Here is a 256205-nt window from a genome sequence, read left to right on the forward strand (position 1 = left end):
TCCAAATTCTTTTTGAGCTCTTCCATGGCCTGAGACCAGTTCATATTTTTCTTGGAGGCTGATGTAGGCTCTTTGACTTTGTTGACTTATTCTGGCTGTATGTTTTGATGTTCTTTGTCATCAAAAAAGGATTCTATAGTCTGAGCCTGTTTTCACTGCCTGGCCATGTTCCCAGCCAACTACTTGACCCTTGAGCTTTTTATCAGGGTATGACTGCTTGTAGAGAGTATCTTGTCCCAAGCTTTAGGGGCTGCACTGCTGTTTTCAGAGCTACTTCTACTCCACTGTCACTGCAAGCTCTGCCACAGCAGCATTCCTCCTCCCTCAAGAACTGCCAACCAGGACCGCCACCCAGATCCAAGCAGGTCAAAGCAAGAGAATCCTGCCTCTGCACCAGCAAATCACTCCCTGCACTCCCACTCTCATCTGCTGCTAGATTCCTCCCACAGGGTGGGCCTGGGGCCAGAAGCAACTAAAGCTAGAGCTCTGGAAGCAGTCACAGGAGCTTCCTGCTGCTGCTGCTGCCACTACACCACCTCCGCTGCTTCCAGGGCTGGGGCCGGACCAAGCCTCACCCCAAGCCAGCTGTTTTCCCACAGACCTGCTCTGTGGTCTTTGGCATTTGTGGGTTGAAAAGTCTGGTAACTGCTACAGCTCAGTGATTCATGGCCCTCAGACCTGCTCCGCCTGACTCCCAGTGTTGTTGGTCCTTGTGAGGCCCATCCTAGGCTGCGCTCCAATCCCAGCTCTGTGTGATAGACCCTTCCCAGCCACTATCCAGGCCATCTTGGCCTGGAGACCTGCTTCCCTGTTATTTCATGAGTTCCGCAGCTCTAGAATTTGTTCAGAGCCATTTTTTTACAGGTATTTGGAGGGATTTGGGGGAGAGCTTAAGTGAGTCCCTGCTCTCCAGCCCCGTCTTGGCTCCACCCACCCAGAATTTTTATTGAGTGGCAGATAAGGATTAAGTGAACTCAAAGGAGAAGAGATTACTGAGTGATGGTGATAAGAAACCTAGAAGCGGCAATGGAGATCACTGAGTATTTCAGCTCCCACACCCTGACCACTGAGTGAAAGGGCAACCAGTGCTGGAAAGGGAGGCCCAGGAGGCTATGTCCCCAAGAGGGTGCCAAGTCTCAGTGAGAATCAGAAGATGAAAGGAAAGAGGAAAAGATTTAAAATGAAAGAGTTTGTTACCTATAGAGTAGGCATTCCAGAGAGCACAGTAGAAAGGATGGGTACCTTTAAATTGTAAGATGGGAGTCATGGTATTGGGTTGAGACAGATGGGAATGAGAGCAAGCAGTGAGGGATGGAGAAGACTTATATAACAAAAACTGGGGGTTGGAGATCACTGGGATGAGGAGGGTATGAGCATGTGGAGAGTTTGTTAATCACTGAGGAATGAATTCAGGGTTATTAACTTTTTCATGTCTGGCCTCAAGGTGGTATTTTTTTAGGGTGTTAGGCAGCTGGAAAACAAAGGATTTAAGAATATGTGGAGCCTGCAGATAGATATATGTAGATTTGTCATGTGAAAGATTGACTAAGCTGCTTCTATTTGGCTTTAGCTCACAGAAGCAGGGCAAATAGTTATAAGGAGACAGATTTTAGCTCAGTAGAAGGAAAAACTTTATAACTGGAGGACAATATTATATACTCCATCTATCTCATAGTTTCTATGATGAACATCACTTTTTTGGTAATTTTATTTGGGCATTTAAATGTTTAAAAAATACATTTTTATTGCTATCTTTAATTTTATGTTGCCTAAATTTCCTCCATTGTTCTTCCTCCTCCCCCTCCCATATAGCCATCCCTTATATCTCTTACCTCTATAGTGGGAAGAGCTATCTTCTCATATTTCTTCTTTGAAGCCAAGCTTAGGACCGTGTTTGTTTAATTAAATGTGATTTATTACTAATATTATATTAGTGAGATAATGACATATTTCACATCCAAAAAGCTGTTCTACTTGTATCTTCTTTCATCAACTGACCCAAATCCCTTATGGTCTTTTCAAACTGATGAAGGGTTTCCTCATACCTAAGTACAGGGAGTTCACCTTGCTATACAAAATTGCTCAATAAAAACCACAGGGCTTACGGGAAAAATGGAGAGAAAACTTTGTCAGTAATAAAAAAAAGATAGGAACCTAATAAAAATAGTAGCACAATTTCATATATGTTATATTGCTGAGAAATGCATAACTACCACAGTCAATAGTGGTGGTGTCCTCAGCCTCTGGCTGCTGCTTGTTTTACACCCTGTTCCCACAGCAGGTGGGGATGGGGTGGGGGTGGAGTGGAGTGTGTGAGTGTGGACTAGCCCTTCTTCACCCATAGCTCCTTCTGGACCAGATGACATCCAGTAAATATGGCATTTTACCTTGACAAAGATCTAGAGTTCAAAGTTTGGTCCAAACTCCATCCCAGAGGAAGCTGCTTGATATGAGTGGGATCCAGATCACCACCCTGGCTGGGTTTTTCCTGGGCAGGTGCTGGTTATGACTGTTCTGGGGTAAGTGGGGGGAGCAGCACATTGAGGGTTCTGTCTTCCCTTGCCTCTCTAGGCCCTCACCTCTCACTCCCCTTCCCACCAGTAGTTCTCACCACATCCTAGATCAAGGAAGATGACTGAAGCAGTACCTTCCCCCAGTTGGAGTCAGATATCTCCTCCAGCATCATCCTGCCACTGTGGTTTTCCTCAGTGACAAAATCATGCATAAACAAATGCAAATGGTGGAGCTGAAATAAATTTGTGTTTCTAAAACAAGCATTATAGCAGAACTACCTGTAGCTTGGCTTGGTGGATAGAAATTCAGAGTCTGGAAAACCAGATTTCAAACTTTCCTGTGAATGATGCTGTGACCACAGGCAAATAAATCACTGAATCTCTCTGAGTCTCAGTTTCCTCATCCTACACCTAGCACTGCACTTAGCACATGGTAGGCACTTAAAGTTTATTCACTGATCTACTGAATGGAACTAAAACTACAATACCTATCTCAGAGTTGTAAGGAGATAATGTTTAGTACTATATAAGTGCTAGTCATTATTATTAAAGCTGGTAGAGAGCCAGGGATGAAAAGTTTCAATCATATGTTCTCTGTTAGTATACACCTGATGTATGCTATACTATACTCAAAACCATCAGTGATTTAGGGGGTCTCTACCCCAAGCATGTGAAAACTTCCACTGGTGGAATGAGAGGACGAGAACAATTTGTTCCAACAGCTATAAAGGCAGCTGAAGCAGGTGTTGTGAAGCACTCAGAGTTTTGTTAGGCATCGAAGATGCCAAGGTCGGCCACTGCATCCTGAGCCATCACTAGTCATCTTGACTCTGTCCTGCCACTGGACTGTGATGACTCTGGAAGAGAGAGTGAGGCTGACAAATTTGTGCAACTCTGCCTCACTTAAATCCAATTTACCCATGAATCAAATGACATCACCCATACCATTTTACCATCTTTACCTACCCAAAGTCCTATGGCAACAGACAAATGACAAAGCAGCAGGTGCGGATACGCTGGGAGCTACAGCAACAACCCTGCATACAGAGGGCCCAGGCCATAAAGTCATCTTCTCACTGGAAGCAGCAGTGAGAGTTGGCAGCCCCCTTGGTGTCTGAGCAGCCTTTTAGGGATCACATTGCTCACCTCTTAGTGTGAGGAAAGGGCTAGAAAAAGTGCCCTAAAAATTGCCTGAGCTAGCCTGAATGCCGTGGCAGGTGGGGAGCCCACCCTGTGGTTGAAACAGAAAAAAATGTACAAAAACTTATTTTTTCTTTATATTTTTTTTATTTTTAAAATTAATTTATTTTTAGTTTTCAACATTCACTTTCATAAAATTTTGACTTCTAAGTTTTTCCCCCTTTCTTCACTCTTGCCTCCCCAAGACAGCATGTTACCTGATATAGGCTATGTACTGGTTGATTGTTGTCTTTCATTCTCAAAGAGGACCAAAGTGACATCACTATGCTAGAATCTAGTTTCAATGTGTCCAACTGTGGCTGATCAGTCATGTTGTAAAGAAGAATCAGAACCAAAGGAAAAAAACTACAAGAAAGGAAAAACAAATTAAAAAAAGAGAGAAAATTGTCTGCTTCGATTTGCATTCAGACTCCATAGTTCCTTCTCTGGATGTGGATAGCATTTTCCATTTTTAGTCCTGGAATTGTCTTAGATCGTTGTATTGCAGAGAAGAGCTAAGTCTATCAAAGTTGGTCATCGCACAATGTTGCTGTTACTGTGTACAATGTTCTCCTGGTTCTGCTCACTTCACTGCATCAGTTCATATAAGTTTTTCCAAGTTTTTCTGAAGTCTGCCTGCTCATCATTTCTTATGGAACAACAGTATTCCATTACATTCATATACCACAACTTGTTCAGCCATTCCCCAATTGATGGGCATCCCCTCAATTCCCAATTCTTCCTACCACAAAAAGAGTTGCTATAAATACTTTTGTACAAATAGGTCTGTTTTCATTTTTATGATTTCTTTGGGATACAGACCTAGAAGTGGTATTGTTGGATGAAAGGGTATGCACAGTTTTATAGCCCTTTGGGCATAGTTCCAAATTGCTCTCCAGAATGGTTGGATCAGTTCACAACTCCACCAACAATGCATTAGTGTTCCAATTTTCCCACATTTCTCCAACATTTATTATTTTCCTTTTTTGTCATACTAGTCAATCTGATAGGTGTGATGTTCTCATACTAGTCAATCTGATAGGTGTGATGTTCTAACTCAGAGTTGTTTTTATTTGCGTTCCTCTAATCAATAGTAATTTAGAGCATTACAAAAACTTCTGCAAAGATAATTCCACTCACCATCAGTACATGGAATGTGTGCACACTTACAGACAACACACAATCCAGCAGACCTGAAAGATGAACAGCTAGTTTTGAATACTGTGGATAAGTTCACTTCCCTTGGCAGTATACTTTCCAGGGATGTACACACTGATAATGAGGATGATACATGATTTGCCAGAACTAACTCAGTGTTTGGGAGGCTCCAAAGGAAAGTGTGGGAGAGAAGAGGTATTAGGGTGACTACTAAACTGAAGGTCTAGAGTCACTGTGCTGATCTCATTGTTGTATGCCTGTGAAACATGGACAGTATACTAAAGCCATGCCAGGAAACTGAATCGCTTCCATTTGAGTTGTCTTAGGAAGCTTCTGAAGATCACCTGGCAGGATAAGGTACCAGACACTGAGGTCCTTTCTCAAACTCAACTGCCACTCATTCAAACTCTATTGCAGAGAGTATAACTAGGATGGGCTGGCCATGGTGTTCTAATGCTAAACATATGCTTGCCAAAAAAACTATTTTATGGAGAACTCAAACACATGGTGGTAGGAAAAAGCAATACAAGGACACTCTCAAGGTCTCTCTTAAGAACTCTAGAATTGATTGTGTGACATGGGAGACACTGACTGGCACAAGACCACCCAGCATGGCATGCCCTGAAAAGAGAAGATTCGATGCTCTATGAGCAAAGCAGAATTGAAGTAGCTCAACAGAAACGTGAGATGCACAAATTAAGAGAATGCACCCCAAATACTGACATGGACTATTTATGCGTGACCCGTGGTAGGGCATTTCGAGATGCTATTGATCTGATCAGCCACAGTCAGACACATGACTTTAACACAGTGATGTCATTTTGGTCTTCTTCAAGAACGAAGGACAACAACCAACACTATACACTTGAAGTTATTAATATTTCAAAAAGAAAGGGGCAGAATTTCATGCTTTGGGAAAATTTGGACTCAGAGCTGTGAAGTGATTTGCCCAAGATCATACCATTAGTAAGTAGAAGAGATAGAACTGGAACCTAAATCCTCTTAAAAAATTATTAATGCATTTTGCATTTATGTCACCTACATTTTTCAATATAGTCTTCCCTTTCACCCTCCCCGCCTCAGAGAACCATGCTTATAACAAAGAATAGAAATGAGAAAAAAAGTTCAGCAAAACTAATGAACACATCAAAAAATGTCCAATTATACATGCAGTGTTTCACACCCATAGTCCTGCAACCTCTGCCAACGAAGTGGAGGATGGTACCTTCATCTATCTCTTTGAAGCTAAGCTTGTCCATAATTTCACAGACTTCAGTTTCAAAGGCTTTGCGCTTTCCATTTACATTGATAGTCATTGCATATATTATTTCCTGCTTCTGCTTACTTCATTTTGCATCAGTTTATATTTCCATGCTTCTCTGTTGTTCATCCTGTTGTTTCTTACATCACGGTAATATACCTTTACATTCACGTACCCCAAATTGTTTAGCCATTCCCCAAATGATGAGCACCTACTTTTGTTTCCCATCATTTGGTACTACAAAAGGTGCTGCAATAATATTTTAGTATGAATAGGGCCTTTCTTTTTGTCAATAATTTCCTTAGTGTACATACCTAAAAGTAAAATCTGAGTCAATGAGTATGCAAATTTTAGTCCCTTTCTTTACATAATTCCAAATTGTTTTGCTGAATGGATGGACCAAAATTCACAATTCTCCCAAAAGTGAATCAGTGTGCCCACTTCCCCACAAAGAGATGGACAGAGAAATTCCATTTAAAATAATGGTAGACAATATAAAATATTTGGGCATCTACCTGCCAAGACAAATTCAGGAACTATATGAACACAAATACAAAACACTATACAAATAAAGACAGATCTAAACAACTGAAGAAATACTAATTTCTCATGGGCAAGCCAAGTCAATATAATAAAAATGACAATACTACCTAAATTAATTTACTTATAAAATTCATCTGGAAAAACAAAAGATCAAAAACATCATGGGAATTAATGAAAAAAAATGTGAAGGAAGGTGGCCTAGCTATACCAGATTTCAAACTGTCTTATAAAGAAGTAATCATCAAAACTATCTGGTACTTTCTAAGAAATACAGGGCTAGATCAGTGGAATAGGTTAGGTGCACAAAACACATTAGTAAATGACCATAGTGATCTAGTGTTTGGTAAACCCCAAAATAGCAGCTTTTGGGGAAAGAAGTCAATCTTTGACAAAAACTGCTGGGAAAACTGGAAAACAGTATGGCAGAAAATAGGTAGAGACCAACATCTTACACTATATACCAATATAAGGTTAAAATAGGTACATGATTTAGACATAAAGTGTGATACCCTAAGCAAATTAGGACAGCAAAGAAAAGCATACAGCTTAGATCTAAGGAAAAGGGAAGAATTTATGACCAAACAAGAGATAGAGAAAATTATGAAATGCAAAATGGATAATTTTCATTACAGTAAATTAAAATTTTTGCACAAACAAAACCAAAGGCAACCAAGATTAGAAGGAAAGCACAAAGTTGAGCAACAATTTTTAGAGTCAGTGTTTCGGATAAAGGCCCCATTTCTCAAATAGAGAATATATTTAAATTTGAATATAGAGAACTGAGTCAAATTTATTTTTTATTTTTATAATTTATTTTTAGTTTTTGACATTCACTTCCGTAAGATTTTGAGTTTTAGAGGAACGGCGCCAAGATGGCGGCTGGAAAGCAGGGACTTGCCAAAAGCTCTCCCCCAGGTCCCTCCAAACACCTATTAAAATGGCTCTGAACAAATTCTAGAATTGCAGAACCCACGAAATAGCAGAGGGAAGCAGGGCTCCAGCCCAGGACAGCCTGGATGGTCCCTGGGTAAGGTCTATTGCACGGACCTGGGAGTGGAGCCGAGCAGAGCCCAGTGTGGGCTGCGCCCAGACAAACCAGACTGGGAGCCGGGCAGAACAGGCCCTAGTGAGCTGTGGCAGTTACCAGACTTCTCAACCCACAAACACCAAAGACAACAGAGAAGGTTAGTGGGAAAAGCTGCTGGGGACAGAGTGAAAGGAGTTCATGGTTCGGCCAGCGCCCCAGGGGCTGAGGAGGTGGTGCAGATCTAAGGCTGCTTCCAGAGCTACAGCTGCAGTTGCTTCCAGTCCAAGGCCCACCTGGTGGGAGGAATTAAGTGGCAGATCAGAACAGGAGTGAAGAGCCTGCTTAGATCTGGGTCGCGGTCCGGTGTGGTGGTTCTTGGGGAAGGAGGAGCACTGCTGTATCAGAGCTTGCTGTGTAGAAATAGCTCTGAAAACGACAGCGCAACCCCTCAAGCTTGGGACAAAGTACTCTCTACAAGAAGTCATACCCCGACGAAAAGCTCAACGGTCAAGTAGTTGGCTTGGATCATGAACAGGCAGCAAAAATGGACTCAGCTTCAGACTCAGACTTTGGAATCTTTCTTTGGTGACAAAGAAGACCAAAACATACAGTCAGAAGAAGTCAACAAAGTCAAAGAGCCTACATCAAAAGCCTCCAAGAAAAACATGAACTGGTCTCAGGCTATGGAAGAGCTTAAAAAGGATTTGGAAAAGCAAGTTAGAGAAGTAGAGGAAAAATTGGGAAGAGAAATGAGAGTGATGAGAGAAAACCATGAAAAACAAGCCAATGACTTGCTAAAGGAGACCCAAAAAAATACTGAAGAAAATAACACCTTAAAAAATAGACTAACTCAAATGGCAAAAGAGCTCCAAAAAGCCAATGAGGAGAAGAATGCCTTGAAAGGCAGAATTAGCCAAATGGAAAAGGAGGTCCAAAAGTCCACTGAAGAAAATACCACCTTAAAAATTAGATTGGAGCAAGTGGAAACTAGTGACTTGATGAGAAATCAAGGTATTATAAAACAGAACCAAAGGAATGAAAAAATGGAAGACAATGTGAAATATCTCCTTGGAAAAAAGATCCAGGAGAGATAATTTTAAAATTATTGGACTACCTGAAAACTATGATCAAAAAAAGAGCCTAGATATCATCTTTCAAGAAATTATCAAGAACTGCCCTGATATTCTAGAGCCAGAGGGTAAACAGGAATTGAAAGAATCCACCAATCGCCTCTTGAAAAAGATCCCAAAAAGAAAACTCCTAGGAATATTGTTGCCACATTCCAGAACTCCCAGATTAAGTAAAAATACTGCAAGCATCCAGAAGAAACAATTTGAGTATTGTGGAAACACAACCAGGATAACACAAGATCTAGCAGCTTCTACATGAAGGGACTGAAAGGCTTGGAATACGATATTCTGGAGGTTAGTGGAGCTAGGATTAAAACCAAGAATCACCCACCTAGCAAAACTGAGTATCATGTTCCAAGGAAAATATGGATTTTCAATAAAATAGAGGACTTTCAAGCTTTCTCAGTGAAAAGACCAGAGCTGAATAGAAAATTTGACTTTCAAACACAAGAATCAAGAGAAGCATGAAAAAGTAAACAAGAAAGAGAAATCATAAGAGACTTACTAAAGTTGAATTCATGAGACCTCAGTATTAGGGTAGCTGAAGGGAATATACATATATACATATATACATATATACATATATACATATATATATATGTAGACAGAGGGCACAGGGTGAGTTGAATATGAAGGGATGATATCTAAAAACATAAAATCAAATTAAGGGATGAGAGAAGAAAAAGGGAGAGATAGAATGGGTTAAATTATCTCACATAAAAGTGGCAAGAAAAAGCAGTTCTGTTGGAAGGGAAAAGGGGGCAGGTGAGGGGGAATGAGTGAATCTTGCTCTCATCGGATTTGACCTGAGGAGGGAGTAACATACACACTCAATTGGTTATCTTACCCCACAGGAAGAAGGAGGAAGGAGATAAAAAAGGGGGGATGACAGAAGGGAGGGCAGATAGGGGGAGGAGGTAATCAAAAGCAAACACTTTCGAAAAAGGGACAGGGTCAAGGGAGAAAATTGAATAGGATAGGAAGGAGCAAAATACAGTTAGTCTTTCACAACATGAGTATTGTGGAAGGGTTCTGCATAATGATACATATGTAGCCTATGTTGAATTGCTTGCCTTCATAGGGAGGGTGGGTGGGGAGGGAAGAGGGGAGAAAATTTGGAATTGAAAGTTTTAAAAGCAGATGTTCAAAAAAATAGTTTTTGCATGCAACTAGGAAATAAGATATACAGGCAATGGGGCATAGAAATCTATCTTGCCCCAAAAGAAAGCAAGGGAAAAGGGGATGGCGGGGAGTGGGGTGACAGAAGGGAGGGCTGACTGGGGAATGGGGCAATCAGAATATATGCCATCTTGGAGTGGGGGGGAGGGTAGAAATGGGGAGAAAATTTGTAATTCCAACTCTTGTGGAAATCAATGCTGAAGACTAAAAATATTAAATAAATAAATAAAAATGTAAAAAATAAAAAAAATGAACACATTGATAAAAGAGAACAAGAAAAAAAAAACACAGATTGTCAGGATAAAAAGAGAATTCATAACAACTACAGATGATATAGAGGAGACTATTAAATTATTTTCCCAATTATTTGCCAAACAAAACTGATAACATACATGGACTGTATGAATACTAATAAAAATAGTAAATAGTTATATTACCTAAGAAAGAGATAATTTATATTATTCGTCTTCAGAAGGAGAACTTGAAATAGCTACACATGTATTCCTGATGAAAAAATTGTACCAGATGGATTTATGAATTAATTCCATTAAATAGTCGAAGAAAAGTTAATTCATATACTACATAAAACTTTTGTAAGAAAAAGAAGTGAGGCAATCGTCCCAAATTTCCTTCATGGTACAAACATGGTCTTGATAGCTAAATCAGGGGATGACAAAGCAGAGAAAAAAAATTATAGACCAACATTCCAAATTAATATTCATACAAAGTTATCAAATGAAATTAAACCAAAAAAGCTACAACAGCATATTAAAAAGATGATTTATTATGAGCACCTTGTCCACAGTATGTGAAATTCAAGGTTGATCCAACATAAAGAAATCTATAAATTTAGTAGATTGTGTTACTAACAAAAATAATAAAACATACATCTATTGATGGTTGAAAAGCTTTTGACAAAATGAACAAACTATATATTTAAAAAAACACTAAATATAGGAATAAACTTTTTTTAACAAAAAAAGATTTTGAATTTTAAATTTTCTCCCCTTTCTTCTCCTCCCCCCTCCCCAAGATGGCTCTACTTATGTATTCATATTAAACAATTTTCACATTGGTCACGATGTAAAAAAGAATTAGAACCGATGAGAGGAACCACGAGAAAGAAGAAACAAAACAAAACAACAAAAGAAAAAGGGAACAAATCTTATGCTTCCATTTGTATTCCGATTCCAAAGTTCTTTCTCTGGATGTGGATAGCATTTTCCATCATGAGTCTTTTGGAGTTATCTTAGATAATTGCATTGCTGAGAAGAGCTAAGTCTAACAAAGTTAGTTATCGAACAGTGTGGCTGTTACTGTATATAATATTCTCCTGGTTCCGCTCATTTTACTCAGCATCAGTTCATATAAGTCCAGATTTTTCTGAAAAACTGCTTCAACAATCCAGCTAGCAGCTGTTGTGAGGGTGTGAAACCACCAACAACCAGCTCACAGAACACTGCAAGCCCAGGTCCTTTTCATCTGCTTTATTAAGGAAAGCAACGTTAAAGGGTTAACAATCTTACTTTAATCCAGCATACAAATATCATTTACTTAGTTCAGGGGAAAAAACCAGCACCCTGAATTACAGGCCAAATATAATTCATAGTTATCAACATCTGAGTGTTCAGCCAGGGAGCTCATTACAAGGGCTGGCCCAGAGTCACACGCCTGTGTTTGCCTCAGAGCTCTGAGAGAGAATGCCAACCTCTGCACTTATATATCCTGCTCAGGCCTCACCAGGCTGGGCGTGGAAAAGTTCCCCACCCCCAATATCACATCAGATACAAATCAATCAATGACTCCCAATTGTCTCAGTGCTGAGAAATACAAAAACATCCCACTTTATCTGCCCCATTCAAACAAAGGCCAGAATCATTAAAGGTCAACAGCAAAAACTCCCACCTTAATTACTATTACAAGAACTGAGTCCAATTTATAAGAATACATTATAAGAATACAGAAGTCATTTGCCAACTGATAAATGGTCAAAGGATATGAACAGGCAGTTCTCAGATGAAGAAATCAAAGCTATCTATAGTTATATGAAAAAACACTCTAAATCACTACTGATTAGAGACATGCATATTAAAACAACTGAGGTACCACCTCATACCTGTCAGATTGGCTAATATGACAGAAAAGGAAAATGATAAATGTTGGGGGGGACATGGGAAAACTGGGACACTAATGCACTGTTGGTGGAATTGTGAAGTGATCCAACCATTCTGGAGCTATGCCCAAGGACAATCAAACTGTGCAAACCCTTTGATTCAGCAATACCATAACTAGATCTGTAGCTCAAAGAAATTTTTTTTAAAAATGGAAATGGACCTATTTGTACAAAAATATTTATAGTATCTCTTTTTGTGGTGGCAAAGAATTGGAAATTGAGAGGATGCCCATCAACTGGAGAGTGGCTAAACAAGTTGTGGTATATGATGGTAATGGAATACTATTGTACTATAAGAAATGACAAGCAGGCTGATTTCAGAAAAACCTGGGGAGACTTACACAAAGTGATACAAAGTGAAGTCAGCAGAACCAGAATATTGTACGCAGTAACAGCAATACTGTGTGATGATAAACTGTGAATACTTAGCTCTTCTCAGCAATACAATGATCCAAGACATTGTTATCCACATTCAGAGAAAGAACTGATGGAGAGTGAATGCAAATCAAAGCACCATTATTCACCTTTTTGTTTTCTTTTGGTGTTTCTTCTTTCACAACATGACTAACATGGAAATATGTTTTACATGATTGCATATACATATGTATATCAAATTGCTTACTGTCTTAGGGAGAAAAGTGAAGGAAGGAGGGAGAAAATTTGGAATTCAAAATTAAAAAAAACTGAATATAAAAATTGTCTTTACATTAGTTGGGAAAAAAATATTATTTAAAAAAAGAAACTTATGGTTGAATGAGAGAGGCAACATAAAAGCAACTATGTACAAACAAGATATATACAGGATAAATTGGAAATAATAGAAGAAAGGCACTAGTGTTAAGGGGGATCAGGAAATGCTTTTCATACATAATGAGATTTTAGCTGAGACTTGAAGAAAGCCAGAGAAGCCAGAAAGAAACCAGAAATGAGGAGAGAGAGTTTATTACAGGCATGTGGAGAAGTTAGTGAAAATGCCTGGATTGGGGACTTGGAATATCTTGTCTGAAGAACAGCAAGGTCAGTGTTACTGAACAGAAGAGTACATAGGGCAAGATATTAGAAAACTAGAAAGATAGGAGAAGGCCAGGTTGCAAAATGTCTTTGAATGCCAAACAGAGGATTTTATATTTGATCCTGGAGATTATAGGAAGCCTTTAAGGTTTATTGAGTAAGGGGTTGTGATGAATGAAAAATCCCAACAGACAGAGGTTCTGGGTAATTAGTAATCAATTTATTATGTTAGCCAGCAATCAATAAATTGATGGTTAGTGGTTTCTCTCGGCAAACAAGACAAAAGACATGGCAAGCCTGAAAGCTTTGAACAATCCTTGACAGGGAATTCCCTTGACAACTGATTATCAACCCTGATTGGTGGACATTTAATAAGGAGGCAAGCTAGAAGTCTTCACCTCCTCCTGCTAAGAATGTAGATTGATCATGAGACTCAGAAACCTCCAGCAGTCTACACAATGGAATCCATCTCCATTCAGACAACTCTAGTTGGTTTTCTCCTTAATGAGCTGAGTCATCCTCCCTAGTAAGAACTCACCTAGACTGAATACTGTTTATACTCTAAACAGATGTAAGCTCTCCCAGTTGGGTGAAGTCTTTACAGAGAGTTAAAAAGAGAGTGAGAGGAAAGGAAGTGCATTGATTATAGGTGGCCTTCTCAAGCAATTTAGCCACAAAAGGGAGAAAAGATATGGTATGAGAGCTAGTAGGGATGGACAGATTAAGTGAGGGTTTTTTGAGCATGGGGGGAGACATGGGCATGTTTGTAGGCAGTATAGAATCAGCCATTAGACAAGGAGAGACTAAGGACAAGCAAGAGAGTAGGGATGATGGAGGGGGCAATCTGCTGGAGAAGACAGGATGGAATGGGATCATTTGTGCAAGCAGAGAAGTTCACTGTGGTAAGGAGGACTGCCTCATCATGTGAGACAGAAGTGAAGGAGGAGAAGGTGGCAGGAGGCATATAGAAGATGTTAGATGAGGAGGAAGAGAGAGAAAGGGACTCTCCTGAATCTCTCATTTTTTTTTTCAGTGAAAAAAAGGTATTCAGCTACTAGTATAGGGTGGGGTACAGACATCAGTGTTTTAAGAAGGTATGAAAAAGTTTGGAAGAGATGCTATAGTGAGCTAATTAGGAGGCGTTGGTTGGTTCTTGTCCTTTATACTCAAAGAAGACCAAAATAACACTATGTTGAGGTCGATGTACAGTGTGTCCGACTGTGGCTGATCAGACCAATAAAAGCTTCAAAGGCTCTACTACAGGTTGGGCACATGTACCTATAAACATTTGGGCTGGAGAGATCCCTACATTTGCGCATCTCATGTTTCTTTTGAGCTACTGCAATTCTGCTTTGTTCATAGAATACAACCCCTTCTTTGATGCAGGCATACTATGCTGGAGTTCCTGTGACAGTGTCTCCCATGTCTCACAATCCATTTCCAAAGTTCTTCGGAGAGACTTTCAGAGTGCCCTTGTATCATTTCTTCTGACCTCTGTGTGAGCACTTGCCTTGCGTGAGTTCTCTGTAAAACAATCTTTTAGGCAAACGTGTTTGGCATTAAAATAACATGGCTAGCCCATCAGAGTTGCACTTTCTGCAGTAGAGTTTGAATGCTTGGCAATTCAGCTGGAGAAAAGATCTCAGTATCTGGTACTTTACCTTGCCAGATGATCTTCACAATCTTCCTAAGACAATTCAAATGGAAGCAATTCAGTTTCCTGGCATGGCACTGGTAATCTGTCCAAGTTTCAAAGGCATACAACAATGAGGTCAGGACAACAGCTCTGTAGACCTTCAGTTTGGTAGGCAGCCTAATACCTTTTCTTTTCCATTTTCCTTCATAGACTCCCAAACAATGAGCTAGCTCTGGCTACGTGTGTGTCAACTTCATCATCTATGTGTACATCTCTGGAAAGTATACAGCTGGGGTAAGGGAACTTATCCACAGAATTCAAAATTGCTCCATTTGCTGTAACTGATGGTTCCACATATGGATGGCGTAGTGATGACTGGTGGAGAACCTCTGTTTTCTTGATGTTAACTGTTAGGCCAAAATTAGCACAGAGAATTAAAACATACTTTGTTGCATCTCAGCCTCAGAGGCTGCATTGTGTTTCCATTAATTTTATATTGCATTGAATACGCAATCATCTGTGAACAAAAAGTTGCCCACCAACACTCCCTTCATGTTAGTCTTGGCTTCCAGCTTTTTCAAGTTAAATAGTTTACCACCAGGGCAATAGCTGAACTTGCTGTTTTCATCTTCACTGAAGGAGTCAACAACATCATTGAAAACATCATGCTAAAAAGCATAGGAGCAAGCACACAGCGCTGCTTCACTCCACTGGTGCCTGGGAAAGCACAAGAGCCTCATCCATTATCCAGAACCCATGCAAGCATGCTGTCATGGAACTGATGTACAATAATGATGAACTTTTCCAGGCAACCAAATTTTGCCATGATCTTCCACAAACCCCCATGACTGATAGTATCAAAGGCCTTTGTCAGATTGACAAAGAGCATGTGGAGATCTCTATTCTGCTCCTAGCATTTTTCCGGGAGTTGTGAGGCATCAAACATCATGTTAATCATTCCTTAGTCCTTTCTGAAACCACACTTGCTCTTGGGTAAATGATCATCTTCCAAGTGAAGGATCAGTCTATTGAGGAGGACTCTGCAAGAATCTTGCCGGTGATGACTAGGAAAGAAACACTTCCCCCACTACGATTGTCACAGGACAATCTAGTTCCTTTTCCTATATTGAGATGGATAATGGAGGCACCCTCAAACTCCTGAGGGATAACTTCTTGCCATATAACCCAGAAAATTTCACTCAGCTTTTGTATGAGCAGTAGAGCCCCTGTATTGTAAATCTAGCTGGAATGGAATCAACATCAGGCACTTTGCCATACAAAAAGAGCTTAATGACATTGAAAACCTCTTCTTCAATTGGAAGTTCAGATAGAGAGAGACTGACTTCAACCTGGGGTATATGGTCAATGGCTTCAGGACTGATTAATGACAGACAGTCTTTTGAGAACACTATGGAAATGTTCAGCCCATCTCTCCAGGATCATGTCCTTATCACTAGTCAGTGTGGCTCCATCACCACTGAGTAGCTGAGAGGCACTATAGATCTTTGGCCCATAAATAGCCTTCAGGGAATTATAGAAGCACTTTGGGTTGTTACTCTCAGCATAAAGCTGAATTTTATCTGCCTTCTTACTGAGCCAAGAATTTAGCATCTCTCTAAGCTTTGCTTGTACTTCACTTTTGAAGGAGCTGAACCCTGAATTCTTAGAGACAGATGAACTACCCTTCTGGGAAACCCTGTGGAGTTCTTATTTTTTCCATTTAGTGGCTTCTGAATTTCCTCATCATTTTCATCAAACCGACACTGATGTTTGTGAGTGTTCTAGCTTAGATGAATAAATGTGGTGCTCTATACCAAATCTCTGAATGCTGCCCACTCCTTTTCTGCTCCACTGCTGCTAACTATGTGTTGGCTCAGCTTTCTCTCTGAATAAGCAACAAACTGTTTAATTTGTTGACATTAAATCTTCAGTAGTCATCTTGCCTTGGGGCACCTGCTTTTTTTGAATTTGAATGTTTAGGTTGCAGAGATTAAGTCCATGATCTATGATTGTTCCTGCACTTTGCACCACACATCACCTTTAAAATGTCAGTGTTTGCTGGGAGGGTGCAGCCACAAAGTTTTACTTCATAAACAGAAGATAGTGTGGGTGATGAGGTCATGAGATACACACATCTTCAACAGTAAGTGATCACTGCTGTTGCTATTTCTGACTTCATTCCTCCCAAGGACTACTCTACTACTGATGATGAGGGTCTCCAGGTCTTCATAAATTTTTTTTTAACTCACCAGGGTTCATCATGCTGGGAGCATACATGTTTACCATGGTGGCTTGGCACTGAAAGTGGCAATCACAATTTTATGAACCTGTGTTAACTTCTTTTGGGAGGTATACAAACTTATTGACTAGGTCAATTAGATTGTGAACTTATGTCAGTTTCATGGCACTCCTCATCATAACCATTCCACAAAAATGTGTATCCAGGTCCAACTTCAGTAAGCTGGCCTTTATTTGCCAGTTATGTTTCACTCAGGGCTGCTATTTGGATGCAACATCTACTGAGACCTCTCACAAGAACTGTTCATCTTTCACATCTACTGTATTTCATGTTGTCCATAAGTGTGTGCACTCCTATATACCAATGGAGAGTGGAATCATCTTTGCGAAAGTTTTTGTACATTTTTTTGTTTCAAGCATGGGATAGGATCTCCGCCTGTGGCAATAAAAAGGCCATCATTAGGTTGTGTGAAGCAGACAATTTTTAGGGCACCTTTTCTAGTCCCTTCCTCATGGTAGGAGGTGAGCAGTGTGGTCCTTTAAAAAGGGGGCTCAGACACCTAGGGGGCTGCCAAATCCCACTGCTGCTTCAGTCTAGTGAGATGACCCTATGCCCTTGACTGCCTGTGTGCAGAGTTGTGACTACAACTCCCAGTGTATCACTGCCACTTCATCATTTGTCCATCACCACAGGGCTTTGATTAAGGAATAAAATAATAAAATAATGAAGTAGCAAATAGTAAAATGTAAAATGGTATGGGTGATGTCTTCTGACTTGGGCATAAATTGGTTTTAAGCGAGGTAGAGTTTTGCAAAATTGTCAGCCTCACTCTCTCTTCCAGAGTCATGAATCCAGTGGCAAGACAAAAGTCAAGATGACTTGCGATACAGTAGGTAACCCTGGCAAGTTCAACATCTAACCAAGCTCTAAGCATACCACCGTGACTACATCCACATCCACCTATTCTGGAAGCCAGTCTTCACATGCTTGGGGAAGATACCCGTACAGCTCAATGATGGGTTTGAGGTCCTTCGGTTACCCTCAGCCTCGTTTAGCTGTCTGTCTAAATGGCTGTACCACATGTGGCCACTGCAGATGCTACAGCATCTTGGAGCTACAGGTGAGAGCTGGGTGGCAGGTGGACACCAAAGGTGGAAATCAGCCCTGAATAAAGGACTCAAGCAGCTCTCACACCAGAAGTACTACTATTACTTGAACACCTGTATACCCCATTAGAGAAGTGTAAAAGAACATTGAATGGTCTAGCCTATGCTACAAGGATCAAATGAGGTTAAGACATATGAAAGTACTTTCTAAACTACACTGCACTATTTAAAGAAAAGCTATAATACATACAACGTCAGAATTTGCCAATATGCTTATGTTATTGTATCTTTATGAACTCCTATATAAAGCCACTGTTCACATCCTATATGAGCCTTTTCCTGAAACTTTTGTTGTTGTTTAGTCATGTCCAACTCTTTGTAACCTCATTTGGGTTTTCTTGGCAAAGATACTGGACTGGTTTGCCATTTCCTTCTCCAGCTCCTTTTACAGGTCAGGAAACTGAGGCAAACAGGGTTAAGTGACTGTCTGAGGCCACATTTGAACTCAGGAAGATGAGTGTTCCTGACTCTAGGCCCAGCACTCTATTCACTGTGTCACCTAAGCTGCCATCTGCTGAAACTATCTTGTATTTATTTTGAGAGGTAGCCATGATATAATAGATAGAGAAGTGGTTTTGGAGCTACAAAGAATGGGCTTCAGGGCCTAACTTGGACTCAGACTGGTGACCCTGGGCAAGTCAAGTAATCTTTCAGTGTTCCAGGCCCGAGATGTCAAATTCACCAACTGTTACAGCAGCTGCAAAATTCCCCAATGCAGATTAAACCAGATTAAAATGTAATTGGAAAATATTTAATAAAATAAATAAAAAAACAATAAAACACAGATAATATTACATTTAAAAACTAAGTAGACATGTACCAGTAGGGATCCTAATGTACAATTCAGTGGTCCCCTTTTCTGTTTGAGTTTGACACCACTAGTCTACTACAGCATGAAGGGATGAAGGACTTGCTCAGGGTCTCAAGTCAATATGTGTCAGAGGCAGGACTTGAACCTAGTTCATCCTGGCTATGAAACCAGCTCTCTAGCCACCATGCCATGACACTTCTCCTACTGTACTTACAGTACAATAGTACTAGATAATGAAATGACTTGATAAGAATGCTACTACTAAAACCACCCTATATTTTTGCAACTCTTCTGAAACTTATAGGAATTTTTAAAATGTTTCAAGTTCATTTTCCTTGCATCTTTAGAAAAACTTCTGTTTTGTTTATTTTAACAGTATAGTTCTTGTATCTATAAAATGAAGCTTCAAATCTACCAACTTTCCAGCCAGGAAAGTCAGAAAAAAGACAGATAAAAAGACAACGGAAAAAAAGATATCATACAGATGTTATATAGGATAGTAAAATTCTAACTAATGCTTTTCCCCTTGTGGTGTGTCCTTCAAGTCTATATAACCAGAAAACTTTAAGAAACCAAAACTGAAAGAAAACAGAAACTCAAGAAACCAAAACTAATTACAAAAATGATTGATACACGCTGGCATAGCATGTCATTTGCAGTATAAACTGAATCGAAGGGAAGTGAAACATTCCCAGTTTATGTATTTACATGATGCTATACTAAGCATATATGAGTTTCAAGAAGGCAGGGCCATTAAGATAAAAATAAACAGTAACTACAATATAGTAATGATTTAAATTTTTTTTATTTTTTTGGAGGGGGGAAGGCAGGGCAATTGGGGTTAAGTGACTTGCCCAAGGTCACACAGCTAGTAAGTGTGTCAAGTGTCTGAGGCTGGGTTTGAACTCAGGTCCTCCTGACTCTAGGGCCACTGTGCCACCTAGTTGCCCCTCAATATAGTAATGAAGTTAGTTTTTCACAATTTCAGAGAGGAAAAATAGAAGATTTGGAATTTGGGATACTGAAAACTCAAGTTTGCCAATCAGTATTAACAGATACTACTTGGCTTTTCACCACTTTGAATCCATCCTTTAAAGATCCCCTGCATCCCAAGGACTGTGAGATTTCCTGTGAAAACTGACATGATCTTCAAAGCAAGTATTCTTATAGCATCTAGTTAAATAATCCACAAATATTTAACAAGTGCCAAATTGTGCTAAATACTGTAGGGGACATATATACAGACAAGTAATTTTGCTTTAACCAATGTCATTTTGCAATAATGTCATTAATACATTATAACAAAAACTCATATTAACATGAAACCCTGCTGCTCATCTTGAAGCACAAATCAAGGCAATCATCTGAACTAACTCCACCCTGTAACATTGTTTCACCTAATAACACGGTTAGGCAGAGTATGCTCATATATACATGCCACATGAGTGAGACTGGCAATAATTGCTATAGGAAAGCTTCATGGAAAAGGTGGGATTTTTAAATCTGGGTTTTTTAAAATGGGAAAGTTTTTATCAGTTGCTCGTGGGTAGGCCAAGATAACATAATAAAAATGACAATTCTACCTAAATTAATTTACTTATTCAGTGCCATACCCAAAATTATTTCATAGAGCTAAAAAAAACAGTATCAAAATTCATCTGGAAGAACAAAAGGTCCAGAATATCAAGGGAATTAATGAAAAGAAATGTTAGGAAGGTGGCCTAGCCAAACCAGATCTTAAATTGTATTATAAAGCAGCTATCATCAAAACCACTTAGTACTGGCTAACAAATAGAGGGGTAGATCAGTGGAATAGGTTAGGTACACAAGACACAGTAGTTAATGATTATAGCAATCTACTGTTTGATAAACCGAAAGACCCCAGCTTCTGGGATAAGAAGTCACTGTTTGACAAAAACTGCTGGGAAAACTGGAAAACAGTATGGCAGAAACTGGGCATAGACCAATGTCTAACACCATATACCAGAATAAAGTCTAAATGGGTACACAATCTAGGCATAAAGGCTGATACTATAAACAAGTTAGGGGAGCAAGGAATAGTTTCTCTGTGAGATTTATGGAGAATGGAGGAATTCATGACCAAACAAGACATAAAGAACATAATGAAATGCAAAATGGATAATTTCGATTATCTAAACTGAAAAGTTTTTGCCCAAACAAAACCAATGCAACCAAGATTAGGAGGGAAGCAGGAAACTGGAAAAGAATTTTTACAACTAGTGTCTCTGATAAAGACTTTGAAAGTGAATTGAGATGATGGTGCTGGTAGTGTGTGTCAGTATTGTTGTTGCCCTATTAACTTTGTTTTTCCAGAGGCAGAAGCTGCTGGCAGGAGGCCCTGGAGCCTGCTGTTGGGAGGAGCAGGAAGAACTTGGAGTGGAGCAGTCCTCATGAGCTGAGACATGGAGCAGGAGTGGAGAGCTGCCTATGTGTGAATCCAGGTGAGAGTCGGGAGTGGTCGGCTCACAGAGGAAGAGCCATGGGACTTGGAAGTCAACCTTGAGTTAAGATGAAAGAGGACTTTACTTGGACACTTGGTATTGATTAAGGAGATTGTTCTTACTGTGACTTAGGGGCAGAGTGTTGTGCTAGGGAAGATCCTGGCCTGGGACCCTCTGATTTTGGGGATGTAATGATATATGCTGTTATGCTGTGTATTGCGATGTTCTTACTGTGACCTAGGGGTGGACAGTGAGATATTTTCTGCTATCCCTTAAGGATGTGTTATGCTAGAGAAGACCCTAGCCTGGGACCCCCTGATTGTGCAAACAAGTATTTTGGGGAATGCTACTGAATGCAAAGATATATGCTATGTGCCATATGATATACTGAGCATTATTTTATATATATATGCACATATATATACATATATGTGCATATATATATACACACAAGTATATAATGAATGATATGTTTTGCTTAAGGATGTTACTATGAATGTTATGCTTTACTTTATTGAACAATGTTTAGTTCTGAATAGAAAGTTCTTTATACTATGTGATTAGACCCTTAAAATTATTCACAGCAGCAGTCCTCAGGTGTGCTACTGTGATTGGTGCTACAAGAGCCCATACGGGATTGCATGCCGTCTTGGGCAGGGAAGGGGAGAAAATTTAAAACTTATGGAAGTGAATGTTGAAAACTGAAAATAAATAAATATTTTTAAAAAGGAAAAGTTTTGACAGGTAGATATGGGTTGGGGGCACTGTAGGCAGAGGAAACAATACAAAAGGCATGACAACAAGAAAAATACAACACATTTTCATAGGATGGTGAACAGACAAGTTTATCTATGGCCCAAATGTTCCTTTAGGGAAGAAATGGAGAAAAAAATGAAGAAAAGCAAGTTTGGTCAGATTGTAGGAGGACCTGAATTTTGGGATGGAGGAGAGCAATACAACAATTATGAAAGTAACATGATAAAACATGGTTTTAGGAAGATTAGTCTGACAGTAGTGTGCAGGACAAAACTGGAAGGCAGAGAGACAGGTGACATGTAGATCAGTTAGGAAACTACTGCTATAATCCAGCTACTGTGGGGTAATGGTTTGACCTAGGGTTGTATTAGTAGGAATGGGTGATAGATACAAATGGGTTAGATACAAAAGAAGTTGTAAAGGAAGAAGGTGACCAGGACATGATAACTCAATGGTTGTGGAGAAAAGGAAAAAGAGACGAGTAGCTTAATATAGTAGGTAATGTCTTGGACCTATAGACAAGAAGGGCCTGGGTTCAAGTGCTGCCTCCAATATTCACAAGTTGTGTGACCATGGACAGGCAAGTCATTTAACTTCTTAAAATCTCAATTTCCTTATTGGTAAAATACTTCTTCTGATTCTTATTAGCTGTATTAACCATGAACAAAACACTTAACCTTTCTAACTCGTTTCCTCATTTTTTTTGTCCCAGGTGGCTAAACAGTGCTTTGCATGCAAGAGATATTTAAGAAAAGTTACTGTACTGACATTGTAGACACCTCTCTTTGATGTTTCCCCCAGTGTCTAGCCTTAGGAAATCCACATCCAGTAGATTATAAGCTACTTAACAGACAGGGCTATTTCATTTTTGTTTTTATATTTACAGCGCCTAGCACAGTGTCTGATAATATAACATAACAGGTAATAATAACAGTAATTAGGATTTATGTAGCATTTTAAGGTTGGTAAAATACTTTATAAATATCTCATCTTCACAACTCTGGGAGGTAGGTGCTATTATTAACCCCATTTTACAAATGAGGGAACTGAGGCAAACAGTTTAAGTGACTCATCAAGGGTCACATAGATAGTAAGTGTCTGAGGCTGTATTTGAACTCAGGTCTTCCTGCCTCCAGGCCCAGCTATCTACCAACTACACCACCTAGCTGACTCTTAACTATATTATAAAAAAAAAAAAGCTTGTAATTGTTATCTTCTGACTCCTTTTTTCAGGCAAGAACATAGATTCATAACTTTTCCTTATTACATTCTGGGTAACCTATCCTGATTCCAGTCTTCTGTCTATGTATACTACTTTAGAGGGTTCTTCTGGGTCTTTTCTCTGCATATGTTCTATTAGACTCTAAAGTCTACTGCACTTTCCAGTGACAATATTACCAGTTTCTCTTTGGCGATCCTCACACAGATGCTCTCCATTTTACTTCTCTCCCTGTGGTTTCCATATATCTTCACATGGGTATCCTTTGTTATGGTACTCTACCTCTCCTCCTCCTTCCCAAACTCTGCAACGTATCTTGTTTCTTCCGAATAAATCATACCTTTCTAGAGTCAAATTCCAGTAAGAGGTCTCATCCCACCAGGACTCAATGATATTAGGTTATCAGACAATCAAATAAGGTACCTTTAAGTTTTCTTTGATTCTGAAGCTGCCATAAAAAGTTTGGATGAAGAATGAGCCTGACTAGAGGGAGTCAAGGAAATAACTGGAGAACTAAGAATGGACAACAGATTCAGAGAGTTAGGACATGAATAAAAAGGGTATGATAGGAAACTGCTAGTAAGGATAGGTGCTCAATTCTTTTGAGTCTTAGAAGTTATATATTTTCAAAGCTACAAATTACAAGATTTGTAGCATGCTTAGGTCACAAACCATTCTAATAAACAGGAAGAGAGGGTAGTAGTTAGATTTTTTGAATCAGTGAGCTGAAGGACTGGTTCTTGCAACAAAAGGGAGGTGACATGGTATAGTGACGAAAGCCCTGGATCTGGGTTCAAATTCTAGGTGTGCTATTTACAAGTTTTATATGTGACTTGGAGTAAGCTACTTCAGCTTTTGAGGCCTCAGTTTCCTTATATTGAAAATCAGGGTGTTGAAATCTATTTTGATTTGGACAATCCACGATTCTATAGATTGCTTTGTATAATGTTTGCAATTACCAATGTAAAGTTTCCACGGTTAATTCTTTTAGTAAATGTGTATTAAATGCATTACTCACTTTTCCCTTCAAACGTTCCCCTCTTCTAAACTTTCCTATTACTGTTGAAGGCACTACCATCCTCCTAGGCCCCTAGGCTCATGACCTAGGTGTCATCCCTGACTCCTCACTCTCTCTCACCATCCACCTCCCATATCCAATCTGTTCCCAAGGCCAGTCAATTTTACCTTTGTAACATCTCTGGCCTATGCCTCCTTCTCTCCTGTGACACTGCTACTACTGTGTGCCAGCCCTTTTCACCTCATGCTTAGACTACAGCAACAGCCTCCTAGTTGATCTGCCTATCACAAGTCTCTCCCCACTCCAGTTTATCCTCCATTCACCTGTCAAAGTGATTTTCCTAAAGCAGGGCTGTCCAAAATGCCACCTGAGGGCTACATGAGGTCCTAAGTGCCATTTATGCACCCACCTACAAGCATAGAAATTTACATAAATGCTTTAGTAAAGGAAGCCTAACTACCACAGAGAGCTCTCACTAAAATGGCAAATCAAAATATATTGTCCATTTTTTCAATAAAAACTTAAGGTAGGACAGCCCTGTCCTAAAGCAAAGGTCTTACCAAGTCACCCCCTTCCCCCATTCAAAAAACTCCAGTGGCTTCCTAATACCTCCACACTCAAATATAAAATCTTTTGTTTGGCAATCAAAGCCCTTCATAACTCCTCACTCCTCACCTTTCCAGGCTTCTTATATCTTAAGTACTCTATCATACTTCATCAAGTACTCCAAAATCCAGTGACATTCTGGACATTTTCTCTGGCTGTCCCCTATGCCTGCAATGTTCCCTCTCTTCATCTCTGCCTCCTAGCTTCTTTCAAATTCTAGATAAAATTCTATATTCCACAGGAAGCCTTTTCCAGTCTGCCTTAATTCTAGGACCTTCCCTCTGTTAATTATTTCCAGTTTATCCTGTACATAATTATTTGCATGCTGTCTCCCCTATTAGATTGTGCGCTACTAGAGGGTAGGGCCTGCCTTTTATCTTTATTTGTATCCCCAGGCCTTAGCAAAGTGCCTGGCACATAGCAAACGTGTAATGAAAGTTTATTGATTGACTGACTATATCCATGGTTATCTAGAACATAGCATAGTATAAACCTACCATGAAATTAAATAGCTATAAAAGTATGATGAATATAAACTGCTGTGGTTTATTAAATCTTGTAAATTTCCCAATTATTAAACAATTTCCTGTCCTTTCCATTTGTATTTTTAATAACTCTAACAAACTTTAAAGATTATTGTGCTTAGGTGAGAATTCCTGTGTCCATACTTCCCTAAACATTACATAAGAACTTCACTGTAAATTCTACAAGGCTGAGATCATGTTTTATCTAAACTTTTGCAGCTTTCCAGCATGTTAATAAACATTTGTTATATGAATTACCTGCCCAAGAACATTTACTCCAGCCAAGACTTCATATATGCCTTCTCCATCCAACTAGTGCTTTTCAGAGATCGAATCCTGCTTAAGAAAGAAATATACGGAAAAAAACAAAAGAAAGAAAGAAATACAAACATTTCTGGATAGTCTCAGCAACCGAGGTTATTCTGACAACATGACGTCTCTATGCTGTTCGTTTTTTTCTTGCATCTGCCACACTTACAAAAAAGCAAAAAAAGTTAATGCACTCTAAGGACCGCACTTATAGAGCAAACCATGTCTAGAATATTATGTCCAGTATTATGTGTTATAGTACCAAATTTAGGGGTAATAACAAGCTAGAACAAGATAGTAAAGAAACTTGAAACCATGTTAAGTAATGATCAGCAGATGAATTGGGGCTGGTTAGTCTAGAAAAGAAAATATTTAAAAGGGAGATTTTATACATATATACACACACACAAACATATGTCCCTTTAAAATGTATATATATATATACATACATACATATATATGTATGTACATGAATGAAAAATAATCATTTTATCATGTGGAAGACATGGTTTAATTGTCTTTGTATGGCAGATCCAGGATCAATGGGTAGCAAATTTTGGCTTACTAAAATTAAAAATCAAATCTTAAAAATTAGAGCAGCTCAAAAGTCAAATGTACTGCCTAGAGAGGTACTGAATTCCCTGGAATTTAAATAACAACTTGCTGGTGATACAGTAAACTAGATTAATATTTTGTATTCAGGTAGACCAGATGACCTTTGAGGTCCCACCCAACCATGTCATTCTATAATTTTGTTTAATGAACTAGATGTATGCCAAGATGTTATGGTATAACTTTGGCAGAGGAGACCAATAACTTTTACATTTATCTTAGAGTAACTATTAATCTTAGTTTGTAAAAGGATCTCTATGAAGTCCTACAAAGCTCTGGAAGGTCCTTTTTTTTGACACAGACCTTTGATTCCATTGACAAAGGGAACTCAGTGAGGAAAATACCTGGGGGCATTGAGAAAGAATTAAGTGGGTCACATATACAGTATGTGTCAGAGGCAGAACTTGAACCCAAGGCTGGCTCTCTATTACTCCCATGTTCCCTTTCCTAGCAGGTCCCACCCAAGCTGAAAAAGCTTTGGGTAGGGGCCTCCAATGAACTGTATGTCTGTAGTCCAACAATGAACCTACCTAAGTGCAGAAAGTCTTATTATAATAAAGTTGGCTATTATGTGATTCCTTTTTCGTCATAGCAACCAACCCATGAAGACATCTACTATGGTACAGAAAGAGTGTGATATGTATCTACGGAAGAAGTGCCCACAATTGATGAAATAATGGATCCTTTAAGTATTCAAGATAGTGTGATAAGTGCATGAGTGGGAATCTGAGTTTTAAAAAACATTCTTGATGAACACAAGATGAAACAAGAAGCTTAGGGGAAAAAGAATTTCATTACTGTTTATTTTGGCCTCAACAAAAAAGTATTAAGTTGTATTCAGTTCTTCTTAGTTCCACACATCTAAAAGAATAGAAACATTAAAAATGACTGCATTATTTGGGACTTTCTCCATCATGAATGTTTACATTAAGAGATTAATATGATAATTCATTGTCAATGTGGCTCTCATGAAAGTATTAGGACGTGTTCCATTAAAAAAAAACTACACTAAATTTGTACTTTTGCAAATCTTCCTGTCATCTTCAAAGGAATAGTGCAGAAATTACCAAACATATACATGTAGTAAGCATTTAATAATGCTCGTTGACTTGATTCCACTTTAATCATGGTAAGGACATTGTCACTCATTCTGTGGTAAAGCACATAGTAAAACTGCGATGTTTTGAATTTGAGGCTACTGTGAAGAAATATACTTTAGAACATTCCTTCTATCAGAATAAAAGTACACATAACATGTACAAGAAAATCTTATAAATTTGGGGGATAATTTTAATCCTGGTTTATATGGGGAAACGGGGTAAAGGAAAATGAAATTATTATGGATGGAAGAAATAAATGGTGACATAATGAGAGATGATGAAATTTTGGGAAATGCTAACATTCAGCCTCCACTCATATGCAAGATTCCAAAGAAATTCATCTTTGACTTCTAGAGACAAAAACACCCAAACATTTAAAACCATGATAAACTATATGTATTCACGTAGTGATCAACACAAGAGGTATCATACAATACTGTTGGTTTTCCCTCTGTTGATCTTTGTGCAAATGCCCTTTACCATATTTCTCTCCACAAGGTTTCTAGATTTTTTCACAAGTACATTTTCTTAACATACAATAGTACTCTGCATCGCCTTCCAATATGGCTAAAATAACTCAATTTCCCTAAAAAGGTGACCTTATTAGTATTTTGCTATCCTGAGCTGGGTACGTTATACACACATGTAAATATACACATGTATGTGTACATATACATAATATACCTATGTGTATGTGAAACACACACATAGGTGCATATTTTCTTAATACACAATGGCACTTTGCCTTTCTTCTTTACAATATGGCAGAAACTACTCCAATTTCCTTATGAGTATTCTGAAGACTTTATTAGTCCCATCCTCATGTGGGTATTCTTTTAAAACTTCAGATCATAACAAAAGTATGTTTGTATATATACATATATATGTATGTGTATGTATATGTATATGCATTATATATCTATATCTATCTACTTAATACACAATGCTACTCTGCCTCTCCTCTTTCCAATATGGCAGAAATGACTCCAGTGTCCCTTAGAAGGGCGCCTTATGAGTATTCTGAGGATCTCTTTTACTGCCAGCCTGATCTGTGTATTTGTCTGAAATTCAAGAGAATGACCAAAATGTGGTATATATGAATATACATATATGTGTATGTTATCTTAATACACAATGCTACTTTGTCTCTCCTCTTTCTAACATGACAGAAGTAACTACAATTTCCCTTAAAAGGGGGCCTTATGGGTATTCTGAAGACCTCTTCACATATATACCATAAGACCATATAAGACCACACATATATACGTGTAGGTATTTTAGGTTTAAGTGCCTCTTTTACAATTTGCTATTTGGGCAAGTGCTTGTTTATACATTCTAAATAATAACTGGTCTCAGCCACTGCTTGATGTCTTGTATATTTTGTACGAGTGGGTGGCTTTTCTTTGTCATCTATTCACAAAAAGACTTCTGCATGCTCCCTCTACACCCCCAGTTCTCCCCCTTCCCCTCCTCGCCTCTCCCTCTGTATCTGTGTCTCTCCGCTCCCTAGGAAGGAGGTGAAGCCTCAGAGAAGGCATCCAGAACAAATGAAGCCGTGCCCCTTCCACGCGGCCGGTCGCCAGGTGGCGGAGCGCGCAGAGGGTCGGCGCTTCCCGCTTCTCCGCCTCCGACCCCCCACCCCCGCAGCCAGAGCTCGGCCGGAAAAGAAAAGCCCGCCTCCCTCTTCCCTCCTTCTCAGGCCAGAGACCAGGCCCGAGCGCCCAGGGCTCGCGCTTAGCTCCGGCTCCCTCCAATCAGAGGAAACGGAGTCGACATGTCCTGTGGGTCGCTCCTGCATCGTTTCAGGGGGAGGAAGGGGCTATCAGGTCGAGGAAGAGAAGGGACCGGGGTAGCCGGGCGGGTGCCACTCGTCTTCCATAGATAGGAAGGCGCTGGGCGGGCTCCCCTGCAGAACCTCCAGCGGCTCCCGCCCGCGCAGGGGCTCACGCGGGAAGCTCCAAGGCGGGATCACCGCAGCGGTGGCGGGCCCAGAGAAGGGGGCGGGCACTACACGTGGTCCGGTCCCTGGCCTAGCTCGCCCCCCTCGGCAAACACGGAAAGGCCAACCCCCATCTCTAGCCCTCCCGTACGTCCTGCCGACGAAAGCCGGGGTTCTTTTGGGAACCCCGATGATCTTGGAACGTGCACGGAATGGGAAGGAGCAACGGGGAGAGAGCGCACGCGCTCCCAGCGCCAGACCTCCGGGGTGCACTGGGGGATTGGAGGAGAGGTGAAGGCACAGAACGGAGGCGGAAAATGGGAAGATACATACCCAAGTCCGTGGGCCGGGGCAAAAAGCAGTCCGTGACCAGGCACTGCCCTCCTGCCGGCCTCCCTCATTCTCCCGCACGAGGTCCAAGAGCTGAGGCTGTGGATGCGCAGGGCACCGGGGCCAGCTAAGGACAGGCCACCATGCCGGCCTGGGCCAGGGAACCCAACACTGTTTACATTCTGCAGCAGCTCCACGTTGGAGTGCCGTTTTCGCCTCCCATTGGCCAGAGCTCCAGCCCTAGCCCCACCCCCTTCCATGAAGGGGCGGAGCCAGCGCCTGTGCCTGGAGGCCGGGGAAGGAGCGGTAGCCGGCCGCTGCCACCTCCAGCCCTTCCTCTGCTGCCGCCGCCCGCATGGCCCCGGCATCTCACCTCTCGGGTTTGACGGGTGTCACCTTTCCGACCAGCCTATCCGCTTCTTCCCCCACCTCCACGGAGCTTCCTTACAGTTGCCACACCCTCGGGTCAGGCCGCGTCCCAGAGGGCGGAGGGGCGGGAGGAGAGTCCTGGCGGGAGATGCCGGGGCCGGAGAGAAGGGACGAGAAAGGAGTCTCTTCTTCAGCTGCCTTGCTCCCCCCAGAGCCTAGCGTCTGGGCCCGAGGGCCCGCGACCGCCGGCGCCATTCGTCAAGAGGAAAAAGAGCCAGAGAGGCGGGAGCCAGGTGGGGCTCGCGCCGGTTGGGTAGGGGCTCGCGCCGGAGGGCGCTCGCGCGCCGGGCGGGGCTGGCGAGCGGCGCGGGCCGAGGCGGGGGAGGGGAGCAGGCGCTGTCCAGGGGTGTCAGTCTCAGGCGCATGCGTACGGGGCGGTGCTGGCCCCGAGGTATATATAGGGTTGGCGCCGGCGCCAGCTGAGAGCGGATCTGCAGCCGGGCTGATGGTGGAGCAGGTAATGGGGGCTGGGGACCCGGGGACCCCCGCTGGGCGGAGCTCATCCATCCTACATGGTCGGGTTCTTTCCCGCGGGCGGGAGCCTGGACTGGAGGAAGGGTATTCAGGCAGGCTCAGCCCGGACTGGACGGCTGCGTGTCATGACCCTGGGAGTCCCCTCCGCGACCCTGTTGCCGGAGGGCGGGCGGGCAGAGCGGCGTGAGGCATCCAGAGGAGCTGGAGCCAAGGGGGTGTCAGCCCAGAGAGGATAGGGCTCCCTGCCTGCTTTGGGGTCAAGATGGGGTAAGGGGCAGGCAGGGCAGGGTTTGCCCCCTTTGGTCTAGGTTAACTTCTCTTTTGAAAATACCTCATTCTTACTCTCCGTTTCTCTAGCGGGGGCTTGGGAGGGGGAGGTCTGGCTGCCCCCACCCCCTGCCTAAGGGCGGGGAAGGAGGGAAGAGAGGAGGCTGAAGGACATGACCCGAGTCTCAGTTCCCTCCCTCTCTGGCTTCCCCGCCACTGCCGCTCTCCAAATTGGCGCGGAACCGGCTTCCCCAGAGTTTTGGCTCTCCACCCCCACCCCCCATCCTCCACACCCAGCCCTAATGCAGACGGGCCAGGGTCCCAGACGCCCACCACCTGGGGGTCAGGGACTCGGGGAGCTCAGGCTGCTGCCTCTAGGGAGTGGTAGAAAACTAAAGCGTAAAGTCTCCCCTCCTCTCCCCACGCATGGGAGTGGGGGTCGTGCCCAGGGGAGACCTGTTCGGGGAATTTGCTTTGGGCCTCCCTCTGTGGGATGATCATTTGGATTTTGTAAGTCTGCATAGTATGCATCTCAGAGTTCTGGTACTTCATCTGGTGGTGGATGAACAAGCATGCTGCCCACCCCCACCCCCCCAATAAATTAATTTGGAAATTCTAAAATAAACAATGATGGGATAACCAAAATGACTGGCCATCTCCCCAGTTTACTAATTGACTGTTTTATGGAACACACATCTAACCATGTGCTTGACTATTTTTCCCCTTCCTTTTCCAGAAGCTTTGAAGAACCCAAAGAAAAAAATGTCAAGAAGAAGGTAATATTTTGTGTGGTCTGTATCAGAGTGCTTGTTCAACAGCAGATCTTTTTTTTTTATTCTTTCCCTTCTTTTTGTTCCCCATTTGTAGTAGCCGTCTGCAAGCTAAACAACAGCCCCAGACCAGTCAAACAGATTCCCCCCAGGACACTCAATTCCTTCAAGCCAAAAAAAGAAAAATAGCTCAGGTAAGTCGGGAATCTTAGAATCAAAGTTACAAGACCACTTGCTATTATCATTCTGGGACCTCAATTTACTACTGGTTGTTTTTTCTATTCTAGGATGTAAAGAAAAGAAAAGAGGAGACTGTGGCCAAGAGACAGCAATATGAAATTAGGGTAATGCAAGACTGGGTGAAGCATGATGGATTGGTGAAAGCCATTTAAGGCTAGGGGTGGAAGATTTTGAGGGGTATTGCTTCACAATAGGAAAGGTCCATGTGACATTTTTTACCTTGAAGTGCCGCCTAGAGGTTCAGCCTGGAGTCTGGGTGATTTAGGGTATGTGAGCCTGACTATTACAACTGCAGAGTACAGAGTAAGTCAGTCTTCTAGCAGCTGGTTCCTCTTTGTAAATCCCTCCCCCTTGGAGTGGTCTGGCTAGTCCAGGGCCCGCCTAATCCTTTCGGATATACTGCTCTTTGTTCACTTCATGACTGTACCAGTATTCTGCTAACTACAACCTGGGTAGCCTGGCATTTGGGTCCAACATCCAGAACCCCTAGTCTCTTACTAGAACCTTATTACCCATTCTTCTGTACTTTGCTGTGGAGGGGATCCTGGAGCCAAGGCTCTATAGTTTTACCACTACTCCCCCTTGAACACATTCTTTTAGAAAATAGCACTTATTCCTTTTCAGTTATTTTCAGTGTTTAAAGTTTCCCAATAAAATAGTATAAACTGACTCATGAGGTAGGTTTAAGTAAAACCTGAGAATCTTACTTTCAAAAGGCATCCTTATTGGTATGGGGGGGGGCAGGATGTAAATTTTTTTTAAGTCTAGAAATTTGGTGTTCTAAAACAATACATTTTCCATGCTCCCTCCTCCTCTACCTGTTTCATTAATTAGCTCTGTGGTGATTCCATTTTCAACCCTCTTATTTTCTGCTTCAGTTTTTTGCTAGTTGCAAGAATTTGGTCCTTTGACCATATTTTGTTGTCTTGTCACTTAGAAGTAAATAATAAGTAAAGTAATTTTTAAATTAATTTTTAAAGTAACTTACATATCTTCTTAAATGTTTGATTGCTAAAAATTAGACTGTTTGCTATGTATTTACAGTTGTTTTAAGAAAAAGGTGTTTTATTTTATAATCATAAGTTTCATTTCTAAAAATTAGAATCAATAGATCTTTTGTAGTACTGAATAAAATATATCATCAAGCAAACTAAAATTTTTTTTTCTTTAAATGATAGAATTGTTGGCCGTCTGTCTTATCTGGGGGTATCACTCCTTGCATTATTATTGAAACACCACACAAAGAAACTGTCACCAGTGACTTCTCCACATTTACTAATTACAGGTTTAAAAACCTTTTCATAAATCCTTCACCTCTGCCTGACTTAAGGTAAGTTATTTTCAGTAATTTTCTAAAATATATGGAAAACCTAAAATATTGATAATTTAATTTAATTTTGCTGCTGAGTTATTACCATTTTACTGCCGTCCTGAAAGGCCAACCAAAAAATTAAAGGCAAATATTCTTCAATTAAAACAATTACATATACATATTTATAAAACAAATTTATGTTTTTAAAGATTATTATGTTAGTGTCTCCAAGTGGCATAAAAAAAAATAAGACAATGACTTAAAGACTCAGGAACATCTAAATTTCATTTCTGGCTAAGAAAGTAGTTATGTGACCTTGGGCAAGTCACAACCTCTCTCAGGCCTAATTTCCATATCTGTAAAAAAGAGATCATAATACTTATAGAACTTATTTCATAGGATTGTTGTGGGAACCAAATATATGAATGGAAAAAGATTTGCAAACTTTTAAAAGTCTATTATTATTATAATGAATGAATACTGCAAAACCACTTTTAAGACGTTCAAACAACTATCAGTAATCAAAAATCTCTTTCACTGTAAAAACCTCCTAACTGATCTCCCTACCTAGTCTCCCCTTTCCTGCTCTTCATGCTTTGTCTAAATAATAAAATACAAAGACTACCTGGCCTTTTTCCATCTCTAAGTCTGATCTTATTATCATGTCAGTTCACTTTTCAAAAACTTTTAGTGGACTCTTTAGTCAACAGTCATTTATTATCTATGTGCCAAGCGTTGTCCTAAGTTCAGTGGATACAAAGCGAGGGAAAACCACAGTCCCCATCCTCAATACATCTATATTCTAATGGGGGAAACAAACGATTATATATCTGCAAGATACATACAATGTACATTTAGTGTCAATGGAAAATAATCTCAGAGGGAAAGTATTAGCAGCTGGGGACCAGGAAAGGCTTCCTACAGAAGGTGGGATCTGACCTCAGTCTTGCAGGATGCCAGCCAGAGCTGTGGGAAGAATGAAGAGGGAAGCATTCTAGGCACCCAGGTCAGCCAGGGAAACTGCTCAGAGTTGAGAGATGAGTACCATGCGTGAAGAACAGCAAGGCGGCCAAGGTCATTGGATCATAGAGTATGTGGATGCAAATTAAATACAAAAAGAGCAGAAGGAAGGGATCAGGTTGTCAAGGGCTTAGCAAGTCCTACAGAATTTTGTATTTGAGTCTGGAGGTAATAGGGAGCCACTGGAGTTTAAACAGATGGGAGCAGGTAACATGGTGACACAGGAGATTTAGGAAGATCCTTTTGGCAGCTGAGTGAAGGGTGGAATGGAGTGGAAGGAGATTTGAGGCAGGGAACCCAACCATACTACTACTGCAATAGTGCAGGTGGGAGGTAATGAGGCAGGGTAGCAGCAGTGAAGGTAGAAGTAATATTTGGCCACAAATTGGATAGGTGAGGTGAGTGTGAATGACAAGTTGCGAATGACACTAGATATAAGCCTTTATGTAGCTTTTTGGATAAAAGAAAAAAAAAAACTCCTTAGTCTGCATGCTGTCACGCTAGCTCCAGCCTACCTTTCCATCTTTATTTAGATTACTTTCATGTAACTTTCTAAATTGGGCAACTAGCTGATTTGTACAAGATGACCTCCATGAATTTTTTTAATGCTCTCTAATGACTGAAATACATTCTTTCTCTTTCAAACTCCTTTTTCAAAGGCTAAGCTTATGTCTCACCTTTTTAGTGAAGTCTACAACAATGTACCTCCACCCCCATTCCCAGTGTTCTAGCTCTAATTAAGTTTTCTCTGCCAATTTTCCTAAAACCCTTTGTCTGGATCCCTCTTCCTCCTCAGTTTACTAGAACTAATGTACATACATATTTTGTCTCTCCCTAGTAGTCTGCAAATCTTTTAAAGATGCAGTCTATTTATTCATGTAGTCCCAATTCCTAAACTTAGACTTTGTGTAAGCCATCATACTCAATGTTTGAATTTAACTATAAAAGCCATATAGCTTAATTTAATAGAAATTCAATAGAAATGAAGTACATTTTTGCCCAACAAAATTGTATATCATATTCTTTTTCTCTTTCATAGTTGGGGATGTTCTAAGGATGTCTGGTTTAATATGTTAAAGAAGGAAACCAAATATGTTCATGACAAACATTTTGAAATGTTACACTCTGACTTAGAACCACAGATGAGGTCAATACTTCTAGACTGGCTTTTAGAGGTAAGAATTCCCAACTATTTTTGCTTTGTTTCAAAAACTAAAAATAAAATTTCCCATACTCATTCATGTAAATGTCTTAAAGCAGACATTAGGCTATTGGGTTTTTTTTCCAGTTTATCTGCTTCATTCTTTGAGATGTTTACAGATGATGGCATGAAAAAAAACTTGAAACTAGCCCTATGTCAACTACCACGTATGCATAGAGACAGACAATTTAAAAGAACGGGACTAAAGAGTTCAAAAGGAGTCTAGGTTGAAATACTATCTGTGATTCACTTACTCACTTAACTTGGGCTATAGTTATTGCATCTGTGAAATGGGGATAATACTCTACCTACTGTATAAGGGTTCTGTGAGGAAAATGCCTTGTATACCTCAAAGTAGGGCAGCAGGGTGGCCCAGTAGACTGGACTTGGAATCAGAAAGACTTATCTTCTTGGGTTCAAATTTGACCTCAAGACACTTATGAGCTGTGTAATCCCAGGCATGTCATTTAACTCTGCTTGCCTCAGTTCCTCATCTGTAAAATGGGCTGGAGAAGGAAATGGCAAACCACTCCAGTATTCTTGCCAAGAAAATCCCAACTGGGGTCACCGAGAGTTGCACATGACTGTAATGACTCAACAACATACCAACATACCTTAAATTGGAGAAGAAATATGAGCTTTCACTCTGCAGTATTAAGGAGCTTAGTTACAGCTATATCATAAATGGCATTAACCAGCTTGATCACTAAATAGGGTCAACTTTCTTAAGTAAAAATGAAGGAACCAAGGAAGGAGACTGAAGAATTCCCAGATGTAATTTCTGCATGCCTAAACTATGCCAAAGAATCCTAACATATATGTGCATTGGGGGGAAATAAAAAGTGTGAACAATTCCTAAACCACCAGGTTCAGGGTTGTGAGGTTCCTTGAAGGAGTAGGAAGTCCCTGAACAAAAAAGGCAAAACAGCTAAAGTTCTGAATGTTCTAGTAGAGTAGGGCTATGATTTTTTAAAAATTTTTCTGGATTTCATGTAACACTACACTCTAGAAATATACCCTTAACCTTGCCCACTTGCCACCTCTAAAACAAACAAACCAACCCAGACCCTTAAGTCTACCCCTATTAGAGTAAGGACTTTAAACTGGAAAGCCACCTGTACAGTTAGGCAACAGCCAAGTACCACCAGCAGACCCTAAAGTACCAGGAAGAGTGAGAGTCTTTGAACCACACCTCCTACTGCTCAGCAGAGGTGGTGGATTACAGGTGGAAAATGAGGCATACATTTTCAGACATGACCAGCATGCTGATGAGTTTTGGGTATTCCCTAAGAAGAGGTCCACTGGCGATGAAAAAGAGAAGGCATTAACAAAACTTTCTTTAAAAGGATGTAAGAGTTAAAGGAAAGGTACATATAATTGCCTCAGGTGTCCCTTAGAAGCACCAGTATCTCAGAAATACGATCTCACTGATCAGAGAACCACTGATGGTACAGATGCTTCACCTAGCTACTTGTGTCTCATCTCTGCCATCTGAAATCTCCTACAAGGACAGACAACACTCAGGATGTTTACAATCCTTTCTCTAATCAGCAGTAGTTAATGTTGTGTAATAAACTCTGTTGGCAGTCTAAGCATGTGAACTCCTCAGAAGAATGTTTTTAAATGAATAAAATACATATTAAAAAGGAAACTAGTTAAACTGAAATAAGTTTTTTTTCCTATCCAAATTTACAGATCTCTCCAAATCTAGCCACAGACCCAGGTTAAGAACCCATGCTCTAGCATTTGTGAAACTATACGAATATCAGTGGTCCAAAAGGGCTAACTATATTATCCCCTTTGATATGACCGGTCTCCTTCCTTTTCCAGTCATACAGTTGTGATAACTTTGGAGAGGAACTGACCAAAGTATTCCTAACTTTTTAGCAACTGTATGGAAGTAAAACTTGACATAAAATAGTTTTGGAAATTGGCACCTCTGCTTAGTTTGGGGAGAAGAAATCCACCCATTCTAGCAGTAACTAGCAACTTTTAAAATTTACCTTAGGCAAATTTTTAAAAATCCAGCTTTAAAAATAAAAATGCTTTAACATCTAGTATGTCTAGAATTTACTTTTCATTTTGTAGAAAGCTAAAGAATAATTTAAATGTTTTAATTCCTCTTTAGGTATGTGAAGTATACACACTTCACAGGGAAACGTTTTATCTTGCTCAAGATTTTTTTGATAGATTCATGTTGACACAAAAGGATATAAACAAAAATATGCTTCAACTTATTGGTATTACCTCATTATTCATTGCTTCAAAACTTGAGGTAAGTGATGATTTCTGAAATACATTTTTAATAGAAGATATAGCTAATGCTTTTCACTTAAACTTTTAATAAGTGTACTTAATTAGAATATTAAATGTTTTTATACTGTATAGCATCTTTGTTTTGGAAGTTCCATAGTGATTTTGCATCAATACATTTGTTTCCATAATGCCATCAAAGAAATAGAAGTTCAGATACTACATGCTGTCCCTGTTTCAGAAATGGCACTGCATATATCACTGAAGGTAGAAGATGTCTTGATGGTCGAAGTCCATCATTACTAAATTGTGCCCAACGTATAAGATTTTATGTTTTTCAAACTATTCATCCGTTACTGTAGAATTTTTGACCGTACCACCCTGCCTATCCTTTCTCCGAAACTTGTTTTTCCAAAAACTATGGTATATGTCCAACTGTAACTGGCTTTCCCTTCTAATTCCAAGAGTAGTGACTTCCTCTCAAGATTACCTCTCTACATTTCCCTCATTTTTGTCTTGGTAGCCAATTCCTTCTTATTGTCAGGATGAGATCCAGAATGACACTTCCTTTGTTGTTCAAAAGGTGTAGGGAAGGATTATCTCAAAGGCTAATCAAGAATTCTGAGCAGTTCTGCTTTTACTAGGAACTCCAGCAGATGTTTAGATCTCTAGCTCACCATATTACCCTTGTTTTACATCTGCGTGTAATTATAAGGTCATAAGTTAGTACTGCCCCCCTGCCTGGATACTGTTTCATGGTTAATAGTATTACCATCCCCTGGTTAGGATAACATGTTGTTACGTGGTTTATGTCTTACCTGCAATACAATCCTATCATAGGAAATTGTGCCATGCTTATCTTCCTAAATTACACTTCTGCTCATGTCACCCCATTACTTTTGGGATCAGGACCAAATGCTTCTATCTGAATTTAAGTTCCTAAGTGATTTTAGCCCCAACCTCTTACCCTGGTACTTTCCCTTTACAGCTTATAAGTATGTATCTTACAGTAGTAAAGTATGCTAGACCCCAGATGCATTCACAACATGTCATTTGCTCATGCTATTCATTCCTTGTCACCAAAGCATAGGTTTATTAAAACCCTTTATTTTAACCAAAGTCTCTTACCAGCCTACTTGTTCCTCCCCCAAATTCCAAATTTTTAATTCCAAGATCATTCCTCAGTCAGACATAGTTACTCACATCTAAACTCTCATACCATTCATTTGTATCTCTGACTACACTTTCACATTCTATCTTGCATTCTATTTATTCATCTTGATGTCTCTCCATCCACTTCACCAGACACTCTGTAGGCCTTTAATAAATGTGAATATTTGTAATAACTTTCTGTGAAGTTGTAGGATAATATAGGATACTATATCTCAAGGATAATATATCTCAGTGCAGCGCTGACTTGAGTAATACTTTTATGTTCTCTCACTGTGAGATCTTATTTAAAATACAAAATTTCATCTTTAAAGGAAATCTATGCTCCTAAACTACAAGAATTTGCTTATGTCACTGATGGTGCTTGCAGTGAAGATGATATCCTAGGGATGGAACTCATTATATTAAAGGTAATTAAGACACATTTTCATTATGTCTAAGGGGACAATGCTAAGTGCACTGTCAATCAGTCCATCATATGATTATAATAGGCTGGTTTATTTAATCTAGCTCTAGTTGGTAATGGCTTTCTTTCATTTTGGAAATCACATAGAACTTACCTGTGTTTAGACTGTAAACCCCAAGAAACCAAGAACTACATTTATCTCAGCTCTGTTATCTCCCCTAATGCCCTGCATAGTACAAAATAAGCAGTGTATGCCAGATATATGAATGAGTAGTCAGTGACCACATAATGGCTGATTCAAAACTGTCATTAAGAACATTTTAAATGTGAGCAAGCCAGATTAGAGACAGTCAAGAAAAACTGGAGAAATGAGAATGAGTAAAATGATCAAAGAGCTTCAGTGTAAATGACAGTGGCTAGTAGCTAACAGGATTAGGGAATGATTGTTTTTGGCTGTTTAAATTCTGACTTTCCAGAACCAGAGATTATGATAAATATTTTAGAGCATCCACAGATCAACACATTTCAGGAAATAGGAAGTCAGGCTAATGTCAAGAAGTGAGCTGAACTAGATGCGATTCTTAAAATACGTTAGAGGCAGTACAGTATTGTAGAAAGAACCAAGAGTAAGGAAACATGGGTAAGATGAGGTAGTTTCCTCATCTTAAAATGAGAGATGGACTAGATGATATATAAAGGCCTTCTAAAAGACCCAATAATATGAATTTATCCTTGTTTTAATATAGAACTTAAAACTTTCGTTAACAGGCTTTAAAGTGGGAGCTCTGTCCAGTAACAGTTATTGCCTGGCTGAATGTCTTTCTCCAAGTCGATGCTCTAAAAGATGTTCCTAAAGTACTCCTACCTCAGTATTCCCAGGAAAAGTTTGTTCAAATAGCCCAGGTATGACAGTTTTTAATGGATTTATATTAGCATTACTTTTTTCATGTTGAACACAACCTGGTATAAATGGCTATAAAGCATATTGAATAGAATCTAACAAAAAAATCCCTTTCCTGTTTCCCCTACTTGTGTTTCCAAGAAACTCCAGAAATTATTGTGCTCAAACCAAACAAAACTGCTCATAAACTTCCATGAACATACGTCCTGTCCCCGCCCCCGCCCCCCCCCAAAGAACCAGATTAGAGTGCTTTATTATAAATATCTTTTTGGAGTGAAAGAGGGGAAAAAAATTAAAGTGAGCTAAAAGAGACTGAGTACTAATTTTTATTATTTTCTGTAGAAATTTAACCTTAACTTATAAATAATTTTATATGGCACTTCAACATCCCATAAAAGACCTGTAACTTTTGGTTGTGTGTGATGGCTTATACCCTACTCTTCTATATCTATACTATTTCACTAGTTATGATGGGTGAAAAGTTACCTAGAGACTAATGTTCTGGTGATGAACTTCTCCAAACACAGCTAACCTGGTCCAGAAATATTCTGCCACCACATTTGTCCTTCTGTAGTCTTTCCAGATTGATAGGCCTTCCAAGAGTTTGCAACTGTGCTGGCCAGATTTGAGAACCCAGGCTAAAGTCTGATATTAGAATCATGAAATTGAATTCTTAAGTGTTAAAATAAAATCTACTTTAAAAATATGAAATAAAATCTTGTGTATACCAATGACAAATACCAAATTCTAGTGCTTTGACAGGAGTGGAAGAGCAGGAAGTAGGACATTTCTGTTACCACTTTTGCCCCTAACATACTGTTTCAACCTTCATAAAGGCACATAATCCTCAGTTCCCAAGCTGATTATAATTAACTGTTTCTCCTTGGACAGCTCCTGGATCTGTGTATTCTCTCCATTGATTCATTAGAATTCCAGTACAGGATATTGGCTGCAGCTGCTTTATGCCATTTTACCTCCACTGAAGTTGTGAAGAAAGCTTCAGGTAAGATATTCTCCCACTTGACTTGTTGTACATATAATACACTAACTCATGTTACTAAATCTTAAAAATTTAACCTAAAGTCTAATTGTTGAGAAACTACTTTCACTTTTGATTTGAGTGAAATTTTCTAATCTGACCATGAAATCATAAATTTGGAGCTTCAATGTCCTTAGAAAGACTTGTAGTTACTCTTTCATTTTATAGATGAGGAAACTGAGGCCTAGGAAACATAAAGTGACTTGTTTATGGTCACACAAAATAGTAAGGCCTAAATAGGGATTTAGGACTAACTCTAAATTCTGTGTGCTCTCCCACTGGATGCTATTTCTTTTATTTTCATATAAAAATCCACATATGAAAGAAAGTTTAAGCTCAAATGGAAATTTAAATAAGCAGTCACTGTTTTATCCTAACAGTTTTGTCTGCTGCAATACTCTGTAGTTTTGTTATGAGATGGATAAGAATTTATATTCTGAGAAACAGCACAGATATGAAAGTTTATTTGTATATTATGCTGAAAACTTGTCCTGCACTTTTAAAACTAGCCAGTTGTCTTAAGATGGTTTTAATCCTAATTAGACTAAGTCATTGACATGTCTTAGTCATGATTCCAAGGCATAAAAAGCAGAAATATAAAATTTGTACTTTACAATCAGTTGCCATTACTAAAATCTAAAAAGTGATCAAGTAAACTGCCTCTAATGTCGCTAACCATCCAATTCATATTTAGATACTGGCCTAATACCACAGGCAAGATGAATAAACAGCATCTTTTTCTTTCCAAATCTTAATACAGTGAGATACAGAGAGGTACAGAAATTAAACTTGGGGATCAAATAATGAGAGAGAGAAGGGGAGGAAAGTTTGTACATCTTAAGTTCCAGAAGATGGGGCAAAGAATCACATACACATACACATATACGTGTGTATATTTTATAGGAAAAAATGTTGATCTGAACTGTGAACTATACATTTTCCTTTTGATCCAAAGGTTTGGACTGGGACAACATTTCAGAATGTGTAGAATGGATGGTACCTTTTGCCAGAGTAGTGAAGGGTGGTCCTCCGGTGAAACTGAAGGTTTTTAAGAAGATTTCTGTAGAAGACAGACACAATATCCAGACACACACAAATTACTTGGCTATGCTGGTATGACTTTGTTTTCTTTGGGGTTTGAAAAGATAATCTGAAATTTAAATCGTTTTGGATAATTAGCTAAAGAACATCATTCACTTAATTTTTATCTTAGCATATCACAGAAAACACAAATTGATACTGCTAGACCAAACTTAAATTTAACATGGCTAGGAAAATAGGAAATTGAGCTAATTCTCATCCAGAACATCGAATCAGTGTACCACATTACTAATATTGTCATTATTTCAAGATGAATATAATGATATACTCAAGTTAACCTGCTTCCTATCCAGAAGGTACCTCAGGATTTTAGTTACCTGTCATTATGCAATTAATTAGAAAACCTGGAAAGGACAATTATGATTATAAGGAATACTTAATACATTCGTGCAAATTTTAACAGGGAGCTGAACATAAAAGCCACAGAATTGTTGGGCTTTGGAAACGTGACCAAACAGAATTATAGTTGGCCAGTGCTTGAAAGAGAAAATTTGAGAGGATAAATTTGACAATTCTGTTGCTAAAGTGGTTTGTATTGACAGTTCATATTTCTGTCTCTACACAGGAAGAAGTCAATTATGTGTCAGCTTTCACAAAAGTGGGACAATTGTCACCAGTGTGCAATGGAGGCATCATGACACCACCGAAGAGCACAGAAAAATCCCCAGGAAAACACTAAAGACAAAGTTAACTGACAACATGCTGAGTGGATTTGTTCTAACTTGGCAGTAGAATATCATATTCCTTTTGGAGTACTAAAAAAGCTAAAACACAACTTTAGTAATAGCCTTAACCAATTCAGAATTACACTGCCATGAACGAGTTAAAAGTCTGCCTATTTATAACTGGGATAACCATTGTTCAAATTTTAGCTATCAAAAAAAAAAAATAGCGGACCTAGTTTAGTAACATTAGTATTTCATTCCCAGGGTGAGTACAGATCCAGGAACTATGTAGTCAGATATAATTTTTACCATAGCTACATTTTTGGGGCTCGTGCAACAAAGTTCATTCTGATAAATTAGGAATGTTACTATTTGAGATATTTTGGACTAGATGAGTGCTACTTTAAATTGTACTCTGGAAGTTCAAGAACTCATTTGATTGGTGCTATTCAGTTAATTCTTGAAAAAAAATTCTTGACTCTGTTTACAAAGGTTTAAGTTATACAGTAAGATGATGAATTTTCATTACAGCTGCCATAGCATTCTGCTCCAAAATACATGAATTTTTGTGAATTTCAGGAAGATCAATATAATCTTTGGGTAAAACCAAAGAAGATAAAACAAGAAAAAGGTTGGCTTTTCTGAACTCCGGATTTAGCAAATAGCTGTGCACATCTTAATCAGAGCTTTGTTTAATATACAGGTTGCTTTATACAAAACCTTTGTATATTATCACAATGATTTTAGTAGGGAAAATTTTTATATGAAAAATAGCTTTATGAAATATCAAAGAAAATATGCCTGTTAAGGTACGTTTTTAAAAAGTTGTAGAGACTAAAGTCATTTATGTTCAGAAAACTTAGGGTTCCCCTCAAAGAATACATTATGAACAAAAGGACAATGTGGGAAGAGACATGATTTAAAGTAGAAATGGCTAAAGCAAAAGAAAGATATATATACAGTGGCTTCTAGAAAACTATTACTGAAAAATAATCTAAGAACTCAAAGCAGGGCACTCAAGAACTTGGTATGTAAAGAAAAGCTTCTATGTAAATATCTTAACTCAGCAGCTAAGTGACTGGACTTCATCAGAAAAAAAAAATGTTACACTAGATTATTTCTGCTACCTGACCTGTGAAATCTTTTCTTCTTTTGAAGAAACTGCACTAGGATAGTTCTTTTTCCCCCTAAAATGTTTCAGTGCATTGTGTGAGGAAAACACCACCACTTATTTGTACATATATTGTATAAATGTAATATTTTAATATTGTTTATTTTAAACTTTGTTTAAAAAATAAAGTTAATCGTACTTTTTGAATGAGAACATCTTTAAAAGTATAGTTTTGCCATTGCTTGGAGAAATTTCTTCTTTCTTCTCTGAGCTGCAAGCTGTAATACTTCTTCAGGATTACTCATATTCAGTTCTGTCTGTCCAATGGCTTTTATCTTTCAAAAGAGGATAGGTTTGAAAATTACTATATATTTTAAAATAGTGCTACACTGACAATTCACATAGCAAACTTCTGACTGTAAAAAGAAAACCAGTCAACTTTATCTAATAGATCTGTATATAAAATACTATAGTGAGATATTAAAACAATTATCCAATTTAATCTGTATGATAACATAATGGACTTTAGTTCCCACCTCAGATCATTTATCTCCTTTTTGTCCCCAAAATAAACTTGGCAACATAATGGAGTGGAAGGGAAGATTTTTTTCCATTTGTTTTTACTGAGCACTTAATCCCTGTTCTTGAGAATGTAATATACTTATTTTTACTATTATGTAACTGAGTCTCTAACCAAAAACTGCATGTAATCTTTTATTAACTTTTAAAATCCTAAAAAGTAGTAGGCCTATAGTATTCTTGGGTCAAATCTAATTAGCATAGGGTTTTAGTGGTCCTTATTCACACTTCAGGGTGAGAAAGTTTCCCCAAAATAAAATAGGAAATTAACCTGTCCTTAAGTCTACACATTTATTTAGCCCATATTATGTGCATGGTGCTAAGTGCTTGGGATACAAAGAAACTAAAGAATCTAATTCAACAAATATGTAAACAAGCTATATACAGGATAAGTAAGGATAATTAATAAAGGGAGGCACTAGAATAAGAGACTGAAAAAGGCTTCCTGTAAAAGATGAGATTTTAGCTGGGACTAAAAGCCAGGAGGCAAAGAAGAGAAGGGAGAGGTTTTCGGGTATAGAAGAGACAAAGAAAATGCCTGGAGCAGGGATGGAGTGTCTGGTTTACTGAGTAAGAGAAAGAGACACAGTGGGACCTGAGGGAAAATCATTTTGTTAACTGCATAGGGGATGGCCTGGAATGGGCAGAGACCCACCAGGAGGCTACTGCAACAGTCCATGCATGAAGTAACGAAGGCCTGCACTAGAGTGGTGACAATGTCAGGGGAGAGAAGGGAGCATAAGTGTGGATATGGGGGGGGGGGTGAGAGAATGAGGAAGTCAAGATGACTCAGGTTTTGAGCCTGAAGGACTGGGTGTAGCCTTCTACAGAAAAAGGGAAGGTAGGAGGGGAGGGTTTAGGGAAAAATAATGAGTTCGGTTTTGGACCTAATGAGTTTAAAATGCCTATGGGACACCCAGTTAGACTTCTAAAAAGGCAGTGGGAGATACAAGATGGGGGAGTGGGGGGGGGGGTGTCAGCAGACAGCAAAGGTAGATTTGACAATCAGCAGTATAGAGATGGTAATTAAATATGGTTAGAGGGCATTAAGTGGATAAGGATTCAGCAAAGGAGATTGAGAAAGTGTAGCCTAAAAAGAGAGAACGAGTAGAGAGTGGTGTCATGAAAACCTAAGAGAGGAGAGGGTATCAAGGAAGGTATGGCCAACAGTGTCAAAGGCTAAAGGGAAGTCAAGGTGAAAAAGGACTGAGAAAAGGCCACTGGATTTGGCAACTAAGAAGTTACTGATAACTTTGGAAAATGCAGTTTCGTAGGAATGATAAAGTTGGAAGCTGGATTATAAGGAATTACAAAGAGTGAGAAGAAGAAAAGTGGAGGAACCAGTTGTAGACAGCTTTTTTGAAGAGTTTACCTATGAAGGGCAGAAGAGATATAAGATAAGAGGTGGTGGGAATAGAAGGATCAAGCAAGTTTTCAGGATGAGAGAGATGTGAACATGTTTGTAGGCAGCAGATAATGACCCAGTAAACCAGGAAAGACTGAAAGTAACTGACAGAGTGGAGATAATGGGGCAATCTGGAGGAAACGGGATAGAATGGGATCATTTCAACAAGTAGAAGGTTAGCCTAGGTAAGGAATAAGGCCACATCATGTGAGGCAGAGGTGAAAGAGGAGACAGTGGCAGAAGGTATCTGAGTGACAGGAGATAAGGAAAAGGGAAGAAGATGGAGCTCATGGTAAATGACCTCAATATTTTCTCTGTAAAATATGAAGCAAGGATCTCTGCTGAGAGGGGAGGGGGAAGGGAAGTTTGGGAAGGGATAAAAGAATTGGAAGAATTGCAGTGGAGAGTGGGACAGTGAGTTGGTAAGGGAGGTATAGAACTGCCCAGGCAGCAGTGAGGGCTCAGTTAAGATTGTATCATAAATCTGTAGTGGATCCAGTTAGAATGGTTGCATGACTGTCTCCACCTTCGTTCAGCAGCATGCATGTAGGAACAAAGGTAGCCATTGGTGGGAATGATCCAAGATTGACAGCTGGCAGGGCATAATCACCACTATAAGGGGGTTAGTGATTCAGGAGAGAATGGTGTGGAGTAAACTGGTTCACCAAGGGGTAAAGATGGGGAAGAGGACGATGTCACTAGTACAGAGAAAAATGACCAGGGAGAGAACTGAGGAATCAAGGAACTGGACGTTACAGTATTACGGAAGAAGAATAGGGTTTGGTAAGGGAAGGCTGAGACAGAGGTGAAAAGCCAATGGGTTATACTTGGGTAAGTGAATTTCAGAACATTTGTGAGTTATGACCATCTCTGTGTGTGGCTGAGGTAGGGTAGAGGAGTAGCTCATGGGAAGTGAGTAGGTTGAAAAACTGAGAGGTTATGGTGTTTGAGGGAGAATAAGAATGTATGTTGAGGTCCCCTAGTATGAAAGTAGGAAAGGAGAGAAAAATTATTAGAGGAATTTGTGTTCCTTTTCTATAGCTATATACTTGTGTTTTCTCTTAGACAGAAGTGCCAGAAACAGCAAAAGATAGAAAGAATAACATTGCTAACTGCCTGATAGCATTTTAAAAGTGGATGTTAAAAATTTAGTTACCATTCTAAATTCATTAGACAGTGATGGATTAAATAATTAAATCTAATAAAACCCCACTAAAATAAGGAGAAACTGACAGATAAGATACTTTAAAGGCACCATGGCCTTTTCTGTGACTTGCTCCTGATGCAGATCTTTCTTTGAGTTTCTTATCCATAAGTCTCAAAGGCCCACTGATCCCTAGAGATTTCTTATGGTCCTTTAAAAAAAAAATTATCTCTGGGCTACTGATGTAGCACCTTAGCTTGTTATTGTCTCTTATTGCTAGTAGTCAATGTCTGAGCCTGGATTCAATCTCAGGTTTTCTTGACCCCAGACCCATGCTATCCACTGAGCCACTGGCTGTAAGTGGGTGACTGGAAGTGGGCTGCTATGTATCTCAATGAGGTGAATTATGCACTAAACTTTTCTAAGAAAGGGCACCTAGGTAGTGCAGTAGATAGAATGCCAGGCCTGATGTCGGGAAGACCAAGTTCTAATCTGGGTCTCAAAAACTTACTAGCTGTGTGAGCTTGAGCAAATCACTTAATCCTGTTTGCCTCAGTTTCCTCATCTGTAAAATAAGCTGGAAAACAAAATGGCAAACCACTCTAGTATCTTTGCCAAGGAAACCTCAAATGGGGTCACAGAAAATTGGATATAATAGTAACAACTGAACAACAAATTTCTAAGAAATGATGATAGTAATGGCATGTGCCACACTGCGGAACTGACAACTTTTGAAAACACATCAGGTTGGAGCTGCTGTAATCTGGTATTTATCTCATCTCTGCACTCATAAAATTACCACCGTAGTTCAGACTCTCACTGACTATAATCTGGATTATTCCAAAACCCCTCTAACAGGTCTTTCTACTTTATCACCACTCCAGCCTATCCTGTGCACTGCGGGCAAAGTAATGTTTCCTTAAGCAGAAATAGGACTACTGGCCTCCCTTATTCTGTCAACTCCAGTGGGTTCTTAATTGCCTCTAGGATAAGACAAACTTCTCTGCTTAACTTTTAAAACCCCACACTAACTTGCCCTAAGTTATTTTATTTGTCAGACTCTAGTCTCCTGGCTCTATGCCACACACCTGTACCTAGAAGTCATTCTGTCTTACTTCCATCTAACAGAGTTCCTCTCTTCCTTTATGGTGCAGCTCAAACTCCATGTTCTACCATGAGGCCTATCCTGATCTCCCTAAATTCTAGTGTCTTCACCATCAACTTAAGTATTTGCATTTACTCTTTTTATATTTATGTTGTACAGATTTATATAGTACTTACCTTCCCCATCAGAAAGCTTCCTTAGCGGAGCAAGGAAGAAATTACTTTTTCAGTAAGGGAAAGAGTTCATGACCAAACAAGGGATAGAGAAGATCATAAAAGATGAAAGTGACAATTATAATTATATAATTTATTAAGCATCTACAATGGGGCCAGAAACTACGCCAAGCACTGGGGATACAAGGAAAGCTCTTCCCCTCCCCAATGAAGTTCCCTCTAAGCACATCAGACAACATGCAAACAACTAAGCTGAAATTAAATATAGATAGGATAAACTAGGGTAGTCACTGAAGAAAGGCACACAGATGAAGGAGGGCTGTAGAAGGGAGGATTTTAGCTGAAACTTGGGAGGAAACTAGAGAATCTAAGAGGGAGAACAATTTAGAATAGGAGACAGTCAGTAAAGATATCAATAGTTGGGAAATGGGATGTTGAGCGAAAGAAATAGTCAGGAGGCCAGTATCTCTGGATCTCAGAGTATGTAGAGAGTAGTAAGGTGTAAGACGACTGGAAAAGCTGGAAGGGGTCAGATCACGAAAGGCTTTTAAAAACCAGATGATTTTATATTTGATCCTAGAGGTAATAGGGAGCCAATGGAATTTACTGAATGTGCGTGTGTATGTGTGATTTTTAGACTTGTGTTTTATTTTTGTTTTTGAACATCTGTTTTTAAAACTTTTGAGTTCCAAATTCTCTCCCCTCTTCCCTTCCCACCCACCTTCCCTAAGAAGTCAAGCCAATTCAACATAGGTCACATGCGTATCATTATGTACAACCCTTCCACAATACTCATGTTGTGAAAAACTATATTTTGCTCCTTCCTAACCTATCCCCCTTTATTGAATTTTCTCTCTTGGCCCTGTCCCCTTTCGAAAGTGTTTGTTTTTGATTACCTCCCACCCCCATCTGCCCTCCCTTCTATCATCCCCCTTTTTTTTATCTTCTTCCTCCTTTTATCCTGTGGGGTAAGATACCCAAATGAGTATGTATGGTATTCCCTCCTCAGGTCAAATTTGATGAGAGCAAGATTCATGCATTCCCCCTCACCTGCCTTCTCTTCTCTTCCAACAGAACCACTTTTTCTTGCCACTTTTATGCGAGATAATTTACCCCATTCTATCTCTCCCTATCTCCCTCTCTCAATGTATTCCTCTCTCATCCCTTAATTTGATTTTATTTCTTTTAGATATCTTCCCTTCATCTTCAACTCACCCTGTGCCTGCTCTCTGTCTCTCTCTATATATATATGTACACATACATATATACATACATACACACTCACATATACATATATATACATATATATGCATATTCCCTTCAGCTACCCTAATACTGAGGTCTCATGAATCATACACATCATCTTTCCATGTAGGAGTGTAAACAAAACAGTTCAACTTTAGTAAGTCCCTTGCAATTTCTTTTTCTTGTTCTTTTCCTTGATTACCTTTTCATGCTTCCCTTGATTCTTGTGTTTGAAAGTCAAATTTTCCATTCAGCTCTGGTCTTTTCACTGAGAAAGCTTGAAAGTCCTCTATTTTATTAAAAATCCATATTTTGCCTTGGAGCATGATACTCAGTTTTGCTGGGTAGGTGATTCTTGGCTTTAATCCTAGCTCCATTGACCTCCAGAATATCGTATTCCAAGCCCTTCGATCTCTTAATGTAGAAGCTGCTAGATCTTGGGTTATTCTGATTGTGTTTCCACAATACTCCAATTGGTTCTTCCTGGCTGCTTGCAGTATTTTCTCCTTGATCTGGGAAGCTCTGGAATTTGGCCACAATATTCCTAGGAGATTTCTTTTGGGGATCTTTTTCAGGAGGCGATCGGTGGATTCTTTCAATTTCTATTTTGCCCTGTGGCTCTAGAATATCAGGGCAGTTCTCCTTGATAATTTCTTGAAAGAGGATATCTAGGCTCTTTTTTTGATCATGGCTTTCAGGTAGTCCAATAATTTTTAAATTCTCTCTTCTGGATCTATTTTCCAGGTCAGTAGTTTTTCCAATGAGATATTTCACATTGTCTTCCACTTTTTCATTCCTTTGGTTCTGTTTTATAATATCTTGATTTCTCATCAAGTCGCTAGTTTCCACTTGCTCCAATCTAATTTTTAAGGTAGTATTTTCTTCAGCAGTCTTTTCGACCTCCTTTTCCATTTGGCTAATTCTGCCTTTCAAGCCATTCTTTTCCTCATTGGCTTTTTGGAGCTCTTTTGCCATTTGAGTTAGTCTATTTTTTAAAGTGCTGTTTTCTTCAGTATATTTTTCAATATTTTTGGGGGGCTCCTTGAGCAAGTCATTGACTTGTTTTTCATAGTTTTCTCACATCCTTCTCATTTCTCTTCCCAATTTTTCCTCTACATCTCTAACTTGCTTTTCCAAATCCTTTTTGAGCTCTTCCATGGCCTGAGACCAGTTCATGTTTTTCTTGGAGGCTTTTGTTGTAGGCTCTTTGACTTTGTTGACTTCTTCTGGCTGTATGTTTTGGCCATCTTTGTCACCAAAGAAAGATTCCAGAGTCTGAAACTGAATCTGGGTGCATTTTCGCTGCCTGGCCATATTCCCAGCCAACTAACTTGACCCCTGAGTTTTTCAGCACCGTATGACTGCTTATGGAGTTAAGAGAACTATGTTCCAAGCCTGGGGGGATGTGCCAGCTCTGCCATACCAGCACTGCTCCTTCCCCAAGAACCCCCAACCCGGACTGGACTTAGATCTTCAGCAGGCTCTTCACTCCTGCTCGGATCCGCCACTTAATTCCTCCCACCAGGTGGGCTTGGGGCCGGAAGCAACTGCAGCTGTAGTTCTGTAGCTGCCCCACCTCCTCTGCCCCCGGGGTGGTGGCTGAACCCTGAACTCCTTTTTAAACTCTGTCCCCAGCAGCTTTGCCCACTAACCTTCTCTGTTGTCTTTGGTGTTGGTGGGTTGAGAAGTCTGGTAACTGCTGCAGCTCACGGATTCCGGGCGCTAGGGCCTGCTCCACCCGGCTCCTGGTCTGGTTGGTCTGCGCCGCCCACACTGGGCTCTGCTCCGCTCCACTCCCAGCTCTGTGTGGGATAGACCTCACCCAGAGACCATCCAGGCTGTCCTGGGCTGGAGCCCTGCTTCCCTCTGCTATTTTGTGGGTTCTGCAGTTCTAGAATTGGTTCAGAGCCATTTTTTATAGGTTTTTGGAGGGGCTTGGCGGGAAGATCACGCTAGTCCCTGCTTTCCAGACACCATATTGGCTCCGCCCCTGAGAGATAATTTCTGGGTAATTTAATCATTTTTCTTCGTAGATATTTTTTAAGAGTTGCAACATCTAGGTTCAGCCCAGGAGCTCAGAACAAGGGCTGGCCCAGAGTCACGTGCCACCACTGCTGCGGCGAAGAGCTCCCTAGACTTGTGTTTTAAAGAAGATAAAATTGAGTGGATAAAAAACAGGAGTGGGGGAAGACTTTGGGCAGGAAGGCCAACCAGTAGATCACTGAAATAATCCTGGCATGAGGTGATGAGGGCCTGGCACCAGAAATGCGGCTGTGTCAGAGGCATACATGACAAATATTACAAAATAGAATAGGACTTGACAATGGATTAGATATTGGTGGTGGGGAGGTGCTGAATGAGGAATTGAGGATAACACCTAGGTTGTGAGTCTGGGTGACTGAGAAGATAGTGGTACCATCAACACCAAGAGAAGTTGGGAAGAAAAAAAGAGTTTAGGGAAAAGATGAGTTCTGTTTTGAACATGCTGAGTTTAAGGTGTCTATAGGACATCTAGTTTAAGATGCTTAATAAGTAGCTGGAAGTCAGGAGAGAGGTTAGGGTGGAAGAAGTAGATCTGAAAATCATCAGTAGAAAGATAATAACCAGATCCATGGGAAATGATGAAATCACCAAGGGAAAGAGTATCAAGGAAGAAGAGGACCCAGGATAGAGGCTTGGGGGAGAACCACACCTTTAGCAAATGAAAATCTAGATCCAGCAAAGGAAACTGAGAAGGGTCAGTCAAATATGTAGGAGAACAGGTCTACCAATGCACTGTTGGTGGAACTGTAAATTGGTCCAGCCACTCTGGAAAGCAATGTGTAATTACGCCCAAAATTAATAAAGTGTATGTACCCTTTTACCAAGCAATATCACTACCAGGTCTATACCAAAAAAATTCAAAGAAAGAAGTTCCTATAATACAAAAATATTTATGTCAGCTCATTTTGTAATGTGGAAGAGCTAGAAAGTAAAGGAGTAGCCATTAATTAGGGAATGACCACAAATTATGGTATGTGAATACAATGGTATACTGTTGTGCTGTAAAAAAACAATAAAAAATGGTTTCAAAGAAATCTGGAAAACTTGTATGAAAAACTATAGCAGTGTAAAAATGAACACTTATGAAAACTTAAAAGAGTTCTGATTAACACAATCATTGGACATAATTCTAGAGAGTCAATGATGAAGATTTTTTTACCTAACTTCTGACAGGTGATAGACGAAAGATGCAGTCTGAGAGTCATGTTTTTGGACATGGCCAAAGTAGGAATTTGTTTTGCTTAAGAAGGTATTTGCTAATATATTTTTTATTTTTTTCTTTAGGGCTTGGGGTGGAAGAAAAAAATGCTTAATAATTGAAAAAAATAAAATTTACCTCTCCCCAATAAAAGAAGAAAGTTTCTTGCTTGTAGGGACTGTCTTATTTCTGTGTACTTGTGTCCCCAGCAGTTGGCACAGGGCCTGGCACTTAACAAATACCTGACTGATCTTTTTAATTCTGTATCTACTTCTTCTGTAATCCACCAATAAAGTGCACAGACTATCCCACCAGTATCCTTTCATGTTCTAAGACATGGGCAGCTTCATTTTTAAAAAAACACTGATGGATCTCCTTATGATACTTTGTGAAGTATAAAATTCATCCTACAGATGCTTTTGAGAAGTCCAAAAGCCTCTGGTCTCTCTTTTGACATATTTCTCAATATAGTTTCCACCATTCTCCTTTGTATTCATTATTGCCCTGAGGTCTACAAACATCAAGCTATATGCTTTGGACAATTTTTTTCCAGGTTCTTCATAGGATTTCTCTATAAATTCAGCCTCTATAGTGGAGGTTGGTCTGTAACCAGCAATCAGCTCTATAATAGTCTGTTCGGTTATACTCATCATAAGCAACAGAAGGTAAGATGTCCAAGCCTCCCATGAAATAATGTTATTGCACTCCCGTTGGGTATAAATTCAAACTCATATGCCACTTTATTTGCCCCTTTGAGAAGATCTCTTACATCACAGTTTTTCTTTGGTGCAATTTCTTGATGTGGTACAATGATGAGATTAGAACTGTGTTTGAATCTTGTCTCTGATATTTGCTAGCTCTGTGACCACAGGAAAGTCACAACCTGATTTCTAATTTCTTTATCTCTGTGGAGGTAACACCTCTTCACAGAGGTGTTGCGAGACTTCAAACAAAATATATGAAAAGTGATTTGCAAAGTAAAGTGCTACATTACTGTCAATTACTATTATTGTTACTCTAGTTTCATTTACAGTAAATGTCACAATATACATGGAAATAATTGAATCTAATAAAATCCCACTAAAATAACAGCTTTACATATAAGAGGCAAATGATTCATTTATATAAAAATGTGTATTTTTTTGTTAAAAGATGAAATGCTAAAAACAAAATTCTGTTGATTCCTGTCACATAAAATGGTGGCACTTGAATCAAGATATACTATGGACAGAAAAGTATACCACTGATCAAAGAAGAAACAAGCTTACCACAATTTGTCTTTTATCTGTTTCTCCTCTTTTATGATGTAGATCTAAATAGATTTGTTAAGAATAATGGAAGTCTTAAACATTTTAAATCAAGTATATACAGAAAATGTATTAAAGAAATTCTCAAATAAGCTTTAGATGACTCCACAAGTATAATGGATATCATACTTCTTGCCCTCTCAATGGGTAGGGCAGGGGCTAAGGGGAGGGAAAGAATTTGAAACTCAAAAAATGAATGTTAAAAAAGGAAATTCTGAATGCAACTCTCATTTTTAGTTTTTCTTTAGAAAGCATATGGTGGCTTTAAATGCTTTCTTCACAAAAATAAACCATTTCAATAAATGTTTATGATAAAAGGATACATGTCAAATATTCCAAAATGGTAATATCCCATATGTAATCATAGTAGGAATCCATCGCATCATAACTAAAAGGAAAAAAAGAATGTAAGTGACTTTAATTATTAAGCAAACAAATTTCAACTTCATTTTATTTTTAAAACCATACGCACCTATTTTGTTCCTGTAGTGACTTAAATGCTGTTTTATAGTCAACTTCTCTAAGGAACTGACATAAAATTGCTACCTACAAAGAGATGAAGTCTTTTTAAAAAAAGTTCTTTATTCAGTATCAACAATTTATGATGTTCATTCATTCCTGTATTTCTCAGGTTATAATTATACTCTTTTAGGGAATACTTGTTTGAGTAGGCCTTGAAAACTTTTTTAACTGAATTAGATAACCACAATGCTACTAGATTCTGAATTGACTGAAATATAGATACTCTGTTACTCCAAATCTAGCTCATACATTACCTGTGTGGGACCTTCAACCTGTGTTCTTTTTTCAGGCATATTCATATAGTTTCTTCCTTTAAAGGCCTAAAAAGCTCATTGACTATAACAAATCTCTGGCGAAGCTCCATCAAACTAATTTATCCTAAAATAACAAAATGCTCAATATTTTTTTTTTTGCCCCAAATTTCCATAATGGGCAGGTAGGTGGCACAGTGGATAGAGCACTGGACCTGGAATGAGGAAGTCGTACGTTCAAATGTAGCTTCAGACACTAATACAGTGTACGACCTTGGACAAGTAATTTATCCTATCTACCTCATTTTCCTCATTTCTAAAAAGGGAATAATTACAGCACCTACCTCCTGGTGTTATGAAGATAAAATATAATATTTGTAAAGTTGTTTGCAAACCTTAAAGTGGTATTTAAATTTTATATTACACACACACATACACAGTTTTCATCATTATTAAGCCAAGTTTTAGTATTGTCCAATTTTGGTGAGGACATTTCAGAGCACTAAGGTGACATAAAAACCTAAAAAAAAGTCTTAATACAGTTAAGAACTACTAAGGAAATTGGCAAATATTATAAGCACCAACTAAAATACTTAATGAGGCAGATCAATCCTATTTCCAAATATTCAGAAGGCATACACTAGAAGGCAATGTGTCAGGTGGTAAGGTTACAAAAATAAATAAAACAACTGCTCCTGCCCTTAGCCTAAAATCTGGCAGAGGAGATAAGAAAGGGACATAACTTACACTACAAATTAGAATGTGGTAAGTTCATAAAAGCAATGTGGAAAATATTAGAAGAAATTCAAGGGACAGATCACTTTTGGTTGGGAGGTGATCAGGCCAAGTTTCACAGAAAGCTGGGCCTTGAAGAATGGAATGGATTTTAACAGGCAGAGAATTAGTTGTTTTTCAACTACCAAACAGATCTAGTCCAATCTGTCATTTCAACTCTAATTTGCTTTTAAGGTTAATCTTTTTTCTAACTTGTAAAATTTTTTATTCTTATTGAAATTCTACAAAGTCCCCAAAACATTTAAGAATATCAAACTCTAGTCACAGAAAAAGCAACACTTTAAGCTAATGTAATTTTGATAAACACAAAACCTACTACCAAGATAGCTTACTATCTTCCATTTTAACACATAATAAATATATACTACTCTAACAACAGTAATATACTGACCTGTGTATGGCAATTCAGAGAGGAACAACATTTTATCATTCGTTTTATGACCTACAGAGAAAAGTAATTATGATTACTTTCAAGAAACCATTTTTGAGAAAGAAAAAATGAGGAAACAAAATGGATTATGCATAATCAAATTTTGACATGCCACTGAGATCTGTAACTCAAAAGTTTAGGGTGGGAAGAAGAGTAGCACTGGACATTAAGAAGATATACTCATGTGTATGTGTGTGTGTCTACATATAGACACACACATACATACACATATAATATACATACACAAACACATATGTGTATATATATTTATTTATATATCTATATGTATGTGTAAGTGTGTGTGTGTGTGTGTGTGTGTGTGTGTGTGTGTGTGTGTGTGTTAGGAGCTAGGTGGCTCAGTGCGTTGAGCACTGGCCCTGGAGTCCAGAACAACTGAGTTCAAATCCAGTTGCAGACACCTACTAGATGTGTAAGTCACCTCTGTTTGGCTCAGCTTCCTCATCTGTAAAATGGGGATAATAATAGCACCCACTTCCCAGGGCTGCTGAGGATCCAATAAGACAATAAATAATTGTAAAGCACTTAGCACAGTGCCTGGCACATAGTAAGCATTATATAAATGTTCATCGTTGTGGTTATCGTTAGAAAAATTTCATGAACAGGGTACCAAGGGGAAATTATCATTATTACTATTATGAAGAATAAGACAAAATTTACAAAACGTGAAGGGGAAACATGGTAAATAGCACATTGGTCCAGAGCCAGAAATATTAACCATATACTATATAGTACATAAAATACACATAACCATATAATATACTACAATCACCTGGACAGAAAAAAGATAAGGAGTTTAAAAAACAAATCACAAGTCTGGCCCAAAGGCATGCTACAATGGTGATGAGAAACAGGGAAAGGGAAAGGTGGGAGAGATGGAAAAATTTTAATTCTCTGAATACCTGGCTAGAGCTCTCTTTCCAAAAAGCAGAGCAACTAATACTTTCCTAATTAGGCTTGATTTAATCTTTCAAAAGTTGGAAGAACCAACATGGGGAAAATCAAGTCTGGATATGATCCTTAACAAGGAGGCACTAATGACTGCTGAGGTACAAAGAGAATCTGGGGAATGGGAGAAGGGACCCTTTCATCCTATCTATAGATATACTATGATAAAGAAGGGAAGGAAAGAAAGCGGGTAAGAGTGGGTAAGTTTCATCTGTAGCCTAGATGTAGTGAGAACAAATCTCAAAGGGTTCAGAGAAAAGAAAGATAACATCCCATGGCCTGAAATTCTATGAGGGCAGTCAGCCAAAGATACAGAGAGGAACAATGTCACGAGGAAGAAAAGAATAGTTGTTCAAAAAAGACAAACGTGGATACATGAACTTATCAACTTGCATTAGAACAAGACAGAAAGCCAAAAGCACGAATTCAAAAGTGTTTAACATGGACTTGTAAGGACAGAGTCGGAGGTGCTAGAGATTGGAATAAGTTGAGGATACTGAAGAAAGCTCAGGATAAGAAAAAAAGAAAAAAAAAATTCCCCCTTACTAGGGGGAGTAAGAGGCTCCTTGGTAGGTGAGGGGATAATCCTAATGGGAAACAGTAAAGCAGCAAATTGACATTGCCTCTGTTGTCTTTGCCAAGAAGGATGATCTTTTGATAGGTGAGGGCAGAACAAATGGTTATTAAAGGACTGATACCCAAGATAAGGAGATAATGAATGCATATAGATGTACTTGATGAAGTCAAGTCATGGATTCAAAAGCAACATATAGATGTGTTTTTGTTTGGTTCAAGAAGGTGGTGCACTACTCCAACTAGAGTGGGTTGCCTGCAAGAAGAGTTGGTTCTCCCTCACTTGAGGACTTCAAGCAATGTCTGGATGAGCACTTGTTGAGAATGTTGTTGAAGGGATTCTTATTCATTCAGGTATGGGTTGAAAAAGAGGCAGCTAGTGACACCCTGGATAGAGCAATAGGCTTGGAGTCAGAAAGACCTGAGTTCAAATTTGGCCTCAGATACTTACTATCTTGTGACCCTGGCAAGTCACTTCATCTCTGCCCTGGTTTCCTCAACTCTAAAATGAAGATAATACCTCCCAGGGTAGTTGTGGGGCCAAATGAGATAATATTTGTAAAGTGCTTGACACAAAACAGGCACTGCATAAATGCTTACTCCCTTCCCCCAACTCAAGAATTCCCTTCTTTAACAAGCCACTAGCTTTTATAAGCTTTTTCTAACTTCTATTTTTCAAGTGCTACTTAGCTGCTAATTAACATGATAACAGAATTAGTCACCTGGTCTGTGAAAACATCTGGTGGCACAGCTTTATTAAAGAAATCAGAACACACAGCTCCAGCTTGAAGATAATAATGAAGAGCTGCTGAATACTGGTTTGTGGCTGAAGTGGGAAACATACAAAGAATTACAATCTCAAAGTCTATTGAGCACAAAATTAGATACAACATAACGTGAAAAATTTATGATACTTATGCAAAGGTAATTAGACAAAACTAGCAAGCACATTACACTAAAGAACAAATAAATAGCAAAGGTAGGAGCAAAACGTATCTAACACAAATACCTTGAGAAAAAAACCCTCAATATTGATTTTGATTTTACCATCTGCCAGGGTAGCCAATTAATAGCTTCTTTGGCCCTTAATTGGGAAGAAAATGGATCTGCCAAAGTTTCAGTTCATATTTCTAATCAAGTAATTAATTATCAGGGATTTTATGTTTATTTTAAGAAATTTTTTTTTCAAAGTTTCTCAGTAGCAATACACATCCACCCAGAGCAACTTGGGAAATTTAACATATAGGTTTTGAATGTGTATTGGGGCCCTGAAAAATACAGGGGGAAAAACAGCTAAATATAGTTTCAAAATAATTAAGATGAAAAATTTTATTAGATCTGTACAGTAATGGAAATACTAGGTATTTCCTAGCCAAGATAAGGAACAGGAAAAGAATAATTCAGAGTTCTAATAATATCTAAGGGCATAAATAAGCAACTGTAACATTGAATTTAATCCACTTAATAACAATTTAGTATTTGGAATTCATTATCTAAGACACTTCATCTTATTCTTCCAAAAGGTCTGGATCCAATTTTGAAAGAAAAAGGGGGATAACTGTTGCTATCAAATTAGAATCATCTGAACCAAAAGTTTTATGTGGAAAAAAATCATATAAATCATTAAGTTTAATCTATTCTCTTTCTATTTACTTCGGGGGAAAAGTCACAATTATAGAAAATACACAGAACTTAGGTTTCTTAATCTATACAAAAAGTACTGTAATAAAATATGGACTTAATCTCAACTGAAAAAACAAACACCTATAACAAGTAAATATCACTTACCAAAATAAATATCTGCCTGAATAATTAACCAGGAATGATTGTTTGAGTTTATAGTAAGTGCATAACGAACCAGCTCTTTTACAGTAACAGCCACAGCTTCAAAGTCCACTGACTGAAGGCTAGAAAAAAAAGATATCTGACATATATCATTACTTTTGAAACAAATCTATTCCAAATAACAAGCATTCGTGAAACATACACACACAAAAGAGATAAATGCTAATTATTTTTTTTAAATGCAGAAATAATGATCTAGAATCACAATCATAGCTGAGTGAGAATTTGCAATAAGCAAGTTTCTCATATTGGACTAAATTAAGAGGTATGGTTTTTTTCCCCCTCAGATACAGATACAATCAAAATGAAGGTAAAACATGCTAATCAGCCAACAAACAATTATATTATGAAGCACTTAATTAAAAAACCATATGAATCCAGTGAATAAAATGTGTCTAAATTTCTTCTTCAGTCTGATCAAGTTAAGTAAGAATGGTACCAAACAGCTTTGCTGGTGATTCTTGAGGATCCCCCACTATATAGCACAGTTCCTAGCACACAGTAGGTACTAAATAAATACTTGATTTATGCAAGTTTAAGTATCTCAAATAAGCTGCAAAAGAAAAAGGCTTTATTTACCTAAAATGTGTATTCTCTATCACAATATGTCCTCAGAGTGGCTGGAGATTTCCAGTGGTAATCAAGTGAACCTGACTCTGAACCATGTGGTAACTTACATTTACATAAACACTTTATAGTTCATCTCAGCACACTTCTCCACTGAATTTTGACTCTATCACTTCAAGGTTTGGCAGTGACTCTGGGTTCTTTAAGGTTATGCCAACAAAACACAAGCTGCAATAGTTCTTAGGAACCTGGAAAAACAGAGTACGGGCCCAATAACATTCTATGTATTTGTCATGCAAGGGCCAAACTAGCTAAATTTGGAGAGGCTTATTACCAGAAGGCTATCCATACCAACTAATTAAGACACATAGGTTTGCAATCTTCATTGGTAGAGGGGATTATAAGCAATGATGAAATCACTGATTCTTGAGGAAGGAGATGTATATTAGACACTAAGTGTTAATTTACTCTAATTCTCATTTACGACTCATAATTTGTATTGAGAGAACACTCTGTCTCTCTCAATGTAAAAACTATCCAGATGATTAGAAAATAACAAATGATTATTTGAGATACTTTAAAGATTGCCCCAGACTTTGGTAAACCAATGTTTTATTATTTTATTAATTCAGTTATGGAGTATGCTAATAATTTCATAAGTATGCAAAAATTTGATGTTTCTTACTTGGGAATGGAAGAAGGCCAAATAGAAATGGGCTCAGCTGTAATCTCATTCACAAAGTTCTCCTAAAAATATGTTAATAAATTAGTAATATATTTTTATCCAAGTTTTTAAAATGGTAAATTATGAAATAAATACTAACCCGAACATTATGAAGTTTCACAAACAGAGATAATATTGTAGTCAAAACCAATGGTTCCTGTGAGGGAAAGAAACCAAAGAGAATAAAGAAACTATACATTCTAATTTACCTTTACCCTTAGAACCACGTTTTCCCCAAAACATTTATTCTTTCATTTATTCCTTTAAATATTTCCCAATTACAAGTAAAAAAAAATTTATCAACCATTTCTTAAAATTTTGAGTTCCAAATTCTCTCTCTCTCCCCTCCTTAAAAAGGCAAGCGATTTTATTTCAATTATACAAATGAGGTCATGTAAAACATATTTCCATATTAAGCATGTTGCAAAATACAAACAAAACAATTAAAATATAGGAAGCCTAAAAAAATTATGCTTCAATCTGCATTCAGAGCTCATCAGTTCTTTCTGAAGGTGGATAGCATTTTTCATGATGGGTCCTTTGGAATTGTCTTGGATCATCGTATTGATCAGAGTAGCTAATATATTCATAGCTGATCATCCCTACAATATTGCTGTTACTGTGTACAATGTTCTCTTTATTGTGCTCACTTCACTTTGCATGAGTTCAAGTCTTCCCAGGTTTTTCTGAAACCACCCCTGCTCACTAATCTCCAACTGACAGGCTTCCCCTCAATTTCCAATTTTTTTGCCATTACAAAAAGAACTACTACAAATATTTTTGTACAAATAGGTTTTTTCCCTTTTCTTTGATCTCTTTGGAATACAAACTTAGTGGTGGTATTTCTGGGTCAAAGGGTACACACAGTTTGATAGCCCTTTGGGCATAGCTCCAAATTGTTCTCCAGAATGGTTGGCAACTCCACCAACAGTGCATTAGTGTCCCAATTTTCCCCACATCCTCTCCAACATTTATCATTTTCCTTTTGGGTCATGTTAGCCAATCTGACAGGTGAGAGACAGTATTTCAGAGTTATTTTAATTTGCATTTCTCTAATAAGTAGTGATTTAGAGCATTTTTTCATGTGGCTATTGATAGCCTTGACTTCTTTTTCTGAACACTGTTCATATCCCTTGACTATCAATTGAGGAGTGGTTCTTATTTTTATAAATTTGCTTTAGTTCTCTATATATTTGGGAAGCGAAGGCTTTATCAGAGAAACTTCATGTAAAAAGTTTTCCCAGTTTCCTGTCTTCCTCCATGTTCTGGTTGCATTCATTTTGTTTGTGCAAAAGCTCTGTAATTTCATGTGATCAAAATTATTTATTTTACTTCCCATAATCCCTTCTACTTCTTGTTTGGTCATAAATGCTTCCCTTAACAAAAGATATGATGGGTATATTTTTCCATGCTCCCCTAATTTATGATATCATCCTTTATGTCCAAATCACTTATCTATTTTGACCTTACTTTGGTATATGGTGGGAGAAGTTGGTCTGTTGGTCTATGCCTAGTTTCTGCTAAACTGCTTTCCACTTTCCCCAGCAATTTTTGTCAAATGTTGAGTTCTTACCTCAAAAGCTCAGATCTTTGGGTTTATCAAACACTAGATCACTTTGGTCTTTTACTACTGTGTATGGTGTACCTAATCTATTCCACTAATCTAACACTCTATTTCTTAGTCCTAGTATCATATTTTTCCATGATTATTGCTTTGCCATATAATTTGTAATCTGGAACTGCTAGACTGCCTTCCTTAACATTTTTTCATTGATTCCCTTGATATTCTTGATCTTTTGTTCTTCCAAATGAATTTTATTATGTTTTCTAGCTCTATAAAATGATTCTTTGGTGGTTTGTTTAGTACGACACTGAGTAAGTAAATTAACTTAGGTAGAATTCTTTTTTGTTATATTGGCTTGATCTACCCATGAGCAATTAATTTCTCTTCAATTATTTCGACTTGCCTTTTTGCAAAAAGTGTTTTGCAATTATGTTCATATAATCCCTAGGGTCATCTTGTCAGGTAGACTCCCAAGTATTTTATATTGTCTGAAATTATTTTTAATGGAATTTCTCTCTTTCTGCTAGGTTTTAAACAACCTCTTTTCTAAAAGGATTTTACCTTTAATTAAGTAAGAACAAGATCTTCAACCTAAATTACTTCAATTCATATGACATTTAACAGTAACCTGTTTGTTTTCTTTTAGAGGATGAGACATCACCTTCATTTTTTGCCGTCTTAAACCCAGGGTACATGATTTATGTCAAAGTTCCGTTATCTAGGTGTACCATGCTCTCCTTGGCCGGAGCTTCCCTTAAGTGCCTTCCCTTAGACCTTTCACTCAGCTTCCAAAGTGACTTCTTCTCAAGCCTATCTGCCTAGTCTCCAAGGTTTTTCTGATCCTTTAAAATGAATTTATAAAACAAAAAGGAATAGTAGGGCTTGTCCAATAAATGAGTACACTGAATGTGACAATTATAAAAAACAAGTTAAGAAAAAAAGTCTTTATGCAATTAACAGTCTTTAAGACGCATTCCCCAAAAGATAAATGGTCGAAGGATACAATAGGCAGTTTTCAAACTATTAACAAAATACAGAGAAAAACAACTTTGAAAGAATCATCAGAAAGACTCTGATCAATGCCCTAATAAACTACAAGTCCAAAAGAATGACAATAAAAAACCCTTTGCCTCCTGACAGAGGAGATAAAACTTATACTGCACAAAGACAGACACATTTTTGGACATGGCTAAGGTAGGATTTTGTTTTGTTGGATTATGTAGCTATGTACTGATGGCCTGGGGTGAGAGTGGGATAGGGGAGGTTCTTTTTTTTTTTTAATTAAAGCAGGAATAGTAGTGGGAGGTAAAGATTAATACAAATACACATTACTTGAAAAATAAAAATAACTATCCTTTCCTCATGGATATTATTCTCTAGTTACAAATATTTAGTATTGTTACTAAGGTAAAATCACAGTTAACAGTATCCATTTTGATCACACTACTTTTAAGCTTTATGATCTGAAATTATAAAAACGAACTCACACTGATCCCAGAGTTCTCTGAAAATCTTCTCTATGTTTAGAACTTGGAAAAACACTTTGGTTCAATTTTACACAAAAATAAAACCAGCAATATGGTCAATTTTCTTGTCAAACTTACCCGTAGCTTTTTGATAAAAGAGAGTAGTTCACTCCTATACAGGAAAAAGTTTTGAACATGTTATTCAATATCACACATTCAGATACAATTTTTTTTAATAAAACTTGTTTGTAAAGCAGAATGTTAAGATTTAGGACAAATCCCAATTCCACACAGATAAAAGCAATAGTTATTACTATGTTATTTCCTGTAAAATCCTTAGTACTGAATAACTTGCAGTATTTTTCATTTTGAATTTGGCTAGATTATATTTAGCAGTTAGTATTTAACATCCTAAAATGATCAGCACCAACACAAGTTGTCCCTTGCAGCTAAGGTTATCAGAAAAGATCAGCATCTTCCTATGCTCTATTTTACACAGGAGTAATGACCATGATGTTCTTAAGGATGGGTGTTTTTTATGTGGTAGGTTTTGGAAATGACTCAATATGCACATTTAAAAAAAATAATTAGCAGAAACTTACCTGTACATAATACCCAACGTAGATTCTCTCTGCTTTATTAAACTAATTCTCCCGTCGTTGCCTCGTTTATGCTGACTAGATATACTACAGATCTGAACAACCACTTCCCAAAGATCTTTAGCCGTCTGAGTACTTTCTTTAGGGCCTGGGAGTTCTTTGCATGTAGCCGCCAAAAGCTGTCCCATCTATAACATGAAAAAAATAAAACCACGCACACAAAGGAAAATGATGTCATTTTGTCATACTTCTAACTTCAGAATGTATCTGAATAAATATAGGTAAGACATATGCTTGTTTAAGGTCCAAAATTTATTCCATGTTGTGATATTAAAACTGGACCACGACAGCTCTGCGTCGCTAAGGCTGTGGATGACGTTGGAATCATGATTTCTCAGCAATTCTACACTGGCATGAAATATCGATCATGTGTACTGGTCAGAAATATACTTTATATTTCTATAGTTCTTTGCAACTTACAAAGCACTCAATGGGCAGGAAATACCCACAGTCCCAATATGGCAAAGGAACGAGAATTAACGACATCCAAATTGTTTTAGGAACTTCCATCTCTAAGATCCTAAGAGATTCCTCTTCCACAATGGGTAATACAGGTAGGTAATATAACTTGGTCTGAATCAGGGATGCTGAAGCCCATTATCTCAAACCAATCTTCCGCACATAAGTGTTAAATATGCTCAGTTTAGAAAAATTAGAAAAATATGCTCAGTTTAGAGTAGTTAACTTTAAGGCTTCTCTACTCATGTAAAATCATTTTTAAAAATTGCATATCACAAAACATGCATATAGCTTGTACTGCTGTTTCCCATCTATCATACCTGTGTATTTAATAACTACAGCCATCTAAAATTACCCTGCAAAACCATCCCACTATGCTTTTACACATGGGTTTGTGGGGACAGGGACACTAGAAGCAAAAGAAAGTCTCAATGTTTTCATGTTGGAACCAAGACATTTGATGGTCAGTCTGCTTTACTACTGGCTCCTCTTTCTATCAAAAATGAACTTATACTCCTTTCCATTCGAACTCAACTACTTGAAAAGCCCTTGTCTATCTACTGCCAGCTTCTCAGAACTACAGGGTCTAGACCCTCAAGGATCTGTGATGCTGTAGCTTCCTTCTCCCAGAGAGTCTTTCAGACATACTTTCTACCTTGCCCATATATCCTTGCATCTTTCACTCCTAACTACTAAAATCCAACATGAATGTAAAATTCCTAATAAGGTCTAAGAGAATAACAAGTTCTCTATGTCCATTGCTGCCACTTTCTCAAAATCTCTCAAGATATTCAATAACAATGATGCTTTTAAATGTTTTTATACTAGTAAAAAGTGCTTAAAAAAGTTTCCAAAGTATTGCAGACCTAAAATAGGTGGTAGCACCATATTCCCCATAATTCTTTCACATTGATTATCACCATTACCTTCACATATGGGTTACTTTGAAGAAGGAAGGCAGGAACTTGAAGAGTCAGGTATTCATTTTCTCGCCAATTTAACAAAAAGGCAACACACTCCTCTGCCACAACTTGTCGAAGAGGGATATCTAAAAGTAAAATAGAATGATATTTGAATAACTAGTGTAACATTTTAGTTGAAGAAACAGAAAAATTTCTAAATTTGTATTTTCTACATGTCTCCACCCCTTCCATTCAAGGACTTGCTACCACTGTTGTGGATATAATATATTATTATCATTGTATTGTGTTGAGTATCCCATTCTGAGTTCCTGTTTGTCATTGTCTGGATCATGACAGTTTAAATTTGAATATATTCTGTCTTGGACTGATCTGCTTGTTTGTGTGATAATCTAGATAAATGATGGCATGTCCTTGTTTCTTTGATTTCAAAGAGTATATAACCTTTATTAGGTATTACTATTTCAGGATTATATAAAACAAAAGAAATCCCACATCATTGAAAATCAAGTGATAGAGCTAAAAGGAATTTTAGGGTACCTAAAAAGTGACAGACTATATAACATGATTTAAGGTCTAGTAAATAAATATTACTCATTCTCAAATCCCCAAAGGTTTACAGAGTTGGAAGGAATCTTAAAAACCAACCTCCTGATTTTACAGATAAGGAAAGGGCAGCCCAGAGAAGCTGACGACCAAAAGACACAATGAAATTAAATGGCAGAAAGGGGATTGGAACTCAAGTCCCCTGACAATAAATTCAGGTCTTTCTACTGTTCTACACTGCCTTCCTTCATAGAGAATACTTATTAAAAAGTAATCTTCAAATTTAGAAAATGCACTTGCATCCTTTCATGACAGAAGTGGAGCTAGGGTGTGCAAATGTTGCATCAGACACAGAAATGTTGATTAATTTTTTCAGAGCTCCCTTTTTTTTATCCTTTTAAAAACGTTTGTTATAAGACAAGGCTTTCTAGACAGTGGAAGGAGGAAGAATAAATATAGCTAGATACATTTAGAAACACATTTGAGGTAAAAACAGATGATCAATTTTAAAAAGTAATTTTATTTTTAAAGAAAAAGCAGTCAACAGTTCAAATCCGGCCTCAGACACTTGATGTACTTACTAGCCGTGTGACCTTGGGCAGGTCACTTAACCCAAATTGCCCTGCCTTCCCCCCTCAAAGAAAAAGAAAAAGCAGTCATATGAAGGACCTGTTTTATCATCATTACATTGCTGAATAATAACATTAAGTCATAATTCACAACCAAGAAGGCACTAGAATCTGACTTTCTGACAACAGAAGTAAAATTAAGAGTTAAATTTACTCAAATCTCAAAAGGTCCATACAACCATATTTATTTTGAAAATAATTAATATTTCATCACTAAACCTTTGCTATTTCATAGAATTAAGCACCAGAATATTAATGGCCTAATTAGAAGACTGCATAGCTAAACATATAGAGGTAAATCAACCAACCAACAAACATTTATTAAATACTTTCTATGTTCTAAGGGTTGGGAATCCAAAGACAAAAAACATTCCTTGCCTTCAATGGGGGACATTGTTTAAAATTTAAGGGGAAACAAAGGCTCTTTAGCACTTCTGTAAAATTTTGTAAAATTCAATAAAATACAGAGTTAGACTTAACTTCAAGGTTTAGCACAACAGGACAGGATCATGTCTCTGCATTGAGCTCTACCAGCAACAATGCAAACATTTATGTTCCAACCCTGTTCAAACACTTTGGGAAATGCCAAGAGAATCAATCAACAGGCATTTATTAAAATACGGTGAGCCCTATGGAGACAAGAGTAAAAATGAAGTCCCAGATAAAGTGCAAACAACAACAATAACAACAACCAACCTTGGTTCCTAGGCTCATGGAACTTATTATCTAGCTGAAGACATTTGCACAACTGGATTTTTATACTGTATGTTTACATATTGTATATTTAAATACTGTATATTTATATACACCACATTCATTTTGCAAAGATCTTGTATAAACCTGTATGTACATGTTGTCTCTCCTCTGCGCCCCCTCGCCCCCCGCCCAAGAAAGCAATTTTTTTAAGACAAGGAGTATTTTGTTTATGTCTTTGCATGTTTCCCAAGTATCTGACACAGTCGATGCTTAATAAATGCTTGTTGATTGTAAGAAAAAATAGTGTACAAAAGTTCTATACATAGTTTGGGGTGGAGGGGAAAAAGAAAGAGACTTAGAGCTTCATTTGGGCTGAGTCTTGAAGAATGAGAGCAGTTTCAAGAGATGCTGTTGGGGATTCAGGAAGGCAATCAAAGCATAGAAAAAGCAAAAAAGTGGGACATCATGGAATGAGTCCTGAATATCAAGTATTCATGTATTTCTTGTAGATAGGAGAAGCTGAAATTACATTCTACCTTTCCTATTAAAGAAAATATTTGATTCTTCATACAGTTTATATATTTTTCTAGATATATTCAATTCAATGTGTGTTCTCATGAGGGAAATTAATACTTTCTGAGCTGGCATATCACAAGTAACTTCCACTTCCCACTACCACCATCACTATGCAAATAATAGTTATCGTTATCTAGGTACTAAATTAAACATTTTTCTTAATTAGAGGGGTTTTCTTAGCCTTCAAATTATAAAATGTTCGTACCAGGAAGCCTCATTTCCAGATATCCACGGACCCTGCTGATGAGGTCAGAAGGAGGACGCTCCCCTGATTGCCCTGGTCCAGCTTCATGCGTGTGAATGTCCAAGAGGAGCATCTCATTTAGCATTACCTGACGGAGCTTTGGGGAGAACTCTGTCACCAACTCCAAACAAGCAGCAAACAGTTGTTTAGCATGGACGAAGTCCTATTAAAAAACATTTAAATAATGTCAGAACTGTATACGATTCACTCATAATGTTTTTGCTTTAGTTAAGAATACATATACATATATAGAGAAATGCAAGGGCTATATACATATATACAAATATATACATACACAAATACATATATACTTTTATAAAGAAATGAGAAATGCAAGGGGTCAACTTTTTTTCATGGCATCATCCTAAACATACAATGCCACGTTAGTTACCGGGTAGCCTGCGAACTCAAATTTTATGAGAAAAACAGTAATGCTTTCAACATGAACAGGTTTCACAATCGAAAACCTGCAAATGAATCAATATACAATCTTGATGATCAAAATGCAAGTGTTATACAAGATAAAAATCTAAACAAAAGGCTTCTCGCATATGAACAGGAAGCAATAGTTGTGACTTCAGATGCTCTGAGGTCTATTTATTATCATACTATTATGAATCTGGATTGAGGGGCTAAACAGAGGGAATTATGTGCGCTAACAGTCAAATCAACCAACATTTATTAAGAACCTACTATGTGCCAGGAATTGTGCTAAGTGCAGAGTATACAAAGAAAAGGGGGAAGACACCTCCCCGCCATACACACAGAGTTTAATGGGGGAAGACAGTAAGCAAACAACTATGTACAATTCAAGTTACACCGAGGATAAATTGGAGACATTCTCAGAACAAGCTCGAGAATGTCTAAGAAAGGCTCCTTGGAGAAGGTGAGACTTAAAGGAAGTCAGGAGGCAAACATGAGGAAAAAGTTCAAAATGCCCACAGTTGGAAACAGCATATCCAATGAGAGAACAGCAGGACGATCAATATCAATGGATTTCAGATTATTTCAAGGGAATAAGGTGTGGGAAGACTGGAAAAGTAGAAAGGGGACAGGCAATAAAGGGATTTAAAAGCCAAAAAGAGGATTTTATGTTCTATCCTATAGGCAACAGATCTGAATGACTACAGGGCGACGTAGTCTGATGTGTTTTAGGAAGATCAATATGACAGCTGAGTGGAAGATGGACCAGAGTGGAGAAAGGGATTTGAAGCAGGGAGACCAACCAGTAAGCCAATGCATAGTCCAGCCATGAGGTAAGGAAAACTTGTATCAGGATCATGGCAGAATTAGAGGAGAGAAGAGAAATATGAAAGTAGACATGACAAGACTGACTGGATATGGTAGATTGAGAAAAATAAGTTGCTGCAGATGACACCTAGGTTGCAAGACTGGGTGACTGGAAGGATATTCCTGCACGTGGTAGTAATAGGGAATTTAGGAAGGAAGTAAACCTATGTTTGATTTTGTACATGTTGAGTTTAAATGTCTATAGTTCAATAAGACAACTGAAACAGGTGGTTGGAGATTTGAGACTAGCAGTCAGGAGACAGGTTAAGGCTAGAAAAGTGAATTAAAGAAAATTAAAGAATCATCAGCATAGAAATAATTGAATCTGTGGGAGTCAATGATATCATTAAGGGAAATAGTATAGAGAAATAGAAGAGGGCCCTGAATAAATGGTCATGACATAGACCAACATCCAGCAAAGGAGACTGAGAAGAACGAGGATAGTGGAGGCAATCCAAAGGGGAGGCTTGGCAGGATAAGATTAGTGGTGGGACTCTCCAGGACAGTATATGGAATTGAACTATTTATTCATCAAGGAGTCTAGATAGGGGAGGCAGGAGAGTGTCACCAGTTCAGGGGTCATGGCCTGATGAAGAACCTAATAAAAGGTTATGCGGATAAGCATCAGCATCAAGTAAGACAAAGTTACATGGTTTAATCATTTTCTTCTCTCTAGGTTTTCATGACACTACTCTCTCCATTGTCCTATCTATCTGGTCTTTTTCAGTCTCCTTTGCTGGATATTCATTCAGATGCCTACTAACTATGGGCACTCTCCTTTTCTCCCTCTATACTAATTCTCTCAGTGATCTCATTGGTTCTCGTGGATTCAATTATCATCTCTATGCTGATGATCCACTTCCAGCCCTAACTTCTCTCCTGACTGCTAGTCTTGCCTTTTCAACTACCTAGTAAACATATCAAACTGTAGACATCTTAATTAATTTGTTTACTTTAATTCCTATTTCTGTTGTGAAACTTGTGATGCACAAATAAAAATCTATTAGTTGGTATCTTAAATACAATCTCTGTAGAAAAACTGAGGCACAGTATGACAAAGAATGACAAAACTAAAATGCAGAATTTCACAACTCACAAATGTTTCTTGATTTTGCTGTTTACAATAACCCTGACACCGCACGGATTACTGACTTTCTTTTCCAACAGAGGCAGAATAGAAATATTTTGCAGTAAATACTAGCCCAGTCAATTAAGCAAATGTTTTCGCTTTATTGAAGTATAATAAAGTTAAAGCTTAAAAAGTACAGTAATTTTCCCCCTTGGTAAAAATTTTAAAAATTATATTAAAAAAAATCTTATTGCAGGGCAGTTAGGTGGCGCAGTGAGCAGAGCACCGGCCCTGGAGTCGGGAGGACCTGTGAAACCTTGGGCAAGTCACTTAACCCCAATTGCCCTGCCTCAAAAAAAAAAATCTCATTCTGAATTATTGTAACTCTTATCCTGCACACAGTGCTAAATGTCCCTGAACTCATGAGTTAAGAAAACAAAGGTACAGGACAGGAGGATAAAATGGGGTTGGATTTGGGGAGAAGAGAACACTGTCCATATTGTTCCCTGACCCTATGTTGAGGTAGTTACTTAGACCTGGCAACAATCTTTCCAAAGAAAATATTTCATTATTCATTGCTTCCCCTGTGTAGTAGTAATTTGGATTTGAAGATCTTTCCCACCTATTAATAGGTCGTATGACCTGCTAATGTCACAAGAAGCCTATGTGGTGGAAGGAGCTTCCTGACAGGAAAAGGAAGTTATGTCATAGGAAATGCTGAGAGAGAAATATGTCATGGCTGCTAATGGCCACCCTTGTGATGGTTAGAACTGAACAGGCTGACTTAGCTGTGCTGTGAGTTTGTTTTGGGGAAGACCCCAGAGCAGGGGGTCTGAGAGGTTTTGGGATGGCGAGTTTCCAGGTTGTAATATTGTGTGTGCAATGTTTTACTGCTGTGATAGACTGGATAAATGGCTTGTGGGATATGACAGGTATCTCTGGTGTCTGAATAAATGGTTTACTTCTTCTACCTTCTATGCGGAGAGTCTCGTATACTTTGTGATACAGAACTACGTAGGCAATTTGACAATTATTATCTACAGTGATATTACTGCCTTACTGTTATACCCTGTTAAAACAATTTTGAAAAATTATACATATACATACACCCTCTAATTTCCCCTAACTCAGACACTTTTAAGTGGTTTTTCTGTGGTTTGCCAAATAAAGGTGAAATTCTTCCATTGTCTTCTCCCAACGAACCGATATCTGCCACTGTTCCTCAGTACAATGCTTCTAATTTTGGCCCCAAAGGTCTCTCTGATGTTCCCAGGAAACCTTTTGCTATCCCGATAGTAACTAATATCTACTCTTAAAGATTCCATGTCAAGTTTTACAACGAACAGTTGACATCAACCATTTCAGTACAGGAATTCTGTCCCTCTTCTTAACTTCTATGAACCTTGCCTTGGAATATTAGCATTTTGTGTGTGTCTGTATATAGTGACTAAGCACAGAAAATATCAAGATCTTGATGTCTTATAATTCTTTGAACATTATATGAATGTGATTCATACTACTTTAACATAACTGATATTCAAAAGTATGTGACTGATTTATAAAGAAGTTATGTATAAATTTTAAAAATCTTTTAAAAATAATTTATTATTTACTATAATGAACTGAAAAGGACATGGAAAGAACCAAGTTACTAACTTGTATTATCTCAGGATTTGAGAAAGGCTAATATAAGAAATATATCAGACACATGGGGTGATTTAGACATTAATGTGTGAATGAATAGGACTGAGAGAGACAGGGGCCTGGACCTGTGATTTCATTGGTATAAACAATTCCTTGATAAGTAAAGTCTTAGGGAACACTGAGAGATTAAGTAACTTGTCCAGTGCTACAAAGGCAATATGTGCTATAGATGGGTCTTGAACCAAGTCTACTTGATTTAAGGCTGGCTCTCTATCTGCTGTATCACAGAATCTCAAATAGTCTAGGAGACTTAAAATTACATTCTATTTCCCTAGAAGTCAGTTTCTGACTCTTGGTCTTAGTATGAAAATCAATGACACATCGTACCAATAAAATAATCAACATAGATCTTTACTCACCTTAACAATACTGCAGTGTAAGCCCTTTGCCATAAGTATGTAAACCAAATCTCTTGTTAAACCATCTTTAATTCCTAGAATAACACTACTGTAAACACCTGGCACTTCCCACTAGAAGAAAAAAAGGTCACTATTAAATTATAAACAAAAATTATAATTTATATGAATTAGTAAAAAGATAATTGTTAACCTCAAGAAAAATAACAGCTTACCAAAGCTTAATTCTAACCAAGATGAAAATATCCATTATGATGAGCCAAGAGCTGGGATATAGATTTAGAATTAGAAGCAATCCTGGAGTTCACTGACTGTAAAACCTTTTCAAATCATAAATTCTGTGTACTATATCCCCATAGGCAATCAATCAGTCCATCATTCAACTACTGCTCGAAAACATCCAGTGATGAAGAATTACTACTACCAAGTTAATTCAATTCACTTTCAAATAGCTCTAAATGTTAAGTGGGTTAGATTATCAAGATAAAGGAAACATATAAGAAAAGCTTTAAAAGGAGCTCCACAAAAATCATCTATTTTTTCTCTTTTGTACAAGCAATCTACAGAATTCTTAGATATCCTTGTTGGGAATGACTTGAGCAGATGATAAAATTGCTTATTTCCCACTCCATTGATATCCTCCTAAATTCTCTTCACTATATTTCCCCCACTCTGGTTCCTGGATTTGATCCAATGAATGTATCTGTTAAATACTGTATAAAACTACTCAGCTACATTAATCTTATCTTCAAAACAGGGTATCTTTCCAGAGCCATTGTTCAGTCATGAGTCTCATTCTATCAAGTCTCAGTGATAGCTAGAAGGTCAAACTTGCTTCCTTGCAATTAGGATCTCTAGTTTACCCTGCTTGCAATCCACACTTTGTAAATTTGTGCCTAGATATCTGAGATTAGAGGTTTTATTGTTGGTTCCCTTAATTTTTCTTCTGTGAATATCTTGGTGTCTCTACTGTTATTGTATGTCCCATTAGCTACAGTATCTAGCTTAGTGAATAAACAAATTTAGTTTTTCCCCCACTCCCTTTTCAATTGAAAGTCTTTTTGATTAGATTTGTAAGACAGCAAACAAATACATTTTTGTGAGTTATTTCAAAGAGCATTTCAAGTTCTGGCCATTCCTATATTTTAAGCTATAGTCCACAAATTCAAGTCCCATTCTGAGACACCATCATGTAACTTTTGAACCATCTTGTTCACTTTTGAGATGTGCTTCCCTCTTCAGAATGTTTGATATCAATGGGCAGTAGTGATAAAAACACCACAAGCACCTAAGATCTTCAGTTTCTTGTCCCAAATTTAATAATCTTTAGCAATAACTTCTAGCTTCCTTCTGGCAGCACTATTTGGTCCATGTGAACCACCAGAAGCAGGCAGCAGTGTCCTGTTGGACAAGATATTCTTTGTTATGTCAAGAGCAGAGGCTCACTCTTTCATTCTCTCTCTCTCTCTCCCCCTCTCTCATTCTTTCTTGGTCTGTTGGTATTATTCTCTCTCGTTATTATCAACACATTGAAAGAAACACACTGACTTCTAGTAGTACCATAAGCCAGGAGCCACCAACCCTCACTACACCTGTTCTTCCTCTTCTCTTACTGATTATTCTCACCTAAAAGCACAAATTCACATTCTCATTCCTTGGATGACTAGAATCTGCTTTTTTGTCACAAGATCTTCTTCAAGGAGGATCTCCAACTTTTTTTAGTTCTAAATAGATGATGACCTTTGTACTCCTCTTTCCTCCATTGCATGTAACCTTTTTCTATTCCCCAATTTCCTGAATCAAACTAAGATTTCATTCTGCCTCTTCGAATTGTTTTTCTTCCTGGCTTTCACACTAAAGCCCTTCTTACAATTTCCTAAGAAATATTTCATTGTCCCTGATAAACTGGACTATGTGTAAGCATTTCTCACTGTGACAGTTTCCTAAGAAACATTTCATTGTCCCTGATAAACTGGACTATGTATAAGCATTTCTCACTGTATTGTGGGCATGGAATTAGGCAGGTAGCCAGAAACACTGGCAGAGATACATTTGAAACTATTTAAATTTATATTTTATGGAAGGTTTTTTTTTGTCTTTTAAAAGTAGACCACCTTAAGAATATGTACAATGGTAAGAATCTCAAAACCAGAAAATGTTATACCAAACAAGTTTCTGAAGAATGCTAAGTGTTTCAAAAGAAGTAAGAGGGTATTTTCTTACCCATTCCTAAGAGTACTGGTTAATTCCTTACCTTACTAGATACTGTCCAAAACTGGCGTTCTGAAGTCATGCCATGTAATTCAATTAAAATCTGGCGAATTCTCCAAGGATCCACTGATAATATAAGCTGATGTTCCAACTGCCCAATGTTGACACTTGCTGAAGCTAAAGGAACAAACAGATGACTTAGAGCTGACTAATCATTTAAGAAGCACATTTTTTTGTTAGTTTAGTGGGTTTTTTTTTTCTCAACTGGACCTGTGATTTCATTTGGCTAAGAGAGCTCCCAATGAGTAAATTCCTATACAAACACAGGTCCTCCTGACTCCAAGGCTTGCCCTATCTAGTAGCCCATGCAATACCTCATTCTAAGAACATATCTTACTAAAAATGACAAGAATGATATCTGGAAATTAGGGAGTAAGGCAGAATTCTACCTCAATATTAGGTCGAATTTCCCCTTAACAGACACATAGACCTTACTGATATAACTGAAATATCTTGTACATAGTCCTGATCTCTGAACTATGTTAGTATGGAAAAAATAATTCTATAGTTTGAATAAGAAACGCTATCTAATCTTACTCTCAAAATAATTAATGATTTCACCTGCACTAAAAATATTTAATTCAAACCAAGTCATTAAATGAATGAATAACATTAAATGAAGCATGTAGGGTATTATCAGACAAAATTACATTCCAGGGCAAGTACAGGCTCATACTTCACTGCCTTTTGTGGCACGGACAATGGGTTTTTGAAGATTATTCCAGTAGAATATAAGATCTATCAGGTTCTACCATACTGGAAAGCCTTTGAAGTACATTACAAGTAAAAAGACTACTTTTGAGGACCAGCTTAGGTAAGTGTAGAGAGATTGATCACCAGCAGGCTGGCCCCTTGGAGATGAATTTTTTGGTCATAACAACCCTAGAAACAACAAAAAAAAATACAATATGCTTTTCTAGTGATGGAAGCAGAATGACATAAAAGGGATCAGACGATGCTAAAAGCTCATTTTTTTTAGCATCCACAACATTAACTTAGGTGTTGGCATTCTAAATGTACAATGTTTAATGACCAACAAGGGAGACATACATATTTCTTGGAGAACTGAATCATATCAATCTTGACATTCCAATGCAACCAAAGACAAATAGAAGGTGCAGTTAAATGAAAGGTAGGCTCACAGGTTCTCCATAAGAGAGGTAAATAAAGGAGTTGGTGGATTTGGTTCTATCATATATCCAAAGGCAACAAGAAACTTCATTTTCTGGGACATGTAGTCACCTCAAATTGCAGCACTTGTGATAGATATAAAAATAACAACACCTTACAAATCAACATCAGTTGCAGAGAATGAGGAAGAGAAATTCTATCAAGAATTTAATAAAATCCTCCAAATTAAATCAATATAAACTTCAATACTTGGTGACTACAACGCAAAATGGGCAAAAGGGAGGAAAATGAAAAAACTATGCTAGAAAATATGGTCCAGGATTAACAGAAGAGAGGCCAAAGGCTTGCAGACTGCACAGAACGTTCATACTTATGTAATATGAATATACCAAAAATTTAAACAGAAAGGTCTGATTATTAATGTGAAAATTATTGCCAAATTAAGTTTCTCTTTTTTCTTTTTCTTTTTGGATAGGGGAAGGCGGGGCAATTGGGGTTCAGTGACTTTCCCAAGGTCACACAGCTAGTAAAGTGTGTCAAGTGTCTGGGGCTGGATTTTCAGGTCCTCCTGACTCCAGGGCCAGTGCTCTAGTCACTGCACCATCTAGCTGCTCCCAAATCAAGTTTCTCTATATAATTAGAACTGTCATAGCAAAAATCAAAATGAATATTAAAGTAGAACAAAAATGGGAATATACTGAACACAACTGAGGTAACTTTAATAGGACCTATCGCTACATAAGAGACCTAACTAAAGCAAAGTCCCCTTGAAGACATTTAAGGATGAAACTGGACAGAGAACTTTTACAACTAATTCTATTTATCATAAATTACATTTGAGTCTCTCACCTTATAGTCTTAAGTACATTCTCAAAGTATGTAAAGGAGTGGAGAAATACCAAAGGCTGGAAAAAGTCTTTAGACTTTATTACAAAAAAAAGATTATCAAGAGAATATCAGTAATTACTAATCTAGTAAGTACTAAGCCACATGCCTACTTTTCCCTCTCTACAAAACTTTTATGAGAATCTAGGCATGTGTTTTGGAATCATCACTGATAAAAATCTGAGAAGGGAGACTTGTAACCAATATTCTGCAGCAGATATCTCTAGTTATATAGTTGACTGAAAGGTATAGAGCTGTGGTTTTAAACTTTCTGCTCTCAGGACCACATTACAATCCTAAAAATGACTGAGGACACTAAACAGCTTTTGTTTATGTAGGTTACATCTATTGATAGTTACCATATTAGAAATTAAAATGGATAAATTTTTAAATGTTTATCAATTCATTTAAAAATAATAAACCCATTACATGTAACAAATAACTTTTTAAAAAAATTTCTTAAATGTCTGGCTTAAAACAAGCCAACTAGATTCTCATATCTTTCTACATTAAATTTGTTGTGATATGGTGTTTTGGTTGAAGTATATAGAGAAAATCTGGTCTCAAAAAGACATGTAATTAGAAAAGGGAAGAATATCTTAATAGGTAAACAACATCCCAGTATGTTATTTAAAACATAATAGAGACGAATTATGAAAAAAATTTTCACTATGAAAATAGTTTTGAGTCTATGAACCCCTTGAAAGGATCTCAGAGACCCCAAGGGGTCCACAGACCACACTTTGAGAACTGCTGGTACAGAAAATACCAGATCCCTCTGGCTTCATTTGTTGACTTATCCACAAAATGAAAGGGTCAGAACAGGGATCAGCATAATATGGCCAGGCCTCTGCCTGGTTTTTGCATGGCCAGTCCCCGCACCTTCCCCTCCACATTTTAAAATAGAGTAAAACTTTATTTAAAAATATAAAAACCATTCTCAGCTCAAAGGGTACAAAACTGGGCAGAAGTTAGTCCTAGGTTAGACTAAATGACTTTTGAAGAGCATCCACGGGGAGGTGTCTTTTGAAGATATGTCTAGAGTTCAGAAGGAAGGAGATACGGATTTGGGAGTCATTTGCTTACAAGACGGTAGTGGAAGGCACTACCACTGGTCCTACCAGTCTCTCTAGTCAGTAAATGGTAGCATTAAAGCAACAAGGCCATTCACTCTACACATTTTCATGCACAAAGACTTCCTATCACTCTAGTGCCTAAAAATGGCTATTAATAGGCCAAAAAAGGCAATTTTTAAATCTAATATGCACATGGTTCATACAAATACAATGAAATAAAAGAACTTCATATTATTTTACAATGTAAATTTGAATTGTAAAGGGAAAAACACTTGAATATTTAGCAGCAAGGTTGTAAAGCTGACCTGGGATATCATAAAATGAAGTTACAGGCTTGGTACACAGATTTACTCTAGGAGATCTTTTCCTCATCTGTTCAATAAGCAGCTTCTGTTCATCATCTTTCAACAGTGTAATGAAGAGTTCATGAGAAGAAATCATAAAGACAAACTGCAGATCGTCCAATCCCAAACAGAGATTTCTAGATTAGCAAGAAATATTGTGAAATAAAGATGTGAGCAATTTAAATTTGTCAAAACATTTTGCTGCCAATTCTATGACTTTGAGAAGTCTGTCGTTATCAAGGCAAAATTTTCTATTTTGTTCAATTTAAATTGTGTAACATAAATGCTAAGAGATAAAAAAAAACCCCAACAGTTTTGCATTGATGCAGATTCTAATACTGTACTTGGTTGTTAGACTGGTGACAATGCAAATATAGTAAGTAAAAGTAAAAGCAAGTGAAAATTTCACAGACTAATTCAGGAAATAAAATACTAAAGAAAAACCTATCCAGGTAATATTAAAAATTATAAAGGTATCAAAAATAAAAAATAAATTACATAAGTTATAAAACAGCCTACCATAACTAAAAAAAAAAATGTGGTACATGTAAGTAATGGAACCTATGCTGTTAAGAAATAATGATTAATACAGAGAAACCTGCAAAGACTTACCCGAACTGATGCAAAGTGAAATAAGCAAAGCCAAGAAAACAATATTCACAATGGCTACCACAATATAAATGGAAAAACCACAAAATTACCGAAAATAAATGTTGCTAAATTATAAAGAATAAACTCAAAAGCAGAGATAAGAAAAGACCCATTCCATTGCAAAGACGGGGAGAAAAGGGGTGTGGAATATTGCATATGAAGCCATATTTTTCAACATGTTGATTAATTTTCCTGAATGTTTTTTCTTTTCTTCATTTTCTTTCTTAGAAAAGAATTTTGTATAGGGATGGCTCCCTGAGATGGGGGAAAGAAAAGGATATAGACTAATATTTAAGCAATGTCAGAACAAAAAAGTCAATAAAAATGTTTTTCAAAAAATAAGGACAATCAAATTTATACCTGCTCTTCTGAAAATACTAAATAAAGCAATTCAATTTAACAAGAATTTATACTGATTACTATATTGAAAGTCGAAAATTATGAAATCAAGCACTTACTTTAGAAAAGCGGCCATGTTTTCTTTCAAAGAATCTGAAGCTTGTTCCAAATTTATTGACTTTGAACATACCTACGGATTTGAATGGTTATAGTTGGAACAAAAACACTATACAGTTATCCATTCCACATCGTGGGGGTTAACTACTTCATGCCCCCTTGATCCAGAAAATTTGCATAAAATTTTTTGGCTCTCCCTTTGTACCAGCGAAGAAGTCTGATTTTTTTTTTCCTTTTTCTTTTATAGGATGTTTACCATAGCTTATTGTAAAATTTTGGTATACTTATGGTATTAAAAGATAAAATATGTTGATACTATACAAATGTTTTATGCATTTCTGAGTTTCTAAACTTTTTCTGCATTGTCTGCTGACCTTCATGTGTCTGTGGTTTCCACAGAAGTCCCAAAAAATTCCTATTTAATTTCTTATGTCGACCCACAATATATGGAAACCATGATGAGGGAAGTTGTGATGTGGAAGGGATAACTGTATAATGTCAAAAGGCACTTGTCTCCCCACCCCCAACTACTACAGAAAGCTGCAGTGCAGGCAAGTTCCATAAGTGAAGCAGTAATAAACACAAAAGTTTCATAATCCAATTATTAATACAAAATTAATTATATTTTCAACAAAGGATAGCATTTATATGCAGAAAACAGTTTGTTCAGAATAGACAGCACACAGTTATCTCACTGTTTCAGGAGATAGCAATTAATTAATTCCCTGAACCCATATCTACTGCCACATCAGAATAAATGTTGTTTGGGGAACTGACCAACTAATATAAATAGTTCTCTTAAACAGCAATATCCATTTGGTAGGAAAGGGTGACAACAGGCTATCGGAGTTTAATGAAAATATTCATTAAAATATATCCAATTTGTTTTGCTTTCAAACTATTAACCAAATAAGTATGTGATCTTGGTTTACTTTTCCATGTAGATTTCCATGTTAACCAAATGATACAAATATCTCATCTAGTTGGAATTAATTTACTTTGCATCAAATGAGATAATAAGCTTTAACAAAATGCTTGTTATTGGTCTTTAACAATCACATGCTACTGTGCTAGAACAAACAATCCCCCTGCACCCCCCCAAAAAAACCTTTTTCTTCACGTGTGAGACATTAACAGTTCTAAATGATAATTTTCTCATTTTCAAGATGATTATAAAATTAGCATCAAATATCTCAGTACTTAAAAGTAGGAACCATAAACTAATATTTAAACATTTCATTGCACACCTCTTTACACATTAAGATAATATACACATGTACAAATTTTAAGTTCTTTTGAAAAGCATTAGATATTAATAAGGTATTAGTTATTGTGTACTACAATTTTCTATGAAAATAAAAAAGAAATTACCATGATTCATATGTGTACATATGCTTTTATACAATCCTAGGAATAACCTAGAGAAAATAATATGATTTAAATACTATTTGGCAAGTGATTATAAAATAATTACATCTAATTGTACAAATGAACAAAAAACGAGAAAACTTATTACCAAACTTCTAAAAGCTGGAGATAAGTTTTAAATTAGAGAAATGGAAAATTTGAACTCTTAAAAAAAGTTTAAAAGTACAATTCAACAGAAAAAATTTCTTACCTCAAGAAGAAAGTCTATTTTCTCTTTGTTAGGTCGAAGAAACAGCTGGTTAAACTGAACACTAATTGTTCTACCCTCAAGTATATCACGTACTGTGTTACAGGCAGAAACTTTGAAACAAATTTCATCTAGAGCTTCATTTCTGTAAAATACAAAATAAAAACTCTCTTAAACTACATAATTATGAATCGAAAAGTTTGTTACAGAAACTAAAAAATATTACTCATTTATTCTAAAACAGCTGTCACAGTGTCCTTTCCTAGATCTTTACTCCTCTTTATGATAATAACAGGGAAAGCCTTAGCCAAATCTAATTAGTATGAAAACCAAGTCTGGAAGGCTGAGGAAAAAACCTGGTTAGTTTCCACTGTGCTAAGAAGACTGGGTAATTTACTTGCTTAACCAATGGAGGGACTGAGATCCCATACCTGTAACTGCTAATAACCCACATACACAAAGTAAAAAGCCCCAGGGCTCTGAGGATTACAGAAGAAAATCCGAGGGAATGAATAAAGCATTTATTAAGTGCTTACTATGTGCAAAACACTGTGCTAAGTGCCAGAGATTCAAATAGAAAAGCAAGTCAGTCTGTGCTCTAGAGTTCTCGTTGTCATGGGAGAGATAACACATATGGAAGGTTTCAGATGCAAGTCAGATGGAAAAGTCCCATGATGCTTAGGGTGCAGCCACAAAACAGATGCATCTTTTTTAATGTCATTTCCACTGATAAAATCCTATCAGTTTCTGATGCTGAACTATTTTGGTACAAAGTGCCAAGGACTTTGGTGGCAATAACTTTCCATTCTGGTTCTTCAGTTAACTGTGGCTGAAAAAATAGGGGCTACTTTCCAGGACAATGGCTGAGGGCACTGGGCTAGAAGCAATGCTACTGCCCATACTCTTGGGTTCAGAGTCCTGGGTTGTCTCCATCGGCATCTGTGGGAAGTTGGTGGTCAAGGCAATGGTAGCGGTTACACTTGCTGCCTCCTTTCTCTCCCTCAGTGCTGAGCTGAGTCTGCTAGGCTGGTTTGCCTGCTTGGACCCTGGATAATGGCTCTGAGGATTGGGCTGGAAGTAAGACTGGTGGCCCGGGGGAAGCTGCCACTCTGAAAACTGTTATGCCTCTGCTTGTTGGTGGTAGCTGCTCAGGCAGGGTCCCTTCCCCATCATGATTTACCATGAAATCAGGAAGGAGAAGGATAGAACTCCAAACCTGTGCTACTAAACCAAGCAGGCTACTAGTAATCGCCAACATAAGGTCCCGCACTGCCTTCAATAGTCTGACTCCATAGAAAAAAATAAGTAATGACTAGGGGCTGTTTCAGAAGAGTTCCAATGCTCTTACTACTGGACATACTTTGCCTGAAGTTGTGTTTGCAACCCTCTGATCTCATTTTTTTTAGAAAGCCCTCCTGCTTCAATAACTGGTACCTGGCAGAGAAGTCTGAAACAGTGAGACTGTTTTGAACGTCAGACAAGAGAAAAGAGAACAGTCAGGAGCCTAGAGATGTTGAGGAAAGAGGCAAGAGCCTGAACTCTTGACTGTGGCAATTAGAGTCAAGAGGAGATGCAAGCAAAACACTCTGGCAGAGGAGTTGATAAACCTTAGCAAATAAGTTTGTTTTTTCCAAATATCTTGTGAAAGCCTAATGTGAATGCTAGCTTTCCCATAGCCAGCAGCAGAGAGATGAGGAAGAGAAGTGTCACAAATATGTCCTATTCATAGCAGATGCAAAAAACCAGACAGATAATGTACCTCTGTCCATCTCATAACAAATTTGGGCCCTATCATAAGAAATTTCTCAATAACAGGAACTGACATTCACACCACACTTCACGTACAATATCCCATTTAATTCCAACACCAATTCTGTGAGGCAGATACTAAAAGTATTGCTGCCATTTTACAGATTAGGAAATTGAGATTCAAAAAGATGAAATGTTTGTTCACCATATAGAGGTGGGATTTGAACTTGGGTCTCTCTCAAATCCAAGGACATACCAACAATACTCTGTATAATGTGATGAAATCTGAGCGGGTTTTTTTTTCTATAGCCGAAAATGTACTCCTGCTTTTATCCAAGTTTATATACAAGTTTAATCTTTACAGTTAAAAACTTACCCTTGGGGCAGCTAGGTGGTGCAGTGAGTAGAGCACTGGCCCTGGAATCAAGAGGACCTGAGTTCAAATCCAGCCTCAGACACCTGACATACTTACTAGCTGTGTGACCTTGGACAAGTCACTTAACCCCAATTGCCCTGCCTTCCCCCCTCCAAAAAACATTTAAAAATTTTTTAAAAAAGTTAAAAAATAAAAACTTACCCTTGCTGAGCTTTCTGGCAAAGTTCTCTTAGCACTGACTGCCTGAATTGAACAGGTAAACTCAGCGTCATATTATCTTCAAGGAATATATTTATCACCTCCTGGAACAGATTCATAGCACTGTATCAATTTCAAAACCCACAAAAGAATTTCTCAACTGAAATTATTTCTAAGAAATGTACATGTTGTTGTGCAAAAACAAGTGGAACTAAGATACCAGGATGTTAAAATATCTCTACTCATAAGATTTAAAATGGGAACCCTCCTCCCACCCCAAAGATCACCAGCAAAATCCCAAAGAAAAATAAGTAATAATCTAAGTCCATGTAAGTAAAAGCAATGCAAGTGATTTTGAGAAGGTCACTTGAGATTCTTTCCATCATCAAATTAAGAATAGAGAACAAACTTTGTTCAATAAATACAATAAAATATTTAAAACATACTTTTAAACTTTCATGAAGTTAAATTTACTCATAACCTCAAAGAATAACTACTAAAAATTTTTATATCCCATTGTGTTTTGGCAACTATGAGCACAAATGAGACTATACTGCCTTCTGGTAGTTCCCTCATAGAATTATCTTTGATGGTCAGAAAAGAGAGCTTATTAGAGATTTTCTAGTCTAACTTTTCCATATATTTTATAGATGAGGCTCAAGGTAATTACTCACGGTCACGGCTCAGATTCAATCTAGCTCAGCTTAGATTCAATCTGGCCTGCTGGCATTAGCATCACAAATGCTTAGGGTCCCTAAAAATCTACCCGATATGGTGAATCTTTAATAAACTTTTTCTTTGGCTGAGCAGGAAAAAAAAGATTACCCAAGGTCACACAACCAGGACCATAACCCAGGTATTCAGATTCTCAGGCCAGTGATTCACAATATGCCAGGGACAGTATAAAATTAAAATGAGAGCCAGATCTAGATTATAAATGAGAGATTCAATTTTAAAATATTAAACACCTAGAACACAAGATAATTTAAGGAGGGAAGGATTATTAAAAACTTGGTATCAGGAAATGTTTCTTGTAGGATATAGAATAAAAGAACCCTAAAGGAATTTAGAAACAAGGGTGAAAAAGGTATTAGGAGATAAAAGAGCCTGTGCAAAGGCAAAAAAATGGGAAACAGAATACTGGGTTTGAAGGAACATAAAGTAGACCAGTTCAGATGTTAAAAAAAAAAAAAAAAAGAAACAGTTCAGGTACCACATAGCAAGGCCTTTCCTTATCTTCCCCAACTTCCTCACTTCTTAGTACTCTTGTGTTCCTGAAATTACTTTGTAAATAATTTGTGTTAACTGCTTGTGTAAATGTTATAATCCCTCAGAAAAATATGAAATTCCTTAAGAGCAAAAGTTGTTTCATTTTTGTCTCTATGTACCTTTAATAAATATTTTTGAACTGAACTTAAGAGTATATGAACAAGTGATTCGAAATAAGTCTAAAAAGAAAGCTGCAGCAAGATTATGAAGGACTTTAAAACAGCAAGTGGAGGAGTTTGATTTTGATGCTAAATGCAATAGAGTAAGCACTTACTGTGAAGATACGAAGATAAAATTAGATAGATCCTGTCCTCAAGAAGTTTAAGGGTAAACAATATGTATATTAATATATACAAAATATATATGAAGTAAACTTGGGGTGGGAGGAGAGATGAGTACTAATACCCCAGGGGAACCAGGAAAGGCTTTGGTGTACAAGATGGCACTTCAGCTGGGCATTGAAAGAAACTAAGAATTGTAAGATGCTCTTGTCTTGGGGAGGTGGAGGAGAGAAAATTTAGAACTCAAAATCTTTTGGAAGTGAATGTTGAAAAATAAAAAATTAAGAAAAGAAAGAAATTTACTAACAAAAAAAAGAATTATAAGAAGCTGAGATAACAAGAGAATACAGCCCAAGAACAAAGGAGTCAATGCAAGAGATAGAGGGGCATATCTATATTTTACGAAGAACATTTTGGCAGCTATGTGAAAAATAAATTGAAGTGGTGAGAAAACAGCAACAGGCAACTGAGTTAGAATAGGTACAATATATTCTAGACAAGAGGTAATTATGGTCTGCACCACAGTACTAACCATCTAAGTGAAAAATGGAAGAGATGTTGAAGAGGTAGTTTCATGCAGTTCCTCCTTCAATGGAGATATTCAAGCAGACACTGGATGACCACTCATTGATTATTTGGTAACAAAGACATTTCCTGGGGCATGGGTTGAATTAACTGGTCACTGACCAGTTATAACACTAAATTTCAGCGAGTAGGCAATTGATCACACGAGGAGAGTAGGAAGAGACGTCAAACCATTATACTATTTCCTTTCCCAATTAGGGCTGAAGTTTTTATCATAGTAGAACTCGAAAGTACTATGTAGTCTTCTAAAATAGTCAATTCAGTGAATGAGAAAATAACATACTAGTGATTTCCTGACCTCTACCCAGCAGGTATCTCTCCCCAGGAGGGAATGGGAAAGGGTGGTGTGTTGTGGCAAAAGGAACCCCAAGAAAAACTTATCAGCAGGATAAGCTGTACGATCTTATTCTTTTTGTCTTTATGTTCTGAGCACTTACCCTGGTCCCTGGCAGGCACTTAGTAAATGTTTGCTGAATGACTCAGGCCACCAGGAATAAGAGACTATCTCAGTAATAAACGAAATGGGATCAAAATCACACAATGATTTTTCTCCCAATAATTACCCCCAAGCTATGAGTCCTCGTCATCTGAACAAGGATGTTGACTATTAAGTAGCACTTGTCAAAAGACCATTTACATGACCCCTGCTAAACAGCTTTGTGAGCCCACAAAGAATCTACAGTTTGTATGAGATAAGGCCCCTCTTAAAGCTAATTCAGGTCAAGAAACATCTGTTAAGTGCTTGCTGTATGCAAGGCATCGTAACTCTCTAGCCTTTAAAGAAAGATTGATTATTGGGAGTGTGACTTCTATTTGGACCATGATGACAACTATCCACTTTTTCAATTATGAAGGCCAGATGTTCTGAATCTTTCCTTAAAATGCAGGCTATAGAAACCAATCTTTTAACAAAGATTAGCTTCAAGAAATAATGAAGTCAACCTCCCTCTCCAAATTTAAGGTGATCCTACCACATCTTACCTGATAGTTGCCTGATCTCATACAGATATGGATTTGACTATATGGAGTTGACTGTTGTGATGTATTATCAGAAGGTGCAAGAACATCACAAGCCTGACAATAGCCAGCTAATCGCTTCTCATCTATGGAGCAATGAAGAGATAATGAGCCTATCTGTAAAATAAGAAGGCATTTTCAGTTAGCCATCATGTTAAGCAAAAACAAAAACAAAATCCTAGATATTGAATTTTAACATAACAATTGGCAATAATGAAAAAAATAGTTATCATAGAAAATATAAATAACAAAAACTATTCTTGGGGCTTGGAATTTCAGTCTGAGAATATAAATTCTACCTTCCAAGGAGGTTTGACAGTTTAGTTAACACCAAATGAGTATTTGAAAGCACAAATCAAGAAACTGGAGAACATTAAAATCAAAGCTTAGGTAAATAATTATCCAGATATTTAAAAACAAAAAAGAGCACAAAAACTTTTCTTAGGGGAATGCTCTAAGTAGGAGAAAAAGCAAAGAAAGATCTACCAAGAATTATTATAAGTAGAACAATGCATTTTGAAATAGTCCAACAGCTTAGTCAAATGCTAGACAGATTAGGAGTTTAAATGATTCTCTACATAAACATGAAACATTAAGGTTCAAAGGAGTTCAGGCTTAAGAACACTTAAATTTATATGAACATCTCTAAGGAGGAATGAATAGATATGAGTTGTTATTTACACATCCAATAAACTCAGGTGTCAAGACATAAGATTCAAAATCCTGGTTGACTAGTTTAAAAAAAACGATTAAAATTTAATTTTGCACGTCTGCAATACAATTCAAGACTACAGATTATGAAAAATACCATACTGGCTTGAATATAAATGATGCACCTCCCACACTCACCCACCCAGCCCTCCAAATCTAGCTCGCATGTTTACCTTTGAAATCAACTCTTTGGTCCTGAAAAATTTTTCCCTTGCATTTTCATAGACAGCTGAATTTGTAGAACCTTGTTGGAAGTAAACTGCACCCAAATCATAACATACCTGAGATATGGAAAAAGTAACAATACTCATTTTTCAAGCATAATCAGTAAAATGCATTTTGTTTCTTTAAATTACATACATAAAGAACATGATAAATTAATTTCCATAAGCAATTAATGGTTAAAGTAAAATACTTAAAAGTTTATCAGTGTGGAAACTCCTATCTACCTGCATCTTGAAGAATTGCCTGAGGCTAGAAAGGTTAAATGATTTGTCCTGGGTCCCAAGACCTGGCTCTCTCCAGGTTCTCCTCCTACTACCTTTGGTCTCCTTTGCTGGATTTTCCTCTAGATCAAACTCTAACTGTAGGTATCCCTGGGTGTTCCATCGTGGGTCCTCTTCTCTTCTCCCTCACTATTTCACCTGAAGACCTCACGAGCTCCCATGGATTAAATTACTATCTCTATGCTGATAATTCTCAAATCTACCTATCTTGCCCAGAACTCTCTGCTGACCTCCAATCTTACCTATCCAACTGCCTTTCAGACATCTCTAACTGGCTGCCCAGTAGACATCTTGAATTCATTAACTAACAAGTTGTTCCAGAATCCACCCATATTTTCCAAAGCAAGTTCTACTTATTGTCTTGTTTTCTCCATTCTACAGATAGGGAAAGAAAAGTTACCTATTTACATATAATTCGTAAAACCAGGTCTAGAACTCAGGTCTCTTAAATCCCAGTCTAATGAGTATTTTCCCGCCAACAAATCATGCTACCTATTTCTACAGTACTTGATAATTTTCTTTTTAAAAAAAATGTATTTACACCACAGGTCCACTCCAGGTATTGTGGCTAAGACAGAAATGAAATAGTTCTTGCCCTTGAAGAGCTTATATTCTATCAGGGGAAACAGCACATACACACAGAGGAACAAAGGCATTTGTCAAGGTAGGCCCGGAAGCAGGAAGGATCAGAAAAAGCCTTACAAAAATCTGGTTGTCTATCCCTCAGAGCCAGGGCCAGACCACCTCTCTCACTGCAGACCTGTTTGAATTGGGAGCCTGCTTACAGTAGCTGATAGATATTTCTGGGCCAGGTTTTCTGCCTAAGTGGCAACCACTGACTCAAAGCCCCAGCCCACAGAAGAAAGAATGCCTAAATTATTGTGAATTATGTTAGAGGTTTCCAAATTAACAAGATTTCACCAGAGTTTACAAATTATAACTTCCAACATTAACACATCGATGTACAACAGAACAACCTGAGGCTTGCAACTATATCCAGATGTCTCCTACACAGTATGATCCTTGTTTGTCCATGTATTGCCCCAGAAGTAGAGAAGCCCCAAGTTCGAACTCCAGGTGTGACACTAGATAGAAGGCCTCCTACAACCTAGCTGTATATCCCTTCAAGCTTAGACCAATTCTCCTCTTTTTCCTCTTCAGATTTGAATGCGGAACCTTCTATATAGTATGTGACCGGGAGAAAATTACCCAACACCTCTGAATCTATTTCCTTAACAGTAAAAAAGGGGTAAAAAGTATCTATATCACTTACCTTACAGGGTTGTTGTGACTCAAGTGCTTTTAAAGCATAAGGTACAGGCATACATATGAGCTATTATTCCTAAATTGAGCATCACAGGTATCAATACCACATTAAACTATTCCATAGCCAAGTCGAATAGATGTTAGACTCTCTTCCCACAACACTGATTTCAGATGATACCAAATATCAGAGAACTATCCTTTAATTCCCTCATTAACTTTCTTCTCTCAAAGTCTGAAAGAATTGATGTTAAGGCTTCTACCATCTGAAGCACTGTAACTACCTTGACCCTCAGTACCCTTCTGACTGTCCAGATCTGGCTCCATCTTCCCCTTCCTCAGTTTTTGGAAACAGAATTCTACCCCATTAGATTGTTAACTAAGGTCAGGGGCTGTCTTTTGCCTCTTTTTGTATCCCCAGCACTGAGCACAGTGCCTGGCACATAATAGGAACTTAATAAGTGTTTAATGACTGACAAAAAATTAAAGAAACCAATCCCATACAACTAATAACAAGGCTGCCAAAAATAAAGCTAAGTTTAGCAGTCCTGATTTTTCTTCCCAGGTTATAAAAGAAATTATTGAACACCTTTCTGCCCTCAAGAAAATTACAAGTTAGTCAGAAAGTTAATACACAAATGCAAACTTAACAATATCAAGTGTTAAATTCACAGCAATCAAGGCTACAAAGACCTGGGGATTGAGGAAGACAGCTTTATATTGCTTAAAAAGCTATGAATTTGTTTTGGGGACACAGATCCTTGGGCTTTTACAACCACCAGCTCAATGTCCGCCAAGTCATCTAACCTTAAAATAATACTTATCTATTGTTCACTATTAAAAAAACAGGAAAAGATATTAGAATTAATAAATTGAAAGGAAAAAAATAAATCTTTGGTAGAAAGTTAATAGTAAAGTATCATAAAATTTAGGAGCTTTGTTCTTTAAAAAAAAAATCACACATATTCTTGTTCAAACAAAAACCCAAGTCAAGAAAAGAACAGGAAAAAATTCCAATTAAAGTACAAAGCTGAGCTTATTTCTCTATTTATAAATAGTTTCAAGTACAGTAACAAGGAATAGTTTAAATAAGTACCTGGCATTGCATTTCCTCAGTTTTTATTATTAATCCAACGGTTAAACTCTCAGTTTCTCCATTTACCATACCCGGTTCCATAGCCAATAAATCCAATGTTCTCATTGTATGGACATAAAGATCCTTGTTTAGTTTCAATGCTGCCTCTAATACCAGAATAGAATCAGCAGCTTGTTCCTTTAGCTACAAATGTTCAAAATATATTAAGTTAAAATAGAAATGAAGTAGTAATTAGTAATCAAACAATATTTACCGTGTACCTAAGTGCTTAAAAGAAACATCTGCATCAACTATGACAGAAAGGAACTAGAAAGGAGGACAAAAGACTGAATAAAACATGTTGCCTGCCCTCAAAGAGTATACAATTTCATTGGGAACAGCAAGACACAAACATAATATGGAGCAGAGTATGAAAGAAAGGGATAAAACAAAGAATTATGAGATTTGAAAGGAGGGAGGGACTTCTTTTGGCAGGGGATAAGGTGAGAGGCAATCAGGAAAAGGATGCACCAAAAATGGGGGAGGATGAATTTGATCTGGATCTTGAAAGATGAGGACTGCAGTTGGCAATCTTGTGGGGGTTTTGGGGAGGGGAGAAGAGGGAAAGCTATCAAGGCACAGAAAACAGTGCAAGCAAAACTACAAAAATGGAGAAAACTATAAAGATATTTAAACTCTTTTGACATTCTGAAAAGTTTAATACTGAAAATATTGAAGCAAGAATAAACTTTTACAAATATTTAATAAGACTTGCATTGTTGAGCATAAGCAACAAATATTAATTTAAAATGAGAACTTTTGCTTCCACATTCTAAGTATGTTTCCTAAGATTCACAAGTAATATTTTTAATATAATACTATCAAATCTCTATTTTTTGCATTTAAAAAACATTATTTAATATTTCAAGGCTTCTAAGTATTTAAGGTTTTCTTCAAATTACAGTCTGTAGAAAAGTGTCAGAAGCAAGAATGCTAAATGTGGGTTGGATTAGATGATCTTTAAGCTCCCTCTCTCATCTAAATGTATGAATCTAATAAAAGCCTATAATCATAATCCAACGGCAAAGAACTAAACTTCACTGAATCTTACAGTTGTCATTCATGTAATACCATACTAGATTTTTAACATGCTTGAACGCACTTCAAATTTCTGAAGTTATTAATTGATGTTAACACTCACCACTTTCAAAATGTTTTCTGTTAACTCCTTCTCTTGCTGCATTTGATTCATACTAAAAGAGTGAAATGAAATGGAAATATTTGAAAAAATTCAAATAACAGACGTCAAGCATTCATCTTACAAGTTTAGTTCCCCTTGGTATACAGAGAATTCCTTATATAAATGAAATCACATGTATAGCCCATATCTCTATGAGTAACATAAAGCTTTTAGCATAGTAATGTTTTACATCCACATTTTAATTAATATTTTAGTATTTGCTTTACAAAAATAATCTCAATCTGAAGACAGGCAATTCCAAAACCTGATATTGTAAGGTACTGGAACATAGCAATTTAGAGTGTTCAGATCTGTAACTTCTTTGGAGAAAGAAACTCCCCATGATGAAAATACCTTTTGCCAATGTAAATCTGTAACTTCTCATTTCAGAAAGTTGCCGGCATCTGTGAAAGTTAAGGGACTTGCTCAGGGGTCACACAGCCAATATGTTGTAAAGCTGGCACTTGAACCCAAATCTTCCTGACTCTGACTGGCTTTCTATTCCCTTCACCCCATGATATACCAAAGTATATATGTTAGTAAAAATAAATGATAGTAAAAGTACCACTTCTAAAATGTCTTCGGTGCAAAGCAATCATAACTTTGTATAGTACAGTTAACACTTCAGATACATGGAGAATATACTTCTGTCTTGCTTAAACCTTCAATAAACTTGAAAATAATTCAACATGGGGAATCACTGCATTCTAGCATAGTACAACAACTGATGTTCATAATTCTAATCCTGAACCAACGAAAGAGATTTCTGAAAAGTCAGGGAAGTGTCTGGGGAAAAAATTTCAATAGCTAGCTGCTGGTATTACTTCACTTCTCAGATTTTACCCCCTAAAGATTCCAGGCAAACGAGATATCACTGTATAACGCTATCTGTTTTTCATATTTCAATGTCTGACAATTGAAATACCTACTTCTGATCCTCCTCATCTACCAATTATATAAGACACTGAAAACTGATTAAATTCTAACTAGATCTATTTTCGGTTATATGGAATGAAGGAAAGAAATAAGCATTTATTAAGTGCAGGGCCTAGAGTGAGGAAGATCTAAGTTCAAATCTGTTCTTCCTGACTCTAGGCCCAGCACCCTAGCACTGTGCCATCACCACCAGCTGCTTCTGTATAAAACAGTAGCATAATACGGAATTGCAGATTTCAGGAAACTTTTTGTAGCATATACAAATATGGCAAAGGCATTAATAATCTCTAGAGGAATCATTACATAATATTAATTTTCCATTATCTTCATTTGTCTTCCTTCCAAATTCTTGTTAACATTGCGTTCTAAAGGTCTTTGTTAACACTAATCTTAGTTAACACTAACACCACATCTTTACAAATAGCACAGATCCAGAACAAAAGGGAAGAATATCTGAACCAAAACACTTTCCTTCCCAGTCCAAAGAAAACAAAAGCTGATGACCTGAACTAAAAAGACCCAGGGAAAAAGAAGGCAACCCTGGCTAAACCAGTGATACTATTTACCTGAACATGGAATGTGAGGCAAGAAAAGGAGGCAAAGGCAGGTGAGATCCCAAGACATTAAAGTCAAATTATAGTCATGTATGTAGGTGAGTCTGCATGTGTGTCTATATAGCTTTGAATCATATGTTGCTTTAAAAAGTTGAGAGGAACATCATGGCCCTGATAATAGAGACTATAAGATATCTTCCTAAACTATTAAGGCTAGAACATTTATTTCGTGTATGCATGTGGGTGTGTGGGTGTATGCACGTGCGTGGGATTCTTGTACTCTAATTTTTTTATGTAAACTGCATGGACCAGGAAACTCTGGCTCTTTATTCTTTTCTTTTCCTAATAATCTGGGAAGAAATACTTAATCTATACTATTTTAAGACAGTTAATGTAACTTTTTTACTTTTTCTTGAGGTTTTCTTTCACAATATGACTATCATGGACATGTTTTGCATGACTACACATATATAACCTAAATTGTCTGCCTTCTCAATGAGGTTGGCTGAGAAGGCAGGAAGAGAGAGAATATGGAACTCAAAGTCTTAAAAACGAATGTTAAAAAATTGTTTTTACACGTAACTGGGAAAAACAAAATATTAAATATAATTTTTCAAAAAAGATAGTTAATGTATACTGGACCATTTGAGAAGCAGTACTGAACACAGAGTTAAAGAGATAAGCTGGGCTGAAGTCTCAACTCTATCAGTCACTAACAGTACCACCTCAAGCATATCATTAGCCTCTATAATACTATTTCCTTATCTACAAAATGAGGATAATACTTGCAACTACTAACCTCATAAAGTTACTGTGAGGATCAAATGAGATAAAAGTATATAAACCATATTAAGACATTATATTTTTCTTTGTATAACACCAGGAATTTCTAAAGGGGTCAGTTTTTTAAACTTCAATTCTGACACAAATAGAACTCAACAGTGGATTCAATACATCAAAAACCTTGCCAACTTACACACTCAACTGGGGGGGTCCAGGTTTCACCTGTCTGATGGGGAAGCTACTTTGAACAATTGTTCTAATTGCCCTGAAATAAAAATACAGAAATTAAAATAGTTACAAAGATAACAAATACATTTCCCCCAAAAAAACTCAACTTAACATTTTCTTATACTATAAAACAATTGAGGTTTTGAACAATGAATAATACTGCTGAAATCATTACATAAAGGAACCAAGCTGCTTTTTACTGAGGTTTAAAAACTAACACCTAGTAGTCACAGCAACATCCTGGCAAGTCAAATTTCCTATAGCACCCGGGAAGGAATGCTATCTGTAGAGTCACTACATCCTCAAAGAATGTCCTCACAGAATTCCATATCCTTTGGAAATCCTAACACACAAAAGGAAGATTCTTTTCAAAGTGGTTACAGCACTCAAAAGAGATACTATTAAAAACCAAAGTGGAACTTGTTACATCGAAAGATGCCTAACACGCTACCATATTTTGGACTTACCATCTATTGTAGAGTAATATAGCCATGGTAGTAGTTGGAGGTAAAGTAGATAGATCCATATCTACGTGCTTTGTCCCTGGAGGAACTTTACTGATACACAGCAGTTCATTTAGTAACATATTCAAAACTGGAACAGACAAGCTAAAGGAAAGAAAGCATATTCTCTATTTGTTGGGTTTTTATACTTTTACTAAATGCAACCTCCACTAAAGTCCAATTGTGAAGCCTCACAGCATGGAGACAACTTGAGGTTTTTGAAAGCTGTAACAGCAAAGATCTTAACAAAACAAAAGGCTTTGAATATAGGCCTGTACTGATTTCTAAGGATCAATCTAAGTTTGAATAGGCAAAACTGGCCACCAGGTGATGAATTTTTTTCTTCCAGAGAAGATCTAAGGCACCAAGGAACTGTATATAATTAATATCAATTGTAGTGCCAGCACCAAAATCAACACAAATCCTTGAATTATTAACAAAGAACATTTCAATGTATATAATTCAAATAAAAGTATTCCCAAAAAAAGGATTCAGAGTACAACTCTAAACCGAAGACTAACCTAGCAAATTAAATGTATTTGCATAAAATTATTTTCCTACTGTGAAAACTGTTCACCTTAAAACTATTATTAAAAAAGAAACATGTTTTTCTTTTTTGCTGCTTAAAAACAAATTCATAATTCTAAACAAATAAAATTTGGTTCTAGTACCTCAAAAGATGAGGTATTAATTTTGGAAAGAACTGTGCCAGTAACAAAACTGTTACTAATTGAATAACAATTCCATCATTATCATCCATTTCTTCTAGTTCAATAACCACTCACTTTTACCACTTAAACGTAAAAGTAATTTCTTAACATTTTAAAAAGCATTTCACTTGATATAAATTTTCTATGGCTACAAAGCTGCCAATGCATTCTCTATCAAATTATTTTTTCAAATTAATGGCATAAAAGACTATATAGTCCACAGTACTATTGAATCTTAATCAGTCTCTTTCTTATATTTTACTTTAAAAGCCGTTTATATAATCTTACATCTAGATGTATTCTTCCACCTACTGAGACATTTTCAAATTTAATTAAGAATAGAAATCAAAATAAATTTTCACCTTTAAGTGCCTGACATCATTAAAAAAGAAGGAATACCACAAAACAGTGCTTTAGATAAATTCAGTCTGAAGTTGCATACCTTTTCTCTAATATGTCTAAATCCCATTTCAAATGCGCGGCAACTTTAAGAGCAAGAAGTTTTAAAATTCGATTTCTCTTGTTATCAGCTGGAGGTTGAACCTGGTTCTGTTCATTAATTGAAGGTTTAGAAGCCTGTTCCAAAAACTGAACTATCAGCTGAACTGGTGCAGGATCTAAGTTAAAAAGAAAAGCGAAGCAGTTTCAACTGTGGTGATATGGAAATCAACAATCTTTTTCTCACCTTCACTATGTATCCAATTAACTGCATAAACAGGATATGGCATAACCCACTAACAAATAAGCTCTGTGCTATGAAAGAGTGGGGAGAAATGAGAAATATTTTTCAAGGGGTACAAGGTGAAAAAGTCTGACATGCTACACCCCCAGGCATTCAGCCAAACATGGCATCTGCTACAAGTCCCTATAGACCCCATTTGGTTAGGCAGCACTAATCAAACAGCATCTTTTTTTCCCTCTCTAAATTATCACATACAGAACCAGTGAGCTTTACAGAAAGTGGGCAGTACTGCCCATGTAAACCACTCTACTGCCTGATATAACAGGCTTCAAAGATGATAAATGTTATAACAAGACAAGGAAAAAAAAAACATTTAAAAAAAAATCTCTGTGTACTAGCTGTTAGGGGAGTATACCTTTCAGGATTAAGCTGTGTATCTGTTGGAGTGTTTTAAGTTCTCTAATCCACCAAAAATATGCCCAACTGGCATAAGGATGATAAACATGTCTGTTGACTATGTTGATGATTACCTCCTGACTTCTATTATAGCAAAAACACTGTAACTATAATACTGGTTGTCACCTAGCTTAATATTCTACTAATTTCTATGTCTAAGACTTCTCTAAGACATTTGCCCATTTATAAAATGGAGGTGTTGACCTCTAATTTCTCAGCTCTAAAAATCTGTGAAGTTATTGCATTTTGTTCCCACAACCAACTTGGGAGGTAGGTGGGACTAACATTATTCTCATTTGAGAAAAGAAACAGGAACACAGATTAGGTAAACCAGTAAAATGGAAAGCCAGGTCTGGAAACCAAGTCTAACTCCCAGGCCAATGTTTTATATCCCTTCGAATACCTCAATAGTTACTGAAATACGAAAGGTAAGAAATCCTTAACATCCTCATCCAGTACCACAGCAACTAATGCTTACTTGCTTTATCATTTACAAAGCTCTTTCTTCACCTTGTGAGGTGAACAATGTGAGTACTGGTACCCTCATTTTACAGATGAAACAGGATCACAAGAGTCCTCATACAGTGTCTGTCCTGGGATGAGAAACCACTCTTTGCTCTTTCCACCACGCTACACCACACGACAGAGACATATTCCCACTCCCAAATAATTTATTCAGGGCATACTGGAGAGGCTGATTTCACTGGCATCTCTGGGCTCCAAAAACCCAGAACAAGCTCCACTCTCCAACACTGTCAACCCCAACAGAACCAGGGGTTGTGGAGGTTCCTTTTTTCCTTCCCTCTCCCAGCCCAGCTTGCCAATTGACCAGAGACACAGAGGAACAATGAGCTGCTCCACACCTGTGGCAGCAGTTCCAGCCAAGAAGTCAACGTGAAGCTAAAGTCTCTCAACCTACCCAGCAGGCAAATGGGCAGTGAGGAAAATTAGGAAGAGCAGTGGGATCTGACCTAATACAGAGAGAGATCTAGAGCTGAGAGTTCTTAATCTTTTCTGGGTAGCAGATCCCTTTGGAAGAATGATCAGTCAACTAGCACTTATTAAGCCAGTATGTGCAAGACATTGTGCTAAGTACTGGGGATACAAAGACAGAAAAAAGACTGACCTTGGCCTCCAGAAGCTCATAATCCAATGCGAAGTTTATGGACCCCTTCTCAGAATAATGTTCATGAATGCACAAAATACACAGAATTACAAAAGAAGGGGAACCTAGGTTGCAAAGTGAATAGTCAAGAAGACTGGAATTCAAATCTGGCCCCAGACACTTACTAGCTATATAACCCAGGGCAAGTTACTTAATCCTGTTTACCTCAGTTTCCTCATCTGTAAAATGTGCTAGAGGAGGAAATGGCAAACCACTCACAACAATTACAAAGGAAACCAATTTTCCTGTATCATGAAATATTTTTCCCATCGAAATTCATGAAGTCGCTGACATCTGATATTCATGGAACCCTCGGGGGTGCGTGAACCTCAGGCTAAGAAGTCCTGATGTTGAGGAAGCACAATTTAAAAAGCACTCAAGGACCTCTTTTTTTTTTCATTAAAGACAACTCAGTTGAGGGGGAAGATTTTAAAACAGTGGCAAATATTACAGATGGTATTAGGAACAAAATAAATTATCAATGAGAAGAAAAAGTACTGATGGATATGCCTCCTCTCTCATCACTATACAATTTTTATGAAAAGTCTGTAACTGTATCCAAGGTATCTTTGGTAAAAATGTTTAAATGAAAGTAGCAAGAGCACATATTTGATTCTGATTTGATGACAATTACCCTCCTACTACAACAGTTATCTGAAAATAGAGTAGACTATCTCAGGCTGATCTCACTCACGAGTATCTCAAGCAAAGGACCACGGATCACTCGTGTGCTAAGCGGGAGGTGGTGGCATTACGTAGGCAGGAGTTTCAAGGCAAAAAAAGGGGGTGGGGGGTTGTAGCGGGAGGCCACTTTAAGGGGAGAGGGATGTGTATGGTAGGGGAGTAACTTCAAGGAAAGAAACGTGCTATATGTAGGAAGCTCATTTCTAGGGAAGAAAAGGAGCTGCGCTTTGGGAGGGATCGATTTCAAGTGGAGAAAAGGAGATGGTATCAGGGCTGTTTATTTTCAAGGGGAGAAAAGGAGGTGTGTGTTGCGGGGGATAATTTTAAAGGAAGAAAAGTTGTGTATTAACAGGAGGATAATGTCTTGGGAGAGAAAAGAAGGCTTGTCGGTGTTCGCGTTCGTGCGTGGGTGGGGCGCCTCTGTTTGCGTGCGCACGGGCAGAGGCAGGGAGGCGTTCCCCCCTCCCCCCCCCCCTTCCCCTACTAAGGCAGGACGCTGGGCAGAGACCAGGCCCGAGGATGCCCGAAGCTCCCTCGACGCTGCCTCTGGCGCTGGGCTCTTACCTGGGCAGGGCTTACGCAGATGCTTCTCCAGCAGCGATTCCTCCAGCAGGAACTCGAACCAGCACGTCTGGGGCGGGGTGCAGGGCCGGCTGGAGGTGGCCGCCTCCCGATCCGCAGCCTCCGCGCTCATCCTGCCGCCGCTGCCGCCACCGCCGCCCCCTCCGCCGGCCGGGCCGGGACCGCTTCCCGGATCCAACCTGAGGCTGTGATGCGGGCCTGCAGCGGGATGACACGGTATGGGGGCCACAGAGCAGGCCACCCAAATGCCAGCCGCGCCACGGCCCCAAGCTAACAAAATGGCGGCAAAGCCTGGCGTCGTGCAGCGATCCCTGATTCCCCGCCCCCTCCTCCAGGGCTAGGACCAATCGGCTTGCCGAGCTTGTGCATGGGGCGTGGCCACTCTTAGACCCCGCCTCCCCGGATGGTTTTTGAAAGACAACTGGAAGAAAGGAGGGAGGGAGCGAAACGGCTTCAGGTGTGTTGGAAACTGACCATCCACGCCCAGGGCCTGAGGTTGTCATGGAAAGAAGCCTGCGGCTTCCCTAAAGACACCTGCTAAAATAGCGTGATTATGGAAACCAAGGACGCCTGGCAGTGCCAAATCTCAAATTAGAACACAAAGCAGTTATTAGAACTCGAATTCGGTGCTATGAAGAAACAGATCACTTAATGAGTGAAACAGAACAAATACAACATAAAGGAGGAAGAAGGAGGAAACAGGCAAATATTAAGTGCCCAGGATGTAGTAGATGGCTTATTTTGGCGTATTTTTAATGAACTAGCTATCGATATGACCAAGCTCTCCACAATGCCTGCTTCAGCCGCCTTCATGGCCCTTCTAACAAGTTGTTCTAATCTGCCCATTCTGCCAGAGAAAGTCTTCATATGCTTGAGATGGACATCCCCCTAACACCAACAGGTCTGAGGTCTATCTGTTACCCTCAGCCTGGGTTAGGCCATTTGCCAAGATGTTTTATGGAGGTGTGGCTGCCTCGAAATGCTACAGCTCCTTGTAGCCATAGGTGAGGGTTGGGTGAAGGTGATACCAAAGGTGGATGATAAGCAGAGTGCTTGGCAAAACCTCATACCAGAGGTTCTAGTCCTCTCTGAACAGCCCAAACACCCCAGACAGAATGGTACTAAACTCCATAAGATGTTCCTTAACTGAAGTTTGTCTGACCTAGGTTATCTCAGAAGAGGCCCCTGCCACACCATTCCTTTTCTGACCTAACTAGAGAAAAATTGGGTAGAGGGAAACACATACCCCTAGTGATTTGGGAATCACTCAGTTGGGGACTCACGGACAAGCTCCTTCATAGACTGGAAGTAAACCCAGGACTGCTCAAATCGAGACCCACCCTCCCCAATTTAACTTGATAGCTAGTTCCTTAAAAATATACCACCGTTTCTATCATTGGCACTTAAATAGGGACTTTGTTTTTAACAGGGGTCTAAAATTAAGTACAAGTAATTATTGTTGAAAAGCTGATTCTCTTCCCTACCTCCACTCCCCAGTTTCTATGCAGCAAATGGAGAAGCACTATATGGTAGTGGTTAACAGCTGGTCTCAGGGCCAGGATAACCTGAGTTCAAGTCCAGCCTCTGACACTGACTGGAAGTGTGATTCTGGGCAAGAGACTTAAATATCTTGATGTGGGCAGCTCTTTTAAAATGATAAGTCAAAGGGAAGAGGAAGAGCTGAAATGGTAGAGGGACCTATCTCACCAGGGAGTTCCCTATGCCAGTAAAAGTAAAATCACTGGTCTAGTCTCTATTCCTATGCAAATTATTTAGGCCAGAAATCTCAATTCTTCTCAATTTACAAACGTGACGATTCTGTTTGTCACTATTACAAAATCAGGCACTTTTTTGGTGACAGTGAGGAAGGAGAGTGGTGGGAGGGGAGAAGAATATCACCACTCTGCAGCAGAGCACGTTGGGGTGTATTTAACATTTATTACAGTCCAAGAGCCCTGGAAGATATTCTTGGGTCTGAAATATGCCTGCTAATAAGCTTAAGTCCGTACTATTTACAAAACCAGGAGAACCTGGTTCATTATTCAATGAAAGTACACTGTACCAACTTCAATAATGCCATGAGCATTAGGGTAGTTTTATGAGGCTGTAAGAAAGATTTCCTACAACTCTCTCTCTACACACACACACACACACACACACACAGAGAGGCAACTTGGGGCGCAATGGTTAGAGTGAAAGACCTGAAGTTCTGAATTCAAAGCTGGCCTCAGACACTTACTAGCTGTGTGACCCTGGGCAAATCACTTGATTCTGCCTCATTTTCCTCATCTATAAAATGAGCTGAAGAAGGCAATGGCAAACCACTCTAGTATCTTTGCTAAGAAAACCACAAATGGGATCACAGTGAGTCAGACACAACTGAAATGACTGAACAACAACAACATATATACACAGACATTTCTTATAGATTAGATAGATGCAGAAAAATTGAAGTGCTTTATGCAGGGTGTCAGGTTTAAACTATTAAAGCTTAAAACTTAAAAACTAAAACTTTCAGAAGATACTATATTTGCACCTGCTCTTCATATTTGAGGCATTGTTTAAAATTGATGTAAGACAGTACCTGATCATGTTTTCTTCCTCCATTAAAATTAAAGATGTTTTCTGTTTATCTTCCCAGGTTCCATATTCTTTTGATAATATGATAAACTCCTCCCATATAAAACTTAGACTTTCCCCCATTGACTTTCCCGCATTGACTCCACGTGGCATAGGAGACTGGAAAGACCTTAGTGAACAATGTAAGAAACCTGGAATAAGAAACCTTTTTTGTAAAGAGTTCTAAGCCAAGGGGTGGGGCAGGGGTGGGAATCAGTGAACAGCCACAAAAGAAAAAAAATGTATTTGTAGCATTTATTTTAAAAAGGAAAAGTATAATTATGCCCATCTTTTAAAAAAATATTTAAAAATAGGAAACAAACCTATTCATTACATAAAACAAATTAAAAATTTACAAATATACTTCAGTTTTATGCAACAGCCAGTTGAGAAAGCAGAGAGAAGGAAAAAGAGAATAAAAGACGGAAGTAGGGAAAAGTCATAACCCAGAGAGAAGGACAATGAAAGCTAACCTACAAATGCTGATTTTCTTCAAGGGAAATGGAATAAAAACATATAATTTGTCACAAATTTTTAAAAATTCTTTCTAAAGCTTAGATGTATTGTTGGGTTTGACATCTTTCTTTTCCTCATTTTTCACGGATGAAAAACCTTAATCAGAGTAGAAATGCTCTGGAAATTGGGGATACTTCTATAGGAAGAAAGATTTATTTTTTAAGGAATAACTAACATTGCCATCTTGTGGCCCTTTCAGGATATTGTCAGTAAGAACTTTTAAAGCCATGTTTTCTACTTGCAATTAGATCAAGACTAGATGAAATTGGGCCTGGTTACTATCTCCTATCACTGACAATACTGTGACACCCAAACCATCAGTCACCAAATTGAAATTAGAGTTTATGTTCCCTTAAAAATGAGGAAAAGAAATATTTCAAGTGTGAAAGAGACATCATAGTGTAACAAAAGGAACGTTGTATTTGGCATCAGAATTCTTGGGTTCAAATCCTGTTTTGCTCTTACTACCTTTTAGACTTCGAGAAAGTCAATTCATTTTTCTAGGCCTCGGTCTTCTCAACTATAAAATGAGGATGTGGGATTAGATGATTTCTAAGGTCCTTTCTAACTCTAAACCCTGTGATCTTATATCTGAAAATACTTTAAGATTATCAATTAAAAACAGACCACTAAGAACTATGGTTTGTGTGACTTCAGATATATATATATATATATAAAATGGGTATCATTGCTTGCTTTCACAAGGGATGGGGGATGGGCTGGAGGAAAACAGAGAAGTTGGAACTCAAAAAAATGAATGTTAAAAAACATATCGCTCTCTCTCCTTCTTAGAACCATCTTGTCAACTTCCATTGTGCCATGAGAGCCAAGTGGAGGAAGAAGTGAATATGTAGGCTGAAACACAAGAGGAGAAAGGTGAGGCAGAGGTCCAAGTAACCAGACTGTGCTAACCACGGAGGACACAGGAGCAGAGATGGAATGACCCTTGGTGACATTCTCAGGAAAGCAGAAACCTTCAGGAAACATCACCCACCCAACGAAAGATCCTACCATCTGAAAAAAAGGACTCTTACCACCATCTTACCACCTCCCTGACTGAAGGACATGTCATTGTTTAATGAAAATTCCACCAGCCTGACTCTTGACTTTGTGCCATGGGACTTTTGTCATTCCAAACTGATTGTTTTCTTTGTGGCTAAGTGTAGCACACCTGTATAATAAATCTTCAGTACTTTCTTGCGTGAAAAAGAAAACAAAAAAAAAGACCATATCACTGGGGAAGTTAATAGATAATTCCAAAATCGTTTCATCGTAGTGATCTGGGGATCATCTACCTGGGCAATCTAGGTTAAGCTACTACATTGCTTGGAAATGATCCTAGGACTGCCCAACAAATCAAAATGCCTTTTGACTCCTAGGAATTTTGGATTAAATGAGTTGGTGTCATGTTCATATTACTTAGTTAATCATTGACTCATGGGGCATCTCCCCTCTCTGAAAAGTGGAGGAGAAAAAGAATTTGTAAAAGATAAAATTACAGGTGTGTCTATTCACGTCCCTGCTCCAGTTTAGCTTGACAGCCAGTTCATATACAATATACAATACCACTTACATGAAAACAGTAATTGCTATTTGTGTTCATGCCTCATCCTCGCTAGTAAATTGTAAGCTCTTAGGGAAAGGAACCTTGAATGATATGTCTATCTTTGTAGCCTTATACATCCTAGAGTATTTTATCTCACACAGTAGGTACTCAATAATAGTAAACATTTTTTATTAAGCACGTACTATGTATCAGGCACTGTGCTAAGCTTTGGAGATACAAGGAAAGTTATAAGATAGTTCTTGTCCTCAAAGAGCTCACAATCTAATAGGGGGAGAGAACACATAAAAAGAAGCTAAAAAGGGGGGTAGAGGAAGAAGTTAGCCAGACATGGACAAAATGAAGTCCTTCAGCTCAGGGTAGGAAATGACATGAGGAGGAGTGAGTTTCAGAGTTGATTTCATCTTGCAGAGTGATGAATTTCTTGAGATCATGAATTCCAGAAGGTCAGCCAGATACGAAAAGTATTTGTTGAGTGAAATTAATGAATAATGATTTAATGAAATTACTTTTTTACCTAGGAAAATCAGCAAGCACATGCTGCTCACCAAGGTAGAGTCAGAGCTAAGTCCTATAGATCTCCCAGGTTTCACTTAGCTGATCTCACAATATTTTCCTTTATAACCATCCATCTGTCCAGTGACAGATAAATTTTTCTTGTTACTACATCATCTAGAGGCCTCCATTTCTACATCTCTAGTGCCCACAGGATGAAGGACTACAATGACAAAGATAAGTCACATTGTCTAATAATATCCACTTTGCTAACTGGACAATTAGAGAACAAAACATCAATCAGATCTTTCACTGAATGATACTTTTTCCTTTTAATTAGTAAAACATAGAGGCAAAACTGGGCAGCTAGGTGGTGTAGTGGGTAGAGTGCCAGGCCTAAAGACAAGAAGACTCATCTTCCTGAGTTCAAATCTGGCTTCAGACATTTACTGGCTGGATGATTCAGGGTAATTAACCCTGATTGCCTCAGTTTCCTCATCTGCAAAATGAGCTGGTGAAGGAAATGGCAAACCATTCCAGTATTTTTTCCAAGAAGAGCTTAAATGGGGTCACAAAGAGTTGGATACAACTGAAATGACTGAACAACAACAACAAAAAAGTAAGATTCCTAGTCTTATACTTTAACATGGGAAAAACCAAAGACAAGATTCCTTTTGAATATGGATAAAAAGGAGCTAGACTTTTGGTTTATTCCTTTTACTAGTTGTACTAGGATTTCTTTGACATGAATGAAACAGAAATTATCCATTCTATTTTAGTATAAGTCCTGAAGAAGCACAAATAACTAAGGATAAGGAAGGAGCAACCCCTTGGCAAAAATTTGACACCCTTCCATTTTTGTGGCAGCTAGGAGCAACGTGGCTTCTGGATCTTATCTAGACCCTCTCAGAATTAGCCAAAGAATGAGTCTGTAGTTCACTATATTGTTAAATAAGGTGAAGATTTCTAAAGTGACAGTGGGAGAAGTCTAGAACCTAAATTTAAGCCAAAAGAAGTTCTAATCTATATTTTATATAGTTTTGTCTTGGTCTACCACAAACAATAAAATCCATTTAGGTCAGCAAGGAGCAGTGTGGTACAGTGGAAAAAGCACTGACCATAGAATCATAGGATCTGAGTTTGAATCTCATCTTTGAGTTAGTACTTGTGTGACCTTAGGAATGTCAATTAACCTCAGTTTCCTCATCCATAAAATGGAAGGATTGGACCAAATGGCCTAGAAGGCCTTTCCAGCTCCAAGACTATGGTTTTTATGGGACATTGGCAATAGAGTAAGGGAAGGCATTCCTATATAGCACCTATTATACACAGCACTTTTTTGTTGTTCAGTTGTGTGACCAAATCTTTGTGACCCCATTTGGAGTTTCCTTGGCAAAGACACTGGAGTGGTCTGCCATTGCCTTCTCCAGCTTTCTTCATAGATGAGGAAATTAAGACAAACAGGGTTAAGTGATTCTCCCAGTATCACATAGCTAGTAAGTGTCTGAATTCAGATCTGAACTCAGGACTTCCTGCCTCCAGGCCCCACACTATTCACTTCATCTAGCTGCCCAAGTACTTTTTTGGGGGAGGCAGTCAGGGTAAGTGACTTGCCAAGGGTCACACCGTAAAAGTGTCTGAGTCTGGATTTGAACTCATCAACTTCAGGGCTGGTTCTCTATCCACTGCACCCCCTAGCTGCCTCAAGCACTTTGACAAATATTAATTCATTTGATCTTCACAATAGTCCTGTGAGGTAGGTGCTATTATTATCCTCATTTTGTAGCTGAAGAAACTGAGGCTGTGACTTGCTGAGGATCACAAGGCTAATAAGTATCTGAGGCTGGATTTGAATTCAGGTTTTTATAACTCTAGGCCAGTACTCTATCCGTAGTTGCTGGGCCCAAGTCAGGAAGACTCATCTTCCTGAGTTCAAATATGGCTTTAGATACTTTAAACACTATGATTCTGGGCAAGTCACTTAACTCTGTTTGCCTCAGTTTCCTCATCTACAAAATGATCTGGAGAAGGAAATGGCATACCACTCCAGAATCTTTGTTAAGAAAACCCCAAATGGGATCACCAAGGGTCAGACACAACTGAAAAAGACTGAACAACGAGCTAAACAGGATGGTAAGATCTAGGCAATCTATTTTATTGTCTGTATACACTTTTCAAAAAAAATTATTCATGCTGCTGGCCTTCATATCTCAGTCATTTCAAATCCCATGTTTTCTTTAAATGCTTCCATGTGATAATGATAAACGACAAAAGAAAAACATCTGATATAATGACTATATATGACAACACATAATATTCTGTTCTAGTTGGTCCCCAGCTTTGTCGTTGTGAAGGAGGAGGTATGTTTTATTATCTCTAAGGTTACCTTCTACTCTATATAGATTTTCTATGGACTTTATTAAATATTTACGTGTTGTCTCCTCCACCAAAGTATATATTCCTTGAAGGCAGAGATTGGTTTTGCCTTCTTTTTGCCCCAGTATTTAGCACAAAGTGAGTGTTTAACAAATACTTATTGATTATTTGTTGATTATCTCTTCTCTAGAAACTCTATCGGTTTTTCAAGTACTCAGGATCCAACTTCTTTTTTGTAATCTTTTCATTTACATTGTTGTAGTCATTGTATATATCGTTCTTTTTATTCTTTTCTCTCTGTCAGTTCCTACAATCCTCCCTATTTCTCCACATTCTTCATATTTCTTATTATTCAATAATACTTCATTACATCTATCATAATTCTTTCAGCTGATGATAAGCATGTACTTTGTTTGCAGTTCTTTGCTGCCATGAAGAGGGTCTCCATGAATATTTGGGAATATATTGAACCTTTATTTCTGTCTTTGGCTTCTGGGGAGGGGGAGAAAGGCAACCAGGCACTCTTTCAGCAATGGGTAGCACTTGGGCCCAGTATCACTACTGCCCACCAAAAGCTAAGGTTCACTGTGCAGACATCTAGAGCAAGGCTGTCCAAAATACGGCCCATGGCCGCATGTGGCCCACAGTGTGATTTTATGCAGCCCGCCTGTGGGTTTTAATTTTCATGAGTGAAAGAATAAAATAATAATTTGCATGGAATGCATATTAGATTTTTTAATTCCATCATTAATAAATAATCTCATTGATGTTAATTTTCTTTGGTGTTTTTAAGCACTATTACGGATGGAACATATCGCATGGAATTTTCAATTGATCTGTGGGATGTGTTCTGTCTGTACGATGCAGATTAGTCATCATGCACCTACCTTTATACTGTTGTGTTGTCGCTTTGTTGTTTTGTGTTTGCTTTTGCACTTTGCGCCTTGGCCTGTTGTATTGTTGATGTGCGTTCCCCCACCTTCTGTTAGTGTACTGTGTTTTTTATTCTGGGTGCAGTCCTCGAATAATTATTTTATTTTAACGCGGCCCTGAGATAACCTAAGGTTGGACAACCCTGATCTAGAGCACAAAGCTTTTGCTTTTGCTCCTCTAGGTGGAACACTTAGCATGCCCTGGCTTCCAGAGTGCCATGATCATTCATAAGATAGCACCTAACCTCAGTATTGAGGGAGGAAGAATGATAACAGCCCTGATGTGCCGTTTCTTGTTCCTAGGTGTTGGTGTTTGACTTAGCTTCACTCCCACTAACTTCTAAACTTTTAATCTGATGTTCTTTCTACAATTGTTATTCTCCATAAAGAATATCATACGCATACATTTTTATGGTGGGGATATTATGGTTTATAATACAACATGGAGCAAAATGTCCCAATTAACTATAACAAGGCTTAACAATGTACAGTAAATGTATTCTACCTGTAATGTTGCCATGGTTTCATGAGGTCAGCACCTAGCATAGTGTCATGCAGTAGGTATTCAATAAATGTTAATTTGAACTGTTACAGAGAGTAGCTTTAACTATAGCCCTATGATTAAAAAAAAGTTATACTGATGCCTCTTGTGGGGTTTTTTGGTTGTTTTTTACACCACAGACATTTTTGATATATCCTCCACAACACTGGATCCTCCTTTGTAACAAAGAAAAGCAGACAAAACCAACTGACAAAGGGAAAGGGTTTCACAGCCTATGTGACATTCCATACTTGTAATTCCCGTCTAATAAGAAAAAACATCCTATGATTTTAAATCAGTCTACCCTTTTTCCATAAAAATGTCACCTTATTAAGTTTCTTTTCTTTTTATACAAAAAGAAACTTTAAAAAACAAAAACAATAATACATGTGAAATGAACAGATCATCGTGAGAGTATTTTTTTTTAGCCCATTAAGAGGAACTCCTTTTAAAAAAAACACTTGGTATGGTCAGAATTTAACATTATCACAATGACTTAAAAGTTCTTTTGAGTTCTTATGGTTATTAAACCTTTTTGGAATGAGGTTTATGTTGCCATCCTGTCCATGGTACTATACACGCATACCTCAGAGAAATTGCAGGTTTGGTTCCCGACTACCACAATGAAGCAAGTATCACAGTAAAGTGAATCACACAAATTTCAATTTGCACAATTTTCCAAGGCAAGGATGTCCCTGGCATTGTGGAAGCTCTACGATGAGTGAGCAAGGAAGGGGTCATGATTTTGAGGTCCAGAAAGTCAGGAACTGACCAGGGAGAAGAAGATGCATATTTGTAGGTGAAAGGGAAGCAGACAGTAGAAGGAGATAAGTGAGAGGGAGATAAAAAAGGGAGCAATCTGATGGAAAAGATGGAATGAAATGAGATCAGTTGTGTATGTAGATGGATTTGCCTTGGCAAGGAGAAAGGCTGCTTCTTCATGTGACATAGGAGTTTTAAGTGGAGATAGCAGCAGAAGCCATCTGGGTGATGTAAGAAGAGGCTGAGGGAAGAAGAGGAAGCTCTTGTGAATGGCTCCAATTTCTCTCCACTGAAATAGTTGAATAGATTGTCAGTTGAGAGGGTAAGGGCAGAGAGAGAACTATGGAAGGGATTTGTAGAGGGATGAAAATGGAAAAGGTGTTTGGTGAGTGGGATAGTGAGTTAATTAAGGAAGCATAAGATGTAGTAATGGTCCAGTTGAGTATTGGACCTAGTTAGCACATTTTCATGATTTTCTTCAGTTATAGTTGCTTGCATGTGAGTAGGAACAAAGGCAATGGATAGTAGCAGTAATCTGGAGCTGAAAGTTGGCAGGGCAAGATTAGGGTTAAGAAGAGAAGGGACTCAAGAGGACGGTGTAGAGATGAATTGGTTCATCAATGGGTCAAAATGTAGAGAGAAGGAGAGTGCTAGGTTGTAAGGTGGAGGAAGAGATGGAATAGATTGTGGTAGTGGTGCTTTTGTGGTTGATGGCAAGATTGATGCTATGACCATCTTTGTATATTGCTGAGGTGGGGTGAAATAGGTCATAGTAAACGAGGAACTGGGGGAGCATCAAAATGTATGTCAAAGTTTCCTAGTATGAGGTTAGGCATTGGGGGAAAAAGACTGTGAGCCAGGCACTGAATTAACTGAGGAAAGAATGGGAGTGTTCAAGCACTAATGAACAACTATCAAAATTTTGATTTGTTGGTAGATATGCAATGAGTGAACCTCAGAAAAGAAGTGATGGTTGTAGATAATGAATGAGCTTGGAAGTGGCATTGGGGAGCAAGAGTTTTCCATTTTTCCTTTTTGCAGGGGGGAAGGCAGGGCAATTGCAAGGTCACACAGCTAGTAAATATGTCAAGTGTCTAAGGCTGGATTCGAGCTTGGGTCCTCCTGACTCCAGGGCCAGGGCTCTACTCACTGTGCCACCTAGCTGCCCCAGCAAGGGGTATTCCAACTCTCCCATCTCAACTATTGAGTCAAGGGGATGAAGGAAAGTGCAGCCAGTGCTGGAAAGGGTAGTAAGGAAGGCTGTGTTAGGAGGGAGCCAGGTTTCAGTGAAAGCCAGGAGATGAAAGGAGTGGGAAAGGAAAAGGTTTAAGATGAGAGCGTGTTTGTTACCTATTGAGCAAGTATTCTAGAGAGCACACTGGAAGGGTTGTAAAGTTTTAGAGTGGGACATTGGTAGAGTGGGGTTCTCTACATGCTATTTCTAGCTTTCTCAATAAATAGCAAAGATCTGTAACTTTTTTTTTGCAGGGGGGAAGGCAGGGCAATTGGGGTTAAGTGACTTGCCCAAGGTCACACAGCTAGTGTCAAGTGTCTGAGGTCAGATTTGAACTCAGGTCCTCCTGACTCCAGGGCCAGTGCTCTACTCATCGTGCCGCCTAGCTGCCCAACTTCTTTACATTTTTATGAGGTTTGCCACATTGTAATAATGGAATATTGAGGTATCCTATTACTATTATTACTATTGAGGTACCCTGTTACTATGTATTTATTTCTTCTTGCTCTTGGCTTTTGTTACTAATTTATGTGGTTTGATTCACACAAGTTTAAATGTCACTTTAAAAATCTATTGTTACTACTTTTTATAGGAGGATTTGGACCATTTGCCTTCAATGTCACAAATATTTAATTTGAACCCCAATTTTTGTTCTTAATATTGGCAAAATGAAATAGTTCCTATAGCCTATTTCACATTTCTAATTCTGATCAACCAAATGAAATTCCTGCCTTTTAAACCTACTAAGATGTTGTTCTCCTTAAAGAGAATTATTTACAGGATTACCAGCTCTCTCTCCAGTTCATTATAGGAGTCATATTAGTCCATGTTAAAGTGGACCCCATGTGATTACATTAAATAAGCTATGAGGTTTTTAAATTTGTGACAAGGACAGAAAGGAATTTTTCTACTCATTGCAAGGAAATTCTGACTTAAACTTGAGTGAATCACAAGCACTAATGAAACTTCAGCTGTTTGTCCTCAGCCAATACTATCTCAATGAGGACATATGGTCTTTCACTGGTCACTCTTTAGCTAAATTACTTCTTTATATTCTGGATGCTCAATTACCTTATCATTGCAGACAAATTTCTTCTTAAATGCCTTTAGTTTTTTTATTGTAATCATCAGCAATTCCCTTGACAGTAGTGAGGGTTCTCTGTTGAATTCCTACATAGATATTATCTACAGCCAAAGAAGCAGGTCATCACTCTTCCATTAGCAAAAAGGTTGAGTGAAGGTTCTGGATTGCAAACACATGATTCCTTTTCTTCAATGGTACAAGGCCAGTGGGGAAGGTGGAGAGGGACTGAGTGTAGGAAAGCAAGGGGCAAGAGGCTGCTAAGGCCTCAGTGAAGGCTCAGTGACTGGGGTCTTCACTCATTTTAAAGTTGTATTTTATCAGCTTTTAAAAGTGTGAAATTATTTCTTACATATTAGTTCATATCCTACTTTTTTATATACCTTATTAATATTTGATTATAAGTGACAGGCTTAGGTACTCATTTAACAAAGATGTTAAATCCCTCCCAACTGCTCATAAAGGTCTTTCTTTGAGAATCATTGATAAATCCTTTGAGGGTTTGTTGATTTCTGGGACTTTAGCTATCTCTTCTTCCCTTCACCCTCCAAACACCATGAATGATAAACTCCTGGTATGGAAACCCCCTCGATTAAGGTAGAACGGCAACTATGTAATGTCATGGAAGAGTTGTCTGGGAGCACCGACAAATAGTTTTTGTCTGTCAGAAGCAAGCTCCTCCCCCACCCCCAACATTGTCTGGAATTAGTCTAAGTTTTTTCTTCTGAGGATACTTTCGAAATATTCAGACAATGCTCCATTTTTCAAAATATTTTTTAAAATTATCATTCGCTTAACTTTTTCCTACTATATTTGACATTTTCTGTTTCTGGTGTTTTTAATTCCTATATACTGTTTCAGATTTTCCCAAGTTTTCCTGTATCTTTTCAAAGGGTCTTCTTGATCATCTGAACCACTTTGAGGTGTTTATTAGCCAATCTATTTACTTTTCATTATTTTTGCATTTGTATTTCCAGTGCTATTTTATTTGTATTTTTAAGTAGTTTTGTCCCTTGGTTTTTAGTGTAAAATTTAGAATTTGGTCATTTGTTGAACATTTTTTTTTTGTGCTAGAGATTTTTTCTTCTATTCTACCATCTTATTAAAATTTGTTGGCTGATTTTTTTTTGCAAGGTAGTGCTGTTTTATAATCATTCATAGTAGTTTAAAACCCATGTGTAAGTGAAACACAGATGAAAAGTCCAAAATCAACTTTATTAGGATTAACAGAAAACAAGTAGGTTAATTTATCATGAAGTAAAGAAGTCCCTTTCTGTTGAATTAGTTTTATAAGGTTACAAAATATGAGGTAAAACACTTTTGTCCCAAATCTATTAAAAGACATATGTTCACTAGTTTTAATTCTGATGAAAATGTTGCCTCTTAATAGAGGAGGAAAACATTAACTAAAAAGTAAACATTCCTGTCAAGTATTCTGATCCAAGAGTTAGCATAAATTTGAGGAGCCTTCTCACACCTAAATATCTGTACAAATCCCAAAAGAAAATGGGAAAATGACAGCTGAAAAAACTGAAAGTAATATATTAGCAAATTAATTCAAGCAGGAAGCAATGCGGGCTGCCTCCATTCCATGAATACCATTTTGACATTGCTAAGTGTCAGAAGCATGTATACCTGTGAAAGAGCTACACAGAGGTTTACATACACCATAATCTAAGCTTCATCACCAGGAGATTGTTGATGATAATTGGCTTACAAAGTATCTCTATGTCATGTCAGTATATTTGGTCCCACAAAATCTTTTAGGCTTTTAAATTATGACACACAAAAAACATTTCTTAAATAATCCTTAATGGCCATTGAAAGAGTTGAGAAAAGCATCCCTTTGGAACTTCTAGATTAAATTCAATTTTTAGTTGAACAAAATAGTCTGATAATGAGGTATTACTCTAAAGATATATTATCCATACTTACATCAGTTTCACTTTAAATTTCCTACAGTTGACACCCATGGATGTTGGAATCTAAAACTAAGGAGACACATATATATTCTAGCTCTCTAAAACAATATCAAAAACCTTTGTACTTAAAAACCAAAAGAATGGTGAAGAAATGCATGTCAAGGACACAAGTTATCATTTGAGAATCACCAAGGTAAAGGAATCAAATTAATACTAGTAATATTTGGGCTATTCATTTAGATTATCATTCATATTTTCTACTGCATTCAAGGAATTGTACTAATAATAATTTGCTGCAGGTATAATTTACTTTAAGTAAATTCTACATGAAAAAGCTGAGACTGACACAAAGGATAAATTAGAGAGTCCTAATTTCCTTTATAGAAGGTTCTTGGAATTACAGGATGAAAAGCAAGGATCCTTTCAATAGCAAGACTCCTCAGTGCACTTAAAATATTTTTATTTGAAAAAAAAAATCAATGTATATACAATTCCAAGCACATGCCCTCTGTGTAAAGTGAAGCACATAAGTTGTCATATAAAAGGAATACTTAAAAGTTCCAAGGCAAAAAGGACTAAAATTTCCATGAAATCATCAAAAGTAAATATGATTGTAAGTTAATAATTCTCATAAGGCTTCAGTTTGGTTTTAAATGGGAATCCAAAGAAGCTTGAGCCTATATTGATTTAAGATTAAGGATATAACTATGTGCAAAAGCTTTTTCTGACTCGACTATCACCTTTTGTGTTCCAGTTCAGCATTTTTTCTTATTTTTGAAACTATAAAAATTGGCATACTGTTATATAATTATTAGTGGTTTGGACAGTCATCCTTAAAAAGGATCTCAGCTGAGACTGACACAATTCGAATCATGTATTGCAGATGTACAACACAGATGGAAGTCTGAAACAAAGTAAGCCTAACAAAAACATCAGGAATAAGAATTGCTAAGAGTTGATTAACAAATATTTGATGCAATAGGCTTTCTTAAATGTGCAAGTTAGTTTTTTATTTTATACCCTGCAGTTCTGGAACATAACCAAATAACCAAAATATTTTAATTAGCATAGGTGCCTTAAAAGTATTAGCACCTTTTTTTACCCAACCATAAATGCTAATAACAAACACAAATAGGACACTGCCTAGAAAATCAGCTTACTAACGAAATATTACTATAATTTTGCCTGGAGAAAGTGGACAAAAATAGATTAACAACTTTTGGAGAAACTGAAAACGGTAATCAAGGCACTTATTTTTAACAAGTTTAAAGTATCAAAAGTAAAGTATATTTGGATTTCTTTCATAAATACTTCTCACTTTCAAAACTATGAACATTGCTTATTATGTATTGCTAGGGACATATAAAGGAAAGGTCATATTACCATTGCAAAGACACAAGTGAGGATATTATTTCATAGGCAGAAATCAGCACATAGCTTTGCTACTTCTATCCAGTTTCTTAGATTTTGATGTGGCTTTAGTATGTACTAAAATTGAACTGTCATTTAATGTCCAACATAATCTTTTCTATTAAAGAGCTCAGGTTTTCCTTTGTAACAGTTGCTGCATGAATGTATTTTCTTAAATTCAACTAGAAATTTCTTCAAATCTATCAAAGAATCTGTCTAAGAAAGCAATTAGTGGAAGTAGAAGAAAATTTTTATTATAGTTTTTAAAAAGACCTCCAACCCATTCAGTGCAACATGAGACAATGATTAAGATCAATGATAACCAATGAACAGATCAATGAAAGCTAACTAATTTTTTGATGCTGCACTGGGAGGCCAATTTCCCAGTATTGTTTTTATTCTCCCCCTAACACAGAGACATAGATTGCTCTTAAAGACAGTATTTTTGACATCCTCAACTCATATACTATTATAGAAATTTTACTACGTAATCTGACACTCTTGTGCAGTGAAGCATGATAGATATTTGTCCAGTTAACAAGTTCAATAGTGTCATAAGGTATAAAGTAAGACTAGCAACTCACTACCAAAGAAGTACAAATAGTTAAACTGAACTATACCACCTGAAGATGCTTTACTATAATTATAATTATATATGTGAAAATGAAGACTAATGAAACTGAAAGTATGTTCATGACAACTCCATCAATAGAGAATGCACTCAGCATTTGATAGCCAGGAAAAGAATACATGATTTTTCAAAAAAACATTCATGCATAATGAAGACAGAATGACTTTTCCTTCTAATGTATTTAATGGTAGTGATATAATTTTAGCACTATTCTAATAACTAAACACTCTGAAAAAATTCTTGGCAAGAATATGAGGAAAAAACTAAGCATTATCTCTACATCCCAAACATAATATATCTACAGATTGCCATTGTTCATAAAACATTTTGACATTTTAGCAAATGCTGTAAGCAAATAAAACAAAAATTTAAAGAGACTACAAGAAGACCTGTAAATTCTAAAAATTACAAATCTATAAAGCTGATTATAATTACTAGATTTCAGTATTGATGTTTGTAGGAGAACTTGTTAAATGACAAAAAATTTATTTGCAGTTTTTTTTTAATATAAGTAACCATGTATGCATAGATGTAGCTAAGAGCAGAGATTGTGAGTAATTTTAAGTCTTTCTAATGCATATGAAGTCTCATTTTAGGCCAGGTTAAATTTAGGAACTTCAATTTTCTTTAATGGAGACAAGAAGTTAAGACAAAGTTATTTGTACCACTATAGTAGCTGGCAACAGATTAAGTTGCATTAAAAATTCTGACAAGAAACATCTAAGCAGATTTTATTTATAATATTTATATTTTAAATATATGGTAATGGCCTTTGAAATGCTTATTAAAAATGTAGGCACCAATAATTAGTTTTATCATGATCACACTGGTATCAAATGTATGATCACTTTACTGTGATAAAAAGTTAACTACTTAATATTAATAATACAGAATTAAAATGTTGTGTTATGTGTGGATATATTAAGAAAGTAATGTACTCATAGGCAATATTTAAGAAAAAAACAAACTATTTGTATGAATATCATAAATATTTTGATTTTGGACACTAGAAAAAACAAAGCTTCATGTCATTTTAAAAAACTACTTCCCTTTGTATAATGCCCATTTAGAACTACACTATTTATCTTTACGTTGCCGTTTTCTGTAACTTTTTATTATACGGATTGGTAAAGTCATATACCATAGTATACAGTACAAGAATAATTCCCTTATAGACCAACTATGCCAGATCAAGGTTTCACTGCATGTACTTATGTTTTGACCTCCAGTATATTCAAATCCATGTGATAATGGGGTTCTAATATACTTTATTTAGATAAACATCCATAGGGAAGATAGTATTTTATGAGGTAAAATATGGAAAGACCAATGCAAAAGAAAGAGATATTACTGGTAAAGTAAAAACTGGAAGATTTGATACATTATCAACATCATAAGTTTTGATGTCATATTGCCTATAAAACTCTAGGTCTGGTAACAAGCAAAGGGAAAAGAAAATAACCATTTCAAATGTCCAAACTTTGATTTGCAAAAGAAAACATAAGTAGGAAGATAGCATCCCATTCCTCTTCATGTTATATCAGTCTTAAGAAGGCTCTACTGTTCTTCAGGACTGGAAGGATATCACAGTGTTGATTTTATATACAAAGTAGGACCTATTCCAGTATACTCTAGTGAAATAATTCACATATGGAGAATAGTTAATTTTGATCTCATGGCAAAATCGTCCATATTTTGAGTAGGTAAAACTGTCACCTTCTTCACAAACCACCTATACCAAAAAAATACAAAACAGCAAATTAAAAATGTTTGCTTCCGTTCTAGGGGAAAATCAAATACAAGCAGCAAAACTTTCAGTGAACACTACATCACTGATATACATAGATTATATGCCATTTTAATATTAAAAACTGATATCTTAAGGCACTTTCAGTTTGCAAAACACTTTACATTTATTATCTCATTTGATTCTCCCAATAATCCTTTGGGGTAAGCACTAAAAGTATTATTTCCATTTTACGGAGGAAGAAACTGAGGTTCGTGGCTAGTAGGGTGAGAGGCACAATCCAAACCCTCATTTCTCCTGATTCCAAGTCTTTTTATTAAATCACACTGCCTTCCTATTACTCTTCAAGAGAAGCTTTAATTTGATCACCAAGGCATAGCCACTATATAAGTTAGTGAATATCTGGGCTCCACAACAGGACTGCTGAAATCAAAATTAATTATTCCTTTGATTTCAAAATTAAGAAGGCAAAGAGTCTATAGCCTTTCTGACTTCATAAGTCAGCTTTTGCTGGTCATCAGATTTGACTAGTAAAACAAATACTGAGAAATGGCCATAAGGTTCAATTTTTTAATTATATAGTTATTGTCAACTCTCAGTTACTTGAGTGAGAAAGTAAGACTGCAGCTTATCCAAGACCAATCTTTATACTTTGGATGAGTGGCGGATATGGAGATAGTCTACTTTATACTCCACTCTCCTTTTTGGACTCTTATCGGAACCACAGATTCAAGGTTCAGGTCCATTATGAAAGACATTTGAAACTGTAACACTTAATTATTTACCCAAGGTGAAATAGAGAGTGAGAGCAAACAAGAAATGGGAAGGACACAATCTAAGTGGAAATGCTGGTGAATTTTTCAGCTCCACATAAGTCAGGCCTCTTTAGTACAACCCCACTATTCTGTAGTCCCTGATGACTGACTTATTTTAAAGAAATGCTTTATAATAAGATATCATGCCAAGTGCTAATTACCTAGTGAACTGTTACAATTTCACCTTGTCATTTAAAAACTAAAGGACATAATTAGAAGAGATGTTATACATAAATGCAGTATTTTATTTATATAGTTTGGAAAGTAGAAAGAAGAAAAGCAAAACAAAGTTACAGAGGACCAATCTTCACCCAACAAACTGTTCCAGGGATGTGGGACAAAGTATGCTACTAGGTGGGAGGGAATAGGCGAGATTTTGGTTGCTGGCAAACAAGGTGGAGTGAATCAAGTTCACATCATAGACCTGTTCTGAAGTCAAGGATGATTCTGAGTGTGCCTCCCAGAGAATCCCAACTCCCTTATCATTTTTTGATACAAGAGAAAGTTTTATTGCAGACTAGGATGAAAGGAAGCCTAGTAGGAATAAGGAATTAAAATAAATGTACTTGTGCAACTGAGTGTTGTAAACTAAAAATAAAAAAGAAATTTTAAAAAAATGCATAAATTAAATTAGCACATCCAAGCCAAGTTTGTAATCTCAAGTAACAGTAACAAATATTGTATTTCTTTGCTTGTATTTTAAGTGTAAATTCTAAAAATAAAGCCTGAAAATCAATTTTTGAACCTCATTTCCCTACACTAAGATAAGCATAAGTATTTAAATTTCCAAACAGTTACTTACATGGCCATTTGCAATATCCAACAAGTCTTTAACCCTACAGCCTCTCATGGTTCCCACCTCATTGCAGATAGCATCTTCTACAATCAAGTAGTTAGCTTTGTAGGATGTAAGTATCTTATAAATATCTTCAGCAGACCGCTTTGAGTAGATTTGATAGATCTATCAGATTACAGAACAAAATAATAATGACTTCAGAATGCATGGAAATACCAACCATACAATATTTACTCACTCAAAACCTCTGGGCACAGATCTGTGGGTGCCCAAAAGCACCCTCCATGGGGTTTTTGCTAGTGATAAACTTGTGGTTTAATTGTGGGAGAAGACTAAGTACTGTAAGAATTTGGAAAAGGAGCTCAATTTGCTCAAAATGCAATTCTTAGGGTTAGAAGTTATAATAAGAAAGCACTTTACAGATCATCTTTTCCAATACCCCTTTAGAGTTTATCCATATATAATTTGCTTTTAAGTTTCCTGAGACACAGGGTTATTATCTTATATGCTACATATGGCACTTAGCCAAAAAGGAATTAAAAAAATTACGATTAACAATTTGTTGAGAGAAAATACATACTTATATTCCAAAGTAATTAACAAAGAAATGAGTAAAGAAAATGTGGCAAAGGTAGCAAGCATAAGTCACTTAGTGTAAAGAAAAAAATCCGAGAGAAATATCTTTCATGCTTTCTCTTGGATATAGTTATATATAATTTCAGCTGTTTGATGTTTTTTGAATCATAGAGAATTATTATTCCATATTTAAATAAGATAGTAAGTGCTAATTTCTAAATTATGCCTATCATAGAATCTGAAATGCTTCTACATACAATAATTAAAATACAGAAATTAGGTTTGGAATGTTAGACTGGAAGTGGAAGTCAGCAGATGCAGGTTCTAGTCACAGCTATGGGAATTTGGAAAACTCCTTAAACTCTCCTGACCCTACTCTGAGGGACCTGAAAAACCCTATTAAAATTCTCCCTTTCTTTAGCTCTTTTTCTCCCTGCTTTCTGCTTCACTTTGGATATGGAAAATAATTCCAATCACACTGACAGACACTAGATGAGCTCTAAATTTCCTTCAGCCCTAAAATTCTAGGCAATGATGGTCTGAACTGGGGTAGTGGAATGGAAAAGATGACAGAAAAGATACAATTGAGAGATGGCAAATAATTTAAATTAGGCAATGATGGTCTGAATTGGGGATTGGAATGGAAAAGATGACAGAAAACAATAGAATTGAGAGATGGCAAATGATTGACTATGGTGGGCAAGAAAGGAACGAATAGAAGAAGATTCTAACCTAGTTTAAGTGGAAAGAAGGTGGTACCATTAATAGAAACTAGGAAGGCAAGAAGAAAAGCTGATTTGGGGGAAGGGGGGAAGGTAACCGTTTTGGAAATGTGGAATCTGAAGTGTGGTTAAACATATAAATCGAATGCCTTAGCAGCAGACTTGAAATTTGGGTATAAAAAAAACAGAAGAGTCTGGGGTTAGCAATTTAAATTTTTTGTTGTTATTCATTCATTTCAGTTGTGTCTGACTCTTCTTAACCCCATTTGGAGTTTTCTTGGCAAATATACTGGAGTGGCTTGCCATTTCCTTTTAGAGATGAAGAAACTGAGGCAAACAGTTGTCTTGCCAAAGGTCATAAGTGTCTGAGGCCAGATTTGAACTCATGAAGATGAGACTTCCTGATTATCCACTGAGCCACCCAGCTGCCATAATTTGAACTTTTGATGATTATTAAAGCAATGGTAGTGGGGGAAAAAAATCACAGAAACATTTATTAAATGCTCAGTAGGCACTAGGTGAGATACAGTATTTAGGTGACAAAGTCCCCTCTGCCCATCAAACTAACAGTCTGGTACATGAAGATGGATAATAAACATGAATTATCCAGCATAAGTACATATAGAGGGATTTTTTTTTAAAAGGATTAAACGGGGTCCCATCTGAAAAAAATCATGACTGACAAGATTAAGGATATCTTCCTAGAAGAGGTAGTATTTATTGGGTTTTAAAGAGGACAGACAGGAACTCAATAGGCAAAGAGGGAGGAAGGAAGGACATTTTCCACATTTGGAAAAGCTTGATCAAAGGCTCAGAGGTAAGAAAATACAGTGTTTGGGGGGGGGACAGAGAATAATCCCATTTGGTTGGAACACAGAATATATGGCCCTTGCCATGTATTATCTTGCAATACTAGATAATCTGAGGAGAGTGCAATTATAACTGGGGGATCAGGACAGATTTCCTGTAGGAAATGGTACCCAAGCTGGGTTTTGAAAGAATCTAGAGATCTTAAGGTGCGGAAGTGAGGAAACAGTACATTTTCAGCAGAGGGAACAGTTTATCAAAGTTTAAAAGTAAGAGAATGAAAGGTCAAGTTCAGGGAATGGCAAGAAGGTTAATTTGAACATATGAGTGTATGAAAGGCAGTAATATGAAGTAAGTCTGGAAAGACAGGCTGAAACCAGATTGTGAAGGGCTTTAAATATTAAACTGAGGAATTTATATTTGATCCAAGAGGCAAGAGAGAGCTGCTAAAAATTCTTGAGGATCAGGAAGTGACATCGACAGACCAATACTTTGGGAATATTCTGAGAAAGGGATTGGAAAGAGATAAGAAGCTGGAAGTCTAGTTAAAATGATGTTTCAATAGTGTGAGAGAAGAAGGGATGATGGCTATGAGAACAGAGGATGACAGATGAGAGACACAGGGAGGTAGAATTGACAAGACTTGGCAGGAATGTTTTATCGTAGTTTAGAAGGATAGAAATGGGGGTCTATTTGAGGTTAGTTATCGTCAACAGAGAGAAAGAAAGGATGCAAGAGATTCTGAAGTATTAGAATTTAAGTCAATAAACATTTATTAAGTTCCTACTATGTTCCCAGCATGGCATAAAAACTATAGTACTTGGTCACTGACTTGGCACGAACAATAAGAGCTGGGGAAGAGTCAATGAAGCTACCACATGGGATATTCAAAGAATCAAGGATGCCATCAAGGAAGCACTATAGAGGGGAATGAGAAAAGGACTGTAAAGAGCCTAAGGATATTCTTAACTATTTAGGACAGAAAGAGGAGGAGCAGCAATAAAAAACAGAGGAGTAGTCAGAGACAACAGTGTCATGGAAGGAAGGAAGAGAGACAAAAGATTCAAGCAGAGACGGACGACAGTGTCAAATTCTGTAGAAAGGTCGAGGAAGATGAGAACTGACAAAACGTCACTAAATTCCATGCTTAAGAAGTCACTGATGACTTTCAAAACAATTTCAAGAGTGGAAGGGACTGCAGAGAGATTTTAAAGGGTTAAATAATTAAGCATATGGTAAGGAAGTAGCAAGAGGGGCAAATTGCTTTTTTTTTCCTTCAGAAATCTGATGAAAGGAACCCAAAAGATGAGATGGGCAACAATTCATAAAAAAGATGGGCTTTCTGTATTTGTAATTTTTTTTTGATAGGGAAGTTGAGGCCTTTCTCTAGAGGAAATGAGTATACTACAACAGAGGAAATAATAATCCCTCACCCCTTCACCTTCCTACAGGAAGTAGTAAAACTCCTTGAGTATTTCAGTGGATCCAGGAATTCACCCAGGTGGGCAAGGCCATCCTCCTAGGATGCACGTCATAACTCATCCATGCCTATCTATCTTGTTCCATTCTTTCCAAATCTTCACATCAATTTACCACAGGGAGTCCCACCAAACATGCTGGTGCCTTCCTTGTCTATTTTTGTTATTCTGTGGATATCCATGGAGGACACAAACTGTCCATTGGTTATCTCTTGCTCTCAATATGTGATTAGCCAATCTTTTGTTTCCAGTCATGTATTTCTCGGATGACAACTTTTATACATCTATTGTATATAATTTGTAATTCTTCCTTTTTAATGTATTGTGCAGCCTGCTCATACCTACCATGCATCTGACCATTACCCATTTCATTATATTCAATTTATATTTTTCATAGACTGGAATTGTATAACTCACTGCCACATATGACTGCAATACTACTATTAAAAAGATGGAGTGTGTTTCAGGGAGAAGCATGGAATCATTAAAAGAACTGTGCTATTTCCAGAAGGCAATCCACCCCATTCTTCCTTCTTCTGGTTCAATTCGTGAGCTTGGCACAAAGGTATATTAGTTGTAATGGGGTATTTTAATTATTCATAAACTTGTAGGAACTTGCCAGGAGCAGGGTGGCAAATAACCTCTTGATTTGTAGTGATAGTTTCATTCCTCAAAAGTTAGAATCTAAATCAAAGCAAAAATTCTACTCTGTATCACTGACAGTTAGAAAGTGGTTGCTAGAGTGAAAATGCTGGTAACCTTGTGGGAATGTGGCCACTTCCCTCCTAAAATTTGTGAGAAGGGAGGAAAGGGGAAATGGAATAAGCATTTATATCATGCATATTACATTCCAGGCATTGTGCTAAATGCTTTACAAGTATCCTTTTTTCTCATTATCTTATTTTATAAAGCCAAGCAGTTTAACAAGGACTCTAGATTTTGGGAAAGCTGATTCCAAAGAGGCAGGCTAGCTAGGATCTTAAGAATTAAAATCTTACAAAAGAAGTCAGTCCAGGAGTGATGGAGAACTCACAAGAATCAAATTCTGAAGAAAGACAAACAACTGCATCAAGGAGGGGGAAAAAAAAGGAATTGTCTGAAGAGACCAATGGGGAGAGGTAGAGTGAAGGATCTGGGATGGGCAAATGTCCTCATATTAAAGAAGGGGGAAAGAATAAAATCTATGTACCACAGGCAGTGGGTTTAACTTAAATTATTGAGAAAAGTCTAGAACATATCATTTAAGATAAGAGGTATTTGCTGAACATGTAGAATAGGAAGCAAATACTACAAAGAACTAGCATGGCTTCATTGATAGCAGACTAAAGTTACCTCTTACAGACTACCATTTTTTTTCTCTTTCTCTTTTACTTTTTGATAGTGTTACTAAACTGGTAGATTGAAAGAATGCAGGTTTGCCTAGGTTTTTAGCAAAGTGTTTTGATACAATATCTCACACTCATGGAAAACATGTAAAGATGTAAACTAGAGGATGATACAATTAAATGTATACGTAACTGGATGAACTGCCATACTGGGAGTAGTTTCAATGTCAGCATGGTAGGTAGGAGGTCTCCAATAAAATGTCCCAGGATACTGTGCTTTTGCTTCTTAAATCTTTTCAAAACTGTTTAATAACAAAGGATTTAGCAAAGGACAAGCCTTAATTTTGGCTCCTCTAATAGTTTAGTACCTTGTACTGCCTTAAGAGAAAAAAAGCTGATTTAAACTTAGCTTTCTAGAATTGTCTCAGATTCTCCTATTTCTGCAATCAGCTGAACATATGCACATTTTCACAGATACCTTAATTAGCAAACTCTATTAAAACAGGCTTGTGACAAGGAACGAAATGTCCAAATGATTTCCCAGATGGAGAATTGTGAATGCCTTACGTTTTCATTTCTCTTCAAAAGGTCTTCATCATTGTAAAGAGGCAAATTGGTCACCATCCATCCAGTGCATAACTTAATCACACCCATCAATTGTGGACTCCCTGCAAACACAGCTGCAACTGGAGCCTGCCTTCTGCAAATACAACATTGATTTACATATTAAACAGACAAGTATATTGTTTAAAACACTATTTTATACCAACTCTAAAAGACTGGCAAGCTACACATAGCACATAGCGACAAATCCCTTCTGCTTAGTAATCACAGAAGCAGGGCTGTATAATGTGAGACGGAAACCCAGAATTTCAAGATGACTTTATGGGACAGCTAGGTGGCGCAGTGAATAGAATACCAGCCCTGAAGTCAGGAGGACTTGAGTTCACATCTAGCCTCAGACACTTGACATACTTTACTATCTGTGTGAGCTTGGGCAAGTCACTTAAGCCCAATTGCCTTGCTTTCCCCTCTCCAAAAAAAAAATATGCCTACATCAGCAAAAAGAAATAGTACCTAAATAGTACCTATTTAGGCCATAATTTGAGATCATATAGTTTAAAACAAGGATTTACATGTTCAAAGTACAATTATAAAAGCACCAAGGCTGATTTTTAAAAATAAAGATACTTATTTTTGCTCAAAATTTTTATGAGAATTCTACTTTGTGAATTCTACTGAGAAGCAATCTTGTGACTTTATGGATCTCCCACCTTGTTTTTTTGCCAAAGAGAATGATGGAGCATGATATGACACAACATGAGGCAGAGCCTCCCCTGACTCTGACTTACTATTTCAAAGAATACAAACCTCAAAATGATAATGTGCTACCACTAAGGATATGTTTTTTAAAATTTTTATTTTTGGCATTTCACACTGGAACAGATTTTTAGAAATTATTTAATTCAACATCCTCACCTTTATAGATGGTAAAATGGAAGCCCAAAGAGAATTTACTTTCCTAAAGTCATGCTTCTAGTTACTAGCAGACCCGAAACAAAATTGATGACTTGACCCCCAGTCCAGAACTGTTTCCACAGTACCAGCTTTCGCTCTCAGGATAGGCATCTGTTACTAATGGCAATTCTAATTCACTTCTGCAAATATTTTATTAAAAGCCTATTAGATGTAAGGTACTCTTTTGAGCAATGGCGACAAATACTGCGTAAGGGACAATTCGCATTTGGATATATAAATTCTGGTTTGTTTGTAAGAAAGTAATTACATATAATTATATTTCTTTGTTCAGTCTACTGAATTCTACGCTGCTAACATGAGTAAATAATTACTAGGTTTTCTCCCTTATATTAGTATAGTGCCTAGTACAAAGGAGATACTTAATGAAAGTTTAAAAACTGTTTGAAAATACTTCAAGATATGCAATTTAGATACCTTTTAAACTCATAAACCAAAAGCATTCACTACTATTAGGTTGTTAGAGTCCATGATAAGTCTATACTAAGGATAACCACTGGAGATCAAAAAGGGAAGCTTATATTTTTGCTAGAAAATAACAGAGATTGGATGTTAGAGTTATAGAAGTGGTGGTTTGGAGCAGATAAAAACTTCCTTAAAAAGATGTGTATTAAGGTTTCCTTTAAACGAGTAGATAAATGTATTCTGGACAAATGTATGAGTTAGAGATGGCTTAGATAAAGTCAGAGAGGAAGAACTAAGTATAGCAAGAGCAATAAGGAATTAAGGTAGGTTCAAATGGAGGACAGAAACAGATAAAGTTAAAGATACGGACAGAAAGGTAGGATGAGGTGACTGGTAGACAGCCTTGAACGACACATCCAGAAATTTGTTACTTGATCTGTTGAGAGAAAAGTTCTATGTAGCTAAGGATATGGTGTAGTGAGATTGCTTCAATATTAGCAAACTGCACTTTCTGTTTCCCCTTGGACCTGCAATTTTATTGATGAAAGGAATTCCTGGTGAGGAAGTTGTCTCTATCAACAGAGATCCATAAAACCTCTGCAACTTATAGCCTCAGAGAAGCCTGGGACACTGAGAGGTTAGTGACTGGCCAGTATGTTTCAGACAAAGGACTTGAACCCACGTGGCCCTGACTCCTTCCACTGTGTCACGTGACTGAAGGGGTATACATAATAATGAGAGGAGTTCATATAAAGACTAGACGTCTAATAAGGAGAACATACCAAAAAAATTATTTGTAGTGCTTTATAGTTTAATTTTATCTTTACTAGTTTTCTGCTAATTTTTTTTGCAGCCAGTCTATTCCATCAGTCAATATACATTTTTGAAGTGTCTACTCTGTGCCTGGCACTGGGACATTTCCTCTGTTCTACCCCTTCACATGACTTGCCTAAGCACATGGCCAATGCACAGCTCTGATCATGCCATTCCTCCATTAAAAAACCTCCAGGGGCCTTCCAATACCACATAAAACATAAACCATTGGTACTCAAAGTCTCTCACAATACTGTTGCCCCCTGCTTTCCAGCCCTAAGCAACTCCTACTGATCTGCTTCATGTCTTCTATGTTGTAGCCAAACTGGGCTCTCATTTCCATTCCTGTCCTACCCCCTCCGATTTCTGTGTCTGTGGATGTACTTGTCTCCATCTGGAAGAAGCTCCGCTCTCTTCATCCCTCTTTGCCTTCTGTAGTTGAAGAGCCAGTTCAGGAACCACTTCCCTAGGATGCCTCTGCCAACCTCCACAAATGAAAAGTGCTCTCTGCCTCCTCAAATTTCCCCTAGCGCTCAGCTGGGATCTTGCATTTGCACTTCTCTCACCATCCCTGCATCAGAGTTGTCTGTGTGTTATCTTTTTCTCACCAAAGCTATAAACACCTTGAGGGCAGCAAATGTCTCTTCTCTCTTTTTGGATCCTCAGTACCTTCACAAAGTGCCTCATGTACAATAGGAACTTAATGTAAGTTTTGTGAAAATACAAAACTCTTTAAGTTAAATGATAACAGTAACTGACTTTTACAAAGCCCATCAAATTGTGTATGATATTTTCTTCAGAACAATGCTGTAAGATGGGTACTACTGATACAATTAGTGGTTCCACATTACAGATGAGTCCAAGGGAGGTTAAATAACTCAATTGTAGTCTTATACTTAGTAAGTGTAAGACCTGGGATCTGAATCTAAGACCAGGGCTCTTTCTACCACACTGAATTATGTTCTTAGTATTCTGTAATAACAGAATTACAGATTTAGAGCTGGTGGGAAATCTAGAGGCCACTTAGTCTGACCACCTTTATTTTACAGATGAGTAAATTGGAGCCCAGAGAGGTCAAGTGATTTGACCAGCATTGTACAGATTATGTTTGCTGAACTAAATTACACATTTTAAGGACAACACACTTTTTTCAGATAGAGTTCAAATTCACAAGTGGAATATCTCTCAAAGTAAATCAGCCAAAGAAACATTTAGCAAAACTACAAATCCTAATCTTAAAGCTACAATGTTTTAGATCTGAAGATTTAATTTTTAAAATCGGCAGTTGATAATTTCACATATTACATATATCTAATAATTAACTTTTCAGCTGGGAATATTTCCTCCTTTGAGTCACTCACTGAAGCAACAAATGAATTAATTAAAACAACTAGACACATAAGGTATTTTTAAATAAAATTACATAGGACAAACTATGTTATTTCTGAAGTTCAATTCTTACTTTATCCAGGTCATAAGTTCCACTGTATCTGGGTCGTAGAATTCCTGTAATTCTGAAAGTTCTGTCATTATTCTTGGAAAAAACTAAAAGGCAAAACAAAAGCCCCAAAAGGTATAAATTAGAAACCAAAAGTTTTGAACATTTTCATAATATTTCAATGAACCTAAGATCTTAAAAAAAAATGCAGAGTACAGCACAAACACTGTTTTTATTGAAACAAATAATGTCACAGGTTTCTGCTCTCTTTCAATGAAGTGTCTATTTTTCTTAAGCCTAATTCATATAGCTAAGTCATTTTTATGTTGAACTTTGTGTTCAACAAAGGTTCCTAAATAACAATTAGATTAATAATTATTTCTACCTATTCTGTCAAACACATCCAAATTTAATTCTAATTGCAAATAAATGGTTAATAAAGTTATTAGTAACTTCTAAAAGTTTCTACTAAGTTTCTTGTGTCGTACAAGCCAAAGTATTTATAGCATTTATATTTTAAAGATGCCAGGAAATCTGGAATTGGTACAGTATTTTATTCTCAACATTATTAGCTTTACTGTTATACATTCTTTGGATGCATCTGACTTCATAATGAAGACAATCCCCCAGATAAGGATGTTTGATCTACTAATGCAAGTTGGTATCTTCCTTGAAACTAGTCTTAGAGTCCAGAACCATGGTGTCAAACTCAAAATAGAAAAGGGTGGGGACAGGACCCTCTAACCCACACATAATGATACCTGCAGGCCATATATTAACCTAGAAAACCACAAGTTAACAGGTTTTATTACATTTTGTTGATATTGTTAAATATATTTGTAAATATTGTTAAATGTTTTTCAATTACATTTTACTCTGGTTCTTGCTGTGTGTTTGACACCTGTGCCCTAGAGCACTGACTGAGTGGTTAACTGTCCTGCCCTGTGTCACTCACACTACCAAGTGTCAGAGGTAAGACTTGAACCAGGTCTTCTTGCTTCTAAGCTGATTCTCTACCACTATGACAGACTGCCGCTTCATGGATTCGATCCCAGTGCTAACCACTGCTTTTTAATCAAGTTAAAAGACAATGCTATATTTCGTATACTAGATTATCAAAATTTCATTTCTTAGATATACTTGACTAGAATGTTTAAAAAGGATTTTGTCTCCGCAAAACTACTTAGTTCCTCCATACGAAGGTTAAAATGGAATGGCATGTAGCTTTCATTTTCTGTATCGTTAAATCAATATCGTTTACCAATCAAAAATTAAAACAGCAGCAGTATTAGGCAAGTTAATAACATTTTATTTGTAACAGATTGTAATCTCAAAATGTTTTCTATATCTTTGCAATTATAAATACCTAGAGTTCATCTTTACTCAATACATTAAGCTACATTATGGATTAGATAGAAAGCCTATTAATTTCTATCACAATATAATAATAAGTGTCATATAAATTTTAAATGATAAAAAAAGATCTTACCTCTTTCCATAAACTAAAACCTATGATAGTAGGTACAGCCATGCTCAGAATAAGAGCCTAAGACATTAAAACAAAAAGGGTCATGGGATCATTAAGCTTTTTGCATTCATTTATATTATTGATTATAGTACAAAAGGTCTTAATGCCATCTAAATATTATAGAATCAGAATCTGAAGAGACTTTAGAGGTTATATAGTACAATTTCTGACTCAACATAGAATTTCTTCTATACTATCTTGTCTCACCCTTTGCCAGCTGGCCACTTAGCCTTTGTTTAAACACTTCTAGTGATAATGAAATCAAAACCTTGAAGTGCAATTCATTCCTTGGAGAAGTCACTGTTCTAATAAACTCTTTCCTTATGCTGAATCAAAATCTGCCCCCCATATGTGCAGTTTGCTAGTCCTACTTGTGCTATGACAATAAAGACTAAGTCCAATCTTCTTTCTACATGAATTTTTTGTTTAGGATATTGTTAAAAGGAATAACTAACAAATAGTTGTAAATAATGTCTTGACTCAATATGTATAAAAATGGAGACTAGGTACACAACTGAAAATGGAAGAAACAAGTGAAGCAAAAGTAAAAAATGCCTCCCAACATATATTCAATATGAATCATTTTAATACATGTTTGAGCATATACCTACTCAGCACACGCCAGTTACTGAAAGTAATAAAAACCTGATGAATTAGCTGAATTACAATCACAAAGTGCTTCAGTGCCAACTGTTAATGTTCTAAGATAAGACTGCTATAAATTACTCTGGCATGGTTATTAAAAAGGAAAGAATATGATTATTATTAAAAGTTTACTACTGAGCTTATCTAACATTAGAAAGATAACCATAACTTCAGCTAATTTTTATGACTTCTCACATGACCAAATCACTTAAAATTTTTCATGCTTTATGTTTTTTTTGGTTTTGTTTTTTGGAGGGGAGAAGGCAGGGCAATTGGGGTTAAGTGACTTGCCTAAAGTCATACAGCTAGTAAGTGTGTCAAATGTCTGAGGCCGCATTTGAACTCAGGTCTTCCTGACTCCAGGGCCGGTGCTCTATTACTTACTGCACCACCTAGCTCCCCATGCTTTGTGTTTTTAATCCCAGTAACCTTATTCATGCTTATTCTATTCTGTGTTATTTCAATGTCATTCATTAGCATTACAACACAGAACAACAGCAGCTCACCAAAAATATTGGGTGTACAGCCCTCAATCGAAGCCACTTGAAAAGGGTCATCCAAAGTTCAGGAGAACATACACCAAATGCTGCAAGCATGCACACATAAGGAGTCCAGAGGTATTTCATTCTGGAGGAGAGAAAATGATGTCAAGATGAGCCACTGAACTTTTGGGGGAAATATTTTTTTTTCTGGTCAACACTTGAGCTATGGTTCTAACCTAGATGATATTGCAAAATTAAATAAGGAATAGTTCAAGCCTGGGCCTTTACTTTTTACCAAGTGATTAAATTATTTCACAGCCAATGACATAATTGTGATACACATAGAAACTGTTATATGATGATAGACTCAAAAGATTAGGACTCCAAACCGCAGAAGAATGAAAATTAAGGAAAACACACTCAAAAATCTATAAAGCCATTACTGGCACATAGAGTTTTCTACACGTAAGGAAGTACTAGTTGCAAAGTAGATAGTAAATTCACACAACTCAAGAGGCAGTCAAGGTGAAAAATATGGAGTTTCTAAAATATTAGAATAAATTCATAAATAAAAGTCATCATAGATTACAGTAAAGGCAAGAATACATCTCCTAACCTAAAAGGCTGACAGTAAAGAGAATAATATTGTCCTTGTGTAACATGTCCCTTGGCACTTGTTGTTATTGACAGAATATTATTTGGATGTATTACATATATAACCTCCATATGACAACTCATATCTACTTATATTAATCAACATGTATTTACATAATAGGATAGCTAAAAAATAATGTTCATTCACTGAGTCAACAAAGATTCACTGCCTACTAATGGAAACTACAACTTACATCATAGTGTTTACAAAGTGCTTTATTCACAGTAACCCACTGAGGTAGGTAGAACAAGTATTATTATCCTCATCTTACAGATAAGGAAACTGAGGGCTCAGAGAGGTAAAAAGATATGTTTCTGGTGAAGCAGATAATAGAATTAAGGACTAATCTGACTAAGGATAGTATGAAAGTTTCTTCTTAGAGGTCAATTTTTCACAGGATCTCAAAGAACAAAAGGACATGTAATAGGAGAAGGGAGGGGTGATTTCCTTGGTAAGTGGAATGGTATGAGTAAAGGTACGGAACTGAGATTAGCACTTACGTGCACAGCATGGCAAAGAGACTGGCATAGCTGGAATAAAAGAAACAGTTTATGGATGAAGATGTATTTGGGGGAGGGGGTGGTAAAGGAGAGTGACATGAGGATTTTGAGTACAAGGCTGAGGAGTTTAGATTTGACACAATGACTGAAAGAAAGGACAGCAGCTGATTCTGGCAGATGACCATTGCACTGGCTGAAGTAATGACAGAATGGAAACCAAAAGAGATCGCAGAGATCATCCAGTCCAGTTGTAAATGAGGACACTGAGACCCAGAGAGGTCAGGAGATTTGTTACCTGTGTACCTAATGCCATACAGATAATAAATGGAAGAATGTTGATTCAAGTCAGGCCTCCCAACTCCCAGGGCTCTTTTCACTGTATCATGCTGGCAATGGGAAAAATCTTCTGCAACAAATCCACTAGATGGTCTCACATTAAAAGCTTTTCACAAAAATAAGGTCATAACAAAAAAGAAGTGTAACTTTTAACTTTTTAGATATTAAACCTCTCCCCCCCAACTCCCATCCAACAAAAGGATAAGCCTCTGCTTGAAGAAGGAAGAAAAGACAAGTGAGGGAAGGTTGCATGGGAAAAGATGTATCACTGGGGATCAGAGATTCACCACAAGGAATTATGTAGTAGAAAAAATGAAAAGTGGGAATAAAAGAGGAATTGGAAAGCTCTTTTGGTAACATATTAGGGAAGATGGGCTTCACACAAAGGCAGGAATGCCTGGAAAATAAGATATAAGAGGCTGTAAAAATGTCACTGAAAGGGTAGGGCAAGCAGAAGGGATTCAACCTTGCCACATAACTCCAATTCCTCAGTGCAAAAGACTAAAAATCAGATACCAATGAGTTATATTTTTATACTGATAGATTATGGAACATTTACCAAACTAAATGAACAGCTTTAAAAATATGCCTAGAAATCATTGAGGAACTCGCTAGCAATTATGATTGGGGGATATATTTAGATATATGTACTCTATTAAGCTTTGAGTGATATAATTCTAAGTACTGTCTATAGAATGTAATGGGCATACTTTAATTCTTTAATGTAGAGACAATGTAATATAGTGTAGTGGTGTCAAACTCAAATAGAAATGCTGCATGTTGACTTAGAAAACCACAAATTATTAACATTATCTCTGTTGTACTATATTTTTATTTATTTGGTTAAACAATTCCCAATTGCATTTTAATCGGGAGTTTTGCAGGGCATTTGGAGACTCTGAATTTGACACCTCCAAGTTCAGGAAAACTTAGGTGTAACTCCTAACTTAGTTATCCTCTTGATAGCTGTTTGACCCTGGGCAAAGTGTTAAAACACTGTAAGGTTCAGTTTCTTTATCTGTAAATTGGGGATAATAAGAGCACTTACTTCATTAAGCTATAAGAATCAAAGGAGAACCTTATGTAATGTAAATTATCATTATCATCATAAAATATACTACTTTTCTTAATTAGAGGGATGAATTTTTCATTACTTATTAATATATACTTTATGAAGATGCAAATACTTAAAGTCATTTTAATTAGTTAATAAGAATTACTCAAAATCAATAAATTAGGTACTTTTAAGTCTAATAAGAACAGAATCACTCACGTGACTACATGCAAGTCATCTGACCTCTCCGCCAAACTGCTAGCTATTCCCCAGTATCATCTTGCCCTCTCACAACTTTATTTATTTGAGCAGGACACTCCTCAGACATGGAATGCAGGTCTTTACATATTAAAAATTTTCTCTGCCCTTAAAACCTCGTTCTAGATCTTCTGTGGAGCCTTCCCTGATCCCCACGACTAAAAGAAATTCTCTCTTAAACTTATTACATTTTCTCTGAACATTTCTTTTGTACTTAATATATTCTACTTTGTATCATAATCATTTGTGTATGTCGGAGGTATCAAACTCATAGCCTGAAACCTCCAAAGTGTAGTCTGAACGAGATTAAAAGGTAATTGGGAAATGTTTAACAAAATAAATAAAAATACAATGCAACACAGTCATGCTGATTTGTGGTTTTCTAAGTCAATGTGCAGGATGTGTTTCTATTTGAGTTTGAAACCACGGGTATATGTACCCCCTTTGCTTGACTGGATGCCTTTTTTTTTTTTGAAGAGCGATATGTGTTTTTCCACGTTTATGTCCTCAGTGTTGTACACATGGTAGATGCTTCTTTTTTTCCTTTAAATTAATTAATTTATTTTTAGTTTTTACCATTCACTTCTATAAGCTTTTGAGTTTTAAATTTTCTCCACCTCCCTCCTCTCTCCCCTCCCCAAATGGCATGTAATCTAATAAAGTCTCTACAGATACATTCTTTATTAAACATATTTTCACCTTAGTCATGTTGTAAAAAAGAGTTAGAATGAATGGGAGAAACCACAAGAGAGAAAAAACAAAACAAAAAAAGAGAGAGAGCAGATAGTATGCTTCAATCTGCATTCAGACTCCATAGTTCTTTCTCTGGGTGTGGATAGCATTTTCCATCATGAGTCTTTTGGAGGTGTCTTAGAACCTTGCATTGCTCAGAAGAGCCAAGCCTATCAAAGTTAGTCATCGAACAATGTGGTTGTTACTGTAGACACTTAATTCTTGTGAAGCCAAATGATTTTTGGTGAGGTTTAGTAACTGATTAGGAATTTTGAGTCTGTGTAGAGGTAGGAAAAAACAAGAAAAGGATGAAGATTTGAAGATATGAATACCAATAACACAACGATCACCTGAAAAATTCAGATTAAGCAATTATGGCATAAATTTAGTTTGACATTAATATCTGAAAACCCACTGTCCTATCAAATTTATGTAAGGAGAACATACATGAAAAATGACTATGCAAATGAAGACTTCAAAATACATTTTATCTAAATATTAAGTGTGACAATAATTTGTAAAGGAAATGAGGGAAATGAGAATGAAGGGGTACTCTACTAAATTTCAAAGTGCTGAAGGAGCTAGATAACCCTCCGGGATAAATTCCTGGAAATCATAAAATTGTGTATGGATTTAGTTGCAAAAAATTATATATGCACTTTCCTAAAGTATCTTTTTTGTCAAAAGAGAAAATTAATTCACCTTAAAAATACATAGGCCAAATAAATTTATACTTACCCTTCTAACACCATTGCAAGAGAACCCAGTAAAATAGTGTGAATTACATGATAAACTATTTCTGGTCTTTCTCCAATTCGACCATCTTCAAGAGTAACTATTTCTTTTAGGGGTTTGCCACTGTGGAAACAAAATAAGATTTTTATTCTTTACAAATTTGTATCCAAAAATTCAAGGATGCTTTCCCTTCTTTGAATTAGGTCATAACTCAAATATTAAATGAAAGCAATATCAAATTCTTAGAGTCTAGAAATATCTTCTGTTAGCCACATATCTGAACCTAGCTATTTAATCCAGAGAGCAGACCTCCAAGTCTTTTCAGATGACTTCCAGAGAATGCCAGCTGCATTATCCGATACCAAACTGACTCAAGAGTGAAAACCAATTTAGGAAATATAATTTTTGAAAAGTTTTCAGATTTCCCAGGTCAGTTAGTATTCACTAGTGAATGTTAAAATAAATGATAGTTAATAGTATCATGGCTAAAATTAAACCCTTAAAACTAAACATTTGCAAAGTACTTTTTTAAATAAAATGATGAAAATGTTCTCAAGGAGACAATCTAACTATTACATCACTTACACTTCCAAGAGGAACAAAACTGACCAGATCTTTAAAAGTTATAAACATCTTGCTATTAACTAAATATGAGGCTAATAAGTGAACTTCCTTTGTAAAAATTCATTCAAGAGGATAGGGATATTTCTTCCAATAACTTCAGTACAATACCAAAACATTTCCATTTCAAAAGAAAATAAATTCTACTCTACTTCACATTAGGTTTCCTGCTTTATTTTTACTATCTAAAACGGAAGTGATGGCAATTACCTTTGTTGCGGAGTCAACTCAAAATCTGAATAATCAGAAAATAATTTGTATTTATCTCACAAAGTTTCACTGTTTATTCAGATGCTGAGTTTATATTTGGTTAAATGTCAGACTTCTGGTCATTTAAGATTAGGTTTCAATTTTCACTGGTTAAGTAGTCACAAATAACAGAATCTTACAAAGTCCTGAAGGAAGAACTTAACAATATTCTTATTTACTAGAAAATGTAAACATATTACAAAACAGGAACTTTACATTTATCTACAGTATTTTGGACAATGATAATGATAGCCGAAAAAATATATATGTTTACGTTAACAAAGTATTTTGCATAAATTTTTTTTCTTTTGGTATTTATAACAAACTTCTAGGTAGAGAGTGTAAAGATTATCCCCATTTTACAGATGTGGAAACTGAAACTTCAAATTAGCGCTAAGTGATCTGCCTCTGTTACAGGCCAGGAGCAAAGTTGGGACTCAAATTTAGGTCTTCTCAACCCCCGTGCTTTTCCCTCCTGGATACTTACTTGATTCTCCTAAAAATAACTTGTATCACAGAAAAAAGGCAAATAATTAAAACTAAAATATAGAAAGGCAATAAAGATGACTGTGTCAATCGCAAAAAAAAATCCTGAGATGGAGCCTGCAGGGATTCTTGACAAAGGAGCCAATTCATTGTAAAATTCCTGTAACAGAAAAAAAAAAGCATGACAATGAAAAGGATCCACAAGTTTTCATATATATTGAATGTCAAATTATCTTTCAATTAAAAACTGAAAACTTTGTTCTTCAAGAATATTTACAATAGCATAAAAATGATCTCTCTTTGTATAAAGCGCTGATGCTATTTTTCCGCAAGCAAAGTATCTATGTTACTTTTGAATCTGTGTTTTATCATCCACTCACTCACTGAAGGGTTTTTAGCTAACTGCTCCAGATGGAGATAAAACCTTTCATTTTGGCTTCATTAAAATAATATTCTAACCAAGTGAAATCACTGACCACAGCCATCTTTGGCACAATGGAACATAATTCAAACTCACATTACAAAAAACTACCTATTTGCTGATTTAAATTTGAGGCTAAATATAACAATAGGAATTTAATGTTAAAATGTTGCACAGAAAAATATGGCTTTGAATTAGCTTACAGTGAAATGAAAGGCTGGGACTTTAATGTAAACATGCACTTTTCAGTCATCTAAGCATGCATTTTTCCAAAGGGCCCTTTCGATCCTCAGCCTTCTTGACTCCTAATAGACTCATCTAGTCAAACTCATATTTAATCAAGATCTCCCCTTACAACATACCATCCAGCCTTGGTTTGAAGATCTCTAGTGAAGAGGAATTAACCACATCCCAAAGTAGCCCAGCCCACTTTTGGAGAGCTCTAATTGCTAGTTTTTTCTTTACCAATTTGCCTCATTGCAACAGCCATCCACGGCTTAGTTCTGCCCAATGGAGTCAAGCAGAACAAGTCTAATCCCACTTGCACATGGTAGCCCTTCAAATACTTGAAAACAACTATCATGTTCTCCCTCCATTTCTCCTCTAGGCTAAACATTCTCAGTTCTCATATAGCACCAACTAATTCTTAAAGGGGTTACAATCTGCCTCTCTGAAAGGTGTACCCATACTCAACAAAGTACACAGATCCTTAAAATATTGAAATACAGGTTGAATCTTGATTTGTATTATTAAATATTACAGTTGTAACGTATGTCTGACTACAATGGAAAAATGGTTTGTTACATTATAATACTTGTGCATAAATATGCTTTGCTATGAAAGATACAACCCAGTATTTGCTTCGTGGTTCTGGAGAAAAGGTAAAAGAACTCAAAAGGGTTAACAAAGAGGGGGCATTCCTACAATGTACTTGAATTCTGAGAGTTCATTACATTTGTCAGATTTTATGCAGAATCATGTACCTAGTATAGGAGAGTTCAAATTGCTTCTGATACAGGATCTTCCTTCTGGTAGAAAAGCTCCTCCTCTAAGTGTTTTAAATAAAAATCAACAAAAGTAAATTTCTTCACCCAAGGATCAAACCAACTTTTCAAGATGGCATTCTCAGTTCATTTAGGAAACACCTCACCCTAAGCAATCTTTATTTAAAACTGTCATGCCTTTAACAATGACCCTAAATTATGTTTAAGTTAATTTGTCTCCTCATTCTTTTAAACCCCTCCCCTACTTGTCCTATCCTTTTGCTTTATCACAGTAAGGGAAAAACTGGCACTAATGTGAGGGGTTTTTAAAATTACATCTTCTCAAATGAATTTTGTTATTATTTTGTCCAGCTCAGTAAAAAAATTTTTTGGTAGTTCGATTGGTATGGCACTGAATAGATAGATTAATTTAGGTAGAATTGTCATTTTTATTATGTTAGCTCGGCCTAACCATGAGCAACTGATATTTCTCCATTTATTTAGATCTGATTTTATTCGCGTGAAAAGTGTTTCATAGTTATGTTCATATAGGCCCTGGGTTTGTCTTGGCAAATAGACTCCCAAATATTTTATAGTGCCTTCAGTAACTTTGAATGGAATTTCTCTTTCTATCTCTTGCTGTTGGGCTTTGTCAGTAATGTATAGGAATGCTGAGGATTTCTGTGGGTTTATTTTATATCCTGCAACTTTGCTAAAGTTGTTTATTATTTCAAGTAGTTTTTTACTTGATTCTCTAGGATTCTCTAGATAAATCATCATATCATCTGCAAAAAGTGATAATTTAGTTTCTTCTTTTCCTATTCTAATTCCTTCAATTTCTTTTTCTTCTCTTATTGCTACAGCTAGAGGTCTAGAGTATTTAGGATATTAATGAAAAGACATGCTAGAGATGGTGGCTTAGCCACACCAGATATTAAACTGTACTACACAGCAGCAGTCATCAAAACTGCCTGGTACTGGTTAAGAAACAGGGGTGTGGATCAGTGGAATAGGATAGGTACACAAGTAGGTGAAATCAACAAGTTTAGCAATCTACTCTTTGATAAACCCAAAGAGGCCAGTTTCTGGGCTAATAATTCACTATTTCACAAAAACTGTTGGGAAAATTGGAAAATGGTAGGGCAAAAACTGGGCATAGACCAATATCTTACACCATATACCAAAATAAAGTCAAAATGGGTTCATGATTTAGGAGTAAAAGTTGATACTCTAAGTAATTTGGGAAAGCAAGGAATAGTTTACTTATCAGATTTGTGGAAAAGGAAAGAATTCATGACCCAACAAGAGATAGAGAGCATTACAAAATGCAAAATGGATAATTTTGATTATGTCAAATTGAAATGTTTTTGTACAAAAAAAGCCAATGCAACAAGAATTAGGAGGGAAGCAGAAAATTGGGAGAAAATCTTTGCAACTAGTATCTCTGATAAAGGCCTCATCTCTAAAATATACAGGGAGCTGAGCCAAATATATAGGAATACAAGCCATTCCCCAATTGAGAAATGGTCAAAGGATATGAACAGGCAGTTTTCAGAGGAAGAAATTAAAGCTATCTACAGGCATATGGAAAAATGCTCTGGATAGCTGCTGATTAGAGAAATGCAAATCAAAACAACTCTTAGATACCACATCTCTCCTGTCAGATTGGCTAAAATAACAAATCAGGAGAATGATAAATGCTGGAAAGGATGTGGGGAAATTGGAACATTGTTGCATTGCTGGTGGAGTTGTGAGCTGATCCAGCCATTTTGGAGGGTGGTTTGGAACTATGCCCAAAGGGCTATAGAAATGTTCATACCCTTTGACCCAGCAATACCACTTCTAGGGTTGTATACCAAAGAAATCACGCAAGCGGGAAAAGGAAACATATGTACAAGAATATTTATAGCAGCTCTCTTTGTGGTAGCCAAGAATTGGAAATCAAAGGGATGCCCATCAATTGGGGAATGGCTGAACAAGCTGTGGTATATGAAGGTGATGGAATACTATTATGCCATAAGAAATGGGGATGATGCAGACTTCATAACAACCTGGAAAAACCTACACGACATAATGCTGAGTGAGCGGAGCAGAGCCAAGAGAACGTTGTGCACAGCCACAGATATATGGATTCCGTGAGGACCAACCCTGACATACTGCGCTTTTCTCAGCAACCTAAGGGGCAAGGACAACTCCAGGGGACTCACGATGGAGAATGCTATCTTCATCGAGACAAAGAACTGCGAAGTTTGAATACAGACTGAGGCACACTACATGCTCGCCTTTTCTGCTTCTCTTTTGTTTTTGGGGTTTTTTTTTTTTTTTGGTTCTGTTTCTTCTTTCTCATGATTCATTCCATTGGTCAAAATTCTTCTCCACGACTTGACTAGTGCATAAATTAATTCAATGCGAAGTTATACATGACAGTTATATGAGACTTCATGCCGTCTTGGGGAGGGAGGGAGGAGGGAGGGGAGAAAAACTGGAACTCAAAACTATGTAGAACCGTGTGTGGTAAACTAAAAATAAATAAAGAAATTTATAAAAAAAAAAAAGAAATAGATATACTAGGCTATTTTGCCAAGTTTAAAGCTCATAATGCCTGAAAATAAACTTCTTTGCTATATCCAGTCATAAATAGAAATAAATTTGATCTCTGCTATTTTGGGAAAAAAAAATACATCTTCTCTATGTAAGGATCTAAATGTGTTTTTTAAGATAAAAAAATTCCCTTAATTCTTCTATAAATAATAGCTTTCTAATTATTCTAAATTTTCTAGATAATAAGTAATAAGGTTAAACTTACTTAGTCATATTTAGTCCAAATTTTGCCTCAAGGAATTTTAACATGTGCCCATTTTCTTTGTGTGGGACAAATGTCTGAGGGAGAAAAGACAAGTAGATATGTTTACATATGGTAATATAATTAGAATGAACACAGAGGGATAACAAGGCAGAATTATAATAATTAAGCATATGATATGAATGTTATGAATGAGCTCAACACATAGCCTTTTCTTCTGAGGTGCACTTACTCCATTATGATTAGATCGGGTAGTGGCAACTAAAAATTTTAAGTGAAAAATATAATCTATAAAAACATAAAACAACATATATTAAAAACAGTATATCTTTAAAAGAAGACTCAAAGTTGAAGCAAAACAACTTTTCTTTTTCCTTTTTTTTTTTCAGGAGGGAAGGCAGAGCAATTGGGGTTAAGTGACTTGGCCAAGTTCACACAGCTAGTGAGTGTGTGAAATGTCTCAGGCCGCATTTGAACTCAGGTCCTCCTGACTCCTGGGCTGGTGCTCTACTCATTGCGCCACCTAGCTGCCCCAAAAGCAACTTTTCAGAAGGAAATCTCAGTTAACTTAGAAAATAAAATGCTTCCAACTAGAAGGAGTCCTCCTTTAAAAGTCTCGTTATTTTGAATAATGCCCCCATGACAGCTAAGTTATTCTGGCTCTTTCAAGACTTGTCCTCTCCTTCTGTTTGTCAACTTAACTAGGTCTAGTCAACGTCCAAAGGAAAATTAGAATGTTAAAAACATCATCACCTTGTTGCTGTCTTATTTTTAGTGGACAATTAAATCCAATATATTTTATCATTCAGTTTATCTTTATTAATCTTTGAGAACAGCTTACCTTCATTATGACATTCAGCATCACTGTTAGTGTAAAAATCAAATAAAAATACATCACTTTCATCATTCTGGCTATACGAGTTCCTTTTTTCACATTCAGCTGTAAACAAGATTTTTGAACAAATATATATGTGTGTGTAAATATATAAATATATGAACTAGTTAAAAAAGTTTAAGAAGTTTAAAAAAGTAAAGTAAAAAAAAACAACCGTAGAATAAAGATAGACTGTAATTACCTGGAGGCATTTAGCAAGCATTAAGGAAGCTACCAAGCTTAATAAAGGAGATACCAATAAAGCTGGATTTTCAAACTGTAGTAAATATCCCAGGAAAAGGGATAACAAATAGATTTTGTACACTTCATGAACCTATTGGGACAAAAATAAGACCAATTCAAATAAAATAAAACATATGTTTTAAAATTTATTTCATTCTTCAATACTTATTTTATTTTTGAATTATCAAAGACTAAGCTAAATTTTAAAACACATCTTTTCTCTGAACTAAGGTTCAGCCATAACCATAAATGTTTGACTGAACTGAACCCTAACTTACAATTTGTTCCATGATTCCTTGTAAAAACATGGGACAATGCCATGCACAGTATGTACCAAACAGATGTTTCTGTTGATAATGAATTGAATGATTTCAGCTTAGAAAGAAACTCTCTGCATGTGAAGGTAAGAGTTAAAATATTAAGTCTCTAAATCAGAGTTTTGGGCTAAATTTAACAAGGATAGAGAAACTTTTCTAAAAATAGGTGCCAGGTAAAATTGCTTTTGGAACCTTTGTCATATAATGGTGAAAACATGACTTCTAAAGTCTCTAATGATAATACCCTAAAGATTCACCACTTCTGGTATTACTCCATGAAAATATATCCTTCTGTGGGTCAGCCCAGGGATTATACCAATTACATCTCTATTAAATTCAACATCCTAGTGAAAGAAGAAAAGTAAATCCACCATGTGGTCAACAGCATACCCAGCCTAATCATTAATAAATGGGTTACATAAAAATATATCATGAGACAAAATGATGTTATGAGGTGATTAGTCAGGAATAATGTCATAAGTGGAAAATCAGCCAAATGATATTATGGTAGGGTTTCCTGGGTTTATATTTGTAATATATTAATAATATTATTGCAAAACAATGTGGATCAGGGTCTTTGCTTTTGAAATTTACAAGTACTTAACTTTGGAAAAGAAAGGTAAATTTTTCAAAGCCAATGACCCACAGGAATATTTTACTAGAAGTTAGGATAAATACATACAGGATATCAAACTTGCTAGTGTCTAAAACTGATCTGCCTGGAATAGCATGATTAGCCAAAAAGTTAAGTGTAAAAAGCTATTGTGGAAGAAAAGGAATCTTTCAAAATCTTTCAAAAAAGATAGTCCACGAATATAAAGTATAACAGGTCAGGTGTGAATTAAATATTAGGTCAGGAAAAGAGGAATTTCAGGAATCCAAAGCCAATAATTGAAGTGTCTTAAAATATATCAAAAGGAACAAGTCAGTTTGCTCCGCTCCCCTTGAGATCGAGTGAGGGGATTTACAGACTCAGGGATGAAAAGGAAATTTCATGTAATAGGGAGCAGCATCTGGGTAAAGGACAGCTCAGATGCCACGATTGTTTCAAGGGGCTGCAACCTTAAGGGTATGACTTTTTAAAAATATTTGTTTGGGGGTTTTGAGAAGAAAAAACTAAATGTTTTATAATTGGACAAAAAAACCCTAATTTAAAAAAAAAAGATTTATTGATGCTTCTTCACTGGTTACATTATAGGTACTTTTGGTTATTCTTTCCATTCCCAAAGTAAGCGTCCCTCAAGGGGACGGATTAAACTTTTAGGTGAAAGTAGGATGTTCTGGACTTATGGAACAAGTTTTTTTTTCTTAATATTTATTGATAATAATATTTATTCTAGAAGGCATAATACTTTTGAAAGCATAGACAAAAAGGAAAACAATGAACCATTTGTATTTAAAATAAAAAATTCAAAATGTCATAATACCTTATCTGCTTGCATGAGGGAAAAGGAGTCTAGGAGGAATAAGGAGATTGCTTGAAGAAAAAGGAGATAGTGGCTGTATTCCCACATCATCATGAAAGTATATGTTGACGCACTCACCAACAAGTAGCAAAATCTCTAGGGGAAACAAGAGGCATAACCTAAATATCAACAGAGTTATTATTGTTGGGTCATCCCCATGAAGCTGGGGCCACAGAACCTATTATGAGACCTGAGTAACTTTAAACTACAGTAACCCTCTATATTTTAATCCATTATGAGACCACATAATTGTTATTGGATAATAATAACAACACTGAGTGTTGATAAGGAACCTTTGGGAAACAATCAGTTACTATAGAGAAAGCTGGACACAGTGCAAAAAAGTCAGACTTGGAATCAGGAAATCAATCCATCATAAGCAAGTCCTAATCTTAAAATGCTAAGTGATACATAATCTATTTCATAAAGTAGCTATAATCAAAGCACTTTGCATACCTTAAAATGCTGTACAAATGTTATTGCTACTGGGAAGATTTCACAGCAGAAAAATAGGGATGAGAGAAAAAGAAAAAAAAGAAAATATGAATGTTAAAGTATATTTTACTCCAACCCACCTCCTGCACACACATACAAAATCCTCACAAGATCAATCAGAATTTTTTTAAAATATAAAAGTAAAGAAAGGAGCAAAAGAAGGAAAACGAAGAAAGAGAAGCTGAAAGCACAATGCAATTCATTTCTGTCAGTCTGATTTCTTTCTTTAGAAGTATAGCTTATTAGATAAAGGAAGAATCGTTTTTCCCTGAGATAAAATATCATGACCTAGGCAGGAAAGTATCCAATACAAGATTAGCTCTAGACTGAGCTCAAAAAGCAAAAGAGCTATCTATTACTAACTCTCCAAAGTATGACCTTGAATACCTTAAAAAAGAAACTATTATCAGAAACATTTAGATAATTTCAACTAAAATTAAATTAAAATTAATTCAATTAAAAAAATTTTAAATCCGTGGTGTTTTCATCCTATAGAAAGGCCTACTCCATTGCTTTATTGTGGCAAGAAGGTGACCTTGTGTCCCTGAAGCTTGTCAGTGGAGGACCAGCTCTGGTAAGTTTTACCAGACTAGAAAATTTTTTAAGTGCAATGTGGCAAAAGACTTATGTCTGCTTTCTACCTAGCCTAGCTAAGCAAGGAAAAGCTCATCTTCAGTAAGCAGACAACTGGTAATGAACTCTAACTATAGAAACCAATGAAACAAAGAAAAACACAAAATGACCCTTAGTCCTGTGCAGGTCCTCTTCCAGTGATGTTAATGGACAGAGGATTTAAGAATTACATAGTTGTTAGGCCATTTATAAAAACTTACTTAGCTGGTCATAGCCTAAACGTAAGACCCGAGAGCGCCTGCAGGAGGAAGTAAATCATTTCAATCTTAACATTCTCAATGTAAATTAAACCAGAAGACAGAAGGAAGTGGAACCTAAATGGAAGAATCCCTCAAAAACCCTCCTTCCTTAGACAAAGGAGTTAGGTGAGCTAGGTCTTATCATGACTCCAAAGGCAAATAAGAAAGTTCCATTTCATGGGACTCCTGGATATTATGTATCAGAGTGTCCATGACAAGCATTTTAAAAAGACTATCATAAAGAAGTCATCTTACACGCAAACATCTGTTGCAGGGGATAAGGAAGCAAAGAAAATCTATGAAGAACATGACCTTCAATGCAAAGGTGGATGGGGAAGGACAGTGAAAAATATATTGGGAAATATAGTTCAGGAGTAAAAAATGCAAGAGTTTGACAAAGGGTCACAGACTTTCTTTCTCCATACGCACACACACACACGGGATGGGGGAAGGAAGAAGAGAGAGAGGGAAAAGGAGACAGAGAAAGGTAAAGGAGAAAGAAAAAGAAAGGGAAAAGGAAACAAGAGACAGAGAGAAGAGTAGGAAGGACATCTTTGAGGGTGTGAAAAAGGTATAAGCAGATTTTCATAAATGACATTTACAGAAGATTATTGCTTTATAGTTACAAAATTGACTAGAAAAAAGTATACAACAGCAGTTTTTAATGCTATCAGGCTTGGAGTGTATAAGGTTTGGGATAGGAGTTAAGCTCTTTAATGTCAAGACTTAGAAGGTAGTAGAGGAGATGTCATTTGGAGAAGGAAAGTATGCTGTACTGGTACAAATATAAGTTTCTCCCTTGAGTATACCTTAAATATAGTATAGTTAAATTTAATAATAGTTAAATTTAAGTGGTTTAAAATTAATGTAAAAACATTTCCACTGAAAGTTTTTAAACATTTCTTTCAATTCAAATAAATTCATTTAATTCATTTTCATCATCACTGTTGTCTACACCACATTCACACCTGGTCTTTCTCTCACTAAGTGTGTAATTTAAGTGATGTAGATTTGATCAAGGCAGATTTGGGGAAAAATCTAATTGTTCTTTTGGAACTTGAAAATGATGTCACCATATACACACCCAGTTCTTCTTTGCAAACAACAGAATTTAAAAAGTGATGCTTTTCTTGCATGCCCAACCTAATCCCTATGCTCTCTCACCTAAGGAAGTGTCTAGGGCAACTGTCTGACCCATTTTTCTACTCTCCTCAGTCCCTCTCCAAGTTCAGACATGGTGACAGAAAACAGAAGAATTAAATGTTCAAAAAATATAAAACAAAATGAACACACTGTCACCGGAATGTATTTGTGTGTCTGTGTATGTTTACTCTGACCCATGTATTCATTCTCTTATACTGAAAGGCTAGCCAGATGCACCCAAAATGGGTCAAATAGAATTAAAATCTGTTGACATTTCCATGGTCCAGCCAGTGATGACAAAGCTTAATCTAGAAAAGGACAAAGGAGTCGTCATTTCATTGTTAAATCACATTATGCAACTATAATTACAATTCATCTTTCTGTCTAAAAATAACCGTAGGGCCCATATTCTGGCTGTTTTGTTAAGGTTAAAAGCCATATACTTAACGATAGGCAATAAGTTTTACTAATTATTTGATCCCCAGTATACCTAAATTTGAAAAATCACAAGTTATTTTAACATGGTAGTATATAGGGCTTAGCAAACCAGAGTTTAGCATTTTACCTCTACAGAAGTATTTATGTTGTTCTTCAAATAGCCTGTAAGAGCAGCAACTTGACATGCAAAATATGGTAGTGCCCAGTTTTCTCTTAAAGGAATAGAATACTCAATTCTTGTTGTATCTACCCTAAAATGAAAAAACATAGAAGAAAAGCCAAGTTGAGTTAGCTCGTTGGAATGTCAACGTAATTAGAAATTTTGTCTGGTTATTAGTGCCAGCCTCACAGCCAATAATAGCTAATATCTCTACCAAAATTTCTTGGTTCTTTACATTTGAAGAAGCTTTGAAAGAGTTTTCTGTTTAGGCTGTAGCTAAAAGGATAACCACAGGGCCAGCAGCCCTTTTTCCATACAATTTCCAAGAAAAGAGATATATCATTGCAAACATACCTGCTGATTATAAAGCATGTTTTGGTTCTCTTAACCTATGATTAAAAGAAGCCACCATATTTTTAACTAATGCCAACCCAAGATCAACTACTATTATTTTTCAAGATCGCACTGCTAAGTCACACACACACACACACACACACACACACACACACACACACACGCGCGTCACAGGACACCCAGTAACTATGCTATATTGTGTGTGGTGGTGACATTTTTTCTCCATAGGTACTTTCAGCTACCCTACAGCATGGCCAGAGGCAGCCTGGCATAGTGGATAAAAGGCAGGCCTCACGGACAGAACCATCCAGATTCAAATCCTTCCTCTGACTGACATTTAGTAGCCATATGAATATAGGCAGGTAACAACTTCTCAGTGGCACAAGCAGTTCTCTTGGACTAAAACTTAAGAGACAAGTTACTGATTTGCATCTGTGGAGAGAGTTGCATACCAGGAGTTTCTTACACCAATGAAACCACAGGTCTAGATCAAAACAAACAAATAAGTATTCCAAAGTTACCCTTGGCTACTGTTCATTCTGCCATAAATCCCAATCAATGGAGTTCTGCTATAGCAAGCAATTTCTATGCTAGCTGACATGGCACATTTTAAGGTCTAATTTTTTATTTTCTCTAAACCTGTGATTTAGATGCTGCAGAGAAATTTTGATGAGTAAAATTCCCCTCTATCAATGCACAACAGTAACTATTCTACAATACACAGACTTAACAGAATTGCTTGGAGAATAAAGAAGCTAAGTGACTTGCCCAGTGTTAAGCCACGTTTTCATGACTGACACAGGCAAGTCTGCCCACTATACCATGATGCTGTATCAAGCCGGGATACAGCATTTAAATATATTAAGCATGGCTCGAGGTACTGCCACTCGGTACATTCTGAGAAATGACTGTGGCATTATGGCAAGTTTAAGTCACTTATACAATGTGGAATTTTAGGCCACACTGAGGCTATTCTCTAGTCTACTTAAACATATGCTTTCTTCCTCCATTTGGTCATCTACTCCGCTGTACTACCAAGTACACACGAAACAGGATTTCCTAACTCCTTTCAATTTGGAAGGAGCTCTATGTAGCTTCCTGGTATAAATGACAACACATCTATTTCTCCTCCTTCTTATTAATTCACTGCACCATCTAAATTTGCAGAATGATCTATGATTTCTTACATGCTTTGTAAGTAATTCCAGACCATCATTAGGATAAAGAAGGTTTTATAAGCCTATCTCAAAGACTTTTTTAATAATGTGTTATTAAAGTATGCTATTTGTAAGCATTTCCTTAAAAACTGGAGTATAGTTCAACATTCTTTTAAAGTCCATCATTAAAACCTGTGGCATGAATATACACAGTTTGAATACAATGGAAATTATAATACTCTCTAGAAGAGAGGGTGGACAAGATAGGACAGGATGGAGCCATGCCACCATAAAATAACATGAACATTTTTAGAATCTTCTCTGGGCAGCTAAAATGATATCCAGGCAACCAGAGTCCAGGTCTTCAGATAGTGTCAAAAGGTTTCCTGAAGTTGAGGAACACCATATGAAGACTTCAATATATTACCATTTTATATTAGAGTAATAAATTAGGACATAATGGGTAATTACTTGAAAAGAATGTTTCGACTAGTATAAAATATGTTGACAGAACTTAACCCATCCTAAAGTTTTCTTTTTTTTTCTCCCAAAACTTTTCTACTAGCCCCTTGTCTCCCCGCTCCCAGGACACAGCATCATTCACTAAATAAGACAAGATGGCAGGGACTAACACCAACACCTTCTACTCTGCCAGTTTCCTACAGTTCCCAAGAGCTCCCTCTCCCTCACATACTAAGGAAACTATGTTATTATTGTTTCTAGGGCTTAGTGCTATGACTGCTTAGAGCTTCCATTCAAATTTTTAAAGAACTGCCTGACAGCTCCTTGATGAATTTAAAAAAAACCCATGAGTGTCAAACAAGCAAGTTGGTTTTGTTTTTTAAGAAGGAGTATATTTTGGATAAATCAAAAACAATCCTCTATATGCCCATAACAAGACCTCATAGGTAACCTTGTCTGCAAAAACATCTCTGATTTCATGCCTTGTTGTTTCCGTGCTTCTAGATTACAGAAATAAACTATAAAAAAATTTGGAAGTTGGCATGGGAATCTGAAATTAGCTACAGAATCATAAAGATCTTATAGCAGTGGTGTCAAATCCAAATAGAAATGAGGGTCACTAAACCCTATAAAAAGATGCCTGTAGACCATATATTGGCTGAGAAAACCACATATTAATCTGGTTTGGGCTGCACTCAGGAGTGTTGTGAGCAGCATGAGGAGTATGGGGCGCACGTTTGACACCCCTGCCTTACATGATATATGAGCCTCACTACAATATCCTCAACAAGTAATTATCCAGCCTTTAATTAAGAGTAATTTAATGCCTCTAACTAAGGACAAATTGCTAACGTACATAAGGCAGTCTATTCCATTTCCAGAGAACTCGAAATTTTTCTTCTTCATACTGAATCAAAAATCTACCTCCTTGTAATTTCTACCTGTTGGTCCTAGTTCTCCCTTCAGGTAAGATAATGCTAAACCCTCTTCTACATGACACTCTTTCAACTATCTGAAGGCATATCATATCTCCTAATTTCTTTTATAGATCCTGATAAGATTTAAAGCTCCTCCCTCCTCCTCCTAGTTACCTGTCATAACAATAAGAAGGCAATCTCTCAAAGTCAATATACTTTCACCTAGTGCAAATTCTGTAACTTCTTTCAAACCAGATCTTCTTTAAGTAACCCCCCTTCCCTCTCTTCTTTGTTTGATATTGAAACATTCCTCTTAATCCTGGAAGCAAACAATCTGCCTGAAGCCATAGACAATTGGTGGTTCCTTATTTGTTATGGTTATCTTGAAATAACAAAACTTTTGTAATTTATAGCATTGGAGTTCTCCTCAGTTTCCTTCCCTAGATCATCATCTATGTCCGATCTCTCTTCTCTTGATGACCTACCATCTCCTATGAGTTAAATCATCATCTGTATGATGACTCCTACATTTACATATCCAATGCTTCAATCTCTCCTGAAATCCAGGTCCATTATCTATCTGTAGATGTCTCATAGGCATCTCAAACTCAATTTGCCAAAACCGATTTCATTACTTTTCACCTATAACCACCCTTCTTCCTAATCATTCTTCTAGTCAAATGGATGTGCAATTTCAGAGTGATTGTTGCATCTTTTCTCTTCACTACCCCTCAAGTCAAGTCAATAAACACTTATTAAGCAAGCTCATCTATTGTTTGACAGGCATTATACTAAGTGATGAGGATTCAAAGACAAAAAAGTCTCCGACCTCAAGGAGCTTACAATCTAATGGGGGAGCCAATATGCAAACAACTATGTAGAAACAAGATATATGCAGAATTTCAAGCATGGGGTACACCTACTGAAAATACACAGAGTTGAAAGGAGTGTCTTATTCAAGGACCAGGCCAATGTCAGTGGATAGCAAAATATGTGGAGGGGAATATTTATATGTCCAAATAGTTGCCAAATCTTACAGACTCTATCTCCACGATATATTTCACATATGTGCCCTTCATTTCATTCACACTGTGACCACCCGAGTTGGTTATCTCTCAACTGAATTACTGCCATAAATTTGTAATTGGTCTCCCTCTATCCTCCAACTGTCACCAAAAGGACAGTTTTGAACATGTAACCAATTCCCTTGCTCAAAAACCTTTAAAGGCTTTCTACTGTCTCTTGGATAAAACAGAAACTCTTCTGATTACAGCATTTAAAATCCTTCACAATCTGGCTCCAACATACCATTCTAGACATATTTCCCATTAGTAGTCCTGAAATATTGTGGTCCAACCAAACTGACCTACTTTCTGATACCCACACATGGTACTCCACCTCCATCTCCTGCTTACCTGTCTATGCACAGACTGTCCTCATGATATACTCTCATTCTCACTTCTATCCCTTGGAATTCCTAGTTCCATTTGGCCTCAGCTTAAATTTCACCTCCTACATGAGACATTCTTGAGCCTCCTGTGTTTAATGCACCCACCCCAGTCTCATCAAAATTACTTTATTTAAAAAAAATTATTTAATTGGTATCAATTTTATATTTACTTATCTGTGTACATGTTGTCATCCTCCCAATTCATTTTTTACTTTGTGCCTGGCACAGTACCTGGTACGAAGTAGATCCTTAACGAACACTAGTTGAAATTAATTCCTCCCATCAGGTTGTCAGTTTTAAACAAAAGGGGAGGGAGGAAAGGAATATATATCTACTTCTGACAATAACTGAAAAAAACAGGGTCTCAAAAATAAGTATGTCTACTGAGGCAAAAAATACCCCAAATGACCTTTGATAAGTAATAGAAAATTATTTCTTACCTATTAATAATGAACCATGCAACAGTAAGCATTCCTGCTAGCCAAGTTCCACTCATAACCCAGCTTGTAACAAACAATGCAGTCACATAAATTCCCTGCAATCCAAAAACTATACCAATGTAGAAATATACTGGCTCGATAACCTCCTGAAATAGGGAAATGAGTGAAGTTAGGATGGCATTTGAACTACTGTAGTGCTAAAAAAGTTTGAATTATATAAATATTGGCAAGCTACAAGAATAATGCATACTTCACTACCAGTTGCTTGATATAGTACGCTGGCAATCAGTTCTGGATACAAAGTCATTTGTTGCACTGCATTTATAGTCTTCAGTGATACAGTTTTGTTGTTGTGTGTAAGCTCATAAACACCTAAAGACAGAAAAATTCTTCTCTAGATTATTTATTTTGACTTTTACAACCATGTGAAACCATATAGCTTTGGCTGCCAGGCTCATAGGAACTACTGCTAGCAAAAATGTCTTTAAGTAATCCAAGAAAAAACTCCACAACTTAATGTCAAAATTCTTATCATGAAAAGTCAGGAATGGTCATTTTATCACTAAATACTACTGAAAAAGAATCCACACCAAAGGAAAATATAATTTTTACATGACTAATTATAATAGCATCAATTAATGAAGTTTTCACAACCTCTTTTGCCTTTAATGAATCTTCCTCTAACATCTAAAACCTGATTTGTTCAGTTACTTTGTTGCTACATAGTTTCACAACAGCACATAATTCAATGGGTACCTGGAAGTCTAACAAGACACTTCACAAAAAAGTTCCATCAACAGAAGGATGTACATGAAGGAGTGAAGGAAAGAGAAGAGAAAATATTATGAGGTAAAGATGAGATAATTGAATTCTACTTTGAAACTGTGGTACATTCAAACAAAGAAAAACTATGGTACATTCAAAGAAAGAGAGCAAAGAAGCAACTGCAATCTTTTGTCTATTTCAATAAATCCAATCGTGATATGACCTTAGGCATTTTTAATTGTTCAGCCTTTTTAACATATTTACATAAATATATAGCTGACCACACAAATAGACCATACTCTATAGTGGAACTAGAGTTTTCTAAAGCAAACAAAAAGTAAAAAAAGTGAGGTATGTCACAGTAAAATAAATTCATTACTGTAAAAAACGAGAGAGAGGCAAGATGTTTTTCAAAAGCTTAAAAGGTAGCTTTGAAAAATGTTTTATTTTGATCCTGGGAACTCTTCTCAACGTAGGGTTTACATCATAATGAGGGAAGGCAATCTAAAATATAATATTCTCCTCTATGTTATTCATTCTTTTGATTAAGTTTGAGAAAGATCAAGAATTACTCTAAAAGAATCTAATTTTCCTATAACAAACCCTCACACTCAGGTGCTCTTATTTGTAAAATAAAATTTTTGTTTACTTCAGAAGCCTTTTAGTGATTAAACATGTAAACACGAGTGTCATACCTCTTTCAAATGAAGGAGCCTTTAACATTTCTTTATAAAAGGAGTAATAAATGGCACTGTCACCCTGAAATGTGATTTCCCGTTCAAGCTCCTAAAAGAAAATCAAATTATTATTAAAATTGCTATTTCTTTAATTTCTTCCACAATCTCCCTTTTCCCTTTACTTTTCAGAATGACTAAATATTGTCAAACAGGTTTATTTTGTGCTATGATTTTAGATGTATAGCACTGATTCTACAGAAGATAAGATTTGATTAATTTGCAATTTATTTATCCCTTTATTCAAAGAAATGTTCAAATTTTCCTACATAAACTAAAAGTCATGTTGAGAAGGTAAGACTTTTTTCATAATCTGATAAATATGTCCTAATGAAACAAAATGTCTAGAATGGACCGTAATTTATAATTCACCTTTCAGAAAATAGAAAAAGTCTAGGACAGAAATCAGAAGAAATGTCTTAAGAATAAGAGGACAATGGAACAAGTGATCATGAAAAGTGAAGTGTTAGTGCATAAAATCAAGGACAGATTTAATAGGAAATGATTCATGCTTCAATTCTGCAAAATAAAAGACAACAGAATAAACCCAATAGTCATATCTGTTCTATTATTCCTCCAACAATATACCAAAAAGTTCCCAGTTGGGGCCAAGTACCGGGCAAAAAAAATGCTAAAAAGTACTTCTGGAAATTAACTAGAAGAGGCAGAAAATGCTTTGAAGCTGTTAAAATGATTTCTTCATAAAAAGCATCTAGAAACTCCCTCTTTATGACCTCGAATCAAGCTTTTATGAAGACCTAAATCTCATTCACAAGATAAACATTTCTACTAGTTAAATTCTATAATTAAAATAGACTAGGTTTGCCTACAACCTCAAAGATGCAAACTCTGAAATGCTTGCAAGTAAATATAATACATCCCAGTAGCTTTTGCCAAGTCAAAAAAGTAGGTTAAAGTACAGAGGACCATTTCCAACACTCAGAATTTATGTTAAAAAACAAACAAACAAACCTACCTCCATCTAGGCTAAAGTAAAACTAAAGCAGATGACCAGTGATAACATTGTGAACTATGTCAGCTTACATCAATGAATGACAAACTTCATTCACAGGCTTGTTCTGCTAACTAGAAACCTAACTATAATTGTAAAGTAGCAAAACAGAACCATTTAAACAGAAAAAACCACGATAAACATCATAGTTACTGAGGATTCCATAGTTAGTCAATATACTCCATTTTACCACAGATGGAGCTTACCTATGCTAACACAATAAAACATCTTTAAAATGATGTGGTTTATCTCTTGCCTTTTTTTTTCCTGGGGGGGGGCAAATGAAAATCAGACCATTACAAACACCATAAGTACTGAAAATTAATATTAATATTAAAACATTAACTAACAAGGAATAATTATGGAGTAACTTTAGTACAAATAAAATATTTTAAAAATTGGTGACAATTGTCATATTTAGTTGAATTAGTTTCACAATGGAATACTACCCACCACAGATAGGCTATAATTCAAGGCCAGAGGAAAAAAGCTATTGAATATTTCATAAGTTTATATATTACATTGAATTGTTCTCAAAAACATTTCTACAGGTATGCCAAATGACACATTTTCTGAACTGGCCACAACGATAAGGAGTGCAAACCTTAAATTATCTACAGATAAAGTATATTCTATATGTCTAGCTCTTTATAAAACACATTCCTTGACAACACAAAATACTCTGGTATCCTCAAAATTCTACCTTACCTGTCTGCTGGAAAACCAGAATCTCCGTTCGTGGTATGTTGACAAATATAATGCATACATCATACCACTAGTAACTGCTGCAAGACAGCCCAAGAAAAGCTTTGCAAAACGCTGAAATAATACATCTGAAAAAGGACAGTAAAAGCAATCATAGATATATATACTATAGTAAAACCCTAAGGGAATGAATCAAAGTTCCTATTTCATCACAGTATTTCCTGTTTATCTAATATTAAAGTTAAATGTAGAACACCCTCAGTGTGAGAACTACTTTGTGAAAACAAGAAAATGCCCTTACAAAAGGACTTCACACACACACACCACAAATATACTACTAAGCAATAAGGAAAAATAATAGAAAAACAAAGCGCATGTATATTGCTGAAACGTGAAGAACCATTTTATTTCTAAATATTTTTAACTTGTAAAAATTAGGATTAATACCTACCTGCTCTCAGGTTGATTTAAGGGTTATTATTACTTGCAAAGCACTATAAAGGCATTCACTATGTTATTTAGCTAAAATGTTCCACAAGATCAGGGGTTCCTAACCTAGGGTCTATGAATATTTTTTAAAAAATAGAATTGGTTTCCTTTATAATCCTGTATAATTTTATGCATTTAAAAACATAATTCTGAGAATGGGTCCACAGGCTTTGCCAGACTATTAAAGGGGTCTATGACACAAAAATAGATTAAGAAACCTTATACTAAAGAGATGTTTATACTCAAAATATTGAGAAACACTAGCATCTAATAAACCAGAGGTTAATAGTTTTGAATTAAAATTTGAAAAAAGTTGCAAGTACTTAGCTAACACTGTGTTATTGCTGGTTAACATAAGACAAGGTTAGGAAAGAAAAATAAGCAAAATTTCAAAATTAGAAAGACTTTGACAGAGGCCTTTTAAGTAACCTGAATGTAGAATGTTGATTTGGATGATTATTCATTCTTGATTGGCATTATCAATTTAATCAAATACTGGGGGCTAAAAAATTTCCACCAGAACTTATCAGAAGCATCAGGAACCAATTTCTATATCTGAATGTTGGCCTACTAAACATTTTGTTTAAGGTTTTTTACTCTGTGTGTGTGTGTGTGTGTGTGTGTGTGTGTGTGTAAGAAAAACAGCAGTGTTTACGCATATGTTAAAAAAAACCCAAAACACCCTCTAATTTTTAAAAGTAATAACTGAAAAAAATGTACTAAATTTTCAGTTTAGTTCAAAATTTTTAGCTCAGAACTTTCAGCACTGAGTACTGAAATAAATTTCTAGCTTCTAAGGAATATTCCAGTTTAAAATATAGGATGAAAATAAAGCAGCTTACTTCTGATTTCAGTGACACTATGACATACACCATACTATCCAGGACTAATCACAATCACATAATTTCTACATGTCATAGTATCTTCATTGTAAAATGAAAATAACCACAAATTTTAGCTATAGGATTCATCACTCTGTTAACTAGGAAAAAAATAAAATACTCTATTAACTAGGAAAAAATAAAGTACTGCATAGGCAGTTCTGAATTTACAAATGATCTGTTTTCCAACTTGCAAGTCTGGTGTCTGAAACTTGGGACACACTTTTCCATAGAAAACATTAATTCTGCAAACCAGGCCAAAAAGCATCACCAAAACACTGTATATTTTAAATTAGTCAGCTTTTTCTTTGCAACATCCTAAAGTATATTTAAACCAAATAAAATACTTTTAAAATCTAAAATCTACAGTGCTCAAAACCCTTAGGATAATCAGTCTACGCTCTGAACTCATATGATGGAGCTGGCTACTCTGAGTGATATCCATTGCCTAATCTCCCAAACATGACACAGTCACTTGTTGGGAAGATTAAAAAAACACATGAAGAAACAATAATGACACCGGGGGCACAAGGGGTTAAAAAACAAGGCAAAGTCACCCTCTATAGCAGAGACTGATTTCTATCCCTTTGGATCCCAAAGTCAAGTTGATGACTTTTTTTTCCTATGTCAAGTGAAATGGAAATGGTGGAAGCAGAAAAAAGTTGATGATGATGAAAAAAGTTTCAACAATTATGCATCCAAGTAGCCAACCAAATAAATAGGTGGGGATCAGAAGGAAGAAGAAAAGGGAAGTTTGAGGATATAGTAGTTACAGGAAAAGATAAGATGGAACTCTGAAACCAAAATGACTTACATTTGGGAGACCTCCTCATAGTTGGAATATCTCTGGTTTTCTCTGGCAGAGTTTGTAGAGATGTTTGCTCATTTTCAAGACAGCTTGACTTTTTTCTCTCACGTAATTCTGGTGTTGATCCTTAACATTTAAGAATGTTATTTCAATTTTATATGTGGTGAACAATTATCCTAAATCGTTAGGTGAGTAAATTGTAGAAGCAGAAATGTACTGATATATTTCTGATACTGAGAAAACATTCTTAGTACTCTACATGTCTCACAACCATTACTTCCTCTCTATTCCCACTGTTGCTACCTGAGTACAACTATCATTACCACCCACCTGGACTACAACAGTCTCCCCAGCAGGTCTTCATGCCTCTTTCTCTCTCCTTGAAACTATCTTTTACAGTGTGGTTAGAGTAATCTCACAGGATCACAGACTTAAGAGTTTGAAGGGCCTTTAAGAGGATCCAGTCCCCTCATCTTATGGATTAGGAAACTGAGGCTAAGAGATTAAATGACTTGCCCAAGGTCACACAAATAGTCCAAATTTGAACTCAGGTCCTCTGACTCTAAATCCAACCTCCTTTCTATTACATTATGTTTCTTCCATTAATCTTCCTCATACATAGATCAAGTTATCTCACACTTCTACTAAAAATTTTCCAGTGCTTCCATACTTCCTAGTGAATAAAATTCAAATTATTTTCCTTCTCATTCAATGTTTTCCACAATTTGATGCTATCTACCAAATTATTCTGCTTCTAGGTCTTTGTCATCACTACTCCCTAGACCTGGAATATCCTGCCTACTCCTCTTTACCTGTTCAATCATTTCAGTCATATTTGACTTTTCATGATCCATTTGGGGTTTTTTTTTGGCAAAGATACTGGAATGCTTTGCAATTTTCTTCTCCAGTTCATTTTACAGATGAGGAAACTGAGACAGAAAGGGTTAAGTGACTTGCCCAGGGTCGCAAAGCTATTATGCATTTGAAGCTGCATATGAACTCAGAAAGATGAGTCTTCCTGACTCCAGGTCCAGCACTCTAATCACTACACCACCTAGCTGCCCCTACTAGTCCTTAAAACTATGCTGCTTCAAATGCTACCTCTTCCATGAAGCCCAGCTTAGATAAATTATTCTGATTCCAAAAGCTGGTAATCATTCCATGCCACTATCCTTTACATCTTAGAACTTTTTTTTTCTTTTTGCATCTAATATACTTGCATATTATCATATATTATACTTATCAGTATTGTATAAGTCCTCTACTAGAATATTATCTATGAATTACTTCATAAAGAAGTACAAAGGTACTACTTTGTATCTCCTCTAACACCTACCAGCACAGGTGCCAACTAAATGTCTACGAACAAGTTAATCAGTTTTCCTCAGATCTGTCTCAGATGTGGTTGTTGCCTCAGATCTCTTTCAATTCAAGTCCACCAAACACTAAGCTGCTAGAATGATCTTCTTGAATCAAATCTGACCATGTCACTCACCCTCCCCTTACTCAGTAAATGCTAGTGACTCCCTATAACATCTAGGATCAAATATGATGTATTTGATGGTAGGAGAACCAATGTGGCTTCAGAAAGAGTCAAGGAATGGTCCATATGGTACTTGCTGCCCAACAACTACAGGAGAAATGCCAGAAGCATAACAGAGGTCTGTACACAACGTCTATTGACCTGACTGAAGTCTCTGATACTGTCAGTCGTGAGGTCATGTGGAAGATCATAGCAAAATTTGGTTGCCTGGAGAAGTTCATCAGTATCGTAGACCAACTTTGTGATGGCATGCTTGTATGGGTTCTGGATGAAGAACGATGCTCTTATGATTTCCCAGTTATCAATGCAGTGAAGCAGGGCTGTGTGCATGCTCCCATGCTTTTTAGCATGTTTCCCATGATGTTGTCAGATGCCTTCAACAAGGATGAAAACAGCATCAAGGTCAGCTACCACACGGATGGTAAACGATTTAACTTGAAAAGGTTACAAGCCAAGGCCAAAGTGGAGGGAGAGTTTGGGGCATGACTTTTTTTGTTTGCAGATGATTATGCATTCAATGCAGTCTCTGAGGCTGAGATGCAACAGAGTATAAATCGATTCTCTGCCTCTTCTGATAATTTTGGCCTGACAATCAGCACCAAGAAAACAGAGGTCCTCTATTAGCCTGTACCACACCAGGCATATATGGAACTGTTGGTCACAATAAATGGAGACAGTGTGAATGTTGTGGATAAGTTCACTTACTTTGGCAATATACTTTCCATGGACATTCACAGAGATGATAAGGTTGATCTACACATTGCCAGAGGCAGCTCGGTGCTGACTTCACTGTTGTGTGCCTGTGAAACCTCCATAGTCCATGAGCAACATGCCAGCAAAGTGAACCGCCTCCACTCTGTATTAGAAGATTCTGAAGATAACCTGATAAGTTACCAGAGACCGAAATGCCAAGCATTTAAACTCTACTTCAGAAAGCACAACTCCGATGGGCTGGCCACGAAGCCCCAAGGCCCAGCATATACTTTTGTAAAAGACTATGTTACAGACAACTCGCACAAGGAAAGCTCTCAGTGATCAGAAGAAGTACTACAAGGGCACTCTCAAGGTCTCTCTGAAGGACTTTAGTACTGACTGTGAGACGGGGAGACGTGGCACAGGACCATCTATTATGGCATACCTGCATTAAAGATGCTGTACTCTACGAGCAAAGCAGAATCACAGTAGAACAAAGGAACTGTGAGCTGCATAAATACAGAGATACCTCCAACCCAAATGTTTTAATGGACTGCCTGTGTCCAACCTGCGGTAAAGCCTTCTGAGCCTGTATTGGACTGATCAGCTACAGTCGAACACACTGTACCCTGAACCCCAACATCACGATGGTCACTGATCCTCTTAAAAAACAAAGGACGAACAACAATCACACATTTGCCATGTCACCTCCCTATTCGATAAACTTCCTTTCACCTCCAGAATCAAACAAAAAATTCTATTTGGCTTTTAAATCCCTTTCTACTTTTCCTCTCTCATTCTATCTTACGCTTCTCCACATATCCTGCAATCTAAGGATACTGGCCTCTTTGCTATTCCTTTCATAAGACACTCCATCTCCCAATTCTACACATTCTCACTGGCTATCCCCCATACTTGGAACTCTCTCCATTGTATTTCTGGCTCCTGGGTTCCTTTATGTCACAGCTAACATCTCACCTTCTACAAGAAACCTTTCTTGATACCTTTCAGTTCTACTCATTCAACAAGTTTTTATGAAGCACCTACCATGTACAAAAAAGATAAAATACAAGTTGAAGATAATCAACAGATGAAAGTCACTAGCACTAAGGATTATTGGAAAAGGCATCATGTAAAAGTTGGGATTTTAGCTTAGAACTGAAAGAAGACAAAGGATCTGGGAGGAAATGAGAAGCGGGAAGAGTTCCAGGCACAGGGGCCAGAGAATGAAAATGCTCACAATAGGGAGATGATGGGTCTAATGCTAGGAAGAGCAAGGAAGCCAATGTTGCTGGATCACAGAGCATGTATATATGTGCAAAGGGTGAGGTTGGGGGGAGGGATGTAAGGTAGATATATTGCACAGCTGAGTAGAGGATGAATTAGAGCAAAGAGAGACTTCAGGCACAGAGACCAACCAGAAGTCCACTGCAATAGTGCAAAAATAAGATATTAAGGGCCTGGACCAGGGTGTGGCAGTATAAGAGAAGAAAAGGGGGCATGTATAAGCTACATTACAAAGGTACAAAGTGACAGGACTTGGCAAATGATCGAATATGGGAAACAAGATGAGGAGCTGAGGAAGATATGTAGGTTAAGAGCCTAGGGGACTGTGAGGATGGTGGTGCCCTCAAATGTAATAGGGAAGTTCAGAAGAAAAGGAATTTTTTTGGGGGGGGGAAGACAATGAGTTTAATTTTGGACATGTTGGGTTTAAGATGGTATCCGATAGATAATTGGAGATATGAGACTGAAGGTCAGGAGAGAGGTTAGAGCTAGACAAATAAATACGTGAATCATATGCATAGAGTTGATCATTGAAATTATGGGAGCTGATACCAATATGTCAAATAATATGTAGGGAAAAGAGAAGAGGGCCCAGGGGTGTGTCTGGGGGGATATTCATGGTTAGTGGGCATGACCTTGATAAAGATCTAGTAAAGGAGACTGAGAAAGAATAGTCAGACAGGAGAAAGGAAGGTAGAAGAGGGTGCTTTTCCTCTTTGTTTCCAATTTTTCCTTTATGTACTTTGTTTGTAGAAAGTTGTTTGCATGTTGTTTCCCACATTAAACTGTAAGCTCCTTTAGAGAGGGTACTGTTTTTGCCTTTCTTTGTATCCCCAGTGTTTAACACAGCGCTTGGCATAGAGTAGACACTTAATAAGTGCTTCTTGATTTGATTTCTTATTGCTCGTCACACACAACCCCCCATCTTCTAACTCCATGCCTTTTCACTGGCTGTTCCCCATCCCTGAAATGCTCTGCCTTCTCACCTCTCTCTCCTGACTTCCCTAGGAATTGTCCAAAAAGAGGGAGGCAACAATTCCTGTGGACTCAATCTTCATTATACCACAACTGGTGCATTATGTCCAGTTTCCCATGCAAACTTCAGCAACAACACTGACAAACTAGGGTGCACAGAGAAGGGGACCAAGATGATGAGGATACTAGAGACCATCCCTGATAAGATTTGTTTTTTATTTTGGATTTTTTAAATTAAAATTTAACAAAAATTTCCCATATTCTACCCTTTCTCCCAGTGAAAGATAAATACACAACCCTAGTAAGTCAAGCGAAATAAATTCCCCCATTGGTCATGAATGAATAACAACTACAAAATGCCTCAATCTTCACTCTGAGTAAATCTCCTCTCTGTTGGAATACTGGTAGTATGTGTCATCATCACTCCTCTGGAATAGTGGCAGATCACTGCACCGATCAGAGTTCTTAAATATTTCAAAATTGTATGTCTTTACAATGTCATTATTGTATGAATTGTTCTCTTGATTCTGCTCATTTCACCAAAGTCTTCAGTTTCTCTCAAATCATCCCCTTCATAATTTCTTATAGCACAATAGCTTTCCATCACATTCATATACCACAACTTGTTCAGCAATTCACTAACTGATGTTTCCAGTTCTTTTTCATCACAAAAAGAGCTGCTATAAATATTTTTGTACATGAGAGTCCTTTTCCTCTTTGATCTCTTTGGAGTATAAATCTGGTGGCGGTATTTCCGGATCACAGGAATGCGTAGCTTCATAAATTTGGGGGCATAGTTCCAAATTGCTTTCCACAATGGCTGGACCAATTCACAGTTCTAACAGTACATTAACATACTTGTTTTCTAACAATGGCTCTAGCACTTGTTTGTGGGCAAATTTTACCAAACTGATAGGTATAAAGGGAAACTTCAAAGTTTTAAATGTTCATTCCTCTAATTATTACTGATTTAAAGCACTTTTGATATGGCTACTAATAGCTTAAATTTTTTTCCTCTGAAAACTGCTTTTTCACATCCTTTGACCATTTACCAACTGAGGAATGGCTCTTACATTTATAAATTTGAATCAGTTCCCTATATATCTTTAAAATGTGACTTTCATTGGAGAAACTTGCTGCAAAGACTCCCCCCACTCCCATCTTCTTCTCTTCCAGTTTTGGCTGCATTGATTTTGTTAGGTAAAAACTTTTTCATTTTTTTCCCCCTTGAGATTCTTGACCTCCTTTCCTCCAGATGAATTTCATTATTTTTTCTAGCTCTAAAAAGTTGTCCTTTGGTAGTCTGATTGGTATGGCACTGAATAAATTAATTTAGGTAGTACTGTCATTGTTTTGTTTAGGACTAGCCCCTCCTTAATCCATCCTTCCTCTTATTCCATCCTCTTCCTTCATCCCTTTTCCAACTGTTTTCTCCTTTTGAGTGAAATGTATTTCTGTGCCCAAATGTGTGTATGTATGTTTTTTCTTTGACAAGTTCAGATTAAAGTGAGGTTCGAGTGCTGTCTCCTCCTACTCACCCTTACTTTCTAGTCTTCAACTTCTGCCCTTCAAACATGTGAGATAATTTTCCTCACCATTCTCTCTTTTCTCCCCCACTATATTTCTTTTCTCCTTCCTTTCCTTTCTTCTCATAAGATCATTAAAGCATAAAAAAAATCCACTCCTGGGTCAGGGCCTCTGTCTTATTATACACCCTCTATGATTCCTGATGATAGGGTTCTGAGGTAACATATGGATCATTTCATATTAAAATATAAACAGTTCATCTTTGTTTAATTAGCTATGCTTGCTTATGTTTGCTTTTTATGTTTTTCTTGTTTCCCATGTTTGTATTTCGAAGTTTCTATGCAGCAATGGTCTTTTCATTAGAAATGTTTGGACATCTCCCATTTCATTAAAAATCCATTTCCCCCCTAGAGTATTGTACTCAGTTTTGATGGGTAAATTATTCTTGATTATAAATCTTTATTTTTGCCTTCTGGAATACTGTATTCTAATCACTCCACTCCACCATATTTGTGGCAGTAGTTTTATGCAATCCTGACTATGGCTCCTCAATATTTGAATTCTTTCAAGCTGTTTTTAGTATTTTTTTTTCCTTTAACCTGGAAGCTCTGGATTTTGGCTACAAAGTTCCTAGGCATCTTTTCAGTACTTTGACTTTACGTAAATATTTCTTGTTGTCTCATGGAGTCATTAGCTTCTATTTGGTCAATTCTAATTTCAGAAAGTTTGTTGCTTGAGTAAGTTTTTGTTCCTCTTAGACCAAGCTGTTAATTTTCTTTCTAATTCTTTCTTCCATAGCACTCATTTCTTTTCTCATTGTTTTCCCACTAGCCCTCTCATACGCATGAAATAATTTTAAAATCTTTAAAAAAACCAAACAAACCCCAAAACAAATTCTTACTTCATCTTCTCCAGGAATTCGACCTGCGCTCAAGCTGTGTTGTTCTCTGAGGTCTTGCTTATAGAAGTTTTAGAGTCATTCTCTTATTCTGAGTTTGTGTCTTAAATATCTCTGTCATCACACTTGTTTCTTTGTTCATTCTTTCCTATTTCTTAACTTCAGACTTTGTTAGAGTCAGGCTCTACCACACTTCTGGAAGGAATGTCTGGGTTGAGCCTGCGTCTTCTTGGGGTCCTGCTATTGTGTGGCTCAACAGACAGCATGGAACTTGGAGTAAAGAAAACCTCAGTTCAAATCTGGACTTAGACACTCACTAGCTGTCTGGCCCTGGGCAAGTCACTTAATCTGTGTCTCAGTTTACACATCTGTAAAATGATAAAAACAGCACCTACTTCACAGAGTTATTATGAGGATCAAACGAGTTAATGTATGAAAAATGCTTTGTAAACCTTAAAGCACTGTAAATCACTATCACCATTATCACTGGATGTTATATTATTCTAAGATCTCCAGGATAGCTGGCTGAGTCGGGGGATCTGCAAGCTTTCCGTGCTCCCAAAGGAGATGTAGGATGAAGTCTGAACATCGAATTCTAAATTCTACAAGTTCCTGACATGCATTTGGTTCTGAGCAACACAACAGTGGGCTCACCCCCAGTTGGAGTTACCGTATTTCCCCATGCATAAGACATACCTTTTTCTGAAAAATTTGGGGTCTAAAAACTGGGTGCGTCTTATACAGTGGTTGTAGAGGGTTTTTACTTGCATTTCCCGCTTTTTCCGCGCTCATTGTCTTAGCACTCATTGTTTCACATTTGCTACCGGTATATTAAGTTACGTTTTGCCACATTCTGCCCAGAAATGACTCAGAAGAGTCTTTTTTTTTTTTTTTTTTTTTTTCAGAAAAGAGCCACGGCAGAAGAAGGCCATGAGAGTCAAGTCAGCAAAATGGCCTGATTTAGAGAGGGAATTGAAGATATGAATTGAAGAGCAAAGGGCAACTGGAATTCCTGTGCCCACAAAGATGGTTCAGCATGAGGCAAGAAGAATTGCTGATGAAAAAGAAGTTACTGATTTCAAAGAAGGACACAACTGGTGCTTCAGGTTCATGAAATGCAATGGATTAAGCATGCGTACTCACACCAGACTTGATCAAAAGATGTCTGAAAGCTATGAGCTGATGAATAAAACTTGAGTTCAATAACTTTATGTAATACATTTTTTTTTTTAAATTTCGGGCCCCAAAATTAAGGTGCGTCTTATACATGGGAGCATCTTATACATGGGGAAATGCAGTACATTAGATTGTTGCTGGACTTAGCCACTGTCAGTCAGCTCTGCAAGTTCAGTATCTAGCTTTCCTTTAGCTGGGCTTAAACAGCTTTGGTTAGTATGCTGCAGGCTTCAGACTAGTCTGGGTGCTAGAATTGCTTAGCTAAGGCTCACTGCTTAGCAACTGGGGTCAGTTTTATGGCAGCTGCTTTAGTGATCAGACAATGTAATCAATGGACATATATAAAACTTTTTGCTGTCAAACCCTCTGGATTTAGGTATCCTATAAATCAGTTCCAGTAAGTTAATAGTAGTCTTATTTCTAACAGCTTTACTTTCTTCTTTTTTAAGCTACAGTCGTAGAATCATGGATTTAGAACTGGAATTGGTCATCTAAAATAAACATATCATTTTATAGGTGAGAAAAATAAGGCCCATTGAAATTAGGTAACTTGCCCAGGATTGCACAGGGAGTAAGGAATAGGGTCAGGATTTGAATCTCTGACTCAATTTAACACTTTTTCTACACGGCCACAGTGTTTGCCAATAGACAAGTGCTGAATTAGAATGATTTTTATACATTTAAAAACAAAACAAAAATTCCAACTCACCCTTTGCTTGTACCACTCCACTCATTAGTTACACTACATACTAGTTAAGCTAAATAGCAATGAACATTTCTAATGCACAAAGCAAATCAAATTCTTCAAATACAGACTATCAATAAGATTTTATTTCGAACAATCTGAAAGGAGAAAATAACTGTGGTAATTATACCTTGTTATCTTTGTTCTTCAGGAACAAAGAAAATGTCAAACATGTCCTGAAGAAGCGCCTAATACTCTAGCCTCATCTTTACAATCTTAGTATTTTTCTCTAGGCCAGAGCCAGCCAGGAACATGGAATAGAAGAAGCTCCAAATGTGTTTACATATATAAAAACGATTTGCAGGTAATTATTCAAGAGAAATATTACCACTGCCCTGTTGAACCATGTCACCTTTTGATTACTTTCTTCCAAAATGTCATCATACCTAGGTGGCACAGGGCATTGGGCCTGGAGTCAGAAAGACCTGAGTTCAAATCCAACCTCACTCTAGCAAATCATTTAACATCTTTCTGCCTCAGTTTCCTCATTTGTAAAATAGTATCTGCCTCCCAGAATTTTTTGAGGATAAGTTGATATATTTGTAAAGAATTTTACAAACCTTAAATAGCTATGTAAATGCTATCTACTACTGTTATTATTATTATTATTACTGTTTAACCCGAAGACCTTGACTTTCAGGTTTGCAAGAGACTAACAGCCCTTTCAGGATCAAGTTGACCACAGAGGTTCAAAGAATGTGACTAAAATAAAGGAATCTTTCTACCAACATCAGAAGGTATCTTCTAAACTATGAGTCTCATATAAAATAATAAAGCTATGTCCCATTTACAGATAACATATTTATGAAAATATCCAAATTTAGAGGCCAGGAAAATGAGGGGAAGGGTAGAAAGGGTGAATATTCATATTATAAATTCATATTACAAATTATTTTTCTTGTAAAAAAGGATTCAAATTAAAGATTTCTGAGTATATTTAAAATGAAGGGATAACACAATGTCTTAATACAGGTAAAAATATGAAATATTCAGTCTGACCATAGAAAATAAGGTAATATAAGTTAAAGAGTTTTGGAAAAACACAAAATGCTGTTAGTCTAACGTACTAAATATGAGAAAAGATGGTATTATACATATTCAACTAATTTTAAATAAAATTATAATCTTTATTTAGTTCTTATTGTTTTCAGATTAAATGCTTTTGTAGGGATGATTTTTTTCATTTTGATCAAATTAACAGATCTAAAGATTTTGTTATTGAACGAAGTTGCTACATTTTACTTTATATTTAACATTTTACATCTCAAAATGTAAACCATTCTTAACCAGCAGATCCATGCAAAAACTGGCAGTGGTGCTGCAGGCCATAGTTAGCCAATCCCTATTCAAATGTATAAAAAAGAGGAGTAAAGGAATGACTATTCTCCCAGATTTTGCAAGAGTTAGCAGCTAAAAGGGTTTTTTGCTATCTTCAGATTTACTTATAACACTTTTTATGATAAAACATTAAACAGGAAAACATTATTCAAAAAATATCTGATAACACAAAATATTAAAACTCACCCTTAAAGTAAAAACATTATCCTATCACAGAACCATTTATTTTATTTATTTTTACCTGTGTAGTTTTTAAGAGGAAAAAAAAAGCTTTGAAAAATGTTTCTGCTAATTACAAAACTGCAAAAGAGAATATTCAAACTATCATGCACTTGACATAAGGAAAAGTTACCAAATGATATTTAATCAAGCTATGAAAAAGGAGGTTTGCTTTGGCTTCTAAAACCACACCATAGCCATAAGGTGAAAACACGTTCAGAACTGAGTCTATGTAGTATATATTATCAACTACAAAAGAGCAATTTGGTTTTGAAGCTGCTTTTATAAAGTGTCTTTTATGTCAACTCTGAAACCTCAAACAGGGGGCAACCAAGTGTGTACAGCCATAGACTTAGTGCAGTAAGCCACAGGAAGCTACGAGGCTTTCACTAGAAACGTTCTCCTATTTAGTTGAAAAAAATTTAGATCTCAACTAGACCAAACTCTGCATCACACACACTATAACCCTTTCTATGGCAAAGTATCACCCCCACTCAAGAATATAAACACTTAGTGCCATATAAAAATCACCCCACTACATCATCATCATGTTAACACTTACTATGCCCCTATTACCAGCATTATTGCCTATTACTCAGTGGCAACAATATATAAATTTCTAGAAGTACTCTGACCAGATCCTATCCTGTACCACCTATTGTTCCCCAAGCCCCTCATGTTTTGTCACATATTCAGTTAATGCTCTCACAGGTCAAGCCGACAAAAGTTTTGAGGAGAGAGAACTGTACATACAATTCAGAGGTCCTTTTTAATGTGCACCCAACAACCTCTTCAATAAGTCCCTCAAGTCCTATTTCTGCCTCAGAGCACCTTTCTCCATCTTCAACCGTATCACCAGCCTTCCCAAACTTTTCATATCATCCCCTGACCAATCAATCCTGGAAACTTTCTGAGACTTTGATTACTCCAAACTCGTTATTCTTGCCTGAATATTTCTACTCCATAATATTTCCCCAATTAGTCTTAGCCCACTTTTTCCAAACCCTGCCTTTTTTTTATCACCTTCCCCAGCTAACGAACCCCCAGCCCTATGATCTAATCTAGTTGTTTGGAATCACACCAACGTTTATTGCGCGCCTCAAATAAGAACTTAAGAAATGCTTTTTGAGGACCAGGACACTCTACTTAACTCCTTTCATCCTCCCCAATTCAATCCCCCTCTTGCCCCCCCCCCATGCTAATAAGGATAAACTAAAGCACCCACAAAAGACTCTCTGCTCATTTCTTTCAAAAAACGACTATCATCTCCAAGCACTAATACCAGAACTGCTCAACAGTTACTTTCCTCAAAACAATCCCTCTAAGTCTCCCCTAAATGCCCTCTTACTCATCTTCCTCTAAATGCTAACTGCCTTCCTACACCTCCTCCCCACCTCCCACCCCCCCATGTTACTGCCTGCTCATTAACATCTGTCCCTCTTCTCCCAAATTTTATCGCTCTACTATCCTCCTCTTTCCTCCCCAAATGTTACTGCCCTACCATCCCCCTCCTTCCCAAATCCTAAATGTTAACTGCTCTACCATCCCCCCCTTCCTAATTCCCACAAATGGAACTGCCCTACCATCCCCTTCCTTACCAACTCCCCCAAGTGTTAACAGCCCTCCAACACCGCCTCCTTTCTATCTACCCCACAAAAGTTACCGTCCTCGCCCCCTCCCCCAACATTTCTACACCCCCCCCACCTCCTCTCCCATCCCCCTAGACGCTACTCGCGCCGCCCGTCCCCAGCCCCACTAGCCCTCTTCCTGACGCCCCGCACTGCTCCCAGTCCCCGCAAGAGGCTCGGGAGCTCCGTCACCTTCTTCCTCCTCCATCGCCCGGCCCAAGGCACCCGAAGTTGGGCGCCGCCGTCGTGTCCTCAAGCTCAGGTCGGGGCCCGCCGCCGCCACCGCCCCCAGACCGCCGGTCCTTAGGATCCCGCGGAGCCACTCCTGCCCCCCGGCCCCCTCCGCCGCCACAGCTCCGCTCCCCGACTTCCTGACACGCCCCTCTCCGGTGCCTCTGTCAACGGGGTCCTCCCGAGGCCCCAGACCGGCCAGCCCTGCCTGACCCCGGAACCAATCCGCGGGGAGCTGCGGCGCAGCCGGAGCGGTTGTAAGGAGCACCGGGGGCGTGTGCTCCGCAGAGGCGCGTCTTCAAGCTGCTGCATCTTCCAGGCCCTTCCAAGAGCTCCGCGGACAAAGCTATTTCCATGAGAATGCAAAAAAACGCTTTAGTTTCTAACAGTTTCTATGACCCACGTATCTCGTCATGGTAGACGTAACACACATAAACCAAATTTTAGAGGCGGGAGGCGAGGGTTCCTCAATTTATAAAAGCAAAAAGTTTAAGAATCGCTTGGCCTAGAGGAAGTGACCTGGACCTATACGCGTATTGATAGTCATTTAATATTCGAATCCCAATAAGGGCCAGAGCCTGAACTAATTAACCTGAAGAAGCCCCTCAGCCGAAGACACTTCTTTCTTTGTTCTCTGCGTTTACCCCGAGAATACCCCATCCTATATCAGCGAGCCCGGATGGGGCTGAGCATTCTTTCTTCTGTCTGTGGCCGGTAAGGATGACACCCTTCACGGGAGACACTATCTTGAATAATGGGACCTTTTCTTATCTTAATGTTTTAAGGACACGTAATATGTTATGGCGTGTTAATGGTAAGTTAAACTCGGAGATCCTGGGTTGTAATTTCAATTGACACTTTGTCAACTCTCTTACTGGGTTTGCAGCCAATTCAATTAAGAAAAGTTCTCTCTCATATCATGGTTGAACCTATGTGATAAGAGTGACACAGCCACCCTGAATCGGGATGGTTCTAAAATGTATTTAAGCCTTCTCATTCTTTTGGTCTGTCAGTCAGAACTTAGGTTTTGGCTCCATGTACTTACCCATAAGCTAGCTTTAAGGGAATAAACAATATGAATTTATATATCACCCAGCCTGTTTGCCTCTTTAACCAAACTTTCAGGTCAACAGTATATATAATCTTGAGTTAGAAGGTCCTTTGGGTCATCCAATATGCATACATATACGATATATACGTACATTTATGTGTGTGCATGAATGTGTGTATTTGCAATGTTCTTGTATATACAATTCATATGTATATACACAGATATAGCTGTAATAATCTATACGTGGGCATAGTCATACATAAACATCCATATGTAATAATATATACCCATAGCCATATGTGTATATATATGCATATATATCATATTAGATGACTCAAAACCCTTCCAGCTCTAGATGTATGATCATATATTTGTGTATATATAGATGTGTGTCTAAAGGTGTTCATTGTGTCAGTTCTAGTAGGTGATTATGGGAAATCTTTATGTACCCTATGACCTTAAATTAATTCTGTGTGCTCTCTTTGTCTGTGCAAAATAGGGGTAATGATACCTCCTGCCCAGTTGCAACCTGCTCCCTTCAGTAGTATGGGGGATAAAATATATGTGTGTTCATCTCGCCTGTCAGATTGGCTAACAGGACAAAACAGGAGAATCATAGATGCTGGAGAGAATGTGGGAAAATTGGAACACTGTTACATTGTTGGTGGAGTTGTGAACTGATCCAGCCATTTTTGGAGAGCAATTTGGAACTATACCCAAAGGGCTATAAAAATGTGCATACCCTTTAATCCAGCAATACTACTTCTAGGGCTGTATCCCAAAGAGTTCACACAAGTGGGAAAGGGACCCATATGTGCAAAAATATTTATAGCAGCTCTTTTTGTGGTAGCGAAGAATTGGAAATCAAGGGAATGCCCATCAATTGGGGAATGGCTAAACAAGTTTTGGTATATGAATGTAATGGAATACTGTTGTGCTATAAGAAATGGGGAACATACGGACTTTATAATAACCTGGAAAGACCTACATAATCTGATGCTCAGTGAGGGGAGTAGAACCAAGAGAAAATTGTACACAACCACAGAATAGTGCTTCTGTGAAGACTAATTTTGATAGACTTGGCTCTTCTCAGCAATACAAGGTTCAAAGGCAGCTCCAAAGCACTTATGATGGAAAGAGCTATCTACATCCAGAGAAAGAATTACAGAGTCTGAATGCAGATTGAGACAAACTATTTGCTCTCTTTTTTTTTCTCTTCTTTTTTGGTTTTGTTTCTTCTTTCTCATGATTCATCCTGTTACAAATATACTCACATTGTCTAGGGATAAACAATACTCATTGGGAAGCCGGGAAGATTTTAATTATATTTTACATTTATTCTGAATAAATGGGTACATCCCCTGAACAGAGTACAAGGGAGTACAAGGACTCAGACAAAGGCCAATCCTTTATTGACTCCCAATTTGAATCTCCTGCCTGGCCCTCCCCTGGTTGCCAGATGCAACCCCCTGACTGCCTACATCATTCCCTCCTCAAACTATTTAAGCATGCGTACAAGCCTCTAACCTTTCACTGGACTATAAGCCTGGTCTCTGCTAGATCACAGCTCTGATTAGAACTGGTTCTAATCAGTCACCTGACTTGCATTCTGCTAAAGCTGGGGGTGGGGAAGATACTTTCATCTCTGTGGAAACAAAACTGCTTCTATCATTTCTCACAATCCCATTGGTCAAAATTCTTCTTTACAACTTGACTTGTGTACGTAAGTATAATGTGAACATATATGTAGAACATATATCAGATTCCATGCCATTTTGGGGGGAGAGGGGGAAAGGAAGAAGGGGGAGAAAATTTGGAACTCAAAAACTTGTGGAACTGAGTGTTGAAAACTAAAAATAAAATTTAAAAAAAATTTAAAAAATAAAATATATGTGTGTTTATGTATGTACACACACACACACACACACACACACACACACACACATCTCAGGTCTAAACTGAGCCAAAATACAGATCCCCTTTAAAGGCAGCAGGATGTAGCAGAAAGAAGATTGGATTTGGACTAAGTTCAAATCCCAGCATGGCCATTTCCTAGCTTTCTGACCATGGGGAAGTCATTTCCCCTCTCTGGAGCTAGGTTTCCTCATTTATAAAATGAAGGCGTTGGCCTATGGTGGGGTTCTTAACCTGGGATCTGTGAACTTTAAACAATATGGCTTGGTATCTATTTTATTATAAGTTGTTTCTTAAGTGTTTTATTTTATACATTTAAAAACATTCTGAGAAGAGGTCTATAATTTTCAACAAAATGCCAAAGGAGTCCATGACACAAAAAAGACTGAAAATCTCTAAAGTACATGATCTTTGGGTCTCTTCCAACTTTGATTTTTATTTTTTAGTAAAGGAGTGACATGATCAAAGCAATTCATTAGAAAAATTTCTTAGGCAAAATTATATTGATGATGAAGAAGTGGCCAGTCATAATAGATAGAATGCTAGACCTGGAATCAGGAAGACCTGTGTTCAAATCTTGTGCTTGATTGACTGTTACTAATAAACACTTAAATTATCTGAACTTCAGTTAACTCCCTAAGATATAACTACTAAATCACAACCTGATAGTGAATTAGTAGGAGGAGTCTTCACACCAGTGAAATCTCAGATCCTTGACATTGAGGTAATCCTGTTCCTTCTTGACCTCTCTGGAGTCTTTGACACTATTGATGACCCTCTTCTCCATAATACTCTCTTGTCTCTAGGTTTTCATGACTTCCTTCCTGGTTGTCCTACCTTGTCTGATCACTCCTCTGTTTCTTTTGCTGAATTTTCACCTAGGTTACACTACCTAACTGAGGAAGTCACCCAAGACTCTGTCCTAGGCCCCCTTCTTCTATACCATTTCATTTGGTCATCTCACTAGTTCCTATTGTTTCAGTGATCATCTCTGTGAAAATGACTCACAGATCTGCTTGTCCAGCTCTGACCTCTCCAGTCTCTCACCACCAACTGCCTATTGTACATTTTGAACTGAAGTATCCTGTAGACATCTTAAATGCAACATGTCCAAAAATGAACTCATCTTTCCCCCTAAACCATCCTCACTTCTGAACTTTATTGTCTTTGAGGGGACCTTCATCCTCACAATCGCCTCAGCTTGCAGCCTGGGTGTCATCCATGACACCTCTCTTTCTCTCACCTCCTATATCTAATCTCTTGCCAAGACTTGTTGATGTTCCCTTCTCAGGAAGTGGATAACATTCTTTATCATTGGTCTTCTGGAATCATAGTCATTGAGTTTATCTGAGTTCTTAAGACTTTTGAAGTTTTTTGTCTTTACAATATTGTTATTGTATAAATTGTTCTCCTACTTCTATTAATTTTACTCTGTATCAGGTATTCAGGTCCTCCCAGGTATCTCTGAAACTATCCTTTTTATTGTTTCTTATGGCACAATGAAGTTTCATAATACTCATATACCATAATTTAAACCAAACAGTTCTTTGCTTCCACAAAAAGAACTACTCTAACTTTTTTTGTGCATGTGGATCCTCTTCCTCTTTAATCACTTTGGGGTATAAGTGTAGTAGTGGCATCACTATGTCAAAAAGAAATGTACAATTTTGTAGCTTCGGGGGTCATAGTTCCAAGCTGCTTTCCATAATGGCTGGACCAATTCACAGCTTTATCCACAGTGCATTAATATGTATGTTTTCCCACAGTCCCATCATCGTTTGTCGTTTTATATTTTTGTCAATTTTGCCAATCAGATAGGACATGAAGCTTCAGAGGGCCTTTAATTTATGTTTCTCTAATAATTTGTGATTTAGAGCATTTGGAACTATTAATAGTTTTGATTTCTTCCTTTGAAAACTATTCATATCCTTTGACCATTTATCAGTTGGGGAATGACATTCTTATAAATTTGAATCAGTTCCTTATATATGTTGAATATGAGACCTTTATCAGAGAAATTTGATACAGAGAATTTTTCCCCAATTAACTGTTTCCTGTCTAATCTTAGCAACATGTAACCTATACCCCCTTTTAAAAATAATTTTAATTTTTTCAGCTGACTGAAAATTATTTTTCTCTCCATTCCATCTACCCCATTCCTACCACCATTGAAAAGGAAAGAGAAATAAAACCTTGTAACAAATATGTGTAGTTAAGCAAAACAAATTCCCACATTGGCTGGCTCTCTTTCTCTCTCTCTCCTTCTCTCCCCCTTCCCCTTCTCTCTCTCCCCCACCCCTTTTCCCCCCTCCACCCATACACAGACACACACACACACGTGTATACATATATATTTAAACATATTCATATGTGTATATGTGTATGTATCTATATTTATATGCATCCTGAGTCCATTACTTCTCTGTTAGGAGGTTATGTTTCCTGAGTCCACTGTGTTGGTCAGTTTCCCCACGCATTCTTTATAAAGAAGAGGTTGGTGAGAGAGAAATGTGCTCAGCATTTAATACGATCTGCTTCTCCCTTGCCCCTCTTCTCTTCCGCTTGTCCAGATTGCAATCACAGGTTCTTATCCTTTCTTTCTTTCTTTCTTTTCCTTTTTTAACCCCTCTTTGCATCATGGTTAGAGTTTATATTCTTTAGGACAAATTCCTCCCTTAGTCAACCCTTATTCTTATTGCCTCTTCTCCCTTCTTCCATTTCCCACCTGTTTTCCTGTTGAGCGAAATGTCTTTCTACACCCAAATGCACGTGTATATTATTCTCTCCTTTTTCCTATTCTGAAGAAAGTGAGGTTCTAATTACACCTACTCCACCTCTTCTTCCCTTTTTGTGTAGTCTTCTATTTGTGCACCCAAATTGTTGTTCAGTTGTTTCAGTCATGTCTGACTCTTCATTTGGGGTTACTAAATACTAAAGTGCTTTGCCATTTTACAGATGAGGAAAGTGAGGCAAACAGGGTTAAGTGACTTATCCGGGGTCACACAGATGTTAAGTATCTGAAACCACATTTGAACTCATGAAGATAAGTCTTCTTGACTTCAGGCCTGATACTTTATCCACTGTGCCACCTAGATGCCTCAAATGACAGGCGATAATTTCCCCTACCCTTTGCCCCCAGCAGGGCTGGTAGCTGGATATAAGCCCCTGCTTCATGCTAGGGGTCAGAGCCACACAGCTTATGGTTGCTTCTGTACCTTCTCCCCATTCAGTACACATCCGAGGACCTTGGACCCCAACTTGTGATGTACTGTGCCATTCCTAAGTGCAGGTCCCAGCTCCTCAGTTCTTCATGGTTCTGTGACCCAGCATTAAGTAGTAAATGACAGCTACTGCCCTCTAAATAAGGTCAGGCCCCCCATCTTGAAGCTGGGACCTCTTGCTCTGGTGCACAGCACAGCCACAGGCAGGCCCACTTCAGAGCCCCTGAAGATTTTTAAAGAGATACAACATAACTAAGCCTATTGGAGAAGGGACTTGGCCTGTACTTTCATTGATACAAGGAACTCCTATTGAAGAACTTCCTCTACCAATGCAAGTCAGCAACTTCTCTGCAATGTACAGGCTTAGAGAGTTGCTTAGAACACTCAGAATTTAAGTGATTTGTTCAGGGTCACGTAGTCAGTGTATGTTAGAGGCAAGACTTGACTTCAAATATTCCTGGCTCTGAGGCCATATGTCTATCCACTATCTACCCCATGCTTCCTCTCACCTAGGTCTCTGCATAATCAATTCAGTTCAACAAACATTTATTAGGCACCTAGTACATGAAAGACATTGTGCTAGGCACTGATCATGAAAAGACAAAAATTGCCCCAGCTTGCTATTAAGATTTTATTTTATTAGGGGGTATAGCATACACATAGATGAGCAAATGCAGGTTAACAAGGAAGGAGGGAGCATTTATTGACTAGGGGTATTGATTAGGTGGAGATCTGGTAAGGATTTAGAATCTGAGATGAGCTTAGAAGGAAGACCAGGACTCTGAGAGGTAAAGAGGAAGAGGGAATACATTTCAGGCATAGGAAATGGCTTGTATCTAGTGACAGAATTCCCTCACGTAGAGACACACCCCCTACCCACATCCCTTGCAAATGCCACCCTAGGTTCAAAACACAATGTGAGTGTCACCTTCCATTCAAAACTATAGTTTTTGAACCCTCGTTGATTTGTTTCTTTGACCAGGCAACCAGAAGACACAGCTCAGAATAAAAGACATTTAAACACCTTTATAATATAAGCAATGAGGAAGATTACCCTAGTTGAATACAGACATCAGAAGGAGCTACCTGGCTCCAATCCCAAGGCCTGAGCAGTTTGGAATCAGTTGGTGCACGTCTTATGATTTCTCTGGACATCTCTCATCCTTACCCCAACCTTGCTGCACCTGAAGCCTGCATGGCCAGATGTCACCACTCCTTGAGCCTCCCCAGCCTTCTCTATGGATTTTTGGTTGTTATGAAAAACAACTTACTGTATTTCCATGTATAAGACGCATCCTTTTCTGAAAAGTTTGGGGTCTAAAAACTGGGTGCATCTTATACGGTGGTTATAGATTTTTTTACTTGCATTTCCCACTTTTTTGCACTTGTTGTCTTTGAGCTCATTGTTTCACATTTGTTACCGGGTCATTAGGTTACATTTTGCCACATTCTGCCCAGAAATGGCTCAGAAAAGATTTCATACAGTGCTGAATTCAAGTTAAAAGTGATCCAGTTTGCAAAAATGAATGGAAATCGTGCTGCCGAACCTAAGTTTGGTCCTCCTCCAACTGAGAAAACAATCTGAGACTGGCTACAGGAAGAAGAAGGCCATGAGAGGCAAGTCAGCAAAATGGCCTGATTTAGAGAGGGAATTGAAGATATGGATTGAAGAGCAAAGTGCAATTGGGATTCCTATGTCCACAAAGATGGTTCAGCATGAGGCAAGAAGAATTGCTGATGAAAAAGAAGTTACTGATTTCAAAGAAGGACACAACTGGTGGTTCAGGTTCATGAAACGGAATGCATTAAGCTTGTGTACATGTACCAGACTTGCTCAAAAGATGCCTGAAAGCTATGAGCAGAAAGTCCTTGAATTTCATTGTTTTGTCATTCAGTGTTGGAAGACATATCAGTTTGAGTTGGGATGGATTGCAAATATGGACGAAGTCCAATAACTTTATGTAATACTTATTTTTTTTTTCCAAATTTCGGGCCTCAAAATTAAGGTGTGTCTTATACATGGGGAAATATGGTATATAACAGCTTTTTTTTTTTCCCCAGGCTGAGCCTTCCCTGAGATTCCCTCCCTAATGAAGAGTATTTAGATCCTAACCCCTCTGTCCCTCCTGGGCACTCCAGTGCTTAGGTGCAGTGTGGTGTTCCAAATTGCAATTCTCTTGCCTTGATGAAAGACTTACAGTTGCTACTTTGGTAGCCCTCTTCGTTTGAGGTTGACAGCTCCTACATCCAGCACACAGGTAAGTTATCCACAATACAAGTAGGTGAGAGTTTTTTCTTCTTTATTTAAATCAATTTTATTACTAACTTTTATTTTTACATTGCCTAAATTTCCCAGTTGACTCCTCTTCTCCCCCCACTCCAAAAACAATACCTTATAACAAAACAAAAAAGAGGGGAAAAAGTCAAGCAAAACTGACCAATATATTTAAAAAGCTGACATTATATGCAATGTTTCACACTAATCATCCTCCACCTCTACAAAGAAGTGTGTGTAGGGGGAGGGTTCTTTTCTTATCTCTTCTTTGGGGCCAAGCTTATTTATTATATTTTCATAATATTCATTTTTAAAAATTATATTGTTGATCTTTCCATTGTGTATATTGCTTTGTTGGTTTTGCTTATATCACTTTGTATCCGTTCATGTAAACTCATGCTTATCTATAGTTATTAATCATTTCATATAGAACAGTAATATTCCATTATATTTATGTAACACATCTTATTTAACCATTCCCTCGCTGATGAGCATATACTTTGTTTCCAGTTTTTTGCTACTACAGAGAGTAGTGCTATAAATATTTTGGTGCGTATGGGCTTTTCTTTTTTGTCATTGACCTACTTGGAGTAAATGGTTAGCAATGAAATATATGGTTTAAAGTTTATGGACATTTTAGTCACTTTCTTTGCTCCATTCCATTTTGCTTTCCAAAATAGGTGTATTGATTCATAACTCCACTAAAAGTACACTAGAATGCTTAACTTCCCACAACCCCTCCAACATTGACTAGTTCTATCTTTTCTAATCTTTACCTATTTGATGAGTGTGAGGTGAAACCTCAAAGTTGTTTTGGTTAGTATTTTTTTTATTACCTGTAATATATAGAATTCTTTCATATTGTTGTTAAAAGGTTTGCAAAGTTTCTTTTGATAATTGTTTGTTCATATTTTTTGACCACTTATGTATTGGGGAATGGGTTTTGGTCTCGTATGTTTCTGTTGCCTATGTGTATTGGACATTTGTCCCTACCATAGATATTTGATACTGCTTTATAATACAACATGAAGTCTGGATGTCAGGGACACATTTTCTGGTACTCTTATGTTATTAGGGTACTTCTTCAACATTACATTGTATCTGTTCTCTCTGAATTTCATTTATTTTTATTTATTTTTACACACACATTTATCTCTCACTTTTTTTTTTGTCTTTACTTTCCGTATATTTTGATTTTGCTTGTTCTTGTGTATGTGTTTCTTCCTACTAGAATATAAACTCCCAAGGGCAGAAACTAATTTTGTTTTAGTGTCCTCAGCACCTAATCCAGTGTCCGGCATTTAGGTATTTAATAAATGTCTGTGGAATAAATGAAGGAATAACCCATGACCAGGTGACAGGCATGATGGGGCACATATGGGTTAGGTATGGCCAGGATATATACTCATGACTGGGGTAATGCACGCCTCCAATCTTGCAGCCCACCAAGGTCTTATAGTGATGTCATCGGGTAAGCTGCTTTCCCTCCAAGTCTGGGGTTTTCTCTTTCTTGTGGTGTTCTCTGCTGACTGTATTTCCTGTAGTTGCTGTTCTCTCCCAAAATCTGATGGTTTTAGGTATTGTTTGGCCACTGAGGAAAAAATCTGGGCTCATTAGCTTAATAGGTGCAGGGCCATCTTCAGCTCTTTTGTGATATAAACCCTCAGCCAGCTAAGGAAAGCCCTTAGATATTTAAAGTCATTTCAGTGAACTCTTTTTCTCAACTGCTATTCTAAGGAACTTCAATCAGTCTTCTCAGATAGTACTTAATGGAAATGGCTCTTTCTCCCTTCCACTGAGTAAAGCAATCTTTCCTCCTTTGAATTCCTTTACCAATTTTATCTCACCTCCCAGAAACTCTCCTGTCTATTTGGTGACTTCATTCTCCCTTCACAGTCTTTACCCTTTACTTTATGACTTCAGCATCCATGGTGTTCCAACGCCCTGACCTCACAATTCCTTAAATTCTTCATTCACTCTGTGCTTAGATATCTACCAGCAAAGCTAATAAACTTTGGTATCACTCATTTAATTACTATTTCTAGGCTGATGATTGTCAAATCTACTTATCCTTCTTTAACCTCTTTGCTGAACTCTAGGCTCAAATCTCCAACTGCCTTTCATATATCTTTTTATTTTGGAAGGGGAAGGCAGGGCAGTTGGGGTTAAGTGACTTGCCCAAGGTCACACGGCTAGTAAGTGTGTCAAGTGTCTGAGGTCTGATTTGAACTCAGTTCTTCCAGACTCCAAGGCCAGTGCTCTACTCACTGTGCCATCTAGCTGCCCCTACCTTTCACATATCTTGAACTGGATGTCTAATAGACATTTTAAATTCAAGATGTCCAAAACAAAACTCATTATCTTCCTCCTAACTCCCTAACTTCTACCCTCCTTATTGCTGTTGAGAACAACACCATCCTTCTGGTCACCTGGGCTTACAACTTAGGAGTCATTCTAGACTCCTCACTATTTCTCGCTGCCATATCCAATCTGTTGCCAAGTCCTGTCAATTTCACCTTTGCAACATCTCTCAAATAAGCTGCCTCCTCTTCTCTAACACTGGTACCATGCTGGCCCAGGTTCTTATAACATCATGCCTAGACTACATCGAAGTAGCCTACTGGTAGGTCTATTTGCCTCAAGTCTCTCCCCATTTCAGTACACCCTCCATTCAGCCACCAAACCAATGTTTCTTTTAATTAATATTTTATTTTCCCCCCAATTACATTGTAAAAGCAATTTTTAATATTCATTTAGAAAATTTTCAGTTCCTAATTCTCTTCTTTCCCTGTCCTGCCCCCTCATTGAAAAGGCAGGTAATATGATATAGGTTATACATGTAGAGTCATGTGAAACATCTCAATATTAGTTACGTTGTGAAAGAAAACAGACCAAAAATCATTAAGCCAAGAAAAATTAAGAAAGTAAAAAAAATTACTTCCATCTACAATCAGAATCCATCAATTTTTTCTCTGGAGGCAGGTACCATTTTTCATCATAAGTCCTTCAGAATTGTCTTGAATCACTGTATTGCTGAGAATAGCCCAGTCATTCACAGCTGATCATTGTACAGTACTGTTTTATTTTGCATCAATTCATGTAAGTCTTTCCGTGTTTTTCTGAAAGCATCTTGCTCATCATTTCTTCTATCACAGTAGAATTCCATCACAATCATATACCACTGCTTATTCAACCATTCCCCAATCGATGGGCATCCCCTTGACTTCCAATTCTTTGCTACCACAAAAAAAGCTGCTATAAATATTTTTGTTATATATAGGTCCTTTTCCTTTTTCTTTGATCTTTTTGGGGTACAGACCTAGTACTGGTATTGCTGAGACAAAGAGTATGCATGGTTTTATAGCCCTTTCGGCATAGATGCGAATGTTCTTCAGAATGGTTGAATAAATTTACAACTTCACCAACAGTGCTTTAGTGTCTCAGTTTTCCCACATCCTCTCCAACATTTATCATTTTCCTTAATATGACAGAAATGCCTTTATCAGAAATTTGCTATAAATTTTTTTTCCACAGTTACGATTCCTGTATATTTCCCTCCATCCTATATTTCCTCTATTTATCCTTCTCTCTCCTTTCACCTTGTCCCTTCTCAAAAGTTTATTGCTTCTGACCATCACCTACCCCAATCCACTGGACCTTCTGTTGGCCTTCCCCTTTCTCTTATTCCCTTCCCCTCCTGCTTCTGTGTATTGCAAGATAGATTTTGATACCCAACTGTGTGTATATGTTATTCCCCTTTTTGAGCCAATTCTGATGAGAGTAAGGATCAAATATTAGCTGCCATCTCCTCCACTGTAAAAACTCTTTCACACCTCTTTTATGTGAGATAATTTACCCCATTCCACCTCTCCCTACTTCCAGCGGACCCTCTTTCTCACCCCAGAACTTTATTTCTTTAGATATCATCCCGTCATAATCATCCCTCTTCCTCACCTCTTAATTTTATTTTTTTTAGATATCATTTTATCATAGTCTACTCACACCCATGCACTCTGTCCGTATATACTGCTTCTAACTGCCCTAATAATAATAAAGTTTTGGGGAATTACAAGCATTATCTTCCCATGTAGGGTTGTAAATAGTTTAATGATATTGAATCCCTTATGCTTTCTCTTTCCTATTTACCTTTTTATGCTTCTCTTGAGCTTGTACTTGAAAATTAATTTTTTTTATTCAGCTTTGGTTTTTTATCAGGATGCTTGAAAGTCCTGTATTTTATTAAATATCAATTTTTTTCCCCTCCATGGATTATACTTAGTTTTTCTGGGTAGGTGATTTTTGGTTGTAATCCTAGTTCTTTTGACTTCCAGAATATCATATTCCAAACCCTCCATTCCCTTAATGTAAAAGCTACTAAATTTTGTATTATCCTAGTTGTGGCTCCATGACATTTAAGTTGTTTCTCTCTGGCTGCTTGCACTATTTTCTCCTTGACCTGGAGCTCTGGAATTTGGCTATAATATTTCTGGGAATTTTCATTTTGGAATATCTTTCAGGAGGTAATTGGTGGATTCTTTCAATTTCTATTTTACACTCTGGTCCTAAGATATCAAAGCAGTTTTCCTTGATAATTTCTTAAAAGATGATATGTAGGTTCTTTTCTTGATTATGGCTTTCGGGTAGTCTAATAAATCGTAAATTATCTCTCCTCAATCTAACTTTCCAGATCAGTTGTTTTTCCAATGAGATATTTCACATTTTCTTCAATTTTTTTCATTCTTTTCAGTTTGTTTTATTGTTTCTTGATGTCTCACAGAATCGTTAGCTTCCACTTGCTGAATTCTAATTTTTAAGGAATTATTTTGTTTAGTGCACTTTTGTATCTCTTTCCCATTTGGCCAATTTTGCTTTTTAAGGAGTTCTTTTCTTCACTGAATTTTTAAAAAAAGAATTTTTTTCCAAGGAGGAAGACAGAGCAATTGAGGTTAAGTGACTTGCCCAAGGTCACACAGCTAGTAAGTGTGTCAAGTGTCTTGAGGCCGCATTTGAACTCAGGTCGTCCTGACTCCAGGGCCAGTACTCTCCTCACTGTGCCACCTAGCTGCCCCCTTCATTGAATTTTTGTACATTATCTTTTTCCATTTGGCCAATTCTGCTTTTAAGACATTCTTCTCTTCAGTGGATCTTTGTGCTTCTTTTACCATTTGACCTATTCTGTTTTTTAAAATGTTATTTTCTTCAGTAATTTTTTGTGCCTTCTTTACCAAGCTGTTTACTCTTTTTTTTCATGATTTTCTTGCATCACTGTCATTTCTTTTCCCAGTTTTTCTTCTACCATTTATTTGATTTTTAAAATCCTTTTTGAGCCTTTCAAGGAATTCTTTTTTGGGGCCTAAGACCAATTCATATTTTTCCTTGATGGAACAGTTTTGACTTAGTTGTTTTCTTCTGAGTTTCTGTTTTAGCTTCTCCTGTCACCATGGTAACTTTCTATGACAAGTTCTTTTTTTGTTGTTTGCTTATTTTCCCAGCCTGTTTCTTAACTTTTACCTTTATGTTAAAGTTGGGCTCTGCTCCCCGGGGTAGAGAGGGCACTGTCCCAAGGTTCAGGGATTTTTTTTGTATTTGTTTTTTGCTGCTTTTTTAGATCTAGTTCTGGGGGTCTGTAAGTTTTCAGCTCTTCCAAGGTAGTATGGTCTAAGAAAAGGAGTGGTCACTGCTCTTGTGTCCAAATCCTCATGACCCCATTTGGGATTTTCTTGGCAAAGATAGTGGAGTGCTTTGCCATTCTTTCTCCAGCTCCTTTTATAGATGAGGAAAGTGAGGTGAATAGGGCTAAATTTCTTGCCCAGTGTCACACAGCTAGAAAGTGTCTGAGGCTGAATTTGAACTCACAAAGATGAGTCTTCCTGACTCCAGGAGGAGGCTATCCACTGCACCACCTAGCTGCCCTAATCCATCACCCGCTTTACTGAGAAACTTGATTAACCTAAAAGGTCAGATCTCATCAATTTAAACTATTGTAGCAACTCCTAATCTCCTGCAGACTAATCCCATTGCTTGGAAACCTTTGTTTTGTGACACAGCATTTCTTGGCTGTGGTTAAGGGGGTTTCAGAAGGGGAGCTCCAAATGCTGTGATCTCAATTCTGACTGTGTTATTGATAGTATAGCCAGCCAGTAAAAAGAAGAAATACCTAGGTTGCTTGAGATTTTGCTCTGTCATCTTGCTAATTGTTATAAAAGATCCTGTCAGCCTTCACTCAAGGTCTTTTGTTATTGAGAGGCCCTAGAACAATTTAGGGCAGCTAGGTGGTACAGTGGATAGAGTGCTGGGCCTGGAGTCAGGAAGACTCATCTTCCTGAGTTCCCCTTTGGCTTCAGACACTTAACTGGGCAAGTCACTTAACCCTGTTGCCTTAGTTTCCTCATCTGTAAAATGAGCTGCAGAAGGAAATGGCAAACTACTCCAGTATCTTTGCCAAGAAAACCCCAAATGGGGTCATGGAGAATCAGATACAGCTGAAAAACAACCACACAGCCACAGACCCACTTTATTGGTTACTGTTAGCCAGAGTGATAGCAGTTGGTAGAGGACAGTAAGTTGATCAGGCTTGAACTTTGTCTCTCATTGTCTGACATTGTTGAATATGAGAAGAATAATATATAAAATTGCAAAGATAAGAAAGGCACAGATTGTGAAGAGGTTTAAGGGGCAAACAGAGGAGTTTATATTTGATCCTAAAGATAATAGACAGCCACTGGAGTTTATTGAGTAGAGGGAGGGAGAGTGACCTAGTCAGGTGTGTGCTATAGGAAAATTATTTTGGCAGATATGTAGAATATGTATGAATTGGAAAGAAGAGAGGCTTGAGTTAGGGAGTCCAAACAGGACTATGCAATAGTCCTGGTGAAAGGTTATGAGGTCCTGAAGTAGGCTGATGGATATGTGGGTATAGAGAAGGGGGCATGTGCCAGAGATGTAGTAGGGATCTATATGACAAGATTTGGCCACTGATTGGATACAGTAGAGAATTGAAGATGAAACCAAGATTGTGAACTTGAGTAGGTGGAAGGATGGTGGTGCCTCCAACAAAAATAGGAAAATTCGGGAGGAATGAGTTTAAGGAAAAAACAGTGAATTCTGTTTTAGACAGCTTGAGATACTTATGTGACATCTAGTTTGAAATACCTAATTGGTAGTTGGTGGTGATTAGAGGTTAGGAGAAATGTTTTGGCTGGATATATAGATCTGGGAGTCATCTACAGAGAATGGTAATTGAACCTATGGAAACTGATGAGGTCACTAGATAGATGAGCATAGAGATAAAAGGGAAATGAGCCTGAAATAGTGTGTAAAAAAGTCTTATTTAAGAATGTATCTTGATTATTTTACAACTGTTTCATTGTTTCTGTCATTGCCTCTTCTTCTTACTCTTACTTACTAAATGTCGGTTTTCTCCAAGCTTCTGGCCTCAGTTCTTTCTCTCTGTAGTCTCCCTATATTACAGAATATTAGAAAAGCCATCTAGTCCAACCTGAGGCTGAAAGAGAATTCCTGCTGTTTTATAACCAGCAAATGCTCATCAGGATCTTTACCTGAAGACCTGAAGTGGAGGAGAACCCACTACTTCCCAAGTCAGTCCTTTCTACTTTTTCCACTCCCTTGGCAATTTCATAAACTTAAGTCTTTAAAACCATCTGAGGCTTTACCTCTTAAATCTATGCCTATGGCTCTGAAATCTTTATCTCCAGCTTTAGCCATTCTCCCAACTTCCTGTCTTGTGTTTTCAACTACCTACTGCATGTCAGGCCACCATAAGAATATTACCTGAACAGCAGGCTTTCAGCCTCTTCACCCACACCTTGTCAAAGGACTTATCTTAGAAGATAGGAATCAGAAATACAACCTTTGTTGATCCTGGGACACCAATTCCCTAGAGCTCATTCCCCAGAGATATGCCCAAACCTGAATAGCTTAATTGACCACAGGATCCCAGGATAAAATACTTAGGAGCTCTTCCGTCCACACTGCTCCACTGTGATAAGATCCTCCATATTCCTTTCCTTTTCCTTGAGGGCAGGGACCATTTTTGCCTTCTTTGTATCCCTAGTGCTTAGCAGAATGCCTGGAACATAGTAGGCACTTAATAAGTGCTTCTTGACTTAACTGCAGCTTTAAGAAGTACATAGTTATGAGTGCTAGTTTCTAAATGCAGAAACTTAATGTTATACTTATTTTTATATGTACTGGCTGAATGTACTCCAGTATAGGAGAAAAGCTGATTATACTCCTCAGGACCACTGGAAACAGTTACTTTCTGCCTCTGAAACTCAGGTGTACTCTTTCCCTCATTGTGTTAATGGTATGTATGCATACCTAATCAAACACCCATGTCCAAAAGTGAATTGATCGTGTATAGCTCCCAAACTTTTCCCTTTTCCTATTTTTAAAAATGGTTAAAATGGTTACATTCTTCTCCCAGGTCAGCTAGAATTTTTTTAGTATGTAATTATGGATTCCTAGTATTAGAAGTAGTCTTGGAGGCTTGTACAACATCCTACTCAATCTAAAACATCTGCAATAACAATTTAGATTTGAAGAGCTTTCCCACCCATTAATAGGCCATGTGACCTGCTTACATCACAGGAAGCCTGAGTCACATGTGGTAGGAGGAGCTTACTGAGAGGAAAAGGAAAGTCACAGGAAATGCTCAGAGAGAGAACAGTTACAGCTGAGTTAGAGCAGACATGCTATCTGTGCTGTGAGTGTGATTGTTGGTAGCAAGGCCCCAGCAGAGGGTTGGAAGACTAATGGGATGGCGAGGCTCCATGTTGTGATATTGTGTTTTAAGTTCCTTGCTGTCATGATAAAGTGGGCTTACTGGTTTGGGGAGTTGGTTGCTGCTTGGATGGGTTGGACTTAGTGGTTATGGGATTTGGTCCTCTGGTGTCCGAATAAATGTTTTACTTTTCTACCTTCTATGAGGAGAGTCTCTCATATTTTGCAATACAGAACTACATAGGTATATTCACAATTATCATTGATGTTGTGTTTATTGCCTTGCTAATACAACATCCCAAGTAGATGGGCATTCAGCTTCCATTAAACCCCCAGTGGTGAGAAACTCATGAGTGAAAGCCATGAGATAGAGGCTTTGCATGTGCAAAAGTGGGGATTCAGAAGTTGTTTGTTTGTTTTTAAGAGATCTATATTTCATCTTCCTATCTTCTTTTCCTTTGTTTTCTAGAAGCAGAGAAGTGGAACAACTAATTTAATACCATTTTGCTGTTGATTAGAGCTACTATGAATGAGAGCAATTCCTCTCATCAGTTAAAGCTTGTGCAAAGTGATATTTCTGTGATATCTAACAAAAATAAAGATGAAAACTGGTCATTGGGAATGAGATGTCTCTTGAGGATTTGGTTAAAGGATATTATTATGGGGGAACTTGGACTTAAGATTGGAAAATTTTATGTGGAATATGCTTGTACTATGCTGTAGGCTTCATGAAAGTAGGAACCATGGGGCAGCTAGGTGGCACAGTGAATAGAGCACCAGTCCTGGAATCAGAAGGACCTGAGTTCAAATCTGGCCACAGACATTTGACATGTGCTAGCTGTGTGACCTTGGGCAAGTCACTTAACCCTAATTGCCTGGCCCTCTCTCCTTCAAAAACAAAACAAAATTAAAAAAAAAAAGTAGCAACCACCCTTAATTATCTTTGTATTTTTTCAGTCCCTAGTTCAGTGCATTGCCCACAGACCCAATTATTAAATGTAGGGATAGGACAGTGTTTCAAGTCCTTTCATCATCTTGGTTGTACTCTGGTCTGTTAATACTTCTCAAAATTAACACCGAAAGCAAAATATCCAGGGTTACATGTTACTGAAGTCTAGGATACATATCTCTCTTAACATTCCCTTTCTTGGCTATTAAATTCTTCTCTCTCCTGCCTCTCTCATATCTAACCAAGAGAAAAGTACTGAGGAGAGTAAATCATCACTGTCCTTCAACAATATTCTCTATTCTTAATTCCCATCATCACCTCCTAAGTTCAGGTCCTACTTACCTTTTTCCAGAACTTATTGTAGTTCTCTCCTAACTAACCTTCCCAAATCTAGTCTTTATGGCCCTATTATCTATCCTACAGAACATTTTCTGATTAATTTACCTAAAACACAGCTCTGATGTTACCTCCATGTTCAGAAACCTTCATGGCTCCTCATTGCCTAACAAATTAAATCCACATTCATTCATCTGACATCCAAGGCTATCCAGGTTCTGATTTCAGTCATTTTTAGCTTTACCTCTTGCTACTTCCATAAACTCACATTATGCCCTAGACTGGTAAATGAACAATTCACCATTTCCTGAAAAGGGCTTTTGTTTTTTCTCTTTAATTCATGCTATTTTGTCTTCCTGAAAAGCCTTCTCCCTCAACCCCTGCCATTTGAAACACATCCGTATTTGAAGTTCTTGACCAAGTGGCACTTCCTTCATGAAGCTTCTCTTGCTCCAAACAGTTGTGATTTCTCCCTTCTCTGAAGAGGGAAGAGGAGGATAGTGGAACAAACATTTTTATTATGTGCCAGGCACTATGCTAAACATTTTACAAATATTATCTTATTTGATCCTCACAACAACCCTGGGGAGTAGGTGCCATCATCATTCTTCCCATTTCGCAGTTGAGAAAACTAAGGCAAACAAAGATTAAGTGATTTACCTAGGATCACACTGCATCTTGACTCCAGGCTGAATTCCAGAAGGCTGTCTTCATACCTCTCAAAGCACTTGTACATTCTAACCTTTCGTTAGTTTTGTATTTATCTCATGTACTAGATTATAGGCTCTCTGATGGCCAAGATCATATTTTATTCTTCTTTGTATTTCCCACAGCCAATAACACATTGCTGTGCAAATAGTCTGTACTCTATATTTTTTGAATAAAGGAATGAATGAATGGGGTCTCAAAAAGATTTCCATGAAATCTTCAAACAAAGTAAATATAGGAAAATACTTAGAAACAGTTTTAGTCTTGAAAAGTTTGTTATCTAATGAGTTAGGATGTATATCCTATTTTTTTTTCATTTTATCTTATCTTATTTTATTTTTTTTAAATTTAAATTTATTTATTTAACATATTTGGTTTTCAGCATTGATTGTCACAACAGTTTGAATTACAAATTTTCTCCCCATTTTTACCCTCCCCCCCACTCCAAGATGGCTTATATTCTGGTTGCCCTGTTCCCCAGTCAGCCCTCCCCTCTATCACCCCCCTCCCCTCTCATCCCCTTTTCCCTTCCTTTCTTGTAGGGCAAGATAAATTTCTACGCCCCATTGCCTGTGTATCTTTTTTTTAGTTGCATGCAAAAACTTTTTTTGTTTTTGAACATCTGATTTTAAAACTTTGAGTTCCAAATTCTCTCTCCTCTTCCCTTCCCACCCACCCTCCCTAAGAAGTCGAGCAATTCAACCCAGGCCACACATGTATCATTATGTATAACCTTTCCACAATACTCATGTTGTGAAAGGCTAACTACATTTTGCTCCTTCCCAACCCATCCCGCTTTATTGAATTTTCTCCCTTGACCCTGTCCCCTTGTATATCCTATTTTAAAAATACAATAATATACAACAGATATGAAGAGTAAAAAGACATTTTATTCATTTAGAAAGGATTTGATTGACAGGATGCCCGTCAATTAGGGAATGGTTGAACAAGTTGTGGTATATGAGTGTAATGGAATACTATTGTTCCACAAGAAATGATGAGCAGGCAGACTTCAGAAAAACCTGGAAAGACTTACATGAACTGATGCTAAGTGAAATGAGCAGAACCAGGAGAACATTGTACACAGTAACAGCAATATTGGGTGATGACCAGCTTTGATAGACTTAGCTCTTCTCAGCAATGCAATGATCTAAGACAATTCCAAAAGACTCAAGATGGAAAGTGCTATCCATATCCAGAGAAAGAACTATGGAGTCTGAATGCGCATACTATTTTCTCTCTCTTTTTTCTTTCTCGTGGTTTTTCCCTTTTGTTCTGATTCTTCTTTCACAACATAACTAATGTGGAAATATGTTTAATATGATTGTACATGTATAGCCTATATCAGACTGCATGCTGTCTTGGGAAGGGGAAGGAGGGGGAAAATTTAGAACTCAAAATCTTATACAAGTGAAGATTGAAAACTAAAAATAAATAAATTTTAAATACATTTTAAAGAAAGGATTTGAATTTCTATTACCAACTTTACATGGTCTACTTATGTCATGTCGTTGTGAAGAAAGCACTCTGAAAACTTTAAAGCCCTAGATAAATGTGAGTTGTAATTATTATTATCTTCAAGACCTTGTTAGAAACAAATGATTTGCTTTAAAGAGTGTGTTAGTGACACCTACTAGCTGGCAGTTGTACTGCATGGACAAGCTAAAAAATATTGAATGACAATCATTTGTTGCCCTCATTTCTTAAAACTAGTCTGTGGATTCTGGCCAATACTAAGCTGGCCTGGGGCCTCTTCAGACAGTTGGAGGACAGGGAAGTGGGGCAGAGGAAATTCCATTATGACAAGTATTGCATTACACATTACTGTCTATATAGTCATGACTGCTATAGCCCTACTTGCTATTCCTCCAACACAAGGTTCATGTCCTCCCTGTACCTTTGTACAGCCTGTGCTTTTCCTCTTTACCTCTGTCTCAGAACCCCTAGCTTCTTTCAAAGCTGCAGATCAAGTGCTACTTCCTACATAAGGCTTCCCCAGGATTACTTTGCATATATGTTTATCTGTATGTGTAGGTGTTCTTTCCCTTAAAAAAAATAAGTTCCCTGAAAACAAGAACTATTTTTTTTTCTCTTTGTGTTCCTAACACTTGGCATGGTGCCTGGAATATAGGAGTTACTTTAAAAAGTTTAATAAGTGTCTGTATACAGTGCATCATGCTAGATACTATGGGAGAATCATGAAAGGTAAAGACTTGATTCCTGCCTTAAAGAAGCTGATAGTTTAGTAAGAATATAATCTATCACCACAGAGTAATAATACATAATGTATAATAAGTGAATTAGATAATTATGCTAAACAAAGGGCTGTGTGAGGTCTAGGAAAATAATTTTCAACAGGGTAAATTGGGAAGAACTAGAGAACATGACATTTGATTTGGGCTTTATAGGATGAATAGAAATTTACCAGGTGAAGAGTGCATTCTAGACATAGGGAAAAGCCTGGAACAGTGAGTTGTGCAGTTTCAGTAGAGAGTAGAGAGGAGTAATGTGATGAAGCTAGAGAGACAGAGTGAGAGCAGTCAGTAGAAGACAATGAATGTCAAACAAAAGAGTCTGACCTTTACTTAGCAACAGGAAGACATTGGTGATTTTGAATTAGAGGATATGACCAAATCTATGCATAAAAGATTTTTATGGATAAGAAGAAAAGTAGTTGAGTGGAAAAAAATCTTTGTATCAACTTTTTCCAATAAAGGTTTGGAAGCCAAGATATATAAACAATAGGTGTACACACACATGCATGCATATAACTAATAACCACTCCCCAATAGATAAATGGCCAAAGGATACAAACAAACAGTTCTCAAAAGAGTTGCAAGGTATTCACAACCACATGGAAAAATGCTCCAAATTACTATTAATAAAAAAGTGCAAATCAAAAAAACTCTGAAGTTTCACCTCATACCTTGCAAATTGGCAAAAATGACCAAACATGGCACCAGTCATTGTTGGAGGAGATAGGAGAAGATAAGCACATTAATACTTTGTTGGTGGAGCTGTAAAATAGTACAACCATTTTGGAAAGCAATTTGGAATTATGCAAATAAAGTGACTAAAATGTCCATACCTTTTGAACCCAAGACTGCATTACTGGGCTTATACCCCAAGGTAGCCATTGATAAGAAAAAAGTCCCCATATACTCCAAAAGATTTGTAGCAGCACTTTTTGTGATAGCCAAGAAATGGGAACAAAGTAGATACCCATCAATTGGGGAAAACAAATTGTGGTATATGAACATAATGGAATACTGCTGTGCTATAAGAAATGATGTATTTGATGAATATAGAGAAGCATGGAAAGAGCTATATGAATTGATGCAAAGTGAAGTAAGTGGAGCCAAGAAAACAATATACACAATAAATATAATAATTTAAATGGAAAGAATAATGACTCACCAAAAAATTAAAATATAGGCACACCTTGGATATATTGCAGATTTGGTTCCAGGCCACTACAATAAAGCTAATCACCTGAATTTTTTTTTGTTTCCTAGTGCATATAAAAGTTATATTTACACTATACTGTAGTCTATTAACTGTGCAATAGTATAATGTCTTATATATATATATATATATATATATACACATATATATGTACACTTTAATTAAAAATATTTTATTGCTAAAAAATGAGAACCATCATCTGAGCCTTCAGCGAGTTGTAATCTTTTTGCTGGTGGAGGGTCTTGCCTTGATGTTGATGGCTGCTGCCTGATAAGGGTGGTGGTTGCTGAAGGGTGGGGTGACTGTGGCAATTTCTTAAAACAAGACAACAATGAAGTTTGCCTCATTGATTGACTCTTCCTTTCACCAAAGATTTCTCTATAGCGTGTGATGCTGTTTGATATCATTTTACCCATAGTAGAACCTCTTTCAGAATTGGAGTGAATCCTCTCAAACTCTCCCACTGCTTTATCAACCAAGTTTATGTGATATTCTTCAATATTGTTGTACCTTAAGGAATAGGGGGGCCCAGAGAGGGAGGGGGGGGAGGGAGGGGAACATCAGGTAGGGAACAGTCAGAGCACACACACAACATTTATCGATTGAGTTCACTGTATCATATAGATGGGGTTTGTGGTGCCCCAAAACAATTGCAATAGTAACTTCAAAGGTCATTTATCACTCATCACCATAACAGACATAATAATAAAGAAAAAGTTTGAAATATTGTGAAAACTACCAAAATGTGACACAGACCCTTTGGAAAAATGGTGTCAATAGAATTGTTTGATGCAGGATTGCCACAAACCTTCAATTTTTTTTAAAAGCAGTATCTACAAGGCACAATAAAGTACAGCTCAGTAAAATTAGGTATACTTATAAATGTAACACAATTATAATGATCAAATGAGACTCAAATGAAGAGATAAGAGAAGATACCCCCCAACCTACCCCTTCATGAAGGTCCACAGGTGCTACAATTTGAACATGTTTTTGGACTTCCTCAACATATTGATCAGTTGTGCTGACTTTTTTGTTCCCCTCAAAAAAATACCATTTGTCATATGGCTCTCAGGAAGGCTGTGGAGAAGGCATACATGCGATATCAGGGTGATGTAAAGAAACAGAAAACATCAATAAAAAAAGTTTAGAAATATAATATTCTGGTAAGTAGTATGAAAAATGAATTGGAGTGGGGTGAGTTCCAACTAAAATCCTGTCTTCTACAGGAAGCCTTTCCTAGCTTCTCTGAATTCCAGTGCCTTCCCTGTCTTAATTATTTCCTATTTATCCTAGCTTGTTTGTATGTATTTGTTTGCTTATTGTTTTCTCCATTAGATTATGAGCTCTTTAAGGGCAGGGGTTGTCTTTTGCCTCTTTTTGTATCCCCAGCACTTAGCACAGTGCTTCGTACAGAGTAGACACTTAATAAGTGTTTATTGATGGACTGGCTATTGTAGTAGACCAAGTAGGTAGTAATGAGGGCCTCTAGTAGGATACCTATGGTGGGAATAGTGGCTAGGGGATAGGGAGTGGCTCTTTGATTTCATTGGCATAAGAAACTCTGATGAGGAAATTCTCTCTATTAGTGCAAGTCAGCACCTTCTCTGCAACTTATAGTCTTAGGTGCTTAGAGCACTAAGAGGTTGTAATTCTTCGTGGGTCACTCAGACAGTAGGTGTCACAGGCAGGTGTTCCTGGTTCCAAGGTTGGTCCTTTATCCACTACATCATACCTTTCAGAGAGAGGAAAGATTCAAAATATCTTTTGGGGATGGAAGACAGGATATAAGAAATTCTCCTCCACCGTTTGAATCCAAATAGAACCTCAAAATTACAAATACAAGAGACTGAGCAAATGGTAGGACTACAGGAAAAAATAGGAAGAGCAGCTTAGGAAGAAAGGATAAAGAACTTGGTTTTGGACATGCTGAGTTTAAAATGCCAGTGGAACATCCAGATGGCAATATCATCTAGGCAACTAAAGATGTGGTCTAAAGCTCAAAATAAAGGTCAGGACCAGAGATATAGTTGCCATTATCAGTAGCGCACCATTGTTAAGATAAATCTAAGGAAAAATATCATCCTTAAGGAGATGGAATCGAGTATCCAGCGCTCCAACCCCACCTCCCATTTGGTCCTATTACATTCCTAATCCTACCAATTAGTTTCTTCCCTTTAGTAAAGTAGTAATGAATCAGCACAGGACTAAACATCAGGGAATCCAAGTTCTTGACCCTGGTCTGCCATTAATTAGCCAAGTAACCTTGGGCGAAAGAAACATTTAGCTTTCCTGGGCCTCACTTGTCTTATATTCAAAATAATAGGTTAGAATCTAGTCCGTATCATCTATCCTATGCCATAGTCAGTTATAGAATTGTTCAGCTAGAAGGAAACAATAAATAGCCTCTCAGAGTCAGTCAATAAACACTTATTAAATGCCTACTATGTGTTAGTACTTCTAAGTGCTGGGATACAAAGAAAGGTAAAAGACAGTCCCTGCTTTTAAGGAGCTGACAGTCTAATGGAGGAGACAACATGCAAATAACTATGTATAAACAGGCTATGTATGAGATAAATTGGAAATAATTAACAGAGGGAAGGTATTAGGGACAAGTGGGAAAGCCTTCATTTGTCAGGTAGGGTTTTATCTGAGACTTGAAGGGAGCTAGGAGGCTGAGATAAGGAGGGAGGGTATCCCAGGCATGGGGAATAGCTAGTGAAAATGCCTGGAGTTGGGAAATGGAGTATTTTGTGTGGGGAACAGCAAAGGCAGCTCACTGGATTGAAGAATGTATGTGTGGAGGTGGTGAAAGGTCTAAGAAGACTGGAAAAGTGATTGGGGGTGGAAGGACAGATTATAAAGGTCTTTGAATGCCAAACAGAGCATTTTATATTTGATCCTGGAGGTGATAAAAAGCCACTGGAGTTTATTGAGTAGGACCTTGGCATGGGCAGACCTACACTAAGGACAGAGACAGATTGTTGTGAGGATCTTAGAGAAAACTGACCCTCAGATAAATGAACAGAGAAGGCCTCTTTGAAGGCAGAGGGCTGTTGGCTATAGCACATTGTGGTCCATCAGATCATTTGCATATGTTTTCCAAGCTTTGAATGTTGTAACTGAGAGCTTCTCAATCAAATGTTTGCAGGGCATTGGAATATTACTTAAGGCCTGCTGGAGTCATACCTGACAGAAAGTGAATCTTTTGAGTTTTATATCATACTTACATGTGAGTCACTATACCCCATGGGTTACTGTTTATCAGGAGGCCCTGATTTAAGGTATTAGAACCCAGAGAAGGAAAGGAAATCAAAGAAGAAGACAACGAGAAGAAAATATAAGCAAGGGAGGAGATAAAAGGGACAAGAGGCAGAGGAGAGGGGCTGTTTACAGAATGATGATGATAGCCAACATTTATATAGAACCTACTTTGTACTAGGCCACATTTGAACTTAGGTCTTCCTGACTTCAAGGCAGGGTTTTACCCAGTGTACCACAGAAGATAGAATACAAAAGCTGGTAAGAGCTAATCAAAGCTGACAAGCAGAATCTAGAGTTGTTTTGCTGAGAGCCACATTGATTTGAAGAGACACTGCTGAGAGCTGATTGGCTGGCAGAAGAAAAAACTGCCCTGTAGCCCCATCTATTCTGAGGGGAAAACTTACAGAGGTTTGCTTATGCTGCTCTTTTCTATCATCTTAGGTTCCCCTGAGGAAGAAAGACAGGCTTTGCATCTTCTTTGATATAAGAGGAGACATGGCATGATTGAGAGCTGATTAAGCAAAGCAGAATCTTCTGTTTGAAGAACTGACCAGGGGAAGGCTGCATGACCCTTTCACTATCTACAGCTTGAGAGAGAGCAACTGTGCAGAATTTGAGAGGTGATCTGAGAGAGATGAACTGTTTCATGGCTTATGAGAACTGTTTTAACTGAAAGAGTATAACTATTTCTCAGCGCACTGTGATGGTTGGTTGTATGTTAAAATAACTTATCACTACTTTAGCGGTCTGAGAATGGCAGAGAACTCACTCTGCCCAGCAGGACCTACAGGCTAAGCAGACAGCAGAGGAAGTTTTGCCTGGCAGGTGATGATTCTGCAGATTATACTATAAATAGACCCAGGACATCAAGGCCTGCCATTCAGAGCTGTGAACTGCTTTAGCCACATGCATTTGTCTATTCATTTGCTTCTCTGCTAGGTTTCTGAAGGTGTATGCCCACACTTCTGCATGTGTGTACTAGAGCTAGACCTGGGTTTATAGGTACACTGTTAAATTCTGATTATTCCTATTCTTGCTTTTTATTGAATAGTATTCCTCCTCTTGCCTCCTATTAAGTTATGGTTATTGTTGCTCTTGCCTTCTGCCACAATAACTTTTATGTTTGAGTTAATGGTGTCCAAAATATTCATAGTGGCCTTTTTTGTAGTAGCAAAGAATTGTATAAAAAGTAGATGTCCAATGATTTGGGAATGGCCAAACTGTGGCATAGAAATATAATGAAACATTATTGTGCGGTAAAATGGCAAATAAGATAAATACAGAGCAGCAGGGAAAGGCTTAGATAAACTGATACAAAGGAAACTGGGCAGGGCCAAGAGAAAATATACGACTACAGCGAAAATGGAAAGAAAACCACCACAAAACAATCAAAAAAGAATGTTGCAAATTACAAAGAGCAAGTCAGATCCCCAAAGAAGAGATCTAAGAGGACAGCTCCCTTCTCTCCTTTGCAGAAGTGAGGGGTCCATGGGTGTGAAACATTGCATATATTGTCATATTTGGGGGATGTAGTGATCAGTTTTGCATGTTTTTTTTCTTTTATATTTTGAAAGTTCTTTGTTGTAATGAGTATAGCTTAGAGAGCAACTTGGGCTTCTCTAGGAAGGAGGAGGGAATAGATACGGATGAAATTTAGGCAATATAAAAAACCAAAGATATCAATAAAAACTAATTTTGAAAAAAGTTAATATTATCATGACAACTAATGAAAAGCATGCCAGTGAGCACTTAGGAGCCATAGTGGTAAGAGTGCATCTTTTTCTTTTCACATACATATTGATGTTACCGAGAGCAAATTGGAATAATAGCCAGTTACGTCCAGCTCATCCGCTGGAGAAAAATCCCCAGACCTGCTGGTGAGGGCAGGTTAGGATGACAGCCAGCCCAGGGAAAAAGATCAGAGGCCATTGTTGGGCCACACTAGTTGGAAATCTTTAAAGATTCTGAAATCCAGTAGTACTGTATTTTTTTTTTTTACACTTTAGACTTCATGGAAGCTCAAGGGGAGGCATATGGGATAAAGGAAAACAAAATTCAAATCTCCAGAGATTTTATTTTGCCTTCTTCCAGCACTCTATTCTTCCAGTAACAAAATGCCAATTAAAAAAACAACAATGCACAAACATTGAGATTAGTCAGGAAGGAGAGTTTTATTATCAAACGTCAACAATTCTACAAAAAACAACACATCAATACACATATTAGTGTTAGTCTGTTTACCTTGTAAGGCTTTCATAGCTTTGGGTAGACAGTACCTTAAGGCATCTCAAGTATTAAGAATTCTCATTTCTGATTTTAAGTGCCAGTAGTCACTAGTTTTCACCTAAATTATGAAGTTCTTCTTCCTACTGAAGTTAAAGGGTTGGCCATCTCTGGTTGGCTGAGGAGGGGAATTATTTGGCTCTCCATTCAAGGTATATGATGATCAAAAATAATGCTAAGTAAGTAAAAATAGCAGCCACTAGCAGCCACATATGTTTGCATTCAAGCAAAAGGCAGAGGAGTTACTTAATGAAATATGTGCAATTAGTTTAATCCAACCTGGGTTCTTCTTTGGAGTTAGGTGATGCAACTGTACTACCTAACTGAACTACAGTGTCTAATATTGCACTTTTGTAGCATAAACACAGCTAAACACAGAGTGCTATCCACCACTGACACCTTCAGGCACTGTTCATATACTGTATCAGTGTTGTTTTTAATCTCCTGTCTCAGTCTAGCACAGTGATTATAATTCTATATCTGAGCAAGTTATAATTGTCAAATTAAGCTGTTTAAGAGAAGACAAACATTTTATGGCTATTTTAGTATATACAAGTATTCATTTCAGTTACAATTTATTGCTTCCTAGAATATAACATTCAGATGTTTCTACAGTTTCGATATTAAAATCTACAATATGTTTTTGATTGAAGTCCAGAACAGTCAGTGATGAAAAATGTACAGATATAAAATATCCCATCTAAAGCCATGCTATCCAGCTACTGGTCAAACAGGAACCAAGTACTGTAGCTATTCACTTTTTGGTCTTCTGAGTGTTTTGGCCACTGGTCTGATATCATTTATGAGGGGGTATTTATTTTCAAAGAAGCTACCTTTTTGTTGTTGTTGTTGTTATGTTTTCTTAAGGGTTCCTCCATATATTCCCTAAGCCCAGGGGTGGTAGGTGGGATGGGAGAAGAGAATCATTTCGGGGTTTGGACTGTAAGGCAGCATGGCAAAGAGGTCGGAAAAAAATCAAGTTATGCTTTCCTCCGTTCATAATTTGCTTCTTTATTTAGTGGGAGGAGTGGAAATGAAGGGGTAGGAAGGTTCTTAGAGAGGAGTAGAAAAAACAAAAAAAATTAAATAAGACCTCCAAATCATTACTGATGCTTGGAGATGGTAGGTTATGTTTTATTTCTCTTTTTGCTGTTAAGATCCTAAGAATTCCATGTGGGCAACACTTGAGATGTCACAGAATGTAAATCTCTGACTAGAAGGGAATAGAGACCTCAGATATCAAATTCACATTTTGAATGTCAATCTGTGATCAGCACAGAGCCAGGAGTGCTATATGCTGCTTGCAAAGGCAATAACAACTAGAAGATTTGGCTTTATTGGCTCAAGTTTTCACTCCACCAAAATGTAGGGCCCCTTGTCCCTGTCAAATTGTGTTGCTGAGAATACTGCAGCCTGAATGTAAAACTCTCTCTGAAGTTTCCAGGAGTCCTCTGGTTTCTGAGGGTTTCAGGCCCACCTTAAATCTCTCAAACACTGTAAAAAGGAAGGAAGAAAAAAAATCAATATATTTTGGTTTCGAATATTCTTAGTGAGAGTATATAATCTACTTTGTTAAACTGATTAATTATGAGTTCTTGTAAGATCAGAACCAACTTCTGACTTCAAAGTTTATAAATAGACAAAACGACTATTTCTTCATGTGATAGAGCCTCACAGCAATGACATGAGTGGTATAGGCACAGACTGTCTAATCAGTAATGACAGAAATTTAAAATAATTTAAATTCAATTTTCAGAAGGTTTAAATATATATGCACTAGGTAGCACAGTAGATAGAGGTCTAGGGCTGGGGTCAGAAAATCCAAGTTCAAATCTAGTCTCAGATAATAGCTGTGTGATCCTGGGCAAGTCACTTAACCTCTGTTTTCTTCAGTTTTCTCAACTGTGTAATGTGTATAATAACAGCACCTACCTCCTAGAGTTGTCATAAAGATCAAAATAGAGATTTGTAAAGTGCTTACTATAGCACCTGGCAGAGTAAGCACTATATAAATGTTAACTACTTTAATTTTTTTTAATTATTATTAAAGGACCAAAAAAATCTATTTCAAGAAGAAGCTTGACCCAACTACCCCAAGAATTCAAAATGAAAGAATAAATTTGGATAACTTATACTGCCACATTTAAAAGAAAGTAAAATGACAAAATGAGTGGAAATACAGGCAAACAGTGCTTTAGAGCTGAATTACGATCTCTGGCCAGCTTTCAAGATTACTCTGTTGTTGTTCGGTCATTTTTCAAGTCATGTCTGACTCTTCGTGACTCCACTGCGGTTTTCTTGGCAAAGATACTGGAATGGTTTGCCATTTCCTTCTCCAGTTCATTTTACGGATGAGGAAACTCAGGCAAACAGGGTTAAGTGACTTGTCCAGGGTCACACAGCCAGTAGTAAGTTTCTGAGGTCACATTTGAACTCAGGAAGACTCATCTTCCTGATTCCAGGCCTGGCATCCCATTCACTTCATCACCTAGGTGCCCTTCAAGATTACAGATTGCATGTAAAATTTGCTTTAAGAATCAATTTTAGAATAAGTATTACACTTACTAAAAATAGGTATTTAAGATAAAAAATGTAATAATAATAATAATGATAGCTAACATTTATATGGCGCCTACTATGTGCCAGGCACTACAGTAAGTGCTTTACAGATTATCTCATTAGATTGTCACAACCACTCTGAGAAAGAAGTGCTATCATCATCTCCATTTTACAGTTGAGAAAACTGAAGCAGACATAGGTCAAGTGACTTGGCTGAGGTCACGCAACCAGCCAGCATCAGGCCACATTTAAACTCAGGTCCTTCTACTTATAGTGCTTCATCCGCTGGGCCACTGAACTGCCTTGTGGGAAGTGATACAGTAAGTGATCATAAATAAGCATTTATCCTAAGATAGTCTGATAGTCAATAGAAAGTCCACTTATAAAAACACACAGAGGAAAATGAATAAGCTACATTATCTATGAACCTTTTTAGCTAAGTGTGACTTTAAAAATGAGATGACTATAAGGGGATATAGGACTGACTGGGGGGTGGGGGAGAAAACTTCAGGTGCAAACAGCTCCTCCAGTCAACTACTAATTATAGAATATGCACCAAGCAAGTGTATTAACCAATTAACCAGGCAAGTTTTTTTTTTTAAACACATTTCAGCTCTGGGGGCAGCTAGGTGGTGCAGTGAATAGAGCACCAGCCCTGGAGTCAGGAGGATCTGAGTTCAAATGCGCCCTAAGACACTTGACATACTTACTTGCTGTGTGACCTTGGGCAAGTCACATAACCCCAATTGCCCTATCTTCACCCCTTCAAAAAAATTATAAAATTAAAAACAAATTTCGGCTCTTCATGGGATGTTGCTAGTGATACTCTCTACATCAGCATATATTCATGAGTGGGTCAAAAATCTATCAAAAGGATTTGTCTTGGTTGAATTAATTAAAAAGGCATTGGGAAGCAAAGAATGTGTTATTTTCACTTCTTACTTTGTTATAGGTGAGATTTTTCTACTCTGAGATAAGGGGGATTAAGTGATATCTGGGGGGCAACTTTAAATTTCACATTATCCAAATGAATGAATAAGGGTGAAGAAAATGATTCAGCTACTCAAGATAGATTAACTCTGAATCTCATTCCATTTGGTGGACCTTTATGTCCAGCAGACAAACATAGTTATCAATATGTTTTTTCTAGTATCTCTGAATATAAGGTAACCATTCACAATGAAAAATAAGGATGAATAGCTTAAGCTAAGTTTGAGCCTACTTTCAATACTCTCAAATTAATCACTCTGAAAATAGGGATGCAATTCTTACATGTTTTCATATGTCTTCACATAAATGAACAGCATCATTCTAGATATTCCATCCCAGTAATCCTGGTAAATTCATTCTAGGAATTTTACCCTAATCTCATGTTTTCTGATTTTAAAAAATTAATATTTCCTTAAAAAAATCATTGGCACTTCCTAATAGCTCCCACCTATGCCTCCCAAAGAACCTATCTTTGTAAGAAAGCAATTTAGCAAAAGTAAACACATTGGCCATGTTGGGCAACATTTATTTTATTCTCCATGTATATAGTCCATCATCTCTCTCTTGCTAGGAGGGAAGGATGCTTCCCCACCACTCCCTTTCAAGTCACAATTGGCTATTGCATTGCATCAGAGTTTTCTGATGTCTTTTAATGAATGTCATTTTCCTTCTCATTATTCTCAAGCTTGTATTTTTAAAACTGACAGGTTGCTAAATTCAAATCAACTTTTTAAAGACTGGAATCAAAAATTGTTTTGAATGAAGAAAACAACATTAAAATGCCCAAGCATTGCTAAGTCGCCAGTATACCATTACACAAAAGGGAAGGCACCACAAGCTTTCTGCTTGTAAAGAGTTGCATACTGGAAATACCAGAGGAACTGAGTCTACAAAGTAATGACAGAAGCACATGGGAAAATATGTTACCTCTATCTATCGTTACTAGCTGATTTCCTAATGACTCTCAATGCTTTTAGTCTCTCCGTGTCCATTTCATCCTCCGCTCAGCCGCAAGGGATATTCCTAAAGCACCTGACTGACCATGTTACTGTGTTGCTCAAGAGGTTACCATGGCTCCCTACTGGATATAGGGTAAACTGTAAGTTTCTTAGTTTGACATTTAACACCTTTTGTCATCAGGCTCACTCCTACCTTTTCCAGGGTTATTTCACTGTTTCTCTTCACACACTCATACATTCCAGCCAAAGTGGTCTGCTTGCTGTTCCTTAGACACGACAGTCCATCTCTTGTCAGTCCTGATACTGTTTCCCATGCCTGGAATATAACTCCTTCCTTGCCTCCATTTCCTAGAAGCCCTCTTTTCAAAGTTCAGCTCAAGTGCTACTACTTTCGGAAATGTTTTATTAATCACCCCTGTTAGTCTCCTTCCTCCCCCAAATAACCTTCTGTAGAGATTGTATTTACTTATAAGCATATAATTTTTTCCCAATAGAATGTAGGTTCCTTGAGAAGGAGGTATCGTTTTGTTTCACTTTATATCCACATCATCTGAAAGTGGTAGTAACTTAATAAATGCTTGATTGAAAATGTAGTTCTGTTTGAGATCTACTTCCTAGCTATGGTCCAGAGGGCACCTCCTGAACAGTGAATGTAACAGAGGGACACAACATGGAACCAAGAAATACTATTTTCTACTCTATACACACACGTTTCAATGAGATTCACAATTTGACAAATTAAAAGAACATTTCATAAATAAGCTGCTTACATTGAGGCTTAATCAGAACCAACCAAAAGATATAATTTTATTGTACCTGTAGCTATTTTTTTGGAGGGGGAAAGGCAGGGCAATTGGAGTCGTGACTTGCCTGAGGTCACACAACTAGTAAGCGTGTCAAGTGTCTGAGGCCGCATTTGCACTCAGGTCCTCCTGACTCCAGGGCTGGTTCTCTACTCACTGTGCCCCCACCTGTATGTATTTTTAAAAAGGGCCTTTGTTTTTTTCAGGTTGCTTGGCCAACTCCTATGAACATTTTTTTTCTTTTTTTAAAATAAGCGTCAAATACACAAGACACAAAATTTCAGAACACCGCATTTCATGTTTTGTTTTACTGTTGAAATAAAGAAATGATGTGAAAAGTTGAATTAAAGATGGTTCTCTTTCATTCTTGTTTCAGCACATCTTATGTGAAAGGTCCCACAATAAAGAATCATTTGCTTCTTGAAAAGCTCAGTGGTTCTAATGACATAGAGTAAATTGTATGTTAATTACAGAGAAAAGAGCAGGATATTTTTCTCTTCACTCTCCCAAACAGCTTCAAGTTGTTTTAAATTTCCAAAGTTGAATTGATTTTCTCCTGTACAGTTTCTTTAACGGATGAAGAACAGAATTTTGCCTTGATTGCCTGAGACTGCTACACAAAGCACCTAACTGTCCAATACAATACATGTGAACTTCATCTAATACTTTTTTTGTCTTAGTGATTTGTTGGTTCTTCTTCCTCTATGTTTATGCAACACAAAACCAATGGACTTAGAGTCTTCAAAACTCAAATTTGGGATCTTTCTATAGTATATCTGAACTGCCTTTTTTTGGCCTCAGAATCTTTTGCCATTTACTCAATTCAAACCGAGCAAGGTACTCTGTCAGGCACCAAGGATAAAAAGAAAAGAGTGAAAACCATTTTCTGCCCATATGAAGAATACAATGTATAAAAGGATCAGTGAATATAAGGTAATTTGAGGAGCTAGAGAAGACTAACAATTGCATAAGGTAGGAGAAGCAGAAGAGGATTTGCATGGAAGGTGTCACCTGTGTTGAGCCTTAAATGACCCTAAAGATTCTGAGAGAGAAGAGAGTATATTCTAGACATGGAAGGGATCCTGTGAAATGTCACAGAAAGGAAAAAGGGAAGGTGGATTGCGGGGAACAGCAAGCTGTCCCATGTAATTCAGACATAGGGTGTACAAAGGAAAATACTCTGAAAGTTCTTATCAAGACAAGATTGTGGGGAATCTGAAATAATTAGGCTGAAAAGTTTGCATTTTATGATAGAGACAATAGAGAGCCACTGAAGTCATTGAATATAGGAGGAATATGTCTGACCTACGCCTTGGGAGGAATTGATAACTTACTCAGTCATTCATTTTTTCTATTTTCCGTAACAGTCACAGATTCTGCCAATCTAGAAGAATGCTTGTATCTGAAGCTCTGTTTCTTTATACCCTATACAACATTCCTTTTTTTTTAAAAAGTCATTTCTTTATTTTTAGTTTTCAATATTCACTTTTATAAGATTTTGAGATCTAAATTTTTACCCCTCCTTTCCCTTCCTGTTCCCCAAGATGGCATAGAATCTGATATAAGCTATACATGTATAATCACATTAAATATATTTCCACATTAGTCATGTACTTTACAATATTCTTAAAAAGAATTCTATTAAAGTCAGCCCTTTACAGAGGGCTGAAAATTTTATAGCTAACATTATTTCCTCTCAGCTTCTCTGTTTGGTTTCAACTTTCCAAACATCATATATCATGTCCTCATGCTGGGTCTCCTCTGTTACCCCCTCTAGCCCCCTTTCAGCTTCCTTTTGCGTAAGATCTTCCCTCATTAGAGTGTAAGCTCCTTGAGGACAGGGACTGTCTTTTTCTTATTTGTATCCCCAGCAATTAGCAGAGTGCCTGGCCCTATAGTAAGTGCTTAAAAATGTTTGTTGACTATTGTCTAAGAGGGCAGTGTTGGCCTTTTGAGCAGGTTAGCTTGCTCAACAAGTTAGCCAATTCCATTCAACAGTTATGAAGAGTCTTGTGTTGCTACTCTCCAGTGTGCATTAGAACGGAAAGGACTAGAACATAGTGGTTCACCATCACCATGTCAAGTACTATGATCTAAAATCATAAGGAAGTGCCATCAATCTTTCTCTCTCTCTCTCTCTCTCTCACACACACACACACACACACACACACACACACACACACACACCCATACCTTCCAAAAACAGAAGAAATTTCAGAAGGTTGAAAATATACTTCAGATATTCAAATTCATCTGTAATCCTGAGCCTAAAGAATGAGTTGGCAAGACAACGGTTTTCACTCAACATTTTGGCAATTATCAAGGTCGTGGTAAAGATATTTGATGGCAATGGAAAGCAATAGTAAGATATTTGTCTACTTATATGGGATTTCACAAGGCTCACACTGGAAAAAATCTTCCCTGCCCCCATTAGTCTTTCATTAGAAACAGATCTAGATTTACCAGCAGCTGTTTTATGCCCTCTCAAGGCTTCATACATCCTTAGAGATATATTGAAATGATATGGTGGATAAATGCTGGACTTGGAGTCAGGAAGATCTGAGCTTGAATCCTGCCTTGGACACTTACAGCTGTGTAATCAATCCTGGGCAAGTCTTTCATAACCTCCCAGCCTCAGGTTTCTCATATAAAATGGTGGTTGTAAAGATAACACATGTAAAGTGCTTTGGAAGCCTTAAATCATTATACAAATGTTAGCTTATTAAGAGAAACACAAACTCTACCTTTGACTACCACAAAAGACGGAACTAATGAATGCATTTGATCCTAATTTATAAAATTTATAAACCTAATTTATAGAAGAGTCAAAAGCATCATTTGGGAAGAGTGTTGAAGTAACCTAGAAATCTAATTTACTACATGAGACCAAACCCAAGGAATCTGTGTATAAATTATCAGAACTTAATTCATTTTAAGTTTCTACTTAAACTGACTTTTAATTGCTCATAGTGAATTTCTAAGTAAAATAATTAATTTTAGTTTTCCAACTAATTATCTCACCTGCATATGTTGTAATGACACACAATTGTTCTGTGGGGGATTGTTTGAGGAGGGAAACAGGGACACAGATTTTACAGGAGGAAAAAGTATGAATGGAATGGGTGCTTCATGACAGAGGTAAGAATACTTTGAAGTAGGGCAGCTAGGTGGCACAGTGGATAGAGCACAGGGCTGGGAGTTAGGAAGACTAACCCTTCAAGTCTGGCCTCAGACACTTCCTAGCTATGTAATCCTGGGCAAGTCACTTAACTCTTTTTGCCTCAGTTTTCACATCTGTAAAATGATCTAGAGAAGGAAATGGCAAACTACTGTAGTATCTCTGCCAAGAAAACACCAAATGGGATCACAAAGAGTTGGACACAACTGATAAACAATTTAACTGTAACATCCTTGAAGTATAAAACCACCTGGTTAAAAAAAATTGGATAGAATATAGGATCAGGGAGGTGAAATCTAGGATTTGACTCCTCTGTTTTAATTCACTGAGGCAGTGTCAGTATTCTGGACAGAGCTGTCCTTGTAGCCACAAAGACTGGGGTTCAAGACCCCCATCTGACACATATTGCTGATGTGACCCTGAGGAAGTCATGCAACCTCTTGGTTCCCTAGGTGATTCCCTTAGTGTATAAGCTGATTAGAAACGGGCCGACCTGCACTGATAGGAGGAGTTTCCCCATTGAAAGTTCCCTGTACCCATGAAATCATTGCTCCAATCTCCATTCCTTCCAACTCTAGCAATTATAAAAACAGCTTTACATTAGCACTAGACTAGACCTTGTGTCCCTCCCAGTTCTGGGATTCTAGAATCCTAGCTCAAAGTATACGTCCTTTTCAGAGTGAATGAAAGTTTTTATGTACTTTTACCCCATAAAAATGATAATTATAGCTCAGATTTATATAGTGCTTTAAAGTTTGCAAACTGGTTTACATACATTGTCCCTCTTGATCCTAACAACCACGTGATGTTGGTGCTATTGTTGTCCTGTTTTGCAGATGAGAAAACTGAGGTTCAGCCAGTGTGATCTGCCTAGGGACACACAGTGAATTTTCCATGGAACAGGTAGTACCCAAGTCTTCCTGACTCCAGGTCCAGAACTCTATCTACTTTGCCATAACTCTTTTTTTACATGAAGCCAAGATTTCCTGTGATGATACGTGGATGTCTGTAAGTCACAGAGTATCAACATCTCAGAAAAAACTAAAATGACAACCAAAAGGGCTGAGGAAAGAAAATAATGGTCATAAGCAAGTTGCAGCAGGTTACCAGTGATTCATATGCAAGAAACAGAATAAAGGATATGAGCTCTTCATCCCACGACCTCCTTCTGAAACCATCGTCCTCTCTTCTCCTCAATGCCAAACTCACCACCCACTCCTTAAGCCCTTGACATTTAGCATTGGTTTCCATCAATCTACTGAAAGACTTCTCTGGAAGGTTACTAATGGCCTTATCTCTAAATCTATTGGCCTTTCCCCTACCCTCATCCTCCATGACTTCCTATACCATTTGGCAGAGCAGTTCAGTCTCTCCTTTTTCGTAATACTCTCTCCTCCTCTGGCTATTGTGACACCACACTCTTATGGTTTTCTTTTTCTTGCTTATTACTTTTCCTTTGTTTCTTATTGACTTCTCATCTTTCCACCTCTTTTTAACAAGAATGGTTCATAAGGTTCAATTACAGACCCATGTTTTTTCACGATTTTCATTTTGTGCCTTGGTGATCTCATGGATTCAATATAGATGACTCCTAAATCTCTCCATCTTCAATCTTTCTCTGGAGCTCCAGCCACATATTTCCATCCATCTGTTGAATGTCTGCCTGAATATTTTGGCCTCTCAAACCTAACATATCTAAAAGTGAATTCATTTTTTGCTCACTCCCACCTAACATGTTCTGCCCCTAAAATTTCTTTTAACAGCACCTCCATTTATCCCAGTTTCCCATGCTTATAACCTTAGAATCTAAATGAATTTTCACTCTGCACATCCAATTCAATTTCCGCATCCTGTCATTAATCTCTTCCCTTCCTCTTCTGGTTTCCCTCTCAAAAATATCCACAGCTCTTCTTTCCAACTGTTATTCCAGCCATCTACCTTCAGTCTCGCACTTCTTCCCACCTAGACTACTATGCTAGTTTCTTAACTGATCCTTCTTGCCTTCACAGTTATTTTTTTTTCCACAATGTTTCCTGAGTCATCTTTCTAATTATGTTATGATTATGGTAATTATTTGTCAGAAACCTTTGATGATGGATTACCAATCAAAAAATTCAAACCTCTTATTTTTTGAAACTTTCCATGGCCTATCCCCAGACTCCCTGTCCAAACTTATTCTATGCATCTCCCAATTTCCTATATTCCATAGTCTGGACAAATTGGACTATTCTTCATTCCCACTTCCCTAACCCCATTTTCGTGACATTTCCTTCCCTTTCATCATTTAACTTTGTTCTTATAATTCACAAAATCTAGAATATATTCTTCTCCCATAGCTTCCTTTCTTTGTTTTAAGGTCCAATTAAAGTGCCACTTGATCTGTGAAGCCTTCACTAATCTACTCCCCTTTCTAAAAGTGATTTTCCCTTTTCAATTTCTCAGAACATTCTCTCCTGCTCTCCTTTACTATATACCACATTCTACCCTGTATCATATTTTTGAGTCATTACTATAGCCTCTTTGCTAGGCTGAGCTCCTTGACATCAGGGATGTATTTTCCATTTTTCTATCACCTAACACAGTACCTAGCACACAATAAGGGTGAAACAAATGACTGAAATCAAGGATACATGTTGCCAGGAAAGAAAGGTCTGAATTAACAATGAGCTTGAATGGTACAGGATAGTAACTAAGATCCAGACAGAAGGTTTTCAGTATCTTATGTAGATCTTTTGTAAAGGATTTACAAGGAAATAAGGATAAGAATCACTCAGGATAAGAAAGTATGGCACTCTGCCCTGTAGTAATACAAGGAATATTCGCACCAATAAAATCCTAGATCCTGCCAAGTATCAACATAAACAAAGAAGAGTAACTTCTGCATTATTCTGGTCTGTTTCCTATTCATAAAAAGTAAGTAGCCTAATTTGGATTCATCACTTTGGTACGCAGCTTTACTATTGCTAAATATTCCAAAATGTAAGTTAGAAAGACTCAATAGGATCACATTTTATAGAAGAAAAGAATAAGAGTTAGATATGAACAGCCAGAAAATGGGTAAAAAAAGATTTATTCATTCAATGCCAACGTATAAGATATTTTGCTAAGAAACAGGGGATAACAAAGGTGAACAAAGCACAGCCCTTCCATCAAGCAACACACTATCTAGTTGGAAAAACAAGACAGACACATAAATAATTAATGTAAATTACAAAGTAGCAAGTACAAAGATCTCAGAGACCCAAGGGAATTATTTCCATTTGGAGAGATCATGGAAAACTTCATGGAGGAGTTGACACATAAGCTAGGATTTCAACAAGCAGACAGAGAAATGAGAGTGGTTTGATTCACAGGGGATGGTGTAACCAAATATACAGACACAGGAAAAAGCAGGAAAAATTTAGAACGGTGAACAGTCCAGTTTGGCAGCAACAGAACACACATGAAGGGGAGTAGTGTGAGATAATGCCTAAAATGTACATTGGAGTCACACTATGGAGAACATTCAGTACAACTAACTTGAATATGGACTTTCTTTGGTAGAAAATAGGGAACCACTGAAGGTTTGTAAGAAAGGTAGTAATATTATCAGAGCTGTACATTAGGAAATGTTTCTTTGCTATTGATCTGGATAAATTAGTTCTGTGAGAGACTAGTCATTTGATCCTTACAACAATCCTGAAAAGCAGGTGCTGATATTAACCTCATTGTACAGTTGAGGAAACTGAGGCAGAAAGAATTTAAGTGACTTGCTAAGTCACAAAGTTAGTGTCTGAATCTGGATTTGAACTTGGGTTTTTCTCCCTCCAGGCCCAGAGGTCCATCTACTGTGTCTATCTCAACAAGACAAATGGGCCTTAAGTACTAGGGAATGCAAATAACAGACATGCACTTGAGAATCATCCACCAAAAGGCCAAAGTTGAAGATGGAGGAAAGAATTAGGTTACCTTGGAAAACTCGGTAGAGAGAAAAGGTCCATAGACAGAACTTCTCAAGATATCGATGTTTAGAAGGCGGGAGAATAAACAAGAGCCAGCAAAGGCAATAAAGGATGGGCCAAAGAAGAATCACGTGAGTGTCGTGAAAGCCAAAGGAAGACAATATAAAAAAGAGTGAATTTATGGTCAATGTCAAATTTCAAGGAGGACAGGGACCTAGAGAAGTTAACTGGATTTGGGGGCAGCTGGGTGACACAGTAGATAGAGTATCAGCTCTGGAGTCAGGAAGATCTGAGTTCAAATTTGGCCTCAAGACACTAGCAGTATGACTTTGGGCAAGCCAGTTAAGCCTGATTGCGAAGGAAGGGAGGGAGAGAGTGGCAATTGGATTTGGTGGAAATAAGCTTGGAGATAGTATTTTCAGTGCAAATCCTGGTAGTGAGGAAGTAGGAGCAAAAAGTACATCACAACCTCTTGAGGACAAAAAATGTTAGATCGTTAAAGGGAAAAAGCAAGGTGGGATAGTGGGTTAAGGGAATAGCAAAGTAGAGGGGAGAATTTTTGTTTTTTTTCTGGATACAATATCTCTAAACAAGTTTGAAAACAAAATAAAGGGAGAAAGTAGAGAGGAAGATATTGAAGCTGCAAGAGAGGGGGATTAATAAATCAAAGTCCTAGAGGTAGTCAGCAGGTGGCTTCAAGGTCATAGGTTAGCTCTGAGAAGAACTATTTCATATTCCAGGATGAAAGGAAGATATGCTAGATAGAGAAATTTTGAGGTATGGAGGAAGGGAGCTGAAGGAGTTCAGGTCAAATGACTATCTTCACTGTAAAGAAGTGAGTTCACATGCTCAGACTAGTGGTAGTAAAGATGGAGGCTGGAAGAAAATCTGATCTTACCCTTCAACTCTTCATGCATCCTACTATGGAGACAGAGGACGCTGTATTTTCCTTTACCTGACTTGAGAAACTCAATATGAGAATACATGTATTTCAGTGTAAATAACTAATCATTTAATCCCTATCTTTCCTTCCATTATCCCAGTTCTTGTACAAAACAAACAAAAACCCACCCAGAACGACAAAAGAAACGGGGGTGCAACCTACCTTGGACCCTCAAAACCAACAAAAGACTAGATTAGAAAGTTGCTGTCCTTTCCTGAAACACAACCAACTGTTGCCAAGTCCAGTGGCTAATCGTGAACCTTGTGTAACTATGTATTTTCTTCTTGTTGTTCAGTGACTCAGTTGTGTCCACAGCACACCAATACTGTCCATGAGGCTTTCTTGGCAAAGATACTGGAGTGGTTTGCCATTTCCTTCTCCAGCTCATTTCATAGATGAGGAAATGAAGGCAGACAGGGTTAAGTGACTTGCCAGAGTCACAGGGCTGGTAAGTGTCTGAGGCAGGATTTGAACTCAGGTCTTCCTGACTCCAGGCCCAGCACTTTATCCACTAAGCCACCTAGAGGCCTCCATGTATTTTCTACATGTGAGTATGTAACACAGAGCTCACAGTAGGTACTTAATACATGTTAATTGAATTACTGAATTATAAGTACCCATGGAAAATGGCTCAGCGAGTTGCCCACTTGCCCCACAGAGGCACCCTTCTCCATGTGCCAATTGATGCTTCCCCTTGCCTTGGATTCTAACAATATAAAGGTAAAGCTAGGTGATACAATGGATAGAGTGCTGGCCCTGGAGTCAGGAGAACTTGAGTTCAAATTCAGTCTTAGACACTTAGCAGCTGTGTAACCCTGGGCAAGTCACTTAACCCTATTTCCTCATCTGTAAAATGAGCTGGAGAAGGAAATGGCAAACCACTCCAGTGTCCTTGCCAAGAAAACTCCAAATGGGGTCATGAAGAATCGAACATGATTGAAACAACTCAATAGCAACAAAAGCCTTTTACTAACTTGTATTCTAAATCATAATAAAGTAGGCATTCTTTCCAAAACAGTCTTTGCCTCAAATAATTCTTATTTGTTGGTTGTTTTGCAAAAGCCAGCACTTGAGAAAGGTTCTAATATTTTACAAAGTCTTTCACAGAACTGAGATCACCTAATGCAGTGGTGTCAAACTGAAATAGAAAAGGGGCCCACTAAACTGTACATAGTAGGATCCCAGCAGGTAGCATATTGACTTAGTTATAAAATTTAGTATCATCTACATTTTACTTTATTTTTATTTATTTGATTAAATATTTCCTAGTTGCATTTTAATCTGGTTCAGGAGGCACTTGGGAGTGTTGTGGATCATATGTACATCTGACACCTCTGCTTTAATGTATAGATAACCAAAGCCACCTGTTTTGCAAACTTTAGTTTGAAAGGGGGTCCTATAATTTTTAACATTCCCACAGATTTATAGGGCCTGGAAGTGCCCAGAGCTTGATAACAAGGCTCCAAGATTTCTTAACATCATGTTTTTCAGGAACACAATGTCCTCAAAGCTATCTCTACTATATGATAGGAAATTCCCACTTCATACCTCCAGAGATCCTCCCAGACTCCCCCAGTAGGAGGACATCATCATCACCACAACATCAGGGCCAGAGAGATCAAGGTCCAAACTCTTCCACAGCAATTTTAATCCAGCTCTTCTTTTCCTCCCACCTGAAGCCCTACCATGCCCCCACCAATAGGTCCCATGAATCAAGTCTTCAGATATTTGAAGAGTTCTCATGTAGAATGGAATCAGACCCATTTCACTCAGCCTGAGAAGGCAGAAGTAGGAGCAATATAGAGAAGCAATAGAAAGTGAATTCCACAAAAAGAAAAATTTCCTAGCAATTAGAGCTGTTTAGAAAAGAATAAGCTGTCTCAAGATGGTGTTTCCATCAGTAGAGGGCTTCCAGTGAAGCCTAGATAATGATTTGGTAAATGAGGATAGTTAGAATCACAGAATCCAATTCATTTTTAAATAGGAATCCCTTGTATAGGATGTCCAATGATGCCACCAAGTCACTGCTTGAAGACATCATGACCTACCACAGTGACCCAGGCCATTTTAGGATAGTTCTAAATATCTAAAAGTTATTCCTTATAATGAACCTCTATCTGCCTCACTGCAGCTTCCACCTGTTAGTCCTAGTTCAAACAGAATGAGTTCATACTCCTTACCTTACATACCTTACCTATAAATAAGAGTTATTCAGATATTTGAAGACAGTAGTTACCATGTCAATCCTAAATTCTCTTAGTTAGGTTAGACACTGCTCATCTGATACAATCTCAAGGTCCCTCCCTATCCTGGTAGTACTCTGTATATTCCAACTTAATCATGTCCTTCCTAAAATGTAGCAACTAGAAGTGAATATAATATTCCAGAAGTCGTTTCACCAAGGCAGAGAACAATTTGACAATTGACTCCCTAATCTTGGACACACTATTCCCCCTAATGCATCCTAAAATCATGTTTGCTTTTTTTGGCTGACAACATACTGTTGTCAGCCAAAAACCTCTAGATATTTTAAATAAATGCTATCTAGCTATTCTATTATTCAACTTGTGATGCTAATTCTTTGAACCAAAGAGTAGAATTTTGCACTTTAAATTTAGTCTTATTTGCTATTTGCTTCAGTTGAATGCTCTGATCTGTTAAGAATATTTTTTGGCTCCTGACAATCACATAACATGTTAGAAGTCCCTTCCCAGCTTCATTTCATCTACATATACCTTTATCCAAATCATTTATAAACTATTAAACAGTACAGAGCCATATTAAAAAATCCTAAAATTCACCACAACAAACCACATTCCAAGGTGACATCAAACCATTAATGACTAGTCTTAGGGTCTGGCCATTCAGCCAAGTCCCAAAACCACCTAATTGTATGATCTATCTAGCCTACATCTTTCCACCACGTTCACAAGAGCAACATTAGGGACTGCTAAACACTTTGCTAAAATCTAGATTAACTATACCTATTGTCCTGAATACAACATATCCTGGCTCCACGCCTTTTCACTGGCTGTTCTCCCATCTCCAGAATACTTTCACTCCTTGCTTTCTACGTCCTGGCTTCCTTTAAGACTCAGCTCAATGCAGAGTGAACAAGAGAATGTCACAAACGATAACAGCAATGTTGTTGTAACTGTGAAAGACTAAGCTATTCTGAGAAATATGAACATTCCAATCAACTATGAAAGACTTATGAAAGAAATACTATCCACCTCCAGAGAAAGAGCTGATACGTGGAGTTATGCATTGTATGGTTCCATACGTATATTTATGTCAAATGTTGGCCTTCTCTAATGTAGGGTTGTGCAGGAAGGGGAGAGACAACTTGGAATTCAAAATGTAATAATAATTTAAATAAATACAAATAAATATAAATTATAAAATAAATATAAATAAAAATAAATATTTTTTAAAAAAATCAGCTCATATCTTATTTTCTGCAGGAAGTCTTTCATTTTTCACTCCCTCCCCCCTCCTTCCCTTGCTGTTAGTGCTTCCCTCCAAAGATTACCTCCCATTTATCCTGTATATATCTAGTCTATATGTGGTTGTTTCTATATTCTGTCCTTCCTAAAGAATGTGAGCTCCTTGAGGACAGGGGGTTTTCTTTTTGCCTTTCTTTGTATCCCCAGCCTTTAGCACAGTGCCTATCATATAGAAAGCACTTAATAAATGCTTGTTGACTGCCTTGCCTTCCTGTGACTCACAAGTCTAGTTAGTAACTCTTCCAAAAAAAAATTGAGGTTAGTCTGGCAAGATGTTCTTGATGAAACCATGTTGATTCTTAGTCAATAAACATTTATTAAGTGCCTTCTATGTTCCAAGCACTGTGTGAATCCCTAAGGATATGAAGAAAGGAAAAAGACAGCCTCTTCTCTCAAGGAACTCAGTTTACTGGGGAAGACAATATGAAAAACACTCATATCCAGCCATGGTATAGATGGGATAAATGGAGATAATCAACATTTGAGGGTAGTATCATGCTCTTGATGAAACTATGATTTTTTTGTGACTGCCATTCTTCTAGATGTTCATTAACTTTCCTAAAATAGCCTAAAATTTTGTCAAGAACCAGACTTACTGGCCTAGAGTTTGTACACTCCATGCATACCCTTTTACTAGTCTTTTTTCAGTCCTGCAGTGCCTCTTCCATTCTCCATGATCTTCTAAAACTAACAGTGACTTAGTAATCATGTTTGCCGGTTTTTTCAGTATCTTGAGGACAGTTCATCTTAACCTGGAGACTTGAACTCACTCAGGGCAGCCAGATGCCCTTCTACTACCTCCCAACTTGCCTTTTTGTTCTTTCCTTTGTAGTCCCAAGATCATTCTTGTCGGCAGAGAAAACAGAGCTCCCATAAAAGATGAATAGTTCTTCCTTCCTGCCTTCATCATCAGCCTGCATCCCAAATGTCAAACTTCTACCTTCTTTAGTCCTCTTTTAAAAGTTTATCCTGAGCCCTGGTGCTCCTATCAGTATTGTTATAGGATAATGATATACTTTGAGAATTGTTGTCCACATCCTGCCTTTGATTCCAATTTCTAGAAGGGGCTGGACTAGAAGACCTTGGAGGTCTCTGCTAATTCTAGGATGTTACGACTAAGGTTCATATGGCTAAAGCATGACTCCATAATAAGGGTGATCAAAAACAACGTCCTGATGAATGAATTTCAAATCAACCCACTTATGCCAGGGGAAAAAGGATAAAATAATTTGTATTTCTATTGCATTTTCATGTTTTACAAAGTATTTTCCTGATGAAAATCCCATGAGCAGACATTTCCTTGTTTTACAGCTGAGGAGATTAAGACGTAATGAGGCGAAGTGACTTGCCCAGAGTCACAAAGCCAATAAGCATCAGAGCCAGAATTCAAACCCAGATCTTTGGACTCTAAAGTCTAGTATTCTTTCCATGAAACAAATCTCATCTAGAATAGGTCATTTCTCGAACAAATCTCTGTACTTTTTGGTCTCAAATTTTTCACATAGGATTCCTGCTTCTTTTAGAGGGTAGATTTAAAGTTAGAAAGTACTTTGAAAGACATGGACCATCTCCCCTCCCATGTTTCAATCCATTTCCTAGGAGAGGCAGTTCTTCTCCCATCAATTTTTAGATATAAAGAAATATTTAAGACTAGATCATTAACAAAAAGAAAGCCCTAGTTCTGGCAAACATACAGAAGAGCAGACAAGCTTTGAAACACACACAATTGTCACTCCATCAAAACATCTTCATACATGTTCCTTAAAAGCAAAGGGTAAGACTACTACAGCTACTAATGATGATGATGATGGTGAGTGACAGTGTACACCATGTTATAGTAGCTAGAGAGTTGCCTTCAGAACCAGGAAGACCTGAATTCAAGAACCATCACTGACACATCCAAGCTGTGTGACCCTGGATGAGTTACTTAAAACTCCCAGTGCTCTCAGCAATTCTCTGAGACTCTTAAGATGCAGAGGTTTCAATCTGTACCAATGGAAGGAATTCTCTAAAACAATCAAATCACAAGTTCAGTCCCCATCCCTGTCATTAAGAGAAGCTTACTTTTATAAAGCACTATAACATGCTGTAATCATAAAGCTTCAGAAGTTTGCAAGCCATCTTCATAGCAACATTGTGAGATGGGAAGGAAAAGTATTATGCTCATCTTTTCAGAAGATAAAACTGAGGCTTGGAGAGGTTAAATTATTTCCTCAAAGTTACAATGGCAGAATCAAGATACAAACCTATATTTTCTGATTCTAAATACAATGCTACTTCCATACTACAGCCTCCCTTGAATTACTATAAAATTGTAATCACTCTTTTCTAACATTTTCCCTCTTGCTCTTTTATTCTTATATTCCTCAAACCCCTTACCCAATCTAGACCCAACTGACTTCTGGAAGACTTGGTTCTTTGATGCTTGATCTTTGTGAGAATATTTTCTAGCATTTTAATTCTTATTTAAATTGTCACATCACACATCCTTACCTTCTTTTCTGAGGATGGTCTAACTGCTGGGGCCCTTAAATACAAACCCATTCTTTAGGCAGTGTCCTTGCCTGGTCATTTGAGTGTACAAGTCCATTCTCTGCTGCATACTAGAATGTAAGTTGAAACAGATAGGATCAAAAGAGGGGCAATTGGTCACTACTGGATGTCCAGTGTTCCAATGGACTCCACCTCTACCAGCATGCCAACTTCCTCAATCATAGGTAAAGGACATTGAGAGCCTTGGAAACAAGTATGCAGTGACTGGTTCAGTCCTTCCAAAACAGTATTTAATCCAAACCTTGAAGATAAAGCTTCCAACTGAAGCTACTTGATCAAAAATCATGCAAGACCTGTCTTTGGAAAGTACTTTCAAAAAGTTTCTAAGGATGAACGATGGATTTGATTGACATTACTCAGTAAGTCCTCTTTATCCAATGGACAAAATAAAGCACAACGGGACCAATAGCCCATTGAAGGCAGTTTTTCTAACTGTAGAAGTTTTCAAAGTGTGTTCTGCAGACCCCTAGGGTTCCCAGAGACCCTTTCAGGAAATCTGAGATGTCACAGCAAGTTTCTTAACGTTGCTAAGATGTAATATGACTATTAAAACACTGCTCCCTTTTCTATCTACATATCTGTGTCAGGCCATTTTTTCTTCATATACTTTAAACAAAGCAGTATACTGAAACATATTGAGTTCAGAAGCAGATGAGAATCTAGCTATAATTTATTAAGCCAGACAATAAAGAGATCTGCACAAAAAAAAAGGCAAATAATGCCACTCTTTTCACTATTTTTTTTATTTTGGAAAATAGTTATTTTCATTAAAAGCTTGCTATTTATATTAACATAAAAACAATTATAATTTTTAACAAATTAATAAATCAATATATTCATATTTACCACTTTTCATTTTGAATACTGTAAATATCAATAGCTATTAACCACACAAACAAAAGATCTTTAGGGTCCTCAATAATTTTCAAGAATGTAAAGGGGTCCTGAAACCAAAACCAGTGGTTCTATCACTGTTGTAGTAGGACAGCCCTAAGGCAACTAACATGAGGAATTAAATGTTGATGATTACTTAATGCCAACCAAACATGTTTGTCTAAGTAAAAAGGCATTCTGTCAAATGACCCCATTATCTTTAGACAAGTGGGGAAATTTGAAGAGCATAGGTAACATTAATCTTACTCTCTGATGGGGAAAAAAAATACTGTCTGGCTAGAATGTTTACCAAAAGATTGTGATTAAATGTTACATCTTCCTTGAGAAGAGACCAGAGACAACCTTTATCTATACAAATATAAAGCCAATATTGACAAGGAAGAAAATGACAAAGAATAAAAAAGATAAGTCCATTACAGGGCAAGAGGTGAGAAAACCAACATCTCCAATTTTATTTCAATGCCAAAGCGACAACTACATCATTATTTAAGTATTTGAGTAATTTCACGGTCACTGATTCATCTTCCGTCATACCCATTTTCAAATAAGAGTAACTAAGGTGCTGTAGAGCTTTTCATTTAAGGTTCCATGAGGCAAAACATTTCCATGGAAATAATTCTGAATTTGGAATCAAAAGACCTAGATTCAAATTCTGACACTGCTATTTACTACCTGTGTGACCTTGGACAAATCATTTAACTTCTCTGCTTCTCAGTTTCCTTATCCGTAAAATGAAGGCTTTTAACAAGATGGCCTCTAAGGTCCCCCACAGCCCTAATTTGAAAATTCCTTAATCCTAGGGAGTGAATGACAATCAAACCATAAATAGGGTCTTGTTTTAACCCAAAAAAAGGTCATCCCTTCCATTCCCTCCCTTTCTGTCTGCTATTTGAGGTGACATGAATTTGTTGATCCATAGAATGTTTTACAACGCTACATGCACTGAGAGCTTGAATCCTCAAAAACATAAATATGGGGCTTATACTGTTGTACCAGGATACGAAATTAGAGGACAAAGCAAATAATTTGCTTTGAAGACAAGAAAACAATTTCTTCTAAAAGGTCAGTGTATTTCACCCACCATTTACTGCCAGGTGAGATATTTTGGTTAATTGTATCCTGCATTAGCCCTTCAATAATAATAGTAATAATAATAATAAAGAATAAAATGCAAATAAAATAGCAGTACTAATTAAACATTCAAACATGTGTGAAATATAATCTATATATTTTTAACCAAAGTAATACCACACAAGGCGCTTCTTTCTTTCTAAGCAACAGTACACAAAAATTTTGTTTAAGTTTTTTCTTTGCAAATTTTAGAATTCTGAACATTACCAAAAAGCATTCCATATACATAGCAGGACACAAAGACAGGGATTGTTTATGACAGTGTCAATCTCTACTTCATGTTGTTAAAGCTTATCTGTAAATGATGTTTGAACTCTCAGATAGAACCAGTTTTAAAATCTGTGACACTATACTGAATGAACAATATTATATAATCATATCCATCATACTAAGATGTCTAGAACTAAGGCATTTTCCTTCAAGGGCAAAAACACTTTCAAGCCTTTATAAACTGTGAAATAGGAAAATAGAGAAAAGCAACAAGGTTCATTCACTGTATCCATCTCTTCCTACTTGTCACAAAAAATTTTTTTTGTCTGTTGGCTTCACTTAAGGTATCACTTGGCAAAACAAAAACTTTACCCATTAAGTAGTACCAGTTGGTTCTACTACTTCATGCCTTGGGCAAAATTCCCCAGAATTCTATCCAAAAGAAATTCAAGGAGAAAAACTGGCAGATTATTACTATACAGTGTATGATATACAATCTTCTAGTCACAATTCCAGATCACACAAGGCCTTTAGAAAATCTCCTTTTCCTGAAAATCTTGCATAGGACTAAAACTTTTTGCTTTAAAAAAACAACTCATTGGCAAAGGCACTACCCACTTTGATGCACATAAAAGCCCTTCCATCCCTTACAAATTCAAAAGTTGCTATGGCAAACCTTTTAGGAACAAGCATTCCTGAATTTAGCCTGTTAGCTAGGCTAGTTCTGAGTTAGATAGAAAATATACAACCTGTCATCAGACCCACACTGGAAAGCTTTCCAGCTTTTCTTGGACCTGCCAGAGTTTACAATCCCCTAGAATAGCCCTTGGGAAGCCAGAATCATGAATTTTAGAAGAGATGAGATTTTTAAAAAAGACTGCCAATTTAATGTTTGTTTAGACTCAACTCTGTTTTCAACTCAATTTAAAAGTTGACTAACAACCCTATCCTGCAAACTACCTGGGAAAATAGTTAAACCAACCATTCCAAACTTGAAATTATTCCAATCTAGACTTCACAGGCCAAGGAAATAGAATATTAAGAATAGTCAAATATTCCTATAAAGAAGCTAAGTCACTTACCATAGCTCCTAGTAAGCCCAAGAAGCACTTCCTATGGAGGATGATCATCAATCTGATTTTCAAATTACAAAGTACTTGTTAATTACCCTTCCAGCTATCTTACAGAAAGTGCCAAGCCCCCAGCAATTTTTCCTTATCAATGGTTCCAGGTTTAGGCAGACCTTCTCTTGGTCTAGATAGCAAGTAAAGTCATCAGCTAAGATGAAGTATGCTAGGGCAGCTAGGTGTCACAGTTGATAGAGGGCCAGGCCTGGAGTTAGGAAGATTCATCTTCATGAGTTCAAATCCGGCTTCAGAGTCTTACTAGCTATGTGACCCAGAGCAAGTCACTTAACCCTGTTTATCTCAGTTTCTTATCTATAAGATGAGTTGGAGAAGGAAATGGCAAAGCATTCCAGTATCTTTGCCAAGAAAACCCCAAATGGGGTGAGGAAGAGTTGGGCACAACTGAAATGCCTCAACAAGATGTTGTATGCACGCCTTTACCACATAAATACACAGTTCTCTGACAGGCCAACTTTGTTCTGCTTCCACAGGCACAAATTAGTTTTCAATAAATTAGAATCCTAGATTCCTGCAACAGGCCTTGGCTCCTTGTTGTTCATCTCTAATTAAACTGACAAAACAATAGAGCTTGAAAGAATTTTAAATATCATTTAGTCTAGGAGGTTTATTTAGTCCTCCTCAATCTGAAGTCCATGAACTTGCTCTTTTTAAAAAAATTTTTTTGATTAATTATCTTTCAATATAATTTATTCCCTCTGTCACTCATGACAAAACATTATTCTGAAAAGGGGTCCATGACAAAAAAAAATTAAGAACCTCTGATCTAGTCTAGTCCTCTTGTTTTATATGAGGGAATAAAAAAACACATCAGTATCAGTTGGTGCTTATTCATACAAGAGGGCATTTTGTAATGCCCTCTGTTTGTGTTAAAAGAACTTTTTGCCCATACACCAGTTCTTGTACATTGGTATGCTATGGGCAGTAAACATTAAAGCTGACATGACTCATTTTCATCTATTTCACAACACTTCATGAATAATGGATGTTGAAACTAAAATCCATACCAACTAAGCTCAGGAAGTCCTGCTGTCAGAGATCCTCTTTGTTAAAAACCAGGGAATACCAACAAGTCCAGTTCTATAGAAAGTTTAAGGGAGCTGACTGTGGTTCAAGGCTGAAACAAAACTTCAGAGTTTATTATTGGCTGTAACGCAACACAAAACAGCACATAACCTATTTATAGACCTTGTAGCAAAGAGCAAAGAGCTCAACTGTCCACACCCCAGAGAAATGGATGCTTTACCCACAATGTGGCAAATGCTCATTGACTCTCTAAAGGAAGCCAGAAAGTTTGCTCTCTATTATGTGATCCATACAAGGTGCTCCATCCCAGCATTTCCTCCTCCTGTGCCCAGAATGCTCTCTCTCCTCATCTCTATTTACTGCTTTCCTGGCTTCCTTTAAGTACCAACTAAAATCCCAACTTCTCTAGGAAGTGCTTCCCGGTCCCTCTTAATTCTAGTGCCTCCCTTATGTGGATTATATCCAGTATATGGCTTGTTTGTATAGATTTGTTTGTTGTCTCCCCTGTTAGATTTTGAGCTTCTGGAGGGCTGGGGCTGTCTTTTGTCCCTTTTTGCATCTCCAGCACTTAGCACAGTACATGGCACATAGTAGATACTTAATAAATGCATACTGATTGATCTCCAGTCAGGAAATGCTCATACTGATGTGTTAACTCAAGTAGCGTATGGCATGAGGAATGAGACTTAAAAAGGAAGGCAATGAAAAGTTGGCAGGTAAGAAACTATGTGTTGAAAATGAACCTCAATTTGATGAAAAAATTAAATGAAACAACTGTTCCTAAACTCAGGCATAATCAGGAATTCCAAACCTTATCAAAAAGGCTCTCCAATGAGTATCGCAGGTTTCAACTTATTGGTTTCAATGCTTGCTGCTATTTGTCCTCTGTTGTCAAAGAGGACCATGACATCAGGGAGGTGATGTTGTGACATACAAGTTTATTGATTAGGTGAGGGAGGGCTGGGCAAAGTCACCAGTCTCACTCTCTCCTCCGGAGCCATCTGGGTCCAGTGGTCAGATATAGATCAGGACAACTGGAGATGGCCCAGGATGCAGTGGGGGACCTTGGCCTTTTCAAGCTAAGTTTGACTGGGGCAAAGCCCATTCAGTCATTAAGGGTTAATAAGAAATGAAGCAGAGAATAGCCTCTTTACCTAGTCAACAACAACAAAAAAAATCAATCTGAGAGGCAAAGACCCTCAGGATTTCTGGCCAAAACAGAAACATTTGCTATTTACATGAATACTATTTACAATGAATGAATATAAAATGGTTCCAGTGATAACCACCAGGGCTAGAGAGAAGAGTGCAGATGGTTATGGGTTACCTAGAATGGCTTCAGGCTGGTTTTTGCATACTAACTTAAAAGGACACCTCTTTTGCTAGCAAGGAGGAGACAGTGAACTTGAGCACATTTTCGCCAGTTCTACAGAAAACAATCTGACTCCTCTTAAGATTCTAAAGAGCCTTTGCACATACAGCAAAAAAAGGGAACAAGACACAGAATAAGGGTGGTGACAAAATAGGATGACTACATGGAACACCAAAACCCCCATTTTTTAGTAATAGATACACTGTAAAAATAGGACACACGTGCTTGGTCTCTAATGATGTTTAACCATCATTCTTTGCTTGGGTAATGTTTGGTTGTATATTTAATGCATACCTGACAGATTTAAAAGCAAAAAAACGAATGACAGCTGCAACAAAAAAACACCCTCCTTGCCTCTGATCATATTTTTAGGCAAATTAACTTGAGAGGCACAGAGGATTTTGTTTTTCCTTAAAGCCACTGACCTGGTAACCTTGGAAGAAGTTAAACATTTCCTTAATTCTAGTATTATAGGTCAGGCCCTGCATTTTGACTACCATGCCATGCTGTGGAAGAATATTGCTAACATTAGCAGCTGTTGGAGTAGCCAATACTATTAGATAAACCTGGGGGGCTAGAGGGAGAAAACCAGCGAACCAAAAGAAACAGATGACAGTCTTTGAAAATATATATTCAACAACTTAAGAAAAAAAACAAGTTTTTCCCGGCCACTCCATAAGCTTCCTACCATATGCCTTGCTCACTGACATGAAGCCAAAGAAAGGAGGAGGCAGTTCAACAAAGAATGAATATACTGCTTCCTCCTCAATATCATATTCCTTTCTTGTGTGATTCTTAGAAAAGAAAATGAAGCCTTCTAGTCCCTCAAGCAGAGGGCACTATCGCCAAAATCCACCCCTCCTGACCAACTTCCATTATTCCAAGCCTTTATTTCCAGTAACACCCCAAAATGCAAATGATAGCTAAATAAATCAGCTGGGGTTGACATAACCCAAATATTAAGACAAGAATTTCAATCAGCTGTGGTGTTGTCACTTTCTGCAGCTCTATGCCCTTCAGGGCTAGTTTTGCAAGATGAGATCCCACACTCCTGCAATAAGACATTGTTTTGCTTTTTAAGTAGGGCACAGCTAAAGTACAGTCAAATTATCCTGAGATGATATAGTTATCAATATCTCCATCTGATGTTTCTCTAGTAACCACCTCCAAAGAGTTCAAAGCACATTAGTTACTGAGTTTTGTTTGTTTTATGCTGACCTCAGTTGGTTAAAACAAAGTGCTCAAAGAGGGCAAGGTTACAGGATTGGTTACCATTTAGACTAATTAGAATCACTTCTGTTCCCTGCCCGTAGAATGTTCCCCCAATCCTAGACAGCTATCTTGAAAAAACACTCACCAAAATATGACATTGATTACAAGGTAGTGTCAGGGCAAATTCGTCACTGCTACTAAGAGAAACCTCAAAGCATATACTTAGAGCATTTTCATATGGGAGGACAAATAATTATATAGTATAAGACAAAAAGAAATTTATCTTCATTTACTAATGTATCCAGCTTACCCATCTGAAAGAGAGGAGAAAACATAGTATGAAAGAAGAAATTACAATAGACTAGAAAATCTGCATAGTTTTTGACTCTTTCACCTTCACCATCATTTTAACTCTATTATCATATCTTAGCAATTCTAAGCTCAAACTCATTCTTTCCACTAACATCCTAATAGTCTAGCTGACCCTGTCCTAGATGACTGCCAACAGCCCTCCTAGGGATCTACCTGTAGACTTCGATTCAAATGACAAAGAGACTAGAATAGTCATAGAGTCCTAGAAGTCATCTTAGACACACCTCATTTTAATATGGAAAAAAAAAACAACCAGAAAACTAGGATCTAGAGAGCTTTAATGACTTTCCCAGATGGAAAAGCTAGTTGTTCCAATCCAATGCTCTTCCCATTCATTACATTACTCAGATACCATTTTCATCACATTTAGGCCCTGTTCAAGCATATAATGGCTCCCTATTGACTACTGTTGTCAATTGACAGGTCTTAACAATCATTATCCAAATGCCTCTGTTTTTTCACTTCTCAGCAACAGTGCCTTATACAGGTATATACACATAATAGTTACCTCTATAACAAGCAACAGAAAGCAATGAATGTAGAAAGTATGTGAGTGATGACTACTGACTTAAGGACCATACATTCTCAGAGAGTTTTTGTCAAGTTTGATCAATTTTGTCATTAATCAGGCAGCTAGGTGGTGCAATGGATGGAGTGCTGGGCCTGGAGTCAAAAAGTTTTGAGTTCGAATCCGGGCTTGGGCACTTACTGATATGACCGTGGGCAAGTCACTTAATTTGCCTGCCTCAGTTTCCTCATCTGTAAAATGGGCATGATATCTACCTCCCAGGGTTGTTGTGAGAATCAAATGAAATAATACTTATTGAAGTGCTTAGCTCTGGTACATAGTAAATGCTATATAAATACTAGCTACTACTATTATTATTATTACTAATTATTGTGGTATTTTCATGCACGTATGTGTTAGCAGACTTGTGATTTTTCTTACTATGGTGAGTTTCCAGTGAAAATTTTCTCTACCAATACTGTCTTTCAGTCAATAATCCAGCACTGGATTTATAAATCACTTACTTTGTACTGGGCACCATGTTAAGCTTTGAGAATACAAAGAGAGGCAAAAACAGTCCATGCCCCCTCAAGGAGCCTATGATCTACTGGAGGACCATGACCACACACGGGCATGTTCTTAGCAATTAATGTCTTGCAGAGATGCCTGGAGGAACCAGAGGCAAGATGAGAATTTAGGTTTTCTGGTTCACAGACCAACTTTCAATCTACTATGCCACATTCTTCTCAATTATTTTAATAAAACTCTTCTATCTTCATTGAAAAAAAAATAGTACTTGTAGAAAATGGTATGTTGAATAAGTATGATTCACTTTCATTTAGAATAATGAAATATCTGGACTAGATAGCAAAAAACTCACTGCATTATATCATTCTACACTAGAAAGAGCCTTGGTTCTCGAGTCAAGAGGACTTGGTTCAAAACCATGTGTCTTTGAGAAGTCATGTAACTTCCCTAGGCCTCATCTTCCTCACTTGTAAAATGAGGGGGTTGGATTAGATGGCTTTGGAGGACCCTGCGAGATCTAAATTTGTAATATTACGCTCCTTTTGAATGCATCCTCATCTAGAAATTGTTTTTGTTCCGTCATCTCAGTTGCGTCCAACTCTTTGTGACCCCATTTGGAGTTTTCTTAACAAAGATTGTGCAATAGTTTGCCACTTCCTTCTCTGGTTCCTTTTACAGATAAGGAAACTGAGGCAAACAGGGTTATGTGACTCGCCCAGGGTCACACAGCTAGTAAGTGTCAACTCAGGAAGATGAGTCTTCCTGATTCCAGGCCTGGTGCTCTACCTGCTGCAACATGTCACTGCCCCTATCTAGAAATAACAGTCACCAAAAACACAAAATGGGGCCATTAGTGATTTGCTTATCTTCGGTGACTACAGATAATCATTCAACTTCATAAGACTCAATAAGAGAAAGTTAATTTTACAAATTTCATTAAGTTCCAATCTCCTATTATAGTTTAACTAAATATTTAGATGATCAAGCATCTTTAAAAGTGAAATTACTTTTTTTTAAACCTTGACCTTGGTTAGGTTTTCTTCACTGAACAAAGCCAAATGTAAGAGTTAAGAAATGGTTTAGCCTTAAATTCATGCAAATCGCAAAAGGAAAGTCCTTTAAGAAGTGTTACAATGACCAAAAGAATCTTAACAAAGCAAGAAATTCCAAAATTGAACACTAGAAAATGACAAAGTAGTCATTTCATAGCACCTTGATCATGCATAAATTATCCAAATGAAATACTTGGTATTTAGGAAGTGAAAAATCTTCTCGTTTACATAAAGACTCATTTGAAGAGTATACAGGTCATTTATTACTGAGAGTCTAATTGGGTGGGACAGAAAGTACAGTTCAGGGGAAAGGATTCAAACCATAACTTACACCTGTTTGGGGTGCATTTTCTCTTTGCTAAAGATGATTCATGAGTAATTACAGCCTCCAATGAAAAGTGGGCCAACTAAAGCATCATGACAAAGGCAGAAAAACATGTATGTCTAATCCAACTTTATTCAAGATGTCAAGAGGGTGTTTAATTGCAGACACATGACAAGCTTCCCATCTAAATTGGTCTCCACCTTTGTTACCAATTAGAAGGGAGGACATTCTTTTGCAAGAAGGAATGAGGAGCCTTAATAAAAAGCAGAGATTCAACAAGATGGAAGTATGTGGCAAAGGAAAGGAAAGAAAAAATATATATATAAATGGATTATTCAAGGCATATATCCCTTTCTTTTATATTTTCTGCTCACTTCCTGGATCTGGGATTTTTTAAGTGCCTGTCCCTACTCCATCTTGTGGGGAAAAAAAAGAAAGGTTCTCTTCACTTACTCTTCAAAATATTGTATTGGCAGATTATGTCTTGGCCTCCAGATACCTGAAACATTCTTCACATTATAGATTTCTATTTCTTAAGGACTGCTTTTGCCACTTTATCCAAAAGGTGTCTCTATTCTCTATGACCTCTCAAAACAACACAAGAGTACTCCTGTCACGGAATTCAAACACCATATTCTCATGGGGATTCTCACTTGAATAGTAGAGTGTAATTACATTCTCTGACCACATCATGTTAAAGACCATGAATAAATCCAACATCTTCCTATTCTACACCTGGAGGTCAAGAGTTCAGCTCTTTCTGAGTAGATATTGTTTCATTCATTGTATATTTATACACCAGTGCCTAGCACAGTCCTAGGTATATAATAGGCGTTCAATAAATATTTGTGAATTGACCTGATTTAAATGTAGGAATTCAAGTTTTCCTATTGTAAAGAATTATTGCTAAAATTAAAAGTGTGTTGGAGCTGCTATATAGAAATATGTTTTTTGTAGAGCTATAAAATAATAGGGCAGCTAGGTGGCCTGGAGTGCTGGGCCTAGAGAAAGGAAGACATTTTCATGAGGTTCAAATCCGGCCTCAGACACTTACTAGCTGTGTGACCCTGGGCAAGTCACATAACTCTGTTTGCCTCAGTTTCCTCAACTGTAAAATGAGCTGGAGAAGGAAATGGCAGACCACTCCACTATCTCTGCCAAGAAAACCCCAAATGGGATCACCAAGAGTTGGGCATGACTGAAAAAATGACTGAACAAAAATAAAATAATAGATTTAAAGCTGGAATAAATGAATGAAAAACATTTCTCAAGTGTGTAGTAGGTGAATAGCACTATGCTATGCACTGAAGATACAAACAGAAAAATGACAGGCCCTGCTTTGACAGATATGACATTCACATATAGGAAATCAGCTCCAAGTCAAGAAGGGAACTGAGAGGTCATAGAATCCAACTCCCTCACTTTACAGATGAGGAAACAGAAGCATAGAGAAGTCTAAAAACTTGCCCAATGTTGCACAACATCTAAGGAAGAATTTGAATCCATGGCTACCTGACTTCAAGCCTAGCATTCTATCTACTACCACAATCAAATAGAAATGGAGCCACTAAACCATACATCCCAGTGGGTGCCTCCTGACTTAGAAAACCATGTCAACATTATCCATGTTCTATTCCATCTCTATTTATCTTGTTAAATATTTCCCAATTACATTTTAATCTGGTTAGGTGCACTCTTATTTCTGGCCTCATGGTGGACTGTATATTTGACACCTCTGCATTACACCAAGATGTAATGGATAGGGTGCTAGCCTTAGAACCCAGAAGACCTGGATTCAAGTCCCACCTATGACACATGGCTAGGATTGACTCCAGTCTGTAGACTGACAGGGGCAAGTTCATAAACATCTCTGAGCCTCAGTTTCTTTATCTGTAAATTGGGACATTGGTATTTCAAGTGATTACTCCATAGGATTATCGTGAAGCTCAAATGAGATAATTTACATAAACTTTAAACATTTAATCTTTAAGTGCTACATAAAGGTTGGGTATTATTATTACACCTAGAAGACACCCTGGCATAATGCTTTCCACCTAATTGGGAGATCAATAATAGCCATGACTTCACCTTTGCTTATTCTTAAATTGCAGTAGATGGGGAAGGAAGAGGAAAATGAAAGCCTATCTCCTGAATATCAATGGTGGTGTTTCCAGAAAATGGATGAAACATCTCCCTCCTAGATAATGCTGGCTATCCCAGCCTGAAGGTTTGATATCTCTCAAGCACCACTCTAATCTAAGGCACACTTAAAAAGTTGTTTTGCCTTCCCTAAATGCCAGAAAGTAGTAAGCCTCTCACTTTCATCCATTAGGCAAAAAGGCATGCTTGCTTTTACAACCCATGTTGTTTTCTTAATTCAGGGACAGTCAGTGCAAGAATACATTTATAGGCTGGCCACAATATTTTTTCTGCTCTACTTCATGTCCCGAAAATGAAGACATGAAATGGGAAAGCAAGGAACAAACAACAGTGTTGTTAAACCTAGTGAAGGTAAATGATGAGGAATGTGGGTCGGCTGCTTCAGTAGAGAGTAGAGGGATAGTAGAAGTAATGCTGGATTGAACTGTGTGACCTTTGGATGAGATAACATCTAAAAACCTCAGTTTCTTCATCTGCAAAATGGGGCTAATATTTAGGATTGTTGCAAGGAAAGAGATTTGTACTGCTTAAGGCCATGTAAAAAGGTGAGCTAGGACTGCAATGCTGGTTTCTCTCTCTGAATCTCCCTAGTAGAAAGATTGGGTGGTTATGCTCTGTACCATATTCCGGGTATTACCAGGGAACAAGTTTTTAAAAGTTCAGAGGCAAAAGTGAAGTTCACCCTGGATACTAGCAGCATTCTGAGAATTGATCTTTTATGTGATCAGTGTAATAGCCTTGGGCAGGAAGCCAATGTGATATACTCCTCTGGCATTTCCTCCTAGGGACTGAAAGGCAGGTCTCTAGATCGCCTGTGTCAAGAGCCTCATGTCATTTTGAGGGCTGGTGCTCTCATAGTCTTGGACAATTATTTCCTAAAACATTGTAACAAAAAGCTTGAAAAAGAAATAATCCTCCAGATTTTTCTTTTCTTTCATGAACAATGATGGCAATTTAGAATAAATGCACGAAGTATGGCATGGCATAGGGGGAAAACACTGGACATGGCATCAGAAGACTCCTGGGTTCAAATCCCAGTTCTACCTGTAAAACCTCAGATGAGTCCCTCGACCTTTGGGGACCTTGGTTTCTTCCTCTGGAAAATGAGGGCATTGGATTAGGTGACCTCTATAGTCCCTTCCAGATCCACATAGAAGATCCTAAGGCTTTTTTTTTGTCTGAGCAATAGTTTTATTTCACAAATAGAAAAATTTAGGTATTACATGGGAGAAATAAGATAACAGGCTGGTTAATTTTGCTGAACTGCTTATTATTCCCCACCTTTAATTTTTTTTAACAAGGTGGGCAGGTAGGTGGTACAGAGAACAGAGCACTACACCAGGAGTTGGGATAACCTGAATTCAAATCCAGCCTCGGATACTTATTAGCACTGTGATCCTGGGCAAGTAATTTAACCTTTGCCCCAGTTTTCTCATCTGTAAATGTGGGTAACAACCAGCACCTGCCTCCTAGGGTTGTCGAGAGGGTCAACGAGATCATACTTGTAAAATGCTTTGAAAACTTTGAGAGCTTTCATGAATACCAGGTGCTGCTGTTGTTAGCTTCTGAATATGTTGAAGAGAAAGATTACATATGAAAATGAAAGTGATATGCAAAATGCCAATGATTTTTAATGGGAAAGTTTAGAATTAGAAATTTATACTTAGAAGAGTGTATGCAACCACCTCATTTACAAATTAAGGAAATGGATCCACAGGGGTGAAATGTCTTGCCCCAAGTCACATAGCTTGTTAGTGGCAGATCTGAGAACAGAATTGCTGTTCAGTGTGTTTTCAGTCATGTCTGACTCTTCATGAACCCATTGGGTTTTCTTGGCAAGATAGTGGACTAGTTTGCCGTTTGCTTTTCCAGCTCATTTTTACAGAGGAGGAAACTGAGATAAACAGGGTTAAATGACTTGCCCAGGGTCCACAGCTAGTAAGTGTCTGAGGCCGAGATTTGAACTCATGAAGGATAAGTCTTCTTGACGTTAGGCCCTGGCACTCTATCCACTGCACCACCTACCTACCCCCAGAAAAGAACTAGGAGCTCCTAATTCCCGCCACAGTGTTATTTCCACTCTCATATTGGCCCCTATTAGTCGGTAGGTACATCAGAATCCCAATTTTAGGCGCTTACTAAATGTATCATTCATTATGTTTTTCTGCTATGGAAACACTATCTACAGGTTCCAGGTTTGCTTTTTTTTAAGGTCAATCAACCACATTAACTAAGTACCTACTATATATGAAGTACTGTGTCAGGAGTAGGGATACAAATACAAAATTCTTTCCATTTTACAGCAATGCATATGGAGAGCACACTTTGGATAATCCCTAAGAAAGAGTCACTTTGGGGCTTCAAATTCCTTCAAAGAAAGGAAAGTTCTCATTGGTTTGAAGATTTGCCTTCAACATTTCACCTTCTCCTCCCCCTCCTCCTCTTCCAACATTTGTTTGTTTCTTTTTCAGATAATTAAATAAAACTAATACAGGAACTTCATCTAAAGTTCATGCAACATTTCACATTAGGATCAGCCCCTCTATTTTTCAAAATAATTAACAAAAATCCTTTATTCTCTCACTCCCACTCCTCTATCCCATGGAGGGTTGGGAAAGAGAATGAAATTTATTATAACAAATAAGTAGAGTCAAGGAAAAACAAACTCCCTCAATGTACATACACACACACACGCCCCAATATTATAAAAATGAACAAGTTGTTGGACCTCTACAAACTGATGAGAATGAAATGAGAGAAACCAGGAGGATAATTATATTAATAAAAATATCACTGTAAAGGCAGGTTCCAATTAATCCAGTGTCTAATCGCACAATATCTAAAGTGCTACCAGACCTTAACTCAAAAGGCTAATCATTAGGTAGATAAAACACAAAAAGAAATCCAGCCAATCTAAGAAAAAGAAGATCTGATTTTAAGAACCAATATTTTAAAATTTAATTTTGGAGAAAATTCTAAGTGCTGTAAAATTTGTGCTATTGCTATGTGTTGCTATACTGTTATGTGTGTTTATATAACAGATACAAATTATACACTTTTTTTTTTCCTTTTTAGGATCATGAATTGTGGTTTGTCCTTCGTTCTGGAAGAGGGCTATGACATCAGGAAGAGATGCCAGGATGTGCAAGTGAATTGGATTTAAATAAGGGAGGGCTGTGGAAAGTCACCAGCCTCGCTTTCCTCCTCCAGAGCCACCTGGGTCCTGTGGCCAGATATAGATCAGGATGACTAGAGATAGCCCAGCTCCTTTTTTAGGAGAATAGGTCTTGCTCTCTCACCTAGTCTGGAAGTTGAATGGCCACTCAAGGACTGAATCCTACTGCTAATTGTCATGGAAGCTTTAAACTGTTCATTTTCCCAACCTGGGCCAATTTCCTCCTCCTCAGGTAGCTTGGTGGTTCTGCATGCCTTGGATCTACCGTATTAGAACCAGACAGTGCAGACTAGCTTAGTCTACTACAGCTCAGGACTCCCAAGCTCAAGAAATCCACCAGCCTCAGCCTCCACAGTAGCTGGGATTGAGGCGTATGCCATCATCCCCTACTAGATGACACACCCTCAAACATTTCCTCTACCTGTATTTTGTTTAAGTCGTCAATTTTGCTAGCTTAGAAATGGATTTCCTGATTTACACTTCATATAAATCAGGTAGGGCGGAACAGTGGAGAGAGTGGTGGGCTTGGAACAAGAAAGATCCAAATTTAAATTCAGCCTCAGATACTTAATAGCTGCATAACCCCTAGATACTAAACTCTCAGCCTCAGCTGCCTCAATTGTAAAATGAGGATAATAATAGCATCTAACTCACAGGATTCTTGCGAGAATCAAATGAAATAATCTTAATATACTTTATAAATGCTAGCCATCATTAATAATATGTTTAATTATATTAAACATAATTCAATGTTTACCTGTTTCTTCCCCACCCAACTCCTTTTCTGTTCCCTTTCTCCCCAAGTTATAATTTCCTGAAATGTACAGCTAAGAACATGTATGTTCACTCATCCACACACAGCCCAGAAAGAACCAAGGAGAGCCATACAAGAGAGGGCTTTCTAAACTCTCTTTTGGTCACAGGTTCAGCAACAAGGAGCTATTCCCTGCAGGGCTAACCTTGAGTGTGATCATAGACAGTATCTTTTTGTGAGCTCTGTATCCTGGCCCTACAAGGACTCTTTGTTCCTGCCTCTCGGTTCCACTCTCCTCTGTGCCTTACCTGGGATAATATGCTGTGTAGTTCATGAAAAGTTGTGTGCCAGCTGGGTAGTAGGCTTGTGGAGGGCTGCAGTGTCCGGGGACTCAGCAGGACAGAGGGCTGATAAAGGGCAGCTTCCTTGGAAATCACTGCAGGGGCTGGAACGTGTAGGAGGGAGGAGACAAACCTAAATAGGAAAAAGGGGAGAGTTACAGCACACACAGCATCTTTACTAACGAAAGGGCCACAGAGTTATCATGTTTAGATATAGCTGTACAGTTGGAATCTTCCCAGACGGGAAGATTCGACCTTCCTAGCCCCGTCTTTTTGGTGTTAATGTGGTAACTACATATATCCCAACGACCTGGAAGTTAGAGCTTCTCCTATGAAATTTGAGAAATGTTATGCCTTGGTACCAGTCTAACCTCTGCCTCTCTATTAGCATGATATGAAATATTTTCCGAGTAGTCTGAATGATCTCAACTATGCTTAGCTCTGGGACGTAGAACTTACACACTTGCACAAATATTGAATAAAGCACAGTACAACAAATTCTAATGGTTCAAAGGGCCAATTATCTTGTTTGAGGACAGTCCAAGACCTCTTGATTCTCTTTTACTTTGACACTCTCTCTACTGCTACTCTTCTCCCTGGTAGTTATACCAAAACTTACACTAAAATATGCATGAGTTCATTTAGTATACCTGCTTGTATCCCCAGGAAATCCGGGTCAGAACATACTTGAGAGTAAAGAGAGACCCACAGGACTCCAATCTACCCTAGATCAATGCCTACCCCAGGAAGAATATCTCTAAGGGCCAGATAGCTCAAGTCAGATTGAAGATGTCTAATCCAAGGCTACAGGCAGGTTCAGAATTTAATTCAAAGAGTTCTGGAGCTAACCCCAAGGCTGAGAATGTCTCTAGAACCGACGTGTCTCAGGATCATAGGAATACAGATTTAGAGAGTGGAAGGGACTTCCAGAGCCAACTAGTCCAAGATGAGGACACTAAATCATTTCCCCATGGTCATTCAGGTGGCATATGGCAGAGCCAGAATTCAAAGCGCCTGACTCCAGACTCCATATTCTGTCCATTGCACCACATTATCACTCTTCTCAGGGTCCTGACCCTAGCAACTGGCCAGGGATATCTGAATTTTTATGGCCTTTGGCCAAGACTTCTTCCCTAAAAGGATCAATGCAAATCACTCATCTTAGTTCTTACTCAACAGTTCTCATTTTTGAACCTGGTTGAGATAGGTGGATGATCCTGGAAAAGAAGTTTTGAATCATAACTACAGAATTCATTTAGCCACATCATTGTGATCCCAAGACTATCTCCAATTGAAGGAGGCAACTTGCTTTATAACCTTCTTTCTCTTACCTCACAGGGAATATTTCACAGGTCAGAACTATACCATGTCATGCATGAGACACATCGATATTTATGTAGAATTACTCAAGGTAATAATTTCTCCCTCATATCAGCACCCTACGATTCACACAATTTTTACAGATCTCTGCTTTTTTGGAGGCTAAAATTATACAGCCACAAGCAAAGCCATTTGCCCTTGAAAAGAATCTAACTAAATACTCAGACCAATTTACTAAAGAGACAAGGAAACTGAGGCACCCAACGGCTGATCATCCAAAATGATAGAAACGAGTCAAGGCCAGACCACAGATTTGAGCCAGTTTCACCACTCCTGTTTGTTACATTGCCATTTGCCTCATACTAATGAGGTGAATGATTAAATGGCAGACTTAAGTAGTTATCTGTTCTGTAAACAAACGATGCAAGGCAAAGAATTTTGTTTTTATCCAAAGTTTTTGATAAGTACAGGTGGTTCCTCTGAGATTTGACTGATTCCCATAAAGAATTTGGGAAATGGAAAGCCTCTCGTAGCTTTGTGTATAATTATTTTAAGTAGGATACTTAATTATGAATTTTCTTAGGAAAAAAAAGATTGTGCATAACCATTCCTCATTATATTGTCCCTGCAATATACTGTTAAGCAGCCAGCGAGATTGCTTCAAGAGCCTTTGAATGAATACTTCCCTCATATCTTCAACATCGAACTTCAATATTATTTTCCTTTTTGAAGTTAGCAGCACTCTTTAAAAAGCATGTATGAAATGCACCCAAAATTGTGTAATCGTTTTAATTTTATGATATGAGGCCAAAAAGAATTTCACCTTGAAGTGTATTTTATTTTAGAAAAAGGAACAAACATGATAGTGAGCTTTATCAGTGGGAATCCAACACAATGTGAGTTAATTCTTCCCTTAGACACATAACAATCTTAATTAGACTGTTTGGTTCTTAATTCATTTTCATCCCTCTCCCAAAACAAAGATTGGAAATTAATAATACTATCTAAAACTTAATATGTACCTGGCCCTATGCTATGTTCTTTACAATTATTATCTCACAACAATTCTAGGAGGTAGGTGCTATTATTAACCCAACTTTACAAATTAAGAAACTGATGGCAAAGGTTAAGTGAGGGTCGCATAGCTAGTGAAGAGTCTGAGTTCCTGTTTGAGCTCAGATCTTCTTGACATCAGGATCATGGCTTCGGCATTTCACAGCCTGCCTCCTCAAATACTTCTCTGCTCAGAAAGATAAAATGGATTTGGTCCTATCTAACCTCTGAAGGGAAGACTATTTCATGTCTCCGAAGGGCTAAGGCATGACTAGCTGTTTTCTAAAAAGGACAGGAAAAAGAGAATGCACACATTTTAAGAGAAAGAATTTAGATTCTGTGGGAAGATGTCACCCAACATAACCTATTAAACAGGTAATAAAATGTATTACAGAGGGAGGCTATAGGATTTCTTTAAGACACTGATAAATTATGGCATAGAATATTGGCCAGGTATACCAATATATAATTTTCCCTCAATCACCTGGATTCTTTTGAAATTTTAATTTTATAAAATTGACTTTCTTCTGAGTGGTCTCTCAGGTTCATTTCAGAACCCATTTGGGCTTCAGTATGCTAATCTGTAATCTAAAAAAAAATTAATAATCTCTTTTTACTTCTAAATCCTATGGTCGTAACTAAGGATACTGTTGATAATTGGCAAAAAGTACTATACACATCTCTTCTAGGTAGTCACCATAAAATCTCCTTTATGTTATCCTACTATAAATCATATATACAGGAAGGATTATCTCCAGGAGTAAGAGTATTATTATTATTGGTACAACTGTTATCAATATTCAGTCAACAGTCATCTGACTAAATGAAGCAGTGGTAGGGACTCTTTTTTTTATAACTAGACTTGTCTAAGTCTTCCAGCTCTTCCAAATGGAAACAAATCAAATTTCTAAATTGAATCATCATTTCTCAATTATCTTTGGAATTCATTTGAGTTATGATACATTTTTGACCCCAAGACTAAATTCTTGCACTAGATGACCCCTTTATATAAACAAATATTATAAAAACAAATATTTTTCTCAATAAGCATGATTTGAGATATAATTAAAAGTTTCAACTGCATGCCACCCACCACCCCAAACATTAAACTTTAGACCTTTAAAATATGTTCCCTAATCACTATCCAGAACATAGTATGACTAAAGAGCACATTTATGTAACAGATAGGACACCAGCTGACTGCTACCAGGTTCCAATGAGCAGAGCATGGCTGAAATTAAGCACTGATCCTGTGACCCAATGAAAACTTTGGCTATGTAATTACGCATTTTGCCTTTGTGTTAACTTGTTACTCTAAAGACTCTGTAAGTAACAGAGTAAATATGTCTCAACAAGTCAGTATGGAGTTTTATCTTTCCTCATCCAGAAAGTAGGGGAGAAAAAGAACAAACCTACCATCACTCCACCATAAAGCTTTCCATGGAAAAACTTCAATTTCATCTTTAGATTATTTTACATGCTTATTAAAATATCTCTGTAGCCATATTGCTTCCCAGAGTCAGTGCTTACTTACTTGGGCATGTTAAAGCTTTAGAGATCAAGTTGCTTATCACTGGAAAGGCAAGAGGATGATCTGAAGGTTGGTTTTGTTTGTTTGTTTTTAACATTTTTTTTATATGGCCATCCACACCAAAAGTCTTAAGTTAAATCACCAATACTATTGATTTCAGATGGGAAAGCTTCATATGATCACTTTATCTGCCTCAGAAAGAGCCAGGAATATAGTTATGAAAGCAGCTCAAGCACTACCAGCACATAGCGGAAGAGAGCGCCAAGACCCAAGAAAAACTTACATGGTAACTTACATGGCGGTGGGGATAAGCCATTTCGATTTAAAGTGCCCCCCATTAACACAAAGTTCATCTCCTCAGCTGAACACTGAAAGACTTCAACATATCTGTCCTTCATAGTCTTTTTATGACACTTTTGTGCAGCCATGAATGCTCTGTCTGCAGATTTCATCTGGATAAAAGCATCTCCCGATGGGCGACCCTGATAGAGAGGAGAGGGAAGAAAAAAGTGTTCTTGTATGACAAGGGAAAAAAAAGGTTCATCTTCTATTTCTAGAGAAACAATTGTTGGTTGATATGCCATGGGATAATCACTTAGGTCATTGAGATTTTAATTATGAAATGCAGGTGTTAGCAAATCTACAAAGACAGATTTGTATTCCATCTAATCATTGGGAACAATATCTCTTTCTCATTTGGACTACAAAGGCAGAAGCAAAGAGTTTGGAAGCTCAAAGCTGAAAGGAATTTTCTTCTGACACAAATACAGAATCAGAGATTATAGCAAAGTGTCTTTATAACCTTCACTATGGTCTCTAAGTACAGTTTACCATTTTAGGGGTTTTGTTTTTTTCTTCCTAAAAAGCAGATAAGTATGTGACCTCCTGATTAATCTTAATCCAATACTGAAAGGTAGTAGCAGAGTTGGGCTGGAGTTTCAAATATCTCACTCCATATATTGTGGTTAAATCCATAATAATCTTCTGACGACTAATTCTGTTTTTCCCCTGATTTCATGTTTCCTCTGCTTTCCCCTTCCCCTTCATCCCTTCTCTCCTCCCCCTTTCTTTATTCTTCTTTTCCCTCAGGCCTAAGGTAGCAGATGGCTTAGGGAGGGATTTGGTTAAGGTTTCTGAGGAACTACTCTACTCCCCACCCCCCACCTCAAGTCCTGGGGTCCAGTTACTAGTTTATACTGTTTTTCCCCCCATGCAGTAATAGCTGTCTTTGAGTCTCACATCTAAAGGCAAGTTTATATCTATTCCTCTAAGGATAAATGGGCAAGAGATATAAGCAATTTTCCAATACTAGTTTTTTAATAGCTTAAAATTATCTAATGATCAGAGAAATTAAAATTAAAATAATGTTGAATTGCTATCTAATACTATTAACTTCACAATACTGGTTAAAAATGGATAAAAGATTCATTGATGGTAGAGGTATGATCAAACAGGTACAATACTGCACGCTTAAATTTGGCAATGTCTAATGAATTACAAAACCAACCATACGTTCTGATGCAGTCACCCCACTCTAGGACTATACCCTATGGTATTTTGATATACTTCATGAATATCTCATCATGGCATGAAGATAGCTCTGGGTTCTCAAGGCTATGCCAATAGATTACAAGCTGACAGGTTTTTTAACGTGTTAAATAGTCTTCAATATGGTCAGTGACATACTAAGCCTGCTGCACAAGATCCACCTCAGCCAAGTATGGGGAGGCTTATTACCAGCAGACTGGCCACTAACAAATCGGTAATAACCTATGAAGGAGAGAAAGTCATGAAAAGGAAAAAAAAAATTACCCACCACTACAAAGATACGAAATGACTTTGTTATAGTTAATTATATTAATTATATAAACTAGAAACAGCAAGCACATCCAAAAATTAGAATGTTTAAAAAACTGTGGTATGTTCAATAAAGTGGAATAATATTGCATAAAAATTTTGAAAAAGAAAGGCGAAAAGTCTTATGGGAAGTGATCCAGAACAAGAAAGCAGCTTCTGAACTCTTAACACTGACTGTAATTTTTTAAAACAGCAACAAAATCTAATAAGTACACAGAAGGGAACAGAGAACAAATTAGATATTTTATCAATATGTATATAATTTTGGGGGAAACTGTAAATAGTTTGCAGTTTGTGGTTTTATATATTGTTTGGTTTAATTATTTTGTTGAGATTATTGGGTTTAACAATGACTTTTAAAAAAAATCAAAACAAAATGAAAGCAAGTTTTTCTGAGAACTTGTTTTCTTCAAAACCAATTTTCATTTTAAATCAAGCTTGTTACTTTATGACTAAGGGAGAAAATTGTGTGTGTTTGTTTTGTCCCTAGAGATTCCCTCTTACTTTAGCTTTGTTTAAAATTATAACTTGGGAGAGAGAGAACAGAAAAGGGGGGGGAAAAGAAACAGGTAGATAAAGGATTGCTTTCCTATTTAATGATAGACTGAAAGTCTCCTTGGGACCATTTAAATGCTGATGGCATATTAGCAGACATCTCAAGCAAAGTTTCTGCAGTTAATTGCTTTATCATAGCAGAGGGCACATCCATTTTCAACAATGTTATTCCTCTACCCCGCCTCCCAAAAAAAGGATTCTGGTCTTTCATGTAAATAAGAAGCATAATTTTTCCAGTGAGACAAATCTCCCTGGGACACAATTCTACACAAATGGTAATTATGTCTGAGGGAGAATGAAATAAAAAAAACAACTAGGGGAGACATGTTGCAATCCAGCTTTACCGATGTCACAAAAAGATAGGGTTCAGAGCACAGACCCTACACCCAGGACCCGTATGTAATTATAAGAACATGGAGTCCCCACAACAAGATCTATGAGATTCTCAATTTGACTTAAAAGAGGGGTTAAAATGAAAACATACTCAAAGATGTCCCTACTGACCTGGGGCATGCTGTGAGGTTTTGTCTAGCAGTGGTGGAGAATTTATGCACATTGTTTTTTAAAACCAAAAGCACACATTTTAAAAGCAGGGTTAAGGGCAAAAGAAGCCTTTTATCAATGCAATAGGCTACCATGGCCCACATCAACACCATTCGTCAACTAAAATTGGACTTAAACGGAACTAAGGGCAGAAGACAAGACTCAAAAGGTCCTTCTTGCACAGTGCTGGATACATGGTGGGTAGCTAATAAGTGTTGGTTAATCTTAAGTCCTCTGACTCCATATCCCCGCCTCTTTCCATGGCACTGCACTGCCCACCTCCACCCCCCCATCCCTCTGGATAGATATGTTTACCTAGTCATCCCTAAATGTTTACATAATATCGGTATACTCTATAGCAATCATCCAGTTTTTTTGACAGTCAGGCCTTTCTCCAGTTGTGGGGGTGGGTGTGGGTGGGAATAGGCCTGAGAGAAATTCCAAGATGCCTTCTTCTCCTACTTACTCTTCATCTTCTACTCTCTGGCATACACGCCTACAAAATAAGGGTGGAGATACGGCAATAAAATTGGGAGGTACATGTGAGAGAAGTGATGGCAGTAGTCAGAAGACTTGGGAAAATCTAGCCCTTCTACATATACCACTAGAGTCTTAAGAGAAGGAGTGTGAGTGTTGTGGATGGTGGAAGTGGGGGAAGAGAGAGGAAGGTTAAGGCAGCTAGTCTGTTCTACAGTCAATATTCCAGTTAAGGGTTAGGTGTCTTGCACCTAGGCTTTTAGTTAATAACTACCAGTTATGGGAGGCATGGAAGATATAAATCCTACTTTTTAAAAAATGATATAATATATGAAATTAATAAATAATATATAATGAATTTCAGAAAAATTGCTGAAGTTTTACCAAATATTAAAAAAAATGTTGACTTATACTTTTCAGTAAATGTACCATATATTTTTGAGCAGCAGGGTGAGGAGGAAGGAGGACAAATAAATAAAAATCTTGAAAACACAAGGAAATTCTTCCTTTAAATTAATAATTACAATCGAAATTGCATGTGAATACAGAGGAAACTCGGTAGTGTAGCTGAGTGGATGGAGTGTTGGACCTGAATTCAGGAGGAAATGAGTTCAAATTCAGCTTCATATACTTACTAGATGAATGACCCAGGGAAGGTTAGACACTGTTTCCCTCAAGTTTCCTTATCTGTAAAATGTGGATAATAGCAGCACCTACATTCCATGGTTGTGATGAGAAAACATGAGCCCTCTGCAAAACTCTGAAGTGCTATCCACATAAATACCAGCTGGTGGTAGCAGGAGTAGTTTTTTGTAGTATTTTTAAAATTTATTTTGTAGTAGTATTTGTTGTGTTTCCTTCACCATTTATGCTGACCCAAGGAAGGTTGGTAAACATCCATGGAGAAAAACAGATGTCATCACGCTACTTTTACATACCATGCTTGGAAATTAATTTCTAGAGGGCAGGTTCTACATCTTTTCAAGAATCATGTTAATATCTTGAACATAAAACAGGTGGGGACGAGACAGAGAGATAATAAAAAAATAGATAGCAACAGCTGTACTATGTAAAAAATGATGAAAAAGATGGGGAAAAAATGTATGAACTAATGAAGAATGAAGTGAGCTTCAGAACTAGATGAATGAATGATTCCTATAACAACAACACTGTATAGGCAAGCAACTTTGAAAGATTTAATAACTGAACATGATTCCAGAGGACTGATGATGAATTATGTTACCCACCTCCCGACAGAGAGGTGATAGATTCAAGGTGCAGAATGAGACATCACACTTATGGACATGGCCTGCTTAGGCATTTGTTCTGCTTGACTATGCATATTTGTGTCAAAGGACTTTTCTTTCTTTCTTTTATATGTTGGGGAGAAAAAGAAAACAAATGCTTGTTAAGTGAAAAATAAAATAGAAAATAGCCCTACACCCAAAATAGACAGCAAGAAGATCACGGGATTAAGCTGACAGGGTTCTCTGATACAAACTCTCACTTCACAGTCATACTGACACGCTAAATACCCGAGGCTGATTTCTAATCCAAGCTCTCCAATTCTGCGTCTTATACGTTCCCCCACCAAAACGTAGTCACTCCCTAGTTTCACCAAAAGAACGTAGCCCAATTCATGACTCAGATCACTCTAGTATTCCAGACATAACTTGCTGCCTTGTTAATTTGTATTTCTAGGAAGTCAGGAGCAAGTGGGTCTAGATATGGCAGTTTGTATATCTAGAGAGCACTAAAACTGTTTATTTTCTCTCATATGCTCATATTCTAGCCTAGAACCATGTCATTATTCTGGAAAATTTTAGTTTTGCCTTAACTCTAACCACATATTGAGAAAGGCAGTATGGCGTAATGAGTAGATCACTTGGCTTAGTAAGAAGAATCGAGTACCCATCTGGCTCTTGACACTTATTAGTTATGTAACCCTGCCTATGTGCCTCAAGCAACTACTCCCTAGCATTTATTTCCTCCTTTGATGGAAGGGATTTTCCATCCTGGGAGTTTCTCATGATGTTCAAAATCAAAGATCCTTCATGTATTCTTTGGATAGCAACCACAGCATTAAAAATCAATATACTTCATTAGAAAGGGTGCTCATTCTTTAAACAGTTGTCTGGTCTCACAGCTGTTCCCTGAACAAGACACTCCATCTCTGAAATCTGGGCATTTCCTCTGGCTGTACCCCCAGGCCTGAAATGCTCTCCCTCCTGGATTGCCCAACTTCCTTCAAGTCCCAATAGCCCTTCTTCCCTGGTAAGCCCTTCCAGGACTCTCTTAATTCTTGTACTTTTCTCTCCATTGAGTATTTCCAATTTGTCTTGTATATAGCTTGTTTGTACATAGTTATTTTCATGTTGTGTCCCCCATCAGTGTGAGTTCTAATGAAGGGACTGTCTTATCTTTCTTTGTATTCCCAGCATTTAGCATAGTGCCCGGCACATAGTAGGAACTTATTCAATGTCTGCTGATTGACTGACTGGCTAAGTGAGGCATATGCTTTGTGCACTAAAGCCTATTTTTGTTGCTGAGTCACATCCAACTCTTTGTGACCCCACTGGCATAGCATGCCAATATTGGCCGTGTGGCTTTCTTGGCAAAGATACTGGAGTGGTTTGCCATTTCCTTCTCCAGTGGACTAAGGCAAGCAGAGGTTAAGTGACTTGCCCAGGGTCACACAGCTAATGTCTGAGGTTGGATTTGAACTCAGAGCTTCCTGACTCCAGACCTAGTGCTCTATCCACTGAGCCATCTAGCTGCCTCTAAAGCACTGAAGCCTACTGCCTGAAAATAATCATTCTGGACAACTATTCCAGAGGAAATCAGAGACACAATAAACTAATTTTAAGTGGTTCTGAGACTCTTAAAATCCTACACTAGGGGGTTTTGAAGTAAAATTCCAAGAAAGGTCTGTGTGGTAATGTGAAAGTAAGAGACATAACTATTTGCATGACAAATCACCACGAGTCACGTCTCAGCGTTCTCATAATTACACATTCGACAATCCACTCACAAGACCACTCTCTTAGCAGCACATATTTCAGTATTTTCTATTCTGTTGAACACAAACAGCCAGAACTCATTTTGATTTTTGTTTATACGAACACCCTAAAGACTCTCTGTCTGGTTTGCTGCATATTTTAAAGTAAACGAGTGATCATGTGCTTCCTTCTCTACTTTGACACTGCCATCACTCTGGTGCAGGCCTTTATCACTTTATATCTGCCCAACTTTAATAGCTTTTTTATTCATTTTCTGGTTTCCTCTTTGCTTCAAGTCTCTCTCTATTCCAGTCATCTTTGACTCAGTTGTCAAAATGATCAGCCTCAAGTTCAGGTCTGTGACCATGTCACCTCTCTAGTCAATAAACTCCAGTGGCTCCCTATTACTTCCAGGATCAAATATAACCACCAGGGCTTTTAAAGGTCCTCATAACCTGGATTAGTCCTATCTTTCTAGTTTTTTTATACCCTACTTACCTCCACATATTCTGTGATCCAGTGACACTGGCCTCCTTACTATTCCCTGGATATGATACTCTATCTCCTGCCTCCATGCATTTTCACTGGCTGTCCTCCATGCCTGGAATTCTCTCCTTTTACCTTTCTACTTCCTCACTTAGGTTTCATTCTAGTCACAGTTAAAAATTCCATCTTCTTCAAGAAACCTTCCCCAATCCATCTTAATGCTAGTACCTTCCCTCTGAGATTATCTTCAATTTATGCGCTATATAACCTATTGGCACATAGTTGTTTGCAAGCTTTCTCCCCCACTGGACCGTGAGCTCCTTGAGAGGAGACTGTTTCCACCTTTCTTTGTAATCTCAGCACTTAGCACCGTGCATGGCACATATTAGATGCTTAATAAATGCTTGTTAATTTGAATATACGGACTTCACTGCTATTACTAAATGCTAAATATATGAGGGGAAAAAAAGATGTAGATTTACACTAAGGCTTAAAATTGGTGATACTTTCCCTAGTAAATTAATTAAGAAGCAGAATTATAATTACTTATTTTCCTGAGCAGCTTAACCTCTTCCTTGGCGTGTTAAGTTTCATTTCATGATTTATAATTCAACAATCATTTATGAAACAGCTAATATAAGGCTCTTCATAATAACTGAAGACAGAGCTGAAAAACCAGACTCCCTGCCCCAAATGGGTTACATTCCATTTTAATAGGGCAGAGGTTAAGAACCTCTAAGAGTCTAAGATCTTTTGAAAAAATGTTTTGATGACTCTATTTCAATATAATTTTTTAAAAATCTTGTATATTGAATTTTAAAACATTATTCTAAGAAGGGAATGAAAGGCTTCACCAGTCTACCAAAGGGATCCATGACACAATAATATTAAGAACTGCTATGCTAGAAGAATATAACACGTAGACAGAGAAACATACAAAATTATATAAGTATTTTTGAGAGGCAGGGGGAGAACACAAACAATTAGAAAAGCTCAGGGGAAAATCAAAGAAAGCACTCAACCTATTCTTTGAAGCAAAAAAGGAATGTTGAGAAGACAGGATAAGTAGAATACAAGATAGAATGTTAAGTTAGTAGTACAGCTTGTCTGAAAATGAGAGTGCATGAAGAGGAATAATATAATGCATTATCCTACCACTTGCCAGAGAAGCATGTTCTCTGCTACTGACAAGTCTTAAGAGACTGGCCTGGAGCACTCAATAAGTGACTTATCCAGGGTCACACAGCCAGTACTTGTCAGAGGCAGGACTCAATCCAAGGCTTCCTGGTTCTATAGGGAGTTATCTATATCCAATCTGCCCAGAAGAAGCATTTTAATGGCCTTTTATCAGTGCTGATCCTCTCTGACATCTCTAGCATTTATAAGACACAAGCTAAAGCAAATGGGAGAAGTGGAGGCAGATGGGTAATATAGATGTTTTTCAAAAAGTTTGGCAGAGAAAGAAAGGATGAAAGGCAGTATACCGAGGGAGTAGTAGGTGAAAAGAAAACTTAAAAACCAAAACAAACACAGGATATACTCTCAGAGACCACATCCGGCTTACTCTCCAGTCTGTTTCACCTCCATACTAGCTGTCTAGCCCCCATAAGGGTACACTCTTTCCTTTCTAGCCAATCCCCTCTTCCCACTTTTTGGATCCACTTTATGTTTGTCTCCTCTTATTAAAATGTAAGCTCTTCAGGAATATCTCATTTTCTTGTTGTTTTTTTTATATCCCCTGTGCTTAGCACAGTGCCTGGTATGTATTAAGCACTTAAGAATATTTTCTTTATCTATTCCTTAATATGTTTGTATGTAGAAAAGACGTTGCCACTGAAGATGATATTGAAGATGAAGAAAGAAAAGGGCTGTGTCCAAGTCTTTAGGTAAAAAGGGTAGTTCAGCCTTGTCAAGGAAGAGGGATATTTTTGAGGCAGAAGGATAGCAATTAAGAATAAGCAAAGACATTTTAAGATGTAAAGGCTGAAAGCAGAGTTGAGATGGAATGGTTTTATCTTAGTCAAAAAGAGAAGATATTTACCAAGAATGGGAGCAGAAACGGCATAATATAAAGGACCCACATAAATTTAGATATAAATTCATGCTAAATAGATTCATGCTAAATAAAACATAACAATTAATTGACTTTCTCTATCAATGCTCAGTAACCTAAAAAGACGAGTGGAAAAAGTGGATGAGAAGCAACTAACAAGGCAAGTACAATCGAAGGTCAAGGGAGATGGGGCTTGTAGGGTCATAGCACAAAACATCATTGGAATATAATAATATAGGAAGACACACATTACAGTAATAGATCACAAAGCTTCGCTTTAGTCAAAAAATCTGAAACCAAAAAAAAATTATCTTGACAAACCACATGACATTACACATTTATTTTAGTCTACAAATTTTTCTTAGATTCTGCATCAGAGAAATGTTTCACTAGGGTATGACTAAACCAGCTTTTCTTTTGAATTTTTATTATTGTTATTGTTACAAAGAGTGATTTGTAAATCTAAGGGAATTTTAAAGGTTTTTTTTGGGGGGGTGTCATATTTCACCAACATTTATTGTTATCATGTAGATACAGAAGCAAGTTTACTCTGAATTGCCCTTCCCTCTGAGATTAAATCCAGAAAAAAGATTTCATTTAGGAAATAGATCCTACTTTCAAAATCATTAAGTAGTAAATGGCTTTTTTTTTTAACAACTCTTGGTGTAATTTAATTTCTTTCATTGGGAGTTCAGTACAGCATATTCTGTATGTTTTGATCTAGACACAACAAAAGTAGTCCTTATCTGTGACAAATTGTATTCGGACTAATACAACTGGTTCTTAGTGATTCCAGGGACTCTGCCTTCTAACCATAATGGCCTACTTGCCATCTCCTCACCACCTTCCCCTCCCCACACCCCCATGGCATTCCCATTTCCCATATTCATGCTTTTGCACAAAGCTGTCCCTCAAAGCTTGAAATATATTCTCTTCAAACTTATGCCTTTTAGAATCCCTGGCTTCCTTCAAAACTCTGCTGAAATGCTACTTCTTACATGAGGCATTTCCTAATCCTTCAAATCCTCCTAAGCCAGATTACTCAGTCAACAAGTCAAACAAACAATTATGTGCTACTTACTTCACTGGAGATACAAATAAAAATAATAAAACAATCCTTCCCACTTATTTTGCATATGTTGGGCTTATTTATCTGTGCATCAGATAAAATATATATTGGTGTCAGTATGTGCAATTCCTCTTGAGTAGAATTAAAGCTTTTAGAAGGTGAAAGGCTGTTTTTGCTTTATTTTTGTTTAGTGCCAACTGAAAGTGCCTTCCCTCCAAGCTTATTTCTATTTATACTAAATATTTATATCTTTTAAGCACAACTTTCTGCATGTTGTCTTCCCCCATTTTTATGAGAGCTACTTGAGGCAAGTGACCATATTTTTGCCTCTTAATACTCCCCTACTTAGCACAGTGACTGTCACATAGTATGTGCTGGTTGACTGACTGATATGCTTTTTAAATTGAGGTGTGAAGTGAAGGGATCAGTATAAAATTTTAATTCCCTCTCCATACTGTATGAAAGATCACTAATGATTAGTCACTGGTTCTACAGCAGAGGATTCTTAAATCTAGGGTCCACAGATGAGATTTCAGGGGTCAGTGACCTTAGTCGAAAAAAAAAATACATCTTTATCTTCACTAGCCTTGAACTGAAATTAAGCTTTTCCTTCAATACTGAATGTATTGAATGGTCTATAGCATTCTCAATGGCTTATTTCTGAACAAGGTCTCCCCCTGGACACTCTGAAAATGCACTTAATGAGTGTAACTGACACTTGCTTATAAAAGCCCTTGATGGATCCCTCGAAGTTCTAGATTAACGGATTATACTTTTTCTAATGAACAACTTACCTGGTGATTTAATACCATATGAACTCCATGGGTTTGAATAGCACTGGAAAATTCTCCCAAAAATTCCAATATGTCCTCAATAGTGGCAGCATAAGGAAGCCCTCTTAGACGTATACAGTCTCTGACACTGGGGGGGTCACAAATTGCTGAGGTAGTACAGGAATGATAGGGGGAGTTGGGAGTGGAATGAGGGGTGTAGAAGAAAACCGATTCAGCACCTGCATGTGAAGTAAAACAAATGTCTATGAGACAAAAGACTTAGGTTTGTTTCCTTCATTGAGAATAATGGAGCATTTCCATCTCTCCAAATAGCTGTATTGTATGAATTTCCACTACAATTCAATTGAACTCTGACTTAAGTTTATTCTTTCTAGGTTCCTCTACTTAGAATGCATTTCTCTCATTGACACTATCTTAGTATACATGAACTTTCATATATGATACACCTCGTTTCCAAACTTATATAATGGCCTAAAATATATTCCCTTCTCGCCTTTACCTCTAGGAATCCCTAAATCCTTTAAAATTCCTATATGAGGCTTTTCCTACCCCACCCCCCAGTTATTAGGAACTCCTGCCTCAAAGAACCTTGCATAAGGAACTCACCATTTAAAAAAAATTGCTGCTGGGGGGCAGAGCCAAGATGGTGGCTGGAAAGCAGGGACTAGCGTGACCTCCCTGCCGAGTCCCTCCAAAAACCTATAAAAATGACTCTGTACCAATTCTAGAACTGCAGAACCCACAAAACAGCAGAGGGAAGCAGGGCTCCAGCTCAGGACAGCCTGGATTGTCTCTGGGTGAGGTCTAGAGTGGAGCAGAGCCCAGCCTGAGCGGCGCGGACCAACCATACCAGGATCCGGGCAGAACGGGCCCTAGCGCCCTGAATTGGTGAGCTGCGGCAGTTACTAGACTCCTCAACCCACAAACACCAAAGACAACAGAGAAGGTTAGTGGGAAAAGCTGTGGGAGTGGAAGGAGTTCGCGGTTAGGCTACCACCCTGGGGGCAGCGGAGGTGGGGCAGCTACAGAAGTACAGCTACAGTTGCTTCTGGCCCCAGTCCCACCTGGTGGGAGGAATTAAGTGGCAGATCAGAGCAGGAGTGAGGAGCCTGCTGAAGATCTAAGTCCAGTCTGGGTTGGGGGTCTTGGGGAAGGAAGAGCGCTGGTGTGGCAGAGCTGGCGCATCCCCCAAGCGTGGAACATAGTTCTCTTAACTCCATAAGCAGTCATACCCTGCTGAAAAACTCAAGGGTCAAGTTAGTTGGCTGGGAATATGGCCAGGCAGCGAAAACGCAACCAGATTCAGTCTCAGACTTTGGATTCTTTCTTTGGTGACAAAGAAGACCAAACATACAGACAGAAGAAGTTAACAAAGTCAAAGAGCCTACAACAAAAGCCTCCAAGAAAAACATGAACTGGTCCCAGGCCATGGAAGAGTTCAAAAAGGATTTGGAGAAGCAGGTTAGAGAAGTAGAGGAAAAATTGGGAAGAGAAATGAGAAGGATGCGAGAAAACCATGAAAAACAAATCAAGGACTTGCTAAAGGAGACCCAAAAAAATACTGAAAAATATACTGAAGAAAAAACACCTTAAAAAACAGACTAACTCAAATGGCAAAAGAGCTCCAAAAAGCCAATGAGGAGAAGAATGCCTTGAAAGGCAGAATTAGCCAAATGGAAAAGGAGGTCCAAAAGACCACTGAAGAAAATACTACTTTAAAATTAGATTGGAGCAAGTGGAAGCTAGTGACTTTATGAGAAATTAGGATATTATAAAACAGAACCAGAGGAATGAAAAAATGTAAGACAATGTGAAATATCTCATTGGAAAAACCACTGACCTGGAAAATAGATCCAGGAGAGATAATTTAAAAATTATTGGACTACCTGAAAGCCATGATCAAAAAAAGAGCTAGATACCATCTTTCAGGAAATTATCAAGGAGAACTGCCCTGATATAGAGCCACAGGGCAAAATAGAAATTAAAAGAATCCACTGATCGCCTCCTCAAATAGATCCCAAAAAGAAATCTCCTAGGAATATTGTTGCCAAATTCCAGAGCTCCCAGATCAAGGAGAAAATACTGCAAGCAGCCAGAAAGAAACCATTTGAGTATTGTGGAAACCCAATCAGAATAACCCAAGATCTGGCAGCTTCTACATTAAGAGATCGAAGGGCTTGGAATGCGATATTCCGGAGGTCAATGGAGCTAGGATTAAAACCTAGAATCACCTACCCAGCAAAACTGAGTATCATGTTCCAAGGCAAAATACGGATTTTCAATAAAATAGAGGACTTTCAAGCTTTCTCAGTGAAAAGACCAGAACTGAATAGAAAATTTGACTTTCAAACACAAGAATCAAGAGAAGCATGAAAAGGTAATCAAGAAACGGAAATTGCAAGGGACTTACTAAAGTTGAACTGTTTTGTTTACATTCCTACATGGAAAGATGATGAGTATGATTCATGAGACCTCAGTATTAGGGTAGTTGAAGGGAATATGCATATATATATATATATATATATATATATATATATATATTATGTATGTATGTATGTATATGTGTATATATAGTATATATGTATACATATATATGTATATATGTGTTCATGTAATATAAGTGAATGTATGTATATATCTATGTGTATATGTATGTATGTGTATATATGTGTGTGTTTATATATATATATATGTGTAAAGAGAGAGAGCAGACACAGGGTGAGTTGAAGATGAAGGGAAGAATCTAAAAGAAATAAAATGAAATTAAGGGATGAGAGAGTAACATACTGAGAGAGGGAGATACGGAGAGATAGAATGGGGTGGATTATCTCGCATAAAGGTGGCAAGAGGAAGCAGTTCTGTGGGAGGAGGGGAGAGGGCAGGTGAGGGGGGAATAAGTGAATCTTGCTCTCATCAGATTTGGCCTGAGGAGGGAATACCATACATACTCAATTGGGTATCTTACCCCACAGGAAAGAAGAGAGAAGAAGATAAAAAAGGGTGGGGGGGATGATGGAGGGGAGGACAGATGGGGGTGGAGGTAATCAAAAACAAACACTTCGGAAAGGGGACAGGGTCAAGGGAGAAAATTCAATAAAGGGGATGGGTTGGGAAGGAGCAAAATATAGTGAGTCTTTCACAACATGAGTATTGTGGAAGAGTTATACATAATGATACACATGTGGCCTATGTTGAATTGCTTGACTTCTTAGGGAGGGTGGGTGGGAAGGGGAGAGGGGAGAGAATTTGGAACTCAAAGTTTTAAAAACAGATGTTCAAAAACAAAAAAAAAAGTTTTTGCATGCAACTAGAAAATAAGATACACATGCAATGAGGTGTAAAAATTTCTCTTGCCCTACAAGAAAGGAAGGGAAAAGGGGATGGGAGGGGAGTGGGGTGACAGAAGAGAGGGCTGACTGGGGAAAAGGGCAACCAGAATATACGCCATCTTGGAGTGGGGGGAGGGTAAAAATGGGGAGAAAATTGTAATTCAAACTCTTGTGAAAATCAATGCTGAAAACTAAAATATTAAATAAATAAATTTTAAAAAATTGCTGGGGAAGCTGGAGAGCAGTTTGGCAGAAACTAGGCCTAGACAAAATCTACGACATTATACCAAGATAAGGTCAAAATGGGTGCATAATTTAGATATAAAAGGTAATATTACAAGCAAATTAAGGGAACGTGGAACATTCTATGTCAGATGTATGGATAAGGAAGAGTTTTTGACTAAACGAAATAAAAGAGGATCACAGGAAGTAAAATGGATAATTTTGACTACAAACAAAACCAATGCTCCAAAATTAGAAGGAAATCAGGAAACTGGAGGAAAATGTTACAGCCAGTTTCTCTGATAAAGATCTTGTTTCTCAAATATATAGGGAACTGAGCCAAATTTATAAAACTAAAAGCCATTCCCCAACTGATAAATGGCTTTTAAAAAGATATGAAAAGGTAATTTTCAGGAGAAGAAATCAAAGCTATTAATAATCATGTGGAAAAATTCTCTAAATTACTATTGATTAGGGAAATTCAAATTAAAATAACTCTGAGGTACCACAGTTCACACCTAACAGATTAGCTAACATAACAGAAAAGGAAAATGATAAATGCTGGAGGGGATGCGGAAAAATAGGTATGCTAATGTACTGTTAGTGGAGTTGTGAATTGGGTCCAAGCATTCTGGAGAACAATGTGGAACTATACTCAATGAGTTATCAAACTGTACATCTTTGATCCAGCACTATCACTACTGGGTCTGTATTCCAAAGAGATCAAAGAAAAGAGAAAAGGATCTATATATACAAAAACATAGAAGCCCTTTTAGTGGTGACAAAGAATCAGATATTGAGGGGATACCCACTAATTTGGGAATGGCTGAACAAGTTGTGGTATATGATTATGATGGAATACTACTGTGCTACAATAAACGATAAGCATAATGGTTTCAGAAGAGGTGGGAAGACTTTCATGAACAGACAGAAAGGTAAGTGAGCAGAACCAGGAGAATATTACATACAGTAATAGCAATATTTAATGATGATCAAATGCAAAAGACCTAATTAATCTGATCAATAACAATTCCAAAGGACCCATGATGAAAAATGCAATTTACCCTAGTGAGAGATCTAATGAACTCCGAGTGCACATCTGAATCATACTTTTTCGCTTTGCTTCTTGCTTTTTCTTTCTTTCTTTCTTTTTTTGCAACATGGTTAAATGCATGACCTCACATGTACAGCTGTACATGTATTGCTTGCTTTCTCCATGGGTGGAAGAGGGGCAGGAAGGGGGGAAAGAATTTTGAACTCGAAATTTTTTTAAATGAATTTTAATTAACTAGAAAAATACTTGTATTCTTTTATATATATACTTTATATTCTTTTATATATGTACATACGTACACATACATATTGTCACCCCCATTAGAATGTAAGCCCTTTGAGGGCAGGAATTGTTTTGCACATATTTATAACCCACAGGTTATCAATGCATGGTGCCTGGCACATAGCAAGCATATAATAAATGCTTATTGATTTATACCTGTCTTTATATGTTAAAACATTAAAAATTATAATATCTAAGAAAGTATACTGAAAACAAGTTTTTACAGACTTAAAATAGACCAGTAACTTGATAATACAGTTATTCTTACCCCCACAGAACAAACTCAAGTTTTTAAACCTTTCTTCCACCCCCCTCATCTCTCCAACAAAAAATAAAGTGACCGTCCTAAAAAGAGACCCCGACCAAACAAGGAACCTAACGAAAGAGAGACATACTACATCTTAGAAAGAAAGAGGGTAGAACAAATTCCACACACAAATCACAGCATTTGAAAACAACTGGGAAGTTAGTACAGTGATCAATTTATATTCACAGTCATTACAAAGAGAGGAATGGCAAAGGTTTCTTTTTTTTTTTAAGGTGAATTTAAGATGGTGGAACAAGAGGACTCTAATTTTTATTTAATTTTGATCGATGAGGACAGTTGAGAAGATGAACCTAGAAGGAACATAGAGCAAAACTGCTACACACATACATATATACACACATACATACATATATTTTACTCAAAGTATACATCTGTTTGTTCATACAAAACTATTTCTCATTTAGGAAGGCATCTCTGACTCCACCCCCATCGCCCCGCCCCAGGTTTCATGCCCAGAGGGTCAAGGTTATGGCAGGCACCACTACAGACTACAGTCACAGCAATCACTAGTAGAGACTAGCAGTCTAGCAGTCTTTTACCTCTTAAATTCTGAGTGCAATAGAGGTAGTTGACTCACAGGAGAAAAAGGGCCAAAGAACCTCCCATCCACATTGCCCCACCCTCACTCAACCTGTCAGGCTGCCTCCTAAACATAGTGATGACAATATAACCTAAGAAATTGCTTGGGGAACCAAGAGAGGGTGGAAGATAATTACGTAAATCTAGGGCAGAAATAAAGGGAGGAGAAGTGAATCAGCTATGATGCTGAAATAAGAAAGGATGTGGCCAAAAGCGTCATTAGTGAATAAAAAGGCAGAAATGAAACCATATTGATCTAGGAGAAGACAGGGCAGTAAGGTATACAAATCACAACATTTAGGTAATGAAACAACTCACACTAACAGCATTCGAAGATTTACAAAGTTCTTTCCTCTGATTCAAAAATATAAAATAAGGAAAAAAAAATGAGAATAAGTCTACTGCCCAATAGATAAACGGTCAAAGGCTATATGAACAAGCAGTTCTCCAAGGAAGAAATCCAAGCTATCCACAGCCATAAGAAAAAAATACCACAAATCATTAATTAGAGAAACTCAGATTAAAGCAACACTCAGAAAGAAGAAAAGGACCCATAGAGCTGTCCTCCCCAATTTAAAAAAAAAAGGAGGAGAAAGAAAGAGGAGGAGAAAGAAAGAATAGGAGAAAGAAGGAAAGAAAGAAAATAGGATACAAGCATTAAAAACAAAAACAACACGTAAGAAACTAGAGGGAACACCAGATGAGAAGGAAATGCAGACAAGCAGGACAATAGGAAAAGTAACACTATGACTTCCATACCTAACATAATATACTGGGTTGACAGAAATGTTCTGTTTTGTTTTTACTTCTGGTAGACTTCAGAATAAGAAGAAGTTAAAAGAAAACAAAGTCCTCCTCGTAACAACCTCCTGAGGTAGGTAATACAAGTGTCGTCATGCCAATATAAAGATGAGGAAACCACCCTCAGACAGGTCAAATGACCTCTGTACATCACACAACTGCTAAGACTGTGAGGCGATATCCAAAGCCATGTCTCATGACTAAGTCTGGCTCTGTAGCCATTATATCACACAGCTTGTCAAAAGAGTGAAAGACAAAATGGAGAAAACATTGCATTTGAAGGCAGGATCCAGGTTGGGACCCCAGTTTGTCATTTTATCACCCACATGCCTAAAGGAACATCATTTCACTCTATCATCTTCAGTTTCTTCACCGAAAATGAAGAATTCGGACTAGATGACCTTTAAGGTACCTCCTAGTTCTACATGCTGTAATGCCAAAGCCAAAAGAAAAAAAAAAGTATTTGTCTTTTTTTGTTTGTTGTTTTTGGCAGGGCAATTGAGGTTAAGTGACTTGCCCAAGATCACACAGCTAGCACATGTGTCAAGTGTCTGAGGCCAAATGTGAACTCAGGTCCTCCTGACTCCAGGGCGGGTACTCTATTGACTGCGCCACCTAGCTGCCCCAGAATTTGTCTTTCAAAACAATGTGTAGATCATTTTCCTTTGAGGTAAAGGCAGTAAAAGTTCCCCCTGCCTTGTATCACACAGACTGCCTCAGGTGTACTGCAAAGAAGAATTTGAAGAATTACTTCTGCTTTTCTAATGCTGCCTTTCATGAAAAGCCTGTTTATACTGTGCTTCAGCCGAATTTATGTTCTAAAGTTGTTTAGAAGACTCAGGACCCTAAGACTGTCTGGCTAAATACTTCATCTGCTTAGTTGTGTAACTTTGGAATACTATGTAACATACTGAATTGATTAGTAGTAATTAAAATGTATTTTTTTAAAAAAAGAAATCTATTCCTAGCGTTTCATACACACACACATATGTATACATGTATGGTTATGTATCTATTTATATACACACATTTTAATTGAGCTGCAAACATCCATTGTCCAAAAAAAAACCCCTTCGTTTTAAATCTGAAATTGAATTGAGATTCAGAATTTGTTCATTTCATAATTTATATAAAGCCTCTTAGGCTTATGAGTCTGAATACTTTAAGTGTCCAATCTTAACTAAGATTTATATAACACTATGTGCTAGGCACTGTGCTAAGCTCTTTAGAAATATTATCTCATTTGATTCTCACAACAGGTGCCATATTATCCCTATTTTACAGATTAAGAAACTGAGGGAAGTAGAGGTTAAGTGACTTGCCCAGAGTCACATAAACATGTAAGTGTCTGAGGCCAGTTTGAATTCAGGTCTTCCTGACTCTAGGCCCAGCAGTGTATCCACTGCTCTAGCTACCTGCCCATCTCCTATCCAAAAACTATTTTACATGATTCTCACGATGAGGTGGACCCATGTATATGAGCAATCTCATCTTTGTTCTGGTTTGTACAGGGGGTTGAATTTGAGAGCAGACATGTCCAGTAACTACAATAAACTTGTCCCATACCTGTGGTTCTCAACCCAAGGAGGCATTAAGTTATCACAAAGAGTCTGAATTAATATAACCTGCCCATCAGCCACATATTAAGTAAAGATACTTTCTGGAGAATGAATACTATTAATTGTTTTCTTAAATAATTAGCTTGACTAATTAACTTAAAATTTTCAAAGAGATACACAGATGGTATCTTGAGGGTTAAAATATACTTCATTTATAAAGTAAGAATGAATTCGTAGTTTTTGTTACCATCTATTTTCTCCATCAGGCGAGGCAATGTGGTATAATGGATGGCCTTGGAGTCAGGAAGGCCTTCTTCTTCCTGCCCCACCTCTGATATATACTAGGTTACCCTGGGCAAGTCACAAGTTCTCTGTCACAACTCTTTAAGACAGCTAGGTATCACAGTGGATGGAGTGATGGCCTTAGAGTTGGGAAGACCCAAGTTCAAATGCAGGCTCAGACACATAGTAGCAAACTATTTAACATCTGTCTGCCTCAGTTTCCTCACCTGTAAAATGGTGATAACGATAGCACCTCCCTCCTAAACTTGTGAGGATCAAATGAGATAATAGAAGTCCTTAGGCACCATGTTTGACTCACAGTAGGAGCTTAATAAATGCTTGTTTCTTCCCTTTAAGACTACAAATTACAGAGGGTTTGCGAAGCTGTGAACCTAGAGATCACTGAAATCCAGATCTAGGAAAA

The 256205-nt window shown here is 37.5% G+C and overlaps 3 protein-coding genes and 1 long non-coding RNA gene across 8 annotated transcripts; 2 read left to right on the forward strand and 2 right to left on the reverse strand.

Moving 5' to 3' along the window:
• The first annotated feature begins 30159 nt into the window (after window positions 1–30159).
• CCNE2 (cyclin E2) lies at window positions 30160–44477 on the forward strand. 2 transcript variants are annotated; one of them, XM_036742291.1, is made up of 12 exons: window positions 30160–30563; window positions 31808–31847; window positions 31939–32035; window positions 32129–32185; window positions 33260–33411; window positions 35453–35588; window positions 37743–37889; window positions 39352–39447; window positions 40212–40346; window positions 41236–41347; window positions 42339–42496; window positions 43050–44477. In XM_036742291.1, exons 1-12 carry the CDS (start codon window positions 30257–30259, stop codon window positions 43161–43163), a joined length of 1551 nt encoding a protein of 516 aa, XP_036598186.1. In that variant the 5' UTR covers window positions 30160–30256; the 3' UTR covers window positions 43164–44477. The 2 variants fall into 2 exon arrangements, with proteins under 2 accessions (XP_036598186.1, XP_036598187.1); XM_036742292.1 differs by lacking the exon at window positions 30160–30563 and adding an exon at window positions 30758–30787.
• INTS8 (integrator complex subunit 8) lies at window positions 41826–99599 on the reverse strand. 2 transcript variants are annotated; one of them, XM_036742289.1, is made up of 28 exons: window positions 99275–99599; window positions 96166–96340; window positions 94978–95118; window positions 94476–94547; window positions 91971–92022; window positions 90791–90973; window positions 88099–88206; window positions 87179–87331; window positions 84066–84166; window positions 81743–81884; window positions 80127–80197; window positions 78979–79154; window positions 75565–75698; window positions 73314–73424; window positions 68853–69054; window positions 66207–66328; window positions 64765–64949; window positions 64301–64334; window positions 61233–61289; window positions 61094–61155; window positions 59785–59903; window positions 58719–58822; window positions 56419–56469; window positions 54932–55005; window positions 54783–54847; window positions 54421–54464; window positions 44460–44595; window positions 41826–42533 (listed from the first exon to the last, which is right to left on the reverse strand). In XM_036742289.1, the coding sequence occupies exons 1-27, from the start codon at window positions 99402–99404 to the stop codon at window positions 44479–44481; spliced, it is 2985 nt and encodes a 994-aa protein (XP_036598184.1). In that variant the 5' UTR covers window positions 99405–99599; the 3' UTR covers window positions 41826–42533; window positions 44460–44478. The 2 variants fall into 2 exon arrangements, with proteins under 2 accessions (XP_036598184.1, XP_036598185.1); XM_036742290.1 differs by having other exon boundaries at window positions 41826–42443; window positions 99275–99569.
• Window positions 99600–112608: 13009 nt separating this feature from the next.
• Window positions 112609–168917, reverse strand: DPY19L4 (dpy-19 like 4). 3 transcript variants are annotated; one of them, XM_036759365.1, is made up of 19 exons: window positions 168725–168917; window positions 156510–156629; window positions 154329–154453; window positions 152570–152660; window positions 151360–151481; window positions 151110–151255; window positions 146297–146420; window positions 143183–143317; window positions 141398–141529; window positions 141163–141261; window positions 140325–140398; window positions 136116–136274; window positions 134762–134881; window positions 130513–130633; window positions 129323–129379; window positions 127858–127940; window positions 124209–124341; window positions 118740–118898; window positions 112609–117107 (listed from the first exon to the last, which is right to left on the reverse strand). In XM_036759365.1, the coding sequence occupies exons 1-19, from the start codon at window positions 168738–168740 to the stop codon at window positions 116943–116945; spliced, it is 2181 nt and encodes a 726-aa protein (XP_036615260.1). In that variant the 5' UTR covers window positions 168741–168917; the 3' UTR covers window positions 112609–116942. The 3 variants fall into 3 exon arrangements, with proteins under 3 accessions (XP_036615260.1, XP_036615272.1, XP_036615267.1); XM_036759377.1 differs by lacking the exon at window positions 152570–152660 and having other exon boundaries at window positions 168725–168863; XM_036759372.1 differs by lacking the exons at window positions 154329–154453; window positions 168725–168917 and having other exon boundaries at window positions 156510–156597.
• A 140-nt stretch (window positions 168918–169057) lies between these two features.
• On the forward strand, window positions 169058–198469 carry LOC118831561. Its single transcript, XR_005009146.1, has 3 exons — window positions 169058–169477; window positions 177011–177207; window positions 195130–198469. It is a non-coding gene; the product is annotated as an uncharacterized LOC118831561 (long non-coding RNA).
• The last annotated feature ends 57736 nt before the right edge of the window (window positions 198470–256205 follow it).

The sequence above is a fragment of the Trichosurus vulpecula genome, chromosome 1 (genome assembly GCF_011100635.1).
Source record: "Trichosurus vulpecula isolate mTriVul1 chromosome 1, mTriVul1.pri, whole genome shotgun sequence".
Classification (NCBI taxonomy): Eukaryota; Metazoa; Chordata; class Mammalia; order Diprotodontia; family Phalangeridae; genus Trichosurus; species Trichosurus vulpecula.

Coding starts and splice junctions, on each gene's coding strand:
- CCNE2 (XM_036742291.1), top strand. CDS start 30,257: ATGGCCCCGGCATCTCACCTCTCGGGTTTGACGGGTGTCACCTTTCCG. Junction 35,589..37,742: donor TTCTAGACTGGCTTTTAGAG/GTAAGAATTCCC, acceptor ATTCCTCTTTAG/GTATGTGAAGTATACACACT. Junction 37,890..39,351: donor TCATTGCTTCAAAACTTGAG/GTAAGTGATGAT, acceptor TCATCTTTAAAG/GAAATCTATGCTCCTAAACT.
- DPY19L4 (XM_036759365.1), bottom strand. Junction 134,882..136,115: donor GTTATTTTTAGGAGAATCAA/GTAAGTATCCAG, acceptor TTGTTTCCACAG/TGGCAAACCCCTAAAAGAAA. Junction 124,342..127,857: donor GAACTTATGACCTGGATAAA/GTAAGAATTGAA, acceptor TTGTATTTGCAG/AAGGCAGGCTCCAGTTGCAG.
- INTS8 (XM_036742289.1), bottom strand. CDS start 99,404: ATGAGCGCGGAGGCTGCGGATCGGGAGGCGGCCACCTCCAGCCGGCCC. Junction 66,329..68,852: donor TCTGGAAATGAGGCTTCCTG/GTACGAACATTT, acceptor TTTTACTTTTAG/ATATCCCTCTTCGACAAGTT. Junction 54,848..54,931: donor TCACTACAGGAACAAAATAG/GTGCGTATGGTT, acceptor TTTTCCTTTTAG/TTATGATGCGATGGATTCCT.